Below are 263,089 nucleotides of genomic sequence, written 5' to 3'. Positions count from 1 at the left end.
GGTCTCACTAAGTTGCTGGGGGTCTCACTAAGAAACCCAGGCCAACCTTGAACTTCATATCCTCCCACTTCAGCCTCCTGAGTAGCTGGGATTGCAGGCATGTGCCATTGCACCCAGCCAGACCCCCAACTTTTTTTTTTTTAAAGAGAGAGAGAGAGAGAGAGGGAGAGAGAGAGAATTTTAATATTTATTTTTTAGTTTTCGGCGGACACAACATCTTTGTTTGTATGTGGTGCTGAGGATCGAACCTGGGCCGCATGCATGCCAGGCGAGCGCGCTACCACTTGAGCCACATCCCCAGCCCGACCCCCAACTTTTTAATTCTTTAGCTCCTGGTCCTTCAAAGGCCCTCAAATATACAGCTCAGCCTCTCAACAACCTTTTCCCAATTAGTTAACTCGTCTAGGTCAAAGACAGTCTGTAGGGCTTTCTTTACCCTCTGGGCTCCAAGCCAAGCTTGTTAACCCCTTGGTTTTTCTTGTTTCACTCAGTTTTTTGGATTTCTGGTTAGAGTATCTGTCTGAAGCATCTGGTCTACCATTCTCAAAATTGGGATCTCCCATTCCCTTATCACAGAACTCTAGTGTGTAACTTCTCTACCAAAGATGAAACTTCTGGGTCTGAAGACTTCCTGGAGTTGCATGAGTAGAGGTAGAACCAGGTTTAGTCTCAGAGCTCAAGATTCATAACTACTAAACTTCACTTGCATGAAGATCCAGATACAGGGTTTGTTTCTCTTGCCTGAGCTAAGGGAGGACTGTCCTCCAACAGATCAGGAGGATAGAGGAAGCAGCCCAGCCGTCTGCCCAATGCCTGAGTTTCCTCCCAGAAGGGGCAGATCTCAGATGTCATATGAGCTAGAGATGGGAATGGATGAATGCAGTCTTCCTCATTCTTAAACCTGGTTTTTGATACCTCCATGATCAGTTTAATTTTTTTTTTCTTTTTTGGTATCAGTGATTGAACCCAGGGGCACTCAACCGCTGAGCATATCCCAGCCTTTTTTTATATTTTACTTAGAGACAGGGTCTTGCTGAGCTGCTTAGGGCCTTGCTAAGTTGCTGAGGCTGGCTTTGAACTTTCGTTCCTCCTGCCTCAGTCTCCCGAGCTGCTGGGATTACAGGCATGTGCCACTGCACCCGGCTGATCATTTATTTATTTATTTATTTTGGGGGTACCAGGGATTGAACTCAAGGGCACTCAACCACTAAGCCACATCCCCAGCCCAATTTTGTATTTTATTAGAGACAGGGTCTCACTGAGTTGCTTAATGCCTTGCCATTGCTGAGGCTGGCTTTGAACTCACGATCCTCCCGTCTCAGCCTCTGGAGCTGCTGGGATTACAGGTGTGCGCCACTGGGCCTGGCCAGTTCTCTCTTAACCGTCAATGCTCCTTAACAGCTGTGGTAACTGAACCCAACTTCAAACCCCTCTAGAGTCCACCTTATTCCTGGTAGAACCAGGATGTTGTCTAGCCAGCCTGCAGCAGAAAACACACCAACACACTTTCACAACAAACATCACACCATTTATTTACAAAGGCCAGTGTGGGAGTTGGGGGAGGTAGGGAGGAAAAGGGCAGACATCTTCTCTGGACTGTTTGGGACCCTTTCCCACTTGGAGCAAAATTCTGTTCCTCTTGCCTCCGTGTTCTCCAAGCAGCGGGGCCATACAGCTGAGGGAGGAGGTGGTAAGAGCCTCCTCCATGCTCCAGTACAGCAATGTCCAGTTCCAGATTAAAGGCATCATTGCCACCATCCCCTCTCCCTCCTCAAATAAACTTTCTGGCCTGGAGGGAAAACAGTAAAAAATGGAAAGACCAGGGGATCTGGAGGGAGAAACCCCCTGTGCTAGTCTCCAAAACAGTGGTGGGTGGTAAGGGTACCAGTCACACCCAACAGCTTCACAAGGGTCCCCACACTGCCTTTCCGTGACCCAGCATCCAGAGGCCTAAGCCCTCCTGGGTGTCCCCATTCTGCTCTAAACCAGCCCTCTTACTCGCTTGTCCCTGTGAGAGGCAGCACTAAACTAGAAATCCATAAAGAACCCGACTGGCCCACCTCACATGTGGGCACACATGCACACACACTACCCACTGCTGAACAGACTCCAATCCCCTCCATACCCTTTGAGTGGAACTCACAATTACCGGGGACAGGAGAGACAGGGAGGTCTTGAGTTCATGGGAACGTGTGTGAGACACTGCTTAGCATCGAGCCCCTTTCTTCAGTTCAAATCCCATTAGTCTACCTATTTCTCCTCCGTTGGGCCTGGGCCTGGAGTCTCTTGCCTAAAGAGCTACTAGTACTCCCAGACCCCAGCTGTAGTTCCAATCTGAAGCTTTTTGCTTAGGCTGCCTCCCTGTCCCCTTCCTCTAGGAAATCTCAATGGCTCCTCTGCCGTAACAGTCTTCATCGCTCTGGTCCAGGGCCTGTTAATTTCCATCCAGAGTGCTGTGCCTTGTGTTCCCCTTTGGATGAGAAGTCCCAACAGAGCCCAAGAAAAAGTCCTAGGTGAAGTGCCCAGAGTAGGGTTTGAGGAGAAAAATCACAGCCTGTTTCACCTGCCCCCACCTTCAGAGTGCGGTGCTAGCCCTGGAGGGCCCAGGGAGGGTGGGGAAGAGGACAGTTACCAAAGGTAAGTTAAGAGAAGCCAAAGCCTAGTGGTGTGGATGGAAGACTGTTCCAGTAAACCAGAGAGTTGGGTCCTCCTGCAACTTTGCAGTCCCCACTGAGAAGTCTGAAGATTGCAAAAGGTGGTGTGGGCAAGGAGGTGGGGTCGACCAACAGAACTGTGAAAACTGTTTAAATAGCTCTGCTCAAGGAGGACCAGGAGAGAAGACTCTGTTAGAGACAGCAGTGAGATCAAAATTCTCAGAGCGGTGGCATTGGGCCCATGCCTCTAAGGTCACCCTACTGTTTGGAGAGTCAAAGAAGAAGACAGAGGGATAAGCTGCAGAGGTTAGGGGCTGACAGAGGAACCAAAGGTCGGTACTGGGTCAGGGGAGAGGCAGGAGGCATGGGCCGAAGGATTAGGAGAGCTGGGAGCCCAGGAGTCTCTCGATAGCTGCGTTGATGTCCCCTCCGGTGGCAATCAGGGCCTGCAGATTGGCCTCACGATTGATGAAACCCATGGAGTTGAGCTGCTCCAGTTGTTGCTGAAATCTCACTTCTGGCGTCTGCACCTGGAGGGGACAGGCCTTATGAAGTGGGCACAGAACCCACCCCAGAGGAGTAGCTGAAGCTGAAGGGCTTACAACACCAACAGGTCCCTGACATCCTCAGTCACTGGGGTGGGGAGGAGGGGGCTGCACAGGAAGGCCACGGGGAAGAGCTCCTGAGTCACTGAAGAACTATGATAAAAAGGCAGGGATCTTACTTGAAATCAAGTGCCTGATAGGCCTGGGTCACCTTATATTCCTATTTCCCATAAATACTCTGGAGATATTAACAAGTGCTCCAAAAGCCAAACACTCTGTGGCCAAATAAAAGGCATGCCAAACATGCTCCTTCCTGACGGTCATCACACACACAGCCACATTAAGAGGCTAGAGAAGGGGCTGGGGATGTGGCTCAAGCGGTAGCGCGCTCGCCTGGCATGCGTGCAGCCCGGGTTCGATCCTCAGCACCACATACAAACAAAGATGTTGTGTCTGCCGAAAACTAAAAAATAAATATTAAAATTCTCTCTCTCTCTCTCTCTTTCTTTGGGAAAAAAAAAAAGAGGCCAGAGAAGGGTCCCAGGAAAAAACTGTATGTCTGTATGTATGAAGCTGCAGGAGGGACTGAACACCGGCACCACTGAGCTACATTCCCAGCCCTTTTTAATTTTACACAGGGTCTTGCTGGGTTGCTGACACTGGCCTTGAACTTGTTATACTCTGTCTCAGTCTCCAGAGGGGCTGAGTAGCTTCACACTTTTTTTTTTTTTTTAGTGCCAGGGATTGAATCCAGGAGTGCTCAACCACTCACTGAGGCACATCTCCAGCCCTACCTGTCTGGGTCTCTTTTTATTGTAATACTAAGGATTAAACCCAGGGCCATGCACATGCTAGGCAAGTGCTTTACTATTGAGCTATACCCCCAGCCCTTATTTTTAAATTTTGAAACAGGGTCTTGCTAAGAATGCTAACAGCCCCACTAAGCTGCTGAGGCTAGCCTTGAACTTGCGATCCTTCTGCCTCAGCCTCTGAGGTTGCTGGGATTACACGTGTGCACGACCACCACTGGCTTCACGCACATTTTTGTTGAGCAGCTTTTCCCTGTGGGTCACAGAGGTCAGAGACAATCCAGGGCATCTCTATCTCTTCCCTTACTCCAAGCCCTGGCCTTGACTTTGTGGCCCAGGACTCTGCAATTCTTCCAAAGTCTCGGAGGTAGAAGCTGTTTTAATTACCAAACAAATACCCGAGGGGCTGGGAATGTTGCTCAGTTGTCGAATGTGTGCTTACGCTATGCAAGGCCACGGTTCATCTCTAACCCTCCCCTCCCTAAAAGAGGATGAACAGGGGCTGGGGCTGGGGCTCAGTGGTAGAGCACTTGCCTAGCATGTATGAGGCACTGGGTTCCATCCTCAGCACCACACATAAATAAATAAAGATCCATCAACAACTAATTAAAAAAAAAAAAAAAAAAAGAGGTAGAGTGCTTGCCTCACATGCACAAGGCCCTGGGTTCAATCCCCAGCACCACAAAAAGTAAACAATAAATAAATAAAAGGTATACTTCTGGCTGGGCACAGTGGCATATGCCTGTAATCTCAGCAATTTGGAAGCTGAGGCAAGGGGATTAGCAAGTTCAAGGCCAGCCTGGGAAACTTAGCAAGACCCAGTTTCTTTTTTTCTTCATTTATTTTTGGTTGTCAATGGATCTTTATTTATTTATATGCAGTGCTGAGAATCGAACCCAGTGCTTCACACATGCTAGCCAAGCGCTCTACCAGCTGAGCCACAGCCCCAGTCCCAGCAAGACCCTGTTTCAAAATTAAAAATAAGGGCTGGGCTGTAGCTCAGAGGTAGAACACTTGCCTCTCACGTGTGAGGCACTGGCTTTGATCCTCAGCACCACATAAAAATAAATAAATAAAACAAAGGTATTAGAAATAAATAAATTAATTAAAGGGCTGGGGAAGTAGCTCAATGGTTGAGCACCCCTGGTTCAATTCCCAGTGGTGGGGGTGGAAAACGTAAATTCTGGAACCAGAATGCCTGGGTTTGAATCATGGCTCCCTTACTTACCAGCTATGAAAATGAGGAATCCACTGAACCTCTCTGGGCCTCAGTTTCCCCATTTGTAATACAGAGGTAATACTAACGATAACTTTCTCCTAAGAATAAGGTAATGGGGCTGGGGCTAGGGCCTAGCATGTGTGAGGCACTGGGTTCAATCCTCTGCACCGCATAGAAACAAATGAATAAAATAAAGGTCCATCAATATCTAAAAAAAAAAAAAATAGAATGAGGTAATGAACTCTCATGCAGAGCATCTGGAGCAGTACCGAGCACACCAGGGGACTATCACTATTCAACTCCACCTTACAGCTGTAGGAACTGAACTGAGGGTGCCTGGTGAATGGTAGGCCAGCCAGCTCTGGCCGACTGCAGGGCCGGCCACCCTTGACGCTGCCCGCGGGAAGTGGTGAGCCGGATACCAGCCCTGCTGCCCCTGGTACCTGTGAGTTTCCACTCCCAGCCAAAAGCTGGATCATCTGCTGCACGAGCTGCTGCTGGGCACTGGAAGCCCCGGTGGGAGGAGTCGTGGCTGGCGAAGAGGTGGGGCCCTCGGCCGTAGACCCAGAGCTGCCGCCCGTTGAGGGCGCTGTGGTCCGGGACATCCCAAAAGAGCCAAGGCTGCAGGCAGGAAAGGCCAAGGGTAGGAGCCGGCATTCAAGAGAGTTGGGAATATGAGATCCAGAAGGAAAAACAGCCAGGGGCGATGGGACAGCAGATCCTCGGGGACACAAAGGCTGCCAGAGAGGGCAGAGAGGGGAGGAAGGGGGCACTGGCCCTCACCTGGGTACCAGCCCGGGGGCCTCAGTCTGTAAGGTCTGCAGTCCCTGCTGGATCTGCAGCAAGGCCTGCATGGCCCGGGGGTTGGTGAGGATGGACAGGGACTCCGGATTCTGCATCTGGGAAAGAGACAGGCAGCGGGAGTGGTGGGAAGAGCAGGCAGCCTAAGTCCCGAGCCCAGTTCTGCCCCTCTAGGCCCTGTACTCACCTGCTGCAGGAAGACGGGGAGCTGCAGCCGGAGCTGCTCCTGCAGTTGGGGGTTCCCGGCAAAGAGGGGCACATTCACCATCATCTGCCAAAGTGAAGGTAGAAGAGACAGGCCTGGAACTTCCCACCCGGAGAACTGCCCACAGCCTCAGCCACCCCCACGACCCCCACCACTATAGGAAATCTGGCCAGGGCTCCCAAGGACCTCAGATATCCTAAAGGCCCACGTGGGACAGCAAGGAGATGGAACCATGCTCTGAGAAATGAAGAGTCAGATGTCAGGCTGCTCAGTCTGGTCAGATGGTGGTGACACCAGCTAACACTTGCAAGTACACGGGGCTTACTTTGTGGCACACTATGTTCTAAGCACTTGACATGTGTTAACTTTTCTAATCCTTTAACCTAGTGAGGCAGGAACTAGTCTAATATCATTTTGCAGGTGAGGAAACTGGGAGGTTAAATAACTGTTAACTCACAAAGCTGGGACGTGGCAGAACTTGGGATACAAACTCAAGCAGTCCGGCAGTCCCAGTGTTTTGTTTGATTGTGCAGGGTTTAAACCCAGGGCCTCAACTTCCCAACACGCGCTCTACCACTGAACCACGTCCCCAGCCTCTTATTTTTCATTTTGAGAAAAGGTTTCACCAAGTTGCTGAGGCTACTCTTGAACTTGCTATCCTCCTACTCAGCCTCCTGAGTCCCTAGGATAGCAGGTTTTTGCCACTGTGCCCAGAACAAGTTTTTTTTTTTTTTTTGGGGGGGGTATTTTTACTTGTAGATGGACACAATACCTTTATTTTGTTTATTTATTTTATGTGGTGCTGGGGATCGAACCCAGTGCCTCACGGGTGTGAGGTAAGCGCTCTACCACTGAGCCCCAGCCCCAGCCCCAGCCCCAGAACAGTATTTTTTATTAGAGTTTGCTTTTTTTTTTTTTTTGTACCGTGGATTGAACCCAGGAGCACTTAACCACTGAGCCACATCCTCAGCCCTTTTTATATTTTATTCAGAGACAGGGTCTTGCTGATTGCTTAGGGTCTTACTGAATTGCTTAGAGTCTCACTAAGTTGCTGAGGCTGGCTTTGACCTTCAGATCCTCCTGTCTCAGCCTCCTGAGCTGCTGGGATAGCAAGTGTGCGCCACCACGCCCGGCGAACCAGAGTGTTCGGACCAAAAGAAACTGCTCTCACTCAAGGAGCCCTCCCCAGCAACACTCCCCTGAGCCAGTTTGATACCTGAGCAGCAAAGTCAGGGTTCTGGGCAAGTGTCTGCATCATGCTGCGCATGTAGGGGGCTGAAATCACATTCTGCATCAGCTGGGGGTTCTCAGAGATCTGCTGGAGGAGCGCCTGCATTTCTGGGCTGTTGAACATCCCTAGGACGAGGAAGGTGAAATAAAACAGGAGAGAAGTGGTCCAGATGGGAACCACATGCTTCACTTCAGTCTACCTTACTTAGACACCGAATGGTCATGAAACTCAGAAAGGCAATGCTCAAGGGCACCCAAGTACTGTGGCAAGGCTCCAGGCCTCCGAGCCTGAGGAAAGTCTGTCCTTCTCTGGCCTGGACTTCTCCATCCACTTTTCTAAGAACAAGCCAGCTAGAAACTGGGTCTAATTCATGCCCTTTCTGGACTGTTCCTGCCACAAGCTCAGATAATGTCTGAGTTGGAAAGGATTAAATGTCACCTAGACCAGTGTTTTTCAAACTTGTCTTAGTAGCAGAGACCCTTTCCTCAAGCCAAATCTCACTCAGAAACCACGTATGTCAGCGGTCTGGTTGGAGCTGGGACAGGAGGCCGAGAGCCTCTCCTATTTGGTTCTTCCTCATCCTGGAGATGGGGCTGTAGATGGTCCCAACTCCCCAGAACTCAGGAACACAATTTGAAAACCATGGACCAAATTCCAGTCCTTATTTTATAGATAAGGACACTGAAGCGCATGGAGGGGAAAGGACTTTCCCATTCCAGATATCCCCCAGTGAACAGAGAAATCAGGGCATCCACCAAAGACATCCCCAGGGCCATGTGTACAGTCAGAGTCCAGATAAATGGGGCATTCTGTAGGGTTGCACAGTGCATCACTTGTCCGTCTGTGTAAGGCAGCCCTGCACATCTACCTCCGTCAGTTACACATCTGCCTGTCCCCAAGTCTGCCCTGATTCTCCTCCACCCCTGCCTACCCCACCCCACTCTCGCCTCCCACTCTGGCCCATTTACACCGGATGGTGCCAAAGGTGCTCATGGAGCCTGGGAATCGGGACCTGGTTTATTCACGAGCCATTGTTCAGGTCACTCCCAGGGATATCAGGACATGGCCAAAATCAAACTCTCCCCCTCGGAACAGTGGGGCCACTACTCTAGGCTGCTAAGCCCCCTCAGTAGCCTTAATACAGTCCCACCTATTTTCAATATCCTGGAACAGTGTGAATCCCACTTAGTCCTGGGGGCAGGGGACTGCCCTGGTGACCCCACTAAACTTCCACCCTAGGACATACCTGACCCCAGGCTAGCCGCATTGATCCCAAAAGGGTTCGAGACTGTCGGGTGCACCTGGCTGGTCCCCGATCCTCCGGTGCCCTCCCCACCGGACCCGGGGGCCTGGGAGGCGGGGGGCGAGGGGCTCCAGGGGTTAGGGAGGGGCTCTCGATTCTCAGTCCGCAGAGGTTGGGAGGATGAGCTGTCGGAGTTCCCGGCCAGGGAAGAGAAGGGATTGTTGCCAAACTGGGAGGAGGGAAAGGTTTTGGGTTAAGGACTGAAACAAGTTAGGGACAAGGGCTATGCCCTTTCTCTTCTCTCTCCTAAGAGACTCCCCTCCCCCAGAAAAGGGAGGGAGATCAAGAACTTGGACTCCAGGTCCCAGCTGTTTGCCCAATAGCGGACAGCTCCACCCTTGCCCTGGGGGTGGGAGCTGGCTGATGCTAATGACCACGTAACTGATCCCTTAGATAACTGGGAACTTCCCTCCTCTCCTGGTGGCTCTAAGTTGGTCTCTCTCTCTCTTTTTGTGACCTGAAGCACTTTACACACACCTTTCCCACTGTGTAATAAGATATTTGTTTTCCTGTAGCTTTTAAGGGGCAAAGATTTACCTTTGTAGCTTCAACTCCAATATTACTAGGTGCTCAATAAACTGCTGACTTGATGGGAGCGGCTCTTAGACCTGGCCCTCTCATTCAACCTTGACCTACCCCCAGCTCCCCTTCTCCCAGCCCTCTTAGTCTGATGCTAAATCCCCAGAACCTTCTCCCCAACTCTCCAGGTCCTTAAGAGGCATTCTCTGTCCATTCAGGCCCACCACGGTGGCGCCCTCTAGTGGAGTACACCTCTAGCTGCGCATGCCCTCTTCTAGGTTTTCTCCTTTCCCTCTTCTGTGGAGCCCCAAAACGAACCTCCTACTCTGGGTCTTCAGCCCAACAGGTCTTGATCCCTCTCATGCCTCAGTACCAGGGCCCCCACTGTGTTCCCGAGGGTGGCCCAGGTCTGCACCTCAGGGAACGAGGAGTGCCCTCTCAGCACTCCGGACAGAGGGACAGAGCTCGGGAGTCCAGGGCTGTACTTGCTGCGGGTGTTCCACACCCTACTGCACTGCTTAGCCTTCCTCAGGGTCACAGAGCTCAGCAGTCCCTCTCTGAGCAGCCCAGCCCCTCTCCACCGTGGGGTTTCCTACACAGTCACTTTTCCTGTTATTCTAAGTGGCCACGGGAACACAGATGATCAAGGGCTCCTCTCTGAGCAGTGGTTCCTTGCCTTACCAGATGCCTGTTCAGATAACAGGGCTTGCAGGCCAGGGTTCACATACCATAATTTCAATCTTTGTCCCTGCTTCAGATTTCCTGTTCTGGTAATCCGCCTAGCACCTTACTCTACCTAGTCTCAGCTCTGCTTTGTTCTTCCTGGTATACCCGACAGACTCTCTTCCTAAACAACCCACAGTGCTAGCAGCTGCTATTTATTGAACACCTACTATTTATTCTAATGCTCAAAAGATCCCTCGAATACTCTAGTTCTCAAAGTGTGGTCCTAGAATCCTGCAAGGTTTAAAATGATTTTTATGATTCTAAGATATTAATTTGCCTTTTTCACTCTTATTGTCTCATGAGGATATGGTGTAGTTTTCCAGAGGCTTCATAAGGTGACATTCAGTGGAACAAGTACAGATCTGAGAAGCCAACTGTTTTGTATAGAAAGCCAGGCATTAAAGAGATCTGCAAAAATGTGAAACAAGGCCAACTTTCCTGTAAAGTTTTATTTGCCTTGGAAAACACTTATTTTTCAAAAGAATGTTATTTATTTTAGCCAGGCATGGTAGTGCACACTGAGGCAGGAGGATCACAAGTTGGAGGCCAGCCTCAGCAATTTAGTGAGGCCCTAAGCAACTTAGTGAGATCCTGTCTCAAAATGAAAAATAAAAAAGGGCTGGAGATGTGGCTCAGTGGTTAAGTACCCCTGGGTTCAATCACCAGTACCTAAATAAATAAAATAAAAATAGATTCACAGTTGATCCCTCAAGCAATTTAAAAAATCTGAAAGAGCGATGCCAAGAATAACAAGATGGTCCTGAAGAATATGGTGAGGAATTTCACTCTACCAGATACCAAGGCTGATTAAGACAATTAGGGATGGTTGTAGGGAGAGAGACGGGACAGGGGAGCAGAAGAGCCAGCAAAAGAAAACTCAGCTTGGAGACTTGGTGGAGGGAAGAACTTCAAGAAGGACTCATCTGTTGGGAAAGCAGGGCCGCCCAGGACATGGACCCTTTCCTTTCCACAGGAACAAATCAGGTGGGATCCCGCCCTCACACCAGGGTGTTAGTTAATTGTGAAATTCATCAAGCTGTACACTTGAGGGTATGTCACTCTTCTGTAGTTCTCTTAATCTTCAATAAAACGTTTCAAAAGGAGCAAGTTAGAGTGACAGGAACAGCTGATACCACTTCCACAAGGTTTAGTATGGGAAAGAATACTAGAGATGTTCATGGATATATGCAAAAGTAATAAAGGAATCCAATGATAAACCCTGCCCTCAGGAGAGCAGTTCCTTCTGCTGAGGAGACGAGAGAATCCCAGTGAAGTCTACGACTCCACCTAGAATGACTTATTTGAAAATATTAGATATACCTAGGAAAATAAAAAAGGTACTAACATTAGTGACTGTGGGTGGCAGAGGACCTCTCCCCCCACCTTTTTTTCTGTAGGTGGGTACAAGACCTTTATTTTGTTATTTTTATGTGGTGCTGAGAACCAAACCCAGTGTCTCAGGCATACTAGGCGAGTGCTCACCACTGAGCCCCAACCCCAGCCCAAGAGGATCCCTTTTGTATACCTTTTTTGGCTTGCATGACTTTCCATACTTTTTGAATACTTTTTATTTTGTGTAACTTCTGAATTTTGAAACATACAGATATATAATATGTTTGACATAAAATTAAGTTTTGAGGCTGAGACAGGAGGATGGCAAGTTTGAGGCCAGCCTCAGCAACTTAGCAAGACCTTAAGCAATGTAGTGAGATCCTGTCTCAAAAGAAAAAGGGGGAGGGGGGGCCTGGGATTGCAGCTCAGTGGTAAAGTGCCCCTGTGTTCAATCCCAGGAAAAAAAAAAAAAAGAACCAAGGGGGGGAAAAAAATATATATATATATATATATATATGGCAACCGGCAACCTGGGTACAAGAGAATGCTAAATTTTTATCTATACTTTTTGTATATTTGGAATAAATTCATAAAGCATTTTTAAAAATGCATAATCCCAGGCCATTTTGTAAGAGGTTGATTAATTGCAAATGTTGCTCAGAGCTGGGAAGCAGGAATCTCATTATTAACAAGCTCCCCAGGTGACGCTGATGCAGGTGAGCCATGGACCACACTTGAGACACACTGTACTAGGGCTGACATGACCCCACCCAGGTCTGCCCCACAATTCTGAACCTGAGGCAAGAAGTTTGTCAAAACAATGTCAAGTCCCTCAAACACGCCACCTCACCAAGTTCTCTATGGATCTCTGCTGTGTGCTACCCTCAGTCCACGACAAGCTGGACTCCTGGTTTGCACTGCTGCAGAATGCCTCCTAGCCAAGGCCCACCCCTCAGGGAACTGCAGAAGGATGGAGGGGCAGACAACAGCCCAGCCCTGGCCTCAGCAGGGGGCAGAGAATCCTAAGCCAGACAGACCCTCCCCTAGCCCAGCCCCTGGCCCCACCTGTTCCCGGGCAGCACTGAACATGGGCTCCTGGATGTCGGTGTACATGCGGCGCAGGGCATTGTAACCCCCAGGGATGCTCTCGAGGTTACTCAGGGCCCGGTCCTGGTTCCGCATCATCTCTTGCATCATTGCAGGATTCCGAGCAAGCTCCATTGTCTGGTGAAGGGAGAGAGACGCCATGGGCCCTGGAACCAGGGGAGCACCAAGCTGGGTGCGGTGGCACACACCTGTAACCCCAGCTACTTCATCGCAACTTTGAGGCCAGATTGGGCAACTTAGTGAGATCATGTCTCAAAATTAAAAACCTGGGCACGTAGCTTGGTAGAGCACTCCTGGGTTCAATCCTCACTCACACACACACCCTGAGGAGGGGCTCTGCTTGAGGAATGCATAAGTGCACAGCCCAAAGCTGCAGGAGCAGACCGCCTACCTCTATTGTCATCTGGCCCCAGCCTTGCACCCTGTGGCTTTTTCTAAAGGAGGACAAGGCTCTCAGGTGGGGTGAGACAGCAGTTTCCCTCTCTCAGGTTCGTGGGCTCAAGGAAGGGTATCAGGAAGCAGAAGGAAAGTGAGTAAGAAGGGATATGAGAAAGGAGAGGAGGCAGAGAGAACAGGAACATCTGCTCAACACCTACTGCACACAGGCGCTGGGCTAAGCGGCCCACAATAACCCTGCAGGCTGGGTGTGCCTGCCCCTCACTGGCAGGTGAGGAAACAGGCTGAGAGATGTCATGGTCTCCAGCACCAGGACACACAACCAGTTAGCAGGGGAGGCAGCTGGGGCCAGGTTGGTGTGTCTGGTCAGGATCACACTGTGGCTCCTAGTAAACAACTACAAGTTGGGCAGGGAAGGACTCTGCTGGGACAGTGCTCCACACACCCCTTGACCACCACCCCAGTCTTCGGCCTGAGCCTTAAGCCACACTGAAGATGGGGGCTTTCTGTTCTGGTGCCCATGGCCTGAATCCACACCAGGGGATTTATGACAAGGTGAGCAAGCCACTTCTTATTCCCATCCAACTCAGAACACCTTCCCTCTCCTTGTTCCAACATCTGTTCCACACCTGCCTCTTCTAAGACTGCTTTCCAGACTATACCCCTGCCTTCACAGAACTCCCACTTGTCCCATAGTCCAAATACCCAATCAGTACTTACTGAGTGACCACTACATATAGGCACAGTTTTAGACAAGGAACAACTCTCCTAAAAGAAGCTGTCTTTTGGTGAGTCCTGCACTGGTGTCCACAACTCCGCTGGGAGGACCATCTGCTCTCGTGCCCTGGTGGACTGGACCATGAGATGAAGTCCCCAAACACCAACACTCAAACAGCCCCTGCTGGGCCTCTTCCCCAGGCCTACTCGGCCATAATAATGCTCTCCAACATCCTACTGTCTCTTATTTCCAGGGCTTTGCCTTACTGCCCCTTGACCTTGAGTTTTTTTTTTTTTCTTTCTTCCCCTAGTTTACCCACCTTCTTCCTTTGGGTCTCAGCTTGGTGACACCTCCTCCACCAGGCCTTCTCCAAGCCCCAGGATAGGGTCAGAAGCCCTTTCTTATGCTGTGATTGTCCTTAGGACACTGGTGACTGCACTTAGGACAGCAACGACCACACTGTTCTATAATTGCCCATTCACTTGTCCCCTTCCCTTGGACACCAGGAGTTCCTAGAAAGCTAGGCATGAATCTTTTTATCCCTGTACCTCAAATGTCCAAAACGTGGCTGCTAAGTGAGTGAATGAACAAATGGACGTTGGAGAGGCTGGTGCCAGTGCCTCTCCACCCTCCAGCCTTCTGCCCTACCCACCTGCCGCATGAGCTCGGGGTTGTTGAGCATGTGGCTGATCTCGGGGTTCCGCTCCATCAACTGCTGCATCTGGGGGTTGGCCATGATCATGTGGCGCATCAGGTCAGGGTTAGACATCATGTCCTGGACCAGGGGGTTCTCCATGATCTGCGACAGCATCTCAGGGTTGGACATCAGCTGCCTCTGCATCTGCTGCTGCAGCTCCATGAAGTTGGCAGAGCCCAGGCCCAGGCTGCCCAGGCCCAGGATGCCCCCAAAGCCAGCTGTGAGGAGGGGGCAGGGTCACAGTTTACCCCAGGAGCCCTTCCCCCTCCTAGCACAGCCACGGAATTGGGTCTCCAGGATGGGTGGGTCCGGGGGCTTCTCACATCTCCCTCTTCCAGTGACTTCCACACTCCCTGCCCTGGTCTGCTTTGGGCAGAGAGATGTCAGCCTAGGGAGGGTTGAGAGCACTTCCATCCACCAGCAGGGCACCGCTCAATGAGTAAATTAAGTCCTCCCATCAGCCTACTGTTGGAGCCATCTTTTCCAATCTCCTCACTCAGGGGCCCCCACATCCCCATCTCCATCTCTCCCTTCCCTCCTAGCACTTGAGCTATGTTCCCCTCCTCCAGGAAGCCCTCACAGACTGGCTTCCTCCTCAGCTTGGCTCAAGCACCAGGGTCTGGAACGCTGTGTCCAGGGCTCCCCTTCCCATCCCACTAAGAGCAAGGACCGTGTCTCCCTCCTTGGCTCCCCACACTCCAGCACAACCCAGGATCGTGTTCTCCTCCCCAAGGGCTTACAGAGAATAGATGCAGTAGCACTGGGGGGTCCCTCCCCTGCCCCTGGTGAGGGACCCCCACCACTGCTCCTCCGGCTTCCACTGCCAGCATCCGAAGTGGCACTGCCAGAGGTAGAGGGATGGGCAGGGGTGGCAGGTGAAGCGGGCGTGGTGGAGGGCGCTGAGGCAGGGTCTGGAGTGGAGGGGGACGAAGCAGTGACAGCAGCTGGATCTTGGGCCCTGAGGACAGAGAAGGGAGGCTCCCCGTTGGAGTGGGTACAGAAGAGGGAAGGCAGCACAGTGACGTCTGGATCCGTGTGCCGCACAGCCACTGCAAGCCGAGGCCGCCTCTAAACCACCATCACCCCCACCTCAGACTGGGAGGGGTGCTGGGGCGTCAGTCACCAGGGAGAGGGGGGAGGTCACTAGCATCATGTGTTCAGGGCGTTCTAGGTGCTAAGTCAGGTCCCCTTGCCCAGACCCCCTGCCTGGCCTGGGTCCTCCAGGTACAGTGGAGGAAACGATAGGGAAATAGGGATGGGAGGCCCAGTCCACAGTGAGGTCTGCTCTTCTCCTCAACTTACTTCTGAGGGGTCTTGATCACCAAATGGACAGTGAGCCCATCCTTGATCCCATGCTGGTTCAGTGTGTCCCCATCCTTGAGGATCTTGCCTGCGAAGATCAGGACCAGCTGATCCTGCTGAGCCTTAAACCTCCGGGAGATTTCCTCTTTGAACTGTTATCAAGAGGCAAATATCATTATGGAGGCTGCATGGGCTTCGCCCACCAGAGACTCTGCTTCTACTCTGACTGCTACTCAAGGGAAGTTCTTTCTACAGTCTCAAGCCATCCCTCCAGCTGCAGCTCTTTGAATCAAGGAGATGGATAAGCAAGAGGCACTTTTCTCAATTCCATGCCAGAGTCTCCTACCCTAGAAAGCCCTTGCTGATATCTAAGAACGGAGCTTCAGCCCCTCCATCCAGTTCTCAGTGAGGGTACTGCATGGGCACTCTCCCCATGCCAACTCCTTCCCCAACCTTGGATCTGTCTTGCTTCATCCTTTTCTCCTCTCTTAATTCCCAGCTTTCTCATAACAACTACAACCAAGGGACCCCAGTTATTGGGCACTAACCCTTCACTGGTTAGCTGTCTAATGTATTAGTTATTATCTCCTTTTTAAAAGAAGAGAAAACCAAGGATCAGCGAGGTTAGGTCAACTTGTCCTGGGGAGATGGGAACTCAGGTCTGGACATCAAAGTCCAGGCTTTTGACCAGAAACACCCCCCTCCCCTCAGGGCTGTGTTCAAATTCAGTCTTACAGAGAATACTATTTAAATTATAGTATTTAGTAATTTTATATGGGGGGGGTAGCAGTATGAGTTAAGACTCTCCAAATTCTATCAGCTCCTCCAAAACAAAACAAAACACACATTCTAAGTAAAAACAGTGCACTTGCTGAGCAAAAGCAGCTTCCAGATCCCTCTCTTCCAACCAGATGGCCTATCTTAAGCCCCGCCTAGGTGAAATTCTGGGGCTGCCACAAGCTGGGGAGAGTAAGGTAACAGTCCCTCCTCACTCATTCAAAAAGATTTTATTGAGCACCTACTGCACTCCGAGCATCCCAGAAGGGCCAAGAACCATTAACTGCCTCGACTCAAGAGAGTGCAAGGCTTGGGGCCGCGGGAAAGACCCCCTGCCCTGGCGCTCAGCGGACACTGGGCGCTCCCCGAGGCGCACAGCAGGCGCCCGGCGCTCCGCCGGCCTCCCGCCAGTTTCCTTTGGCTCAGCCCCGGGCCGGGGCCCCACTCTGCCTCGGCGACTCGAACCCCGACCAGAAACGCGGGCGTGCACCCCGCCAGAGCCCAGGCTCTCCGGCCCGGTGCGGGTGACGGTGTCCCCTCCCCGCTCTCCACCACGCCCCCAGCCCTGGCCACCACAAGCCAAACCCGTCCCCCAACACGCGCCACGCTCCCGCGACCTACCCTCGGAGGGCGCCCCCTATCCGCCCCTCGGTCCCGCCGCCCGAGTCCCCGCTGGCCCCGGCCCTGCTGTCGGGGGCAGTCCCGACGCCAGGCCGTCACTCGGGCCCCCCACCCCTGTGGACCCCTCCTCCGAGAGCCCACCCCACTCGGCCGCACTACCTCCTTGACCGAGGCTCGGTCGCAGATCACAATTTCCTCCTTGTCCTTGGGGGTCTTGACGGTGACCCGAATCGGGGGCCTCGTCTCGGCCCCGCTTGGCTCCGCCATGCCGCCGCCGCCGCCGCCACCCGGCCGCCCGCCAGCCCGTCCGGCTCCTCCTCCTCCCCGCCCGCCTCGCCGGCCCGGCTCGGCTCCGGCGCCTCCGACACCCCCTCCTCTCCTCCCCTCCCCTCCCCGAGGCTCCGCCGCCCCCTCCGGACCAGCCGCCGCCACAGCGCCCCGGGCGGACTGGGGGGGCCACTGCAGCGGGTCCGCCCAGGGCCGAGCCCCGGGTCGCGCCGCTGGACCGGGCCGCGCCGCGCTGCGCTGTGGCCCCAGCGGCACTCGGGTTGGCGCACGGCGGACCCTCAGCGGCCGAGGGCCGGGGGCGCGCTCCCGCCCGGAGATCCGGTCGGCCTAGCCCTCCGGAAGAGCGCCGCGGCCCCGGCCGAGGCCGCCCCCGCCTCGGCGGGTAACTCCCGCTCCGGGACAAAGGACTTTCTGTGTCGCCGCCGTGTCTCCGTCCCCAGAGATAACTTGGTCTTTCTCGGGAAGCTCGAGGCTCTCACAGGCCTGGGGCCTCTCCCGACCCGGAGGTTAACTTCCCCCACCGCTGGACGTCCACTTAAGACCTCCCTGGGACGGACACTGCTCCCCGGGGCCTCAGCGGTCTACTGAGCGCGCTTTCGGAGACCGGGATTTTGCCTACGTGGCCTTCCCAAGCCTCCGCGGCCCCGAGATTATAGCGCCGCTCGCCCCTTCTCCCGGAATCGTACACAACGCCACGCTTTGAAAAGTGACCACCGGTGTGCCTAACGAGTGCGAGGTTTTTAAGTGACTATTGGACCGTGCGTTGGCGAGCCGACATGATTTCCTGTCCCCGAAGGGGTTAAAAGTGTCACTGTCCTTTTACTCCCGCTCTTCACCGCCCCCCCCCCCCCGCCACAGCCACGTGGTGTGACTGGAAAGCGAACTACAGTTCCCAGAGTGCCTCGCGAGGCCACAAGGCACTACGATTCCCAGCGTTCCCCGCGCGGGGCGGGGTTCAGTCCGAGGGGCGCTAGGCTGGCGGGGAGACTACAAGTCCCAGGGAGAGGCGGAGCGGGGCCCTAGGTGTACGGGAAGCGGTAGGCAGAGGTTAGCGGCGGGCAGCTTGGGGGTTTGGGTACAGGAGCCCAGGGTTAGGAGCCGCAGGTATGCTGCGTCCCAAGGCTTTGACTCAGGTGCTAAGCCAAGCCAACACTGGAGGCGTCCAGAGCACCCTGTGAGTGCGCTTCGAGGACCCGACGGCGAGTGCTGGAGCGGGGCCGTACGCGGCTGCTGCGGGAGGGTTAGGGAAGGATCTCCACGAAGGGAGGCGGGGACAGAGGCGGACAATCGCTGCGGGAACCAGCATGAGAGCCCCTTTGGGAACGGGTACCTGGAGTGCAGGGCACGGTCCAAGACACACTCGGCCCAGACCCTGACTTCCTAGAAGGGAGGAGGGTTAGGAACCCAGGCGTTTTGCTTCTTCCCCTGAGCTTATCTGTATCCCTCCCCGCCCCTCGCCAGGCTCCTGAATAACGAGGGATCCCTGCTGGCCTACTCGGGCTACGGGGACACGGACGCCCGGGTTACCGCAGCCATCGCGAGTAACATCTGGGCCGCCTACGACCGGAATGGGAACCAGGCATTTAATGAAGACAATCTGAAATTCATCCTCATGGACTGCATGGTATGAAGAGGGGAGTCAGACTTACTCTGTTCCCTAAGGGGATCTCAAGAGGGAGACCTGGATTCCATTCTGGATGGTTGGAAGGGTAGGGAGATCTCCGGAAGATTATTACTAAGATTTGGTCTGCAGCAGCATTTGTAATAGGCAGGACTCTGGGAGTCTAGTGGTGGTAAGGAAGGAGCCCGAGACCTCTGGTCTGTCTTGCGTTCTGGTCCCAGCCAATCACTTGTCAGTTATGGATCCTTGGGTGAATCACTTAACCTCTATGAGCTTCCTTACCTCCTCTGTAAGGACTAAACAGTAATTTCTTATGCCCCTCCCTACTTCCCCAGGTGTTGTGAAAAATCAAATGAAAGAATGGTTAGATTTAAACGGAGTGTGATCCAAGTGTTGTCATCTGCTTCTTCTGACTCACAGAACCACAGCAGAGTCTCTAGACACCTTCAGTTTACAAAGAAAGGAAATGCAGTGCAAAAAGAGGAAATGTGAACTTCTTTGGAACAGGAACTATCTCGTTCATCTCTGAATCTGTTCAGTCATCAGGTTCCTGCAGTGTTCTTAGAACTAGTGAAAAACTAGCAAATGGAACAGGCAAAACCCCAGCCTCATGAAGCTTACAGTCTTATATTTTAAAAATAAGTAAAACACATTAGGCTGGGCACCATGTTGCATGCCTGTAATTCCAGCAACTGAGGAAGCTGAGGCAGAAGGATTGCAAGTTCAAAAGCAGCCTCAGCAACTTAGTAAGGCCTTAAGCAACTTAGCAAGAACCTATTTCAAAATTTAAAAAAAGGGGGGTGGGGACAGGGAGGCTAGGAGAGATGGTTCAGTGGCTAAGCACCTCTGATTTTATTTATATATATATATATATATATATATATATATATATATATATATATATATATAAAATATAGTTAAGGAAAAAAAAAACTAAAATGAGGAAAATGGGGTGAGGGTGGTGTGTATCAGAGGCCTGAATAAGAGACCTGAAAAGATCTGAGATCTGAAGGAAGGTGCTGGGGGAGGGAGGTCAGGGCAGGCTGTTTAGCTATCTGGAGGAAGAACAGCGAGTTTCTATCAGAACAGCAAGTACAAAGACTGGGGCAAAATGATGCCTGGTCAAGGCTCAACAAGGCTGGTATGGCCGGAGTGGCATGAGAACTGGGGAGAGTAGTAGATGGAGCCGGAGAGGCAGGGGTGCAGTGCCTGATTCCCATCAAGGTAATACCTAGGGAAGGTGTGCAGAACCAACCAGAACAGGCCCTAACGGTGAACTCCCCAGGAAGGATCTCTACTCCACTACCTACTGTTCCCCATCCCATGCCCAACCAATGCCATTTTGGTTTAACAAATGACTTCTACTATTGCATAGTGTGGAGTTGGTGCTATTGGCAATGACTTCCAAATATTTTGACTATAACCCCAGCCACAAGTAATGCATTTTAAATCAGAGCTTATCACATATATGCATCCACTAAAAAGAAAGTTTCTTGAAACAGTACTTCCCTTACTACATGAGTTTTTTTTTTTTTTTTTTTTTTTTTCCTTTTCTTTTTTTAGTACCAAGGATTGAACTTAGGGATGCTTAACCACTGAACCACATCCCCAGCCCTTTATATTTTTTTTGTTTTAAGACAAGGTCTCACTGAGTTGCTTAGGGTCTTGCTAAATTGCTGAGGCTGGTCTCAAACTCACCATCCTCCTGCCTCAGCCTCCAGAGCTGAGGGATTGCAGGTCTGCACCACCTTGCCCAGATGCTGATGCTGCTGCTGCTTTTTTTTTTTTTAATGCTGATCAAACCAGCCTGGGTTCTATCCCCATCCCCAGTACAGAAAGAAAACAAGCAGACAGACAAACAATAACATCACCTGTTGGATAATTTGTTACAAGATGTAAAACTCTTTAATCAGCCAGGTGCAGTGGTGCATGCCTGTAATCCCAGGAGCTATAGAGAGTAAGGCAGGAGAATCATAAGTTCAAAGCCAGTCTCAGCAACTTAGTGAGGCCCTAAGCAACTTATTGAGATTGTCTCACAATAAAAAATAAAAAGGGCTGGGGATATGGATCAGTGGTTAAGTGCCCCTGTGTTCAATCTCTGGTACCAAAAAACAAACAAACAAAAACAAAATCCAAAAGACTAATGAAAAAAAAATCTTTAATGTATGTATTAATGCCCCTGCTGACTGGGGATTCAGAAAGAGAAGTCAGGTTTCTGGGAGACTGTTCCCTAGGGTAGATAACCTCACATCCAGGACTATGACCAATGCTTGTCAGTTGAACCTCTTGCTGTGCTAGGGCATGCAGTCTCTAGAGCCCGAGGAACTGTTGGGGAAGGGGGACTCCAAGTGCCAAGCAGAACATCCCATCCCATCATATGATCCCCACAGGAGGGCCGTGTAGCCATCACCCGTGTGGCCAACCTTCTGCTGTGCATGTATGCCAAGGAGACAGTGGGCTTTGGGATGCTGAAGGCCAAGGTATGTATGTGCCCATCTCTTCACCGCTCTGGGCCCGGCCTTTGTGCTCTGTCACCTTGTCTACTCCGATCCACATTCCCTTTCTGGAGTTCTGTCTCCTTAGTCCATGTCTGCTGTGGATGAACTCCCAAGAGCAGGTGGTTGCTCAGTATGTCTTGGGGATCAGACTGGGTTGGGATCCCTCTGGGTGGACTGATGTGTGCTCACCCTCTTGCAGGCTCAGGCCTTGGTGCAGTACCTGGAGGAGCCCCTCACCCAAGTAGCGGCATCATAATGGGCGTTGATGGAGGCTGGGGTCAGAAAAGAGAGATGACCAGTCAGAGGGGCAAGGCCTCCTGGGCAAACCCTCCTGAACTGTGGGGGAAGGGTGGGCTTTTGTATTTTCCAGAATAAATGTTAACTCCTGACTTGTTTCTTGGCTACTTTCTTGGATGGAAGGAATCAAAGACCATAGGAAGGACCAGGGATGGCCTAGAGGATTCCTCATGTTCTACAAGAGTGGATTTCCACCCATCCTTCCTTCACCGTGACATCCCATAACCTGATGGTTCTTGGCTGGTGCAAGCTTCCTTTGCCTATCCAGCAGTGACCTTACCTAACCTCTGCCGCTCAGAGCAGAATCTTACCCACCTGGTTGGCAAAACCTTAGGAGTGAGCTCAGATGAGCAAAGAACTGGTTAGGTTTGGAAAAAGAATACATGGAAGGCCCCGGGAGTTTAGTATCCTTGATTGAGGTTTTGATTGAAAGGGTCCCTCTGACTGCCCAAAAGGGGGGGGCCATTCCTTTCCTCTTCTCCCAGGTGTTCAAAGGCTCACCCAGACCCTTTCCAGGAAAATACACACACACACACACACACACACATACCCATACATATAATTTATGTATATAATTGAGACAGGTTCTCACTAAGTTGCTGAAGCTGGTCTTCAAACTTGCGATTCTCCTATCTCAGCCTCCTAAGTCACTGGAAGTTACTGGTGTGCAACACCATGCCTGGTCCTTCCAGATCTTGAAGCCCTTTGCAGACAAGATGCCTTTGTTGTGAGACCTCGGATCCGACAAGGAGTAGAATCCTAGAAGGCTGCCCAGAGGCTCTGATCTCCAGATCCTGCCTCCGTACTCACCCCGTCTGTTCTTTCTGCCTCACATCTTCCCTCCTCAGTGTCCTTAGAGCAGATCTGTGCTGGTGAGTCCCTTGCCCCAGTGCCCGAGGAAGGGACCAGGCAAGTAGAAAATTCAGAGTCCCAGCTGGGAGCCGTGGTGCACACCTATAATCCCAGCCGCTTGGGAGGCTGAGGCAGGAGGATCGAAAGTTCAAAGGCAACCTTAGCAACTTAGCGAGGCCCTAAACAACTCAGCAAGACCTGTCTCTAAATAAAATATATATTTTTTAAATGGCAGGGGATGTCATTCAGGGGTTAAGTGCCCTGGGTTCTATTCCCAGTACCAAAAAAAATAGAGAGTCCAGCTCCACCCTGGGTGAGAAATACTGCCCATCCCAGGCCCTGGCTGTGAGGGAGGGGCAGAAGTCTCTGGCCAAGATGCAGCTCCCACAGCTGTGCTCTGCACCTGGGTGGCTGGCATTCCACCAGCCCCTGCCCCTTATTGCAACAACCCTTCTCTGGTCCTCCGGCAGACTCCTACCAGGGCCTCTGAAGGAAAAGTAGGCCACCAAGTGGGTTTCTGCTTCCCAAGGAGCTGTCTCTCTCCCACTGATGGCTGCCCCACCTCTCCCCATGGCTGGGGCAGGAGCTAAGCAGCACACACTCAGCTCTCAGCAGCCTCTGTCCAAAGACCCTGTCCCCAGCTTCCCTACTGTTACCCCTTAGAGTTGTCTCTCCCCTTGTGGGAGCCCAGGCTGAGGGCAGACACCCAACCTGTCCAACCTGTCTGACGTCACCCTCTCTCCACCCACCTGGGCCCCAGGTCTCCAGCGCCCGCTCTTCCTGTTCTCAGCTTCCGTCTTCTCGGTTTCCACCCAGCACCCCACCTGCCAGAACCCAGCCTCCCTGGACCTGGCTGGCTTTGAGTCGGTCCTCAGTCCCTTTGGCTGTAGAAACCATCCTGCCCCCAATGAGAAGAGAAGTGGGTCCAGGTCTCTTGAGAGCTGAGCGTTCAGGGCATTGAGCTGACGCACACACTGTGACCTCTGCCACTGAAGACATCTGCACCTTCCATGCGGAGCCGAGATGGGGAATGGGACCGAGGAAGATTATAACTTTGTTTTCAAAGGTAAGTTGGGGTCCTTAGAGAGAGAGAGAGGAAGCTTGAGAAGACCAGGAATGAATGAATAGAGTCAGAGGGGACCCCCTCCTGCTTTATGTCTCTTCCTAGGACTCCCCACGGCTCCTGATTCCCTCTAGCTCAGAAAGGAAGGTGCAGGAAGTGAAGGAGGGTCTGGTGACAGGGAGCGAAGGTTCTGGAGTTGCCAAGTACGCCCCACTGTTGTAAATAACGATGCTCATCATGCCTTTATACTGCCCTCTTGGCCTTGTTCTTAATAGAAGCCCGGATCCCTGGGAATAGTCAGACATCACAGCACAAGAGATGCAGGTCAGACTTCAGAAAGGACTTTCTTTCTGGATAGAGGGAGAAACAAACATTTGACAGGAATAAAATCATTTTTTCTGGGCAGATGTATGGAAAAGGAGAGAAAGAGAAGATCTATCTTTATTGGGCTAGTCTGTAAATATACAGGAAAGACACTGAGGAAGTATAATGAATTTGGAGCTGGGTCTGATAAAATCCAGGGGACTCCTGGCGCTGAGACCTGAGCTACTGTCCCTTGGCAGATTCCTTGGACCTGAATATTAGGCACTGAATTCAACTTGGCTGTCTCTGGAAATACTCACCTATCCTTCCTTCTTTACCTTGGCCCCTGTGTTTGGTCCCACTGTGATTCCCCAAAGCCACCTCCATACCTCCTCGAGGGCAGGGTGGCCTGGTAAAGCTCTGATCCCTTTCTAGCCACCCCACCCCACCTCACCCCATTGCCTTCCCCGGCCTCAGCCCCACCCTTGTTCAGGTTGGGGAACCTGTACTTCTGGCGTCCTTCCCAGGAAGGAGAAACAGAGTAAGGGTTGACAGGAGTCTGGGTGCCCTTACTAGGTACCAGCCACTAATTCATTAATCACCATAACGACCCCCAAAGTTATCCTGCATTCTGAGAGGAAGCACAGCATGAGGTCTCAGTCCTGCCACTTACAGGTTAGTGTAGGAGGGCTCACCAGAAGCTGACTCTAAGGTCTGGGTGCCCTGTGTTGATCAGGGACCGAAAGCAAGAGGGAGGAGACAGGCTGGGGAAGAGGGAGAAGTCAACCACACCAACAACTCCTCAAAGCCTGGGCCAAGGCTGCGGGGCTCTGTGATGACCTCACCTTGCTCAGCCCCCCATCAAGAAGGGACTGTCAAAGAAAGATATGACTTCCCGGGAGGTCGCTGTCCGCATCAGAGTCAGCTTCTGATGAAGCTGGCAGCTGGAGGCTGTCCACTGCCTGCACTCCCTGTGGTGGGGTAGGTGGGGGATGATAATAATGGCACTTACTCAGGGCATTGTTGTCTGAGGATTAAATAAGTTAATATGTGTAAAGCTCTTAGGCTGGTGCCTGACACTTAGTATGCACTCAATAAACGTTAATTACTAGTAACACCTTTTTTGGGGGGAGGGGGGTTCCAGGGATTGAACTCGGGGGCACTCGACCACTGAGCCATATCCCCAGTCCTAATTTTGTATTTATTAGAGTCAGGGTCTTACTGAGTTGCTTAGCACCTCGCTTTTTGCTGAGGCTGGCTTTAATAAACTCGTGATCCTCCTGCCTCAGCCTTCCAAGCTGCTGGGATTACAGGCATGTGCCACCGAGCCCATCTAGTAACTTCATTTTACAGATGAGGAAACTGAGGTTTAGAGACAGAATAAGTAACTTACAAAAGTTCACAAAGATAACAAATCTTACTATGATATATAACTATAATGCACCAATAAAAAATGGAGAAAAAAGTTCACAAAGTCAGTAGAACTCAAACCTAAGTCTGTTTCTGAAACCCTCATCTTGAGCAACTTTAGGGTCTTAGGACAGAGCCTGAAACCCACCCACTGGGAGGGATGAAATTGAGATGAGGTTTCCAGTAGGAAGAGATAGGAACACACACACACACAAACACACACACACGCACACACCCCTCTTATCCACACATACCAAGAAAGAGCTACTGGCTCTTTCTTGCCCTGTACAAATAAGAATTTTTTTTTTTAATGTTGGAAACTGAGGCCCAGAACAGGTGAGCCATTTTTTCAAGTTCACACGCTGCTTGGAGCCTGAGCAGAGACCAGAGTTCAAGATATGTGACTCCCAGTGGTTGGGTACCAGGCTGCCTTTCCAGAACCACCTGATTGGCCTCCTCCAATGCTGGGGGCTCAGGTCAGTGTCATGCAATGTGTGGGCTGTGCTTACATCAGCCCCTCATACCCTGCTGCAGCTCCTGTGCTGCTCATCACCTAAAAGGTCTCTGTGGCCCCTCTAGTGGTCCTTGTCCCTGAAAACCCAAGGCAAAAGCACTGGAAGGTCAGCAACAACCAAACATATCAGTAGTTTTGTACATGGGGGTTTGGTTGTTATTTTGGTACCAGGATTGAACTCAGGGGCACTTAACCACTGAACCACATCCCCAGCCCTTTTTAGAGACAGGGTCTCACTGAGTTGCTAAGGGCCTCACTAAGTTGCCAGCTGAGGCTGGCTTTGAACTTGCAAACCTCCTGAATCTGGGATTACAGCTGTGTGCCACCGCACCTGGCAGTTTTATACATTTGCTATATTCTGGGCAATATCTAATCTGCTTCTTCCAACAGCCCATAAGGTAAATACTATTGCTATTCACCCCCCCCCCCCGCCTTTTTCATATGAAAATAAGGTTCAGAGAGGTTAAATAGCTTCCTGAAGGACACAGAGCTAGTCCAACACCCAGTCCTCATTCTCTTGTGTTTTTTTTTTTTTTTTTTTTTGGCACTGGGGATTGATCTCAGGGACACTTGACCCCTGAGCCACATCCCCAGCTCTATTTTGTATTTTATTTAGAGACAGGATCTCACTGAGTTGCTTAGTGCCTTGCTTTTGCTGAGGCTGGCTTTGAACTTGTGATCCTCCTACCTCAGCCTCCCAAGCTGCTGGGATTACAGGCATGTGTCACTGTGCCTAGATTAGTCCCCTGCTTTTAAGCATACAGTGCAGGATCTCTTTAGGGTCAACTGAATTATTTATTTATTTATTTATTTATTTATTTATGTACTGGGGATTGAACCCAAGAGCACTCTACCACTGAACTGTATCCCCAGCCCTTTTGCTTTTCCCTTTAAGACAGGGTCTTGCTAATTTGCAGCAGCTGGCCTTGGATATGAAATCCTTCTGCCTCAGCCTCCTGAGTCACTGGGATTACAGAGGTGCACCACCCTGACTTCTTATGCACAGTCATGGGCACACATAACTCCCTACCTTACCCTTGCCCACATATATGTCACCTATTAAATTGTCCCCTCACACATACTTCTGTTCATATCTTTGTTGGCTATGCAAATAATCCACACTGATCTCCCTCCCCCACGTGTCTGCTCAGCTAATGCACAGAGACATGCGCAACGTTCTTGTGCTTTCCTGCCAGAGATATGTGCTGCCCCATCCCTGTCCATATTCACCCACCTCAGTAACCTTTTCACATGTCACCCAGAAGAGTCCACAGATTTCACTCCTCCCAGCAACGCAGGCTGACCGTCAGCCAGGGTCAACGAAGCAGGCCTGCAACCCTCGCAGCACCTTTGTTTGTTTTAAACTTCTGACCCCTCTGCCCTCCATGACAGATGCATTATGCGACTTGCTGACCCGAGTCTTTGCCAGGAGAACGGGCTCCCTCCTCAGTTTGGGGAGCTCAGTTCTGCCTTTCTGCTGGACAGACCCTCCCGGCTCAGGTGGGCTCAGGGCCCCTCTGCTGGGTGCTCAGCCCTTATTTCCCCGCTCTTCCAGTGGTACTGATCGGCGAGTCAGGCGTGGGGAAGACCAACCTGCTGTCCCGATTCACGCGCAACGAGTTCAATCACGACAGCCGGACCACCATCGGGGTGGAGTTCTCCACGCGCACGGTCATGTTGGGCACCGCAGCTATCAAGGCTCAGATCTGGGACACAGCTGGCCTGGAGCGATACCGAGCCATCACCTCGGCGTGAGCCCGGGGCCTGGGGGGATGGTGGGTTGCTTGCTGGTGCCCTGGGGGAAGTCAGGGACACCCCTGAGAAGTAGAGGAGCAGGGGGAGGCACAGGAGGCTCGGCAGTGTGCTCCCAGAGGAATCACGGGAGATGGGCAACAGTGTGAGGATCACAAGTTCGAGGCTAGCCTCAGCAATTAAGGGAGACCCTGTTTCCAAATAAAACAGAAAGGGCTGGGGCTGTGGTTTAGTGGTAAAGTGCCCCTGAGTTCAATCCCCTGTACTAAAGGAAAGGGAAAAAAAAGTCCTTGCCACAATTTACTAAGCCTTTGCCATGTGCCCAGGAAAGTTCAAAGAACTTTATTTATACTTGGTATTTTATGTAACCCTTCAAGTACCCCTGAAGAAAGGTGCTATAATTAATCCTGGTTTAAATACAAGCAAGGGGAAATGAAATCAGGGTGGAGCAGGGATGGGGGAGGCTCCGTGGATCAACAGCGCCCCCTGACGTCAGCACTCCATCTGACAATATTCATCTGACCACAAATGCTAAATTGGAGTAATTTATAACATCTCAGAGGACAACGGGAAGTTAGGATTCCTGACACCCATTCAGAGTGTCTTCTAGTCAGTATCAGACCCAAATGTGTAAAAGGTGCTCCATGAGTGTGTGGTGGGGGATAGCAGCTGTTGGGGAGGGTTATGGTCACACTCACACATTCATCACTTTTGGTCACTTGACATCTTGTGAGCTTAGTTGATTAATCAATAAACAGAGAAAAATTATACAAACCGAGGCTGAAGATGGCTATTCCGGCTCCAGTGGGAGGCTGGACACTGGCAGAGATGCCCTGAGTGGCCAGGTCAGGGACCTGTCTTTGAGAAATGGCCATCGGAGAGAAGAGTGCACTGTAGGTTGAGGAGCCCTGTGACAAAGATCTCCGAAGTGGGGCATCCAGGAGGCACACTTGGCCAGAGCCCGGAGGTGCGTTGGTGAAGAGTACTGACTACAATCAGGACAAAGGACCCGAGGAGTAGCGGGCCTTTGAGGGGCCAGTGCGGTTCTGAAGCACAGAGGTGAAGCTCCAGAGCCCGAGACCAGCATCCCTGGAGCACATGGGAGTCTTGGGCTGCTCCCTTGGGGTCTGGATCCCTGAACCCCAGCTTCTGTGTTTCTCAGTATCTGGCACTCTGCTCTCAGGCCTTTTGGCTCCGGAGTCTGTTCTGAGGCTGGGCCCAACACCCCTGTCTGTCCTGTTCCTGTCTGTCCTCCCACTCCCACCCAGGTACTATCGTGGAGCAGTGGGGGCCCTGCTGGTGTTCGACCTGACCAAGCACCAGACCTATGCTGTCGTGGAGCGCTGGCTGAAGGAGCTCTATGACCATGCTGAGGCCACTATTGTTGTCATGCTTGTGGGGAACAAAAGTGACCTCAGCCAGGCCCGGGAAGTGCCCACTGATGAGGCCCGCATGTTCGCTGGTGAGAGCCCACCCCCACCCAGTCTGACTCCTCCAGTTTGCCCACACCCCACCAGCTCCATCTTTTCTAGTCCCCACTCTCACCCCGGGGCCCCCAGTGTGGGTTTCCTCCATCTGGGCCCCTGGTTCTCTATCTTCATCCACTGTTTTTTTTTTTTTTTTGTACAAGGATTGAACCCAGGGTCTTTTAACCACTGAGCCACAGCCCCAGCGCTATTTTGTATTTTATTTAGAGACAGGGTCTCACTGAGTTGCTTAGCACCTTGCTTTTGCTGAGGCTGGCTTTGAACTTGCAATCCTCCTGCCTCAGCCTCCCAACTGCTGGGATTACAGGCCAGCCCAGCGCCATCACGCCCGACTTCCATCTAGTCCTGCTCAGTGTCTCCCAGTACTTCCCTCTGGGACCCTGTGTCTGCCATCATGTCCCTCCACTTGCCCTGAGATGGTCTTCCTCAGCAATCATTCATAGTTGATTTTAGGACAGCCCTTCCCTGCAATGCTCAAAGATGCTGGTGGGCTCCCCTTGGTCATCTCCAGTTGCTCTTTCTCCAGGGCTTTTCTAGGCTTACCAGCAGCACAAAATAGTGCTTCAGGGTCCCCGCCCCCATGGCCCAGCCTCCCATCTCCTCTTGTTGTTACTAGATGTGAGACATGGATGTAAGTTCCTTCATTCTCTCTGATTCAGTTTCCTAACTACCTGTCTCAGCGGTTGTTTGAAGGATTAAAAGAGTTACTATATACCAAGGATTTAGCACATAACACATTAAGTTGTTGTTGCTGCTATTATTGTTATTACGCCTTTGATCCGACAGCTAATCGAGTGTTTCCATTCCTGGCAGAAAACAATGGGCTGCTATTCCTGGAGACCTCAGCCCTGGACTCCACCAATGTCGAACTGGCCTTTGAGACTGTCCTCAAAGGTTAGAGCCTGCCTCCATTTGGCACCCTCCTTCCATCCCTGGGGCTTCAAAGGGCAGTGGTAGAAATGCAGACACTCCGTTAAGCCCACTGTGGGCTCCCCCCCAGAGCTGTACCACCACTGCACAGGCCCCTGGGCCCCTGCCACCCCCAGGGCCTCCCACTCAGCCTGCAGCTGAGGGAAGGAAACATAAAGCCACACTTCCCAGGGGAAAGTGAGTGGTTCCTTTTCCACTCAGGTAAGTAGAAGGGACCTGTGTACCCCAAGTCCACGTCCTTCTGGCAGAACCCCTCGTACTGTATGTGTGGCCAGCCCCTGATTCTCAGAATGGACACGCAGAGTGTGTGCGTGCAGGTGGGTGTATACGTGTGCACCTCCAAACTTTCGGGCCTGATCACTGCCCTCCATCCTCTCAGAGATCTTTGCCAAGGTGTCCAAGCAGAGGCAGAATAGCACCCGGACCAATGCCATCACCCTGGGCAGTGCCCAGGCTGGGCAGGAGCCTGGCCCTGGGCAGAAGAGGGCCTGTTGCATCAGCCTCTGACCTTGGCCATGACCAACCCTGCCCCCCACCCCCATGCTTCCTGAAGCTCCCCACCCCACCCCCATTGCAGGACTCTCTGCCCTTTGGTTCACAGCCCCCCAGAGCCCTGGGGTCTTCATGCCCCTCCATGCGTATCTTTATGAACTATCTACCCCACATAGGCTAGGACCCTCAAATAAATCTGTTTTGTATCAATGCCTGGCCGTCTTGCTGCTTCCTATGGTTCCTCCTCTTGCACTTGTCTGTGCCTCCTACCCAACTTTGGCCCGTCCTCTGAATCCCAGATCCCCTCTCCTCCTCCTCCTTCTCCAGTCTTCCCCACCATCCTGACTGTCCCCCAGGGCCAGCTGCCTCTGGAGTTCTGTGGTCTGGGGACAGTGCCAAGGGAGAGGGAGGTGCCGCCCTTCCCTCTGCCAACCTCCAGGGCAGGTGGGGAGGGAGGACAGCCTGGAGGGGAGGGGTATCTGGAAGGCGAGACAAAGGAAACCATCGGCGGGCACCATCTGGTGCCCAGGGTCCTGGTGCCAAGAACTGAGGTCACGCCAATGCCAGGGGCAAGAGGAGGAGGCTGAGGGAGATACAGGAGAGAAGGGGAGGCAGGGCTGGCCCTGGATGTGTGCTGGGAAAGGGGGTTTTAAGGCTGGGAGGTTGAAGGCTGGAGTCCTCCATCCAGTCTCCTGCCTCTCCCCAGAGGGATGGATTGAATCTAGCAGGGTGAGTAGAGGAGGCTCTGGGTCGCTCAGCCCTCTGCATCTTCTCCATGGAGCCTGGGAGAGGAGTCCAGGCAAGGGCTCTTCCCCTTGCTTCAACTTCCCCAGTTCTGCAGGGCAGGGTAGGAGGTGCGGACACATCTCCAAGGAAAAGAAGGGAGTAAATGTGGAAGGAAGAGACAGGGATTGAGAGCTTTGGAGAACGGAGAGGGCAGCCAATGGCAGGGAACCCTGGAAGCACCACTTCCCACAAGGGGCGTTAGGGGCACCCAGAGCTAAAGCAGAGAGAACCCCCCAGGATCGACATCCCCACCACAGTCCCTGGCTCTCACCCCAGGTCGATGCAGAGTGAAACGCAGAGGAAGACAAAGCTTTAAGTAATAATACTTTTAATAAAATTAAGTTCTTAATAGCACATTTAATACATTAACCCTCCCCCTTCTTGGTTTCTCTGCATTTTGTGCAACATCACTTTGACTTGATTATTCATGGGTCCGTTTTATTTCCCGCTTTTATTTTGCTTTTGAAATTGTTTTTCCTTGGTGGATGTGTCTTCACTAGATGCCTCAAATTAAGTCTGACCACAATCCTACTCTACTTTCTACAGTGGAGAGACCATCCTCTCTGCCCCAGGGCGGTCTCCACCCACCCACCCTACCCCACCCGCACCCTCGAGCGGGGAAGGGGAAGCAGGCCCTCCCCATCCCAGACACTACCATCCCAGACTAGCGAGGGTTCGAGGACAAAAAGAGCAGGGGGGAAATCTGTCCCTAGGTGGGGCAAGAAGAGTAAATTGGGGAGAGGGAGATGTTGGGGGCTGGGGTCAGGGAACGGCATGGCAGAGTCACTGGTATAAAGGAACAGGCACCTCATGCCAAAGGGAGAGCCAAGGGCTTCTCCACCCTCTGGGATAGGAGGAAAGGGCCTGATCGGGTCGACTGCTGGGTTTGGTAGGAGGCAAGTGCTTAAATGTTGATTCCTCACATGCAAAGCTAGCCTCCCAGTTTTCTGTGGGGAAGGCCACGTGCCCCTGTGCCAGGGCACAGTGGATGACCCCTAGGGCTGGAGTAGAGGGGTTAAGAGCTGGGGTCACCCAAAGCCCCTGTGCCCCTACCTGTCTCTGTATTCTTGGGGGGGCTATTCTCCCAGGCCTTGGAGGATAGTCGTCTCCATTCCACCTCACTGGGTAGAAAGTCCTTCTTGAAATCTAGCTTTTATGAGATAACTTGCAAACCTGTAAAGCACCATACAGATTTAAAGGAGAATAATTATTGAGATCACTACTTTCAGAGGTCAAAAGCAACATTAAATGCTGAAAGGGAACGGGATGGGGGACTGATCCCCTCAGGGCTCTTGAAGCCCTGGGATGGTGGAAAGTGTGTTCAACTGACTTGTCTGTGGGATGGTTTACCTGGCTCTTATCTGTAGTAAAGTGAATTGAGGTTATACTTTAGTAAGGACTTCCTCAGGCCTGGGAGAAGCTGACTTGGGAGAGTTGAAGCAAGCAGTCTCCATCCTCCCTGAGAGTCCCCAGAGAGGATGGACCACTTTGCCACAAGGGCTGCCCAACAGAGATGGGAAGGCCCCCAGGTACAGGGTGTGTAGGTCAACGTGCTCAGCCTCCTCTGCTGCCCCCAGCCCAGCCCCCCACCTGGCTGAGGTGGTCAGTGTGCACCCTTTCAAAGACCCTGGGAACGAGCCCCTCATCTATCTGTCCTACAATTAAAAAATCCACGGATTCTCAGAATCAACCCCAGCAGACTGGAAGCTCCCAATCTTAACTAGCAACCTGCTCCAACCCTGATTCCTGAAGATGGGGTGACCAGGGTGGACTCAGCCATTTCCCTCCTCTATTCTTTTTGATACGACTTTTATACATTCTACTGGACCCAGGGGTCCTCGATGCTACTAAACTTTAAACTATCTGAATATCGTCTACTAAGTAACTAGTAATTCTTTCTTTCTTTCTCTAGGATTATATGAAATAAATTTGAATTATTATTATTATTTTGTAGTATTCTTTTCTTTTAAACCCCTCGGTTTCTTTCTTTTTTCTTCTTTCTCTTTTTGGTTAAAAAAAAAAAAAATCTATTTCTCTTAAATCTCACACCTCTCTGAGGGTTCCCGTAGGCCTACTAGGCCTCAGTTCTGGATCTCCCCTCCGCAGTAGCCCCTGGGACAGGGCAGGGGAAGGGGGGGACACCCCAGGATCCTCAGTCCTTAGTCCCACAGCTTCTTCCTTTCTAGTTAATCCCTTTCTTTGTTTGGCTCTGCCGGCTCCCCTGAGGGGGAAGGGGGAGAGGGGAGGGGGAGCCCACCCAGTGAAATCCAATCTACTTGCAGGGCCCCAGAAGGGACCAGGTTCCCCCAGTCCTTCTCTCCACCCTCCATCCCAGGATGCTCCCCCAAGAAAAGCAAATGACATTCCTCCCCAAAAAAAAGTGGGGGAAAAAAGGAACGTAAACCCGAACATATATTAAAAACACTTTTTTTTTTTTAAGATTTAACTCTGAATACAAATGTATTTTTTTCTTCTTCTTCTCTCCCTACATATATTCTAAACCTTCTAAAGTTTTTTTATTTTTTTTTAAGGATCACTTTATCATAAAATAAAATATCCTTTTCATATAATAAATTACCTAATAAAAAGTCTTTTTTTTCATATTAGCCCAGGTTCTTTGCTACATTTATACGGTAATAAACGCCTTTATTAAAATAGAATATTAAATTATAAAGAACTGCTTTTTTTTTTTTTTTTTTTTTGCTATTTTTGTTTCCTCTCCTGTGTTGTCACCCATCTCGCTCCCTCTCCTACTCTCCTACTCTCGCTTTCTCTCCTGTTTTGTTGCTGTGTGTTTTGTTCCTAGGTCTGGCTCACTCAGTAAGGGTGGGATTGGATTGCTGAGCCCCTAGTGTAACAGTCTTTTGCCTTTGTGGGTAAGGAGTGGAGAGGGGGAGGGGGATCCACAGACAGACATCCCTTCTTCCCACCCCCCTCCCGCCCGCCCCTCGGTGACCGAGGGTGCCCATTTGGTTTGGTTTCTATTGTACAGACATCTCAGGATGGCTCACATTGGCGGGAAGGAGGGAAGTTGCCACAGGCCAGTTTTCTGGGCTGTGACCTCCTTCCTCTCCCCTCCCAGGCTGGTGGTTTGGAGGGGAAGGCTGAGGAGAGGTGAATTAATTCACAACAGGAGAAAGGAGAGGAGGGGACTCCCTCTGTGCCTCCGTCCCTGCACCCCTTCTCCATTCTGGAAGAATGGGACTCCTGAGCTTTAAGTGCTCAGAGATCACGCACAACAGTCCCACCCCATTATATACAAGATCTCCTGGGCCCTCTGGGGCTCCCAACCCCATCCTCTCCTGGCCCGGCCAGCGGAACCAGGAGGGTGGGAGGCTGATGGCAGCCCCAAGTGAGCAGTAGGGAGGCAGCAAAGGGGGTGCCAGGACTGTCACAATACATGATTCTCGGAACAGGCCCTGAAGCACCTCCATCCTGCTTTGCCCAGGCCTGACCCCTCTCGTAAGACCTGGCCTCTCTCCTCAACCACAGTGGGTAGGACAGACATTTCATGATTTGCACACTAATAAGGATTCAATAAAGGTTCAGTCAGGTCCAGAGAGGAACCAGGGAAGGGAGCACTGCAGGAGAGGGGGTCACCCCACCACATCTCTCCTACCCCGGCCCTTTCCTGCTTCTGCTCCCCTTGCCCACAGCCAGAAAACCCAGCGTGGGAACTGCTCCCTAAATATAATGCCCATAGGTGAAGAAGGTGGGTATTTGACCCTTTATGTACCCCGGTATTAGTCCCCCTCTCAAAGTGTCACTGAGAACGGGGGATACATTCCATCAAGGGTTGGAGATGTTTCTTTGGAGGAGTGGGGAGAGGGCCTCCCAATGCCTGGAGAGGAACTGAGGGTTCATCAAAAGGTTCTTCCCCCACTTTTCCCCAACAGGCGGTGTCCCCAAAGCTGGGCTGGAAGGAACAGGAGCAAAAGGGGAGAAGGGAGAAGAGAAAGAGAAGGAGCCAGACAAGGCTGGGAGTGACAGCCGCTCAGGGGAAGAAAAAAGAGCTAGAAAAAAGGAAAAAGCAAAGAAGAACCAAAGGAAGGAAGACAGGGAAGAACTGGAGGGGCGGAGAGGGGCGCCGCTCTCCAGACTCCTCTAGCCCAGCCTTGCTAGGACAGATGAATTCTGAGCCCTTTATTGATTGACAGGCTGCTCCCCATCCCACCCGCCCCACAGAAGATCTATGCAGACTTCTGCTGGGCAGCAGTTCCCCTATACTATAGGAAAGTCTGGGAACAAGTTTCCCAAACAGGATATGGGTGGGGGTGGGGGGGTTGCTAAAGGGTCACGTTAGGAGGTCGGAGGTCAGGACCAGAGAGGGCCAAGAACTGCAAAGAGCACCTCTAGATACAGATGGTAATTCTCCCTCTCCCTTTCCCCATCCCCTCCACAGAGGATAGGGCAGTAACACATAGTTGGGGAGGTGGGCAGAGGGGGTCAGGACGCCTTAGCGGCCACCTCTGGCAAAACAAAAGTTTCTCTTAGCTGCTTCCAGATTTAAGGGTGTGTTGAGGTATCAGAGTTGTAACTCTAGTAAAATTTTCGGTCTGGCCCCCCTCCCAATCTTTCCAAGGCAGGGTGACCAGAGGCTCTGAAAGTGGCCCACCCTCCAGCCACCATGGCCTCCCTTCCACCCCCCTCCCCAGCGAGCGAATATCTGTAAGCACCTAGCCCTGCAAAACTCATTGATTTCCAAAAGGCCCTAGTGGAAAAGAAGTCCAGGGACGGCCCCTGGGGAGTGGGCCTAGGACACACGGGGCAGGGGACTTAAGAGAATATTCGGATGGCTTGCGTGGCTGTGATGTGGCAGACGGGACACTCCGGGTCCGTCCTCTCGCAGATGCGTACTGCACACTCCATGCAGAACAGGTTGTGTCCGCAGGGCACGAGGGCGGCAGTCACTTCGCTCTCAAAGCACACCATGCAATCTCGCCCGCCACCGGGGCTCCGCAGGCCGCCTCCCCCGAGTTTAGAGAAGCCCTGGAGCGGTTCTCCTGGCGGGCGCCTGGGGAGTCCAGCCAGCTCGGGTCCTGCAGAGGTGGCAGGAGATCGGTGTGCGCCGGGCGGCCCAGCCCGGGCCTTGGCCGAAGAAGAGGAGGAGGAGGAGGCGGAGGAGAAGAGCACTGAGGTGGGCGTGGCGTTCTCCTGGCCCGCCCACAGCGGGGGGCTAGTCTCGGCCACGCCGTAGTACACGTCCTGCTTGCCCACGCCGTAGCCCGGAAACAGGTATCCGCCGTAGCCAAAGTCCCCGCCTTGCTCTCCCAGGCGCGGGGCCTCAAAGCCAGAGTCCACTCCACACTCGCCAATGCAGCCCAGACTGTTCTGCCTGAAGGTGGAGAGCGGCTTGCAGCCTGGTGGGTGGACCCGCCAGGCGTCCGAGTAGCGGCTGTCGAGCGCGGCGTCGGGGCTCCCGGCCAGGAAGTCGTTCTCATTGTTGTACTCGAGGATCTTGCCCGTGCGCACGGCGATGTGCGTCTCGATCTCTTCGCGCGCACGCTCCACGTTCCCCGGGGCACCAGTGATCTCGAACACCGGATCCCGGTCCCGGCTCGGCGTGATAATGTACGTGTTGGTCTGCTGCTGGATGCGCTTGATGGTTGCCCCCTTGGGGCCCACCACCAGGCCCACTACTCGGTAGGGCACTCGCACACGGATGGTCACCTGGCCCGGCAGTGCAGGGGCCACACCGAAGGCTGCTCCTGACTTGTTGCGGGAGGCGCGGATCATAGAGAAGTGCTCAGCTGCTGAGATGATCTCCCGACGGGCTGTGGCCACGTCCTCTCGCCGCCCTGTCACCATGAACACAGGCTCCTCGCCCCGAACCGGTGTCTTGATGTAGGTGTTGGTCTTGGCCCTCAAAGCCTTAATCTTGCAGCCTGGGATACAGTAGGGAAGGGGAAGAGAAATAAACTTACAGGACAAGGAGGTTCATGCTAGGCCTAGATAGCTCCGGGTTCCTTCCCAGATGCCCAACTTTCCTCAAACCCTTCAGTCCGCCCAGTGAAGACTTCACCACCGCACACACAGCCCACCCAACTTGAACAATCCACTCACGGGATCTCAGATCTACCCAGTGTCTCTGTTAACCACAGACTTCAAAACGCACCAACTTCCACTCAAGTTCCATCCAGGACCTTCCGAATTCACTCACTCCTCCGAACCCCCAAATAATCATCCTCCCAGACAAACTGCTCCCCTATATCCATTCAAAAACTCCTCCCCAAACATTTGCTGTCCTCTCAATTTTTCTGGCTACTGACAAACTTCCAAATCACTTACTACCACCCCCATTTGTCACCAACCCCAATCTTTACACTGAACCCCAATGCATTCAGTAACCTCACAATCTACCCCTCATTTAGCCTCCATTCATCACAAGTGTCCTGCAGCTGACTCAGGAACACTGACCTCCATCTGCTCTGTGACCTCCCCCCATGTCTTCTACCCAGTAGTCTCTCTCTGAGGGTCCCCAAATCATAATGCATTTGCAGCAATTGGTGCAGAGGGGGATGCCGGGGAGGGTCTGAGAATCAGAATTTCAAGGGAGAACGGAGGAGTAGGATGATAAAGAACCCCCCCCTCCCGTGTGGAGGAGCAGCATGCAACCCATGTCACTCCTGTCCCCTTGTCCCTGGGTGGGGGGGAGGAGAGCTGAGATGGCCTAGGGGCTGAGTAGGGTGGTAGAAAAGGGTATTCTGGATCCATACCTCTGCTTTGAAAGAGGAGTGGGTCAAAGCTGGGAGGCTGGAGGGAGAGGCAGGAAGAGAAAAAAGAAATACAAGACAAAGAGACAAAGAGGGAGAAGGGGAGAGAGAAAAGTGAGGGGGGCTGGGGTGCAGCACGGTGGGGAAAGGCTAGAGACCTCCACGGCTGGCTCCACAAGCCCTCTCCTCCTCCTCCACATGCCTTGCGAGCCCCCAGTCTCAGAGGACCACACTCTTCCTCGAAGCACACATGGCACATGCCTGTGAGTTTGCACACATGCACTAAGAGCAGGGGTGCGGAGTGCCTTTATCTCAACAATACCTGTGGGGTGAGCACAAAATACACTTTCATATGCCCCTTTCACTTGCACATGGGGTCCTGGTGTTTCCATTCCCATCCTCCCCAGCCAGCACACAAACTGCACATTCCTGAGCACACAAATAACTTTGGCCCCATTCACACACAGCTGTGCTCACACCCATCTCCACCAACAATTCACTCTCCCCTTTCTCTCTTCCCAACACACCACCTATCCAAATCCAAGTGGTCCACTTTTCTGACTGCCCCAACCCTCCAACCACAAGCCAGAGTGAGCTCTTTCTTTCTTTGTTTCTTTTTTTTAAATCTCTTTCCTCCACTCCAGATGGCTTCTTCCTCAGCCTTTGGCAGTTAAGTCCTACCTGTTGTCAAGCCCACATCTGTGCTGCTTTAATATCAGTAAATGATTGTTCTATTTGTGAGGCTTGGAGGGTTTCGGAGCTTTAAAGTCCCCTCTCCTGCCACTCCTACTAACATGCCATCTGATGGGCACCTGGGTTCAGGCTCTAAGTTTGGGGTCAGTAACTTAAGTGGGAGCTAGGTATATTTCAGAGTTGGGGCTGGAGTGAGGGGAGGCCAGGGTATACGGCTAAGGAGAAAATCTAGAGGCCTGGAGGGACAGAACTGGGGTGGGCCTCATCCTGGGTCCTGCAGTTCTGAACAAGTATCTCTTGAAGGAAAAACCCACTGGGCCCCACCTTCCTAGAGGTCAAATAGAGAGCATTAAATTGCAGCAGGAGGAGGGAGGTCAGACAAGAGGGAGGACTTCCATGTACTTAAGGAATGAGGGGAGGGGGAGGCATATCTTCTCTGAATAGGAGAAATCCCCCTACTTTTATGATGCAGAGGCAGAAGAGTAAAGAATGACTCCATTAAATTCCGGGTCCTCCCAAGACCACCACCCCCACACCCAAGAAAAGATATTAGTGTCCCCACCCAGTTCTAGGATCAGGATCCCCAGTTTCTAAGAAGAGGAAATCCAACTTTCTAAATCAGAAATCTCAGGAGATCAGGAGCCCCAGAGGGGTTCAGGGCCATGCAGGGGAGTGGCATCCTCCCCTCCTCCATTCTGCTCTCTAAATTCCCCAGCCCCCAGACTCCCAGTGGATGAGGTGGGATGTGGAGTAGGGCCCCCCCGGCCTGCTTCCCCTCCTCCGCCGCCAGAAGCCGGCCTCCTCCCTCACTCCCGGCCGGAATGCAGCTCCTCTATTGTTCCCCACTGTGGGACAGCTCCTCCCCCGCTCCTCCCCCACCCCACACCTCCCCAGCCCAGCCCCTTCGCAATTTCCAAATCCCGCCCCCCCTTTGGGAAACCGGGAGAGGGAAGGGTCCCCAAGATCCCGTCTGCTCAATTTGGACCCTTCCCAACACCCCCACCCACCCACCCGCCCAGGGATGCTGGGCTGAGGAGGGTGCGGTATCAGACATTCTACGCTGGATTAATACTACACCCCCTGCCAACACACCCAGACACACACCCCTCGCCAAATTTCCAGGTGAAGCCTTCTCACCCTTACCCCGGCATTTCCCCTCCGGCCCTGTCCCACTTTCTCACTCAGAGACCCCTCTCCAGGCCTCTGGCCCCAGGCCGTGGCCAGCCCAGAACAAAAGCCAGAGAGGAAGCAGCGGTCCACACCAGGACTAGCACTTCCTTGGAGACACCCCTTCCAAAACACCGAGGATCCTCCAACTTTGGTGTGTGGGTAACCACAGGAACCCCTCCTCCCAGAGGCCCCCCATTCCACCTCTCCCCCAGACCCGGACCCTCGGTGAGCCACACCCCCTTCCATTCCTACACTCAGCCCAACAAAGAGACAGATACTCAGGCTGGCTTCCCGGGCCAGGTCTCCCCCAAAGTCCTTAACTCCAGGCAGCTGGGGGTCCCAGGAGTGCCCCCTCCCCAACCTACAAGCAGATACTGAACTAGGGGCTCCTGCGCAACTCTTTGCACATTCCATCAGTTTTTCTAGCTAGGAGCGGACACCCCCTCCGGACAGCCTCCCTGGATTGGGAGGCCGGTCCCCCTCCCCTTTCCCTCTTCCCAGTTCGAGGATATTTCTTTGTCTAAGGGCAGAGCCCTGGGGAAGGAAGGGTCTGGAGAACCGTCCCGACTGAGGGTAGCAGGGAACTTTGTGGCACTTGGAAATCAGGGTAGGGGGCGGGTCCCCCTTTGTGGGGAAGGGACAGGGCAGGGGCGGGCAAGAGAGGAAGAAATGAACTTTCCGCGCGGGGAATGGGGTGCCCCCCACTCCAGCCCACTCCGTGGTCCCGGTGCCCGCTTACCTTGTCTGCCCACGATCTCGGCCACGTGCTCAGAGGTGGGCACGGGTACACACTCCGTGGTGTTGCTACTGCCCTTCAGGCGCAGCTCGGCCTCTTTGTAGAGAGCGCAGAGCTTGGCGTCGCTCGCCCCTTTGGGGGCGGTGGGGGGCTGGGGCGTCTGCGCCGCGGGGGCCGCTGTCGGGGCGGCCGGGGGCGCCGCGGGCGGCGGCGGCGGGGCCGGCTGCGGGGGGGCGGCCGGCTGCGCGGGGGCGCCGCCCCCCCCACCTCCCCCGTCCTCGCCCGCCGTGGGGGCGGGGGGCTCCCCCAAACCCAGGAGGCAGAGTTGATCAAGAGCCAGCTGAAGGGCGCGCTCGTCTTCCAGCAGCCCTCGGTCCTTAGCGCTTCCCCCGAAACATCCTAGTTCTCCAAAGCCCCCATTTCTTTCCATTATTCCAGATACCACTAGACTAGGCATGGCGAAACAAAAGCTGGGGGAGAGAGAGAGAGAGGGAGAGAGAGAGGTGGTGGAAGGGAAAAGAGGAGAGAGGAGGGGAGGGGAGAGGAGAGGAGGGGGTGTGTGGGGAGGGGGGAACAAAGAACTGGGGAGGGGGGAAGAAAGCGAGATAGAAAGATAGCCCCTCCCCCTGAGCCCCCCTCCCCAAACACCCTGTAACCCGACTCCCCTCGCCCCAGCCCCCGGGGTGGGGGTGGGGGTAAAGAGAAGCAAAACCAAGAAAGCCGATCTCCGCTCCTCTCCGGGGGTGACGGGGGGCGGGGGGCTGCGGGATCTCGGCCCCCACCCCTCCCGCCTCGGACCCGGGAGTCTCTAGTCTCCGCCGTCCAGACGCCCCCCTTAGGCTCCCGCACCAAGCCCCAGTCCTGGAGCTGCGCGCCCTGGCCCCCAGTAGAGCCCAGCCCCTTCCAGCGCTCAAACTCTTTTGTTTTAAATGAACTGGATGGAGCAGCATGGAACTGACGGGAGGGGGGCGCGCCGGGGGCGCCCGGGGCATGCCGGGAGTTGTAGTTTCCCGCCCTCGGGGCGCGGGGACGAATTCCTTGACCCGAGGCGGGTAGGGATGTGCCTTTGGCTCTCTACGCACCGCTCCCAGGCACAGCTAGGGGTGGGGTGGAAGTCGAGGTCCCTAATTTTTCCTGGGGGAGGACACAGGGAGAGGGGACAGTGTGCAGAAACAGACGGGTGTGAAAAGGACGATCGCTCCTCGCCCCCTCGCCCCCTCGCGCGCGGCTCCCTCCCGGTCCCGGCCCGTCCGGGCCCTCTTTCTTATGGTAATGAAGGGGCCGGGGCGGGAGCGGTCCCCGCCGGGTCACTGCGGCTCCCGTCTCCCCTCCTCCCCTCCCCGCCCGCTCCCTCGCGCTCCCCTCCCCGCCGCCGGAGTCGAGTTGGCCGGGCCGCGGGGAGAGGTTCGCGGCGCGGCAGACAAAGCCCGCAGCCGCGATGGGGGGAGGACCGGCCTCGGCGCTCCGTGGGCCCGGAGGGGGTGCGGGCTGGGCGTGGGCCCTTGGCAGAGAATGGGGCTCCCCATCCTTAAGCAGCAGACTGTCCCCCTCCCGCCCCCTCGGCCCCCCTGTCCCGGAGATCTCAGAGGCGCCGGCTGGGAGGTGAGTTAGTCCGCGTCCTTCCGAGCCGTGGAATGGGCGGGGAAGCTGGAGTGACGCGGGAGGAAGACGAGGGAGAAGGGGCCGGAGAGCCGCGAGGCGGCCAAAGTCCTGGTGAGGCCTTGAACTTCGGGTGTAGCCAACGGAGGGAGCAAAGACCGGGGGTCTGCCGGGAACCCAGGCTTCCTTCGGGCCTGCGCTGGAAACCCGGTCTGGGGGTGATGTGCTTCTCAACACCAAGCATCAGTCCACCCTGCTTCGCTCGCCTCTGTCCAGCTGAACACCCGTTAGTTTAGCCCCTCTGAAGCTGGGAATTTGGTGAGAGTTGAAAATAAGTTTTGAAAGGCTTGAATCAGACAGTTGGACACCTTCAGGAGGCATTTGGGGGAAGTTGAGGTGCAACGCAATACTGTCTTCTCCCCTTTACCCCATGCCTTCGGCTCTTTTTTTTTTTTTTGTTACCGTTTTTTATCTCTGGGTCTTTCCCAAGAGAATGAATGACACTGCAGTTTGAGGGCTTGAGATTAGACTTTCCAAAAGTTTTATAAGAATGGGTGGGTGACAACAACAAATATATCCACAATACACTGATTTAAAAATAAATAAACAAATAAATTACAGAAAGATCAGTAGAGGGAGAGGAGCAGGAGCAGGGGCAGATAGAAAGGGGAGGGGGTAAAATGCTGCAGACTGAATTAGAGCTAATTATATTCGACGCTTTTGTGATTATGTCAAAATGTATCATAATGTTATATATAACTAAAAAAAGAAAAGAATGAGTGGGTGAGCCACAGTGATAAGGTGTCCTTTTCTAGAGTGCCTTGGGAACTGAAATCTGAACTAGTTTTCTTGGAGGCAGGGAAATGGGTGACATGACCTCATAGACCCGTGCACTTTGAGGCCCTAAAGGCTTAGCAAATTTAAACTCAGTTCCCTCAATTGATTCTTGGAAACACTGACTTTGCACACCAAGGAAAGGGTGGGATCCCTGGAGGTGCTGAGGGGTTGCCACACTGCAGGGCTCTTTCTCCTTTGCTGGGCAGATCCAAGGAAGGAGAAGCCTGGACCCAGAACCCCAGAATTCTCCAGAGTTGGGGCAGGGTGTTCCCTGGATGGAGGGTTTAACAGAAGATAACAAGAAATCTTATTATGGGGTTGGGTGCTATTGCCATCAAGCAGGTGTAGAAGAGGAAGAATGGGAAAGACAGGGCCCTGGAGAGTGGACTGTTTCAGACACTTGTCCCCAGAAACCTGGATTGGAGGATCCTTGGTACTGGAGACTACAGGGCTCTCATCTGGGGAAGTTTATACTGAAGACCAGGTGACCGTTTTTCATATTAATGGAAAGAGCAGATAGTTGCATAGGACTTATTGTGTGTCAGGCATTTTTGTAGGGTTACCAGATGGCTTGAGCTTTCCTGTCCCGGTTGAAATGAGATTCCCCCCAGACACCCACCCTGAATTTGCCCTACCTCTGCTTTCCTCCCCAATAAGCCAATTAAAGCAGGAGGTTAATGACCAAAGAAGCCATGGGGATTTGGCCAGGGTGGAAAAACAAAGGGCAGAAACAAGTGTGTGTGAGTGGGCATGACTACTAAGTGGGGAAGGGACAGGCCGAAGGGTAAGGTGGGCAAGGCGAGTCCCTGCTGGACCCACATCACTGATCCAACAAGCAAAAATCAGCCCTTTGAGTGTGTAAATGTCCACCCTGGGGCTTACACTGTGACTCCAGGCAAATATCCTCCAAGGCAGGAGAGGAGCCTGTATGAACCTGGCACCCGGAGGGCAGGACATGCTCGTGCATGTGCACGCACACTTAGATGTGTGGCATGGTGTATTTGGTGTGTGTAGCATGTGCCTCCAGGTCATGTGGGGGAATGCCTAAGCACAGAGGGACCTGAGGGTGGGCACCTAGAGGAGGCAGGTTTGGGGTGGGTTTTGTTTTATTGCCTTTTTTTTTTTTTTTTGTACCCGGGATTGAACCCAGGGGCACTTAACCACTAAGCCACACCCCCAGTCCCTTTTTTATATTTTCTTTTAGAGACAGGGTCTCACTGAGTTGCTCAGGGCCTCAACAAGTTGCTGAAGCTGCCTTTGAACTTGCAATCCCCCTGCCTCAGTCGCCAGAGCTGCCGAGACTACCAGCAGGGTGGGTTTTTTCCAAGCTTCTCATTTGCTTCCTGAAGCCAATGGGCTCCTTTGTTCAGTTCCCCCTCCATTAACAGTCCTGCCAGCCAGGCTACAGCCAAGCCACCTTGCTATCCAGGGGCTCTTCTCCCCCCACCCCTGCCTGCTCAATCTAAGGTTATGGCAATGAGAGCAGAAGGCCTTACTTTAAAAATCCCCTACTCTTTGCCTTATGACAGAAAGGTGTATAGGTGGCATATCTCTCTCCTTGAGGACCTTGGAGGACCAAATTGTCTCTCCTCTTTTTTTTTTCTTCCCTAGTATTGGGGATGGGATCAGAAGTCTTTAGCATGCTAGATGGGTGCTCTGCCACTAAACTACACCCCTAGCCCTCTCACCTTCACACCCATACACCGTACCGAGGACTGAACTTAGGGGCACTGTACCACTGAGCTACATCCCCAGCCCTTTTTATTTTTTTATTTTGAGACAAGGTCTCACTAAGTTGCTTAGGGACCACTAAGTTGCTGAGGCTGGCCTCAAACTTGCGATCCTCTTGGCTCAGCCTCCCTAGTTGCTGGGATTATAGGCATGTGCCACAGTGCCCAGCTAGCTTTCTCATCTTAACTATTGTATCCCCTACTCTGGATGTCCCAGCACTGAGCACGTACCCTGTCCACAGCAGAGGTTCAGTAAGTGTATGTGAATGTGTGTATGTATTTAAATTATTGTAGCATTTCTTTAAAAAAAAAAAAATATATATATATATATATATATGGATATATATGGATATATATTGTAGATGAACGCTGAGGATCAAACCCAGTACCTCACACATTGGAGGCAAGTGCTTTATCAAGAACTGCAGCCCCAGCCCCCTTTCTTTAATTGGAGACAATGTCTTGCTAAATAGCTTTAGGGCCTCCTGTGTTGCTGGGAGTGCTGGTATGCACCACCACACCTGGCAGTAAGGATGCATTAAGTATAACTGCATTTTTTTAAATTTAGTTTTTAGTTGTAGGTGGACACAATACCTTTATTTTATTTACTTATTTATATGTGGTGCTGAAGATTGAACCCAGGGTCTCATGCATGCTAGGCGAGCGCTCTACCGCTCAGCCCCAGCCCCAGGCCCAGCCCCAAGTATAACTGCATTTTTAAAATTTCAAAGTGTAACAGGAAGGGACAGGGCTCTGGAGCCAAACATGCTGTTTGTTAGTTAGTTCTGCCACCTTGGGGAGTTCTGGACCTCTGAGCCTCAATTTCCTCACCTCTAAGATAAAAATCATATGCCAAGTCCCTAGTCCAATACCTGGCTCCTCTAAGGTGTTCAGTCAGTGTCAGTTTCCTGGCCCTTCTTATTCTGTCCTTGCGGTTGACTTTAGGTAGATTGTGGTCTTCACTAATTAATTTTTATTCATTCATTTAGCCAGACACTTTTTTTTTTTTGTAGTACTAAGGATTGAATGCAGGGGCACTTAACCACCTCACCACATCCCCAGCCCTTTTTATAAATTTTATTAGAAACAGGGTCTCATTGAGTTGCTTGGGTCCTCCCTAAGTTGCTGAGGCTGGCTTGGAACTTTCGATCCTCCTGCCGCAGCCTCCCAAGTCACTGGGATTACAGGCATGCTCCATCTGCCTGACTCAGTCACTTCCTTTTGAGCTCCTATAGGATGTGCTAGGTGCTGGAGAAGAGTCTGACCCATGATGTGTCACTTGAAGTCAGTTCTGGGTCAACTTGCTGAAATAAAATGATCCCAGCCAAACAGCGGATAATTCCAAAAATAATTCCCATTATGCACTGGCATGCAGGCAAACTCTGTCTGTCTGCCTCTCTCTTCTCTCTCTTTTCTTTCTTCTCTCTTTATCTCTTTCTCTCATACACACACACACACACACACACACACACACACAGGCCTGACTGCAGGGCAGGAAAGGTGACGCGGTGAAGAGAGGTTTGTAGGAGGCTAGAGGACAGGAGAGCAGTGGAAACCCAGGCTGTGCTTGTCTGTGGAGTCCTGTCCCCTCTGTCCTCTGAGCACCTGTTATTGCTGTCTACACACTAAGTACCAAGGGCTGGGGACCTACACCTAACACTTGTCCCTCCCTAGTCCTATTCTCAGAACCTTAGGGAGGAAGGGGGACACAGGAGGCTGCTCCCAAGGCTCCCTGCCAAGCAGGCTGGGCACACAAGAGCTCATCTCTCCCCTGTCCTTGCTCCTTACAGGATCCCTTCTCCATCTTTCCTGCTCAGCTGAGCCTCCTCTCCCCTGCTTTGTGGAGTTTCCATTTTCCTTTCTCCCTCCCAAATGAATTTAACTTTTATTTTATTTATTTGTTTGTTTGTTTATTTATTTATTTTTATGTGGTGCTGAGGATCAAACCCAGGGCCTCATCCGTGCTAGGCAAGAGCTTTACCACTGAGCTACAATTCCAGCCCCTTTTCCTTTCATTTTAATGTTTTTTGTTTTGTTTTGTTTTGTGTGTGTGTGTGTGTGTGTGTGTGTGTGTGGTACTGGGGATTGAACTCCAGAGTACTCTACCACTAAGCTATATCCCTAACCTGTTTTTGTTTGTTTGTTTTGAAACAGAGTCTCATTAAGTTGTTGAGGCTGGCCTCAAACTTGTAATCCTCCTGCTTCAGCCTCCCGAGTAGCTAGGATTAGGATGTGTGTCACCATTTTTCTTTTTAATACCCCTTCCTTGTGGGAAGTCCACCTGGCTATCTAATCTCCATCCTTCTTGCCAAATTTTCTCTGTCTTTTTGGAATGCCGTGGACTCATTAATTAATTTCAACTGACAATATATTAGGTAAAATTCTGTAGATCACTCAAAAGAAGTGTTAGACACGAACCCTGCTCTCTGTTTGAGATATAGAAACTAGCCTACATGACCCAGATCACGTGGCCAATGAGGAGAAAATATGAGAGCAAAACAGTCTTTGGACCTGGAAGGCCCCAGAGGTTGGAGGAGAGCGCATCGCAGTGGCTGCTCCTGTTCTGGTGTTCATCTCATCTCCAAGAGCTTTGTAGGCCCAGCCCGCAGTTTAGACCTGGACAGACAAACATGTCTGCTCCTCCTCTGGGACTATCCCAGCATTCCCCCCCAGGTCCCCTGCACTGTCTGATTTCCCCAGGGAGAGTTGCTCCAAGGGGCTGGGGTAGAGCCTGGGCCCCCCAGGACAGCTGGCTGACAGGGTCCCTGTGGGACTCAGGGCTGGACTCAGGCGTCCAGGAGGCAGGTGATACTGGAGCCTGTGACAGTTGGTCCCTAGATTCCTCACCCAGTGGCGCCAGCTCTGGTTTCTGGCTGGGAAGAGGGAGGGGGAGGGACACCTGGAGCCAGACAGGGCTGGGTACTCTCCTGGCTGCTGTGTGCATGTGTGTGTGTGTGTGTGTGTGTGTGTGCGCGCGTGCACATAGGCAGTAAACATGACTTTGGTGGGTTGTGGAGGGCAGTTTTTCCTGCTCTCTCTGTTCCAGGCACTGTGTGCTAGGTATTAGAAGGGGATTCTGAAGGACAAAGCCCAGTCTGAGCCTGGTGTGGTATCGCACACCTATAATCCCAGCAGTTTGAAGGCTGAGACAGGAGGACTGCAATTTCAAAGCTAGCCTTAGCACCATCGAGGCACTAAGCAACTCAGAGAGACCCTGTCTCTAAATAAAATACAAAAAATTAGGGCTGGGGATGTGCCTCAGCGGTCGAGTGCCCCTGAGTTCAACCCCTGGTACCAAAAAAACATACAAACAAATAAAAAAAAAAAAAACAGTCTGGCACAGAGTAATTGATGGATATAATGTATAGAACAGGATGTTCTGCATAGAATGCCCAGCTGGGATAGAAATTGAATGAGTTCTAGGCATGATGGCATACGCCCGTAATCCCAGCAACTCAGGAGGCTGAAGGAGAAGGATTGCAAATTCGAGGCCAGCCTAAGCAATTTAGCAAATCCTGTGTCAAAATTTAAAAAGAAAGAAAAAAGAAAAAATTGGAAGGGCTGAGGATGTAGCTTAGTGGTAGAGCACCCCCTTGGGGTCCATCTCCTGTATGGGTCGGGGGGATAGAAGTTGAGTGAGGAAGTGGGTAAGTGAATAGTTCATTCATTATCTAATGGCCTCATTTTACAGAAGAGATGAAGGCCTAGAGAACTCAGGTCCTGTGACTCCCTTCTGCCTTCTGTTCCATCATACTTCCTTTTCAGGAAAGGGAAGAGGAAGACAGAGGATGGGAAAGGACTTGCTATTTCCTGAATGCCTGTTTGGTGCAGGATCTTTGCTTAGCCTTTTCAGACTTCATAGCTTTAATCTTCATAACTCCTTGAAGCTGGAGTTGCTGTCTCTCTGCTTAACATGAGAGACCTGAGTCTCAGAGAGGTCAAGTGACTTGCCCAGGTCATACAGCCGGTAAGTCGAGACTTCAGTGCTCTAAGCCAGAGCTTTCTGATGTCAGAGCCTGGGACCCCAGAGCCAGTGATACCCAGTGAGTGCTTGGAGGCTGTGAAGGAATCCACTGTGGAGCTGGAGCAGATTGGAGAGGCTTCCTGGATGAAGTATTCGATGTCGCCTCTGAAGGATGGATGAGGTTTATTCTAAGGGAGAGAACTGGAGGGATATCTGGAGCTTGGTGGCAGAGGTGGCCAAGGAGTCTTGCTGGTTAGGTAGGTGGCTAGCTTTTTGTAGACCCTAGAGTGGACAGGTTCAAAAAAACATGTTTTTGAGCCTTAGCCACCAGATGGCACTGCAGGCCAGTTACCAGGAGGGGGCCCCTGGCTGGGTTCTGACCCTAGGGCACAAGTGCTCTTCCCCTGCTGAGCTAGGGCTCCATGCTCTATCCTACACTCCTCAGATATCATCTCAGGCTTCCACTTGGCCCTCTCCGGCTTCTGATGGACATCCAGTATCGATGGGGCAATCAAGCTATCAGTCTATTCCTGATTTAGAATGAACACCCATGTGGTGGGGATCTTGGTAGGTCCGATCAACTCCTTGGGTCATCCTGAGTCCCCTCCAGCTGTTTAGATTGGCTTATTGTCTAGCTCCCTCCTAACCCCCTGGGAGTCACTGTTGAGGGGAAAAATTAAGGAAACAGGCATCCAAGTCCAACCAACTTGGGTCTGAAGGGAAATGATATCTATCTAATGCCCAGCACAGTGGCACACGCCTGTAATCCCAGTGGCTCGGAAGGCTAAGGTAGGAGGATTGCGAGTTCAAAGCCAACCTCAGCAACTTAGCTAGACCTTGCCTCTAGGTAAAAAAAAGACTGGGGATGTGGCTCAGTGGTTAAGTGCCCCTGGGATTAATCCCTGGTATCAAAACAAACAATAACAACAACAAAAAACTACCTAACAAGAATTTAAAGATTTTCACCATTCAGTCAATATATAGTGAGCACCTGCTATGTTGGGCACTGCTTTGGCATCAGAGATATATCAGAGAACAAGACATATAAAATCCCTCCTCTCACGGAGCCCGTATTCTATGGGGGGAGGGGAGGCAAATGGTAAACAAATAGACAATGTCCTTTCTGGCAGTGATAATTGCTACAAGGAAAAATAAAATTGGGCTGGCACCTTAGCTCATGGCAGAGCAGTCACCTAACAAGCAAAGGGCGCTAGATTCAATCCCCAGTATAGCAGTGGTGCACACCTGTCATCCCAGTGATTCTGGAGGCTGAGGCAGGAGGACTGCAAGTTCAAAGCCAACCTGGCAATTTAATGAGACCCTGTCTCAAAATAAAAAGAGCTGGGGTCTAACTCAGTGGTAGAGGCCCCTGGGTTGAATCATTAATACCACTGAATAAGTAAATAATTTTTGTGTGGTGGTGGTGCTTGGGCACGCAAGGCAAGCACTCTACCAACTGAGGTAGATCCCCAGCCCAGTAAATAATTTTTTTTTAAGTAAAAAAAAAAAAAAAAGCAGGATATGAAGGTGGAAGGGTTTGAGGTAGCTAATTTGGGAAAGATGATCTTGTGAGAATTTCACTGAACATATATAAAGCATGTAGCACAATGCCTGACATAGGGTAGTATTGTTACTATTCTTCCCTTTTTCTGCCCTTCTTCTTCCTTGTACTCCCCTTCCTCTGCCCTGAATTGGAGAATTCCAATTCTGCCTCCTGGTTGCTGCCTCCTCCCAGCAACCCCCGCAGGGAAACAGGTGCTGGTTTGGGAACTGCAAGCCCAATTTCTGGCTCTGTTTCCACCAGTCTGAACTAGCTCCTCCCCCAGCTTCTGGTAAATGACATCACCATCCACCTGGTTGCTCAAGCCAGAAATCTGGAGCCTTCTCACTGTTCTCTCTTTCACCTAATTTCCTCCCATCTGGTCTAGCAACAAGTTCTCTCTACTAAACCTCAATAACATTTCCCAAGAACTGGGCCTGGGGGCTGGGGCTATAGTTCAGTGGCAGAGACTTGCCTAGCACATGTGAGGCACTGGGTTCCATCCTCAGCACCACATAAAAATGAATAAATAAAATAAAGGTATATAAAAAAAAAAGAACTGGGGATGTGGCTTAGTAGTAGAGCAATTGTCTAGCATGTGCAAGGCCCTGAGTTCAATCCTGAACAAAAGAAAAAATAAAAATCCCATGTCCATTAACTTCCTGTTACTCTTCTGCTCCTGCTACCCTCCCGATGTGAGCCATCGTCACCATGTCTGAAATTGCCTGTAACTGGTCTCCCTGCCTCTGTCCTTGCCTTGCCCCTTCCTGCTTCAGTCCACCCTCCACACAGCAGTCAGAGAGATCATTTAAAAGAAATCTGTCTGGGTGTGAGGGTGCTGTAATAACTCGGGAGGCTGAGACAGGACGATTGCAAGTTCAAGGCCAACCTCCTCAACCTAGAGAGTCCCACACCAATGTAGCGAGACCTGGTCTCAAAATAAGAAACAACAACAACAACAAAAATAAAATCAAAATGCCTGAGTTCTAAATAAATAAATAATTAAAAACAAAAAGGGCTGAGGATGGGCTGGGGCTGGGGCTGAATGGTAGAGCGCTTGCCTCGCACGCGTGAGGCCCTGGGTTTGATCCTCAGCACCACAAAAAAATTAATTTCTAGTATCCAAGTAAATAAATAAATAAATAAATGGAAGAAATCTAACTGGGTTTGGTGACCTATGTCTGTAATCCCAGTAATTCTAAAGATTGATGCAGGAGGATCCCAAGTTTGAGACTAGCTTGGGCAAGTTAGTTATAACCTATAACCTATCTCAAAATATAAAGGATTGGGAGCCTGGCGTAGTGGTGCACGCCTGTAATCCCAGTGGCTCGGGAGACTGAGACAGGAGGATTGTGAGTTCAAAGCCAGCCTCAGCTATGGTGAGGCACTAAGCAACTCAGAGAGACCCTGTCTCTAAATAAAATACAAAATAGGGCTATAGGGCTGGGGATGTGGCTCAGTGGTCGAGTGACCCTGAGTTCAATTCTCAGTATATTCTAATAAATAAATACAATCATGAAACCCTCCTGCGTGAAACCCTGGATTAGCTTTCCTTTGCCGTTAGATTCAGGTTCCTTCCTGTAGTTATGTTCTTCATGATCTGGCGCTTGTCCTCCTATCCAGCTGACCCTAAACCTCCCTCCCGTTACTCCACCTTTCACCTGGGTAAGATAATGCTTGTTCATCTTCAATTTCAATGGCATTTTTCCCCCAGAAATTTTCCCTGGTTACTTTTGTGTGTCTTTTTTACCATTCCTGAGAACTATATTGTAACTATCTATTTATTTGGTAGCAGGGATTGAATCCAGGGGTGCTTAACCACTGAGCCACATCCTCTGCACCCCCCTTTAATGTATTTAAATTAGAGACAGGGTTTCGCTGAGTGACAGGGCCTCACCAAGTTGCTGAGACTGGCTTTGAACTTGTGATCCTCCTGCCTAAGTCTCCTGAGCTGCAGGGATTACAGGCATGCTACTGCACCCGTCCTGCTTATGTTTATTACTCCAATACATCAGAAGCTCCGTTGAGGACAAGAACTGGATCTAGTCTACTCCTATGTTCCAGCGCCTGGCACACAGTAGGTGCTCAATACATGGTTGCTCTTTGGAAGTTGTGCATGTTCATCTATACTTTCCTCCCCACCACATACGCTGCCCAATATTCAACTTCTCTCTCTGCTTTTTTACCCTATTTCATTCGCACACCCTGCTCCATGTCTTCTTCCCTCCCTTTGTCACCTAACCTCTCACAGCTCCCCCATCTGGCCCCCAGGGGGTGCTGTCTGCAAAAGGCTTGGCCTATACTGTCACTGGATTCCTCAATTTCCACACCTAGACTGGGGCTCAGGAATGCGATCACTGTGCTAACTCACTGATGTAGCTTTTGGCTGGTGGCCCAGCAAGTATCTCTAGACTGTAAACCTCTCCTCCCGGTCACTGCTGGCAAAATGAGACTTGCACAAGGAATGCATGGCTCGCAGGCTCCTGCCAGGCCCTCGGCTCTTAGGCCTTTCACTTGCTTTCCCTCTGTCTTGAATGCATCCTCCAGACCTGTGTCGTGTCATATCCTCTGAGAAGCCTTCCTGGCCAAGCTGATGGATGTGCACCCCTACAAGGCTACAGCACCTGGTATTTGCCCCTTGCTGGTAATTGGCCCTCAGTGTTCAAAGCCAATTTCCATGTTCTGTGTGCTATACCAGACTGAAAGAGCTTCCAGCAGGACAGTGGATGTTTCTTTCCAAAGCCTAACACAGAGGAGACACTCGGCTCGTGATATGATAATAGTAATTATTATTATTAGTGTTTTTTTTCGTTACTGGGAATTGAAGCCAGGGATACTCTAGCACTAAGCTAGATCCTCAGACCCTTTTCTTTTCTTTTTGGTAGTACTGGAACTTGAACCCAGGGTCTCACACATGCTAGGTGTGTGCTCTACCACTGGACTACATCCCCAGTCCTTATTTTCTATTTTGAGACAGGTGTCACTAGGTTTCAGAGGCTGGCCTCAAACTTGAGATCTTCCTGCCTCAACCTCCCAAGTCCTGGGGTTATAAGTGTGCACTACTACTACTGGCTCCAAATTTGTTGAGTCAATGATTGATTGAAAGGATCAAAGGAGGAAAAATTCCATATGTAATTCTGAATAAGTCGTTCCTTATCTTTGGGTTTCAGTTTCCTCTTCTGTGAAGTTGGCACAGGAGAATTGTTATGCTGGTAAATGTTTAATAAAGAGGAGTGGGGAAAGCTGTGATTTGTGGCAAATATGAACCTCTATGGTGAAATTCTCTCACCATGGCTGATTTCAATGTGAACACCGGGCTTTCATTAGCAGGTACAACTGCTTTCAGCTCGCCACTGCAGGTGAAGATGGTCTCCCAGGCACATTTTTTTTTTTTTTAAAGTACTGGGGAGTGAGCCAGGTGCTATGCATGCCTGTAATCCCAGTGGCTCTGGAGGTTGAGGCGGGAGGATTTCGAGTTCACAGCCAGTCTCAGCAACTTAGTGAGGCCCTAAGCAACTCAGTGAGACCCTGTCTCTAAATAAAATACAAAAAGGACTAGGCATGTTGTTCAGTGGTTAAGGACTATTTAAAAAAAAAAAAAAGTACTGGAGATTGAACCCAGGAGTGCTCTGTTCAGGGCTGTAACCTCAGCCCTTTTTAAGTTTTTTTTTAAATTTTGAGACAGTCTCCATAAATTGCTAAGGCTGGCCTTGAACTTGCAATCCTCCTTCACCAGCCTCCCAAGCAGCTGTAATTACAGGTATGCACCACCGCACCAGGCTCTCCCAAGGTACTCTTCTAGCTGCACCTTCTTGCACTAGTCCCTATCCCAGCTCCCTCAGGAGCCTGTGGGGTCAGAGGTCAGGCTGTTTTACACTTTCATTACGTCCCCAGACCTCCAATTATTTCTCGTATCCAGTCCCAAGTGTCCTCGAGGCACTTGCATGCCTTTCCAGATGGTTAACTGCCCTCTCAGGCATTCTTGGTAGACTACTCATGACCTACTGGATGACCTAGTTCTGATGTTCAGACCTTTGCAGAGAGACTACCTATTCTGGCCTCCTTATGTTTCTGTGCCCCAACTTTCCACATTGCCTGGAGCTCTCAGTGAGTAGGAGCTAGTCCAGTCTCAGTTTTTATCTTATTTGACTTCTGACCTCTGACCCTTTGGTGCCTCTGTCCTCTCAGAATTCCTTCTGCTTCTACTGGGGATGTAGCTTAGTGGTGGAGCACTTGCCTAGCATGTGCTAAGGCCCTGGGTTCAATCCCTAGTACTGCAAAAAGAAGAAATATTTAGTCCCTCCCTAGGTTTTCTGCTGCCTGCCTGGGGGTTCCTTTTTGATCTCCTTCACCCATTTCTCCTCCTTTGTCCACACAGCCAACAATTCCAGCCCTGGCTACAACTTTCTTCACCTGACTTTTCAAGCAGGAGCCTGTAGTTGGACAAGGAGCCTGCCTACTACCTGTGACCGCCTGCAGATTCCCTAGCACCTCTGAACCTGTTTCCCTACCTATAAAATGAAGATAATGGTAGCAATTACCTCATGGGATTGTTGTACAATTAGTGGGGAAAAGCATTTAAAGTACTGACATAGCAGCGTCTAGTACACAGAAAGTGCTTAATAAATGTTGGTTGTTATTATTCAGGATTCAGCTTAATCATCCCTTCCATAACAGCAAGCTGGGTCAGGTGCATCCAGTCCCTGACCCTGAGCCTCCCCTTTTGAGAACTTCCACCACTTTAAAACGTTTCTCTGTGTGTGTGTGTGTGTGTGTGTTTTCAGGAATTAGGGATTGAAACTATGTGGCTCTACTGCGAGCTAAACAGCCCCAGCCCTATTTTATTTTTAGTTATTTATTTTTGGTATGGGAATGGAATCCAAGGGATGCTGAGCCACATCTCCAGCCATTTTTCGTTTTTATTTTTTAATGTTTTCTTTTGGGACAGGGTCTCACTAAAACTGCTTAGGGCCTCACTAAATTGCTGAAGCTAGCCTTGAACTCACAATCCTTCTGTCTCAGCCTCCCTAGTTGCTGGGATTGCAGGTGTGTGCATCACACCTGGCAACTTTCATCACTTGTTCCACGAGGATACACAGACGGCCCTGAGTAAATACTTGTGAATGAATGAGTGAGCAAAAGATATGGATTACTTTCTCTCCTGACAGCACACGTGGCCAGGGCCTTCTGCTACTCAGGGCTAGACACGCCCATCGGGAAGAAGGTGGGGCTGTCCCCGGGCCCCCTCCAGCAGGTGGCGCCAGCGCCTGTCGGTCTCTTCCCAGGGCCACCTCCCTTGCCCTGGCTGATCTCATCCACCAACGCTGAGAGGTCTAGCTGATGCTGGACAGATGGGGTCCTGACGCCCGAGCAAGGGTCCAGGCCCCAGGCAGCTGGGGTGACTCTCTCAACCCTCTCGGAGAGATGTTTTCTTTCTGTCTTCTTTTACAGTGCTGGGGACTGCACCCAGGAGTGCGCGACCACTGAGCTACTCCTGCAGCCCGTTTTAATTTTTTTAATTTGAGAAAGGGTCTGGCTGAATTGCAATCCTCCTGTTTAAGAATCCCCAGTCGCTGGGATGACAGGCAGGCACCTCCTCACCCCTCTGGAAAGATGTTTGCCTATGAGTTTCCCAGAGGAACTTGGAAAGAAAGGGAGTGGGGCCACCGTGGAGGAAAGAGGCCCGCCAGAGGGATTGTGAGTGCAGACCATGAGAGTGACGGTGAGACTGGTGTTCTCCTGGGGACCTGAAATGAGAGACAGTTAAGTCAATCGAGAGTCAAAAGCTGAGATCTAGGAACCACAGTGTGGGAGGCCATGCGGTGAAATCAATCAGCCAAAGAGGAAGGGGAGGCCTGGTTTCCATGACAACGGTAGTGTTTGTGGCAAGCTGGGGACTCCTGGGTCCCCAGGGCCCATGAGCAGTGATTCATCACAGGAAAGGGAAGGCTGCAGAGGGACCCTGGTGCTGGGGACCGGATGCCCTGTGGCTCCTGCAATCTCCCAACCCTGGCCCCTGGGCTTCTGCTGTGCCTGGGAGGGGACCTGAAGGATGGAGGAACTGAGCCCCCACGGGGTCCACCCTCTGTTCCATTCACATACGCACGTCTCGTCTCTCTCATTGCTCACAACATGCTTGTGGAAATACTGTCATCCCCCATTTTAAAGAAAAGTGTCATGGTGGGCTGGGGATGTGGCTCAAGCGGTAGCGCGCTCGCCTGGCATGAGTGCAGCCCGGGTTCCATCCTCAGCACCACATACAAAGATGTCGTGTCCGCCGAAAACTAAAAATAAATAAATAAATAAATATTTTTTTTAAAAAAAAGAAAAAGAAAAGTGTCATGGTGACATAGGTAGGTATATGAATGGCAGAACCAGGATTAGCACACAGGGTAGTCTGACTCAGCACTCTTAGGAAGACCCAGAAAGCAGAAAAGGACGAAGAGGAAGGAACATAGGGTATAGCTCAGGCCTCAGAGGACATGGAGAAAGGATCCTTCCATCTCCCCCAGCCTCGCTTGCCTGCCTGTCCTGCGTGAGCCCAACACTGAGAGGGAGGAAGGCTGGCAAACGGCCTTTCTGATGTAGGCTAGAAACTGTATCCAGCCTACTTTCTATTTGCCTTCAAGACCAAGAGAATAGGCCCGAACATCCATCCCTTTTCACTTTCTCTCTGTCCTGGTCCTGAGTATAGGAGTATATGTGAATCTATGTGCGTGTGTGAGTGAGTGATATTCTCGTAATCGTCATATCTGCTTACCCCAAAACTCCAACCCCTAATGGAACCTGGGGGTTCCCAGCCTCTTCTAGTCCCTATCAGAATAATCTCATTCTTGTTCAGCTGTGGGGCCCCCACAATTTCAGTACCAAGGGGGTATCCCCATCACACCCTAGGCCTCCATGACATGCAAGAGGGAAACCCAACCCCTTGTTCTTTCTTCTCCTGTAGCAAAATGGATGGAAGTTGGAAGGGCCTTAGAAATCTAAAGGAATTGGGAATGTGGCTTAGTGACAGAGTGCTTGCCTGGCATGGGCAAGGCCCTGGGTTCAATCCCTAGCACTGGAAGGAAAACAAGAACAAAAAAGAGTAGAGAGATCTTTCATTCTGGTCCTCTTGCTCTGTGGATGTGGAAACTGAGGCCCGAAAAAGGCAGTCATTTTTTTTTTTTTTTTGAAGTCACAGAGCAAGTTGATGGAAGAGTGAACTAGATTCCCTGCCTGCAGATTCCAAGTGCTCCGATCCCAGAAAGAACTTCTTGAATTTGGTGCTGGGTTCTCTGGAACAGAAACAGGCAGGTGAGCACAGAGAGAAAAAGCAGATAAAATGGAACAAGCTGGCACAGTGTAGCATGTGAAAAGAAGGTGCCCAGTTCATGTCCCACCTGTCAACCATGTTCCATCAGGAATCATGGAGGTGAGCCAGGTGCGGTGGCACACGCCTGTAATCCCAGCAACTTGGGAGGCTGAGGCAAATACTTGTGAACTATGGAGTGATATGAATGTTGTCGGTTGTCACGGAAGGCAAGTCGTGTCTAGTGGGACCTGAGAGAGCTGCCATATGGTCTACAGGTGGGGGGTAAACCGAGATGCTCAACCTTTGATCTTTGGGAGAGTCAAAGAAGAGCATGAAGTTTCAACCTGCCCCACACTTTCGTAATCCTCCTTCTTGGGGATGGGGGTGGGGAGGTGGGTAACAGGTTCCTGCAGACCCCAGGGGTGCCCAGAGGCTGTGGGAAGCTGAGCACTAATTAGCTGCTGGCCCCCTAATTGGGCTTAATTGCTTCCAAGTGATCAGCAATTAAGAGGTTGCATCAATTAGCACAGGGAGGGTGACAGCTCAGCTGGGACTGGTCAGGGCTCCCCTTGGGAGGGGGAGGAAGCAGAGGAAGATGGCCTCCTAGCAGGACGGCCCTTCCACCCTGTGATGGGGGAGCATCACAGCCTTCTCTTGCACTGCAGCTTCTCTAACTTCAGTTCACCCCCTTTGACAAGCTCTCTGACTTTTCTGCCCAGATGAGACCTGGGATCTGGGTCTGGCTCCACCACTAGCTTCCTTGTGACTTTGGCTTGGACGGCCATGGGGTCAAGGTGGGGAATGTAGGCTTTGAAGCCAGGTCTCTAGAGTTTGAATCCCAAAGTGTTTTTTTATTGAAAAATTCCCATCTCAGCCCAGAACAATCACTGAATCAAAATATCCAAGACTTTGGTCATTGACAGGTTTTGTGTATGTGAAAGTATGTATGGTGCTGGGGATGGAACCCAGGACCTAGAGCATGTTAAATACACGCTCTAAGTTGGACGCAGTGGCACACACCCATAATCCCAGCAACTCAGGAGGCTGAGGCAAGACAATCTCAACTTTGAGTCCAGCCTGGTCAATTAAGTGAGGCTCTGTCTCAAAATAAAAAAGTAAAATGACTGGAGCTGTGGCTCAGCGGTAAAAGCACCTGTGGATTCAATTCTCAGTACCAATAGACACATGTCCTTGCTCTACCTCTGAGCCACCTCTGCCCTGAAGGCAGCACCTCCTTTGGCAGTTTTTAAAATTTTTCTTTCTGGCTTTGTTTTGTTTGATACTGGAAATTCAATCCAGGGGCACTTTACCTCTGAGCTACATTTCCAGTTTTTTTTTTTTGTTTGTTTGTTTTTGGCGGGGAGGGTGGGTAATAGGGATTGAACTCAGGGGCACTCAACCACTGAGCCACATCCCCAGCCCTATTTTTTTTTTTTTTTTTGTATTTTATTTATAGACAGGGTTTAACTGAGTTGCTTATTGCCTCAGTGTTGCTGAGGCTGGCTTTGAACTCCTGATCCTCCTGCCTCAGCCTCTAGAGCTGCTGAAATTACAGGTGTGCACCACTGCACCTGGCCCCAGTTCTTTATTTTGAGACAGGGTCTCACTAAATTGCTGAGGCTGACCTTGAACTTGTGATCTTTCTGCCTCAGCCTCCCGAGTCTCTGGGATTATGGGCATGTGCCACCTTGCCCAGTTTACATTGGCAGTTTTGAAAGCCCTCTCCCTCAAGAAATTGTGATGCCCAGTGAGGTTTGAAATCACCGAATGGATGGTCTCAAAAGATTCCTCCAGCCTGGCACAGCTCTTCTCTGCCCTGTGCCACATCAGACCCCTCTGCCTATCCTTCAGAGGAGTGGCAGTTTGGACCAGAGGCCATTACCACCTGTGCAGCTGGAAGCAGTTCCTTCTCACTCATTTGGAAACCTCAATAAAATGAAAATAATGACCTTGCCATGCTCACCTCCCAGGGCTTCCTGGAGATTATGTTTTACTAGGTATAGGACCTGCTATAAAGGTAAGCAATTATATTGTTCCTTCCTTTGATAAACATTTATTGAAGGCCTAGCATATACCTATCTCCTTTACCCAGAGTTGACTACAGAATTACCAGCTCCTGGAAAGATCCATCCCAAACCATCAGATAAGTCAAGTTTTGGGGCCAACCTCTTTTTTTCTTTTAGCTCCTGCTTGGAATCAAATGGATGGGAAGAGCCTAGAACAAGCCCTGACACATAGGTAGCTTCATTACTATTGTTATTGTGACTATGCCCCAGGCTGCGAGCCCAGAGAGGCCTAGATGCAGTGCACACATGGAGCTCAAGTGAATGAAGGCAGTGAGGGGAGAAGTAGGTGATGAAGAATGGATTGTGTAGGAGAAGTAGAGGGAGAAATTGCGACCCTTGAAGGGGCCAATTCATGAGGGAGCTACGAGGAAGATATATATTCACAGGGCTAAATGTGTTTTGATAGGGCCAGGTGCGGTGGTGCATGCCTGTAATCCCAGTGGCTTGGGAGGCTGAGAAAGAAGGATCAAGAGTTCAAAGCCAGCCTCAGCAACTTAGCAAGACCGTGTCTCTAAATAAAATATAAAAAGGGCTAGGGATACGGCTCAGTGGTTAAGTGTCCCTGGGTTCAATCACCAGTACCAAAAAAACAAAAACAAATGCGTATGGAGTTCCTAACATGCACCAGGGCCTGTGGTCGGTGCTGGAAATACAGAAGATCACCAGATTCACAAAACATTGACCCTCAAGGAGGTCCCCTCATGGGAGAAGACATATATATACATAGCATCACTACCGTGGGACAAGGGATGTTGGAGGCTCAGTGGGGACACCTGATCCAGGCACTTTTAGATGACCCTGGAGAATCGATAGGAGTTGGCCAAAGGGCAAGGTATATGCTAAGTCCAGGAAGGTTGGCTTAGAAGAAGCAAAAGTCAGAATTACTGGCATTTAGAGAGCAAGGGATGGGGCTGGCACTGCAGGCTTTACAGGCCAGGTCATAGGATTTGGAGTGTATCCCAGATACAACGGAGATCCACTTTGATTTGAAGTCTTGTGGAAACATGACATGGTTTTTCTTTTGGAAAGATCATCTCTGGGGGTGGGGGGGGGTAGGATGAGACCCAGGCAAGGGTGGGGGCCCTTGCCAGGTGGGAGGTGCCTGCAGGCACCCAGGTGAGGCTAGGTGCTCAGAACAGGGAGCTGGAGGCAGAGCTCAGAGGGAGAGAGACTTTGTAGGAAGAGCCACAGAACTTGGGGGGTCCTTGGCTGTGGGAGATGGAGGGGGTAAGTCTGAGGAAGCTAGCTGAATTGGGCCAGGATGGTGTTGGGAAGAATGAAGAATTCCATCTGGGGCTGGGGCTGGGGCTGGGGCTCAGTGGTGGAGCACTTGCCTAGCATGTGCAATCTGAGGCACTCCAAAAAAGGAAAAATATCATCTGGGACATCAAAAAGGGATGGCAAGTGGTAGAGCCTGACATCCACTCGGAATGCCTGAGTCCTCCTTTAAGAATTCTCAAGAGGGCTGGGGCTGTGGCTCAGTGGTAGAGCGCTCTTCTAGCATGTGCAAGGCCCTGGGTTCAATCCTCAGCACCACATAAAAATAAATAAATAAAATATAGGTATTGTGTCCAACTACAACTAAAACATAAAATATTTAAAAAATTAAAAAATTAAAAAAAAAAAAAAAAAGAATTGTCGAGAGTGGAAGGCTGCTCACCCTTAGCCCAGTACCAGGCCCTTCCTCTCCCCAGCCTCTCTGGAACAGACTGAGAATTCCTGGCCCAGAGACACCCTGTTGGGGCAGGCTTTCCTGGATCTTCCCCAGCTCACAGGAAGGCACATACCTGTGTGCCTGCTCCTTGGTGACACATGTTGGGAGGGGCGCTGGAGGTGAGTGAGTTCAGGGGAGTTTCCCACTCCCAACTTCTGAGGTCTCTGGCCTTAGTTGTAACTTGGAACAGGAAGTAACTCCCCCGGCCTGGAGCACACAGGACAGCAGGGTGCCATGGACAAGCTGAAGACAAGGCAAGCAGAGCACCCACCTTTCAGTCCTGATCTTAGCTCCTCTGGATGGGAGACTATGAGCACCACAGGGTTCATCTTGTCTTACTACTACCTTCAAGATGGTTCGGTTTGGATGGTGGTCACATGACTGTCTCATACCTCCACCCTTGAGAGTCAATGTGTTTGAAGGCAGAATTCTCCCCCACCAGTTCTGCAGTGGGAAAGTCATGGCGCCCTTGTCCACCCGCCCCAGCACACATCTCCATTTGCAGCTCCTCCCCAAGTGCCTCAGCCTCCTTCAGCCATTTCCTTGCCCTCCCTCTCTGTGAAAATGTGACTTGAATTAACTCTTGGGAGAAAAATCACAGAAACCAGGAAAGGGGGGCCTTGGGGAGGGGGCAGTGAGTCACGTTTCCATGTGTATTTTTCAAACTTTCCAATGGAAGTTTGGAAAACAACAGTCCTTTGGTTGCCAGCTTGGACCTGCCTCCCCAGCACAGAGTCCTGTGTTCTGTTTCCCCCTCGGCTCGCTTCTCCCTCTGGGCCTGTGCTATTGTAGGGGTACTGGGAGGACCTTCCTGGGGTAGAGCTTCAGTCTCTTCTCTTTTCATCTACCCCTGCTTCTAGGTGGACCCATGGGGACTGCAGCAGGATTGGGGACTTTATCTCTATGGTCATTCTGGCCAAGCCTCCAACACTTGAGAACTTCCATTGGTGCCAGGAAGCCCTGGGCTCTAGGAACCTCTTCTCTGCCCCCACGTCCTTCTTGCCTTTGCATTCCAATTTGCAGAGGGCCCATGGCTGAGGGTGGAACTTGTGGACGCCCAGGGAGAAGCTCTAAGAGGAGAGGCCTCACCCTGAGGAGATGGCAAGGCAGAGAACACATGGAGAGGAAAAAGAGCATGATGGCATGGCCCGTCCCTCTTGTGTTCTGGGCCCTGGGCCACACCCTTAGCACATCTGCTGTCAGGTACAACCTCCTGCAGCCCTGGGAAGAGGCGTCAGGATCCCCATTTTGCATATAGAAACTCAGGATCAGCCAGAGAAATGAGTGGGAACCCTGAGGATGATGAGCAGATAGTGGTCCCCTTGAGAAACGAACAGGAAGGCAGATCATGGCCCTAGCCAGCCCCTCCTTGCAGGCCCTGAGCCCTTGGATTATCCCTTCATCTGCTTCCTTTGGGCGGGGTAAAGGGGTCCTGGGCTAGCTGTCCCTCTATCCTGCTCCCTCTGGGGGGATGCCCCCCCAGTTTCTGACTAATCCTTTCCAGCTGCAGTGGCATATCCTGCCCCTGCTGTGCCCATGCCAGAGACAACCCACATCACATGGGCCACATCTGGCTCCATTTGAGCACACCCCACCCTCCCCTCCTTTGTGCTTCCCCCTCCTCTGCCCAGGGGCCAAAATGGGGAGCGCCTCTCAGGACCCCTCTCTGGCTCCACCAGCCCTGTTCCCCTCCCCTTCCCTTCCTCCTGCTCAGCCTCAATGCCTGGGACATCTTGGCACTGCCCCCTCCCTCATCATATCCTGACTTCTTGGCCCCACCCCTTTCCATCCCCCACTGAACTGTGGATTGGGAAGGTGGCATTTTGCAAGGCCCAAGTCTCTAGAGCTGTCCCAGGGTAGGGGGAAGGCCTGGCAGCACAGGGACTAAATTGCCCCTAGCCCAGCCTTCTGGCCTCTTGCCAGCTTGGGCTTGGGAGGGGAGAAGACCCCGAGATGTGTGTGCATGAACGGGTATGGCTGGGCTAGCAGGGCGGGGTTGCAGGGCCGAGCCAGTGCCAGGGCTCACCCTCTCTAGGTCTTTTGTGAGGGATGGGAGGAGCCTGGAAGGGCCTCCAGCTACCGGCCTTGCTCCTCCTTCCTCCCTGCTTAGCAACCGTTGTCACCGGGTAAATATTTGCCCCATCAGGATCTGGCACTGGAGCACGGACATCAGCCAGGGTAGCTGCCCCTCTCCTCAATTCCTCGACCTCTCTCTGCCCATCTCCCCACTTCAGGGACCCGCAGCCTGGACTCCAGATATGGTTCCAGCCCCTCCCTCACAGAGGCTTCCTCCCCAGCCTCCCCCCTTTCCCCCCTCTCACCTCCCCTTCATTCCCACTCACTGGGTGCTCAACTCACTGTGGACCATCCACCCTCTCTGGACCCATTAGGAACTTGAGCAAGGGCCACCCCTAAGCCAGACAGATCCTCTGCCTCTGCCCCACCACAGCCCTCTGGGAGCCCAGCCTGGCTGTGGCTCCTAGTACACTGTTGGTGCTCACTGAGCACCAGACCTCACCCCTTTCCTTCAACAGGAAATATGCCTCCCACCTCCAAACCTTAGCTTTACTCCATGAAGCCTGGGGGAGGAAGGGAGTAATGTTTTGCTGGAAGCCATTCTCCATCCTCAGGCCAGGAAGTCAGCGCCATTTTTACCTTCTCTCGGGTAGGATTGAGGAGACCAAGGCCAGAGGGAAACAGATACCCCCTTACCCCTTCCTGGGCAGCCTGACAGGACAGGGTTGGAGAGCCTGCCAGCTTCAGCCCTGCATCCTGCCCCTTGTAACCAGGTCCCTGCCACCCCTCTCCTCTTTTAGTGGGTTTCTCATTACCTGTCATTGCGATGCAGAGCCCCTTAGGGGTCAGGGCCAAAGTGAGGTGCACGCTCTGACTGCCCAATGGACAAAAAGGGCTAAGGGGGTGCCCCTTTGGGCGGGCCTGTGGGCTGGCTGAGGAATAGTAGAAGGGGAATCTAGGGAGTTAGACTAATTCTGGTCTAGACCCGAGGGGGTTGGGCTGTGCAATGCTCTGACTCCTCCCAGCTAAAGTTCTGTCTTCAAGGCAGTGACTATTGAAATGCTGGCCCAAACTCAGCAGTCCCTTCCCCATCCCATGGGGGCTCCTGATGGCGGAGAGAACCTGCTCATCCCCTTGCATTTGGCAGCCCCTCCTCCCAGCTGCTCCACAAAGTGCCCCTTGCTCCATCCCATCCCACCCAGCAGGAAACCTCCAATCCCTCCTTGCTGAGACTTTGCACTCCCAGTTGTCCCCTGGCTTGAATGCCAGGGGAGAGGTTTCTCCCCGGACTCAGGAACTTGTGGGCTACTGGAGCTGGAGACAGGGGCAGATTTGCCACTGAGCTAAGGAAGGTGAAGCTTCAGGGCTTCTGAGCCACAAAGACCATATGGCTACTCTCTAGAGCCATATGTCTTTTGAAATCCGCAGAAGATCCTTCCCTGGTTCATGGGGATCGAAGCCAGGTCCTCTTGCAAGTTAGGTGAGCACTCTACCGCTGAGCTACCTGGCCAGTCTTTATTTTGAGACAGAGTCGCTGAGTTGCCTAAGCTGGCCTCAAACTTGAGATCCCCCTGCCTCAGCCTCTCGATTTTCTGGGATTACAGGTGTACACCACCACCACCATGCCCGGTCCCTGGTTGTATTCTTCGAGGGCCTCCCCTCAAAACTTATGTGCTTTAGGTAGGATGAGCAGTTATCCCGATTTTAGCATTAAACGTCCCATGTCCTAGGAAGTCCCTGTCCCGAGCAGACCAAACAACTGTCCATCCTACTTTCATGCCCTCAAAACATCTGGTCCACACCTGGACGGGAAAGAGAGAGAAAAGGATTCCTTTTCTGTCTCCCTTACTGCAAACGTGGGGACGGCGGCGGGGAGGAGGACACTTTTCTCCAACTCCAGTCCTAGAGTTGTGGAGCTTCTGTTTGTTTCCTTGGCAACAGGGAGAGGAAACCCCCATTTAGGAGGCCGGGGAGGCCCCAGCAACCACACACACAGATACACACAGACTCACATGCGGCCGCCCACACGCAGCCGCCTGCGTCAGCAACGGCCTTCAGCGCAGCCTCCGGGGTGTGGAACCCGCGGGAGCCGAGCCAGAGCCCAGCCAGACCGCCAGCTGCAGGGATTGGCCTGAGGACGCCGGCGGCCACATGGCCCCGCCCACGCCGCGGGCGCCCCGCCCATTTCCACCCTGAATCGGGGCAGGTGGTGAGGGGCCAAAGCCGGGATGCGGAAAAAGATGGCACTGCTGGATGGCGGGCAGCCTGCTGTCGGATCTCTGTTTGCTCTAGTCTGATGTGCATTGTGGCAGTTTTGTGTATTGTGAGTGTTGTGCCAGTTTAGGGAGCTGGAGGCGCGCGGGTAGGGTGGCCATCTCCGCCCAGTAGTGTGGGGAAGGTGATTTGGAAGTTGGGAACAGAGTTCCTGGACAGGCCCTGGGACTTACTATTAGACTGGGTTCCTTGCGGTTTAGGCTAGAGAGAGAAACCTGGGGTCTGGGGCCTACTTCTGTCACCTGTCAGGTATGTGGCCTTGAGCAAATCAGTTAATTGTCCAAGGTCTTGGTCTCTTTATCTGTAATATGGGGATAATGGTATTTGCTAGTGCTCCTTAAAGAGATTTGAAAAGGCAAAGGTAGCAATCTTTGTGAAAGAGTTGTCACCTGGGAGACACCTGCGCAGGTGAGAGGTGTGAGGGATTGGTTCTCTGCTCTTCATCCAGCTGGCCCTTCCGGCCTGGCTGGAGCAGTGAGCTCATCAGACGCCTCCCACATCACAGGAATAGCAATGCCCATGCCTTGGGGTGGATTGGCTCCTTAAAATCTGTCCAGCTAACAAGGCCTTAAGCAACTCAGCCAGATCCTGTCTCAAAATAAAAAATAAGGGGCTGGGGTTGTAGCTTAGTGGTTGAGCGCTTGCCTCGCATGCGTAGGGAGGCACTGGGTTCCACCCTCAGCACCACATAAAATAAACAAGTAAAACAAAATATTGTGTCCACCTACTGTTACCCCGTTGTTTACCGGTGATGAGTCCTTGCTTCCCCAATGCTGAAGTATAACACCAGAGAAGCACGCGGAGGTCAGTGTAGAGTGGAAAGTAGAAGCTTTATTAAAGGACAGGAGAAAAGACTTCTCCTAGGAGGAAGAAGGGGACCCAAGAGGTGGAATCCGTGGAAGGGCCATGTCTTCCCCTTTTTTGGCTAAGGTCTTCTTTCAGCTTTCCCGCATTCCTGTCAGCGCTCCGGTCCTTGGTTCTGTCATCTTGCAGTGATAGAATGCAAGTGGGGAGATCCAAAAGGTGAGGGGCAGATGGGCCTGAGGAATAATCTGGGCAGGAAGGGCCTGGGGCGACTTTTGATTAGCCCTCCCTGTTGGCTGGGAGCTGCTCCGTTTATATTTCTTTAGAATGGGCTCTGGGCTTTGGGGACATTAACATTTCAATTTCCCCAAGTGCTGCTCTGCCTTCCCATACTCTATTCTCAACATGGCACGATTTACATAACTACACTAACTACCTATCTTTAAATCTGGCTTCACTACAACGAAAAAGAAATTTAAAAATAAAATATAAAAAAAGGACTGGGAATAGAATGTGGTCCAGTGGTTCAAGCCCCAGTAACCCCCCCCCCAAAAAAAAAATTGTCCACCCTGCTGCCCTGTCCCCTTTAGTAGCGGGGCACCAGGTCAGAGCCCTACTTGGAGGATCTGGCCCTGCCTGGCTGTGTGTGTGACCTTGGACGAATTTCCCTCCTCTGGCCTTAGAAGGATGCTAAAAAGAGAAGGACTAATTCCCTGGGGGCCTCCTGGGAGAGAGAGGCCCTCAACCTTCCAGATAGAAACTCTGCCCCTGTCATTTAGGCTATTGTTTTTGGTTTTGGTGAAATTTCATTTGAATGAGGGGTTCTCTGTCTTTACAAACAGTTTTCAATCACTTTCTCCTTCTAATGGCCTCCAAGAACTCCCAACCCACCAATCAGCAAGAGCCTGTATCTTTCCTCTTTGCTGCGTGTGAGTGGGAAGAAGGCTATATGACTTCAGTCTAATTACTCAGCCTCTCAAAGTTTTGGGTTCCTGGCGTATAAAGAACAGATAATAATACCTACCTATTAGGTGGATGTGAAGATTAAATGGGACCTACCTCCTCACTGCCTAGCACATGGACATTCACTTAAAAGAATGGGTGAGGTCTTCCACTATCAAAGTTATAACTATTACCCGTGCACAAATGACTCAGCACTTCAACATTGTTTAATACCAGACCCTGTGATCAAAAGAGGACTAGGTCAAGCACCACCATCCATCAAGAACTCACTTGTGCCAGGCCTGGTGGCCACACCTGTAACCCCAGTGACTCAGGAGGCTGAAGCAGGAAGATCACAAGTTTGAGGCCCCCCTCAGTGACGTAGTGAGATCATAACTAAGCAACTTAGCGAGACCCTGTCTCAAAAAAAAAAAAAAAAAAAAAAGGGACTGGGGATGTGGGAAGCAGCTCAGTAGTAAAATACCCCTAGATTCAAAGTACATGTATGAAGATGTGATTTAGTGTGAATATACTTTGTATACAACCAGAGATATGAAAAATTTGGGCTCTATATGTATAATATGAATTGTAATGCATTCTGCTGTCATATATAAATTTAAAATTTTTTTAAAAAGAATTCTAAATTTAAAAAATCCCTAGGTTCAATCCTCAGTACCAAAAATAAGTAAAAAGAAAAATAACTTACTTGTCAAGGGATTCCCTAGCCATGACTTTGGATCTCCAAATCACCCCAACCTCCTTAGACCCTCCTGCAAAGAATCACCCCTTCCCACCCCACAGGGAAACAGATCTGCCTCCCCAATGGCTAGGATCCTATGTGATGACTCCTCACTCTGACACCCACCTGTCCAGTATCATAGCCTGATGGTGACCTCTGGGCCCTTGGGGTCAGGCTAACTGTATTGAAATTCTAGTTCTGTTAATAATCGTATGACCTTAGATAAGTGGTTCTCTCAGCTAGGGGTGACTTTGACATTCCCTGGGGACATCTGGCAATATCTGAAGATGTTTTTGATGGTCATAACTGGGGACAGAGGTGCTAATGGCATTTAGAGGGTAGAAGTCAGGAAGGCTACAAAATATCTAGTATTATACACAACCTCTCCCCCAACAAAGAACTGTTGGTCCTGAAATGTCTGTAATGCCAAGGAAACTCAGCCTCACAAGAATAATTTAACATCCCTGGGCTTCAGTTTCTGCATCTGTAAAATAGGGCTAATAATAGTGTCTACCTTGTAGACCTATCTTATGTCTTCAAAGAGATAATACATATGCTTAGTGCCTCATAATAGTACATATCCCATAAATATTTCCTACGTTAATCCTTATTACCGTGCCTCTGGAATACCTCCCTCCTGGTGGCATTCTTCTGCTGAACCCACCTCACCCCAGTTTGGCTTGTCTCTTGACAAGGTCAGTGCCTCTGATTTTTTTTTTTTTTTTCCAGATGACGGTTTTTGTTTCTTGTTTTTGGTATAGAGATTGAACCCAGAGGCACTTTACCACTGAGCTACCTCCCCAGCCCTTTTTATTTTTTGTAATTTGAGACAAGGCCTCAATGAATGGGTCAGGACCAAGCTGCTCAGAGCCAGCTAGGTTGCTGAGGCTGGCCTCGAAATTGTGATCCTCCTCTCTCAGCTTCCTAAATTGCTGGGATTACAGGCACGATCCACAATGCTGGGCTGAGGGTTTGTTTTGTGATACTGAGTGTTGAAGCCAGAGCGATGTACCACTGAGTTACAGCTCCAAACCTTTTTTTATTTGAGAGAGGATCTCACTAAGTTGCCCAGGTGGGCTTCGAACTTGGGATCCTCCTGCCTCAGCCTGGGATAACAGGCTGGATGAGGCCTTGCTGTGTTACCAGGCTGGCCTGGAACTTCCTGACTCTAAAGCAATCCTGCTGATTTAGCCTCCTGAGTAGCTGGGACAGTAGGCAAGTGGCATTCCTGCTGGCGGTGCGTCTCTGTTTCCACTGGTCTTCATGCTTCCCTTTTCTCTGAATCTCAAGCTATCAAGCAGCTAGAATCCTCTGCTCAGACACCATGCCAGCACCAGGTCTCTACCTCTGCCGCCCACTTCTCCCCTCCTATCTCTGCCCACACTTTCCAGCCTCACCTCTGGAGGCTGCCTGCTCTCCTCCAGGTCAGACTGCACTCTTAGCACTTTTCCACTTTGGCACCTCTGCACAGACTTCCTCCCGGCCTCAGGCCATGGCTCACCTCCCACGCGTCCAGCCAAAGTGGCAGTAGATAGTGCAGCACATCCTGGACTTGAACCAGGCTGCCTGGTCCATTCTGAGCTCCACCTGTTACTTACTGTTTGGTTTGGGGAAAGTCAGCCTCGCCTGTAAAGTAGGGAAACAACTGCCAACCCACAAGGTTGTTTTGTGGACCCCAAACTGTAAAGACTAGAAAAGTGTAAATTATCGATAAAGCATTGTCCTGCTTTTTATTTTTATTCTCATAGCACTTATGTCTTTTTTTGTTTTAAGCTTTGGGGATTTTTAAAAATATCTTTATTTATTTATTCTACTTAGTTATACATGACAGCAGAATGCATTTCAATTCATTGTACATAAATAGAGCACAACATTTCAATTCTCTGGTTGTACCTGGTAGAGAGACTCATCATTCATGCAATCATACGTATACCTAGGGTAACAATGTCCATCTCATTCCACCATCTTTCCTATCCCCATAGCCCCTCCCAGCCTCCCCTTTGCCCAGTCCAAAATTCATCCATTTTCCCATGCCCCCCACCATCAGAGATCAGCACCCACTAATCAGAGAAAACATTTGGCCTTTAGTTTTTTTGGGATTGGCTTACTTTGTTTAGCACAATATTCTCCAACTCCATCCAATTACCTGCGAATGCCATAATTTTATTCTCTTTTAGTGCTGAATAATATTCCATTGTGTATATATACCACAGTTTCTTTATCCATTCATCTGTTTATGGGCATCTTGATTGGTTCCACAGTTTAGCTATTGTGAATTCAGCTGCTATAAACATTGTGTCACTATAGTATGCTAATTTTAAGTCCTTTGGATATAGACAGGATAGCTGGGTCAAATGGTGGTTCTATTCCAAGTTTTGTGAAGAATCTCCACACTGCTTTCCAAAGTGATTGCACCAATTTGCAGTCCTACCAGCAATGTATGAGTGTACCTTTTTCTCCACATCCTCTCCAACACCTATTATTGCTTCCATTCTTGACTGGGGTGAGATGAAATTTTAGTGTAGTTTTGATTTGCATTTCTCTAAATACTAAAGATGTTGAACACTTTTTTATACATTTGTTGATCACTTATATATCCTCTTCTGAGAAGTGTCTGTTTAGTTCCTTAGCCCATTTATTGATTGGGTTGTTTGTTTTTTTGGTATTAAGTTTTTTGAGTTCTTTATATATCCTGAGATTAGTGCTCTGATATATGTGTGTATACCTTTATTTCAATTATTTATTTTTATGTGGTGCTGAGGATTGAACCCAGCGCCTCACATATGCTAGGTAAGCACTCTACTGCTGAGCCACAACCCCAGCCCCCCAGCCCTTATACCTTTACCTATAATTTTCTCTCTCTCTCTCTTTGGTATCGTCAGTTGAACATCAAACACAGAACCACATCCCCAGTCCTTTTTCATATTTTATTTGGCAACAGGGTCTCAATGAGCTGCTTAGGACCTACTAAGTTGCTGAGGCTGGCTTTGAATTCACAATCCTCCTGCCTCAGCCTCCTGAGGTGCTGGGAATTACAGGTGTGCCACCATGCATAGCTCACTTTGGTTAGTGACTATCTTTTCTCCCTTGAAATGCCAGCTCCATATGTGTAGAGATGTTTTTTAAGGTTTTTTTTTGTTGTTGTTGTTTTATGGAGCTGGGGATGAAATCCAGGGCTCCGCAAACACTAGGCGGGTATTCTATCACTGGACTATATCTTCAGTCCAACTTTTTTTTTTTTTTTAATGGGATTTTGCTGTGTTGCCCAGGCTGACCTCGAACTCATGATCCCTTTGCCTCAGCCTCCAAAATAGGTGGGATTGCAGATGTGCATCATTGAACCTGGCCTTAGCCCCCTATCTTTTTTTCTCTTTTATTTTCTTTCTTTCTTTCTTTTTTTTTTTCTTTTTGCAGTAGTAGGTATGGAACCCAGGGCCTCTCACATACTAGACAAGAACTCTACCACTGTGCCATGTCCCCAGCCCCTGTATTCTAATTTTACTCATTAAATGCTCCAGCTTCCAGATTTCTGGGATTCATTACCCAGTTTAGAGTTCCATGCTGTCCCCCACCCTCCCCGCCCCCGCCCCACCCCCAGTGTTCGGGTTTGAAACCAAGGCCCTGCTCTGGCTGGGCAAACACTCTACCATTGAGCTACAACCCCAACCCACTGTGCTGCTCTTTAACCACTGTACTTTTTGGCTTTGCTTCTCTCTCTGTCTCCTCTACCAGTGGGAGGCTTCCTTGAGAGCAAAAAGAACATTTTATGCCATGGCATGGTGTGCACCCCCCAGAGCTCAATCTCCATGTGGTTGGTAGCCACTGTGCCCATGTTACAGAGGAGGAAGCTGAGATCCAGAGAATTCAGTTGCAGATCTAGTGTCACACATCAACTGAAAGACAGGATTGGAACCTGGTTACCACCCTGTCACAATCCCCCAACCCCAGCCCAAGGAAGCCCAGATTCTCTAGACCTGGCCTCCCCTACTCTCTCTTGCTTCCTTTGGTAGTAGTGATCCATGCCCTGGCACAGGGAGAATAGACTCGTGGCATTTGGGATCCAGAGTTTGAATAGAATATTCAAGATAAAGAGCCCCCCCTAAAACCTCCAGTCCTGCTCCCCCTTTTGGGCCCCTCTAAAGCTCAGATTTAGGATAGGTGTCACTTTGGTGGTGGTGGTGGCAGTTGAAATCCTTTGGAAAGAGTTCAGAGTGAAATTCAAGGTGAAAATCCTATTCCTTTCTCCTGCACCTTTTCCCCAAAGATGACAAAGTCTAGGATAGGAAGGGTTAAGTGTGGTTTTGCTTCCTCAGCCAGGAGGGGAAGCCAGGCCAGGCGGGGAGGGGAGCTCAGTGCCAGGGTGGGGGCTGAGACAGTGGGAACAGCGCAAACCCCGTCCCTCACGTTTCACTGGTTTGCCCTCAGCCCTCCCACCTCTTCTTCTGGTTGGGGGAAGAGAAAGGGGAGAAACAGAACAAGCCTTTTTGTTTTGCTTGGGAAGCTGAGGGTAGGTGCCACACCCTGGGAGAGAGAGCTCCTGGGAGAGGGAGCCACATCTTGGGTCCCCTCGTTGTGGGCTCTCACCATACTGCCCAGACACCCCCACCTAAGCATCACCTCTCAAGGTCCCCTCCTGAATACTTAAAAGTCCTTGCCTTAATCCCTCAGCAATCCCTGGTCCATTTGGAGGCCTGGTCCAGAACCCAGAACTGAGGACCCGTCCAGCCCTACTTTGCTTGTGTACTGAAAAGCTCTGATACCTTGAGCTGTGGGGGTTAGCAACATAATCTAATCCCCCAGGTTCCTCACCAGAAAACAAGCTGGGTGAGCACTGGGGCAGGACTAGAGATGGATAGGCCCTGGAACCTCAGCGCTATCACCTCTTAGAGAGGATGCCTTGGTTGATGTGGCCAGGGCCAGAATTAGAGGAGGAGAGATCAAAGGGGTCTTTGGTGAGAGCTGAGGATGGAGGCTCCAGAGCCTGGGACAGGGAACCTGGCGGTCTGAGTGGTTCTGGTTTGTGAAAGGGCCTGGCATGACTCTTCTCCAGAGCTGGTTGACCTGGCCAGAGAGGAATGTGGAGATCAGTGTGGTGGTGGCCTTTGTAGCCAACAGGGCCTGTTGGTGTTTGCTGTTCCTGACCCTAACTACTCTTTTTCTAGCTGGAGCTAAGATGGAGACCCAGTATCCACTGTCCAACCTCCAGTCCTGCTCCCCCTTTCGGGCCCCGCTGGGAACCACAAAAATCTGGGACCTGGTGTCCTGGCAACGTGATGAATGCACACACAGCTCTGGTATCTGTTTTAAATTATCCATTAAAATAAGTACAGTCCTGGAAAAAAATAAGTACAGTGCTGGAGTTGGCTGGGTGGGGTCAGCAGCAGAAAGGGCCTGATGGGGGAGGCACCTACTAAGCCTCTTTTTCCAACTGCCTGGGTTCAAAGGAATTGGGCAGGAGGTGGAAGGGGACAGCTCCTGGGTCCTATTATTTAATTAATTTATTTACTTTTGGTACCGAGGGCTCTTAACCACTAAGTCCCACCCCCAGCCCTTCTTATGTTTATTGAGACCTTGTTTCACTAAGCTTCTTAGGGCCCTGCTAAATTGCTGAGGCTGACTTTGAACTCCCAATCCTGCCTCAGCCTCCAGCAGTGAGGCTCTGAGTCGGCTCTGGGTCCTATTCTTGGCTTTCTCTGGGAGCTGGGGACGCTGAGGTTTTTTGCTTGGATCTTAGACCCAGTGTTTAAGGCAGATAAATAGGGGCAGACCATATGAAAAATGGGGGGCCTCAGACCTCTGTCCCAAAACTGAGGGCATAAAGCAACTGAGAGGTTCCAGAACTTCGCTGCACCCCAAGGAACCCAGGCATTTCTTCCCCCCACCAACCCATCTCTGGCATACTGAGATGCATCTTTGAATGGGCAGCCCACATGAGGAGGGGGGGTAGAGGTGACTCACTATTACTACTGGGAGACAAGGGGAGCCAGTGGAGGAAGAGTGAGTGAGTCACTTCGACGGGCACCAGCTTCAGCCCTATCCCCACTTTCTCGCTCCCTCTCCCTGCCTGGCCCCTCCCTTGCTTTGCACCCGCTTCCCCTCCTCGACACCGCTGCCCTTTGCCCACCCACTCTCGTCCCTTGGCTCTGCCCTCTACCCCTGAAGGCCTGAGGCAGTGGGGGGCAAGCTTAGAAGTGAGATCGCTGAGCAGGCAGTAACCAAGACTGCGAGCCCCAGGCAGACCAGGCGCTCTGGAGAGGGTGGAGCCCGACTCTGCCACAGCCCGGCGATTCGTGCCCCTCCTCACCATTCCCGCCCCCGCCTCTGTGGGTAGGTAGATTGCCCTTTAAGAGCGGTAGGCCCGCCCCCTGTGGGGAGGACCTATTAGAGCCCTGGCCCGGGCGCCGGTGACTCAGTGTTCGCGGGAGCGCCGCATCTGCACCAGCCAACCCAGACCCGCAGGTCCGACAGCGCCCGGCCCAGATCTCACGCCTGCCAGGAGCCAGCGGAGAGCCAGCCACCCGGCGCGCTCCGCCCCTGAGCAGTCTCTGTCCTTCGTCCGAACCCCTAGCCCTTCCCGGGACCCCTGCCCTGCGGGCAGCGCTGCCACCCTGCCGGCCATGGAGACCCCGTCCCAGCGGCGCGCCACCCGCAGTGGGGCGCAGGCCGGTTCTACTCCGCTGTCGCCCACTCGTATCACCCGGCTGCAGGAGAAGGAGGACCTGCAGGAGCTCAATGACCGGCTGGCCGTCTACATCGACCGTGTGCGCTCTCTGGAGACGGAGAACGCGGGGCTGCGCCTTCGCATCACCGAGTCTGAAGAGGTGGTCAGCCGCGAGGTGTCCGGCATCAAAGCCGCCTATGAGGCCGAGCTGGGGGATGCCCGCAAGACCCTCGACTCGGTGGCCAAGGAGCGCGCCCGCCTACAGCTGGAGCTGAGCAAAGTGCGCGAGGAGTTTAAGGAGCTCAAAGCGCGGTGAGTGAGGCCAGGTGGCGGCGTGCCGGGCGCAGAGTGCAGAGGGCGGACGGACCGGCACCCTTGGCCGAGTCCAGGAAGGGAGCCGGAGGGCGCTGGGCAGCTGACAACTTTGCTATATAGTCTCCTCCCTCCCCGGAACTGCCCAGCGGGCGACTGGCAGTGCCAAGAGGAATTGTCAGACCCGGACAGAAAGGAAAGGGGTCTCTGGGAGAGGGTAGGAATGTAAGGAATAATGGGGGCACTGGGGTTAAGCAGGGGCCCGCGACAGGGCCGCATTCTGTTAGGGTAGGATTTGACATCCATTTGGAGCCTGAGGGAGGGGCTTAACCAGCACAGAACTGGCCTTGCCAGGTATCGGAACTCTGGGCACTTAGACCAGGTTGGAATAGGTAGGTCCTGTTAGAAGTTTCTTGGTAGTCCTGGCACTGTGCCAGTTTCGCCCAGGCTTACTCTGAACACATGATTTCCACTGAGAAAGGTCCCAAGCCGGCATCTGTCCAGTGATACTGGACCCCTTCCCCAAGCAGCACAGTGGAGGCCATTTGGCATGACCTTTTCCTGGGTTCTTTTTAGCATTGGGAAGCTCTCCTCCACTCCTAGCATGTCTGGGACCTTTCTTGGACTCTGAGGCCTACCAGAACAGCTCCAGGAGATCAGCTCCCCCGCAGCTCCCACAGCCTTTGGCCTGTCTGGCCCAGGAATGCAAAGGAGGGAGGGAGGCCAAGGGCAGAGGCTCCTGGCACAGGAAGTTGTATTATGCCCAGGTCTGGGATAACCCTCCTCTTGGCCCTGTGCCTGGCTTCTCCAAGGGTTAGGGGCTCTGTCTTTCCCTCCCTCTTCAGGGTGAACCACTTTTATTTCCCAGTCAAGTCAGAACAGTCTGCTCTGGCCCATCCTATCAGCTGCTGACGTTTTGATCTTTGCTTTATTAAACGGCTGGAATACAGTGACACTTTTGAAATCCAGCCGTTGGGATCTTCAGGCCACTCCCACTTCACCCATCCCAGCCCCACCCTACCACACCCTACTTGACTCCACCTTCTTTTCTAAAAGGGCCTTGGGGGAGCCTGGATGCTTAGGCCCTCTTCTTCCAGCCCCCAATAATTTGGGTCTCCTGGGTCCTATATGAAGATCCAGACCAAAGAGCATTGAAGGTGCTTGGACATCCCTGGGGGGCTGATTGATGGCTTTGACTTCCACTCCTTCTCTCCATTTGCATGGTCTTCTCCAAACTCATGCCCTTCCCAGAACCCCTCTAGGTGGTGCCATGCAGATCCATCAGTCTCCTGAGGGATGGATCAAAATTGCCTGGAAAGATGGGTTCAACCTTTATTTCTGTCCAAGCGGATAACCTGTCTTTTCCATTAGTAACATGAACAACAGATAAGGAACCCCACTGAGTTAGTGTTCTACTCTAGTCCACTCAACTACCAACCCCTGCCTCCTGCTTTCAGATTCCTACGAAGGACATTCTTAGCAGATCTGGGGAAAACACTGATTGGGGAACAGGACCATTGGAGTCTACAGCCTCTTGTGCTCAGATAGCCACGACAGTCTGACTCCAGTCTCATGGTGCAGCTGTCCAGGCCTGGGACACCAGGCGGGTGTGTGCCCACGTGGGGTGGGGTGGGGGTGGTGTGTGTACTTGTTATATTTAGCCACCTGACTCTTTTCTCCCCCACTGATCCTAACTAGGGAGGTTGGGCTTCCGGAAATGGGAGGTGGGTTTGCACACCTGGATCTCTGGGGTGTGGGAGGTGGGGTAGAGGAAAAAGGGGACTCAGACTGGGGGTGTCTATCCACTTATATATCTTTAATAGGAAGAGCCAGGATTCCTATTCTTCTTTTTTTTTTTTTAATCTTCTGTGCTCAGGTTGATGTGGAGAAATGGCCAGAATGAAGAGTTGAGGGCAGGGGTTGTCCCAACTCCTCCCACCAAAGCCTAGAAAGAAGATGTTGTCTGGTTTAATATTTAATTAGAGCTTAGAGGTCAGGGCCAGATTTGGAATTGGGATGCTGAGCAGTCTGTGGTGATCCTTGGCCCAGCCTCAGCACCTCACCCTCAGCACCTCAAGTACCCCCACAAGTTTGGAACCCATTCTTGCTGTGCTGGGTTATAGGTACCAAGAAAAAATATTTTCCCAAACACACACACACACACACACACACACACACTCACTCACTTTCTATTCTGGAACCCATGGTATTTGGACGCCTCAGTTTGCAGAGAATGGAAAGACTGAAAGCCCCAGCAAAAGCCCACCTGGGGTCCAGGCTCAGAACTGGGCCCCACCCCAGGCCAGACAGCTGGGTGGATGACTCAGATGCTATCCCCCTCTCCCCCTCCCTCCCACCCTGGTGACTTTACAGGAGACAGGGTGGAGACAGCAGATGTCTTAAAGGGGAGGGATGGGGGCCTAAATGTCTGCATCTGTACCCCTCTGCATCCTGGTGTCCCTTTCCTGCCTCTTTCCTTAGACTCTGGTGGTGTCTGGGTCCAGAACTCTGGACAGTCACTATGGACAAGCAGTTAGCATGCAGAGCTGATTCTGGAGTTGTTGCCTTGGGCTGCCGACAGTGCAGGGTCTTTGACTTCTCATGAGGAACTGTTGGAGGAAGACTGAGTCAGAAATGGGGAGATCCCAGGCCCACAAAGCAGAAGCACCTCTTCCCCTCCTGAGGCCCTCGTGCTCTACAATTTCCTGGATTGCCTGCCTCTTGTGGCCCCAATGCGGACGGGCAGGGAGAAGGAGGTTGAGGTACTTACGGGTTCTGATCAAGATAAGCACAGCAAAGGCCATAGAGGTGCCCATATTCCCAGGGATGATAGGTCAGGGCTTAACTCAGGCTCTCTGACTTCTAGTTGAATACTCTTCCCATTAAACCTCGCTTCTCTAACTTGGGGGACAGGTTGGAGATCTGGGGGATAAGGTAAGGAATGGTGATTGAGACTCCTGCAGCATGGAGAGTCTGCCCTGAGGCCAGTGATCCCTTAATGTCCTTCAGTCCTGTCAGGGCATGTGAACACTTTGTCAATAGCCTTTGTCTCAGACTGTACCTGGAAGGACCCAGGATCCTGCCAGGCCATAGATCATGAGACAGTCAGAGCTCTAGGAGCCTGATGATTTCTGTTTTGAGCCTGTCTAAGGACTTGTCATGGGAATTGTCTACCTGGATGGGAAGGGCACAGCCATTAGGTTAATGGGGATGGGGGTCTTTGAGCATGCATTGCCCTTACCCTTATGTAATTGTGCCTCCTGATGTTACCTCTCCCAGCTACCCTCAGCCTTGCCCACATTCTGATTGAAAGGGCAAGAAGGTACAGTTCAAGGGCTAAAAAGTACTTAAAGAGCCCAAGGGAAACAGGAAAATCTTTTTTCTTTTGTATGGGGAATTGAACTCAGGGGCATTTAACCACTGAGCCACATCCCCAGCCCTTTATTGAATTTTATTTAGAGACAGGCTCTCACTGAGTTGCTTAGAGCCTCAATAAGTTGCTGAGGCTGGCTTTGAACTCTCAATCCTCCTGCCTCAGCCTCCTGAGCCACTGGGATTACAGGTGTGTGCCACTGCACCTGGCTGAGAATCATTGCTTTTTTTTTTTTTTTTTTTTGGTACTGGGGATTGAACTCACTCAACCACTGAGCCACATCCTCAGCCCTATTTTGTATTTTATTTAGAGACAGGGTCTCACTGAGTTGCTTAGCACCTCACTTTTGCTGAGGGTGGCTATGAACCTGCAAGCCTTAGCCTCCTAAATCACTGGGGTTACAGGCGTGCGTTACCACGCCCGCCAGCTGAGAATCATTTCTTAATAGGGCCTCCTAACGCCTGCCTCTCTGGGAGTTTGAGACTACATGGGATGTGCCCATTGCCCCCACTCATAATCCCTCCAGTGATTCAGAGCTCAGGATCAGGGACAGCTGGGGTGACAACTGGTAGGAGATGTCTTCACCTACCAACTGTGCTCTCTGCTCTTTTCCCCCTTGCCTCCTTCCTCCCCAGCCCCTCACCAATTCTAGCAGCTGTGGCAGACAAAACCAAGTCTAGGGACAGTTCCTCCTATCATCTCCTTGGCCTCCAGTAGAGGGGTGACACAAGCCAAGCTGTAATATCTTAGAGACCTCAGGATCTCCTATCCCTTAGTAAGAAGCTAGGTGGTCCACCAACAAAACGGCATGTAATATAAAGCTGCAGAAACAGCCCTGGACCTCAGTGTCCCTAGTTCTAGGATTGGCCCTACGTATAAATTGGCATGTGACCTTGAACTAATCTCTTTTCTCTGGATTTCCCTAGCTATAAAAGAGGGGATTATAGCAAAAGGTCTCCAGAGATCCCTTAGGTCCCTAAGTAGTACAGTGACCCACAAAGTGAGAAAATAGTCCTCTAAAATACCAAGCTTTTCAGCTGGGCACAGAGGGTCATTTCTGTAATCCCAGAGGCTCGGGAGGTTGAGGCAGGAGGATTGCAAGTTCAAAACCAGCCTCAGTAATGGTGAGGTGCTAAGCAACTCAGCAAGACCCTGGCTCTAAATAAAATACAAAAAAGGCCTGAGGATGTGGCTCAGGGGTCAAGTGCTCCTGAATTCAATCCCCAGTACCAAAAAAAAAAAAAAAAAAAAAAAAAACAACAAGTTATTCATAGAAAGATCAAATATAATCAATGTGAATATAATTAATAGTCAGTGCTATTCTCAGTAGAAATTTTCCCATAAGCAGTGGAATTAAAAAGACTAGTATTCTTCTCTATGTCCCAAAGAGAGTGTGTTAGAAATGGTTAACTATTGTGACATTACCCTCTTGGCGTGTTCTTTGTTTTCATTACTAGTAGGAAAGTACAATTCGTTTTCAGTGCCTCTCCTTCATGACAGTGGAAAGGGCTGTATCATGTAGCAAGACAGGGACAGTCGGCACTGGAATGACTCCCTTTGACTGACTTGTGTAGAGGCTAGAAAAGAGGTCCTAGGAAGGCAGGACTGCTACCCAGAGCTGGCCAGGATTACACAGCACAGGCCTGGAGCCCAGGGAGGTGCATGGTGACCTTGACCTGCCTACCTTCCTCCCTTCTTTCACCCAACTGGCTCCCCCATCCTGAGGCTGGGCTGTGAGGAGGTTTTGGCCCTTCCTAATGCCTTTAGAAAAGGGACAGAGTTTGGAAAGGGGGCTCTTCCCACCCTGCTGTCTAGTTGTGGGAGAGGAAGCCGGAATCCCGCCTGCCAGGAATAATTCTGGCTGTGATCCCAGGCCCAGCAGGGGAGCTGAGTCACTGTAGAGGGCAGAGTGTAGAGAGGACAGGAGACCCAAGGCTTATCCAGTCAGGCAAGAAAAGTCTGAGAGGTGGCCTGTCCTTGAGAACTAAGTTCAAATTTCAGCAAGAAGGACAATTGTACCTGGGTGTGGTGGCGCATACCTGTAATCCCAGCAGCTCAGGAGGCTGAGGCAGGAGGATCATGAGTTCAAAGCCAGTCTCAGAAACTTAGTGAGGACTTAAGCAACTTAATGAGAGGAGCCTGTCTCCAAATAAAATATAAAAAGGAGGTGCTGGGGTTTTTGCTCAGTGGTAGAGCGCTCACCTAGCACATGCGAGGCCCTGGGTTTGATCCTCACCACCACATAAAAATAAATGAAATAAAAGTATCATGTCCAACTACAACTAAAAAATAATTTTAAAAAATTTTATGTAAAGAGCTGGGGATGTGGTTCAGTGGTTAAGCGCCCCTGGGTTCAATCTCTGGTACCCCCAAAAAAGACAATGGTAGGTACGTTTTGTGGGGACAAGTGGAGGGGAATGGGATACATGAGACCCTTCAGGGTTGGTCAGGGTTTTGAGATTCTTCCCTCAGGGGGTCTGGCCTCTGGGCAGTGGAGAGAAGGCTCTCTGGGGATGGGAAAGCTCGCCCTTCTTCCCTTCTTCCCTGGTGCTGCCGCCCCCTGCTGGCTGGGAGAGAGCACTGCATCGTCCCAGGCTTAGTAGGAATGTGGCGGGACCAGACCATCTAGGTCCTCCCAGACTTCCTCTCCTGACGTTGGGGTGGGGCTCCTACACCCAGCCAGGGCTTTCAGGGTTAATAACCAAGCACCACCAGACAGAGGGGCTAATAAGTCCCAAGAAGGAACTGCTGAGTTGATTTTTTGTGCGGATCCCCTAAGTGCCCCACCCTGGGACCAGTAGCTTCCCTTCTTCCCCACAGGGGAAAGGGAGACACAACAGGGACATTCTGACTTTCTTAGGCCATCTTTCCCCTCTTCCCTGCGTCTGTTTCTTTTGGTCTATCCCCAGGCCCCACCCTTGCATTTTTATGACAACATAGGAATGGCTTTTGGAGCGTTGGTCCAGGAAGATGGAAAGTGGAGTTTGACACAGAACTTTGCAGTGTTGGTTTCTGAGGAAGCCAGCCCTGCCTGTTACCCAGGACCCCAGAGCTCTGGCCTCTGGCCCCAGGCTTCTCCCCCTCTGTACAATGCCACGTTGATACACCCAGCAGCTGTGACTCAGGTCTGGCCCCCTGCCAGGCCCAGCGCCTCTGCTGGAGTTGTGTCTGAACATGTCAACAGGCCTCCTATCCCTGCTCTTAGCACTAGCGCCCCCCAGACCAGCTCCTCCCTCTGCCTGGAATTAAGACCGACTTTGTCTTGGGAGAGGACAACTGGGAGCCTGGCTGCTCAGGAAGGGGATCTGAGCATATTTGGCTGGTGTCACACCCAAAAGAGGCATGTGGAAACTGAGCCTTACCAGCTGTGGCTCACACGTGCCGTGTGGGGAGATCAGAGGTGGTCCATGCACGGGCCCTGCCATGCATGTGTTTTCCAGGTTTAAGACATCCAGAGCTTAGAAAGAAAAGAAAAGGAACACATCCAGGGCTGGGGTTGTAGCTCAGTGGTAGAGCACTTACCTAACATGTGTGAGGCACTGGTTCGATCCTCAGCACCACATAATTAAATAAAGTAAAGGTGTTGTGTCCATCTACCATTGAGAATGAATGAAAAGAAAGACATCCAGAATTTCACAGGTAAAGTCCGGGAGAGGCTCAAGAAGCCTCTAAGTCCCTGGAACACCTGCCCCCTCTCAGTTCCTCTTTTTAAGATCTCCTTTCCAGAGAGGACTGGCATCTCTGATGCCAAGGTGGGGAAGCTGGCTGCCCACATTCTGCCCTTACTTGAGAGTGGTCACTGACCCACAGACCAGCCAAGAAAACAGCAGCGGTTCCCTTGGTTACCTCTGGTGGCTGCACATGGCTGAGGGTTTGGGTAATGTTTGAGGGTGGTTGGGAGTGACAGATTCACTAGGCCTCTGTCACCCTGACTGGGGTGTCTCCCAGCAATGGAGTCAAAGGTTGACATGCCTCCCAGGCTATGTTCCTGTCGGCACAGCCTGCTCTTTTCTTTCTTTTTCTTTTTTGGTGTTAGGGATGGAGCCCAGGGCCTTGGGCACGTTAAGCAGGTACTCTACCGCTGAGCTACACCCCCAGCCCCAACATGCCATTTTCTGTGCTCTGTCCCTGTCTGCTGTGAGTCTCCTCAGGTGACTCAGTGGACAGATTATTAGTATCTGACCCTACCCTCTCCAGGCCTTAGTTTCCTTAACTGTAAAAGTACAGGAATTGTTCCAGAGGGTCCCTCTAAAAGCCCTGAGCACATGAAACATTTAGTCTCAGGGCATTCAGGGGAGGTCAGAAAAATCCCCAGACCCCATAGGTAAAACAGCATGTGAAATCAGCAGGGCTGGGCTCTGCTAGGTGGAGCTCCACTGAGGTGTGTGTGGGGGGGAATGGGTGTGGAAGAGGGGGCTGGGAGAGAGGGCAAACTACACTGAGAAGAGTTCCTGGAGCAAACTCCAATTTGGGTGGGTCAAACATATAAACTTTTCTATATTGAATATACATTATAATATGTCTATGTAAAAAATTTTAAAAATAAAAAAGGAATTGCCAGGCGCTGCACGGCCCAGGCCTGGGATCCCAGTTACTTGGGAGGGTGAAGCAGGAAGATTGCAAGTTCGAGGTCAGCCTCAGCAACTTAGGGAAACCCTGTTTCAAAAAATAAAAAGGAAGAAAAAAGAAAAGCAAAAGGGCTGAGGATGTAGCTCAGTAGTAGAGCACACCCCCCCCAAAAAAAAAAAAAAAAAAGAATTTACTGTTTTGTTAATGAGAAGGGCAAACGAGAGGGGTGACAGAGACAGGCATGCAGGCTGGGCGAGGGCAACACTTAGGGAGACCTGGCGCCCAGGGCCCTCACGGCCTGCCCAGCCGCAGGGGTCGCCCTGGCCCGGGAGGCAGGAAATGCCCTTGCTCTCGCCCCCCCGCCCCTGCCTCCCCCCCAGACAGAAGCCGCGCAGCCCGGCCATGGGGAACTCGGAGGGCAGGTGAGGCCCCAGCGGTGGGCCCAGGAGCCGCCGGGCCTGACCCCGCCGCCTCCCTCCGGGCCTTCCCGCCCACTAACTATTTTTAGCCCCCGTGAGGGCGGCCCCCGTCTGGCCGGGAGGAAGCTGGCCTCTCTCTCCGCCCAGCGCGTCGCCCCCAGCAACCGGGCCCAACAGGCCGCTGCCGGCCGCCTGCCATATCTGGCCGCGCTGGGCCGAGGAGAGCGGCTCCGGCTCCGTGGGCGGCTCCGCGCCTGGCCGGGTGCCGCAGCGTCTCTCTCCGCTCAGCGACTGAGAGCCCGGCCTGCAGCCGCCCGCAGCCTGGGCCTAGCGGACCGCCCGGCCTCAGCCCCGGCCTGCTGTCCCCTCCCCGCCGCCCGCCCTCGCGGCCCTGCCCTGTCTCTGCCAACCGTGGGATGAGTTAAACAGGATGCCCAGCCCGCCTTGCCCCCAGAGGCTGCTGGAAGGCGGCGTGAGAGCGAAGAGCTGGCCCTCCGTGCCTGCTACCTGGCCTGCGACCAGGCCCCCTGTGAGCACTAGAGGATTTCCCGACCCCAGCCCTGGTATTGTCTGCCTGGGCATGAGTCACCTGAGGAGCCCAGGCTCCCACCCACTCCCAGCTGCCCTGACCTGCTCCACCCTTTCCTCCCTGCCTGTCCAGCACAGGGAAGATGGCACTCAGCATGCACCCAGCTTGCTTTCTGCCACCCCCAATGGACGGGGGCCTGGCAGCACCACCACCCGGGGACTGAATATGTGCCTTTTCCCCGCTAGATCCAAAGCCCTTTCCTAGGAAGAAAATGGTGTTTGGTGGTGGACAGGCAGGCCTAGGGAGGAGGGAGGGGAGGCTGGGTTGGGTCCTACCCCCAGCCAGCTCTCGGGTGTGTGCATGTGGCTCTCTGGCTGCAGAGCTCCTGAGGTCTGAGTCATGAGCTCATGGGCGATAGTGGCTTCTTCCCCACAGATGGGATCTCCCCAAGCCTGACTAAGAAACCACAGAGGCCCTTTCTTGCTTCCCTCTCTTTGCTCGTGGTTTCCCCCCATCTGCAGGGCGTGTCTTAGTTCTAATCGCCTCTCTTTCTGGTGCTAGTCAGAACCTCCAGGAGAGAAAGGGAAATGGCTCCCTTAATTTAGTTGGAAACCAATATATTAGAGCACTTGCGGAATCAGCACAGCAGCCATTTGGCAATTGCTGTGTACAGGCTGCAGGACCCTGGACCCATCTCTCTGCCTCAGTTTCTGTAACTGCATAGCTAGAATGTCTATCTCACAGGGAGCTGTGAAGATTAAATGAGGTGATACTGTAATATTTAGAGAAGTGCTTAGTACATAATAAGCTCTACATAAGTGTTTGCTATTACAATAATGCAACACATAATAATGTGTTTATCAAAGACTGGCCACATACGTGAACAAGGGTGGTTCTACCACTGTCCTATAAGATTATATTGATAATCTAGTGACATTGTAGCTTAGTTTGCGTAAGTAAATTCTATGATGTTCACACAATGACAAAATTGCCTAATGATACATCTTTCAGAACATAACCCCATCATTAAGTGATGTGTGACATGACTCTATATTATTATTTTTGCTGTACTAGGATTGCTCTACCACTGAGCTACATCCAAAGCTGTTTTTATTCAATATTTTTGAGACAAAGTCTCACTAAGTTGCCCAGGCTGGCCTCAAAGTTGCAATCCTCCTGCCTCAGCCTCTCAAGTAGCTGGAATTATAGGCATGTGCCAACCACACCTGACTGACTGTACATTATTACCACCACCGCCACCTTTGGGAACAACAGAAGGAAGTAAAAAGGTTAGACTTAAAACACAGAAAAGGAAAAAGAGGGCTGGGATTGTAGCTCAGTAGTAGAGCACTTGCCTAGCAAGTGTGAGGTACTAGGTTCCATCCTTAGCACCACTTAAAAATAAATAAAGGTATTGTGTCCATCTACAACCCCCCCCCAAAAAAAAAAAAAAATATATATATATATATGAAAGGAAAAAGAACAAAGCAACCGTGTGCCTGTTCGATTATAAGACCAGAGGGCAGGAACCAGGAACCATGCATCTCCATTTTCCTCAGCCAGTGTTTGCCAGGTACTTCCAAGGAAAGGGTATTTCCAAGGTGAACCTCAGGAGCTCCCCCTCTGCCATCTGAGGAGGTCTTGGAGCCAGGACTAGGAGGAGATGACTTTGAGATACCGTGTGAAAGTGTCTTTCCTGCCTTCTTGCCTCTCCCTGTTCAGGTTGGCCCTGTCCGAGGGGCATTTTGTGGTGGGGAGGGCTGTCTTCTCCATTCTCTCTAGCCTTGTGACTTGGGAAAGCAGTGAGATGGAGGAGGAGGAGTCCCAAACCAGTGGCCAGGATAGACTGGAACAGTATCCCTGAAGTGCTTGCAGTGTTTGACACTGGGTCATCTACCTTCTTCTTCTGTCCCTTATCTGTACAAGCAGGATGCTGAGTTGAGCCGAGACTAAGCTGGTTCTCTAATTTTTTTTTGTACTGGGGATTGAACCCAGGGGCCCTCTAGCACTGAGCTGCATCCCCAGCCCTTTTATTTTCTGAGACACAGTCTTGCTAAGTTGCCTTGAACTTGCAGTCCACCTGCCTCAGCCTCCCGAGTCACTGCTATTACAGGAGTGTACTGTCCACCAGCTGGTTCTCTAAATTCTGGGAGTCTCTCCATAGAGCCAGCTGCAGCCCTGGCCTTCGGGGTAGAAAGGTCTCTTCTGGGAGGCCCCTGCCAGCCTGGGAGCAGCCCCAGGAGCTCTGAGTCTAGGTCTGCTGTGTTGCTTCATTTACCAGGAGTTTTTCTTCATCCTCCCTCCTCCCCCTGCAGCTGCCTCAGCTTCGGAAAAGTTCTGAAGTCATGGAAAGTTGGGGCTGTGCTCCCAGCCAGGGGCTGGGCCGGATGGCAGCCAAAACCTGAGCTGGGTTTTGACTTTATTTTTAGCTTTTCAGGCTGAGAGGGAGGAGAGGAGACATCCTCTGGTCTAGAGGGCCTCTTTTTGCAGGAGACAGACACTGTTGCCTTGAACAGTCTGTTCTGAGGGGTGGATGGAGCAAGCGCACGGGCAACTCCCCTGCCCCTCTGGGTGTCCCTCTATCTCCATCCCACCCAGTGGAGCCCAGTTAGAGGGGAGCGACTCCTTATTTGGAATCTCCCAAGTGTCTTCTCCCTTCACAGCTTCTGCAAGTCCCCTCTCTCCTGCTTCAGAGTGAATTTGCTGGGTTGTGTGGAGCTTAGGGCTTTCGTGGCAGGAAAAAGTTTGTTAGCAGGGCTGTTCTCCTTGCTGGGTAGGTTTTTCCTGACTGCCTATGTCTCTTTTTCCTTTCTCCTGTCTGCCCTGGTGGGCCTGTGCTTGAGGGAAAAATAAAAAATAAAGAAATTTAGAAATGAAAGCAGATGCATTACATATGGCAGCTGACCAGGCTCTTGGATCGGCACGTCTGGAAAGTTCTTGGGTTCCCCAGAGCCTCCAAAGAACCTAGGACCTCTGTACTTCTACAGTTCTTTGGCAGAAGTAATGAGGGGCCCAGGAGGTGCAGGAGCAGGGTTATTGGTTCTACCCAGAGCTTTGCCCCATTTGAGGAGCAGGATGCTCAAGGCTGGAGGGCAGATGGAACTGAAGGCTTGGGAGCCGCATCTGGGGCCAGATGCCGAGGCTTGTGGGTAGATGAGTAGGGTTCAGCCTTCTCTCAGGGCTCCAGTGGAGGCTGGGACCTCCCCTATTCTGCCCAGATCAGTCTTGAGAGAGGAAAGGCCCAAATTTCCCCTCAAGGTCCTCGTCCCAGGTCTCCTGAGCTCTAACTGGACTTTCCTTTCCCATAGTCCCATGTGTATAAAAGGGTTAGGAGAAGGGACTGACAAGGTTGGGGCTCAAACTGAGGATTAGGTACACAAGGCCCAGGGCCAGGAGCCTAGTTGTCGGGTTCTTCCGAGGGAGGGAAGCTCAGGCAGAATGGAGAGTGGGTGTTATTCAGGGAGGGGAAAGTTAAGGCCCTGTGTGGGAAGGAGCAGGAGACAAAGATGCCCTGTCTCTTTTGGAAGGAATGGGAGGAGAGGGAAAAGCATTCATATCATGGGATCTAGCTTTGCCCTTAGCCCCAGGCACGTTCCTGAGCCCTGAGTCATGGGAAGGGTGGAGAGGAAGGAAAGGGGTTTTGGGGAACCTTGTGGGAGGTGGAAGCCCAGCCCCAGAGTCTGGCAATGTAAACAAACCTAAAGTAAGGACGCCCTCTCCTGGCAGTTAGGAGGACTGCAGAGCCAGCCCCATGGGCTGACCTCTTGGGAACCCGGCCCTCACCATGGACCTGGATTCCTCTGAAACCCACTCTTCCCTCTTTTCTTTAGCAATACCAAGAAAGAGGGTGACTTGATGGCCGCCCAGGCCCGGCTCAAGGACCTGGAAGCTCTGCTGAACTCCAAGGAGGCTGCGCTGAGCACTGCTCTCAGTGAGAAACGCACGTTAGAGGGCGAGCTGCACGACCTTCGCGGGCAGGTGGCCAAGGTAGGACACGCTCCAGGGACCTCCTTTGACCCCCATCTGACACATGCACACTCATTCTTCCACCCTGGTCCCAGAGCTGTTCACTTGTACTAGTGTCACTTTGTCTGGCCAGACCATATTTGATCCTTCTTTGGCTGCTCCTGGGGTCAGTGAATTGAAAGTAATCCTCAATCCAATTGCAGTGGAGCTCATCTGAAATCCCAGCAGCTCGGGAGGCTGAGGCAGGAGGATCACAAGTTCAAAACCAGCCTCAGCAATTTAGTGAGGCCCTAAGCAACTTACTTAGCAAGGCCTTATTTCAAAATAAAAAATAAAAAGGGCTGGGGATGTGGCTCAGTGGTCCTGGGTTCCATCCCTGGTGCAAAAAAAAAAAAAAAAAAAAAGTAATCCACAAAACATTTCCATGTAACTTCGAACTTCGCAATGAACTGGCCCCGGATCCCCCCCCCCCCCAGTCTGGCCTTTCTGTGGCCAGCTCTTGACCTCTCTGGAGGAAAGGAGAAATGGAATAGACATCCACTATGGGACATGTTTAAAATGCTCTTCATATGTATGGTGGCCTTCACTTTCAAAACACTGCCATCCAACCTCTTCTCCAATTTTTCATGTTACAAACTAGGGACGGAATCGAAGAAGTGGCTTATTCCTAGTTCAGAGTCTCATCTGCTCAGAGCAGGGCCATCTGGACACTCTCCCTCCCAGGTCCCTCCACAGTACGCCACAAGAGACTATAGAGACTGCGAGAAGCCAGCAGGTCAACTCAAATCCAGGGCTAGACCCTCTTCTCCATGGGATCCTCCTCCAGTCCCAGCCTCCCTCAGTCTTCCCCTGCCATGCCAGCCTGAGCTTTCCAAAACGAATGTCCAGCCAGGTGGTCACCTGCTCTGACCTCTTCAGAGGCTCTTTTTATGGCAAATGAGAGCCACTCCTTTTTTTTCCCTTTCCACTCTAGGACCCAGGTATGCTTACCCACTGAGCCACATTCCCAGCCCTTTTAATTAATTAATTTATTTAAAAATATTTTTTAGTTGTAGATGGACACATGCCTTATTTATTTTTATGTGGTGCTGAGGATTGAACCCAGTGCCTCACACTTACAAGGCAAACGCTCCACCACTGAGCTACAGCCCCAGCCCCTATTTTTTTATTTTTATGTGGTGCTGAGGATCGAACGCAATTCCTCACACATGTGAGGCAAGCACTCTACCACCGAGCTACAACTCCAGCCTCTTTATTTTTTTATCTTGAGACAGGGGTCTTACTAAGTTTCTGAGGGCCTCGCTAAGTTGATGAGGTTGACTTCGAACTTGTGACCCTCCTGCCTCAGCCTCCCAAATCGCTGGTATCACAGGTGTGCACCACCACACCTTGTCGATCTTAGCATGACACCTCCAGGGGCATCCAAGGCCCTCACTTTCCCCAGGCCCTTCCTCATGTATAAAGGATGCCTGTGAAGAGCCACTGTTCAGCTTCTTTCCAGTTCTTGTGCTCTGAGACCCGTCTCTCTGAACTCTCCCCACTTCCTCTTAGCTTGAGGCAGCTCTTGGTGAGGCCAAAAAGCAACTTCAGGATGAGATGCTGCGGCGGGTGGATGCTGAGAACAGGCTGCAGACCCTCAAGGAGGAACTGGACTTCCAGAAGAACATCTACAGTGAGGTGGGACTGTGCTTCGTAGGCCAGGGGGCTGGGCTGGGGGGTGGCAGACACCGTCCTGGGGCTAGAGGGTAAGCTGTATGCAGAGCTCAGCTGGCTGAGTCCCCTGTATAGTGGACAGGGGTCAGGGATGGCCAGCACCAGCTCCCGAGTTAAAGTGGATCTGGCAGTGGCCTGTGGGTTAGGGCTGGTTGCAGAGCTCGGGCTTCTGGGTCTAAACTTCTAAGGGACCAGTTCTGATTTCAGTCTGTGTGTCCTTGATCCAACCTTTCTAGGAACTTCGTGAGACCAAGCGCCGCCATGAGACCCGGTTGGTGGAGATTGATAATGGGAAACAGCGTGAATTTGAGAGCCGGCTGGCAGATGCTCTGCAGGAGCTGCGCGCCCAGCATGAGGACCAGGTGGAACAGTACAAGAAGGAGCTGGAGAAGACCTATTCTGCCAAGGTGCCTGTCTCCCTGGTGCCCTCACTGCTCTGCCCCCACAGCCCACCCCTGCCTGCCCTGGGAGATGCCTCGGAGGACAGGCAGATGGTGGCAGGGAGCTCAGGGTGGCCCAGGACCTGGGGCTTCAGCAGTGATGCTGTCCTCAGGCCCCTCCTTCCGTCCTTCCCATCCCTGCAATCCTGACTCCGTGTGCTCCCTGCAGCTGGACAACGCCAGGCAGTCTGCTGAGAGGAACAGCAACCTGGTGGGGGCCGCCCACGAGGAGCTGCAGCAGTCGCGCATCCGCATCGACAGCCTCTCAGCCCAGCTCAGCCAGCTGCAGAAGCAGGTGATGCCCCGCTCACTCCTTCTGCCAGGGACCACTGGGCTGCGCAGATGTAGGGAGAAGCCCTGAAGAACATCACTTTCCTCATCTGTGAAATCGGGGTGAAGCTGGGTATGGTGACAGAACAGGCCCCCAGGACCACAGACTGGGAGGCAGGGTCTGGGATTTGGAGTCCCACGGCCTGTCCGCTGTTCTGGTTCTTTCTCTTCCCTTGCCTCCACTTCTTAGAAAATTCGTTTTGCCATTTGAAAATGGAGCCCATTCTTGTCCTCCCTGACTCACAGATCAGCCATAATACTCTGCAGCGTGAGGCATGAAAATCATCTGTATTATTTGGTAGAATAACAATGGCTGTGCCATGTGTGACGGGAGGAAATGGGCTCTGGCCTCAGAGCAAGAGATCGTAGTTAGATATTGGGAAGGACTTCCTGGTCACCACATTAGAACCTGCAATGAGTTCTGAACAGGGTCCTTGGTACCTCATGTCCCTCCCTCTCCATCCTTGAAGCCCTTGGAGGGTCACCAGACCCCTGCTTCCTCCACCCCAGCTGGCAGCCAAGGAGGCGAAGCTTCGGGACCTGGAGGACTCGCTGGCCCGGGAGCGGGACACGAGCCGGCGGCTGCTGGCAGAGAAGGAACGGGAGATGGCTGAAATGCGGGCGAGGATGCAGCAGCAGCTGGACGAATACCAGGAGCTGCTGGACATCAAGCTGGCCCTGGACATGGAGATCCACGCCTACCGCAAGCTCCTGGAGGGCGAGGAGGAGAGGTGGGTTGGGTCAAGTCAGGCGGTGCCAGCAAGTAGCTTCCGGCAGGCTTCCGCTCGCCCTGACCGCTAGTCCTCTTCGTTGTCTCCTTTCCCTAGGCTACGCCTGTCCCCCAGCCCCACCTCGCAGCGCACCCGTGGCCGTGCCTCCTCTCACTCATCCCAGACGCAGGGTGCGGGGAGCGTCACCAAAAAGCGCAAGCTGGAGTCCACTGCTGAGAGCCGCAGCAGCTTCTCCCAGCACGCTCGCACCAGCGGACGGGTGGCTGTGGAGGAGGTGGACGAGGAGGGCAAGTTTGTGCGGCTGCGCAACAAATCCAATGAGGTAGGCTCCCTGGATTGGGTCTAAGGTAACAGCTGGGTCCCACTCCTGGCTCCTGGACTTGATGGCTCTGAGACCTTGGGAACTTTATTTAACCGTGAAGAGAATCAGTCTCCTTATCAGTGAAATTGGGATGAAGCTGGTTATGGTGGTGCACACCTGTAATCCCAGAGACTCAGGAGGCTGAGACAGGAGGATCACAAGTTTGAGGCCAGTCTCAGCAATTTAGCAAGACCCAATCTAAAAAAAATAAAAAGGGCCAGGTGCAGTGGTGCCCCTCTGTAATCCTAGTTCCTCTGGAGGCTGAGGCAGGAGAATCACAAGTTCAAGCCAGTCTCAGCAACTTAGCAAGGCCCTAAGCAACTTAGTGAGTCCCTGTCTCAAAATAAAATATAAAAAGGGCCAGGGATATGGCTCAGCGACTAAGTTCAATTCCTGGTACCAAAAACCCACCAGCCAAACAAACAGAAAAGGGTTGGGGATGTTAGAGCACCCCTGGGCTCAATTCTCTAGTACCATTAAAAAAATAAAATAGGGGAAATAGTTACCCCTAAGTCTTTGAGCTGTTGGGAAGATGAAAGAAGAAGTATCAGTGTGCCTGGTACAGCTCAAGTTTCCACAGGGCACAGCTGTTATCCTTGGGGAGAAGGGCAGTGACTGGCCAGGGCAGAGGATGGAGGGACGGCCTGTGAATGTGGGTGGTAGCCGTTCTGCCTGGACTCTTTTTGTTTTATTTCGTCTTATTTTCGAGATGGGGGACTCACTATGTTGCCTGGGCTGGTTTTGAAGTCCTGGGCTCTAGCCATCCTCCTGCCTCAGCCTCCCGTAGCAGGATTTCAGGCACCACCACCACGACTCACCTGCTTGGGCCCTTGAACACGATAAACTCAAGAGCCCAGCTGAGCCTCTCCTTCCTTCCTTTCTCTCTCCTCTCCTCCCCTCCTGGCAGGACCAGTCCATGGGCAACTGGCAGATCAAGCGCCAGAATGGAGACGATCCCTTGCTGACTTACCGCTTCCCACCAAAGTTCACCCTGAAGGCTGGGCAGGTGGTGACGGTGAGTAGTAGGGAACTTGGGGCTCTGGTGTGGCCTTAGGTGGGGACGGGTTGGCCTGAGGACAGGAGTGCTAGAGTGAATTCTCTTTCCTCAGATCTGGGCTTCAGGAGCGGGAGCCACCCATAGCCCCCCTACCGACCTGGTGTGGAAAGCGCAGAACACCTGGGGCTGTGGGAACAGCCTGCGCACGGCTCTCATCAACTCCACTGGGGAAGTGAGTAGCTGGGGCTGGCCCCTTGCTGGAGGCGGCTTCCCTGGATAGGCCCCTAGGCGGCCCCCCAGGTGCTCAGAATGGGAGCCAGCTGTTCCCAACCCAAGGGGACCTATTCCGGCCACATCCCAGAGCTCTCTCTGGTGATAACCCAGTAGGCAAATAGATGAGGACACTGAGGCTCATCTGTGATTCGAGAGACAAAAGAGCCCGAGGAGAGGGAGCTGCCTTCCTGGGCTCTTGAGCTGCCAGGGAGTCCAAGTCATCTAGCCTCTCCTAGGTCTCCGTTGCCCAAGTCCTGGAGCCAGGCTGGAACTCGCCTGTGTTCACTGAGACCTGCCCTGGGCCTACCTCACTGGGCATGCCCAGCACGTTGGGTAGAAGTTACCAGCAAGTGTTGTTAAGGGCAGAGCCACATCCCTCCCCAGAGGGCTCAGCAGTGTCCACCTGGGACAGAAGCTGGTTCCTTAGCTCCCAACATCACAGAGGACAGAGTGAGCAGCGGAATGGATGAAGTCCAGGCCACAGGAAGGTTCCCCAAGGTCATTGTGGGTTGATATGCTCCCTCCCTGGCCCTCACCCCTGATGCTTGGGCCTGGTCCTGTGTCCCTGTAGGAGGTGGCTATGCGCAAGCTGGTGCGCTCAGTGACCGTGGTTGAGGACGATGAGGATGAGGATGGAGATGACCTGCTCCATCACCACCACGTGAGTGGCAGCCGCCGCTGAGGCCCCACCCACACTGGGCCACCCAGCCAGGCCTGGGGCAGCCTCTCCCTGCCTCCCTTGCCAAAGTCTTTTCATTAAAGAATGTTTTTGGAACTTCACTTGCTGCCCTGGCTTTTCTTCTCTCTCCTCCCTCTACTTGAACAGGGAGCCCAGGTGTCTGGGCGCCCTACTCTGGTAAGGAAGGGAGCGGGAACTTTCTGATGCCATGGAGTCTTCCCACGGGAGCAGTGGACAGGGGTCTGGATGTGTCTGCTGGGAAGGGGACAGGAGGACAGCGGTGGGGCACCCAGCCCCGCCTCTCTCCCCCACTCCTGCTGCATGCCTCTCCTCTCCTCCCTTCCCAGCCCTGCTGCATGCGTGTCCTCTCATTCCCCTCCATTCTCTGCAGAAATGTTTCCTCCTATTCTTGTCCCTCCCGTATTAGATTTTTTGCATGTCTGCCGCCCTCCAAGCTTGCTTTCCCCTCGCCCTTTTCCTTTTGATTTTAGGAGATTTAGAGGAGTCCAAACCATCTCTCTCTGTCCCCAGGTCTTTCTGACCCTCCTGCCCTTTCACATCCCTCTTCCCAGTCCCTGACCTCCCAAGTCCCTGTGGCCTTCGGCTCCCTGGGCACAGAACCCACCTTCCTGCCTGGTGACTGGGACCTTGTAGGAGCCCGGAGCCTGGGTGCTGGGCCCGAGCAGCCAGTCCCAGACTCGCCGTCCCGCCTGAGCCTTGTCTCCCTCCTCAGGGCTCCCACTGCAGCAGCTCGGGGGACCCCGCCGAGTACAACCTGCGCTCCCGTACTGTGCTGTGCGGGACGTGCGGGCAGCCGGCCGACAAGGCATCTGCCAGCGGCTCGGGAGCCCAGGTGGGCGGATCCATCTCCTCTGGCTCTTCCTCCTCCAGTGTCACAGTCACTCGCAGCTACCGCAGTGTGGGGGGCAGTGGGGGTGGCAGCTTCGGGGACAGCCTGGTCACCCGCTCCTACCTCCTGGGCAACTCCAGTCCCCGGACCCAGGTGAGTCATCCCTTTGCCTCCAGTTCCCCATAGGCATCCCTTCTTTCAACCTGGCCACTGAGGGTTAGGACAAGCGGAATCTCTGGGGGGGTGGACAGCCTTCTCTCCCGCAGCCCGGGGGAGCGGGAGCCTCCGCCCTGCAGCCCAAGTCCTAGACGCCCCATTCCTGCATCCTGCCCCTCCTGTCTGAGCCCCAGACGCGAGGGCAGGGGCAGGGCTAGAGTGTGAGGTTTGGGGGAGGCCACACCTGGGAAGGGCGTGTCCAGCAGCCGCGCTCACACCTGTCCACTCTCTTTCCTCTTAGAACGCCCAGAACTGCAGCATCATGTAATCTGGGACCCACCAGGCAGGGGTGGGGGCCGAGGCCACCTGCTTCCTCCTCACCTTATCCCCACCCCCTGCCCTGCACCTCATGGGAGCAGGCTTGAAGCCAAAGAAAAATACCCCCCTTGGTATTTTTTCTTCTGTATTTTGTTGTTTTGTTTTTCTAAGAGAAGTTATTTTCTACAGTGGTTTTATACTGAAGGAAAAACAAGCAAAAAAAAAAATGCCTCTATCTCAATCCTAATTTCTCCTCCATCCTTTCCCTGCTTCCAGGAAACTCTGTATCTGCCTTAAAACCAAAGAGGGCTTCCTCTAGGAGCCAAGGGAAAGGGGTGCTTTCACAGAACCTAGTTTCTGCTTTGCTGCCCTGGCTGCTGCCCCCACCCCGGGGATCCTATGACATGGTGCCTGAGAGGCAGGCTGGGAGTCTTCTCCACCAGTCAGCCTCCTCTGGACAGCTGTCCCACTGCCAGGCCAGCCTCAGAGAGAGAGAGAGAGAGAGAGAGAGAGAGAGAGAGAGAGAGGACAGCTGAGCCCGGCCTCCCCTGGTTCCACTACACTTGGCTGAGGCTCCTTCGCCTGCCCCATCCCCCAGTCCCTACCCCTGTCCCCAACCCCGGGGTGAACTGATTCTCCCAGGTACCAGCTGTGCTTGCTTTTTCTGTATTTTATTTAGACAAGAGATGGGAATGAGGTGGAAGGTAGAAGAAGAGGGAAGGAAGGTTAGTTTGAGACTAACTTCTCCCAGCTTAAGAGCCTTGGGTAGGCTCTGTCCAGTCACTGGAGGTCAAGGTCAAGTGGGGTGCAGGGAGGAGACAGAGGGAGCCTACTGGAAAGGGTGAGAGCCTGCTAGGGCCCACCACAGAGGAGGACGGTGAGGGGTAGAGGGTGGTTGGCAAACACTAAGAGCCTCTTGCCTCCCCATTGCCCATCTGCATCCCTTCTCTCCTCCCCAAATCAATACACTATTTGTTTCTATCCCTGACTCTCGTGTGGTCTTTGTTGGTGGGCGTCATCGTGTACACAAAGGGCTGCGTGGTGGCTGTGTCCTCATGTTCACTGCTGCCCAGCCTCACCCCTGCTCTGGGGGACAAGGAAGAGATAAAGTCCACAGAGCACCTGAGGGTCACACTCGGCACTCAGTGATGGCTGAGGGAAGCGGCTTTGACATAAGCGTCACCCATCCACAGGTGGCTCTCCCTCTGTGGATATCCCTCAGAGGGGCAGAGTCCAAAGGAGGGCATTTCGTTGCTTACTTCTTTCTTTCAACCAGCCAAGCACTGATCAAGCACCTTTGCCCTGAGCTGAGCATGAATGCAAAGACTTATGCCCACCTGGTCTGAGGGTGGCGTTATCTCGGGGCCAAAGGGCAAGGACAAGTGGGGAGGGAGAGAAGCTGGGTAAAAGGGCAATAGGGAGAAAGTAGGGCTGAGCTTGCAAACAAACAGTTAATGTCTCTTTCTAATTTCCAAAGCATTTCTGCAGGATCTCATTTGACCTCTATATTGTCCTGAGAGGTCGTTATTTTCCCCTTTGAAATGAAGACTCAGCAAACATACCTGAGGCCACACAGCTAGCAGGTGGCAGAGATCCCAAGGGTCTGACTGCAGACCTCTGCTCTTGTGACATCATGCTCCCCTTTGAACAAAGATATATGGATGATAAACTATAAGTTTCTGTTCCCTGGGCAGAGGAGTTGAGGGTTCAAAACTCGTGAGATCATACATGACACGTGCACCTGTAATCCCAGCCACTCGGGAGGCTGAGGCAGGAGAATTGAAAATTTAAGGCCAGTCTCACCAACTCAATGAGATCCATCTCAAAAAGAAAAGAAAAAGGCAGGAGCATATCTTGGATTGTGGAAAACAGATGGGAAAAGCAAATTTAATAAAAGGGCCTGGAAACCCCTAATGTCCTCTAGGCTGAGACCCCACGGAGCCTCTGGGGAAGGAATACCCTAGAGGAAACGGGTAGCGGGGCTCGAGGCTGTCTGGGATGGGCAGGTTCAGAGAAGGAAACCCTTTCTCTCCAGTACCTCTGCCAAGGCACCCAGCACCCAGTGGAGCATCACATCTGGAGGAGTCGCGTCAAGATAGGTGCACATCCCCAGTCGGCCACCTGGGGGCGCCAGAGCCCCACCGCGGCCGGCCAGCGTCCGCGCCCCAGGGGCTGGGGTCTTCCCCGGTGTCAGCGCCGAGCCTGGGGCGGATCGCGCGGGCTCCGGGCCGAGGAGGTGCGCTGGTGCTGCGGGCAGGGGAAGCCCTGGGCCGCAGGCGAGGGCCTCCGCTCTTTAGCAGGAGCGCTGAGGGTGGCGCGGCAAGTGCGCAGACCCTGCTGCAAACCCGCAAAGCGGTAGAACCTGCAGGTCGTGCGTGGGCGCAGGTGGCCGACCACGTGACGCTCCCGCGCCTCGGCTCCGCCGGCCGCCGGTGGTAACTTCAAAGTTGTGTTGTTTGGTTTGGTTTGTGCTAGGGGTTGAACCCAGGGCGCTTTCGGACTGAGCCACATCCTCAGCCCTTTTTGTTTTTTATTTTGAGACGGGGTCGCGGTTGCTGAAGACCTCGCTGCGTGGCCAGGCTCAGCCACCGCCCGGCTGCGGTGACAGGCGCCGCCCCGCCCAGCCCTAAGGATTGTTCGTGGTTAAAATGTAACGCGGGGCGCAGGGGAGAGTGGGAGGTCACTGGACCCAACCAGGGGAGGAAGGGAAGGGAGCGGGAGGGGAATGGGTTCCCATGTGACCACACGACCGTGCCACTCCAACCACGCAAGCCACAAGAGTGGGGAGCTCTACGCCATGTATGTGTGCTATGTCAAAGTACGTTCTACTGCCATGTATAACCATAAGGAACAAATAAAAAATAAAACAAATGTAAAACATTTTTAAAAATATTTTTTAGATGTTGATGAACCTTTATTTTATTCATTTACTTATATGTGGTGCTGAGAATCGAACCCAGTGCCTCACACATGCGAGGCAAGCGCTCTGCCACTGAGCCCCAGCCCCTGTAATACATTCTTTAAAGTAAACCTGAAAACTCAGGTAAGTGGGGTGGCGGGGGAAGAGCATTCCTTTTCAATCATCCACATCACTAATGATTTCTTTCCAGACTTTTTGCCTGAGTATGCTTTACTTAGTTAAAATCTTACCACGGTTTAAATTTTTATTCTGCTTTTCTCAATTGAACCCAAGGGCAGTCTATTACTGAGTTACATCCCAGCCCGTTTTATTTTATTTTAGTTTTTGGTACCAGGGATTGAACTCAAAGGCACTCCACCACTGAGCGACATCCCCAGCCCTATTCTGTATTTTATTAGGGACAGGGTCTCACTGAGTTGCTTAGCACCTCACTGTTGCAGAGGCTGGCTTTGAACTGTCCTCCTGCCTCAGCCTCCCGAACCCACAGGGATTACAGGCCTGCATGCCACCGCACCTGGCCCTTTTTATTTTTTGAGACAGGGTATCATTGTGCCTCAGCCTCCTGAGTCACTGGGATTACAGGAGTGTACCACCAGTTTTAATCTTTGCCACTTTGATTGGAAACCAGTCATGGTTTATTAACGTTTCAAATCGCAATCTGGGTGTGGTGGGCACACCTGTAATACCAGGGAGTTGGGAGGCTGAGACAGGAGGATTCCAAAGTTCAAGGCCAGCCTGATAGTCTGACACTGCCCACAAAAGATAAAATAAAAACCTCTAGGGATGTGGTTCTGTGATAACAGTGAAGTTCAATCCCAATACTGATTTTTTTTTTTTTAATCACATTTCTTTGAAGAGAAAATTGAAAAGTCCTTTATTTCCCTTTCATGTATGTTAGTTATTTGCATTTCAACTAATATGAATAACATTTTTATCCCTTTTGCTCAGGTTTTTTGTGGGGTGGAGATTACCCTTTTCATATTTGTTATTAAGAGCTGGTGCCTTGGCACACTCCTGTAATCCCAGCAGTTTGGGAGGCTGAGACAGGAGGATCACAAGTTCAAAGCCAGCCTCAGCAATGGCAAAGGGCTAACCAACTCAGTGAGACCCTGTCTCTAAATAAAATACAAAATAGAGCTGGGTTATGGCTCAGTGGCCAAGTGCCCCTGAATTCAATCTCCTGCACCTCCCCCGCCCCAAGGGGAAAAAAAAAAAAAAAGATTAAGAGAGCCAGGGTGGTGGCACACAGCTATAATCCCAGCAGCTCTGAGGGCTGAGACAGGAGGATCATCAAAAGTTCAAAGCTAGCCTCAGCAACTTAGGGAGGCCCTAAGTGTAGTAAAAAATAAAACATAAAAAAGGCTGGGGATGTGGCTCAGTGGTTTAGTACCCCTGGGTTCAATCCCTGGTATATCCCAAAAAAAATTTAAGCAAGTTTTCCCTCAGTATTTTATGTCTATAGCTATTAAACCACATGTTTTGCAAATATTTTTAAAAGGATCTTTATCATATAAATATACTATTCCCCCAGCTATTTATTTATTTATTTAGGTGGTGCTGGGGATGGAATCCAGCGCCTCTCAAATGCTAGGCAAGTGCTGTACCACTAAATTACACCCCCAGTCCTGCCCCCAGCTTTATTTTTTTTTTTTTTTAACATTTATTTCTTTTAGTTATTGGCGGACACAACATCTTTGTATGTGGTGCTGAGGATCGAACCTGGGCCGCACGCATGCCAGGCGAGCGCGCTACCGCTTGAGCCACATCCCCAGCCCTGCCCCCAGCTTTATAAAGGTATAATTGACAAATAAAAATTGTATATATGGGGCTAGAGTTGCAGCTCAGTGGTAGAGCGCTTGCCTGGCATGCATGAGGCCCTGGATTCCATCCTCAGCACCACATATAAGTAAATAAATAAAATAAAAAGACCCATTGGCAACTAAAAAATATTTTTTTAATTGTATATATGCATTGTATACAGTGTTTTTATATATATGAATGTATGTGTATGTGTATATATATTAAAATCGAATGTATCAAACTAATTAATATACCCATATCGTTACATTATTTTTCTTTTAATTTTTAGTTGTAGATGGACACAATACCTTTATTTAACTTATTTATTTGTATGTGATGCTGAGGATCGAAAGGCAAGCACTCCACCACTGATGAACAACCCCAGCCCTTTACATTATTTTTTTGTGTGTGGAAGGAACATTAAAGATCTACTCTCAGCTGGGTTCAGTAGCTCAGGAGGCTGAGCCAGGAGGATCAAGAGTTCAAAACCAGCCTCAGCAACTCAGTAAGGCCCTAAGCAACTTAGCAAGACTCTGTCTCCAAATCTCCAAATAAAATGTATTTTAAGAAAGGGGAGGTGGCTTAGTGATTGAGAGCCCCTGGGTTCAATCCCCATTAGCAAAAAAAAAAAAAAAAAAGCCAGCCTCAGCAATTTAGAGAAGCCCTAAGCAACTTAGCAAGATCCTTTCTCAAAATTTAAAGGGATCTGGGGATTTGGCTTAGTGGTCAAGTGCTCCAGGTTCAAAACCAGTACCTATGGGGGGAAAAAATCCACTCTTCCAGCAGTTTTCCAGTATACAACATATTATTATTATTATAGTCACTGTACTACAATAGACCTCCAGAGCTTTTTCTTTTTCTTTTTTTTTTTTCAGTTTTAATTTTTTTAAATATTTATTTATGCATTAAAATTCTTAATACACCATTATATCATAATTTATCATATCTCTGATTATATATAAGGTATGTTGACACCAAATTCACATCTTCATACATGTATTTTGTATAGTGATGAGGGCCTCCAGAACTTTTTCATCCTGACTGAAATTGTGCGCACTTTGGCCAACATCTCCCAGTGCCTGCTCCCCAACACACTTTTTAAAATTTATTTATTTTGGAAGTGGGTTCTTGCTACATCGCCTAAGCTGACCTCAAACTCCTGGGCTCATGCAGTCCTTCTGCCTCAGCCTCCTAAGTAGTTGGCACAACAGGCTCACACCATAGTGCCCAACAAACTTTTTTTTTTTTTTTTGAGGTACTAGGGATTGCACCCAGGACACTCTACCACTGAACCACATCCCCAGACCTCTCTCTCTGTCTCTCTCTTTTTTTTTTTTTTTAATATTTTTTTAGTTGTCGATGGACCTTTATTTTGTTTACTTGTGTGCAATGCTGAGAATTGAACCCAGTGCCTCACCCATGTTAGGCAAGCACACTACCACTGAGCCGCAACCCAGCCCTCTATTTTTTATTTTAAGACAGAATCTTACTAAATACTGAGGCTGGCCTCGAACTTTCAATCCTCCTGCCTAAGCCTCTTGAGTAGCTGGAATTATAGGCACAACCATGACCAGCTAACAGACTTTTTTTTTTTCCCTTCTTTTTTGTGGTGCTGAAGATTGAACCCAGGGCCAGGGTATCACATATGTTAGGTAACAACTATCATAGAGCTACATTCCCAACCCTTTAACCCTTTTTACTAATTTTGAGACAGGGTCTTGTAAAGTTGCCCAGGCTGGCCTTGAACTTGTTATCCTAATCCTTGGCCTCCCGAGTCGCTGGACCACAGGACTGTACTCATTCCCAACTCCCAACATACTTTTCAGTGGCTGATCCCCTCTGGGCATTCAGATTAATTCTCAGGCTTTGTTGCTATAAATTATGCTATAATAATGCTTTCCCCCTTCCTTCCTTCTTTCTCTTTTTTTAATATATATATTTTTTAGTTGTTGATGGATCTTTATTTTATTTATTTATATGCAGCACTGAGGATCCAGCCCAGTGCCTCACACCTGCTAGGCCGGTGCTCCACCACCGAGCCACCACCCCAGCCCTCTTCTTTCTTTTTGCAGCACTGGAGATTGAACCAAGGCTTCTTGTATGGCAAGCAAACATGTGCCATTGTGCCACATCCCAGCCTAACTAGGGGATGCCTTTAAAAAATATATATAGCAGGTAATGTCTTAGGATGGAATCCTGACGATTTCCTTGCTGACTGGTCTTTCAGTTCATGATCACATACCCTTGGAACCCCTGTTCCTGGTCTAGTGTCCCCGTGCCCCAGAGGACTATTCCATGTCTCCCCCATCCCCTGCACTCTCAGGTGCTGGCCTGCTTCCTGCTTGACACCACAGCCTGCTCTTGCTAAGCTCCCAGTGCCCGGCACATTGCTAACCCAGCAGTGACCACTTCTCAGTCCTCAACTTACTTGACCTTTTTTGTCACAGGTGACTCATGCTCATCAGCGGACATTGCTGATTCTTCCTCTTCTCCTTGGGCTCTACAAGATATACATACTTGAGCCCAAAGATGCTTCCTTTAGGCTCACAGTGGGTTTTTAATTTTTTTTATTATTATTTGTTTGTTGTTTTTGTGTTGTTTTGTTTGGGTGGTGGGATTGGATACAGGGTTGCTCTACCACTGAGTCACACCCCCCTCTTTTATTATTTATTTATTTACTTATTATTAATATAATTAATATAGTTTTTTTTTTTAGTTGCAGGTGGATACAATGCCTTTATTTTATTTCATTTTATTTTTTAATTTTTTTTGGTACCAGGGACTGAACTCAGGGGTACTCAACCACTGAGCCACATCCCCAGCCCTATTTTGTGTTTTATTGAGAGACAGGGTCTCACAGAGTTGCTTAGCACCTCGCTTTTGCTGAGGCTGGCTTTGAACTTGCGATCCTCCTGTCTCAGCCTCCAGAATAGCTGGGATTACAGGCGTGCGCCCCACCATGCCTGGCTCCAAGGATTTATCTAAATCTCTAGAATATGTGTGGAATCCAGTCCATTCTTGTCATTGTCCCCTCCCCCTGCCCTCTAGCCTGGGTGGTGGCCTTAATCTCCAGGCTGTTCACCTGCCCTTGCTCTGTACATTTCATTCTCCACACAGCAGCTCAGGGACCCTTTAACTGCTTGGTTACTCCTCTGCTCAACATCCTCAGAGTCTCCCCAAAGCACTCAACGTGAACAAAGCCAGAGTTCTCACAATGGCACGGAAACCTGGCATGAAAGCCCTCCCACCTTCGCCACCTCATCTTCCTTCTCCGCCCACTCAAGCCACAGGGACTGCTTAGGTGCGTCTAGAGTGTATCCTGCTCATGTCTGCCTCAGTGCGTTTACATCAAAGATTCTCTCTGCCTGAGTGGGATGGGAAAGTCTGCATGCCTGGTCCCCTTGATTTCTGCAAGTCTCTTTGCCACCCGGTAAAGCCTCCCCTAATTAAATTTTATAAAATAACAACATGCTCCACACTGGCACATCAGAACTACTTTGATTTATTTTCCTCTAGGTTATTTAATACCATCGGACACATTCTACTTGTATATTTTTTCATTTTCTGTTTCCCATCCAAAATACACATGCCTGAGGACAGGGACTTTTTTTTATTCATGCTGAATCCCCAGTATCTAGTCCAGTGCCTAACTACATAGTAGGGTCTTTATAAGTATTTAAAGGAAATGCACAGAACCAGGTGCCTGTAACCCCAGTGACCCAGTAGGCTGAGGCAGGAGGATTGCAAGTTCAAGGCCAACTTCAGCAACTTAGCGAGGCCCTAAGCAACTTAGGGAGACCCTTTCTCAAAATTTTAAAAAATTAAAAAGGGCTGGAGATGTGGCTAAGTGATTAAGCAATCCTGGGTTTAATCCCTGGTTCCAAAAAATAAAGAAGAAAGAAAGAAAATGCATAGTCAAGCCTAGTGGCTCATGACTATAATTCCAGCAATTTAGGAGGCTGAGGCAGGAGGATCCCAAGTTGGAGGACAAACTGAACAACTGAAAATTAAAAAAAAAAAATTTTTTTGAAGGCCTGAGGATGTATGTAGTTCAGGGATAGAGCCCTAACCTCTGGATTTGGTATCCAGAACTGTGCCCATACACAACACACACAGTTGGAGAGGGTGAGACAAACTAGGATCCTTCATCTTTCAGTCTCTGCAGAACCTCAGAGTCCCTGATCCTGTCCCCAGAGGGAAGTTGGGAAGGCCACTGCAAGGGGAAGATGCTTCCTCTTCCTGCCCCTCCAGGTTGGCTCTGAGGGGCTGGCCTCCCCTTTTCCCTCGGCCCTTCCTCTACTTGGGCTGATTCTCCGTGCCTAGTACCAGTCAGTGCCAGTTGGCAGCTCTTACCGGAGACTGAGGTGGCACGAATATGGGAGAGGGGGAGAGAGTGGGCAGGGGCCCAAGGGGAACAGAGACCCAGAAGTAAGAGGTTGTCATTGGAACTGGGTGGCCGGCTGAGGGTTTCCTGGGACGAGGGACAGCGTAGGCGGGGGGTCCTCGGGGTTTCCGGGGGAAGCGGGTAGGTGCCAGGCCCCCCCCCTCTGGACCCTGGAAAATCCTGTCCTCTTCCCCACCACCTACTTTCCTCTCCAGTCACCCCTTAAGCCGCCCCTGGCTAATTCTTCTTGGTCTCTTTAAGAGCTGCCTGGGAACTGGGACACCAGAGGGGGCTGGCAGGCATCCCCCTCCCCTCCCCTGCCTGTCCTGGCTCCGCCCCCTGCCCCCGAAGAGATTCGCTGGAAGACTTGGACGCCTGGGTTAGGGTCTGCACTCCTGGGCTGGGGGTAAGGCTGGAAAGTGGCGGGGGAGGGGAGCGGGTTCTCTGGGGTGGGCTGCAGGGATGGGACCAGATTCCTGGGCGATGGACCTGGTGTATCTAGGTGCCAACTTCAGTGGGTAACGTAGGGGGTGGCCCCCTGGTCTCTGCTGGGGGGAAGGGCAGTTGCAGAGAACTTGAGGGGCAAATCCTAAAGGGCAGGAGCCCGGGCCTAGTCAGCCTCACTCTCCTGTTTCATTATCCCCACGACCATCATTTGCTCCACTGCACCAGCCATTTCCTGCCCCCTCCCACAGTCAGACACAGCGGAACACCTGGTCTTCCCAAAGGTGGGGAAACCGAGGCTAGGAAACCAGAGGAAATCAGCTGTGTCCAGAAAGCTCACTCCACCCCAGGATCGGGGAACAGCAGACCTGGCATCCAGGGCACCCGGCGGGTTCCCCAAGGCAGCCACCAGCGGGGACCAAATCCCTGCTCTCTCAGCAGGGTCATCGAGTTCTTTTCTGGAAGTTTGGACTTCCATAGGTCAAGGCCAGGAGAGACCCCCCGAAGTCCAGCTGGGTAACCCAGAGAGAAGCGGAGCCAGGAGAAACCGGGAGACTCCCCTGGGACATTTCAGAAAGGTAGCCCCTTCCAATTCTGCCTCAGAGGCTGGACCCCCATTTCCCCGAAAGAGAAGACAATGGAGACAGGGACCCAAGGACTTCCGATGAGGGTGTGGCGCGTTCTGCCTTTCCCCCTTCCTCTTTCTGTTACAGTTTTCTTGAATTCCTTCCATCTTGATCCCAATGATTTTCCCCCTGTTACCGCGTGTCCCTGTCCCGGGATGAGGATTCTGAAGAAGTTGGCACTTTCTGAGGCCCCCAGGCCTGGGTGCTGAATGGCAGAGAGGATGGAGTGCCCGGAAGGAAGCGTGGGCGGCTGTGATAGTGACTCTGCTCAGAGGTCACTTCCACTTTCAGCACATGCCATATCCTCCTTGCCCCACCCCAGGAGGAAAGCTCACCCACCACGCAACCTAGACCTAAGAGGGAACCAGAGCTGGTCTGTGAAGTCTCCCACCCAGGGCAGCTGCAACATGCTCACTTCCTATTTCCTAAAAATACTATTAAGTCTGGAGAGAGCCAGGCTGGTCCCAGGTGGCAGGAAAGCCATCAGCCACCTTTTGCTTACATGAGTCAGAGAGGGCAGGTGCCCTGCCTGGGTTCACACAGCAAGTTAGAGGCAACCAGGTCCAGGATCCAGGGCAGAGGTGCCTTTTTCTCAGTCCTCCTGCATGCCGAGAGAGACCAGTCTAAAAGGGACTTTTTTTCTCAACTCCTCACTTACCAGGGAAGAAGTTGAGGCCCTGTAGGGACAGATGGGGACTCTGGTAATAGGGTTGCTTAGGACCAGCACTGAGAGGGAACACAAAGACCCACCTAACCCTCTACCTACTGCTTAGATAAGAAGGGATTCCCAGGGAGCAGAAGCCCAGGGAAACTGGCCATCAAGGGGAATGGACTCCAGCTGATGCCCGGAACCCAGCTGGGGAACATCTGCATAGTGGTGCCTGCCTGAAGGTGGGCAAGGGGCTGAGCAGGATGGGGGGCTGAGGACCCGTCTCCTTGCCTCGCCCCCACATGGAGCCCCTCCTCCTCCACACATGTGGATCCAGGAACCACAGAAGGTGGGGCACAGTGGGATCAGGAGGAGGAGGAAGAATATGGGGAGATTCTAGTCCCTCCCACTTAGAGATGCGGTCGCCATGGTGACTAAGGACCAGTGAGGCGGGATGGGGTTGGGGATGGGGGTGGGGGTGTGGCAGGGACCAGGCGCCAGGAGTCGGAACACCAGGCATTCCAGGGGGAGGGAAGCGGCATTCCCCAGCTCCAGGTAAGGGAGCCAGAGAGCTGAGCGACAGTCCTCAGGAGGAGGCGGGCCATTGTCTGGGGCTGGCGCTGCCCCGAGGAGGGGGCAGACGAGGGGTCTGGCCATTGTGTGTGATGCCGTGCGCAGTCTTCCAGCACTAGTCAGGCTGAGCAAGGGACCCAGGAGGCTCTGGGTAAGGGGTTAGGAGGCACTGGCTGTGTGGGCGGCAGGAGGCTGGGGTGGGAAGAGGCGGGGGCATGCCGGGGGAACCCCCTGGTGCCCACATACAGTAGGCACTCAACGCACATAAGTTGATTTGACTGGCTGGTGATCATAAAAAGAAGGCAGGCCAGGGGAAGTGCTGTGGGTCTGAGGAAGGGGAGCCAGGAAGCAGATGTTCCCCAAGTCTGCGCTCTGTTGAGGGCTGCCCCTGAGGCTGTGGGGGAGGACCAGGGGGATCTAAACCTTCCTGGTCATCGGTGAGACCTGGAGTGGCTTTGGTCCTGACTCCAGGAGCCCTCCCCTCAGTGAGGCGCCCCTGCTCTGCAGGGAGACCTCGGGGTTGGTTGAAGTTCCCAGGTAGCTGGGGTAGGGTGAGAAGCAATCCCTCCATCTCCCCTCCCGCCTCCGCCTGCACATCTGGGTCTCTACTCTGGGCAATGAAGCCTGGCAGGAAAGGGCTATTGTCGCCTGTGGTCTAAGGCTGTGGAGGAGGAGTCTGGGGGGGAGCTGGACCCTGGCAGGGGTGTGGGGGAGGTGAGCTCAGCATTGTCATGCTGGGGGTCCCCAGGTGGGGCTCTAGGCCTTGTGAAGCAATAAGGGGGGAAGCCCTAGATTGGGGCTATGGATATGGTATAGCTCCTACAGCCTGTCCCCTGAACACCTAACCCACTGCCACCCCACCTGACCTGCTGCCCCAGAGTGCTTCCCCTCTCCGGCCTCAGTTTCCTCATTTGTGCAGGGAGGGTGGAGGTGGGGACCTGCTGGCTCTGAGCTTCCTGTGGGCAGGACCTGCTGCATGATTTGTGCAGCCAAATGTGTGCGAAATGAAAATGTGGGTCCCCTGTTCAAAAATTACTAAGACTTTCAAAACAGCATTGGGCCAGGCGTGGGCCCTTCTGAGCACAGGGACGGTATGACTGTACTGGTCATGCATCCTTGATGCTGGCCTTGGCCGTGGGCTCTGCCAGCTGCAACCTGTGAGACTTTGAATCTGACTTAGAGGCTCCGGTGGGAGGGGTGCGCTGCTGGGGCAGAGTGCCCCTCCTTCCCATTGGGCTCTCTGCCAGAAGTAGACCTGAAGGCCCTTGTGGAGGTAGGGGGTGATGGTGGGAGGCAAGGAGGTGTGATGGCCTCTCTTTAGGTAGGTTTCTGTTCTCTCTGAATCAGGAATCACCCCGGAAATACTGTTTTTTAGCTGAGATAGAGCTTGCTATCTCCCACCCCCCACACTTACCTTCTCCTTCCAAGTGGCTCTGAACTGAGTTTCCTTGGGGTGGGGGGATGAGGGGGGAGGGGGTGGACTGAGGGAGCAGGGCTCCAGGGAGACTGTAAAGCTAAGGAATTAGCTTCTGAATGAAGTAGAGCTGAATTTAACTTGGCTTCTAGTTATGTCACCTCCTTGATCCTCACTTTTCTTCTCTCTAAAATGGGATTGTGTTAGATTATTGGTAATGTTTGCCTAGCATGCACGAGCCATGGGTTTGATCTCCAGAACTGCAAAATAAATAAATAAAACAAATTTTAAAAAAAATGGAATTGTGACCAGGCATGGGGGTGCTCATCTATAACTAGCAACTCTGGAAGCCGAGGCAGGAAGATTGCAAGTTCAAGGCCAGCCTGGGCAACTTAGTGAGACCCTGCCTCAAAAAAAAAAAAAAAAAAAAAAAAAAGCTCAGTAGTAAAGCACCCCTGAATTCAGTCCCCAGTACTGCAAGAATAAATAAGTAAAATAAAATGGGATTGTGGTGGCAGTGACCTGCTGAAATTGCTGGCAGGACCCAGAAGTCAACAGTACCACTCTCCAAGTGGGATGGAGGGGCTGGGGAGAGGAGGTCTGGTTTGAAGGGGAATCCTGGGTCTTGCAAGGAGGAAGTAGTACAGGGTATTGAGTCTTCCACTGCCAGAGAGGCGGGAATAGAGCACCAGACGGGGAGGAGTGTGGCGGGGAGGAGTGTGGCACTGGAACTCCCCGCCTCTGGTTCCCCATCAGATCTCCTCCCGGTGACCCAGATAAGCTAATCTGCTCAAATGGAGAAGGCCTTGGGGCAGGTTGGCTTCCCAAATCTGAGCTGGGGGGGGGGGTCAAGGAGCCTTTGCAAATGGGGTCAGGAGAATGGAAGTTTCCTTTGATTTTGAGAGCCTGGCAGAGATCTGGCAATCAGCCTCCAAGAGACTTCGCAGGAGTCTTATGCAAGTCTGACAGAAAGGATGGTCAGGAGGGGTCTGTGTGAAACCAAGCCCTGGGGAACTGAGAGATGATGGGAGCAGGAAGAGAAGAAAGATGGCCAAGTGGGGTCTGACAGGGAATTTTAAGAAGTAGTGGGCTGTATCCCCAGTCGACTGGTGCTGTGGCAAGAGGGATGGGAGTTAAACTACAGGAAGGACTTCCTGGTAGTGAGGAATGTGCACTTAAGATGGAGGTGGATTATTTATTGGAGTTGGACTGGCCTTGGGACATCTGTGCTCTTTAACCTGTAGTCAGCTGACCTGGCTGAGTGGGCGGGAGCCTCCTCACTTTATAGGCCACAGTGCCTCATTAACCCTGCATTATGAGGTCCCCCTGGAGTCTGTACAGAGGAATGAACAGCCACCATTAGGGGCTGGGTGCCTCAGAAGCGTATTCCATTAAACATGAGCTCAGACGGGAAATTTCCTGGGCTTCCCACTGGCCCAGTGCTTCCCGAGAATGATGGCGATTACATTACAGGAGGGACTTCCTCAGCAAAGTCGTGAGTAAGAGCCTAATACAATTGTTTTCATCTTTTAAAGGTTGTGGGCTTGCTGGGCATTGGTGGTACACACCTGTAATCCCAGCAACTCGGGAGGCTGAGGCAGGAGGATCTCAATTGCTAGGCAATTCTGGACAACTTAGCAAGACCCTATCTCAAAATAAAAAAGGGACTGGGGAGCCCGGCATGGTGGCGCACGCCTGTAATCCCAGCAGCTCAGGAAACTGAGGCAGGAGGATCATGAGTTCAAAGCCAGGCTCAGCAATTTAGTGAGGCCTAAGCAACTCAGCGAGACCCTGTCTCTAAAGAAAATATTTTAAAAGGAATGGGGATATGGCTTAGTTAGTGGTTAAGCATCCCTGGGTTCAATACCGGTACCCCCCCCCAAAAAAAAAAATGGACTGGGGATGTAGCTCAGTGGAAGAGTGCTCCTGTGTTCAATCAGGAATAAATAAATAAATAGAATAAAAAATAGTGGCTCAACCAAAAGTGGGAGTTTGAAGGTCAGACTGCTATAGGGACTTCCCAGTGTGTAGGTGTGGTAAGGCCCCCACCGTATGGGTAAGTGAAAAGAGGAATATGAAAGACCATGATACCAAGTCTCCTATCTGGGAAATCTTGGGCAGGAGAAACCACAGCTGGGCTGGTTAGACTGGCTGGATAGAGAGGCAGGAGAATCACTGAAGTGACCCAGAAGGGCCTTTTCAACTTTCTGGATAGATTGAGGCAAGAGGCGGGCGGGCGGGAGGGAGGGAGGGAGGGAGAGAGGTGTGTCTCCTGGGAGGCCGAGAGGTTTTCTTTTTCCCCTCCCAACCCACTGACTTCCGCCCAAGCCAGGATCTGTCACAACTCGAGGTGGAAATTCTGGTTTCCCTGGCCAGGACTCCTGCGCTGGCTTTGGGACGATGGGTGCCTGGAGGACCGTGCTCCCATTCCAGCCGGGCTGAGCCTTCTCTCCCCTGCCTCCGGGGCCTGGGAACCTCCTCCTTCTTTCTCTGGGGTGGCATCCCCACCCCGAGTCTGCCACTGGGGGTTCCCGCTGTGGCTGGTCCCAGGGGATGTGAGGTGAGAGGGGCGACTGGGATTGGTGATCTCGGGGGAGTGTGCAGCAGAGCCCCAGGGAGGCCCCAGCAGGAGCAGAGATAAGACAGAAAGGGGACAGCTGCAGAGGCTGGGACACTGCCACCCAGGCCTCCCCTCAGGAAATACTGGTAGCCAAGCTGGCTGATGGACTGGCATCACCTCCCCGGAAGATGAGGGCCAGGTGGGCTCCGAGTCAGAGACCCTGAGCCCCCTGGGGCTGGGGGAGCGGTGAGAGCAGGCTGACTCAGACCGGGTGCCTGCCTGGGAACGGGGTGAGTACGGGGCACAGAGTGTCAACAGATCTAGAGGTGATGGGAGAATCAAGTCCAAAGAATCTATATTTTGAGTATAGGAACTTGCTCCCCAGAAAGTCCCCTGCCTAGGGCAAGCAATGATTTGGAGAGGGGAAGACTAGGTAGAAAAGACACAAAGACTTCCCCGAGAATAAGGCAAGAATCGTTGAAGCAGCCAGGCGCGGTGGCCCACGCCTGTAATCCCAGCAGCTCGGGAGGCTGAGGCAGGAGGATCGAGAGTTCAAAGCCAGTAGGGAGCAATTTAGTGAGGCCCTAAGCAACTCAGTGAGACCCTTTCTCTAGATTATATATATGTGTGTGTGTGTGTGTGTAATATATAATTATTTTTTTAAGGGCTGAGGATGTGGCTCGGTGGTTAAGCACCCCTGGGTTCAATGCCTGGTGCCAAAAAAAAAAAAAAAAATTAGAGCAGGGCTACAGATGGGAAGGAACAGGGTGGAGAGTGCCAGGACCCCTACCTTGGGGGCAAGTTAAGCCGCACTAAGCCGCAAGCTGAGTGCGATGGAAGCGAGAGGAGACTGAGGCCATTTCAGATGGGGAACTGTGCCCTCCCATGTACCCTCCCCGCCCCCCCCCCCCCCCCACTACACACACTTCTGCTGCCTGGGGCCCTGCGATTGGTCCTCAGTGAGGATGTGGTAAGAACTGGTCATCCAGAAAGTGCCCTGGTGCCTGTTTCTTCAGAGCCATCTGGTGATAGCTTCTGGCTGAGCATGGCCCTCCCAGCCCTGGGCCTGGACCCCTGGAGCCTCCTGGGTCTCTTCTTCTTTCAACTGCTGTTGCTGCTGCTGTCGCCGCTGACTGCAGAGAGTGGCGGGCAGGGACCTATGCCCAGGGTCAAATATTATGCAGGTAAGTGTCAGATGGGGAACGTGAACTGGGGGGAGAGGAGGAAGGAGAGGGGAAAATAGATATGAAGAAACAGGGTGCCAGGCAAGTGTTAGGCAACCACCGTGTTTGTGTGTGTGTTTGTGTGTGTGTGTGTGTGTGTGTGTGTTGAACCTGAGCCTTGTGCATGTTAGAAGAGCACTCTGGCACTGAGCTACATGCCCAGCCCAAGAAACAGAGAGGCGGAGGACCTGGGTGAAAGAGAGACAGTCAGAAATAGAAATTAAAACCGAGAAGCCACCTACCTGAGCTACAGATTCAGGGAACGGGCGAGAGGGGTCCCAGGTTCTCCAGGGCACCGCCTCTTTCATTTCTGCAAAGTTGGTGATTTCTTTTTTCCTTCCTTAAATGTCACCTTAAATCTGGGGCACCTTAAATCCCTAACTGCTTTCACACCCCCAAGTGCCCCAAAGTCAAGGCCCATGCTAGAGGATCATCTGCAGATCTGGTGACCCAGGGCATACCAGGCACAGGTAACCGGTGGAGATCATGCTGGACCATTCCCTGTCCATAGACACCAGGAGTATGAGCACTGCGATGGCCCGAGTAGGAAGTGGGCCCTGGACCCCTGCAGGCACAGTTCGGCTGGTTTTCTACTGAGGTCGTGGAGATGCTGGTTCTTTTATCTCTAGGGAGAGGGTTCAGGGAAAGACATGGCCCCTGTAGGAATCCTAGGGGCAGGTCTCCCGGGCACAGCTGTGACTTTCACATCTTTCTGGGGCAACCTGGTAAAGGAAATGTAGTTGCCTGTTTTTGTTGTTGATTTGGCCCTGGGACTTGAACCCAGGGGTGTTTTACCACAAAGTCAGATCCCAACCCTTTTTTAATTTTTTATTTTGAGGCAGGGTCTCGCTAAGCTGCTTAGGTCTTGCTCAGTTGCTGAGGCTGGCTTTGAACTTGCCATCCTCCTGCCTCCGCCTCCTGAGTCTCTGGGATCACAGGCGTGTGCCACTGTGCCTGACTTTAGTGCCACCAATGGAGAGGCCTCCTCTGGGTAGCCCTTCTCTCACGGAGCTCAGCCTCAGAGCGGGTTGGGGAGTAGAATGAGCAGACACTCGTGATGATCAGTTTGGTAACTGAGGGGTGTGCACAGTTCTCGGGGAGGCCTGGTCTCCCTGAGGCCAGCTCTTCTAGCACCTTCCCTACTTTCTTCTTCAACTTCCCTTAGTTGTCAGATACCCTGAGCCTGCAAAGGTAACAGGAGCCAGGCAGCCCTCTCGTGCTAAGATGTGTGGTGAGAGAGGAATCGAAGAGGTCCTTTCCCCCTCGCTGATGGGCTCATGGGACACACACACACACCACCACCACCACCACCACCACCACCATTACCACCACCACCACGCTATACTGGGGAAATGTACAGGACCTAAATGAGCCTCCCACAAACGGAAGCCTAGATGACATTCAGGGGTGGCCACCTAGACCTCAGAAAGGGAGAAAACATGTCTCCTCTCTGTACAATTTCTAGTGGTGGAAATTTCCTGTCATAGAGGAGGAGAAGGAGGTAGGTTAGTGGTAGAGGTGTCAAGGGGGACTCTTCCCCCCTCCCCCGACACTGTCCTGTCTGTCCCTCCCTTTCCTGTTTGTGGCTGGAAACACCTTTCTACCTGTCCCTTGGACTTCTGAGCCCCTCCCAGTGGGGATCAAGGTGCCCTTCCCACTGCAGCCCCGCAGTCCTGAAAGAGCAACCCCTGTGCTTCTCTTCATTTCCTTTCTGTCCGCCTGGGGTGCTGGCCACACTCCCCCAGTCCCAGGCTGTCATTACCCTGTCCCTGGCAGCTTCTCTCTGCTGTGGACTCATCATGCAAAGCTCCCGTGACTGCCAGCAGGGTGGGGAGCAGGGGCTGCAGGTGGAGAGGACTGGGTTCAGCTCCCAAGGTCCCTCTCCCAGGCCTTCTGCTGCTCTTGCCAACCTTGACCTTGTCCTGCCTTTGTCTTGGGAATCAGGTCCTGCCCATCAATTTCTGCTCACTGTCTCCTTCTCACCAACAGGGGATGGACGCCGGGCACTGAGCGTCTTCCACAAGAAGGGCCTCCAGGACTTTGACACTCTGCTCCTGAGTGGTGATGAGAACACTCTCTATGTGGGAGCTCGAGAGGCCATTCTGGCCTTGAATATAGAGGATCCAGGAGTTCCAAAGCAGAGGAACATGGTGAGGATGTTGGGGGTGCCTTGGGAGGGTGCCGGCAGCTGCCCCGCACTGGGGCTGCCCGCGGATGAATAACACCCCAATGGCCATTACATTGGTTGAATAATACCAACTGTTAAAATGGCTGGTCTGGAAATCATTGACATAGAAGATAAACATTGACTCAAATCATATCAATAATTTGATATCCACCCACGGAAGCTTCAGGGAGGGAGAGAGGAACAGGAAGGAAGGAAGAGAGGGTGTTAGCAATCACTGGTCAATTCCATGGTGTAGTCCGCGTGTGGCCTGTCGTCCACTTGCATCTATGTGGTGCTGGCAAAAACCGCCGGTTTTCTGGGGTGTGTCCCAGGAACTGATGTTTTAACAATGGCCCTGGGAAATGTGTGACATGACCACTGTTGCCGTATATATATGATGCTTTGCACTGGGTGTTTATGTAGACTACCTGGGGTGTCCATCCGCAGCCTGTGACCGTGACCAAGATCACTTAGTAAGTGCTAGAGCCTCCATGGGAACTCAGGTTTGTCTGATTTCTTAGGCAATGTCCTGCCACGGACCTGGGTCCTGGCGAATATTAGTATCAACAGGTTAATAGCCCTGATCACAAATAGATGTTGTTACTGTCCATTAGCATGTGATCAACCACCATGCCTACTGGCAATCTCATGCCAGATCTGAGAAGGGGATGGCAGGGCACAGAAGAGCTAAAGACCCCATTTCCCTTGGTCTCCCCTTCCCAACTCTCTATTTCAGATACCTTGGCCAGCCAGCGACAAAAAAAAGAGTGAATGTGCCTTTAAGAAGAGTAATGAGGTAAGTGGAGGTGGGGACATGGTGGCTCTGGGTAGAGAACCCCCGGTATCCCTAAGGCCATCATGGGATGACCTTAGATGGAAGTGAGCCTCTGGGGGTCCAGGAGTTTGGGGAAAGGGTCTGGAGGTCTGATTCTCTGTCTCCCCCAGACGCAGTGTTTCAACTTCATTCGTGTCCTGGTCTCTTTCAACACCACGCACCTCTACGCCTGTGGCACCTTTGCCTTCAGCCCAGCTTGCACCTTCATTGTGAGTCAGCTGACACCCAGCGCACAGGCCCCTGAACGTCACTTCTTACACCTACCCCAGCCTGTCCTCTGTAGCTCTGGAAAACTCTGGTCCCTTAGGACCCTCATGGGCTTCCTGGCCCCAGACAAATTCCCCTGTCGGTCCCTCTCCCTTCCTCCTCCTGCCCCTCATTTCCCAGATGTGAGACCCTGGCATTCTGGGCCCCCAGCCTCTCTCCCCCTCTAGGGACTCCAAGATTCCAACCTGTTACCCATCTCAGACAAGGTCATGGAAGGGAAAGGCCAAAGCCCCTTTGACCCTGCTCACAAGAACACAGCTGTCTTGGTGGGTGAGTGTCAGGCCTCCTGGTCCATCCCAACATCTGCCTTTTCTAGTCACTGTAAAATATGGAATATGACAGAGAGATGATCCAGGAGCCTCAGAACCTAAGATTTAGAGGAGAATCAGGCGTCTCGACCACCAACTCCTACTGGAACTGCCATAAGGAGATGGAGGGAGACAGGGAGATGTGGAGAGAAAAGAAGTGAGACACCTGGGAAGGGTGTCAGGCAGAGAACTGGGGTTCAGTCACTGTTCAACAAATGTGTACGTGTGCAGACATCTCCTCTGGTGGGCCAGACATGGGGCTGGGTATTAAAGTGGTTATAAAGAAGAAATCATGGCCCGATGCCTTCCCAGACACAAACCATTACAGTCTTCCCACTCTGACTTCCTGGAGGAGGTGGCCTTTGACTTCTGAGCAGGACTTGAAAGATATCAGGTAGAGGGACACAGAAGGTGTTCCAGGAAGAGAAAGGGAGGACCCAAGGTGTGCAAGCAGAAAATGCAGTCACCCTCTGAGATCAGTGAATGCAAGTGGTTCAGCTGGTATGTGAGGGAGTAAGCAGAGAAAGGCTGGAAGGGTGCCCAAACACAAAAGGTGACTCTGGTTATTTCCTGTGGAAAGACACGCCTAAAAAACGTGTCTGGTGCGTGCGTGCTGGGTGTGGGTGTGTGTTAGCTGGGTTTTGGGGGCTCTGCAAGAAGATATAGGAAGAATAAAGGGGCCAAGCTGGCCCTAGTCATAGGCAGGGCAGGGTGCCCTCCTTCTGCTAAGTTCTCCTCTCCTCCCCATCCTCCGGCCCTAGATGGGATGCTCTATTCTGGCACCATGAACAACTTCCTGGGCAGTGAGCCCATCCTGATGCGCACGCTGGGCTCGCAGCCTGTCCTCAAGACTGACACCTTCCTCCGCTGGCTGCACCGTAAGGATCTGACTTCCAGCCAGCATGGGTCTGGCCCCTTTCCGAGTCTGGGAGACCATAGAGTAGGTGCATTACTCTTAGGCACGGGGCGGGGGGGGGGCGGGTTCGCAGGGAAGAAGACAAACCTCCAGTTCTCAGGAGGTTTTCATCTTATGTAAATAAATTAAACAGGCAGCGCACGCGCGCACACACACCATCCCAAGCTGTGGGGATCTGAGGCAGCCGGTTTCATGGACCCCAGAATCAACCCAAGGGCTTTCACCAAGGGAGAACCCCGGCCATCAAGGTGCTCAACCCCTAATCCCATTTTGCTCCCCCCCACCCCCCCGCAGCGGACGCCTCCTTCGTGGCAGCCATCCCTTCGACTGAGGTCGTCTACTTCTTCTTTGAGGAGACAGCCAGCGAGTTCGAATTCTTTGAGAAGCTCCACACCTCCCGGGTGGCTAGAGTCTGCAAGGTCTGCTGCCTGGGCGGGAGGCGGGTCTGTCCGCGGGGGAGCCAATGGGGAGGTAGCAGAGGCGGGGCGGAATTCCGGATGCCCAATGGGAGGGCGGGTGGGCGGGGCCGAGGCGCCCCTTGACGGCTTGCGCTCCCGCAGAATGACGTGGGCGGTGAAAAGCTGCTGCAGAAGAAATGGACCACTTTCCTGAAGGCCCAGCTGCTCTGCACCCAACCCGGGCAGCTGCCCTTCAACGTCATCCGCCACGCAGTTCTACTGCCCGCCGATTCTCCCTCGGTTCCCCACATCTACGCGGTCTTCACCTCCCAGTGGTGAGCCGGAGGGCGGGAACACCTGGGCTAGAAGAACATCTGTGGCCGTGGCTCCCTGGCTCTCGGAAAGGAGACAGGAACCGATGTGCGAAGCACTTTGCATAGAAAGGCATTTGGTTGTCATGGCCTCCCAGGAATTTCACTCATGTCCTTCACATAGATGGGAAAAGTAAAGCTCAGAGAGGCTCCGACTAGTTCATATTCTAACTGGCTCTGAAATGATGGGGAAACGTTTACAAAAAAACATGTTAAAATCAATAAAATAGACAAGAAAATGGGAAGAAGTGGGAGAATACAAGACGCTAATAAAAATTTAGGCTGGGCGCAGTGGCGCCTGTCTTTGATCCCAGCGGCTCCGGAGGCCGAGACAGGAGAATCTCCAGTTCAAGGTCAGCCTCAGTAGTGGTGAGGAGCTAAGGAACTCAGTGAGACCCTGTCTCTAAAGAAAATACAAAAAGGGCTGGGGATGTGGCTCAGTGGTCCAGTGCCCCTGAGTTCAATCCCAGGTACTCCCCCGCCCCCAAATGCATATGGATTAAATAAATTGTTAAATACATTAAAGTAAAATGATTTAAATAAATAAATAAATAAAAACAGAAAGAGAAAGGAAAAAGAAAAAAAGAAGAAGAAGCTGTAGCAGCTAGAGTTAAGGCCAGTACATTACAAATACTTTCCATAAGACATTGTATAGTCCCTAGCTGTCAATCACGAATTTATCTCTGAGATTCCTAATGGCCAGGGCAAAGAGAGAAACACCATCAGTATTATTAGAGAAAAATAAAGTCTTTGCTTAGAGGCTGAGAACTGTTAACTGATTTTTCCAAAGTCTCTCAGCCAGGTCAGACCCCACAGTGTTTAGTGGGGGTCAGAAAACCACACTACGGACAGTGTGTTAAATACCAGAGTTATCTGTGTAAACAGGGTCTGGTATCCATGAGATCTAAGCTAAGGACTTGGTGTGTACGATGGTCAGGTTAAGAGAGAAAGAGAGAGCTGGGTGTGGTGGCAGATGCCTGTAATCCCAGTGACTCGGGATGCTAAGGCAGGAGGACTGCAAGTTTTTGAGGCCAGCCTCAGCAATTAAAGTTGCCCTAAGCAACTAGCAAGACCCTGTCTCAAAATTAAAAAAATTAAAAACAAAAAAGAGGGCTGGGAATGTGACTCTGAGGTAAAGTAGATTAAATCCTCAGTATAGAGAGAGAAAGAGAGAGAGAAAAATCTTCTGTCTCCATAGACCACAACTGAAGGGATAAAATTACTCAAAATACTCTGATAGTCAGGCTGTAGTAGATTCTCCGAGAACCAAGAATCCCAGGGACCCAAAGAAGAGAGCTTCATGTGGAGCCCTGATTTTCCCAAGGTCTGGAGCTGCTTGTTCTGCCTTTCCTATGGGGGTACCAGCCTAGCAAGATAGGCAGGAGCCACCCCAGGGACTGTGCCCCAATTAATTCTAATTAAGCATAATCACATTTCAGATTCTGAGATGGGCCTAGAGCCAGGCTGTGGGCTAGACTCAGGGAACTCCATGGGGCTCTCCCAACCCTTATCTCCATTGCAAGGGGAAGAAGAGGCAGTTGGAGGTTTGCCCAGTGCTTCACGCTCATGCCACCCTCTCCCTGAGGGTGGGCCAGGGCTGGAGGGGTTGCTGATTTGTACAGCAGAGAAAACCACAGATAGTATCTAACCTCTCTGGCTGTCTTCAGGCAGGTCGGCGGGACCAGGAGTTCAGCAGTGTGTGCCTTCTCTCTCGTGGATATTGAGAACGTCTTTAAGGGGAAGTACAAGGAGTTAAACAAAGAAACTTCACGCTGGACTACTTATAGTGACAGTGAGATCACCCCCCGCCCAGGCAGCGTGAGTATAATTCTACCCCGAGCAAAGCCCCTACTAAGAGGCATGGATATAATGTGTGTGCAGAAGCAACTGTCCTACCGTGGGAAGTGCCCAGTAACTTAGTTACCTACCAGTCCTGTCTGGAGCTGGGTCGGTTTCTTACAAATGCTGACGCTGGCCCATTTATATTCTACCTAGCCCAGCTGCCCACACCCCACAGGTGTCCGATGCCATCCTACATCCAGCACAGTTGCTAGGCACCTCCTCTCCAAGACTAAATGCACACCAAATATCTGGATATTAAGGCATATATATGGGCTGTGTATCAGACTGGCTTGGGCATCTTCACCTGCATTTCTTATGTGATTTTCTTTAAAATCAGAGTTATATATAACTAATTTAAAAAGTCAAAACGATCTACAGAATTGTATCCAAAAAACAGCCCTATCTGGGCATGATTGGCACATGCCTATAATCCTAGCTGCTGGGGAGGCTGATACAGGAGGATCGCAAGTTGGAGGCCAGCCTGGCTAATTTTGTGAGACCTGGGAAACTTACTACATGGCTCAACTGTGAGAAATAGCATGCATAATATAATATTAGTCTACCAGACACAGTGGTGCATGCCTGTATTCCCAGCAGCTCAGGAGGCTGAGGCAGGAGGATCTTGAGTTCAAAGCCAGCCTCAGCAACATAGCAAGGCCCTAAGCAACTTAGCAAGTCCCTATCTCTAAAAAGTGCTGGGGATATGACTTAGTGGTTAAGCGCTCCTGGGTTAAATCCCTAGAGTGTGCACACACACAATATATATAACATATAAAATAATATATATAACATAAAATGTTATTCTGCGTTTTTGCATAAATTTTGATTCTCCTGAGGTTAGTAATTCTCTTTTTTAAATTAAATTATTTATTTATTCTAATTTGTTATATATGACGGCAGAATGCAATTCAATCTATTATTACACATATGGAGTACAATTTTTCAAGTTTCTGGTTGTACATAAAGTAGTTTTACACCATTTATGTCTTCTTACATGTACTTAGGGTAATGATGAACATCTCATTCCACTGTCTTTCCTATCCCCATGCTCCCTCTCTTCCCCTCCCTCCCCTCTGCCCTATCAAAAGTTCCTCCATTCCTCCCATGCTCCCCGCAACCCCATTATGAATCATTATCCTCATATTAAAGAAAACATTCAGCCTTTGGTTTTTTGGGATTGGCTTACTTCACTTAGCATAATATTCTCCAAATCCATCCATTTACCTGCAAATGCCATTATTTTGTTCTCTTTTAATGCTGAGTAATATTCCATTGTGTATATATACCACAGTTTCCCTATCCACTCATCTACTGAAGGGTATGCAAATTGGGGCAGCCAATCTGGAAAGCACTATGGAGGTTCCTTGGAAAACTGGGAATGGAACCACCATTTGACCTAGCTACCCCACTCCTCAGTTTATACCCAAAGGACTTAAAAACAGCACAGTACAGGGACACAGCCACATCAATGTTCATAGCAGCACAATTCACAACAGCTAAACTGTGGAGTAATTATCTTTTTTTTTTTTTCCTGCTTGCTTTGTTTTCTAAGTTCTTATCTCTCCTTCAACCTCAGACTCCTTCTGAATTATCTGAATATCTCTGAAGACAGACCTGTTAGCTGTTTAGCAGTTTCATGTTCCTGGAGAGCTTCACATCTACCCCTGTCTAGACAGATGGCCCCTTGCATTAGCTGCAATCCTGGAGTCCCCCTTTGTCATCATCCTGGGGATTCCCTGGCCATCTTCCTGACACATACTGTGATTGTGGTTTTTGCATTCCGTGGCTTCCTCTTTTTTTCCTTTCTTTCTTTTTTTTTTTTTTTTTTGTACCAGAGATTGAACAACCAGGGCCACTTTACCACTGAGCCACATTCCCAGTCTATTTATTTATTTATTTATTTATAATTTTAAGACAGGCTCTCACTCAGTTGTTGAGGGTCTCTCTCAATTGCTGAAACTGGTCTTGCACTTGCAATCTGCCTGCCATGGCCTCCCCAGTTGTTGGGATTATGGGCATGTACCACCACATCCCCCTAAATTAAATGTTGTTAAAGAGGAGGCCCTAGGTTTAATCTCTGACACTGAAAAAAAATATTCTATTGAACTATTTCTCCTCCTTCCTTCCTGTCGTCTTTCTTTCTTTCTTTTTTTTTTTTTTTTTTTTAGATGGGGTTTGTTCTGATGCTCAGAGGCTGGCCTCAGACTTCTAGACTCCAATGATTCTCCAGCCTCAGCCTCCCAGTGGCTAGGACTACAGGTGCACACCACCACACACCCACAGTGTAGATATGGATATTTCCTTTCCATTTTCTCTTGAATTTATTTGTTTGTCTTAGAGTTTTCTACAGTCTGGATCTTGATTGCATCTGGTGTCATTTAAGTATTTCTTGTAAATTGTTCAGTGGTTGAATCTAGAGATTTAATCAGATTCAGGTTTGATTAAAAATCATAACCATAGCTATTTTATTTTTTATGCTTTTTTTTTTTTTTTTTGTGTGTGTGTGTGTGTGTGTGTTCCTGGGGTTTGAACCCAGGGCCTTTACATGCAAGGCAAGCACTGTACCAACTGACCTATATCCCCAGCTTTGATTTTTGTGGGCAAGATTGCTACATTGTGGTTGTTTTCACTTCCTTCTGGCTACATGCAAAGTCTAGCTGCCCAGTGAAGTAAAGATTCCTCTTTTGCAGAATTCTATTCTTGTCTTCTGAATGTTCTTTTCTAAACTTTTTGCATTTTTTAAAAAATATTTTTGAGTTGTCAATGGACCTTTATTTTATTTATTTTTAATGTGGTGCTAAAAGAATCAAACCCAGTGCCTCACACATGCTAGGCAAGCACTCTGCCACTGAGCCACAGCCCCAGCCCTTCTAAATATTCTATCTCTTCTCACTTAGGATAGTAATGATAGTTTTCTGTGATATTTTCTTCTCCCTGAATCATTTCTGTTTCCTCTTAGGTATTTCTTTGTTCTTTCCCCCACCCCTTTGTTTGGTTTCTTTCTTTCATGTTTGTAGCTTTACTCAGAAGTCTGGTCGTCCTTGCGATCTACTCTGCATATGTGTTTTGGTACTGGGGGGTTGAAACGGAGGCACTTTGCCACTGAGTCACATCCCCGGTTCTTTTTATTTTTTAAAATATTTTTATATTTTATATTTTATTTTGAGATTGCTGAGGCTGGCCTTAAACTTGTCATCCTCCTGCTTTGGCCTCCCTAATTGCTGGTATTACAGGAGTATACCACCATGCCTGGCTGTTCTGTCTGCTTCTTAAACTGACTTTCAAATAATCTTCTTTATTTATTCTCCCTTTAACTTCACTTCCAGAGGTAGCTTGGTCCATAATTCACACACTTTAGGAATTCTATCTTTTAAATCAGATGGTTTAGGGGGTCCCCCTAGGGGTACCTGAAGAAGGTTCTTCTCTCCCGTAAGTTGTAAATCGTTTGTTCATTTGCTTAACAGTGTCTAAAATGTGAATGCTGTTTGCTTTCATTCCTGTTCTCCACACCACTCTGCTCTAGGTTTATGACTTTAAAAAGAAATCCCTCCAGGTACAGTAGCACATGCCTGTAATCCCAGAGGCTGGGGAGGCTGAGGCAGGAGGATTGTGAGTTCCAGACCAGCCTTGGCAATTTAGTGAGGCCCTAAGCAACTAAGAGAGACCCTGTCTCTAAATAAAATATTAAAAAGGGCTAGAGATGTGGCTCAGTGGTTAAGCATCCCTGAGTTCCATCCCTGGTACAAAAACCAAACAAACAAATAAACAAAAAAGAAATCCCTTTGGGCTGGGTGTGGTGGTGCATACCTGTAATTCCAGCAATTTGAGAGGCAGAGGCAGGAGGATTGCAAGTTTGAGGCCAGCCTTGGCAATTTAGCAAGATCTTGTCTCAAAATAAAAAGGGCTACAGTGCCCCTGGATTCAATCCCCAATTCTGGAAAAAAAAAAAAAATCCCTTTGGGAGGAGGTGAAAGTAGGCGTATGTGTTCTAACTGGCATCAAAATGGGATGTAGATGCTATTACCTCACTTTACAGATGAGGAAGTTGAAGTTCAGAGAGGTGAAATAACTCACCTAAGTCTACAGTGGTAGGTGACAGAGTTTGGGCTGTCATCGAGAGATGCTCTTGGTTGTGGAAAACAAGGATCCTGACTGATGATCAGGATAAAGGTGTCCCAGAGTCCTAGCATGCCTGTGTTGGCAGGGCCTTTAGAGAACAGCTGGTCCTACCCCCTCATTTATGGGTGAGAAAAAGGAGGCTCAGATGGAGAAGGGACTCTCCCAGAGTCATGCATCAAGTTCATGCAAAACTGTGATGAGAAACACTGCGTGCCACACCACCCCTTCCTGTGATGTCCCCCATGCAGTCACCGACTCAGCAAACAGTTCCTGAGCACCCTCATGCCAGGTCCTGTGCTGTACCCGGGGCTAGAGACATGTGCAAAACATGGTCATTGCCTGCATGAAGCCTCTCCTGCTTCCTGCTGACTTCCAGGTATCTCTGATGCAGGTACGAGGAGGACAGCAGTAACAGCGAACCTTTCCTATGTAGTGGGCATTGAACCCAAAGGGGCTTAATCACTGAGCCACATCCCCAGCCCTTTTAATTTATTTTATTTTTGGCAGGGTACTGGGGATTGAACTCAGGGGCACTCAACCACTGAGCCACATCCCCAGCCCTATTTTGTATTTTATTTAGAGACAGGGTCTCACTGAGTTGCTTAGTGCCTTGCTTTTTGCTGAGGCTGGCTTTGAACTCGCGATCTTCCTGTCTCAGCCTCCCGAGTTGCTGGGATTACAGGTGTTTGCACCACTGCCCCTGGCAGCCCTTTTTATTTTTATTTTTTATTGTTTTGGTACTGGGAATTGAGCTTATGGCCACTTAACCACTGAGCCACATCCCCAGCCCTTTTTATTCTTTATTTTGAGACAGGGTCTCGCTAAGTTGCTTAGGGCCTTGCTAAATTATGGAGGCTGGCCTCGAATTTGCGATCCTCCTGCCTCGGTTTGCTGAGTTGCTGGGATTACAGGCATGTGCTACTGCGGCTGACAGCAGTTAACCTTTCTTGAGGACTTACCGCATGCCAAGCACTGTTTTGATTATTTATATTAGTGCATTTTATCTTCATGGGGGGCCTGTGAGGTGGGTATTGGCGACATGCCCAGTTCATCATTGAGGAACCTCAGGCATGCTGAGGCCGGGACTCAAAGCCAGGCAGCTCCAGAATCTGAGCTTTATCCACCCTCCTAAGATAAGAGAAGGCAAGGGGAGGAGGGAGGGGAGAGAAGGGGCAATGGATGGGCTGAAGAGATGGGCCAGCCAACCTGATCTGCCTCCTTCCTCCATCAGTGCTCCGTGGGTCCCTCCTCTGATAAAGTCTTGACCTTCATGAAGGACCATTTCCTGATGGATAAGCAGGTAGTGGGCACGCCCCTGCTGGTGAAGTCTGGCGTGGAGTACACACAGCTCGCGGTGGAGACAGCCCCGGGCCTTGATGGGCATGATCATCTGGTCTTGTACCTGGGCACCTGTGAGTAAGGGGCTCGGGGCACTTCCTAGAGCAGGGGCGAAGGAGGGAGGACCTTTCAGTCCAGTCACTTACTCATGGTTTTACAGATGTTTAGTGCGCCTGGCACTCTGCTGGTCTCCAGTACTCTGTTCTGGAAATCCAGTAGAGAACAAGGCAATCCAGTCCCTACTCTTTCTGTGCTTTTGGTTTTCGAGGGGACACAGGGAGGTCTTTGATGGGGCTAGCGAGAGCTGCTTGTCTTGTGGGTAAAGCCGAGTTAGAGGGTGAAGAGTGAGTGTGTAGAGGAGAATCGGAAACAGTGTATAGAGATCACTCCTTTTTTCTTTTCTTTCTTTTTTCTTTTTCTTTTTTTTAGTGCTGGGGACTGAACTCAGGGTCTTGTGCGTGCTAGGTAAGCACTCAACCACTGAGCTACACACCATCCCTGAAAGAGCCCTGAGATCACTAGTTCAGCTGGGAAAGTAGCTCAGTGGTGGAGTGTTTGTGTAGCATGCGTGAGCCTCTGGGTTGGATCCCCAGCACCACCTGTTGTCAGGCTTCTTTTTTCTTATAGATGGGAAAGATGAAAAGAATCGAAGAGGGGCTGGAGCTCAGGGGTAGAGCGCTTGCCTAGCATGTGTGAGGCTTTGGGTTTGATTCTCAGCACTGCAAATAAATAAATAAGATAAAGGGAAAAATATAAAGAATCAAGGAGACCGGGTGATGGTAAAAAGATAGTAAAAGATGGTAAAAAGGCAGGCGCTGGGCATGGTGCCACACGCCTGTAATCCCAATGGTTTGGTGGGAGCTGAGGCAGGAGGATTACAAGTTCCAGGCCAGCCTGGGCAACTTAATGAAATCCTGTCTCAAAATAAAAATAAAAAAGGGCTGAGGATATAGCTCAGTTGGTAGAGTGCTTGCTTTGCATGCACAAGGCCCTGGGTTCAATCCCCAGCAGAACACACATAAAACAATAATAATAAAATAAAATAAAAGGGCTGAGATATAGCTCAGTGATAGAGCACTCCGGGTTCATTCCCCAGTATCACAAAACAAAACAAAACATCAGACACAAATCTGTGTCCTGACAGAATAGGCAAAGATAGACAATAAGCATCCTGAGTAAGTAAATTACATAATATCATAGTATGTTAGTTATGACATTAGAAAATCCAGTAGAGCGTTGTAAGGAGGAATCAGGAATACCAGTAGAGGTTGCAATTAAAAAAAGATATTTTAGGCTCCTCCCCGTAGTGTGCCCGGCTCTCTTACAGTTGCTGTGGAGGATTATGTTGTTAAGGGACATTCTGCTCACCGGTATTCCAAGCTTTGAAAAAACTACACTATGCAAAGAACTTGTATCAAGATCAGGACTGAGGGCTGGGGATATAGCCCAGTTGGTAGAGTACTTGCCTTGCACAGACAAGGCCCTGGGTTCAATCCCCAGCACCACACACACACACACACACACACACACACACACACACAAAGATCAGGACTGAAATACATGAAATCAATGTGGGTGATTTGGCTCAAGACGTTTGATCACCGGATATCATGGAGTCTGGCAAGATGGCTTCTCCCATGAACATTACAGAAAGACACACAGATGATGGCACAAATCGTGAAGGATATGGGATTGCAGAATTTGAGCCAAGAGTTATAAATCAGATGTTGGGATTTGCCTTCTAATATGTGGCCCCAATTCTAGATGATGCTAAAATTTATCCCAGCCATGCTAAGAAGCTACTGTGGATGCAGATGGTGAGTGATTGGCAATCTGGCGTGGAGCTGACCAGTCTTCACCTTTCTTCCCCCAGAAAATTTTTTTTTATTAGATATTGCAAGGCAAAGAAATCAAATTCCTTTGCCATTGATCAGGCCATATTCAGATCCTAGATTGCCTCCTGATGGATATTGCTTAACAGCTACAAAGTATAGGCTCAAGTTTTTACAAAAAAAAAAAGCATGTGCTTCTGTGGGGAGAATAACAGTTCCGTGGTTAAGTGTTGGTTCAGTTACTAGCAGACCAAGGACTCCCACACTGGGCACACCAACCCTACAAACCATGTTGTCCCATGTCTGTTTCAGCTAAGTAGGGACTCCAACGTCTCCATCAGGGCACAGGTTTACCAACAGAAGCCTCAATTCCTGCAGCATCAGCAGTTCAGAATGTTGTGATTAATGATGGAATCATTGTTAATTGGATAAAAAAATTCCTTTTTTAAAAATTTTGTTAGCTGTTGACGGACCTTTATTTTATTGACTTATTTTTATGTGGTGCTGAGAATTGAATCCAGTGCCTCCGGCTTGTTAGGCAAGCGCTCTACCACTGAGCCACAGCCCAGCCCCCAAAACATTCTTTTTTTTTTAAAGAGAGAGAGAGACAGAATTTTTTATATTTATTTTCGGCGGACACAACATCTTTGTTTGTATGTGGTGCTGAGGATGGAACCCAGGCCGCACGCATGCCAGGCGAGCACGCTACCGCTTTGAGCCACATCCGCAGCCCCAAAACATTCTTATTATCACTAATATGGTATCATCACAAAATACTGCCAATGAATCATCAAATGCATCAAAAAGAAAACGAGAAGATGACGATAATGATGATGATGATGATGACCACTATGACGACGACAACCACTATGATAATTTGTAATCTGGCTTTGATGCATGTAATACTTTTTTTTTGGGGGGGTGGATACCAGGGATTGAACTCAGGGGCACTCGACCACTGAGCCACATCCCCAGTCCCGTTTTGCATTTTATTTAAAGACAGGGTCTCGATGAGTTGCTTAGCACCTCGCTGTGGCTGAGGCTGGCTTTGAACTTGCCATCCTCCTGCCTCAGTCTCCCGAGCCCCTGGGATTACAGGTGTGCACTCCCTCACCTGGCCTGCATACTTGGTCTTAAACCCATTGTACTGAAATTAAAGAAGCACAATGGAAGTTTTCAAGTTGTATTTTGGAAAACTTAAGTAGTATTTGATGATTAAATAGTAGTTACTGTTCTTATCAATTGAAATTCTGGATTTTCTTTAATAGGACCTGTAATGGTTTTCATCAGCCTTTATATTTAAAAAATAAAGTTGTTCATTGATTTGTTTAAAAAGACATTTTATTATATTTTATAATATATATTAATTATATATGTATATATAAAATATATGATATATATTTTAATATATGTATGTGTGTGTATTTACACACACACACACACACACATATACCTATGTATATTAGAGACAGGTCTCTACGTTTCCTGATTAGGTTGCAGGTTTTTATGTGTTGCTTTTTTTTTGTACTGGGAGTTGAACTCAGAGTTTCCCGCTTGCCAGGCAAGTAGGTTGCAATTTTGTTTTTTTAATATTTATTTTTTAGGGGCTGGGGATGTGGCTCAAGCGGTGGCGTGCTCGCCTGGCATGCGTGCGGCCCGGGTTCGATCCTCAGCACCACATACAAACAAAGATGTTGTGTCCGCCAAAAACTGAAAAATAAATATTAAAAAATTCTCTCTCTCTCTAAAAAAAAAGAGAGAGAGAGAGAGCGCCTACATTAAAAAAAAATATTTATTTTTTAGTTGGACACATATCTTTATTTACTTATTTTTATGTGGTGCTAAGGATGGAACCCAGGGCCTCGCACTTGCTAGGCGAGCGCTCCACCGCTGAGCCACAACCCCAGCCCGTGGTTGTAGTTTTTTAAAAGGTGGTCAGGGCCTCACCAAGGCACCTGAGTAGAGACATTTGATGCATGTGATGGAGGCCAGTGATGCGATTTTCAACAGGGGCAGTCAGCTGCCCACTGCCCATGTCTTTGGAGAAAGAGGGACCTGGGTTTTCTCCAGCAATGGAGTTTTCAGGCAGTTGCAAAGGAAAGGGAGCAGCCCAAGGACTCTAAGTCATTTACAAGAGCCCTCCACCTGTGGGCATGGAGGACAGTGAGTGGCCTGGCTGATCCACCCAGTGCACCCTGCACTTCAGGAGTGTTTGGCAGCTGGGGAGGCCACCCAAGGCTGAGAGGGCTCCAAGAGCCAGGGGAGAAGCTTCCAGCTCTGTTTATCCACAGCCACAGGGTCTCTGCACAAGGCTGTGGTGAGTGGGGATGGTGATGCCTATCTGGTTGAGGAAATCCAGCTGTTCCCTGACCCCGAACCTGTTCGTAACCTGCAGCTGGCCCCCACCCAGGTGAGAAGGGACCTGATCCTCAAATGGCCACCTAGTAGGGCTGGCCTTGGGGGCTGGGTCGGGCTGGCCCCTGGGCCTGGGTTGTCTTGACCCTCTTCATCTCTATTCCAGGGCGCACTTTTTGCGGGCTCCTCGGGAGGTGTCTGGAGGGTGCCCCGAGCCAACTGCAGTGTCTACGAGAGCTGTGTGGACTGTGTTCTTGCCCGAGACCCCCACTGTGCCTGGGACCCTGAGTCTCAAATCTGCCGCCTTCTTTCTGCCCCCAACCTGTGAGTGCCAGTCCTGGAAGGTGGCTAAGACGGGCCCCTGAGACCTTCGGACCCGGCTTCTGCTTTGCTCTGCCCTCTCCTGGGGCCACTGACACATCACTCCAGAGGCCAGGGACCCTCTGTGTGGGTTCCTAGGACAGCGTGTGGCCAGGGGTTCTGAAGCTCTCTAGCTATCCCAGCTTCTGCATCCTCCCCTCCTTTCCTCCTAGTCTCCCTGACCCCCCTTCTGCCACCCTACACTTCCCTCCCTTCCTTTTCTTGTTCCTTAATTTTTTGGGGGGAATGGGGGGGGGCTCTGGGTTTTAAATTCAGCGGCACTTTACCACTGACCTACATTCCCAGTCCCTCCCCTTTTTTGGTACTGGGGATTGAACCCAGGGCTGCTTAATCATTGAGTGACATCCCCAACCCTTTTAATTTTTCTATTTTGAGAAGGTCTCACTCAGTTGGTTATGACCTTACTGAGTTCCTGAGGTTGGCCTCAAACTTGTGATCCTCCCACCTCAGCCTCCTGAATGGCTGGGATTGCAGGTGTGCACCACACGCCTGGCTTTCTGTTCCCATGTTTGTCTGTCTCGACGGATGACTTTTGTGTGCTTTGCCCCTTCAGGAATTCCTGGAAGCAGGACATGGAGCGTGGAAACCCAGGGTGGGCGTGTGCCAGTGGCCCCATGGGCAGGAGTCACCGGCCTCAGAGCCGTCCGCAAATCAGTGAGTGTGGGACCAGGGAGGCTGAAAGGCTCTGGAGGCCTTCTGAGTGGGGTGGGCCTTTCTGCTCCACGCCTGACTTGAGACCTGAGCTTCAGGGCTGGGACCCATCTGGGTCCTGGCTGGAGGAGGAACAGCGGGAATTCTGAGCTGGAGACAGCTGGGATTCGGGTTGGGTTGGAAGTCAGTTTTGGTGTCAGAGTTGTGGTTCCAGGGACTGGAAGTTAGTGTGGGGTCCAGGCTGGAGACAGACCGGGGTGACACCGAGCTGGGAGCTGATATAGAAGCTGGCAATGAGGTGGGGTCTTGGTGGAGGTTAAGGACTCTCCCGTCCTCCTGCTTCCTTAACAGCTGTGGCTTTCCTTGTCTTCCAGTTAAAGAGGTCCTGGCCGTCCCCAACTCCATCCTGGAGCTCCCCTGCCCCCACCTGTCAGCACTGGCCTCCTACCACTGGAGTCACAGCCTGGCGGCCATCCCAGAAGCCTCTTCTGCCGTCTATAACGGCTCCCTCTTGCTGTTGCCCCGGGATGGAGTCGGGGGCCTCTACCAGTGCGTGGCCACCGAGAACGGCTTCTCGTACCCCGTGGTCTCCTACTGGGTGGACAGCGAGGAGCAGGCCCTGGCCCTGGATCCTGAACTGGCGGGCATCCCCCGGGAGCGCGTGGAGGTCCCCCTGACCAGGGTCGGTGGTGGGGCTGCCGTGGCTGTCCAGCGCTCCTACTGGCCCCACTTCCTCGTTGTCACCGTCCTGCTCGCCCTAGTGCTCTCGGGCGCCCTCATAGTCCTCCTCGCCTCCCCCCTGGGGGCACTCCGGGCTCGGGGCAAGGTCCAGGGCTGTGGGAGCCCGCCCCCTGGGGAGAAGGCCCCCCTGAGCAGGGAGCAGTGTCTCCAGCCCCGCAAGGACTGCAGGACCTCCGTCAGTGACACGGACGCTGACAGCCGTCTGGGCACGGAGGTGGCTTAAACTCTGGGCTCGGGCAAGAGCCCTTGCTGAGCAGAGCTGGCTCCTGGCCGTGCTGCAGGGCAGCCCTGACTGGGGGAGTAGCACAAGTGACTGTCCTCCTTCCATGACCGGAGCTTGTCCTGCCTTGCTGAGCCGCCAACGGCACCCAGCGGAGCCCCGCGCAGCAGCCTGCGGGCCTCCCTACAGGACTCCCTTCCACCAAGCACAGAGGCTCTGTCGGGGGAGGCTGCCCCGGGCCTGCACCACAACAGGGGGACCTGGAGAGGACCCTGCAGTTCTGGCCACTCCAGGGACCCTCCAGAAACTTACTGAGATATGGAAACCCCGACTGCTCCAGGACCCCGTATTGACCAACGGACACCCCAATGACTGTGACTGGACCTGGTCCTGGAAACTCCACCTTGAATGCAGCTGCCACCTCGGACACCAGCCTCCCTCCTCCCAGGGGTCTCCAGGATTCTGCAGGGAGCTGCCACTCCTGCTCCCCTTACCAACCACACACCACTGACTCTAGGAACTAGTCTTTCCTAAAGTCTGACCATCTTCCCTCTTGCTTCCATTTGGGCAGATTGTATTCTTTCTGCCCGACTAGAAGGGCAGGGGTAATCTGAGCCTTGTTCACTTCTTTACCCTTGCTGACCCCTTGTCCTCTGTCCTCTCCCCTTCCCTGTGTTTTGAGATTCTGAACAATGCTTGTCACAGACAGATTATTTTTTATTAAAAAGACAAAGCTTGTGACTGGTACTGTTTTCGGGGGAGCAGGGTGTTCCCAGAGGACAGCCAGGATAATGCAGCAGCGAGAGGCCTGAGAACACAGGGCGGACCCACCACTGGGTTTGTGGGTTGAATGCCCGAGGACCTCTGCTGCCTGCCAGAGCCCTCTCCTGCACACTGGGGTTGCTGGGGAGCACCCTGAACCTTTTCTGCAGCACTCACCGGCCTCAGCTTGTGCCTGCTAGACAGGTGACACCTCGTCATTACTGTCACTACCGACTCCCTTGCAGGGCGCCCACAGTCGCCGTCCCCAGCTCTCCCACACTTCTCGTGACTCCAGCTCAGCCCCCTGAGCAGCAGTTGGCTTCAAGTCTTGGTAGACGAATTTATAGAAAGACGATGCAGCCACCCCCTCCTGGCCATGTCCCTCTCAATATCTGACAAACAAGGCTCTGTCCACACCCCCACACCACCTTCCCCCTCTCCCTCCCGCCAAGGAGGTACAAGTCCTTCCTCCCACCAAGAGCACTCTCTGTCGCGGCTAGGAGTTTGTCCTGTAAATCACTGACCTGGACCACCATGCCCACACCACTTGACCCACTCCCTCTGTGTTTTTTTGATGCAGGAGATTGAACCCAGGGACATTTTACCACTGAGCCACATCCCCAGCCTTTTTATTTTTTATTTTGAGGCAAGGTCTCCCTAGGTTCTCCAGGCTGTCCTTGAACCTTCCATCCTCCTGCCTCAGCCTCGGGAGTTGTTGGGATGGCAGGCGTGGGCTGCTCTGCCTGGCTCCGCTTGGTTTCCTTCTGTCTTCAGGTAGGACAATAACCCTCCCCAGAACTCCACCCATTCCGTCCACCCCCTCTCCCTCTCTCTGTCAACACCAGCAGACATCTGCTATGGTCCCCTCCACCGACTCTGTCGCCCTCCTTCTTTAATCCTCTGTGATTTGGTTTATTTTCCCCCTCCTCCCACCTCAAATGACTTTCCCTAGAGTACCTATAAGCCTTTAACTGAGGAATTCAACCTTGACCTTTGAGCCGCTGGGATTACAGGCCTGAGCCCCCACCCCTGGCTGGACCACACACTTTGGTCACTCTCGTCTACTAAAGGGTTTTATCTATCTGTTTGTTTACTTATTTGTTGGTATGTATTTATCTTGCAGTACTGGGAACTGAACCCAGTGGTGATTTACCACTGAGACACATCTCCATCCTTTTGTTTTTTGAGATAGGGTCTTGCTAAGTTGCTTAAGGCTTCATGAAGTTGCTGAGACTGGCCTCAAATTTGCATTCCTCCTGCCTCAGCCTCCCCAGCCACTGGCATTATAGGCATACTCCACCATGCCCTTAGCCGCTTTTTAAGTGTACAGTTCAGTAGCATCAACTACAGTCACATTCTTGAGAACAGGTGTCTAGACTTTTTGCATCTCGCAAAACACAAACTCTGGGCCCTGGTAACTACCTTTTGACTTTTCGTTTTCATGAATTTAGCTACTCTAGGTTACTCTCATAGTGAAATTACAGAGTATCTGTCCTTTTATGATGGGCTTATTTCATTTAAATAATGTCCTCCAAGTTCATTCTTTTGTAGGGTGTGGCATAATTTCTTTTTTTGTGTGCCGGAGGTGGTATTGTTGGGGGGATTGACCCAGGGGCACTGAACCACTGAGCCATATCCCCAGACCATCTTTAAAGAATTTTTTTTAGTTGTAGATACACACAATACCTTTATTTTATTTGTTTTTATTTTTATGTGGTGCCAGGAATCTAACCCAGTGCCTTGTGCATGCTAGGCAAGTGTTCTACCACTGAGCAACAACCCCGGCCCCTCCCCAGCCCTTTTTAATATTTTATTTAGAGACAGGATCTTGCTGAGTTACTAAGGATTGCTAATATGCTGATCCTCCTGCCTCAGCCTCCTGAGTTGCTGGGATTACTGGCGTGCACCACCACACCCCTCAGGATTTCCTTTTTTAAGGTTGAATAATACTCCATTGCGTATACATGCCATCTCTTCTTATACATCCCTCCATTGATTGGTATTTGGGTTGCTTCCACCTTTGGTTATTGTCAGTGATGCTGCAGTGAACATGGGAGTGCAGATCTCTCTTTCAGATCCTATCTACTGTGACTTTTTATTGGAGCTATTTGGCTTCTCTAGTTATTTCTTTTTTCTTGCTGTTTCCTTTTCTTCCTCTCATTTTCCATCCCCCCAGTATGCTTCCACCCCGATGCTCAGTCTTTGCCATTCCTGGCTTCCTGTCTTGCCACTCCCCTGATGACCTCTAGACCAAGGGCTGTGGGGAAGCCTGGGACAGTGGAGAGGACCCTGGACTAGGATTAGGCTCCTGGAACTTTCATGTGCTCTTAATAGATTTAGGCGGCTCTTCCCATCTGTACCTCAATTTCTCCACCTACTGGATGAAAGGAATAGGCAGAAAAATCTTCCCACTTGAAAGCAGCTATACACTGCCAGCTACACAGCTCCAGAGTTGAGCTTTCTCCTGTCCTGTGCTCTGGCCAGTACAAGGACAATCCTGATGGACATATTTATTCAAGTGACCCTGAGGCTCCTTGAACCATTCCTTGTGATGGTTAAGGTGTCAGCTTGAATGTATTAAGGAATACTTCGAAGCAAGCATTACTTCTGGGTCCCGTGTCCCACCTACTTGGGAGGCTGAGGCAGGAGATTGCAAGTTTGAGGCCAGCCTCAGCAATTTAGCAAGATCCTGTCTCAAAAAATAAAAAGGACCAGGGATGTGGCTTGGTGGTTAAGCGTCTCTGGGTTCAATCCCATGTTAACAGAAATAAACCAGGCACTGAAAAGCAATTACCATATGATCTCATGTGAATATAAAAAAGTTGATCTCATGGAAGTTGAGAATACAGCTGGGAATGGTGGTGCAAACTGTAATCCCGGTAACTTGGAAGGCTGAGGCAGGAGAATCCCAAGTTCAAGGTCAGACTCTGCAATGCTGCAGTCTGGCTAGGCACAAAATAACCGAGCCGCCACAAAGCCTTGTAGGTTCAAACAGCAACTCTTTATTCCCAAACTCTCACCGGCACTCTACACACACTTCCCGGGAACACACTCCCTCCACCGGGCTCCACACGCCAATTCTCCCCCAATCCCGCCAGAACTCAAAGGGAACTCCAAAGTAGCAGGCGCCTGAGGCAGCAGGATCCGCCCTAATCCCGCAGCCTCCCTATTCCCCCCCCAGGATCCGCCCTAATCCCGGGACCGCCCTAATCCCGAGCAGGGTCACCTTTCAACCATTACCTCTAGCAAAATGCCAGGCATCATTCCGACTAAACTGTGGCTCTCAACACTGCAACTTAGTGAGAGCCTGTTTCAAAATAAAAAAAATACATAGGGCTGGGGATGTAGCTCAGAGGCCTTGGTTTTTTTTTTTTAAAGAGAGAGTGGAGAGAGAGAGAGAGAGAATTTTTTTTTTTTAATATTTATTTTTCAGTTTTCGGCGGACACAACATCTTTGTTTGTATGTGGTGCTGAGGATCGAACCCGGGCCGCACGCATGCCAGGCGAGCGCGCTACCGCTTGAGCCACATCCTCAGCCCCGAGGCCTTGGTTTTAATTCCCAGTACTGGGGGGAAAAAAAAAGTTTAGAATGGTGGTTGCCAGAATTGAGGGAAGGGAGAGATGAGGGAAAAGTTGATGGGTACTAAGTTGCAGATGGATAGGAGTAAAAATTTGGTATGAACAGTAAAGTGACTATAGGTGACAATATGTACTCTATACAAAAAAAAAAAAAAACAACAAAAAACTAGAAAGATTCTGAATGTTTTCATCATCAAGAAATGATACGTGTTTTAGAAAATAGGTTTAACCTGATTTAAATATTACATGGGTGTGGTGGTGCATGACTGTAATCCCAGTGATTTAGGAGGCTGAGGCAGGAGGATCACAAATTCAAAGCCAGCCTTAGCGATTTTAGCAAGGCACTAAGCAACTTAATGAGACTCTCTCAAAATAAAAAATTTAAAGGGATGGGGATGAAGCTCAATGGTATGGTAGAGTAACCCTGAGTTCAATCCCCAGTACAAAAACAAAACCGCCCCACAACATTACACAATGTATACATGTATAAAAACATCACATGGCACCCAATCAATGTATTCAATTTTTATATATCAGTAAAATTGGGGAAAAACTGAAGTGTAGAATTAAAAAAAAAAAAAAAATCGACCCGTAGGCACAACCAGTTTCAGAGCTGGATGAGACCCTTAATGTTATTTTCTCCACCTCCAAGATGTCCTTCATTCCTGCAATTTTTTTAGTTCCTAAACCTCAAAATTAGTTATCTAACCTCAGTCCTTCCTGCCGCACTTTGACCTCTACTGTTTGGGCTCTATAAAAAAAATGAGAAAAGCTACACAAAAATTAAAGATTACATTTTTTTCCCCTTGCATTGCTGGGGATCTCACTCTAAAGATCAGATTTGAACATAAAGATTCCAACGGATCCTAAAGCACGCGGTGACCCACTTACAACTGGATCTTCAAGAAAGGATCAGGGACTCATCTGCGAATTAGAAACAGCCCTAGCAGAGCACGCATGCGCTTTAGACCTGGGGGCGCCGCGAAGGCAGAGGGGGCGTGGCTACCGCCCTAAGGCAAGATGGCCGTCTGGACCGCCCATCCTCGCTCCTGGGGGAGGCTCAAAGGCTCAGAACGCCATTGGTGCAGTTACCGGGGGGCGTGAATGACAGCGTCCCAGTTTCCGGTTCCGGCAGTACCGGGATCCTAGTCGAGATGGAGGAAGATGCGACCAGAGGCTGGCAGCCGCTGGGAACGGAGGGTCAAGCGGGGCCTGCGGCCTAGAGGTCCGGGGTTGGAGTTCGCCTCAGACGCGGTGGAGCCGCCGGGGTCTGAGAAGGTAAGAAACCGTGGGAGTAGCGGTGCCTGAGGGCTGAGGTCTCTAAGGACCCGGACCTGCCGGGGGGCAGTGGATGTCAGCGATGCTCGGCTGCCAGGCTCTAGAGCTCGCCCTGCAGTTTGGGGAACGAAGGGCAAGTCCGGCGAGGCATCCCTTCCTGGCTGAGGAGTATGAGATTCACGGACAGCAAAAGAAGCGTTGTGAGGAGCAGGTCCTAGGACCCAGAGGTGACTGTGCTGGGGACCGGGACCAAATCTGCATAAAGAGGGGTGCCATGTGGAGTGTGTGGAGAGGACTGTCATGTGGCCTCTATGAGAGGGATCACGTGGGTACTTATGGAAGACCAAGGAGGGCTGCCATGTCAGAGGAAGCAGATTACCTTGAAGGAGGGATCGGGGCATCGCCTGGGAAATGTATGTTCAGTAGGACAGGTGAGCAAATGTAGTCACGTTTCATGGCAGACAGCTCCGGGATGCAGAGATCTGATGCAGATGCTGTAGGAAGGACGGAAGGAATAGAGGATGCTTGTCTCCACTCTTGTTTACATCTGAGAAGTGGGAACCCATGAGTGTCTTGTCAGTAGTTGTATAAGGTGATTTGATTGGTGTTTGACTGGAAAGTCTGGAATGGACCAAATGATCCATTGTGTCCAGTTCCAGTGACAAGTTAGGATGGAGTCAGAGGGCTTTGGGATCATAATGTCATAATGATCCAGGATTCCTAGATAGGTGTTGTAATTCTTATATTGACAGTCCCTAATATTTAAAGCAATGCTTCCCAAACTTTGACGTGCATCTAGTGATCTTTTAAAAGTTGTTAGCTCTTATTCAGCAGATCTAGGGTACAGCCTGAAATTCTGTTTTTCTTTTTCTTCGTTGTACTGGGACTTGAACGCAGGGGCACTGTGCCACTGAACTATATCCCCAGCCCTTTTTATTTTGAAATAGGGTCTTGCCAAATTGCCAGGCTGTCCTCAAACTTGTGATCCTCCTGCCTCAGCCTCCTGAGTAGCTGGGATTACATATGTGCACCACCTCACTCAGCTTTGAAATTCTGTATTTCTTTGTGTGTTCATGTGTGTGAGAGTGTCCTACTGGGGGGTTTAACCCAGAGGCACTTTACCACTGAGCTACATCCCTAGATTGTTTGTTTATTTATTTTTTGTACTGGGGATTGAACCCAGGGGCACTCTACCACTAAGCTACTTTCCCACCTATTTTTTATTTTGAGACAGGATCTTGATAAGTTGCTTAGGGCCTTGCTAAATTGCTGAGGCTGGCCTTGAACTTGTGATTCTCCTGTCTCAGCCTCTTAAATTGCTGGGATTACAAGTGTGCACCACTACACCTGGTTGAGACAGGATCTTGATAAGTTGCTAAGTTGCTGAGGCTGGCCTTGAACTTGTGATCCTCCTATCAGCTTCTTAAATTGCTGGGATTACAAGTGTGCACTACTACACCTGGCTCTATTGTCTTTCTTTTTTTTTTTTTCCTGGTCATTGAACCCAGGTACCAAGCACTGAGCCACATCCCTAGGCTTTTTTTAATATATTATTTAGAGACAGGTTTTTCTTTTTTTTTTGTAATATTTATTTTGTTTTAGTTGTAGTTGGACACCATACTTTATTTTTATGTGGTGCTAAGGATTGAACTCAGCGCCTTAGAGACAGGTTCTTGATAAGTTGTTTAGGGCCTTGCTAAGTTGCTGAGGCTGGCTTTGAACTTGTGATACTCCTGCCTCAGCCTCCCGAGCTGATGGGATTATACAGGTGTGTGGCCCAGATTCTACATTTCTAATCAGTGCCCAGATGATGCTTGTGATGCCAGTTAGTGGACCAGTCTGAGTGGCAAGAGCATCCCTATGCAGTAGAGCTTTCTGCGATAACAGAAATGCTTTGCTGTTAACAAAATGCTTTCACAATTTTTAGCTCCTATGGAGTTGCACCACAATCCTTGTATAGCTGCTGCAGCTTTGATTAGCCCCATTTCACAGGCGAAGAAGCTGAATTCCAGTGAAGTGACTTGGTTCCAGTTTTACACCAGTAAATAATGGGGGACTCAAATATGGATCTACTGATGACTAGTGTTCTTTCCATTGTATATCCTTGCCTTCTAGAAAATACTGTCTTCTCCTGAGCCAGAGTTTTATCTTAGAACTTAGTGAATAGGCTTGCATGATTTGTGTTTGTATGTGTGTGTTCAAGGAGAATACAAGTGAAGCAGAGGTACACACCTGGGCCAGTTTCTCCCTTCCCACTGGTAGAATCAGTAGTGGGAGCTCCACCTCTATTTCATTTGATCACTTAAGGACACAGTGTTCACTAATCCTGGGTCATCTGTTGGGTCCTCACAAGAAGCATGCAAGCCTGAGCAGGTTTTTTGTTTGTTTGTTTGTTTGCTTTTATGGTGCTGAGAATTGAACCCAGGTCTTGTGTATATTAGGCAAGAACTCAACCACTGAGCTACATCCCCAGCCCAAACCTGAGCAGTTTTAAAAGTGGGAGAAAATCTGGAATTGGAGCCAGACACACAAATAAGGGTCTGAGAAAGAACCATAAAGAAGTTGAGCTGACTCACTTGGGTGAAGGGAATACTGAAGGAAGTTTGCATAAACGTATCTGCAAAGAGGATTTTCCAGAGGGTAAAACAAGAGGAGCTGGTTTTGATATTTCAGCAGGAAACTTGAAGGTTATATAACAACAGGTTGAGATCTCACCATTTAGGAGTAACCTCCTTTTGAAAAGGCAGAGGGGGTGGGTACAGTGCCCTCACCCTTCTGAAGTGGCTCCTTGTTTTTTTTTTTGTACCAGGGATTGAACCCAGGGATGCTCAACACTGAACCACATCCCTAGCCCCTTTTCATTTTTCATTTTGAGACAGGGTTTTGCTAATTTGCTTAGGGCCTTGCTAAATTGCTAAGACTGACTTTGAACTTGTGATCCTCCTGCCTCAGTGTCTGAAGTTGAAGTCGCTGGGATTACAGATGTGCAACATGGCATCTGGCAGTGGCTCATCCTTTGAGGTCCAACCCTTAATGGCTTCTCCTGTTACTATGACAACAGTAGGCCTTACCTTCTTCAGAGAATCCCAGTTTCCTTCTAGGAGTTTAAAATAGACTGGGCAGGGGAGAGATGGAGGCAAGGCAAGAAATGGTACATTGTATCCTGTTGTGGAATTTCTTTTCTTTTTTGGTACCAGGCATTGAACCCAGGGCACTTAAGCACTGAGCCACACCCCCAGCCCCTTTTTATTTTTCATTTTGAGACTGAGTCTTGCTAGGCTGTCTGCTAGGTTGCTGACAGCCTCCCTAAGTTGCTGAGGCTGGCTTTGAACTGTGATCCTCCTGCCTCAGCTTCCTGAGCTGTTGGCATTACAGGTGTGTGGCACCGTGCTCAACCTGTCATAGAATTTCTTATCAGGAGATGCTGGTACTTGGTGATTCAGCTTGACAGGTTGAAGAGGCACTCAGGAAACCAGGTCCTGGAACAGAATCTCATGGCCGGCTGTGCCCTTCTGCCCTGCACAGCACTCAGTTTGCACGTGCCTGCAGGAGGCTGTCTTGCCTGAGTCCTACTGTGTTTGTCCTGTGCTGAAACATGCCTGCTCAGTCATTCCAGGAGCAGAGCAGCCTTGGCTTTCTCTGAAACAAAGTGAGAGAAGTTCCTGGGCATCTGCATGGCCTGGGGCTTATGCTTAACCCTCCAGTGACCTGCAGTCATGAGGGCATTAACTTCACCTCCCCGTGGTGGGAATGACTTTCTTGACACTGAACAGAAGGATTTGTGTTGGAATCGTCAACTCCCATGGGGTAGAAGGCATGGTGGAGTAAAGAAATCTTGGCTTGTATGCTCCCTTCACCACTGGCCAGCTGCATGACCTTGGGCCTGTTATACTTCACTTGTCCAGCCCTCTATGTCCTCACTTGTCATAAATGTTTAACTGTACGCAGGTTAAGTTGTAAGGGCTGCATGAGGTGGTGATAGTCAGTAAATCCTAGCCTTTGCCTGTGTGTCTTTACCTCTCAGTGGTGAGGGAAGCATGACCTTGGGTCCCCAGATGACAAATACTGTGGGCAGGACAGACAGTGACCACCTTCTCTTGGAGGGTTCAAAGAAGATTGCACCACTGGACTTGGTGGGTATCTCAGGCTGAGCCTGGGGAGGAGGGCCATCTTGGCCCCTAGCAGTGGCACATCAGTGTTCTGAGGGTCCTCCTGCCTGTAGAACCCCACCTCTGCCTCATTTCTCATGGCCTAGATTTCCCACTGTGGACAGCCCCTTTGACGGGTCTTCTGTCTCCAAGCCATGCTGTTTTCTTTGCACTGTGTGCATGTATTCCTTCATATTATATATTTATTTATTTATTAGTTGTAGTTGGACACAACACCTTTATTTTTATGTGGTGCTGAGAATTGAACTCAGGGCCCCGCATGTGCTAGGCGAGCCGCAACCTCAGCTCTACTGCTGAGCCCCAGCCCCAGCCCCTGTATTCCTTCTTTATTCAAGCTGCTTTGTCTTCCAGGAAGCCTGTCTTGTTCCACGCACCTCACCCATGCCGCACCTCACCCATGCCTCGGCTCTCAGCTACTCAGATTGCGCTGTGGGTAACCCATACTCTATAAAGTGGTAACAGTGCAGCTCAGGGATTCCTGAAAAGCCAACCTCCCCCACCCCTGGACTTCCAGAGACTCCAAGAGCAATTCCCATGGAACAAAAGCTACCTAAGCCTGAGTTGGGACTTCTGTTAGGGAAGGTGATTGAGGATGGACTCTGGTTAGACACCTAGCATGAGGCTTGCCACCAGAATTGTTTGTGTAGAACATTTCAAATCCTCTAGAGTTGTCCCCACGAGGTGGCCATCTCCTTACCCATCTCTTGTCTCAAAAGCCAGGGGAGCCCCTGGCTTCTCACTTCCTGGAACTTTTAACTTCCCACTTTCCCTGCCTGGGTGAAAATTTCCAGTATCCTATATAACCAGTGGGCTACACTAGAGCATATGACATTTCCACTAAGTATATGATGTCCTCTGGTTTCACATTTCCTAAATTTGAAGCTCCTGATTTTAGACAGTTATTATATTAGTAAGTTTACTGCTTTGTTCGAAAGTCTAAGCAATGAATAAACTTAACATATGGGTCACATGTACAATCATTTGCCCCAGTCTCTTTCTCTTTGTGTCTTATATCCATTCCCTAGAGGGATGCGGTGTCTCCTTGAACAGACTGAATTTCTTGGCGGCAGAGTCTGTGTATCTGTCATTTCTCCCTTCATTCTCTAGGGCTGCGGTTGTGCTCTGTATGCTTAGGTTGAAAGCACAGGGTCAGACATGTCCTCCAATTTGTAGCGCTAGGCTTCTAGGTGGTTCTTTTCCCTTTCTGGAGTGCTATCTAATAACCAAAGAGGACTCTGACCTTTGGCCTGTCCCTGGGTCTCTAATTCTTTTCCCTGGAGGGTGATGGGGGTGCCTGTGGTGTAAAAGCCCGACTTGGGCTCTTCCCTTCACTTTCTTCTAATACAGATTGGAAAAGGGGGGCTCAGAGAGGCCAGCATGGGAAACCATGAACAAAATCAGATCTGTCAGGGAGCAGGGAGGCATGTGAAAAATGGAGGAACTTTGGGCAAAGGGGAAGGAGGGCAGGAAGGATGCATGGGGGTAAGAAAGACGGTGGAATGAGATGGACATCATTACCCTAGGTACATGTATGACTGCTCATATGGTGTGATGCTGTATTGTGTACAACCAAAGACATGTAAAGTTGTGCTGCAGTTGTATACAATGAATGAAAATGCATTCTGCTGTCATATATACCTAATTAAAATAAATAAATTAATTAAAAGAAATCAGACTTGTCAGCTGGTAAATGGTGGCAAGAGGCACCTTGCTGAGGATGTACGGCCAACATGGTGCCTTCTCAGTGAGCCCAGGGGCACAATAAATGGAGCACTTGTGGCTGAGGGTGTGGCTCAGAGGTAGAGCGCTCGCCTAGCTTGCGTGAGGTACGGTTCGATCCTCAGCACCACATAAAAATAAAATAAAGATGTTGTGTCCACCTATAACTAAAAAATAAATATTTTTAAATGGAGCAGTCCCTTCCAGCCTTCATGAAACTCCTAAATGTCACTTAATGACATCCCATTAGCCAACTTCAAAAGGCCCTGCAACCTTCCAGGTGGTTCCTTTGACCACAGCATTCTGAACTCTGCCTGGCTGGGCCAGACAAGGAGAGTGGTCCCTGCCTCGGGCTGTGTCACGGTGGCCCAGGCAGAGAAAGTGCAGGATGGACAGTCCCAGATGCTAGGGTCGGGGACTGAGCTAAGAGTGGAGTCAGGAGGGTCACGATGGCGAGGGATGATTTCTGTATGGGGACCAGAATTGTGAAGGACGGTCAAGATGCTGATTTCTGAAGGCCGGTGATGGGCAGAGCCAAGCGGGGTGAAGTCTAAGCTTTGGGGAGGTGGGTGTCCCAGGAGAGGAGAAGGGGAATTTAGAAACTAGCCCAGAGGGGAAAGCACAAAGTTCTGACCTCCTTCCTCATGTCGCTCCACCCTGTCCAAATCCCAGGTCTCCAGGCACAATGGAGGACAAACGAAACATCCAGATCATTGAGTGGGAACATCTGGACAAGAAGAAGTTCTACGTGTTTGGTGTGGCAATGACCATGATGATCCGGGTCAGCGTCTACCCATTTACCCTCATCCGCACCCGCCTGCAGGTTCAGAAGGGCAAGAGCCTCTACCATGGGACCTTTGATGCCTTCATTAAGATCCTGCGAGCAGATGGTGTGTCTGGCCTCTACCGGGGGTTCCTGGTCAACACCTTTACCCTCATCTCTGGCCAGTGCTATGTCACCACTTATGAGCTCACCCGGAAATTTGTAGCTGACTACAGCCAGAGCAACACAGTGAAATCATTAGTGGCTGGTGGCTCGGCCTCCCTTGTGGCCCAGAGCATCACAGTGCCCATTGACGTGGTCTCCCAGCACCTGATGATGCAGCGCAAGGGGGAGAAAATGGGCCGCTTCCAGGTGCGTGGGAACCCAGAGGGACACGGGATAATTGCCTTTGGCCAAACGAAAGACATCATCAGGCAGATCCTGCGAGCTGATGGGCTTCGAGGTTTCTACCGAGGCTACGTGGCTTCACTGCTTACCTATATCCCAAACAGTGCTGTCTGGTGGCCCTTTTATCACTTCTATGCAGGTAAGCAGGGGCCAGGAAAATGGGGGATGGGGGCTACTGATAGGGTGAGGTACTGCTGCTCTGTGCAGGTTGCAGTGGAGATGAGAGTTAATGGGGGAATGGGCCATTCATCCAACAACTGTTTGAATCCAAGAGGATTCAAAGATGAGTGAGACATGGTTCTACCTTCAAAGAGCTTGTGAATGTAATGAGGGGGTCAGAGAAGTAAAGTAGGTGAGTATAGAACAGTTCATAGTGCGTGCTCTGGGTGTGCTGGGATCACCTTGTGTTAGCAGAGTATTGCCAGAGAATTGGAAGGTGGTGGGGTTCAAAAGCTGTTGGATGTTTGGGATTTGAAGATAGTAGTGAGCTTTTTTATTTTTTGGGTGTACTGGTGAGATTGAATCAAGGGGTACTTAACTACTGAGCTACATTCCCAGCCCTTTTTTTAAAAAAAAATTATTTATTTTGAGACAGGGTCTTGTTAAGTTGCTGAGGCTGGTCTCAAACTTGGAATCCTCCTGCCTCAGCCTCCTGAGCTGCTGGGATTACTGGTGTGCACCACTGCACCTAGCAATAGTGAGCTTTTGAGTTGGATGTTTTCCTTCAACATTATTAAACAAAGTGTGATTGAACTTTGAACGTTTCCATTCCTACAATGTGTCTTTGTTAATAAGATATTTTACTCTTTAAATATTTTCCAGAATCTGAATTACTTAGGGCTTCAGTAGACATTTTGCTTTCTGAAAGGTCAGAGCACATTGCCGAGTGCAGGACCTGAGTGTGCCTGCTTCCCCAGCCGTGGGTCACTACCACATTCTGGTCAGGGCATCTGTCCTCACAAGCTTCCTGATGGCTGCTGCTGGTTTCTTGCCTTTCGCACTGGGCATTCCGTCCTGTCCCAAAGGGTACTTTCTTTTTTTTTTTTTTGTTTTCTTAAAGGTGGGCACCTCCAACAACCAAGTCCCACCTCCCAGGGAGAAGGCTCTTTTTTTTTTTTTTAAGAGAGTGAGAGTGTGAGAGAGAGAGAGAGAATTTTTTAATATTTATTTTAGTTTTCGGCGGACACAACATCTTTGTTTGTATGTGGTGCTGAGGATCGAACCCGGGCCGCACGCCTGCCAGGCGAGCGCGCTACTGCTTGAGCCACATCCCCAGCCCCCAAAGAGTACTTTCTAATGACTTCCTGTCCTGTAATCATTTCATCCTATGGCCCTGTACTTTTCTGGTGATTCTTTTATTTTCCTGATTATACCTTCTTTTTATTGCTAACTCTCTTTCTTCTTCTGTTTCATCTGGACTCTTTGGTAAAATTCAGATTCTTAGACTCTATCCCTGACCTTTTGGAAATGAATTTTGAAAATCTCTAAAAAAAAAAAAATTTTTTTTTTTTTTTGTACCAGGGATTGAACGCACAGGCACTTAACCACTGAGCCACCTCCCTAACCCTGTTTTTTATTTTGAGACAGAGTCCTTTAAGTTGCTTAGGGCCTCACTATATTGCTGAGGCTGGCTTTGAACTTGCCATCCTCCTGCCTCAGCCTCCCAAGCTGCTGGGATTACAAGTGTGTACCACCATGCCTGGCAAAATTTATTTTTTGTATTTTGTGTTATTGGAGGTTGAACCTAGGATTCTATATTCCCAGCCCTTCATATTTTTTATTTGGGGACAGGGTCTTGCTAAGTTGCCCAGGCTGGCCTTGAACTTGAGATCCTCCTGCTTCAACCTGCTGAGTCTCTGACATTACAAGTGTGTGCCACCATGGAAGATCCTGGCAATCTTTTTTTTGTCTGTGTGGGCAGATACCAGGGATTGAACTCAGGGGCACTTGACCACTGAGCCACATCCCCAGCCCTATTTTTTGTTTGTATTTTATTTAGAGACAGGGTCTCACTGAGTTGCTTAGCACCTCACTTCTGCTGAGGCTGGCTTTGAACTCCTGATCGTCCTGCCTCAGCCTTCCAAGCTGCTGGGATTGTAGGCGCATGCCACTGCACTCTGCCAGATTCTGGCAATCTTAATATTAAAAAAGTTTCCCAGGGCCTGGGAAGAGCACTTGTCTCGCACATGTGAGGTCCTGGGTTCGATCCTCAGCACCATGTAAAAATAAATAAAATAAAGGTATTGTGTCTAACTACCACTTAAAAAAAAAAAGAAAAGAAAAGCTTCCCAGGCTTGGTGCAGTAGTGCATACCTATAATCCCAGCAACTCAGAAGGCTGAGGCAGGAGGAGCACAAGTTTCAGGCGCCTCAGCCACTTAACAAGACTCTATCTCAAAATAACAAAAGAGCTGGGGTACAGCTGAGTGGAAGAGCACTTGCTTAGCATGTGTGAGGTCTTGAGTTTGATCACTACAAAACAGGAAGGAAAGAAGGGAGAGAGGGAGTGAGGGAGGAAGGGAAAAGAGTCCCAGGAAGTGTGAACATTTGTTTGGCTTTCTGTCCTCATTTGGTTTTATTTACAATTAGAGGTGCATTTCCCCAATATGTCTAGTATCTTTCGTTCCCAGATTAACCTTTTCCAAAGTCTGGTCAGACATTCTGACTCTTGGACCTCTTGACATGAAGGCATCTACTGACATTTGAAATTTTTTTCATGTAAGTATGCTGGCTTTCCCTTCTGACTGACTTCATCTGTCAGAGGCCTTGTTTTTCTCCACATCTTTTAGGCTGACTCCTTGGGAATTGTGCTTGACCACTCCCTCCTTCTTGTCTCATATTTAGTCCTGGTGATTCGAGAAAGTCTCTCCCCATTTTCTCTCTATTCCTGCTGAAATTGCTTGAATCTTTCTTAAGGTAGTATACATTTGTGTTGATTTTATTGTTTGCCTTATCTTTTCTGCTATGTGGAAATGTTCTTGGAAGGGGAAGAAAATAACACTGGCTGAATGCCCCGTGTGCGAGCTCTGTGTGGGGTGACCTTGCATCTTCATCATTATTTCCTTCTCGCAAGAGTCTTATGATGGAGGCATCTTCCCTGCTGCCCCAGTCTAGGCTGGCTTCCTTTTTGGATGTTCATATGAAGCCACATTTCTTTCAGATCACTCAGCTGAGTCTGTAATGATACATTCATTCATGTGATTATTAAGTTAATGTCTCTTTCCCCGTTGGAACTGCAGTGTGTTAGAACAGGGGCCATCTCTGTTTTTGTTCACTATCCTACCTTCCAACACTGGCTTGGTGGCTGAGTGTTCAATAAATATCTGTTGAGTGAGATTGGTTCTTGTCATTTCCTTTTGCTTCAAGTGTCGAGGCTGCCTTGTGGGCATTTAGAATAAAATCCAGTTTTCTTCTCATGGGCTCTACAGCGCGGCACCCTGTGGCCTCTGCTTCTCTGCTTCTCCACTCTGCTCCAGCCTCACTGATGTTCCTGAATTTCCTGGTTCACATGAAGCTCTGTCCTGCTTCAGGGCCTTTGCAGATGATGTTCTCTCCGCCTAGGAAGCTCTTTCCTCTGGTGTGTGGCTGGCTCCTTCTCACGTTTCAGGCCCACCTTTGCAAAGACTTCTCTAGCCACTCTATTGGAAAGAAGGCTGTTTATGTTTTCTGTTTTGGCACCTTGTTTCCTTCTTAGCACTTGTCATGATTTGCAATTATTTTACCCTAAACTTTAGCTCTTGATTGGAATATAATTTCCATGAAGGTATTTCCCTGTTTCTCTGTTTTATGTCTACTGCTTATCACGGTGTCTTTGACCTGGGTTTATCTTCTTTTTTTGTGTGTCATTGACCTGGGTTAATCTTCTTTTTTTTGTGTGTGTGTGCGTGAGGTACTAGGGATTGAACCCAGGGGTGTTTAACCACTGAGCCATATCCCCAGCCCATTTTAATTTTTAAACTTTGAAAAAAAGGGTCTCTCTAAGTTACTCAGGGCCTCCCTAAATTGCTGAGGCTGGTTTTGAATTTACCATCCTCCTGTCTCAGCCTCCTGAGCCATTGGGATTACAGGTGTGTGCCATTACACCAGCGAATCCCCATCCCCCCTTTTTTTATTGATACAATTCTTGTTAAATTGCTTAGGGGTCACTTAATTATTGAGGCTGACCTTGAACTTAGGATCCTCCTGCCTTAGCCTACCACCAAATCACTGGTATTACAGTTTTGTGCCACCATGGCCGGATGGGATTATCTTCTGCCTTGTAAATAATAGGTGTTCAACAAACATTTATTGAATGAATAATGCATGAATGAATGATACTACTACTAATTATTATTGTTTTGCTTTTGTGGTGCTGGGGCCTCTTGGATGCTAGGTGAGCACTCCACCAACTGAGCTATATCCTCAGCCTTTGAATGAATAATGGAGAGGAGGGAAAGACAGGAACTCTTTCCCTCCACCCCTTTGCCTTTGTTTTATTCATCCCCTCCCTATCCCCAGGAAAGTGGCATGCTATGTAGGTATAGTCAGAATTGGAATCTGGATCCCAATGCTACATTTTGTGATTGCAAAATGCTTTCTTTGCAGGAGAAACAGGGCACCCAGTAAGGCACAACTGCCAATTCACTGTTTGTGTTTTTGTTGTTTTCCCCACTGTTTCTGTTTGCACGCCAACTCTGGGGAAGAAAGTGATTAGAAACTGGGGAAGAGGTGATTCTGGTAGGGCTGAAGGAGCTCTGCCATGCCAGCTGGGACTTGGAAGCCCTCACTTCTGCCCTGCCAACCCCCTCCTCCCTACTTCTCCTCCTCCTGTCTTTAGTTGCTTGGTTACAAACTACCAAAACTAGGAGCATGAGAAAAAAATTCTTAGCAGTATGGTGACTGACCATAGAAGAGAAAATTGAGAGGGAATCAAAGTTCTTGCAATGGCTTCAGGCTCTAAATGGCTTACCTCTTGGGTCTCATTACTTTCTTTCTCTCATTCTGCTCCAGGCTACTGAATTCACTGCCCCTTGAACAATTCAGGTGTGCTCTTGAGGTGAAGAGACTTTGCATGGGATATTATCTTGAGCCTGGAGAGCTCTTTCCACAGATCCATGTGGCTTGTACCCTCTTTTTCATCTTTCTGCTCATCTTCACTTCTTGGAAAGGACTTCTATGACTACTTGTTAAAAATGGACACTTCTTCACCCTCACCCTTGGCCTTCCCATCTCCCTTTCCTGCTTTATTTTCATCTACAGTACATACCTTCTGACATGACTGAGTTTTGCTTTTTATTTTTATTTTTATTTTTTTTAATTTTGTGCCTCCAATTTTTTATTTTATTTTAATTTTTTTGAGAGAGAATTTTTTTAATATTTTATTTTTTGGCGGACACAACATCTTTGTATGTGGTGCTGAGGATCGAACCCTGGCCGCACACATGCCAGGAGAGCACGCTACCGCTTGAGCCACATCCCCAGCCCACTTTTTATTTGTTTATTGTCTGTCTTCCCCCACTAGAATGTGAATTTCTTAAGGGCAGGAAATTGTGGCTCTTTTATTCACTGTTAAGTTCTGAAGAACCAGGATGATAAGCTCATGGTAATCACTCAATAAATCTTTGTTGAATAAATTAATGAACTCCTTTTCACATCCAGAAAAGTTAAAGCAGAAAAGTTCAATCACAGTGGACTTTCCAGTGGTATTGGCAATGAATGAATCCAGGTACTATTTCGTCATTGACATTTAGAAAAATTAATTTTCCTTTCTCTCTGTTTTTGTGATATTGGGAATTGCTCCCAGAGGTACTTTACCACTGAGCTACATTCACAGTCATTTTTAAAATTTAAAATTTTGAGATAGGGTCTTGCTAAGTTGCTCAGAGTTGCTGACATTGACCTCAAACTTGTGATCCTCCTGCCTCAGCTTCCCAATGCATTTTTCTTCTTGAAATAGGCTGGTGAAAAGTTCTCACTGTGGGATAAGAATTTCTATTTTAAATTTTTTATACCAATATTTATTTATACCTTTATTTAATTTATTTTTATGTGGTGCTAAGGATCAAACCCAGTGCCTCACACTTGTTGGGCAAGCACTCAACCACTGAGCTACAACCCCAGTCCTAAAATTACTTGTTTTTATTTATAAAAACATTCATATAGTGGCTGGGGATGTAGCTCAGTGGCAGAGCACTTACCTAGCATGTATGAGACCTTGAGTTAAATCCCCAGTACTGCCCTCCCCCCCCCCCCCCCAAAAAAAAAATCACACTGGCCAAAATTCAAAAGATGGGTAAAGGAATACAGTATGCAATGAAAAGACTCTTTACACACTGGAGTCATCCAGTTCCCTTTCATAGAGACAATCAGTGTCACAGTTTATCCTACCAAAATTATTTAATGCATATGTAAGCAAATATGTAGCATCTGCTTGTCTAGCCTATGACTTGGGAGGAACAGAGCAAGAACACAGTTTTTATATCAGGAAGAATATTCTGTCCATCAGATGAAAGGAGTCATCTATAAAGAGGTTTTGATATTCTCTTTTCCAGGGGAGTCTTATCCTATTTAAATGGGTGATATCACCAAGATGACTCTAGAAGGGGCCTGAGATGTATAATGTGATTTTTTTTTCTTGTTATTGAATATTGCCATCTATCCCAGCTGGCGACTTAATGCTGGTTCACAAAATCTGACTATTCCAATAACTTAAAAAACGGCGAAGAAAGCACGCAAACACACAGAAGTACCTTTTCAATAGTCCAGGGACAGCTCTGAGACCTTAGGGGTCTGTGAAAAGAGAAAGAGCCACTGGAATTCTTTATTCTTATATATGGGACACACAAGGGGAGGGTCCATGGAACATTCTATCCCCAAAAGGGCAATGGGGTAGGATTACATAGGAATAGGTAGTGTAACTCAACCCCCTGCAGAGACGCTTACTCCTGGAGCCACGCCTTGTTATCCGAGTTGGGGTAATGCCCAAGTTACTGCCACCTGGCACTACCGTGCCAGACTGAATGCAATAATTGTTCAGAACCCATGCATTAGGACTTAAGGCATCTGCATCCAGGCAGCTCCTGACAATTGGATGAAGGCATAAACAGGGAAGAGAAAAGATGGGAATCGTAGGTCTCAGGTGGCAAAGGATGGAGGGCTTGTCATGGTTGCGAAAGTGAGTAAAAGCAAGCAGAAACGGTGAGGGCAGTTTGGTGGTACCTCATGTCTCAGGCATTGTCTTTCCCTGGATTTCAGAGCAGCTCTCGCACCTGTGTCCTAAGGAGTGCCCTCACATTGTCTTTCAAGCCATCTCGGGGCCCCTGGCTGCAGCCACTGCCTCTATCCTCACCAATCCCATGGATGTCATCCGAACTCGTGTGCAGGTAATACTGGACTCCTCCCCAACCCTCCTCCCAGAGAAGCCATGAGAAACACAATCTTCAGGCCCTCCAGCATTCCCTTGACCTCTATGTGACATGGTCTTTTGGTCTAGTCAGTCTGTTCCTGGTCATCCAAGTCCCTTCCTTGTGCTTCTCATCTGCAGAAACAAACCAGTGAGCACTTGGAAGTACCTAGATTGTTTTTCTTACCCTGTCTCCTACGTTGTGTGACTCTACCTGGTTTCTTCTAGCTATTAGCATACCTATAAGTCATTCTATCTTCACCTTGCAGTTGTGATTATTAGAAGTATTGATTTCAACCCTGGGCACAGTGGTACATTACCCGTAATCTAGCAACTCGTGAGGCTGAGGCAATAGGATCTCAAGTTCAAAGCCTGTCTCAGCAACTTAGTGAGGCCCTAAGCAACTCAGTGAGACCCTGTCTCTAAATAAAATATAAGAAGGGCTGGGGATGTGGCTCAGTGGTTAAGCGCCTCTAGATTTGGCCCCTGGTACACACACACACACACACATACACAAAAAAAAAAAGGTATTGATTTCAGTTAGTTTCGTAAGTCTGTCTGATTTTTTTCCACTAGGCTATGGGTTCTCAACAGAGAGTGAGAGTGACTGTTATTTTTTTTGGTACTGGGGATTGAACTCAAGGGCACTCGACAATTGAGCCATATTCCCAGCCCTAATTTGTATTTTATTTAGAGACAGGATCTCTTTAAGTTGTTAGCACCTCACTTTTGCTGAGGCTGGCTTTGAATTGCGATCCTTCTGCCTCAGCCTCCTGTCACCACACCTGGCTATTTTTTATTTTTGTGACAGGGTCTCGCTAAGTTGCTGAGTCTGGCTTTGAATTTGTGATCCTCCTGCCTCAGCCTCTCAAGTTGCTAGGATTATAGATGTGTGTCACCATGCTGGGGGAGAGTGATTTCACAGATTGTTTTGTTTCAACTGAGTAAAAATGCTGACAAAGCCCTTACAGTCTGTCTTCAGTCAGCTCAAAGACTCTTTCCTTCACCTAGAAATAGAGTCTGAATGATGGTGTATAATATTGCAAAGGGTAGATTTTACTCTAGTTTTAGGTGGAAAGAAGGGAGATTTGTTTTTCTTTCCCCCCCACTTTAAGTATTGGAGAATTGAACCCAGGGCCCTGGTCATGCTAGACAAGTACTCTACCACTGAGCTGTGTATCCAGCTCTTTTCTTCACCTGTTTAGTTGTCTAAGCTGGCCTCAAACTTATAATCCTCCTGCCTCAGACTCCCTAATAGCTGAGATTATAGGTTTGCACCAACATGCTGGCTGCAAAGGAGATTTTGTCTGATTTTTGGGAAAGATAGAGAATCAAGAAAGATGAACAAGAGATGGGATCATTGGGTTATGGTGAGGAGAAAAGGGAAGGAAAAGAACATTAACAGGTTGGGGAGCCATATGTGGTGGCCTGTGTCTGTAGTCCCAGCTGTTCAGGAGACTGACGTAGAGGATCATGAGTCCAGAAGTTCAAGACCAATCTATGCAACATGGTAGAACCCCCTCTCAAAAAACCAAACCAAACCAAACAAAAAATAAAGCAACAACATCAAAAAAGTATTTTGGAGATAAAGTCAGTTTCTCTGCTATCAGAATGTCTAGAAGGAGACAGGTAGCAAATACAGGTATTTTTTCTCCCTAGAAAAGAATGTCTCCTGCTGCATTTGAAAATGAATACACCGGCATCTGATTGGCTAGTCCCCATTCTCTCCTGAGCCTGTCCTGAGTGTTCTAGGAGATCCAAGGGAAAGGACAGGTCTCTACTCTGAGGAGCTCCCAGAGGCGTAGCTAGAAAAGCCCCTGGCATGGCTGTGGAGAACTGGAAGGTTGGGGAGCAGAGGTGGTCAGAGGAGGTGGTACTAGTGAAGAAGAAGGGCCTGTGGAGGAGGTGCTGATGGAGGCAGGGGCACTGGGGAGGGCTGGGATCAGCTTGTGTAGGTCATGCTGTAGGGAGGGGGACAAGGAATGTGTCTGTTCAGCCGAGGAGCTGAGTGGTCAGTCTCTAAAGGGTGTGGTTTAGGAGTGGGGGAAGAGTGGGACCACTGAGAAAGAAGAGATTAATGCCCTGGCCAAGCTTCCAGTGCGACAGGGAAGACAGGCCATGGTGTGTGTGAGCGATGACAAGGATGGAGGGGAGGGTTCTCGCCCTGGGCTTCAGACAGATTGAGATGACTAGAGTCACACTCCCAGACTGGCAGAACTGCAGAGGACCTTGGAGGGGATTTAATCCAGCATCCTCAAGACCAGAGAGAAGAACCTGGCCAAGACTTACAGCTAGGTGGCTTAGCTAGCGATGTGAAGAGTTAACATGACTGAACATTGACTCTCTGCCAGGTTCTGTTCTCAGCATTTACAAATATTAGTTTCTTTTTGTTCAGAACAACCTCATGGCATAAAAACTATTATCACTGTTTTATATTTGAGGAAACTGAAATGTAAAGAGTTAAATTGCCCAGGGATATGCTGTTAATAAGCTGGGGATCAGACTTCGAACCCAGGCAGTCTGGCACCAGGGCGCATACAAAGTCCCTGTGCTTTCTGGTTCTCAGAAGCAGAATCCAGCCCTTCTGCCTCCCAAGTAGTTCTCCCCACATGAGCCTGAGGCAGAGGGAGACTGTGCAGAGGGCACTGACTGCAGACTGTGATCCCCAACTGTGTTGACTTCCAGGTTGAAGGCAAGAGCTCCATCATCCTGACCTTCAGACAGCTGATGGCAGAAGAGGGACCTTGGGGCCTCATGAAGGGCCTCTCGGCCAGAATCATCTCAGCTACTCCTTCCACCATCGTCATTGTGGTGGGCTATGAGAGCCTCAAGAAACTCAGCCTGCGACCGGAGCTGGTGGACTCAAGACACTGGTAGCCAGTGGTGGGCAGAGAAGCTGGCTGTTTCCCACTACTATGGGCTGGGGGCAGAGCAGGGAAGATAGTGTCCTCTCTAATGCCCCCACTACATACCCAGCCCTGTCCTGGGCCAGGTGGCCTGTCTGGGAAAGGGACAGAGACTTTGGACTGCTCTTGCTGAAGAGGTTCCATGCCTGGCTTCCCTGCCCCAACTATTTTTAATTCTCCTACTGAACTGGGCTCCCTTCCTCAGCTCCTGGCCTGGAGACCCACCTCGCCTGACCTGCTAGCCCCCTCAGGCTTCCCTTTGCATCTTCCCTGAGGTCCTGAGAAGATCTGTGCATAGAGCTTATTGACTACCACTGATTTCTCCTCTTGGGCTTTCAGCCAGACTCTAAGCAGTTGCCCCCCACTCTTACCACGTCACCTCTGAGGCTAGCTCATTTTTAATTTGGGTCTGAGCTGCCCACCAGACTACTCTGCATTTCTTACACTTTGGGGTAAGTTGCCAGGCACTTTTGCACAGTCAGAGCAGCAAAATCCCTGTCTCTACAGAGCACTCGTCTTTTCTTTGGAGGAGTTACTGAGATGGGAGAAAAGCTGATACTTTATTTTATGTGTATATTTTTAAACGTCTGTGAACCAGGCTCTTGTCGTAGTCCTGCTAAAGCACCAGTCCTGCTGTCAGAGCCTACCCCTGCCTTAGACAGGTGGGAAAATGTCACGTAGCCTTTTCCTCAATCCCAGTCCTATCCCTTCACTGTCCCTTCAACCCCAGCAGCCCCTGTACAATATGAGCTGTTGCCTTCCCCTGGCCCAGATGACGACAGTGGGGTGGGGGGCACAGTTCTAAATAGGTTGGGCTGAATCAGGTACACTGGGCTTGGAGCACCACCTTGAAAAGTCAGGTTGACAGAGTAGTTGGTTTGGAAAGAAACAGGAGGGTATGTGTTCCCCATCAGGCCAGCTGAGCCCAGCCTAGGAGAGAACAGTGGAGGTTCTCAACCCCATTGAGAGGCAGCCATGAGGTACACATAAACCCCAGTCACTCATACTCACGGCAACAGTGTTGTCTCACAGTGGAAATCTGAGATGTGGAATGTTTTTTTTCCCCTTCTCTCTGGGTGTAAAGAGTCATCCCAGTCATGGTACCCTGTGCTTGAAGAGAATAAAGAGCAGTTTAGGAAGTCACCTAATACCAGGATCACTGCATTTACCAGCCTGATACTGCCAAGATTATCTGTTGAAGCTCCACTCAGAAGCTAGGAGACCCACTCCTGCTCCCCTGCCTCATTCTTCCCCACCCCACCTCCTCCACCAAGCCTGGGTTGGGTGGAGAGGTGCAGCGAATGGAAGGAGAAGGAGGCAGTCAACCCTGCCTTCCCACTTAAGACATTTGGTCTGAATGATCCTTTAAACCTATTTAATGGTCCCACCTGCTGGGGAAGGCCCCGGTGCCATTGAAAGGTGCTAGCTACCTGAAGCCTTGATATTTCCCACTTTCTTACACCCTGGCCATACCAGACTCTGAAAACCATATTTCACTACCTTCACCGCCAACCATGTTCCATCTTGTCTCTAGTTAAGGATTTTCCCCTTTTCATTTTATTTATTTAAAAAAAAAAATTTTTTTTTTTTTTTGGTCCCTACCTTCACTTTGTCTTCCAGTTTCTTTTCACAAATAGTCATCCTAAAGGTTGGGCCCACAGGTCATTCCGAATCTTCCTGCTCATCACTCACCCTGAGAACCACCCACACAGGGAAGCAAGGGCCCTCCTCTCTTTTTTAAGTTTTTTCCCAGTGAGCGCTGGAGGATGGTGTTCTCAGTGCCACCCTTCTCCCTCAGAACCGGTCTTCCGACCTTCCCCACTGTGCTGACGTGGGTCCTCTCCTGCCTCAGGTGTGACTCCCTCCCCGCTCCTCTCCTGTAGGGTACTCAGTCTTCCACCTGTCCCCCGCCCCACACACAGTTTTCAAGGGTGTTGTGGAGAATTAATGGGACCCTGGCCCCTACTTTCCCTTAATAGTTTAGGAGCTGGGATTGGGTTTAGGACAGTTTTTGCTGGGGATGAGACCGTGGACTTCCATTTTCCTACGACTTGGAGACCAAAGCAGCCGGCAATTTGGTGTATTGATTAGCAACCAAACTAGAAGAAACTCCTAGAGAATGGGCAAGACCGGAATCTGACTGCAGGAGCACTGAGAGGGAAATGAAAACACGTGAACGTCTGACCCAATGAACTCTTGTGAATATCAGCAGGGAATATTCACTTTTGCACTGTACGATGTCTTTGAAGTGTAATTAAAAGTTTTTACGAGCCCCTAAGCTTTGACTTGTGCGTGTTTTCCCCTGCGCACCGCGTCCCTCTTGGCTTTCCCCCGCCCTCTGACTTCGTAGGTGCTCCGCCCCCGTGCGGCTCGGTGACAGACGTTCTGCCGGGCCCAATCGGAGGCGTCCCGTGCGGAAGCACCCAATCGGGGGCCCAGGTGGGTGGGGCGGCGGGACCAGTTCGCTTTGGCGGTTCGACTTCAACATGGCGGAAGCCGGTAGCGCCCATCTGGCTGCGGATGAGGAAAAAAGGTCTGAGGGGTCGTCTTCCGAGTCCGTATCACCCGGCACTACCATTTCGCGGGTGAAGCTCCTTGACACCACGGTGGACACTTTTCTCCAGAAGCTGGTCACCGCCGGGAGGTAAGGTGGAGCAGCAGTTCCGAGCTTGGTCCTCGCCTGAGTGCAATTCCCGCCGTTTCGGGCGGGCGGAGGGTGGGCGGCGCGGGCTCCCGGGCGGGGCGAGGCGGCCGCGCTGGTGCTGCCCCGTCCGCTCCCGAGCCGGGAGGAGTCGGGTGACGTTTACCACCCGAGGTGACCTGCCGTGGGCTGCACAAGCAGCCGCTCCTTCCGCCGGAGAGCCCGGTTTGTCCACAAGCGGCTCAAAGGAAGATGGCCTTTGCCGCTAGATGGGGTTCGAGCCCCGGCCCCAGCTGAGCCGGGCTCAGCGGCCCACTGCCCCCTGGTTCCTCAGCGATCGGCGACCGCGCTGCCTCGGACTGAGCGCCCCGGACGGCGCCGGCCGCGGAGGAATCACCGGATAGAGGACCCGACGTGCCGCGCAACCGAACCGCGTCCGCCTGGGCCTCGGCCTCGTGTGGACAGTACTGGACGCTTTAAAGGGAGGCTGTGCCCTGACGCCCCGCCCCTGCACTGCGGCGCCGAGCCGGTTCCCAGCTTCCCGGAGCAGGGCCTGGCCTCGTCCCCTCCGTCCGGCTCTGGCCGCACCAGCCCTGTTCACGGGCCTCACGTTTTGGGCCTGGGCTTGGTGGCCTGTACTTGTCCCGGCTACTCAGGAGGCCCACACAGGAGGCTCACGGGGCCCCAGGAGTTCAGCCCCGCCCTGGGCAGCAGTGAGACCCCAAGCCCATCTCCAGGACAGATGGTCTCCCTCCTCCGCTGTTCAGGACTCACTGCTCCTGGGTGGCTCTGCGGGTGTCCCCGCTCAACCCAGCGTCCGGAAGCGCCTCCTCTGTGGGTACCAGGTACACGGTAGAGCAGTCACGACCTCCGCCTGGGTTTACATGCAACAAGTAGAAACATAAAACTAGATGGCCAAAAGCTTGGTAAGATCCCGAACAGGGATAGAGTGAGGGGAGCCTGCTCTGGGGACATCGGACAGTGCAGAAGTGCATAGTCCCTGCTAGTATTCACAAGAGTTCATTGGATCTTTTCATTTCCCTCTCAGTGCTCCTGCAGTCCGGTTCCTGTCTTGCCCATTCTCCCAGAAGTTTCTTCTGGTTTTTTTGTGCTAATCAGTACATCAAGTAGAAACGTGAATGTCCAGATGAAGCTAGCTTTTTGAAAAACCAGAAAAAGCAATAAAGGCAAAGGGGTAGCTTCTGCAAAGAGCAGGAGGTGATAGGTAATTTAGGAACTGGCGGGGTATTCCTGGCTGCAGCAAGGAAAAGTAAAGTAGGGAGGCTGGCCAGGCAGGTGGAAACCTTACCAGTCCGGGCATAATTTGCCATAATAATGAATTTGATGAAATAATTTGTAATTATTTTTATGGACCGATAATGGCATACCATCATTTTATGTCCTTTATTTATTTTCCCCTTCTCATTCTTGCCCTCTTCTTTCCTCAAAGGCTCACTTTTGTTGGCTATGTGTTCTTCATTTACTCATGATACGAATATTTATTGACTATCAGCAGCATCTCAGGCTCTGTTCTAGTTGCTGGATATATAGCAGTAATAGAGATGAACAGGGTCCCCACCCTCCTGGAATGGACATTCCTCCTGGAATGTATATATCAGGGAAAAGGGATACAGAGCAATGAGGAAAGGGGTCAGGGTAAAACTATGGTGGGTTTTTGTTTTGTTTTTGGTGCTGGGATCAAATCCAGGTCCTCACATATGCACAGCACCCTCTCTACCATTTTAAGCTACATTCCTGGCCCGGTATGTTGTCCTTTTTGTCTGTGTATGTTTTAAATTTATATGAATGATATTGTGGGTTTTTTTCCCCACACATATTATTTTAAAGTCCCAACCATGTCTGTAAATACCTAGGGTTTGTAGCTTCCCAGTGCTAGTTGTCCTCCCATGGTGTACACCTCCCACTTACCTATTCCTTATTATAGGCACCTGGTTGTCTGTAAATCCCTCCTCCACAAATGATGGCAAATCACCTTGTCTATCCCTCTTGGACTAGTGCTAGGATTTCTCTGAGATATATAAATACCTGTGTTTTGTCTGACTGCTTTCCAGAAAAGATGTTCCTGTCCTCCACATCCTTACCATCACTGGGCATCCACCATTTTCATATTTATCATTCTGACAGGTGTAAAACCAGGGTATCTCTTTTTTTTTTTTTTTTTTTTTTGTGGTGCTGGGGATTGAACCCAGGGTCTTACATGCTAGGCAAGCACTCTACCAACTGAGCTATATCCCCAGCCCCAGGGTATCTCATTGTTATATTTTGCATAACTCTGACAGGGTCTTGCTAAGTTGCTTAGGGCCTAAATTGCTGAGGCTGTCCTTGAACTTGTGATCCTCTGCCTTAGTCTCCTGAGTCTCTAGGATCACAGGCATATGCCACCTTGCTCAGCTCCAGTGTTTTTTTTTTTTTTTTTTTAAATCAACCCAAATAACCCAAATGACAAACAGAGGAGGATTACATAGACTTTTTTTTTTTTTTTTACCAGGGATGGAACCCGGGGTGCTTAACCACTGAGCCAAAATCCCCAGCCCTTATTATTTTTTGTTTAGAGACAGGGTCTTGCTAAGTTACTTAGAGCCTTGCTAGTTGCTGAGGCTGGCTTTAAACTTGGAATCCTCCTACCTCAGCCCCCCTAACCTCTGGGATTATAAATGTTCACCACTGTGCTGGGCACATAAATTTGATATATATATTTTTTTTTGACAAGATCTGGTTTGCTTTAGTATATTGAACATCTTTCTAAAATAAACTATGAGAAAGCCATTCTAATTCAATGGAAGAGATGCTGAAGGATTCAAGATTAACATCCATTATGAGCAATGTGAAACGGAGGGAAAGATCCATGAATTGTGCTCGTAGAATTCTGCCCCCATGGGAGACGGAAGGGTCAAGCGGAAAGCCATCAGTGGGAAAGATAAAGAAAGATGGGCTCTCAGAGCAGGGGTTTCTGTCTAGAAGCTGTTCTTTGCTCACTGTGTTAATTTTTTCTCCCAGCCTCCTCAGGCTGATAAAGATGGGGTAGATGGTGTTTGCTGTAGTAGAGAAAGAAAGTGGCGGGCTGAACCCAGGGGTAGTGCTGAAAAGCTTCCAGCGTCACACTTGGCTCAGGCTTCTCCAGGGAAGATGGACAGAGGGAAAGGAGGTGCTGGCACCAAGCGAGGGTTCGGTGCAGGGCTCTGGAAAGTTCAGAGGAGCTGGAGACCCAGGTAGCAGGACACGCCTGGATAGCAAAGAGAGAGTCTGCAATGCTCATACAAGGGACAGCAGTCCAAACCCTGTCATGCATAAGCAGATGGAGTCTGACAAAGACTTGCCTTAACCTGTCTCCCATGTGAGACTGACCTAGCCCTATTAAGCCCTTGGTGGGCAGCCTGGGAGAGCAGGGGTCAGGGTAGCCCCATGTTGGACAAGACACTATGGGAGCAGACCCCATGTGGTTTCTGGCTCATCTCCATCTCTCAAAGCTTTTGGACATGCACACAGTTGGAGGGGGTCTCACGGGCAGAGAACTTTGGAAAGCTCCCTCTAGTGAGACTGGGCAGGGGTGGCAGGGTGGGGATAGGGACTGCCTTGAGAAAGCAGCTGAGGAATGGAGGGATGGGATTTTCCAGAGACTTCAGAGATGATGCCTGATCTGATAGGAACCATGATTCAATGCTCTGACTTGGGGCTAATTTGCTGAATGAGGTAGTTCCATCCTGACCTCTCTGGGCAGGGTTGGTCAGGGAAGACAGAAAACAGGCCTTCCCAAGACCCATGGGAATGAAAAGTGGCCAAGAAAAGCCAGATTTGGGCTCCCAGAATGCAATGAGAAAAATAAAGGGCCATAAAGGATTCTAGGTGCAGGCTGAGCTGACGGCGCCTTCTATCCATGATTCTGTTCTTAACATTGGCTTAGAGGCAGAGACAGCCCTTCCCTGATCTTCCAAAGCCCCGGAGATAAAGGAACCAGCTGGAGGATGGGCTTTGGGGCATCCAAGGGCACAAGTATGTGACAGCCACCCCTGTGGAACTCAGCAGGGACCACAAAGTTCCAGCCTCAGTTTGTTCTCAGAGCAACAAGCACATCACGGGGTTTGGAGGGGCTTCAGTCTTGGAGACAAGGGCGGGGTTGCAGGTCTGTCTTCTTGGCCTGGGAATATTTGGGATTCCCCAGCTGAGCCATCCAGATCACCCTTCTGGAATTGCCAGCTCTCTCCTCTCTCCTCAGTGGACAGGAGAGTGGGTGGGAGGGCAGCTTCACCCAACGGGAGCCACCATCCTCTCTCCATGGGACCCCCAACCCCTCTCCTGGGCAGGACCCCCGGGGCCGCACAGGCGTGTCTAGATCTTCATCTCCACAGGGCGAATGTTGCCAATTTTGTGCTCTCTGACCCACAGCTCTCTGTCTTTGGCCGGGTCCACTTTTCAAAGCAGTTGGTCCACAGGCTCGACTGTGCTTTGGTTGAACATGTCTGTCTCCTGCCGCAGCTGTGTGTGCTGACACAGATGTTGCCAGATCATCTCCAGCTGCTCCAGCTCCAAAGTGGTGGTCACCATCTCTTCAAACCACTTGGACTGGGCCTGGTAGTAGAGGTCCACACAGCGCATGAGGTCATCGCCAGCCTGTGTGGACTTTCTCCGGGCCTTCTTGATGTCCTCCTCTGTCTTGTTGCTCAGCTTGATCTCCAGTTGCTGGGTCTTCATCTCCAGGTCTCTCTGCCGCTCTGTGAGGGCTTTCCGGGCCTTCTCCACCGATGTGTGGCGGCTGGCGAGCTGCTTGCGAAGGTCAGCGATATGGTGGACACACTTTTTCATGTCTTTCTTGAAGTTCTCACGAAAGTTCATTAGGGGCTTCTCTACCTCGATCTGAGGCTTGGCGGAGAACTTGAGATGAACTTCTGCTTCATCTGCCAGACTCTTCTTCACCTGGGCCCAGGCTTCTCCCAAGGAGCCTTCCTCCTGTGCAGCCAAGGAGTTCTGAGAGAGCTTAGCCAAGTTCTTTGCATATTCTTCTTCAATCTTTATCCTCTCTCGGACGAATTTAGACATTTCTTTCTGCGTTTGTTTGCCTTTCAGTTGCTTTTGGAGCAGTAGTTCGAACCCAGCCACTGTGCCATTGCCTTGGGGGTCCTTCTTATCAGCCCAAAAGTAGTCACAGTAGCTCCACTCGGTTGGCTTTAGCAGTTGCTGTTCAGGCATGGTGTCTGGGTGAGGGAATGTCACGCAATTTATCATCTTTGTGGGGTCAACTTTATTTTCAAGATTATATATTTTGTCTTCATTGCCTGAGGTTCTATCTTCCAAATGGTCTTGTCTGTGGGTGATACTTTCCATTGAACTTTTAAGTTGGTTTAGTGATTCCTTCACTTCAAGGATTTCTTCTTTATTTCTTTTCAGGACCTCTAATATATCTTTTTTTTTTTTTTTTAAGAATTTTTTTTTAATATTTATTTTTTAGTTATCGGCGGATACAACATCTTTGTTTTGTATGTGGTGCTGAGGATCGAACCCGGGCCGCACACATGCCAGGCAAGCACGCTACCGCTTGAGCCACATCCCCAGCCCCCTCTAATATATCTTTACAGAAGTGATCTTTCATCTCCTGAAGCGAATCTGTTATTTTACTGCTTAACTCCTGTGCCTGCTCTCTTATATAATTCTTTAAGTCGTAGAACAGTTTTACTAATACATCCTCAACTCCTTCTCTGACATTTCTTCGATGGATTCTCTTATGGGAGCAGCTTGGTTTGTTTGGAGCACTTTATTCCCTTGTTTTTTCATTTTGTTTGTGTGTCTTCCCATCTAGCCGTGTGGATCTGAGGCAGGATAGTTTCTACTCTGTAGATTTGAAGTGTCCCTGAAGGTTTCCAGAAACTCACAGATCCAGGCTCCGGTTTCTGTAGGCTCTGCCACACTGCAGGACCCAGAAGGCTCACTGACCAAGGATGATGGATGGACTCCTGGAGAGAGTGAAGGGAGTGAACTTCCGTTCCAGTTTACCCGCCCTCCTGCCCAGCCCTAAATATAAATTTGATACAGTAATTTTGATAGAGTAACTCTCAGCCATAAGGATTAATAATAAGATTGCTAACCAAGCCTGGTGGCATATACCTGTTATCCTACTTATTTGTGGGGCTGAGACATGAGGATTATAGGTTCAAGGCCAACCTGGTTAACTTAGTGAGACCCTGTCTCAAAATAAAATAAGCAGTTCATTAGTAGATAGTACTTTCCTAGCATGTGCAGAGGCCCTAGGTTCAACCTTCAGTTAAAAAAAAAAAATCGGTAACAAAGATAATGCAGTCCAAATCTGAAAACAGTTGCTAGTCAGATGTCCTTTTAGAAGTTTTTCTGTGCAAGGTAGCAGGAGCCTTTGTGCCATCTGTGGTTCTGCCAGTCTTTTGTGATAGTTTTGTTATCAGACATAACTAGAAGATTCCTTCTTTAACCTTTAATTTTTATGTATTGTTATTGTTAGGGCCTTATAAAAATAATTCCATTTTTATTCTAACAGTGTTCAAATCTTCTATTATCTATTTTATTATTTTATTCTTTTCTTTAAATCATTGTCTGGATTAAGGTATAAGATGGTAGTCTCAAGCCAGTCTACTTTTTCTAGTTTCCCCCCAAATGATCAACTAAAGAGTTCATTCCATTGCTTGATGTTAGATGTTTGCCTCCCAATCTACTGTGTCCTGGGTCTCTTTTTCACCCCACTGATCCATTTGCTTGTGTCTTGCCACTGCATATAGTTCCCCACTCCTCCTGGTACTAGGGGTTGAACCCAGCAGTGCTCTATCTCTGAGTTAGGTCTGCAGCACTTTTTAAATTTTATTTTGAGATAGGATCTCACTAAGTTGCCCTTGAACTTGGGATCCTTCTTCCTCCTCCTCCTAAGTAATGGGAATTATAGGTATGTAGCACAGTATGGCTTCTTAAAACCAGGCCCTTGCAGGAAACCTTATGTCTAATACAGCAAGTCCCCTCTGTTCTCTTTAACATTGGGCCTTCTAGTTAAGAATCTTGGTTGATTGATTGATTGATTGATTGATTTTTGCCTAAACTTTAGAATGAGGGCTGGGGTTGTGGCTCAGTGGTAGAGCGCTTGCCTAGCAAGTGTGAGACACTGGGTTCATTTCTGAGCACTGCATATAAATAAATAAATAAATAAATAAAAATAAAGGTCCTTAACACTCACTCATTTTTTTTTTACTTAAAAATGAATTTTTTGTTTTCTCAAAACATTCAGCTGGTTGAGCACAGTGGCACACACCTATGATCCTAGTTACTCAGGAAGCTGAAGCAGGGGGAGTGCAAGTTTGAGGCCTACCTGGGGTCTCAAAATAAAAAATAATTTAAAAAAAAAAAAAAAAAAGCATGGAGTAAGGGAATATAGGTTGGCCAGGGTGTGTGAGGCCATGGGTTAAATCCCAGCACTGCAAAATAAATAAATTAATTAAATAAAAATAAAACATGAAAAAAGGGACTAAGGGTGTTGCTCTCTGGTAGAGCACCCTGGGTCCAATCCCTAGTATTGGGGGAAAAAATTTCAGCTGTAAATTTGGTTGGGATTATACTGAGTCATAGATCAATTTTGGCAGGACTGGTATCTCTACAATGGCATCATTCAACCACAAACATGATATAATATATCTGTTATGGTTTGAATGTGAGGTGTCCACCAAATGCAAGAGGCTTCAGAGAGGAAATGATTGGGTTGTGAGAGCCTTAACCCAATCAGTGAATTAATCCCCTGATGGGGTTAACTAGTGGTGACTGGAGGCAGGTAAGGTGTGGCTGGAGGAGGTGAGTCATTGGAGGCGTGGCTTTGGGCTATGTGTTTGTATTTGGCAAGTGGAGATCTCTCTGTGCTTTCTGATCATCATGTAGCTGCTTCCCTCCCCCATACTCTTCCACCACGATGTTAGCCTCACCTCTAGCCCCTAGGAGTGGGGCCTCCTGTATGTATTGAATCTTCTGAAACTGTGAGCCCCCAAGTAAATGTTTTCTCCTCTACAATTTTGCTTGTCAGGTTTTTAGTCACAGTGACAAAAAAAGCTGACTAAAACTATCCATTTAGTCAGATTGTCTTTCAGCAGAGTTTTCAAGTTTTTTGTCAAGGACTTCTGCTTTCTGTCACTGTAATAAATATCTGAGATAAATCATCTTCATAAGAGGAAAGGTTTATTTTGTTTATTTAAAAATTTTTTTTTTTAGATGTTGATGGACCTTTATTTTATTCATTTATTTATACACGATGCTGAGAATCAAACCTCACCTCACATCTGCTAGGTGAGCGCTCTACTACCTAGCCACCACCCCAGCCTGGAAAGGTTTATTTTGGCTCATAATTTAGGAATTTCAGTTCATGATGGATTGGCTGCATTGCTTTGGGCTTGTAGGGAGGTGACACACACCATAGCAAGAGCCTGTGTTGGAGGAAGCTGCTCATCTATTGCATTCTGGAAGAAAAGGAAGAGGAAGGGACAGGGTCCCAATATCCCCTTCAAGGTCATGCCTCCAGTGACCTAACTTACTTCCACTAGGCCCCACCTTCTTCTAAGAATTCCAGGCTTCAACACATGGGTCTTTGGGAGACATTCAAGCCCAAATTATAGCTGTGGTCCATCTTGCCTGCATAAAATGTAAGATTCTTGAGGGCAGGATCTTTTCAGTCATGTTTATCATCCTGTATTCATTACTTTTTTTCATGGTGCTAGCACATAGGAGACACTGAACAAATAGTTTTGAAATAAATGAGGGTTCCCAAGCCATATCTCTACTCAGTTTTAGACATCTATCTATTTACTATTGGAAATCTCCACTTAGTATCCCACAGAATCATCAAGCTCAGCATGATTTCTCCTCCCTCTCTTCTCTTCTTGTGATCCCTTACATGGTTGTAGGAAGTACTGTCCACCCATTCTCCAGTCAGAGATTTGGTAGTCCTCATTGACCCCTCCTGCTCCTTTCCAGTCAGCCTCCTAGCCCTGCTAGTCCCAGCCTCTCTTCAGGCTCCTCCTTTCCAGCTCCCACCATCACTGCTTGAATTCTCTCACTAGATCATTGCATCAGCCCCCAAACCAGCCTTCCACCCTTAGTCTTGCCCCGTCTCTCCAGTCTGCAGCTCAGATTTGAGCATGCCCTTCTGCATAACATGTCTAACTGGTTCAGGACTGCTTTCACAATCAGATGCAGGCTCCTTAGCCCAGCATACAAGGCCATTCACTCCTTGGCCCTTTCCTGTCTCTCCAGCCACACGCCAAGGCCATGGGAATACAGAGGATGAACACATGCCATTGTGGACATATGCCTGCAGAAAGGTTCTTCTTCATTTAGTGCTGCTACTCTGCCCCTGTCCCTGCCACCTTTTTCTTTCTACTTGCTGCTCAATAAAACATCCTTGCCTTCATTTGGCTAAATAGGAACTTATGCCTGATTTCCACATAGACAATGCTCAGTAAATGTCATAGTGAGTATGATTTTTTTTTTTTTTTTTTTGGTACCAGGGATTGAACCCATAAGGTCTTTACCATTGAGACACATATCCAGCCCTTTTTATTTTGAGGCACTAAGTTGCTTAGGGCCTTGCTAAGTTGCTGAGGCTGGCCTCGAATTTGCAATCCTCCTGCTTCAGCCTCCAGAGCCTCTTTGATTACAGGTGTGTGCCCTCATGACAGGCTTGAATACAAACTTTTAAGATGTATACAAATACTTGACCTCAGTCCCCCACCCCAAGTCATTAAGTTAAAGAATTTAAAGTCCTTAATCTTGCTGCCTGTGGTGGTGCATGCCTACAATCATAGCTGCTTGGGAGGCTGAGGAGGAAGATCACAAGTTCTAGGCCAGCCTGAACAATTTAGTGAGATCCTGTCTCAAAAAAAATAATAAAAAGGGCTGGGGATGTAATTCAGCAATACAATGCCTAGTACCATAAGTAAGTAGATAGATGGATTGGTATATACATACACATATACATAGTTAAGTAAATTAATAATCATTCTTCAGTCTCAAGGACAAAGTCCTTATACCTGGGACAGGAATCTACACATAGTAAATTCTGGTTTAGTTACATGTCAGGTATCCAAAGGGCTATTTTAAAACCCACATTGATTTCCCCCACAACTCAGCATATTTTAAATGTAAATATTAGCTTCAATAGGAAGGCAAATCCTATGATGTACTCCAGAGTGCCTGGAAGATTATCAGCCATACTGGGCTGTTAGATCCTGGGAACCCATGCTCCAGTGTTCTGTTGAGGCATCTTCTGAGGCAGAGGCTGCCAAATCTGTTCTCAGGCTTTAGAATGTAGAAATGGGGCCTGGTTGGAGTCTACCACTTACAACCTCTGCCTGTTATTTGAAGATAAAGTCTTTTCTGTCCTTACAGTCTCCTGGGCCTTCTGAAAATAGCCATTCACCTCTTTAGCCTCAGCAAGAAGGTGAGGGTGCTCCTTTTCTGTGTGGTGTTACAAATTGGGACCTGCCTAGAGGGGCAGTTGGTTAGAGGTGTTGTAAGTGGGACTCAGGATGAAGATTAGTTAGAGAAAACTTCAGAGAAAAGCTGGGTCGCCATAGGTACCTAGGGTGTGCCCCAGGAATGTTGGTCCCGTGAGGGCTGAGGGAGCAAGAGATGATTGACAGTTCTTAAGTTCTTAGATGCCATCCTGGTCCAGCCCATATCCTTCTTGCTCAGCCTTCTGACCAGAGATGTGCTGTGCAGGGTATGATTTGTGTAAAGTGACTTAACGCATTCATCTGACAGTGACCAAGGAAAGAGCCAATTGAGTTTGTCCAAGAACTGGTTGAGTTTTAACATGGTGGCAAAGGGGCTGGGTGTCGCTGAGTGGCAGAGCTTTTGTCTAGTATGAGGCCTTGGGTTTAATCATGAGCACTGCAAAAAAACGAAGAAAAAGAAAAAAAGGTGTAAAGCTAGTGACGAAGATTGTTGGTGTTCATAGGAAACAGTTCTTCCATGGAAAAAGAGTGATTTTAATACATAAACTCTCTCAGTGCCACGGAAATACCTTGCCCTCTTTGTGCAGATGCTGCAGGCTGGTGGTAGGGCTTGGTTCCTGACGTCGGGGTGTGACTCACCAGTGTGGTATGTGCTTCCTGCCTGTCACGCTAATTCTCTTCTATGTACATCTCCAGACCACCCAGCTTTATCTCTGCTGTCTCTGCCTTCTCAAGGCTACTGACATTTCAGCTCAAAATGCCTCTGAAACCACCCTCACATAGTGACCCAAGTCATCCCTGCTTCAAACCCTTTTCCAGCTCTTCCATCATGATTCAGTTAGACTCTTGTGTAGGGTCCCTCCGGGCCCTGCAGCGTGCAGGCTGTGTCTGTTCCTACTGGCTTCTTCATATTCCAGCTGTGTGACCTTGGGCAGTCTCCTCTCCACCATAGCTTACTCACCTGAGCAATGAGGATGATGATAATAGAACCCACCTCACAGTGTTCTTGTGAGGATTCAGTGAGTTACTCCATGGAGAGTGCTTAGGCCAGGGCCTGGAACCAGTCAGTTCTCAGTAAACATTTCTAAGATTACTGCTATACTCTCTGTGAGGGCAGGGATCACACTTTCTCATCTTTGTATTTGCACCACCATGCTTGGCCTGCTATGTGCTTGGTAAGTATTTATCAAATGAATATAATTTTCTTGATGGTACTTTTTGTCTTCATGTTAATATTGATCAAATCAGAAGGTTTTTTCCTTTGGGAAAGTATCCCAATTTCAGATTCTTGATTTATATTTTCCAGCAGTTTCCAATGGCAGCATATAAACAATAAAAGTTAAATAAACTTAAGAGACCAAATAACCTAAAGACATAGTTAAGATTAATTTTTTGGGCTTGGGATGTAGCTAAGTGATAAATGGCTTGCCTGGCATGAGCAAGGTCCTTGGTTCCATCCCCAGCACTACAAACACACAAATAAAGATCAGTTTTCATTTTATTTTATTTTCCATGGTGCCTGGGATCAAACTGAGGGCCTTACACATGGTAGGCAAGTACTCTATCACTGAAAAGATTGTTGTTGTGGTGATTGAACCTGGGGTACTTTATCACTGAACTACATCCCCAGCCCTTTTTATTTTGAGACAGGGTCTCACTAAGTTGTTGAGGCTGACCTTGAATTTGTGATCCTTCTGCCTCACCCTACCACCTCAGCCTCCTGAGTCACTGGAGTTACAGGTATGTGCCACCACAGTAGTGCTTTCCTTTAATCCCAGCAATTTGGGAGGCTGAGGCAGAAGGATCACAAGTTTGAAGGCAGCCTCAGAAACTTAATGAGGCCCTAAGCTACTTAGTGAAACCCTACCTCAAAATAAAAAATAAAAAGGGCTGGAGATGTGGCTCAATGGTTAAGTACTAAAAAACAAATAAATAAAAATAAAAGATAATTTTGGGTGTGTGTTAGTTTGTTAGTTACTGGGGATAGAACCCAGGGCCTCATGCATGCTAGGCAAGAACTGCAACACTGAGCTACATCTCCATGTAGATATTTTTAGACAATATCTTGCTGAGTTCCCCAGACTAACCTGGAAATTGCTATCCTCTTAACTCAGCCTCCTGACTTGCTGGGATTATAGATATGTGCCACTGCACCCAGCGAAAGATAACTTTTTTGTTTGTTTGTTCTGGGGGAGGTTGTGGTACCGGGGATTGAACCCAGGGATGCTTAACCACTGAGCCACATCCCAGCCCCCCCCATTTTTTTAATATTTATTTTTTAGTTGTAGTTGGACACACTTTATTTCACTTATTTATTTTTATGTGGTTCTGAGGATCGGGCGAGCGAGGTGAGTGCTCTACTGCTGAGCCACAACCCCAGCCCCCCCCCAGCCCTTTTTAAAATTTTATTTTGAAACAGGGTCTCACTAAGTTGCTTAGGTCCTCGCTAAGCTGCTGAGGTTGGCTTTGAACTCGTGATCCTCCTGCCTCAGTCTCCTGAGCTGCTGGGATTACAGGCATGCACCACAGCACATGGCAAGAGATAACTTTTTAATATTTATTCATCTTGAATCCCTGATCTGGAGATTCTTTTTTTTTTTTTTTTAGAGGGCAGGGGAGAGAGAATTTTAATGTTTATTTTTTAGTTTTCGGCGGACACAACATCTTTGTTTGTATGTGGTGTTGAGGATCAAACCCAGGCCACATGCACGCTAGGCGAGCGCGCTACCTCTTGAGCCACATCCCCAGCCCCTGGAGATTCTCTTTTTATTTTCACGTTTCTCTGGTCTTTTCTCCCTTTTTCGGTCCTGGGGCTGCCCAGTATACACAGAACTGAGAAAGGGGAGAGAAAAAGCCCAAGCAGAAACGTTTATTTAATGGAACAGGACAACTGCAGTTAGCAGGAGTGTCTGTCAGGTCGCTTGTATGCCACACAGCTGGGATCTGTCTTGACAGATGACTCAGTGGCCTCTCTCCCTAGTCTTTTGGTGGTGGGGAACAGGGAGTGCCAGTCACTGCTGCCCTCTTGTGGGCAACCTGTGAAACAGATATTCAGTTGGGCACCAGGGACAAAGGCAAGCCTTGGAAGCTCCCTTGGTGCTGTGTGCACTGTGATCCTGCCCAACATGTGTTCACTTGTCTGCGCCCAGTCCGTCTTTCCATAGTGTCCTTTACAGTTCATCTGCATATGTAAGCCAGCAGACTATGAACCACCAGGACTTGTCTACACCTATATTTCAAATTTTAATTTTATAAAAGTCAAACTTCTGTGATAATTTACAGTGAGTTGTTTTTGTTTTTGTTTTATGGTTCTGGAGATTGAACCCAGGGCCTCATTCATGCTGAGCATGTGCTATACCACTGGGCTGTATCCAGACCCCCTATAGTGAGTTCTTAGTTCTTTTTAGTGCAGTGGTTGAAATGTTTTCTTATTGAGTTCAAAAACAATGAAGTTTTCTGACATTGTGTAATGTTTATGAGAAAATAATAATTTAAAATCAGTTTAGTATGGTCATGTCAATTTTGAAACTCATAATGTGACACTGGGCATAGTGGCATGTGCCTGTAGTCCCAGCTGCTTGGGAGACTGAGGCAGAAGGATCATTTGACTAGCCTGGGCAAAACAATAAGAATCTCTCTCTCAAAAAACAAAACAAAACTCAGTAATTTGGGGTGTTTATTTATTTATATCTTATATCATTTTTTAATTTATTGTGGTACTAGGAATTGAACCCAGGGAAGCTCTACCACTGAGCTACATCCCCAGCCCCTTTTATTTTTTCTTTTGAGAAGGGTCTTGCAAAGTTTCCCAGGCTGTCAATGTTTTTAGCAGCTCAATTACAATAGCTAAACTGTGATAACAATCTAGATGCCCTTCAGTAAATGAGTGGATAAAGAAACTGTGATAGGGGCTGGGGATGTGGCTCAAGCGGTAGCACGCTGGCCTCGCCTGGCATGCGTGCGGCCCGGGTTCAATCCTCAGCACCACATACAAACAAAGATGTTGTCCGCCGAAAACTAAAAAAAAAAAAAAAAAATTAAAATTCTCGGGCTGGGGCTGTAGCTCAGTGGTACAGCACTTGCCTAGCATGTTCGAGGCACTGGGTTTGATTCTCAGCACCATGTATAAATAAATGAACAAAATAAAGGCCCATCAACAACTTAAAAACATTAAAAAAAAAAAAAGAAACTGTGGTATATATACACAATGGAATATTACTCAGCCTTAAAGAATGAAATTATGGCATTTACAGGTAAATAGACGGAGTTGGAGAATATAATGCGAAGCAAAGTCAGTCAGTCCCCCCAAAACAAGGGCCAAATGTTTTCTCTGATAAGTGGATGCTGATCAATAATGGGGGGTGGCAAGGGAAGAATGGAGGAACTTTGGATTGAACAGAGGAGGGGGGGATGGTGGAATGAGACAGACATTATTACCCTATGTAAGGGTACGATTGCACAAATGGTGTGATTCTTTCTATGTCATGTACAACCAGAGAAATGAAAAGTTGTGCTCTATTTGAGTAAAAAATAAAATAAAATTAATTAAAAAAATTTTTTAAAAGTTTCCCAGGCTAGCCTCAGACTTACGATCCTCCCACCTCAGCCTCCAGAGTTGCTGGGATTATAGATTGTACCACTGCACCCAGCTAATAGCATGGTTTTTAAAAGTTACTTTCAGACCTAGGGTTATAGCTCAGTGGTGGAGCACTTGCTTAGTACATGTGAGACACTGAATTCCATCCTCAGCACCACATAAAATAAATAAACAAAGGTATTGTGTCCATCTACAACTAAAAATATTTTTAAAAATAATAAAAGTTCCGGGGCTGGGGATGTGGCTCACGTGGTAGTGTGCTCACTTAGCATGCGTGCGACACTGGGTTTGATTCTCAGCACCACATAAAAACAAAATAAAGATATTGTGCCCACCTAAAACTAAAAAATAAATATTTAAAATAATAATAATAAATTCCTTTTATTGATCTTTTTGGACTCAGTGGTGGAGCACTTGTCTGGCTGGTATGCATGAGGCCCTGGATTTAACCCCTAAAATCCTGCAAAAAAAGAAAAAGAAAAGCCTTTTGTGTGTGTTGGGGGGGGCGGGCACAATTTAACCTCTGCTCTTTAGTGGTGACAGATCCAGTCTGTCTACCTAAGCTGAGTAGAGATGTACCCTGCTTGGACCCTGGTTTCTACTGCTTGGGTGGTTTCTTCATTTGCAATTGCAACCAGGACACATTTACTCATCACCTGCCTTCCAGAGGAAGAAGACTTCTCAGCTTTGAGCAGTCAAATTACTGACATATACCTCTGAGGGGTGGTGTGAACTGTTCTGTAGACTAGTACTGGCAACTATAGCTAACGAGGAACACTCAGTGTGCTAGGCACTACACTAAGTACTTTATATAGCTGGGCATGGTGGCACACACCTATAATCTCAGCAGCTCGGGAGGTTGAGACAGGAGGATCCTGAGTTCAAAGCCAGCCTCAGCAACAGCAAGGCACTAAGCACTCAGTGATGCTCTGTTTCTACATAAAATACAAAATAGGGCTGAGAATGTGGCTCAGTTGTCAAGTACCTTTGAGTTCAATCCTTGGTACCTCCCCCGCAAAATAATTAAAAAATAAAAAATATTAAAAAGGGCTGGGGACATGGCTCCATGGTTAAGCACCTCTTTTTTCAATCCCTGGTACAAAAAAAAAAAAAAAAGAAGGACTTTATATATGTAACCTCATTAACCTGATTTAATTCTTAGAGTAATTTTGTGAAATATAGATGCAGTTATTATCCCAATTTGACTGAGGAGGAAACTGAGGCTTATGGAGGTAAATAAGTTGTCCAAGGTCACTCAGCTGATGAGTGACAGAGGTAGAATTTGAACCCAGGCAAAAGAACAGGCAGTCTGTCCTCAGAGCCAGCACACTTTCCAGGGCACAGCTTGGTAGCCTCTGTGTAAGCTCAGAAAGCTAAGGCCAGGAGCCTGTCTGTCACAAGGTTAAGGGGAGCATTGACAGACTGGGAAGGACTCGTCTGTCCAAGCAGTCCAGTCCCTGGACTTGGGGCCCAGGGTGGGAGAGGTGGCTGGATTGGGCAGGCCGAGGGCCAGACAGCTGAGGCCTTTCCTCAGTCTCAGTCACCCATTCTGAGAAGGAGTGTGTTACGTGCTGCTGTGAATCTAACACCGCTCTGGACACCTTGGAGATCCCAGCGACGTTGCAGAGGACATCCTAGCCACAGGGGTGTTATCACTTGTATGAAAAGAGAAAATTTTACAATTGGGGAACAAATGGTCATGAATGTTTTCTAAAACATATCACTTTTTGCTTCTCCCTGAGTATTTTTTAGTAAATCCTCAGGGCATTCAAACCGCTTCCAAATCTGCATTGGCATTCAAAGAAGGAAACAGCTTCCTCTTGTACTCATGGACATTGGTGTCCAGTCTGGCTTTCCTCTTTGGTTAAGCCACATGGTCCTATTTAACATAAATTCCCATCTTGTGTATCTGAAGAATGTGCGTGGTTCTGGGGTCCTCCACTTTCATTAATTTTTGTGGTGCAGGGACTGAGCCCAGGCCTCCATACTAGAGAGCACTCTACCACGGGGCAGCCCCAGGACCACTTTCACTAATTCTTAAACCATAAGGAGGCTGCAGGAGAGTTCATAAACAGCAGTGGTCACCCTTGCCCGGGCTCTGTCTACCTAAGCTGAGTAGAGATGTGCCCTGCTTGGACCCTCTGCCTCCAGAGTGGGCTGGGAGAAGGAAGAGGATTTCTGGTGTTCAAGCCACAATTACCCAGTTTCATTTCCAGCCCAGCTTGGTCAAGGATCATGTGTCCCTTCATATTCCTCCCTTTAACCACAGACTCTGTGGCTGGTGTGGCCAGCAACAAAACAAGGTCTCTGGGATTCTACTGAGGGTTGAAAGGATGCCCAGCATCTTTTGTTTTTGTTTTTTTTTTTAGTTATCAATGGACTTTTGTTTTATTTATTTAAATGCAGTGCTGAGAATTGAACCCAGGGCCTCATGCATGCTAGGAAAGTGCTCTATCACTGAGCCCAGCATCTACCCTTTGAATTGTCCTTTTCACTCAATCTTAGCCTCCAAGGTGTACTAATATGAAATGTTTACCATTGAAAAGGTAGGAGGCTATCCCTGTGACCCAAAAGTGTGCTGGTAGGTGTTTAAAGCCAACTCTCTAAAAGTAAGCCCTGATTTGCCAATTTCAAAGTGTACATTTTCCTAAGCTACCGATTTGGCATTACCAAATACAGAGTTGGGAAGAAATGGACAGTACATCTTTGTACAGCATTTCTGTTACACAGAGACAACATATAAATAACCTCAGGAGCAAATAAAGTGCAGTAGAATGATTAGAAGGTAGTATTTAGGGGGTGGTGAGTTTCCTTGTTTTTGTTTTGTTTGGTACTGGGAATTGAACCCAGGGTTGCTTAACCATTGAGGCACATCCCTGGCTCTTTTTTTTTTTAAAGTATATTTTAGTTGTGATGCACACAATACTTTTATTTATTTTATGTGGTGCTGAGGATCAAACCAGTGCCTCGCACCTGCTGGGCAAGCTTTACCACTGAGCCCCAGCTCTTTTTGTATTTTATTTAGAGACAGGGTCTTGCTGAGTTGCTTAGGGCCTCAGTAAGTTGCTGAGGCATGAGTCCTCTTGTAAGCTACTCTGAGCTGGCTTTAGCATGACACTGCTCTTTCTCACTACCTATTTCCAAAACTGTGGGACTTGGGTGGGGAGGCCCAGCGAGCTGTGAGAGAGGTAGAACCAGCAGTGATTCCCTAAATGGGGATGGGACCCTGTATCTGGCTGCAGGTGCCTGTGCCATGTTTATCCAGTGGTCCACCAGACTGATCCACATGATTGAGGAGCATCCTGACCCCCAGTAGAGTCTAAGTGCAAGCTGTTGTGTGCTTGAGTGCTCTTGGTTGGCTTAGACACATTCTGAAGTTCACTTAAACGTTGCTTCACAAGAAACCAACACCTCCTCCTCACCTTAAAGAATGAAGCACCATAACTCTGGCCCATAAACCACTCTCCGCAGTGGTTAAGTGCCACAGTCATATGAGCCTCTGTTTGCTGATATCTCTCCATTTTGCCCTTTCAACTGGCAGCTACAGAAGGGCAATTCCCAGTACCTAGTGGGCAATCAGTATATAGCAGGTACTCCATGATTTAAAAAAAAGTTTTCCTTCCCCGCCCCCCCCCCCAGTACTGGGGCTTAAACCCAGGGGTGCTTTACAATTTAGCTACATCCCCAGCCCTTTTTATTTTGAGACAGGGTCTCACTAAGTTGCTAAGGCTGGTGTTCAGGGGGACTGGAATGACCAGAGATTCTCAGAGTATCATCCCTAGACCAGCAGCATCAGCCTCACCTGGGAGGTTGCTAACTGACCGAGGGCAGTGATCTATTATTATAACAGATCACTTTCTTGCTAATTTTATGCACAGTAAGGGTAAATAACCATAGCTAGATGAATCATGGCTCACTTTTTTTTCTTTTTAAGACGAACTCACTATATACTTCAGATCTAATTTTTTTTTTTTTTTTGAACTGGTGACTTAACCCAGGGGCACTTCACCACTGAGCTGTATCCACAGCCCTTTCTAATTGTTTTCTTAAATTTGAGACAGGGTCTCATTAAGTTGCTTAGGGCCTCTCTATGTTGCTGAGGCTGGCCTTGAACTTGTATCCTCCTGTCTCAGTCTCCTGAGCTGCTAAGATTACAGGTGTGTACCACTGTGCCCAGTATCCAGATGAGTCTTGAACTCCTGGGCTTAAGTGATCCTCCCCCCTCAGCCTCCCAAGTACAAGTACATGCCACCGATCCTGGCTTATGATGACCCTCTTTTTTCCCCCCAGTCCTGGGGATTGAAACTAGGGATGTACTACCACTGAGCTATTGCCGTAACCCCTGTTTTTGGACAGGATCTTGATAACTTTCCCAGACTGACCTCAAACTTGTAATCCTCCTGCCTCAGCCTTCTGAGTTGCTGGGACAGTAAGTATGTGCCTTTGAGCCTGGCTCATCGTAAGTCTCTTTAAGAAGTAACTCCCTGAACTCAGTGAGGGCTCTGCTGAGAAAAAATGGGGAAGCCAAGTGGGGCACTGGTGGTGGGATTGAAGCATCCTATGATGTGAGCTGCTGATGAGAGATTTGCATTTATTGTCATTAGCAAGAGGGCCATGAAGCAGATAAAGCTTGAGTCCTATGATGAGAATCAGAGGTGCCCGGGCAGCTTGATGACTGGCTGTGCACTTGACCCTCCCTACCTTTGACTTCTCTTCTTCCTGCCAGCTACCAGAGATTCACGGACTGTTATAAGTGCTTCTACCAGTTGCAGCCTGAGATGACACAGCGAATCTATGACAGATTTATAACTCACCTGGAGGCATCTATCCGGGTGAGTGACAAGAGGCCCAGAAGATACCATTAGCTTAGTTTTTTTTTTTTTTTTTTTAAAGGGGGGGGGAGAGAGAATGAGAATTTTAATATTTATTTTTTAGTATTTGGCGGACACAACATCTTTGTTTGTATGTGGTGCTGAGGATCGAACCCGGGCCACACGCATGCCAGGCGAGCGCGCTACCGCTTGAGCCACATCCCAAGCCCTAGCTTAGGTTTTTATCTCTAGATTGTTGGTCCTCTGGGGGCAGTGACCCTACTCTTTGCCCCTCTGTCTTCTCAGCCCCTTCAGCCACCCTCTGTGCACAGCAGGCTACAGTGCCAGTCACCCGCCTCCTCCAAAGAATGTGGGTATCTTAAATGCCCCTTTCTCTTATTGTGCTGTATTGTAATTATGTGTTTATATGTCGTCTGCCTTACTGGGCCGTGTGTGCTCTGCAAGGGCAGGACAGAGTCAAGTTCATCTTTGTATCTTCAGTTTTTGGGCCAAGGCCTTGCCCAGAAGAAGCCACCTAATAAACAATCCAAAAAAGGCTACGATTCCATTCATGTCTTTAAGTAACTGCAGTGTCTCTAGAGAGGCAAGGACGGCCCTGTTAGCACCACAGTGTGAGGAAATCTGGACAGGTGCTGAGAGTGGACACAGGCAGTGTCCAGCCCCCAGAAATGAAGGCAGGGAGAAAGGCTTGCTGCACGTTCTTTCTAAATGTTTGCCATATTATATTTTATTTCCTTTTTTAAATGTATATATATTAATATGTTTTTATATATATATATAAAGTTGTAATCAGACACAAAACCTTTATTTATTTTTTATGTGGTGCTGAGCATCGAACCCAGTGCCTCACATGTGCTAGGTGAGCACTGTGCTGAGCCACCACCCCAGCCCCTATATTTTATTTTCGTAAGTATAAATGTCACATGTTAGCCAGGCATGATGGTGCGCTTCGGTAATCCCGGTAACTGGGGAGGATAAGGCAGGATGATCACAAGTTCGAGGCCAGCCTCAGCAACTTAGAAAGACACTGTCTCAAAAAGACTGGGGACGTGGCTTGGTGGTATAGCACCCCTGGGTTCAATCCCCAGTACCACGGGGGTTGGGGGGGGCAGAAATGAGCCAGAATTTAGTGTATTTCTACTCTGGGCTTGTCTAGTATCATTACAGTTTTTTCCTCCTTTCTCTTCAGGAGGAAATTTCAGAAATTAAAAAAGAAGGGAACCTAGAAGCTGTCTTGAATTCCTTGGATAAAATTGTGGAAGAAGGCAAAGACTGCACGGAGCCAGCCTGGTGAGAAAGGAGCGGGAAGGGACCGCACTTCAGCCTCTGGTAGGAGACTCTGAGGCTGACCCCATATCTGAGACACTGGGCTCTATATAGCCCTGAGAGAGGACCCTTTGACAGGGACAACACCAAACAATAACCAAAAACAGTTGAAATGCAGAGTTCCCTCCTGGGAGGAGAGCCCCAGGGCAAGTGCATGTTATTATCCAGGGGTTCGGGAGGGAAGTGGTTTGGAGGTCCGACTGAAGAGGCCTTTGAGAGGTCATTTCAGGGCCTGTTGGGCCTGTAGGAGGAAGGAGGGGAGGGACAGAGGACACCGAGCAGTGAAATTGGGAATCCTATGTAGGTTAGGCTGGCCAGGCACTGGCTTTGAGTCATTGGTTTATTCAACACACATTTAGGGTGCACCTACTACACGCTAAATACTGTTTTAGAAGCCAGTGATGTGGCAGTGAACAAGTGACACTCTGCAAGTGACAGTTCAGTGGGCAGCTTGGTAGCCTGGAATACCATGAACCGGAGGAAGAAGTAAGGCCTTGAGCGCAGAGTGGAGAGAGAGGCCATCAAGACCACCGCAGCCTTCCACTACCTCTGCCCTCACAGGACCTCAGGCCAGAGGGGAGAGATGCCATTCTTGCGCTTTGTGACCTTACTTCTTCTTTTTTTTTTTTTTAATATTTTTTTAGTTGTAGACGGACACAACACTTTTATTTTTTTTACTTATTTATTTTTGTGGTGCTGAGGATTGAACCCAGAGCCTCACACATGCCAGGCAAGCACTCTACCTCTGAGCTACAACCCCAGCCCGTGACCTTAATTCTTAAAAGAATGAAATTTTACAACTAAAAAAGAATTTTTAAGCCATGTGGTGGCACATGCCTAGAATTTCAGTGGCTCCACAAGTTCAAGGCCAGCTTCAGCAACAAAGCAAGACCCTATCTCAAAATAAAAAGGGCTGGGGGGTTATGTGGCTCAGTGGTTAAGCACCCGTGGGTTCAATCTCAAGTAGCAAAACAAAAAAAAGAATTTTTAGAAGAACCTACAGTGGCGCCTGTTCCCTGTGTGACCTTGCCTCCTTAGACCCTCTCTCCTTATCTTCTCACGTCATCCAGCCTCAAGGTCTGGGTCCTCTCTCCAGAGGCTCCCCACTGGGAAGTCTCATCCTGTCACAACCCCATCTCTCCAGCTCCCAGCCTGATAGGGTGATACACAAGCAGGGCACATGTTCACAAGGACAGCGGCAGAGGCTGGGAAGTCACCTCTAGACCTGGCGTCTTGAAGATGGGGGAGTGTGTGTGGGAGAGAGGAGAATGTGGAGTGTGGGGTGGAAGGCTGGTGGCAGCGGGCCTGGGGCAGGCGGTGTTCCCATCAGGAGCAGGGCTTGGGAGGTAAGAGGAGCCAGCCCAACTTGGGACTGGGGTGGGAACATCAGTGACTTGGTTTGTAAGTAGAACCCTCCCACACATTGTCCCTCCCTCTCTGTCCCCCATGTGGCCCTTCAGGCGCCCCAGTGGGATCCCAGAGAAAGACCTGTGCAGCACCATGGCACCCTACTTCCTGCAGCAACGGGACACCTTGCGGTGCCATGTGCAGAAACAGGAGGCCAAGAACAGAGAGCTGGCCAATGCCATCCTGGCTGGGCGCAGGCAGTTGGAGGAGATGCAGCTGCAGGTCCAGGCCCGGCAGCAGGCCTGGCAGGCAAGTGTCCAGCCCTGCCTGCTTTCCCCTTCATTCCTGATAGGCCCTCAGAGATCCCCTCCCAACATAAGGGACCCCAGAGGCAGGAGGGGCCTCCTGTGGTGGTAGAGTCACATATCACTTCTGCTTGGATGTGTGCAGCAGGCTTCTCCCACCATAGCAGATGGGCTGCTGCCCGCCCTGCCCCTGCTAACCTCTAACTGCAGCATGGATTCCCTGCTGCCACGGCTGAGGCCCAGAGAGGGCAGAGGTGTGTCCCAGGAAATGGTCATTGTACTTCTCCCTGGGAACATAGACAGTATCTTCAAAATATGCACACTGGAATGACTTCTAGAGCCCTAGTACATCTGGAACTCATTCTCCAGCAACAGTGTATGTCCTTTGAAGATGAACTTAATTTTTGAAAATGGCCCAAGTGACTGAGGATAGAAAGGGTAGAGTGATCAAGCTGGCTGATACAGCTGGCAGGCGATGAAATGGGGTTTTCAGTGATGAAAAGGGGTTTCTTATTGGCTCAAAAAAGTTAAAGAAATTATAAAAAATAAAAACAAAAAGTACTGGGGATGTGGCCCAGTGACAAATTGCCTCTGGGTTAAATTTCCAGGAAAAAGAAAAAGAAAATGAACTCTGCCCAGGGGAGGCCTAGCCTTGGTACCCAGCCCTCTATCAGTACCCATTGAGTGGTAGACTTCCTGCCTATCTTTGTCCTAATGCGCCTTCCTGGGCCAGTGATGAGTCACATGGCCCTGGGGGAAACCCACGCCCCAGTTCAGCTCAGAAGAGAAAGGGTTTGGTTTCCTCATAGCCTGTGTAGCTATTCTCTCCTGCTGATTTCAGGCTCTGTATGGAGAACAACGGGAACTGCTGGCCGTTCTGAGGGAGCCAGAGTGAGGCGGAGCCTGTGGCTGAGAGCAGAGGGCAGTCAAGGTCGAGGGCTGTGGTCGGCATGCTGGGCCTGGGCGGGCTGCCTTTGAGGACAGCTGAAATGGTGCCAATCTCCAGGCAGTGATGGAGGATCAGGCCCGAGCAAGCCCCACTGCTGCAGTGCTGTGAGGCTCCCCCGGGGTCACACATACTACCTTCAGACTCCTCCCTTCTGCCCAGAGATGGTGGCCCAACGTGGAGTCTGGGCCCGACTCTTTCTCCTTCAGGTGCAGGCCAGCACCACCCCCAGCGCTCTCCTGCAGGCTGCTCGGCACCCTACCACCCCCTCCCTTAGGGAATGTGTTTTCAATTTCACTGATTGTCCCCTTGCTGGCCAGCCCAAGGTCGCTCGCCATGTTCTCCCCACATCCGTAAATAAACATCCTCCACTGCACTGTAATCTGTGAGGATGCTTCCTTGCCCGGCGTCTGTTGGGCCAAGACCACTTCTGGGTCCCCAAGCTCCAGCTTCAGGCAAGGGCTTGGTCAGTCCAGGCTGGATAGGGCAGTTGTATGTGACCATCATGTGCCAAGGGCAGCAGAGCCCCGTTTTCACAGAAAGTGGGATACCTGGGTCCCCCAAAGTCAGGATGAGCTGTCAAGGGTATGTCACTCTTCGTCCCACCCTACCTTCTCTTTGACATTTGGATTAAGTGTCCATGGTGGAGGCCTCCAGGATAGTTGGGCCTCAGGACAATGTGACTCATGACTGCTTCTCCACTGTGCTCTTCTCCAGCCAGGGCCACCAGGACCGGAGAGGAAGGGGGACGGTTTTGGGTGGAGGGCAAAGCTTTTTGCCCTGGTATGGGCCACACCCTAGCCCCTTGGACAGAAGCACTGGGGACAGACTGGAAGACATCAGAGTGGCTCCTGCTTTTACCTCTTTCCCCACCAACAGCCCAAGCTTCATCTTTCCCTCTGCCCTCCTCTGCCCTGTGGAGCTGCGGCATTAATAATCCAGACGCCTCCGTCCTGCGCGGCCACCTCACCGAGTGCTGTGTGTATTTGTCAGAGTGGGCAGGCGGCCTCCAGCCCCGAGGGGTGTGAGTGAGGACACTGGCCAGCCGGGGGAAGGAGCCGGGCCACCCTTCCTTGCTAGGCCGGCTGGAGGCAGTGGCAGCTCTCAGGTGTGGGCTGGGGTTTTCAGGCTGGGACCTGCGGGCCTTCCTGGAGGACTGGGGGAGGCAGGTCCCTCCCTGAGGCTGTTAACCTTGGGGAGGCTGCAGGGGTAGGAGAATCGGAGGGTCAGCAGCCCAGAGATGCATTCTGTCTTACACTCCTCCAGGTCCTCCCTGCTGGGTCCCCCACCACAGTGCCCTTTCATACCTGGAACTTAGCCACCTGGCCTGCCCAGAAATGGAGAGGCTGTCCTCATACACCCAGCCCTACTGTATCTGTTGGCTTTGACTCTTGGACCTGTGCTGCCCTGACCCCTTCTGTTCCTGAAGCAGTTGAGTGGCCCACACCACGCCGGCCTTTGATGTCTGCTGGGTGGATGAGGCCATTGCTGGCACTCCCTCCCTAGGTTTGGCTCTTGCCCCGCAGGCAGACAGTGCAAATCATAGGCCTTAAGAGAGCTGGAGCTCTGGAGCCTATTTTAGACCTGAGCACCCCCTTCCTCTCTCGTTCCACTTAGATCCCAGCCAGGACTTGGGCGGAGGCTGCGGTCTCAACAGAATGGAGAAGGGTATAGGGATCTGGACAGCCCCCTAGGGCAGGGGCCAGGGGTGATGTCAAGAGCCTGGCAGCCTCTGATTGTGGCTGTCCTCCTTCATCACTCCCAACCACAGTATCCTTTGGGGTTTGGCCTACAGAGCCAGGGCAGATGACCCCCAATTAGCCCTGGCTGCTTCCCCATGCCCTGCTTGACCATGTGGGCGTAGCCCCCTCATCTCTGGGGTGGTATAAAGAGTGCTGGAGTCAGGAAGAGGCAGACCAGTTCCAGCAGCAGTCCTGACAGTGCCAACGGACACCATGAGGACCCTCACACTGCTTGCCCTGCTGGCCCTGGCTGCACTCTGCCTCGCTGGTCGGGCAGGTGAGTACCCCCATTTCTCCCCTTTTCTTCCAGTCTGGACACCCTTCTGCAGGCCCACACTGTCCTTGTGGAGGGAGAAGCGGGAAGAACAAGCTACCAGAGAAGTAGGGGAAGGAGGATGAGGGCCCTTGGAGTGAGCCAGGGGTGAGCTGGGCACCTTTTCTTTGCAGATGCGAAGCCCAGTGGTGCAGAGTCTGGCAAAGATACAGGTATGGGCCTGGTAGGGGCTCCTGGCACCCCCTCTGCCCTACGCCCTTCAGTCCCATTCCCTGTCGCCCGCTGACTCCTGCCTGTCAGGAAGGCCTGCCTGCTCCCCTACTTATTGTCCCAAGCCTGGAACCACCTGACCCCTACCCTCTTCTCCACGTTCCACAGCCTTCATGTCTAAGCAGGAGGGCAACAAGGTGGTGAAAAGACCCAGGCGCTTCGTGGACAATGGGCTGGGGTAAGTAGGAGATGCTGAGCAGGGCCCTGCACCTGCGGATGTGCTGGGAGGAGCCATGATAGGGAGTGGCTTTTAATAGGGACAGGCAGGGGGTCCCTCCTGGTAAGCACTCTGGAGTCCGTATGCAGTTGGAATAGAGGGTGAGCATATTGCATGAGGAGTGATGCCACTGTGTGGGACTTCTCAGAGCCCCAGCTCCCTACCCGGATCCCCTGGAGCCCAAGAGGGAGGTGTGTGAGCTCAACCCGAACTGTGACGAGCTGGCTGATCACATCGGCTTCCAGGACGCCTACCAGCGCTTCTACGGGACCCCAGCCTAGGTGTCTGTGCTGGCCGTGGCAGCCCTGCTCTGGCTCTGCGCCAGGACTCCTCCCTCGCCTCCCCCTCGGTCCCTCTGCCCTGCCAGTGTGGGCATCCCAGCTGGTCCAAAATAAAGTCCAGAGGAGGAATTGATGGGCTGTGAGTCTGTCCATTCTGTGGGGGAGGGGCTTGGCGGATGGAGTGGAGAGAAAGTGTCGCCTTCTTCAGTCCCAGAAAGTGCATCCCGAAGTCCTGTTTGTTTATTTATCGAAGCTGCTTTGTTCCAGAAAGCATGGAAGGTGGTTTCCTAAGGCTAACTAGGCTTCCCAGCTCTGGCCCAGCACCCCTCCCACACCAGTCCACTGAATCAGCCATGACACAGCAAACACACCAGCCCCTGAAGGCCTGGACATCTTGAGTATTCAGCTGTGACCAGGACAGATTCATCACTAGGCAAAAAGCTGCTGGCAAAGAAGGTGCTACCTTGTTTTGGGGGGTGGGGAGCCAATGTGTGGCCCTTGGCTGGTTAATAAGCATTCAGGAGAGGCCTAGGTTAGTCAAGTCAGTTCTTCTGGGCTGAGCGGAGACTTCGGGGAGCACCAGAGATGGGCCCGGTGAAAGGGCCCGACACTCCCTGCTTCAGCCCCCAATAGCGCCCGGGGGCAGCTCCAACCTGGACACACGCATCTCCTCCCATCTCCCCTCACAGACCCTCGGCACTTACCCCACTGCCTCCAAGAGCCCCTCACGGCCCTCGCACTCTGCCAGTTCCCTCCGTCTGTCCCTCCTCTCTTCTGCCCTCCCTCTCTCCTCAGCTACTCTTGGCTCCAGGCTCAGATGTGTCCCCACCTTATCAGGCCTGGTCTGGGCTCCACAGCAGCACTGGGTCCTGGTCTCTGCCTCCCTCCAGGCCAAGGTCAGGGATGAGTCTCACTGTTGCTTGGCCTGAGCTCCCCCCTCTGGCGGGCCACCTTGCAGCAGGGGGCAGGTCCCAGGGGCTCGAAGCAGGGAGGCTGTGAAGGCAGCAATGATGACCAGGTTCCCAGCCACTGCCAGGCCCAGGGTGGCCACTGTGCCCTGCAGGCCCAGGGGGGGTTCCTGGGTGGCCAGCCAGGTTCTGCGTGATCCCATATCAGCTAGTACCGCCTCCAGCTGGAAGTGGGTGCCCAGCACTGCACAGATGTGGAATAGCTGATGGCTGTGGCCTGGAGGGAGGGTGGGCAGGTCAGGCACACACCCATTCCCAAGGCTCACTGACCCACTCTGTAACCCAGGGCAAGTCACCTGTCCTCCTACTCCCCTGTAAGAAACCCTGACTCCCAGAATTGTTAGAAGGGGGACTGAGCTGATTTGCATAAAGCCCCTGCATAGTGTATTAGTTTCGCTGTTTCTGAGGAAGGGCCCACCCTTGGGCTGTGAAATCTCTCTACCTAGCTCACTCCTGCCCTGGGAAATTGTCTCCCTGGCCCCGTCCAGGGCCGGACGCGCATATCCTCACCGATATAGTCAAAGCGCCCAGGCGCCAGCCGCTCTGGCAGGTGGGAGGCAAAGAGGAAGCCAGTGAGCAAGGCACAGAGGAGATGGTAGCCGTGGCTGGTGCTCAGCGCCTCCTGTCCGCAGCTATGACCCCGGCCCCAGCACAGCCCCAGCTGGCGGAGGAAAAGCATGGCTGGTGGAGAGGGCCTCTGAGCCGAGTCGGAGATGGGTCTGGGACCTGGCCAGGGTGCTGAGCCTGGAGAGCAGGGAGAGGGCTGGGGGAGACGGGTCAGGAGGAAGCCGGGCGGGCCCGGCAGCCTTACCCTGTAGAAGAGTGGAAGGTTGTCGAACAGGAAGGGATAGGCGAAGGCCGCCGTGCGGAGGACCTTGCTGAACCCAGGACTTTCTAGTTCTGGGAACCTGGGAGACACGGACAGGCTGGTCGCCATTCCTGGCTCAGGCAGGGATCAAGAAGGGCAAGGGGAGCTTGAGCCAAATGGGTGTCAATGAAGCTTACTGGCTAGGAAAGCCCTTAGGTCGCACGCCTCCCTATATAAATGGCCACGTCTGTAATATGGGGCTAAGGACAGGCTGTGGAATGAACAGACAGTTGGGCATGTGTAGGCGCGCAAGAGCTGGCCTGTGGCCTCCCAGCTCTCCTCTCCTGTCCCTCGGCCTGGCTTCGCCCTCGCTTCCCCGGGGGCGGCGCCGGAGCACCCACCGGGAGTAGCAGGAGAGGCCGGTGCACAGGAGGGAGTTGAAGGCGGCGGCGGGCACAAAGAGCTGGTGCAGGCGGCCGTGCAGCCAGGAGGCCGGCATGGAGTAGGCGGCGTAGGGGAAGGCGCAGCCTGCGGGGAGCGGCGCGGCAGGAGCTGAGGCCCGCGCGCCCGGGCCTCCCGAGGTCCCCCGCCCGGCCCCGCCTCCCGCCTCCCGCCTCCCGCCTCCCGCCGCGACCCGCCGCCGGCTCACCCAGGCTGTAGAGGCTGAGCGCGCCGTAGTCCAGGAAGTAGCAGATGTGACGCGCGCGGGGCGACATGGAGCTGAAGGTGTGCGCGCAGCACGACGCGAAGGGGTAGAGGCAGGCGGGCAGCAGGAAGATGAGCAAGGGCCAGTCGTAGGGCTCGGCGCGGAAGCCCGGGCCCTCGAGCAGCGCCAGGAGGCGCCACAGGAAGTACCTGCGGCGGGAGGGCTGGGCTCAGGCCGCCACCCTGCGCCGCGCTCCCGGCCCAGGCTGCGCCCTGGAGCAGAGCGCCCCTCACCAGGTGGGCAGGAAATGGGTCCAGATGTTGACCGTCTCGTTGGTCATCTGGAAGGAGCTGAGGACACAGTCCAAGGCGGAGCTGGTGGGGCGCCGGTAGCCCGACATGATGCCGTCTTCCCAGAACACCTGGGGTCGTGGTGGAGGGAGAGAGGGGCAGTCACTGTGCCCTGCCCGCTCCGTCCGCCAAAGACCTCTGGAAGCCGGTGAAGAGGATGCGCGCGACGTCACGGGTCCCCAAAGACGAACTAAATCTGACCCCCATCTTACATGGCCCCAGTACCCACAGAACAGATGAGAAACAGAAGAGCCAGGACGGGGGACAAGATGGGCGTGGAGAGGCCACAGGGCAGACTGGAGGGGGCGCTGTGGGCTCTAGGGAGGGGCACACGCTCTCCGAGCCGGGCAAGCCGCCTAGGAGGGGACAGGAGGACAGGAAACTGCTGCAGGGGGTTCTCCTCAAGAGCCAAAGAAAAACGTCGCCCACAGTCCTCTGGGGAGAGAGGGTTGGTGGGCGAGGCCCTCACCCTGGGAACCTGGTGGACTCGAAGGAGCTGGGGCAGCTTGAGGCTGAGCATGGTGGCCCGGCAGCTCCACGTGGACCTGGAGATAGAGTGGGGGAGCGTCAGGGACCAGCCCATCCACAGGCCGCTTTCCCCGGGGCTCAGGCTAGACCTGGTTACTCAGCCCAGGACTGGGCGCCTGCGTGGTGGCTGGTGGCCACGGGCTGCTTCCTCCCGGCCAGGGTAGGCTGGCCCGGCTCCCTCAGGGAGCCCCACAGAGCCCTGCCTTTCTCACTCCCCACTGGAGAGGCTGTCAGCCTCAGCCTGGAGCAGAGGGCCCTGCGTCAACCCATCCCCTGGAGTCGGCCCCCTAGTGCTCTCTTGGCCTCAGGAAGGACCCTGACACCTGGAGGCCAGCGGAGGCTTGAGCGCCCCCTCCAGCAGAGAGCCCTGGTGCCTGGTAGAGCACTGAAACCTGCCCTGGGGGAACTCCCTGGAAGAAGGATGCCATCCAGTGGGCAAGGAATTGGGTCCTGGTCTTCTCTGAGGACTACACTTGTGCCCAGGGGATACTCGGGTCCCTGCCCCTCCTGAGCCCCAGGCCCCTCATCCCAGACCTGTGCAGTGCCTCCCGGTGGCTGCGGCTCTGCTGCCCCGCCCGCCTCTCAGGCTGCTTGTCCCCTGCATTCCTTGGCACCAGCCGAGGGGATGGGCTTGGAGGTGGGCGGGCACCCAAGAGGGAGAAAAGGACACTCCCCATGTCCCCAGGCCAAAACTTTCCAGCAACTCCGCGGCCAGCCCCACCCCTCTTCCTGCCAAGTCTGAGCTGCGCGGGTCTGGGCCTCACCCAGGCCTCTACTTGTGTCATTCGAGAGTTTGGGTCCTCAGGGAACTGGGTGCTGAAGGCTGGGAACAAGGGTGCCTGGTCCCTGCACCTCATGAACAGAAAGGGCTCCCCCAGGGTGTCGCTTGCCACCACCTTTCATGGAGAAGGTGAGATGATACAGGGTCTGTCTCCCCTCAGGATCCCTGTCCTCAGAAATAGGGTTTGGAGCTCTCGGCCACGGAAATGAAGGGTCAGACACTAACCAGGACACCACCTGGAACCCAGAAGAGGAAGGGCCAGGGCCCAGGTCTTGAGCTTCCTTACCCAGAGCTGCAGGGCTGCTCCTCAGCTGGTGGCTCCGCCACCCAGGGCTCCTCAGGCGGAGTCCCAGGCTCCTTCAGCCAGGCTGACAGGGAGAAGAGTGCCGGGGAGGCGGGCCAGGCCTGGGCGAAGAGTGGGGAGACAAGGGGGAGCCGGGGAACAATCCCAGCCTTGTCCAGCCTCCAGGGAGCAGCACGAGGCGGCCCAACCCCATTAGCAGGCAGCTCACTCGGCCTCCTGCAAACAGTGGCCCCTCCAGCAGGACCCGCCTTGCTGTGCAGACTGGCTGGGGCAGGCCCTGGTGGTGTGGACTCCAGTCCCCTCTCACCAGCACACCCCGGTTCCAAGTTGTTCAAGGAACGTGGACGGTTTAGTCTCAGGCCCCAAAAGGGGATCCAAATCCCTAGAGGGTTTTTTTGTTCTTTTTTTTTTTTTTTGGTAGCAGGGTTGAACCCAGGGTGCTAACAACTGACCCAGCCTTTTATTTTTTTGAGACAGGGTTTTACTAAACTGCTGAGGCTGGTCTTGAATTTGAGGTCCTACCTCAGCCTCTGGAGGGTGCTGGGATGACAGGCGTGTGCCACAGTGCCTGCTCCAAACCCCTACGATTTTGACTGCATTTCAGAAACGCCAACCCCTCTCCAGCCTCTCAGCACCTGGGGTCTGGGAGGTGCTCAGAGCAGACTGACTGTGGAGGGGCCACCTCCCCACAGGGACGGATGTGCCAAGCTTGTTTACCCCCAAACACAAGGGTCATGTGGGTGCTGACCCTCGGGACAGGCACTGAGGCTGGTTTCAGGGCTCCCCCCGCCCCCCCCCCAACCCAGGAAGCACTGCGGAGGCAAAATTATTGTTTGGGCCTGTCCTTGTGAGAAAACCATGGGGCCATGAGGTCAAAGAGCGACAATCACAGAGCCATCTCCAGGGACTTCGTTCCTGAGGTGCACTCGAGAAGCATCCCCAATACCCCAGCTCCCCAGTGAGACTCTGGCAGACAGGCTCAGGCTCGGGGGTCTTTATTAAGTGATGCTTTAGTCTCAGTCTCTGCCAGCAACTGGGGTGGGGATGACTGTTCCCCCAGGTTCCCAGACACACACTCAGAGGTGGCCGCCAGAAGCCAGCTCTCCTCTCAGCAGTCCAGGAAGCTAGGCCAGCGCTGGCTGGGCTGAGGGCAGAACTGAGACCCTCCTCCCCAGCCCCCAGCCCTGCTCTACTGCAGCCTGGGGGGAGGGCCGAGGCGTCCTGGCCAGCGCCCCCCACTCCTAGGTGCGACATTCACTGCCCTGAGCTATTCATGATCTCTGCTCCCACATGGTCACCTGGACACTCCAAAAGCCGGCTCATGCTCAGCCCACCAGACCTTTAATCCTGGGGGAGGGAAGCCCATCAGGACGGTGATCCTGGCTGGCGGCTTCCGCAGGCCTCCCCTTTCTACGGCCCACTGAATGCTGGCCGCTCGTCTTTGGCCTCCCTGGGACAGTAGGGGTGGCCTCAGCCTGCACTCCACCCTGCCCCAGCGCAACAGCCAAGGGCACAGGGCACAGCAGTGGGCTGGTGGCACAGAACCACCGCTGGTACAGGCCAGCCTGCCTGAGCCCCACGTAGGGCTGCCCCTGCCCTGGAGGCCAGACAGGCAGACGGGGAGCAGAAGAGGGGCAACTGGGAGTGTGGCTCCCGCAGCAGGGGGGACACAGACCCCACCCCTGCCACACAGCGCGGGCTGCTCCAGGCCCTGCTTTCACAGAGCCCCACAGCTGGCTCCAGAGCAGTCCTGCCCCCCAAGGGAGATGAAAGGAAGATGGGGTGGTCCCTGAGGAGGGAAAGGGTCTGCAAAGAGCCACCGACGCCTGTAGTACTCAACTCTCCCCGGGGCCCAGAGGGTCCACCGCCTGGCCCCTTCCACCTGCACCTCGGGTAGAACGAAGGGCCCCTTCTGCTGTCCCTTCCCCTCAAGAGGTCCAGGAACAACTCCAATGAAACGCAGACACCTATGCCTGCCGCCTGTCACCCGCCCAGGGGACAGCAGGAGGGTCAAGATAGGAAGGCTGGCGGGGAGCCCAGCCCAGGCCTCTCCTGCTCCAAGAACTTTCCTCACTTTCCCGACATCATCTTGGCAACAAGGGACCCCCCCTCCCAGCTGGCTCCTGGGCCCTCCCTCAGCTCCGCACAGCTGGGCTTCCTTCCTGTGTTTGGTGGGGTGGCTGCAGGTGGTGGTCCCAGCTGCCGGGGAGAGCAGGAGCGATCTGGTGTCAGCCCCTCTGCAGGGCCTCAGGTCAGCCTCAACCAATCTCCTTCCACTGCTTGTAGAAGTCCAGAACATTCTTGATGTCCACGCTGGCATGGACAGCGGCCTGCAGGGCTGCCTGCAGAATGAGGGAAGAAAAGGTGGAAGAGGCCTGGCCTCCTGAACTGCGGGACAGCTGCTGAGATCTGGGGAAGGGGTGTGGCAGGGGAAGGGACATCTGCCTGGGAGATTGAGGACAGATGCCATTCAGGTCTGCTTCCCCACAGTCCACCCTGTCCCCACCTCACTGGTGACCCACCTGCATGGGCCCTGAGAGCGCGCTGGGGTTATCCAGGGGAAGGCCTGTGACAATGGTCACCATGCCACTTGGGTCCTCTTCCCCTGTCCCCTGGGCTAGAGTCAGTTGTTTGCAGCTGTCCAGGATCTTATAGAGAGTCCTAGTGGGAAGAGCAAAAGACGGGCTGAGACCCAGCAGAGCCTAAACACGAGGGTCCCCAGGGGCCAGGGGAAGCTAAGAATGGGAGGACACCAGGAAATGGCAAGAGAAGCCAGGCAGCCAGGGGCAGGGGCCCTGAACCTGGCTCTGGGGGATGTGCTAGAAGACAGCAGAGATGTGCCCGAGCACAGCACCAGGCCCAAGCTTCTCGGGCTTGAGGCTGAGCCCATCCAGAGGGAGGAGGGCCCCGGGGCTGGGCAAGTCCAGAGCTGCAGGAGGCCCCCTGGCAGTGGGGTGTGGAGCCCAGGACTTCCCACGGAGGAGCGAGGCTGGTTCCTGGAGGAGGCTCTAGCAGTAAGGGCTAAAATTTTACCAGGCATCTGCATCCTGCCTCTTCAACTTATGCCGCTCGAAGCTCTTCCCCACCTCCTTCTGGCAGCGAATGTACCTGCAAGAGATGGAGCGAGACAGGGTCAGGGGACAGGAAGGGCACTTTATACAAAGAAAACCATTGTAACCCCAGGGTCGTGATTTTGCCAGAGGGGGAGGGCTGGGCTGGCTGGTGGCACTGCTCCCATCAGGATCTTTTAGACTTGTTTCAAAGTGGCTTCCTGGTCGCCAGGCCCGGCTGCTTTCCTCTGATAACATCATTCTCTGGTTCCTCCCGGGAAGGAGCCAGGAGCAGCAGATGCTTTCAAGTCAGGGCTTCTGGAGACGAGGTCCACACAACTAGGCACCATGCAGCTCCTGGCCAAGGGAAGCAGATGCAGGGGAGGGCGGCACCCCCCTCCTAGTTCTCCAGCCCCAAAGGCCAGAGGGCAGCTGGACTGGATGGGGAACCTGCATGTGCTGCCATGCTCCTCGCTGACTGGTGGTCTCCAGCCTCGGCTCAGTGGGGAGCTGGGAGGCCCCGGGTGGTCCCTGGTTCCCAGCAGGAGAGTTCCACACGAAGGAGCCCACAGCCTGGAGCTGGGGTGGTGACGGCTCCCTTCTCCCCTGTGCTGTTGACCACAGACTTGCCCAGAGGTGAAAGGACAGCAGCTCAGTGCTCCCCCTGGGCCTCTTGACCCGAGTCATCCTCTGTTTCAGCAGCTGTGACCTGGACTTCCAAGGATCTCTTCCTGGACTCTCTAGGCAGCATGCAGACCATGACGCCAGCCGCTTGTAAGCACGTGCTGTCCCCACCGTGGGCCAGGGCCCACCCCACTCTTGCCAAGATGTTCTCACCTGTTTCCTTTTTTAAATTCTGCCTCCAGGTACCGGATCCCATCTCGGGCTCCGGGGTGTTCCTTCTTCAGCAAGTCCAGGCCATCGATCACTGGGGCACAGGGTCGGGGTAGGCAGAGACAAACAGAGGAGCTCAAACTGCTGACCTGGGCTCTGTGGGAAGCATCTGCACCACATACACTGGCACAGACTGCAGGGGACAAGGGCCCGTGGTGCTCCACGAGGCTCCTAAAGTTCTTTGAAAACATGACCTTCTGCCAGCAATTTACCAAGAGCTTGCACTTAGATTTTTCTCAGTGGATATTCCAGCATCTTGTGAGATAGCATTTAATGGAGAGTATTAAGGCCATCTCGCAGATGAAGTGACTGGGTTCAGAGCTGTGGCGCCACTCGACCAAGGGCACTGTATAAACTGCAGGTTCTCCTCCAGCCCCCGAGGCCAGTCACCCCAAACCAGGCATCCTCAGTCTGTCTTAGGCACACATGTATCTTTCCTCCTACCTCCCAAAATGCTTACCTGTCCTTGGGATGATGACGATGAAGCGGCCACTGGTGGCCAGCTGGCGGATGATAGGGAGATGGTGGCAGAGGGCTTGGGTGTCGGGGACGAGGTAGGGAGACATGGCCGACTGGGCCTTGGGCTGCTGCAGGCTGCCCTCCAGCTGAGAGACCTCGAGCTAGTTAGAGGAGACAGAGTGAGAAGAGCTGCCAGGCCCCGCAGCCTGGGCTGAGTAGCAGCAAGAGAACCCAGGCAGCAGCAATAAGTGGCTCCTTCTCTTGCTAAAAGGGACAGCAAAGTCTATACCAGTGACCTCAGTGGAAAGTGGACAGGAAGAAAGGGTAAGTTAACACCAAGGGCAGTGATGTGCACCCAGGGCCTATAATCCCAGGGCTTTGGAGGCTCAGGCAGAAGGATCACCAAGTTCAAAGCCAGCCTCAACAACTTAGCGAGGCCCTGAGCAACGAGGAGACCCATCTGGAAGGCAAGAAAGGTGATCCAGGTGAAGCTGAGGGACACAGTGGCACAGAGCAGGGGTCTGCAACTAGAGTGAGATCCACCAATGAGGTTCAAGCAAAAGCCGGGCCAAGAGCAGGAGGAGCACCTGGCCCCACTTCCTACCTGAAGCCGGAGCTGAGCCATGTCTCTCATTAACCTGTTCCGCCGAGCCTCCTCCTGCGCCTACAGAAGACAGAAGCTGTGAGGTCAGAGGAGGGCACTGCCCTCCAGAGACCATGACCACCAGCAAGCTCCCCTGGGGCCTGAGACAAGCTCATGCATGCTGCAGTAGGGGAGGGAGGAATGGAAGAGGAAACCCTCTTCTGCGCACCCAGCAACTCCCATGACCAGGCCACACTGGACCGCCCGCAGGGGCTGTCGTGACGCAGGACGCCACCTGGCTGTGCCTCGGGGCCTGGCTGATATCTGCTCTTCTTGCTCTCCTCAGCTGGGTACCCCCTAGAGGACCCGGACCTACATCCTTGGCCTCCTCCCACTAGCTGCTCGACAGTGCCCTCCAAATCCACAGACTCCGCTGGGACCTGACCAGCCTGTCCCTTGTTTCTGAGGGAACCCTCCATCTGCCTCAGTCAAAAAGCCTGCAGCTGGCTTTGACTCTTCCTCCTCTCAGCCCAGAAGTTACCAGCTTTCCAGACCTGCCGACTGCACCCCCTGACCAGCACAGGGACTCTCCACCTGCATGGGCCACCCCAGTCCCAGCCAGCATCTCTGGGTCAGTGTCGTCAGCTCGAGGTCTTCCCTGGTCGAACCCCGCCCGTCTCTCTACCTGCAACCACAGCGATCGCTTAAACCATCTGATGCCTGTTTGGCCCTGTCTAAAAGTTCTTTGATGTTTTCTTTGGCTTTTTGGATAAAGTCCAAATACTGCAATATGGTCTAAAAGCAGGGGACAAGGACGGGGCCTCTGTCCTGTGCAATACGGAGAGCCGCTGGAGACTCCTGGAGGAGCCAAGCAGTCAAGGTGAGACCTCACCAGACCAGCCGCACTGAAGGGAACTGAAACAACCAGCTGCAAGTCTTCAAAAGATCAAGGTTGGGGAAACTGAGGCGCTGTATCATACTGGAGGAGACTAAAGAGACAACAACCAAATATGTGGGACCCTGCATTGGGCTAGGAGGAGAGAGACATCAGTGGGAACCGGTGGACTATGACACGCCTGCAGCTAGCAGCACCGTCCCGACCCAAATCCCTGCTTTTCTAACTGTATCGTGGCCAGTACAGAACTGTGCAGAGTCCCGCACAATAAGAACTGTCCCAGCTGTGTGTGGTGGTGCACCCCTGTGACCTCAGCTCTGGAGGTTGAGGCAGAGGGTTCAAAAATTTAAGGCCAGCTTAAGCAACTTAGAGAGCCTGTCTCAAAAAAAAAAAAAAAAAAAAAAGTGATAAGGGCAGGTGACAGCGCAGGGGTGGCGCACCTGCACTACCCCCGTGAGGCACCATATGAAAAAGCCCTGCCCAAGCGCCAGTAGTGATCGCCGGGAAGCACCTACACAGGAAGCGCGGTGAGGCGGAAGGCCAGAGCCTGGGGAGGCACTTCCCCACAGGCCTGACGGCAGACTAAACCCAAAAGCACTTCCCTCCAGAAATGGGGCCCATGAGTCTCACTTTTATGCTAAAACTCTCTTTGTGGAACCCCACGTTCAAAAGAGGGAGCGGGGGTACTTGTATGATTCCTGCCCCAGAGAATCGGTGCAGGCCAGGAACCCACGGGCCCGGGGTGAGGAGGGCTGCACTGAGCTAAGGGCCCTGAAGTCACCCAACAGCGCGGACAAACCTGGTGCTCTTCAGAAAGCCCATCAGAAGAGGGGACCCCACCCCAGGCGCACACTGCCGCGGCCCTGTGGAGTAAGTGCCCACTCGACCTACACAGAAGTCCAGTCCCTAGAGTGGCACAGAAGAGCCAGGAGAAGAACTCAGGTTTGGGGTTCGGGGTCACTCACTGCACAGCACTTGCCCAGCATGCCAGAGGCCCTGGGTTCAGGCTCCAGCCACATACACAAACTGCAACAAGAACTCGGGTCTGTCCAACTCCAGAGCCCTGGCTCCACTCTGATGACACCTGCTGACCTTGGGAAGGCTCCCTTGGGTTCTTTTTCATATATGAAACAAGTTCTCACTTCCCAGGGCTGCTTCAAGGTTAAATGAATGTCACATATGAACCAGTCTTTGCACCCAGAAAGGTTTTAACGAATGACAGGAGATTGGCAATGTGACCTTCATAACCCTCCTGCTCCTGGGGGCTGGGCCCCGTGGTGGGGAAGCCTGTGACCTGGGCAGAGCAGAGGCAGTGTGGCCTCTGATGTCCAGTTCCACATGAGGTGGCCTTGCAAGTGCTGCCCGCGCCCACTGCCTACCCTCGGAGCCTTCAGAAACTTTTGGCTGAAGGAAACGCCAACGTGTTTTGAAGCTGTGTAACTTCCCCACAGTTATTTTTGTAACTCCATCTTTTCCTATGGAACTGCAATAAACCCTGAATACAAAAGGTTTGTTTTTAACAAAATATGCTTGTTTATAAGACGGCAAGGAAGGGAGTTTCTGGGGAGCAGGGTCCCTTCAGCTCAGCAGAACGTCCGCAGGAAAGGGGCTCAGAGCTAGGAGGGAAGTGCTGGCCTGGGGCTGGGGCTGGGGGAGGAAGCTGGCTGGGGCGGAGACTGGCTTGGGATGAAGAAGCAAACCAGAGGCTGCTGAGACACCGGCCTGTACTTCCCGTGCCAGACACCAATACCCCAAATGCACCAGAGAGGACAACATGCCCAGGGCCCATGGAAAGAAACAGACTGTTGCTCAGAAAGTATCAGCCCCACAAAAGAAAGGACTGCCCTGTTGGTGGCAGTAACCCCAGCGTCTCGGGCACCCACACGCCTAGCACCGAGCAGACTCTCAATGGGTATCTGCAGAATGAAGCACTAAATGGAAGAGGGTAACGGAGGCCACTGCTGACTCTTTGGGGCCCCCGTGGAGGGGAGCTTGAGCAGAAGAGGTCCCTGCATGGTGCCGGGTCCCAAGGGTCTCCACCCCTTCCTTTCCTGTCTTCTGTTGTCATTGTTTTGCCAAGGACTGAACCCAGGGGTGCTTTACCACTGAGCACATCCTCAGCTCTTTTTATTTTTTTGTTTTGAGAGAGGATCTCACTAAGTTGCTTAGGGCCTTGCTCAGTTGCTGAGGTTGGCCTTAAACTTGCCATCCTCCTGCCTCAGCCCCAAGTAGCTGGGATTACAGGTGTGCGCCACACGCCAGCTCTCTACTCCTCCGTCTTGATGCCTCTTTCAGGGACAGGAATGCTGCTGAGCACCACCTGCCCCACAAGACAATGGACAGGGCACACTCTGCGCACCCTTCTCCCCTCTTCCCGAAACCCCCAAAGTCGATTCCATTTATTCCCACATAAAAGATGAGGAAACTGGCTTTGCAAGGTTCAGGGACTTTCTTAATTCAAAGCAGGAGGGAACAGAGATGGCCACGTCAGTCCAGGGACAGTCCTAGGCCATGCTGCCTCTGCTCAAGGCCCCTCTCACTCTGTGTCCAGGCCCCATCCCTTAGTCCCTCCCAGTCCCCCTTCAGGAAGGCCAGCTGGCCTTCCCACTCACCAGGTTCTTCAGGAAGACCGGCAGTGTGGCCAAGCCCCCGCCCGGCCCCTCAGGGAGGCCCGACTCACCATGCGGAACTGGGCCTGGGCCTGCTGCAGCAGGCTCTCCTGTTCAGACTGGGCCGTGCTGACAAAGATGCCGACCTCGGGGTTGAACTGCAGGATGCTGCCTTGCAGGCGGGCGACAAAGTGACCGAAACTGCGGATGCAGCAGATGCGCACCACCGACTGCAGGGAAGCACAGGAGCAGGGCCTCTGGCCAGCCTGCCACCAGGAGGCTCCCGTCCCTCCAGCCCCCCACCTTGGCCCTGGGGGTCTACAGTGGGAGGGAGGAGCAGTGAGGCCCAAGGCCTCTACCTGCCAGAAAAGCAGGAAGCAAGCAGGGCAAGGAGAGCCTAAAAGATGGGAGAACCAGGTCTTGGTCTGGAAGAGCAAAGGGCACGGAGGGGACCCCAGGAGAGCTGTGTTTAGGGTCACCCGCCTCCACAGGTCTCAGCTTCTTGATGTAAATGAGGATTGAAACAGATGGGTATTTCCCCACTTTCTTTCGTCAGTAAAATCTTCTTCCCCCTCCAATGCAAACCCTCTCTGGAGCCCTCAAATACAAAGCCCAGCACAGCCAAGCGGCTCCAGTGAGAGGCAGGCAGCCAGGGGAGGGCCGGGGCACTGGGAGGCGCCCCGACAGCCCAGGAGGTGACGCAGACTCAAGGCTGAAGGCAGCGGGACAGTGGGCAGCACAGCCTCCCAGCGCAGAAGCCGGGCTCTAGCTGAAGAGGAGGCTCCAGCTCCCGGGAGGAGGCGTCTGGCGGCCCCACCCCAGTCCCTACCCCAGCACTGCGGCCCTGCATGACGGGCACACAGCACCCTCTGGCAGGAGAAGGAAATGCTCACCTCCTCCAAGGCGCTGAGTAGGGGCCGGTCCGTGTCAAAGTTAAAGCGGCGGTGAGCAGCCCGGAGGGGAGGCAGGTTGCGGAGCGCCATGTCCTCCGGGAGCAGGGGACTTGAGGGGAGGTCAGGCAATTCACAACTTTCCAGAAGATCCTGCACCTCAGGACATAAGGCCAGGCCTGGGCAGAAGGAGGCCACATCAGACCATCTGCCTTGGAACTCCCGGTCAGGGGGACAAGCCCTCACCCGTGGGAATTACGGGGCTGGCAAGGCAGGACACACCACAAGGACAGAGGGGAGGAAAAAGAGCCACAGGAGGACACCCCGGCAGGACACAAGAGCTTAAAGAGTCAGAGGAGCAAAGCTGGGCGCAGGAGAAGGAGGACGCTCAGTCCATAAAGGCTCCCCGACGGAAGGCACACACTGGGGTGCAGCTGGGAGAGGGGCTCTGGAGCCAGGAGCGGCTGCAGGGGGAGAGCAGGCGACTGTTCTAGCGGCAGGAGGGAGGCCTGTCAACTCCCAATGCCACAGGCATCCGAGCAACAGCAGCCACAGCGCCTGGCTCCTCCCTGGGTGCCTTCCCCAGGGAACACGGCCCTCCACGCCCAGGCTACCTGCCCAGTGAGTGGTGCTGGGCTGGACACCCAAGAGGCCGGACCAGACAATGACTGCTGTGTGCTAGGGAGGCCCTGTGGTGAGTCCCACTGACCTCCTTACCCCAGGGGCTGGGCTACAGCAGCGGGAGGGGCTCAGTGGGGTCTGGAGGGAAAGGGATGAAGGACAGTGTCGGCGACTCGCTCACCGGACTCCTGGAGCTCGCCAGCAGCTGGCAGCAGGTTCAGCAACACAGACAGGCGGTTCCACAGACTCTGGGAGCTCTGGGGAGGGAGAGGAGGGCTTGAGCCAGGGACTTCGGTGCTGGAGGACAGCAGCCGGCCAGGGCGCCACGCCGTGGGGATTGGGCTCATGTTGGGGCCTGGTGGGATCTGACAGGAAAATTAACCACAGAGGCCAGGGGGCCAGCAGAGGACCTAGAAAACGGAGGGGGTGGCGGGGGCAACCCAACTATTCCCACGGGACATGGGGCGGGTTCAACTTCTTCACCAGCAAACTTCATGAAGAGAGGGCAGTGAGGGGACAAGAAGGACTTCCTGGATCTAGACAGTGGGAGAAGTTCAATGTGGAAGAGGTGACTTCTCCACAGCCAGCAGAAGCTTTTCTTTCGGCCCTCTCTTCATGTGCCCATTCTGGGACACCTCTCCAGGGATCTGACCTAGTTTGTCCACCGTGACTACCCTACACCTCCTTGACGACCAACGACTGGGCACCTGTCCTCACACGTGGGCACACACCCCAGGGTGTGCCTGGACCTGGCTTAAAGCTCTCGTCTAGGGAAGGGGGAGAGCCACTGGGAAGAATCTTTCACAGCAGGGCAGGTGGACTCCTGGGGAAAATAAAACTCTGATACAGGCTGGGTGCCGTGGCCCACGCCTGTAATCCCAGCGGCTCGGGAGGCTGAGGCAAGAGGATCGCGAGTTCAACACCAGCCTCGGCAATTCAGCGAGGCACTAAGCAACTCAGCGAGACCCTGTCTCTAATAAAATACAAAACAGGGCTGGGGACGTGGCTCAGTGGTCAAGTGCCTGAGTTCAACCCCTGGTACCCCCCAGCCCCCACACAAAAAAAACTCTGATACAAATGAGAGGAGGAGAAACAGCCATGACCCACCCAGGCCCATGGTACAAAGTGACACACCCGGAGCCAGTGCACCTTCCTTGGACACCCGCTCAACCCTGTCCCAAGTTCCTGCCTCCTGTCGCCATCCTGCACTCCACCTCTCCCTTCTCTGGTCTATGCGTGCTGAGTCTGGCCTCACACACACACACTCATCAGGCCACTCATGGCAGGCATTACGCTCAGCACAGGGCACAGAGAGCAAAGCAGGCAGCCTTCTTGCTGTTCCCTGACCATGGGCTCTTTGAGGCAGACATCAGGCCTGCTCCTTCCCTGGAGCCCAGACAACAGGTCCCTCTGCCACCATCCTGGGACCTGACACCAGGGGACAAGGAGCACCTGAGCACACACGATGATGAGGTCGGGGTTGGTCCGCAGCCAGTCCAGGAAGACCTTCACAGCAGGAAGCAGGCCCTCAGCCGTCAGCACCTGCAGCTTCTCCTGCAGGCTACGCTCGTTGCGACAGGAGCGCCCACTGGACTCGCTCCCTTCCGACTCAGAGCCCTCCTCAGACGCTGGGGTTGGAGGAAACAGAACTGGGATCAACAGCGAATGGCACTTTGCAACAGGCTTCAGTTCTGTTGGGGGACAGGCCACCTAGATTCTTTTTTTTTTTTTTAATTTTAATATTTATTTATATTTTTTAGTTCTTGGCGGACACAACATCTTTGTTTGCATGTGGTGCTGAGGATCGAACCCGGGCCGCACGCATGCCAGGCGAGTGCGCTACCGTTTGAGCCACATCCCCAGCCCTTCTAAGGAATTTTGACATGAAAGAAGTGGGAAGTTGGGCACAGGGATGCACACCTGTAATCCCAGCGCATGGGAGGCTGAGGTAAAGGACTGCAAGTTCAAGACCAGTTTCAGCAAGTAAGTGAGGCCATAGCTACTTAGGGAGACCCTATCTCAGAAAAATTATAAAAGTGATGGGTATGCAGCACAGTTGTAAGACTGCCCTGGGTTCAATCTCTAGTACAAAAACAAAAATAAACAAAAAAGGGAGAAAGAGGTGGCAAATTCACGGTCAGACCTCTGTCCAATTCTTTTTTTTTAAAGATAGATAGATAGATAGATAGAGAGAGAGAGAGAGAATTTTAATATTTATTTTAGTTTTCGGCGGACACAACATCTTTGTTTGTATGTGGTGCTGAGGATCGAACCCAGGCCGCATGCATGCCAGGCAAGCGCTCTACCGCTTAAGCCACATCCCCAGCCCTCTGCCCAATTCTTTAAGGCCCCTAACTGGAGCTTCTAAACCAAGGGCTTGCTGCCTTCCAGTACGATTCTTTCAGACTCAAGCTAATTTGTAACACTGGTCTAGAGCTATTTGCTCAACCAATGTTTATGAAGTGCTTACTCTGCCCTGGAAGACAGGGCAGACAGTCAGAAGGGAGCTCTCAAGGAGGGAGAAAAACAGGGGGCACAGGCACAGGTGCCAAACAATTACCCTCAACTCTCAACCCTCTACTTTGTAGAATAGAATACGGAACAGGGCATTTCACCTCTCTGAACAACAGCCTCTGCATTTCTTTCATTCACTCAAAATGAATGGGGATGTCGCTCAGTGGTAGAGCACCCCTGGGTTCAAACCTCAACATAGCACCAAGAAAAAAAAAGGTTGGGGGTAAAAGGCAGCCCTGGAGACAGAGCTCAGTGTACAGCGCTGAGTGGCAAAGCCTTGGCTTCGATCCTCAGCACGAAAACAGAAAAGACGACAGCACTCAGGGTAGGGATGAGAACTTTCACGACTGCTCCAAAAATTCAAAGTCAAACAACACCCTGGAACCATCTAGCCTAATGCCTCACGCAGAGCAGGTCAACAAACGCTTGTGCTGCTGAAGGGCACTCTCTCTGCAGGCAAGATCCTCAGAGAAGTCCCTCCACCCCACCTACCCTGATGGGGACAGGTTTCCTAGCTTCCAGAGGCCCAGAGGGACCTTGGTGGCACCTGGGGAGAAAGCTGCAGTTGCACCTGTGTGAGAAGAGAGCCCAAAAACTTCCGGGCAGTGTCGAGTGGGAGGGAATGGGACACGAATGAGACCAGGAAATGGGTAAGGAAGTGAGCAAGAGGAAAAGTCCTCAGGAAGACCCTCCTGGGCTGCCCTGTTGGAAGAGTCAAAGGTAAGGCAACGAGGGTAGGAAGAAGTGGTTCACAGAGGGGAAGAATGGCTTCCCTCAAGTGGCTTCCCAGGGCACAGAGGTGTGGGCCATGGCAGGATGGTGAGGGTGACCCCATACCTGGCTCTGAGGGCCTGTCCACATCCCCATTGACACAGGGCTGGCGGCTGGTCACGGCATGAGGGTCCGCGGTGGGCTGGAGGAGCAGGTTGCTGAAGGTGGGGGCCAGTCGGAAGCAGCGCTTGGTCTGGAACATCTGAGTTGACATAGCTTGGAGGTTGCTGGCAATGCTAGCCTCACTGGGGCCCAGAGGGCCATTGAGGGAATCAGGGGCCTCGGATCTGGCCTGAAGGGGCTCCAGTGCTGGGGATCGTGTCCCCTCCTCATCCTCCATATCTTCCAGGTCTGACCGGGACTCCTGGCTGTTCATCTCCGAGTCTGTCTCGGCATCAAAAGCTGTGCCCCCACCTTCCAGACTCTTGTCTGAGCCACTGTCAGAGCCCTCGCTGGCCCGGGCTGAGTCATGGCTTGAGTCAGACTCAAATCCTTCACTCAGATCGCTGTCATCACCAGCTTTGGGCGGATGCCGGCGGCGGCGGAGGCAGGAGAGGCGGGAGAACTTTCGGCTCTTTCTACCCTCGCCAGCTTGGGGTGCTGTGGGGGGAGGAGGCTCAGGATCTGGCTCTTCTTTCTCCAGTGGCTCCTTGGACTCGGGTTCATCTGTGGGAAAAGGAAGGTCAAATAGAGCCTAGGGAAAAATTACAGCCTGAGACCTGGAACATTCTATCCACACCTCCACTCCCGGCTGAGTATCCCCCACCCGCCCCCGCTTTTACGCCACGGAACCCAGGGCCTCGCGAGTGCTAGGAAGGGCTCCACCACTAAACTACATCCCAGCCATTTTTATTTTTAGCAAGGGTCCTACTAAGCTGCTCAGGCTGGCCTCAAACTCCAATCCTCTTGCCTCAGCTCCTGAGGAGCTGGGGTTCCAAGTCCGCTCTGCTGCACTCCAACCTGTTCCCTTTCACATCCCCGTCCCCACACCAGTCTCTCCACAGTCACCACCTCCCCCATTCTCCCACCTGTGCCATCACTCTGGAAGGCCGGGACAGGGTTTTCGCCCTCCTCGAGCTCAGCCTGCAGCCGTATGTTGACATGGTTGACGAGGTGGGAGAAGAGGGCCAAGGTGAAGGCAATGGCTGCACTGTACTGCTTGGATCCTGAAGCCAGGGAAGCCAGGCGTGAGGACCCAGGCCTGATGAGGAACAGGCACCTCCAGCTCCAGCCCCATCTTACCTGTTCTCAACTCATCCAAGGATCTGACTACACTTCAAAGCTTCTGCTAAGGTAAAAAAAGATTTCCCAAGTCTCTGGACCATCGTCCTTCTGACAGTCTAGAACGCACCAGCTCACCCTGTGCCCCCTCATGGAAGCACACCTTTTGTCCTAGCTCAGGCTTCAAGATTCTTCCCAATTACCCAAGAACTTTGCGTCCGGCCCTGCACCTCCCCTCCTCCCTTCAAATCTTGCTCTACAAACACCTCTGCCAGAAAGGCTTCCCCAGGTGCCTGGGTCGGAACTGTGTTGGTGTCATCAGCTACATATTTGGCCCTTCTTCTGACCAAGTGTGTACATATCTGTGTGTGTGTGGGGGGGTATGGGGGACACACTGTTGCCTTTGCTCATTCACAGGAGGCCACATAGGTGAGGTTCTTTGGCCCCCATTTCTCCCACATCCAAGCAGTGAAACAGTGAAGGGGCTGTTTGTGGAAGGAAGTTTACGTGTAACGAGCTGCAAAACAGGGCGTGAGGTCCGGTCAGAGGGGAAAGCGGGTCACGAGGAAGGTTACCTGCTCTCTTCAAGCTGTGCACACCCATAAGGCAGATGATGACCATCTGAAAGAGGAGCAGATCTGGGAGAAACGCATATCCACTCTCATACTCCTCCTCCTCCTCACTGGCCAGGCTGAGGTTGGGCGAGGAGGGCAGGTAGAAGAGACAGAGGTTGAAGTCCTCCAGGACCGACTGGCAAAGGGAGGTCAGCTCGGAGTCCACAGAACTGTGGAAGGGCAGGAGTAACAAGGCAGGTCAGTGTTGGGCCCAAGGGAATTGGCAATGAAGACTCAGAAAGACTATGGGGTCTTACAGGTGAGACCAGGGGAGGAGACAGTGCCGGGCTGTCTCCAAAGCAGACAAAATGGGCGTGGCTCTGTGGAAAAGCACTTGCCCCCCACAAAAGGCCCTGGGCTTCATCCCAGCACCACAAACAAACAAAAAACACAGAGCAGACTAAACAAAATGAGATGGGGTGTGGGTGCCAGTTCTGTCTTCCACACTTAGGACCTACTTTGTCACAGAGGGTGAGCTGCTAGGAGAATGGACAAAGAGCAAGGGGTGCCAAGGATGGACTGAGTGGCTAGAGAATTTCCAGTGGAGGCAAACTCCAACAGGCAGAGCCCTCCTCGGCCTCCTGTGCAAAGCAGCAGTCCTCTCTGGGGCTCGCACAATGTGACTTTTGCTTCTGTTTTTCTCCACTCACCTGCTTTTGGGCTGCAGGAGGCTTTGCAGGTACATAAAGTTCACCAACAGTCTCTTAATATCCTTACATCTGAAACAAGAGGACCCCAGGTAAATGTTAAGTGGCCCCAAAGTCCCTGCTGCACTGACAGGAAGGTCCTGTCTTACTCAGACCCCACGCACCTCTTTTTGCTGGGAGAAAGCTTCCGCGCCTCACACTTCTTCAGCTGCTGGTACATTCTGGCTGCCTTGTCATATAGCCGCTTGAGGTTCCCATAGGCCCCCTCAAAGGACACTTCTGACTGGATGCTGAAGGAGATACGAGGGGTAACTATTGAGTCTTGGCAGGGGAGAGGTGGAGAAGGGCATGTCACTCTACCGGGGCTTTAGGGAACAATGTCACTAGTATATATAGGCTGTCCCCCACCTCACCTTATATATATATATATTCAGGGTAAAAGACTCCTAAGCTACCTAATAAAGTACACCCACACAACTTCCGAATTTGTTGCTGATGTTTTAAATATGTTTTTTAGTTGTAGATGGATACAATGCCTTTATTTTTACTTATTTTGATGCAGTGCTGGAGATTGAACCCAGTGCCTCACGCGTGCTAGGCAGGCGCTCTCCCACAGAGCCCCAGCCCCGGCACTTGCTGTTGCTTTTGATGTACTGGAACCTAGTGCGCCACCAATGAGCTACACCCCCAGCACTTTTTATTTTGTATTTTGCAACAGGATCTCACTACGTTGCTCAGGCTAAGCTTGAACTTTCAATTCTCCTGCCTCAGCTCCCCAAGTTGCTCCCAAGAGCCACTGTGCCCAGCTCAACTTCTTCCAGATGAATCTGAGTAACTGATATCTTACTCTCCTCAATATCCGGAAAATAGACAATAATCCTATTCTACATTATGACCTTAACTTAGTTTAATCACTGAAATACATTATCCTAACTACAACAGGCAGCATTTAACGAGCATTTACTATGAGCAAATGTATCTACCCACATTGTTGCAGTTAATCCTTCCAACACTCTTTCAAACACAAACACTACTAAGCATCCCTTGTGTCAGGTACATAGAGTACCCTAGCACTGTCCACTGTTAAAAGAGAGGAAAGGGGGCTGGAGTTGTGGCTCAGTGGTAGAGTGCTTGCCTGGCATGTGTTAGACCCTGGCTTCGATCCTCAGCACCCCAGATAAATAAATAAAAGATCCATTGACAACTAAAAAAAAAATTTTTAAAAAAAGAGAGAGAGAAAAGGGAGCCTGTGAGAACAAGGACATTGCCCAAGGTCACACAGCTGACTCATGGCAGAGCTGAGGCTCCGAGCCCATCTCACTACAAAACCAATAACCTTGGCACTACTTCACAAGCTTTGTTTTTTTGTCTTATTTTAAAAAAACAACTTTTAGGGGCTGGGGCTGTAGCTCAGTGGCAGAGCACTTGCCTAGTATGTAACAGGTACTGGGTTCAATCTTTAGCACTATATACAAATAAAATAAAGGCATTCTGTCCATCTAAAACTATAAAAAATTAAAAACAACTTTTAGGATTGGAAGTATAGATCTGTGGTAGAGCACATGCCAAGTACGCACAGTCTAATCAAAAAGCCAGATCACTTTCAGGAGAGTCTATGCCTAGCATGCAGGAGGCCCTGGGTTCTAACCCCAGCACTGCAAAAAAAAAAAAAAAATTATATTGTATTTTAAAACTTAAGATAAAACAACTTTTTAGTTATAAAAAGCAAGGTGTAAAAAGAATATACATTGGTGGTAAATTAAAGACAGTCATAAATTCTTTGATACTCCTCCTGCTGAGAAATACGGTTCCTCTCTTCCCCTTCAGTTTTACAGCAGGAAGGGCTCTGCAAAAGCTCTGACCAGCAGAAAAGGGCAGAAATGGCTAGAGGTCTCTGAAGTCAAGCATTAAGAAACTAGCACAGCCAGCTGCTCTGGCCCACACCTGTAATCCCAGCGGCTCAGAAGGCAGAGGCAGAAGGATCAAAACCAGCCTCAGCAAAAAGCAAGACACTAAGCAACTCAGTGAGACCATGTCTCTAAATAAAATACAAAATAGGCTGGGGATGTGGCTCAGTGGCCGGGTGCCCCTAAGATTAATATCCTTGGTACAAAAAAAAAAAAAACTACTTAGCAAAGAATCTTGAATCTCCACTATGTAGCATCCACATTCAGCTGAAATAGCACCCAAAATAGAAGAAATGATAAATTCTTTTAAAAAAAAAGAAAAGAAAGAAAAAGGAGAAGAAAAGAAATTGGCAGATACTGTAGGTATTGTGACACATGACTGTAATTCCAGCAACTTGGGAGGCTGAGGCAGGAGGATCTGAAGTTGAAGGCCAACATGGGCAATTTAGCAAGACCCTGTCTCAATAAAAAAAACAAAAAAAGAGCTGGGGGGCTAGGGTTGTGGCTCAGAGGTGGGGCGCTTGCCTGGCATATGTAAGGCACTGGGCTTGAGTCTCAGAACTGCATATAAAGAAGTGAACAAAACAAAGGTTCATCAACATTTAAAAATTAAAAAAAAAAGAAAAAGTTTATATATATATATATATATATATATATATATATATAAATAAATAAAAGAGCTGGGGTGGAGACATAGCTCAGTGGTAAAGTGCCCCTGGGTTCAATCCCCAGTACCAAAAAATTATTATTATTAATAATAATAATAGGGCTGGGGTTGTAACTCAGTGGTAGAGCACATGCCTCGCACGCATGAGGCACTGGGTTAGATCCTTGGCACCCCATAAAAATAAATAAAGATATTGTGTCCATCTACATTAAAAAAAAAAAGAAAGAAAGAAAAGAAATAGAATCAGAATAAAAGAAAAACTGACAGACCCTACTTCTAAGTCTCTCAGGGCATACATGGTTCACTATTGGAACGTAAGGCATTATGTAAGACGTCTATCTACCTTGAGGAGACCACATGGAGAGCCCCTGAGACTAAATGGAGAATGGGGTCCAGATGAGCCAATCTTCCAGACTTCTCAGACCTCTAGATCAGGTGAATTTCAAAGAATTCAAGGGTTGCCCACTAAGCCCTGCCCAAATGCCTTAACTCATAAAGCATGAAATACAATTGTTTTAGCCCAGGAGAGTAGGCTCTCAGTGGGACCTCCCAGACGTGCTTGGCTCTATTTTGAAGTGACTTACCCTAAAGCAAACTTATGAGTGTGATGGGGGCCAAAAACGAGTAAGGGAGGCATTCTCTGAAAACACTCAAGAAACAGGAAAGACACATGGAACGTCATAAACCAGGTAATCACACTGAGGAAGGAACGGCTGCAATAGCACAGTGGGGGTGCCAGGCTGCCCTGAGCTGGAGAGGCACACCCCAGAGCTAACCCGTGGCTGATACAGGCAACGGATTTCCTTGACCTTGTGAACCAATGATTTCAGCACATGGAATCAGAAGGCAGAATTAGGTCATTTATTGTATTACACTTGAATGTTTGATCATTTAAGCTAAGAAAACCATGCTATCCCCTTTGTTTAAAGCCCAACTCACTTTATAACCTCTCCTAAGAACCATTTGGCTTTAGACCTGATTAAGTGACAACAGGGAGTTTTCCAGGCAATTTATTCCATACTGTAACAACCAATTTAACCAACAGCATTCGGGGCTACCTATCAGCCTCAGGGCACTCAGTTATGAGGACTCAGTACCTCAAGACTAAACAATTTTGGGTGCCCTGAAACTTTTTTTCTTAATTTTAAAAGCTGAGGCTCAGACCCAAGGAAGCACTGACCCATCCTGCTGCTAAGCTGGTCCTTCCATGTTACAGCATTGCATTAAGATACCGAAGACCAAGAATCCTGAGGTTCTTGTCAGAGGCCACTTGGGTAACATTTTATCAACTCTAGCAAGTTTACTTCCTTCTTCAGGAAGACAGCAACCCTGTACTCTGCATAAGATATCGTGTAGTTATTTCAGCTGTCCTAGTGTCTACTAGGTCTACTAGGCCTGCCCTTAATCTATCATCCCCCCATCCCTCTGAGCCAGGAGCTGCAGAAAGAAGGAAAGAAGACAAAGCAGGGGGATGCAGACAGGAAAGCAAAGCGGGCAAATACTCACCAGCGCAAGTAGCAATACATAGCTTCCACATTATAGTACTTGCTGCCTGCAAGGGTGCCCAGCTGGTTGAAGGGCATTCCTGGAAAGAAAGAGAATTCATGCAGTTGAAGGCCACAGTATTCAGCCAACGCTGCCAGGCCCAACCAATGCTGGGCTTATGGGGAAAACAGGTGGGTCTGCAACAACTCTGGTGTCTCAGTTGATTGGCAACTTAACTTTGTTCCTCCGGACGACTACTGGTCTCTTCTCACTTCCTAGCAACCTGCTTCCCCTGGCTGGCCAGGGGTCACCTGCACTACCGAGGCGTACTTCTTCACCAGCCACTTGCGGCTCTTCTGGGGCTGATGGAACTCCATGGAGCCCCGTTCTCTCCCCTAGCTCAGTGTCTTAGCTCTGAGCTCCTTCCTATGTCCCACATGCAAATCCCCATCTCTACCTACAACGGAATCCTACCCTTTCTCCCACTGCATCTCCTGTGGGGACAGTGGAAGTATGATTTCCTCTTTCTACAGAGACCTCATAAATAGGGAAGTCATTGTCCCCTTCTTCTTTCCTGCCTCCCTCCTTAGCTAACATTTCCATTTCTCCTCTCTCTCTACCACCTTCTGAGCGTGTATTATAAGGTGAAGAATACACATCCAAGGTGAAGTATGAGAGAGCTGAGGGTGGCGAAAACCTGGAAGAAATGAGTATGCCCACTATCTCAATGGTACTGTCTTCCTTTTGAAAAATGATAGTGGTTTGGAGGCCCAACTTACCAATCTGGGGAGCTACTGACAGGGCTTGGTAGTAAAATCTCTCAGCTAGCAGCTCAGTGTCTACACCTGCTAGTTCATTCTGATAGCGTGCTGTAGGAAAGAGAGAAAGAAGGGGAAAGAGATGATTCAGAAAAAACTCTCCCCCCCCCCCATCAAAGGCCCATTCTGAAAAGCCATAACGAGAACCTGGTACAGAGGGACCGAAGCTGTTTAACAGGTTGTGGGTCTCGGACACAATCCTGACCTGCATGACCATGGGCAAGGGGCTCAATTCTGTCTTCCTTCAACCCTATCCTTCTTATTTTTATTTATTTATTTTGGTACCGGGGATTAAGCTCAGGGGCACTCAACCATTAAGCCACATCCCCAGCACTATTTTGTATTTTATTTAGAGACAGGGTCTCACTGAGCTGCTTAGCGCCTTGCCATTGCTGAAGCTGGCTTTGAACTCGCAATCCTCCTGTCTCAGCCTCCAGAGCTGCTGGGATTCAGGTATGCACCACCACGCCCAGCCAACCCTTTTTATTTTAAGACAGGGTCTTGCTAAGGCCCATACTGGCCTTGAACTTGAGATCCTCCTGCCTCAGCCTCTGAGTTGCTGAATTACAGGCATACACCACTGCACCCAGCTAAACAGGATCTTCTTGATTTTCTCTTCCCAATGAAAGGGAGCCGCTGCATTTGTTTGCAAAGACCTCTCATATTTGGTCCTAGAATGCAACTGCCAGATTCTACAGGTAAGACATTGCTAATGACACACTGGTCTGCCTAATAAGAAAGAGTTGACTCTCTGCACACAATGCCCATGACCTCAGGAGTGGGTTGCAGGAAGGGACAGAAGGAACCTTCATCAATAAAAGATACTGTGCTCAACAGCTACACACCAGCAGCCTAATGAGGCATACCTGTCTATGAAGTCTAGAGACCCACAGCCCTTAAAACAAGAGAGCGCTTTTCCATTCTCAGAAATATGTGTCAGGCAGAGAATGCTCCCTGAGGTCCTGCTTAATTAAATTCCTACTAGTCTAGAAGCCAACGAAGATGAACAAGAGCATCAAGGGAGAAAGATAACAAGTTAAAAATCTTCTTAACCCACTACTGAGCACCTTGACATTCTCAGAGCTCAAAGGCCCTTCCTTGTGTCCCATATTCATTGGTCCTCTCTGACTCCCAGGAGGGATCACTATCAACAGACTGGAGGGGAGAAGTTATCAGAGGCCAAACCATTTCTTCTGCTCTTTACTCATGTAAAAGGTGGTACGAAAACTGAAGCAGCCTGGGCCTTTCCCATGGCCCCAAAGAGAGGAAATAAATAAAAGGTTCTTACACAAGTCTCCCAGGTATACCAGACATCGGTGGCATGCCATCTGTGCCCAATCCATCTCCTTCACTGAGGCTGACACTGGCTTCTTGCATCCTGAAAGACAGAAAGGTTGATTTCTGAGTCCATACCTCTGTCCCCACTTAAGCAGAAACATTCTTCTAAAGTGGATAAAGGAGGAAACTCGAGGACCGGCCTTGGAACCATGTCTTCTGGGCAGAGAAGACATTCATCTAAGATGCAGATAGATACAGAGGTTCACAGGCAGGATTCACCCACAGGACAGGAAGGAACTGAAAGAGGAAGACTAGGTCCTGAACTCAGGACAGTACCCTGGGGATGCCCCTTCCAGAAAGGAGGAAGAGATGAGGCTCAAGAATCAGGAAGGGTGCCTTTTATGGAGCTATCTACATTAAGATAAAAGGCTGGGTGGAGATGGGAAACTTGCCCAGAAGAATGGCATGTGAGTGAGGCCCAAGCAAATGCTCCTTTCTGCCTGATGATAGCCCAGAGAGGAAAGGCAGCACGGAGTGTCTTCCCAGAGAGTAGACAAGTGCGCTTGCCCTGCCTGAGGACTAGCGATGGTCACGGCGAAAAGTGCCTGGCTGTCCCCTCTCGCTTTAGCTAAGCAGCCTTGTGATTTTGGTTCAGAGAGCTTGGGCTCTTTGGGTGGCAATTTCCCTACATGCCAGGTACAGGTTTAAGTGTCTACAGCATTAACTTAATCCCCATGCGACTCCATGAAGCAGTTAATACTCCTGTTTCACAGTGGAGGAAATCAGTCACACAGCTGGGGAGTGACACAGCCAGGACTCAAAACACAGTCTGGCTTCAGAGACCATCCTCTCTGAAGCCATCCCAACTGACAGCCGCTCTAAGGGCTTTGGAGCTCCTATTCTGAAAAGCCCTTCCAAATGTTTTCTGTAGAAATCTCTTAGTTGGCTGAATGAAGAAAACATCAATGAAGAAGAAAACTAAAATGGTTTGGGGAAACTAACTCTTTGAAAAAATTTTTGAAGATATGAACCCAAAAGTCCATGCGGCTATCTGGTAAAACCTATGGACTTCATCTTGGAATAACTTTGTTATTTTACAGCCCTGAGAACAGAACCCAGGGCTCGGGCAGCTACACAGCACTGCAGCACTGAGCTATACCCCCACTGTCCAAAAATGTTTTTAAATGCACAAAACACAGATGCTCTACTTCTGACCAGAGAATGCTATTATGTGGTGGCAAGGTGGGGTGGGGACGTGGTTCAGGGGAGGAAAGGGGACACAATAAGGACAATCAAAGGAAGGAGCTCTACAGGGTAGCTGAACTGAAAAGAAAACTGCCAACTAGAAAAGGTAAAGCAACTGCAGCTGCCAGCACCTCAACTGCAGAAAAGGGATCTGCACTGTCCTGAAAGACGGCCCACAATCTGCCCAACATTTCTAAAGACTTCACTGCTTTCCCCAAGCTTTGGGAAACAATCTCTAAAGTCAAAGAAACAGTGCTGGCAAGATTTACCTGGGAGAAGAAAAGAAATATTATTACTATCCTCTTCCAGACCCATTCTAAATGTTTCTGGTTCCTCCTCATACTGGCCCACAATTCCAAGCTCTCCCCTTCCTTAACATCTTTACCCTACCTCGTAAGACTGGTTAAACCCAGGCTTCATGAAGCCTGGCTGGGTCACAAGCTATACAAACTCCGAGGGACAAGGCGGCAAAAAGTGAGGCCCAGGAACCTTCCCCTCAAGTCCACCTTTCCGGCTGCACTGACCTATAAGAGGGTCGGTGACGTGGGTCCAGTCAATGCAGCACTGTAGTTCAAGCTGGTAGTGGGACTGGATATAGAGAAGGAGATGCTGGTAGAAGCCAATACCAGCCACCAGGTGTGTCCTGTAGGCACATTCCAAGGTGCTCCGGCTGTGGATGTGCTAGAGATTGGGAAAGGGAAGGGGCTGGCTAAACAATAAGCTCAGAGTACCATTCCTCCACTCCCCCATTCCTCCACTCCCCCAACCTGCTTATCCCACTGAGGAAATCAATTTTTCTTTTTAATTGAACCCAGGGGCGCTCTTATCACTGAGCTACATCCCAGCCCCTTTTTTTATTTTTTTAAATTTTTTAGTTGTAGACAGACACAATACCTTATTTTTATGTGGTGCCGAGCATCGAACCCAGTGCCTCACACATGCTAGGCAAGCGCTCTGCCACTGAGCCATAACCTCAGCCCCCCTTTTAAATTTTTTTTATTTTTATGTTTATTTATTTACTAATTTATTTATTTTTTAATAACTATTTTATTTTTCTTTATGTGGTACTGAGGATCAAACCCAAGGCCTCACACATGCTAGGTAAGTGCTCTACCACTGAGCTACAACCCCAGCCCCGATTTATTTAAAAAAAATTTTTTTGTTTTTGTAGTTGGACACGATAAATACCTTTATTTATTTATTTTTATTTTTTGAGATCGGTTCTTCTTACAGTACTGAAGTTACTCTCCAACTTGCCATCCTCCTACCTCAGTCTTCTGAGTTGTTAGGAGGTTATAGGCATGTACCACTGCACCAGCCACAAACTTATCTCCTTGACTCTGGAACCTCATCCACCCCACTCTCTTCTCACTCATGAGTAGCCCCTATGTCTTCAGATCTACTTCTCTGGTCACCCCATCTGGGACAGGCTCCCTTCCTTCTTGAACTTCAGTTATGTCTCGACTCCCTCCCTCCTTTCTGCCATCTTCCCCGTGGCTTCCCTGCCTCCAACCATGCTCTGGGCCCAGGTTCCCAGGTGTTTCTTCCTTAGCTCCCCTCCTCTGTTGAGTTTCTTCCCAAGTTCTAGGGCCCCCCCTTACCTTTTTGTTAGTCTTGATAAGCTGGATAACTTCATAGTACACCTTTCTCCACAGCAGCTCCTCAGCCTTCCTTCCATAGTCCACTGGATGCAGGAACATAAGCTTGACGCAAAGCTCACGCAGCCTGGGAGTGGTAAGGGTACATGAAGGAGATGGCCCATCCCTTGGTGAGGGACACAGAACTGAGGGCAGGGAGCCATGTGCCATATACCCTCACCGACAAATCTACATGCTTGACAAGAGACAATCAGAGTCAATGTGATCCAGAACAGCAGCTGTCAAGAAAGTAGTGCAGGAGCCCCGAAAAACAGACACAGGAAGCAACAAGGATTTCAACAGTCTTCATTTCCCCCCTGCACCTCTTACCTCTTTCTGGGCCTTCTTTTTTTTTGGGGGGGGAGAGAAGAGGAGGTTATCAGGGACTGAACTTGGGGCACTTGACCACTGAGCCACATCCCCAGTCCTATTTTGTATTTTATTTAGAGACAGGGTCTCATTAAGATGTTTAGGCCCTCACTAAGTTGCTGAGGCTGGCTTTGAACTTGTGATCCTCCTGTCCCAGCCTCCTGAGCCACTGGGATTACAGGCAAGTGCCTCCACACCCAGCTTTTCTCTGCCTTCTTGCCCCTCTTTCTCTCTTTGCCTCCATGGCCAACTCCTTCAAATGCTTTTTTTTTTTTCTTTTGTGGGGCAGGAGTTAATTTGGAATTTAACTCAGAGGTAGGCACCCTACCATCAAACTACATCTCATCCCTTCTTCGTTTTTGAGACAGGGTCTCACTAAACTGGTCAGGCTGGTCTGGAACATGCAATCCTCCTGGCTCAGCCTCCCAAGTCACTGGGATTACAGACATGCACCACCACTCCTAGCTCAACTGCCATTCCAGTGGAGACAGGGAAGCGTTCGGGATTGGTGGTCTCCAACTTACTTGTTCCTCAGGCTAATGTTCTCTGGTTTGAACACTTCTTGATAAGCAGTTTTGTTGCAAAGGATGAGGTCAAGTCGATGCACAGCCTCCACCACAGCCCTGTAGGGAAATGGAGGCAAAGAGCCCAAGTCACATGCATGCATGGTTCCCCTCAGATGCTGACTCTAGAGGGGAGGGAAAACTAACATGACTGCAGCTAAGGTCCACACAAAACAAGATGAACACTTCCTCCATCTGATACAGCAGCGCCCCCAACCAAGGGGCATCTGGAAACCGTCCATGATGAAGGCATTCTAAGTTGTCACAAGGGGTGCGGGGATGTGTGTGCTACTAGCATTTAGTGGGTGCTGACAGGATAGCCCGCCACAATAGAGAATTTTCCTGTCCAAAATGTCAACAGTGTCAAGGTACAGAAACTGTGACGTGGGAAGATCGACTCTCTGGATGGAAAGAACGCAGGCTGTGATGCCAGGCAGAAAAGCTTGCCGAGTTTGAACCCTGGCCATGTCTTTGGGCAAAGTATCTAAACGTTTAAAGGTTACAATATCAAAATAGACATAATGATAGCAGCTACTCGGAGGACTGTTGTAAGGATTAAATGGCAATAATTTATCTGTAGTTTTGTTACATGGTAAGCACTCAATAAAGAATAGTAGGATGAATGGATCTTTATTATTATTCAAGGGTTTATTATCCCTGACATAAAACCTCTGATGTAAAAGTCTGCTTTGGAATTGCAGGGTATGGGAAGGTAAAGGGGACTCCTGAGCTGCTTAATCATAAGGTTTCCTGGATTCTACTGAAAGACTATTTTGCATAGTGGTTGAGTGTAAGCTTGAAAACCAGACGGCCTGGGTTCAAATCCTGACTCCATTTCTTACAAGTTTTCTGGGCCTGAGCAAAATATCCAAATTCCTTATGTCTCAGTTCACCCCACTATAAAATGAGAATATGATCACTGACCTTATAAGGATTAAATTAGCTAACATACAAAACACTTATGACAGTGCCCGGTACATAGCAAACATAGAGTTAGCTTCTAATCTTCTTGTTGTATAAGGATGAGGGGAAGAGTCAAGACACTAACTCTGTCATTACAGAAAAGAAAGCCACAGAAACTACAATGAATGGCCAAGAAGTCCCAGAGGTAGGTGTCAACTCTGGAAGGGTAAAACCCAGAGGACAGCAGATAGCAGCTGTGAGAACAGGTGAATCAGACACAGCTGTGGACCAGAAAAACAGAGCAACCAAAAAACAAAGGGTGATGATTCCCAGAACAAACTGAAATGTGTTCCCAGCTCAGGGCAAGCAGGTGGCTTAGGTGGTACACCAACCAATAAAAGCTGCTCTGTACAGGGCCAAGTGACTGCCAGCACCCAGCTGAGTGGGTGGGACAGCAATGAGACCTTCTTATAGGCAATCTTGAGAGCTCAGCATTTCTCCAAACACCTTCTGGGCTATCAAGAGATGAGAGTCAGGCCCTTCTAGCCAGCCTGGCCCTCAATGCCAGGGACAGCAGCAGTGATTTACTGACACCAGCTTAGTCCCCAGGGCAGGGATTTTTTTTTTTTTTTTTAAGAGGTAGTGCTCACTATATTGCCCAGGGTAGCCTTGAATGCCTCAGCTCAAAAGACCCTCCTGCCCCAGTCTCCTGAGTAACTAGGCAACAGGTGCAGGCCACTATACCCAGCAACGCAGGGTTTTTAACATTAGTGCCACAGACAGATCTAACAGGAGTGCATGCATTTTTCTTTTTGGTGCTGATGACTGAACCCGGGGCTTGTAGCTAGACAGCTACAAATCTAGCCCAAGTGCATTTTTATAGATAGCCTCCAGAACTCTCCTTACATCCTAATCTAAAAAAGGTTAATAATCACTACTCTGGGGCCTGGGGTTGTGGCTCGGTGGTACAGCACTTGCCTTGCACACATAAGGCACCAGGTTCGATCCTCAGCACCACATAAAGTAAATAAATTAGTAAAACAAAGATGATGTGTTCCTGTTCAATTAAAAAAATTTAGAAAAAATAATCACTACTCTGGAAAATTCTTATCACAAATGTATAAATTTAAGAGGACTCAGCACTTTTTCCCCATTCCCCATCAGATCATAAGGTCTTTTACTAAACTATAATCTTGGTTTTTTTTGGGGGGGAGGGTTACTGGAGATTGAACCCAGGGCACTTTACCACTAAACTACATCCCCAATCCTTTTTTATTTTGAGACAGGATCTCTCTAAGTTGCTGAGGTTAGTCTTGAACTTAGAATCCTCCTGCGTCTATTTCCAGAGTCACAGGGATTACAGGTATGCACCACACGCCCAGCTACTGTTGTCTCCTTCACTATTATAATCCCAAGCCTTGCATGGTGTTAAAAAGAAAATATGTTTTTAAAATAAATAACTCATTAACTAGCCTAATAAATTAATTGGTGCTTATGTCCCTTCCAGCAACACTTCTGCTTCTTTTTCTTCTGTCACTCATAATAAAATACTTCAGAATTTCCTATCTGTAAACAGCTAGGTGTGGGAGTTTCCCAAATTTACTGAAACCCAGTGATAGGTCCATAGTTTAACCACACAAATAATTTAGGAAGAGAAATTGGACCTCCCTCCCAGTTCCTTCCACCAATCACCACTGTTATAACAAATAAATATAAAAACAGAGACTGGCTTCCTGAAATGTTTACCCTACTCAAAGCCAACAGTGCACAATTAGAGGCACAGATACCCATGTGCACACATGTAAGCCACACAAGCAAATACACTAGTTTAAGTCAGTGCTGCGAAGGTCAGGGTTTGAGAAAGAACTAGATGGGAGAAAAATTAGAATGGCTGGAGCCATCCCGCAAAGCTGGAGAGAAGTAAGGAATTTGCAGACACTGCCTACGCTCTGTCTGACAGGCAGCAGTGACACTCAGCAGCATGATGAGGCCCACGTGCCACCCCTAGCCAACTCCTCACCAGCTTGGGGACTGCTTGGGACAGCCCACAGTGGGTGCCCAGGGGCTGCTGGATTGGATCACTCTTCTATTTTTGGAATGGCCTATACTCCCCTCTGCTTTCTGGCTTACAAGGACAGAGCAGACCAGGATGCCTACTCAGGGAGGAAAAGACAACACATCCTCTTGACTCTTTCACTGCCAAGATGGGACCCAGGGCTCTGAGGGTAGTCTTTTCAGGCAAACATTTCTGTTCAACAGAGACGGGGCCAAATGAAAATCCCAAACCCTACTTCCTACTACAAAGCAAAAAAACCCAGTTTGGTTTCTATGCTTCTTCCTATTATGATCCAATTCCAGGGCCCATGTTCCAGTTGACCTAAACAAAATTCTTCCAGCCAAATTGGGAAGACCTCATACTGCCCGGTTCCCAGCAGAGGCCTGAAGGGCTGAATGTGTGAGTTGAGGAGTAGTAGGGAAGGCACTGTGGAAATCAGAAACCAGGAAGGGAAGTTGCCTAGTAAAGGACTGTACTCATGAGTCCTTAAATGGGCTTCCATGTCCTACGAACAAGCTGCACCCAAAGTCCTTCATGACCCTTCCAAACCAACACAGCTATTCTTTCAGTCTTTCTTCTCATTCAGACTCCCCCAAATTAGAGATTTATGGGACTTCAGAGTGCATCCAATCCAAATCTCTCCTTTTAAGGAAGAGGAAACTGAGGCTCAAGGTCATGTAGCAAAAGCAAAGCCAGGACCTGAACCTGGTTCTGCGGATTTCTGCCTAGGTCTCTGACCTGTAAATCCTACAGGGCTCTAAGCACCGTTCCCCTTCCGGGTTTTTCTCCATCTGTGACCCCCACCCTCACCCAGCCAACCCCTCCTGTCCCCCATTCCCACCTTATTGCCATCCCAACTCTGCAGAGCTCCTTGCCCACCCCAAGCTCACTGCGGAAAGGCTTACTCCACGTGCTTTCCTCCAAGACTCCCACCCACCCAATTCCTCCACCGCCTTCATCCCAGGGTTAGGAGACCCCGCCCCCGACTCCGTCCAAAATTGCACTCTCCTCCCCCGCCCGCGTCGGAGCCCGCACCGGGCCCCGCCTGCGCGGGAGGCCCCGCCCCTCGTCGTCCCCCACTTCCCCCGGCAGCTGCACTCACGCCCCGGCCCCTCTCACCGGTAAAGCCGCTTAGTGTGGAGGACCTTTGCTTCGGGCTCGCTGCTTTCCCCTGTAGGGGGGCCTTGGCTCATGGTGCCCGGGTCCGGGGGCGGCTCCCGGTCACAGGCCCCCGCCACCCACCAGTGCCTCCACCACTGCCGTCTCCGGCCTTAGCCGCAGCCGCCACCGCCGCCGGCCCTGCTCGGCCGCCATCGCTGTGAGGCGGCTGCCCGGGACAGCTCCTCCTCCGCCCGCCAAATCTCGCGATAGCAGCTCTATTGCTGCGGGCCAGTGGCCTGCTGCTCCCAAATCTCGCGGAAATCGTTTTCCCTCCCGGGAAGTTACCAGAACTCACTCTGGGCAGCATGGCCTCTTTCCGGCTTCTCCCAGCCCTTGAGAAAAACTTTATTGGCAAAGCTGCCGGAGAAGAGACAACGAAGCCAGTGAGGCGGCTGAAGCTGAGCTGGATCTGGGGAGGTGGACTCCCAGCTGGGAGAGTGACTCTGCTGTGTCCAGCAGGGGTCATTAATCCATCCTTGTGCCTCTTAACCCCTCCCCATTTGAACCGAGCCTCCTTCATATTACTGATTACAATGATTCCAACCCCCTTCCCCCAGTGACATGGACAAAATTAGGTGTTTGTGAAAGTTTCCTTGGAGAGGTCGAGCATCATGTAGAGCTAAGGCTTTGGAAGATATGGCTATTGTAGAAGCGCCTCGACCTTTCATTGTCCCCTGCCAAAGATTCCCAGCTTGCAAATCCTCTCACCAACCCAGCAAACATTCATTGAACACCTGCTGTCTTCCAACAGCATGCTGGGTTCTGGGCACTCAGATGAGCTAGCTAGACCCTGTCCCTGCCCTCACAAAGCTCCAATGACCTCAGGGATAAGATGACATAGACATGAGAAGTCAGCCCGGCCAGGTGGTGCACACCTGTAATCCCAGCGATTCAGGAAGGTGAAGCAGGAGTACAGCAAATTCGAGGCCAGCCTCAGCAATTAAGGCCCTGAGCAATTTAGAAGACCCTGTCTCAAGTGACCCACGCCTGTAATCCCAACGGTTTGGGATTATGAGGCAGAAGTTCAAAGCCAGCCTCAACAACTTAGCAAGACAAGACCCTGTCTGTAAATAAAATACAAAAAAAAAAAAAAAAAAAAAAAAAGGCTAGGGATGTAACTCAGTGATTAAGTACCCCTGGGTTCAATACCTGATACCCCCCCCCAAAAAAAAAAGAGAGAGAGAAAGAATTAGAAGCCATTTCCTTATATTTCTGCCCCTACTCCCTCTCATTAGAAAGATCAACTCTCAGCTCCATATGTACCTCAGTAGAAAAGCATTTGCCTAACATGAGAGGCCCTGAGTTCACACACACAAAAAAAGAAAGATCAGCTCCTATCTAACTTGAATGGCTAGTGCTTTCTAACCCTTAAGCCTAAGCCAAGAAGCAAGGTGTTTGGGGGCCTATGTACACATTATAATGGGAATATAAATCCCTGTTCTACCCTTATACCCCTGGCTGCAGGCACTAATGCTTTCCATTCCTGAAACAGCCTTAAGTCTCTCCCACCTACTGGCCTTTCACTTGTGCTTCTTCTGCCTGGAACAATTGTATACTCTGATTTCTCACTGGGTTTAGCTCAAGTGTTACTTTATCAAAGACGTTTTCCCCATAGACATAGTCTTACTGATTTGGTTGTGAGGCTGGCCTCAAACTTGCGTTCCTTCTGCCTCGCCTCCGGGATCACTTGGGATTACACACATGCACTACAATGCCTGGCTGGGCCTTCTTTATTATCTGTTACCCCAATAGAAGATAAGCTCAAGGGCAGAGACTTTGACTGTCATCTTCTTCTCCTCTGTAGAATAGTACATAGCTAATAATAGTTGCTTAATAAACATCTGTTGAATGAATAAATGTGCAGATTGTTTTCTAGATATCCTACACCAAGCATGCTTTGGTTCATGAATTCATTCTCCCACACACACATACACCTCCTGCTTTCCTGAGCTGGGAGCTCTTACACCTCTGCCCCAGGTGTTTAGAACACACACTTACTTCTATGCCCAGCTGTACCCCCATTTTCAGAAAGGATGACGTCTTCCGCTAATGCCTTTTCTGTCGGCAGATTTAGCTGGGCGTGTCCTGCCCCTTTAATCTGGGCCCCACCTGCTCTGGTCAGACAGGTTTGGAGACACAGGTAAAGGGAGGAGAGACAGAAATACTTGCAGAGCCAGCAGAGAGCTGGGCAGCTCTTTCCCGGATGCTGGGGACCCTCCGTCTCTCCCAGATGAAAAGTAAGAGGGTGTTATGGATCCAATGGGCAAGGGCAAGAGGGTTCCTGAGGAGGTGAGGGAGGGGATTTAGCCTTATCCAGAAACAGTGAGATGGTGGGCGGTAGGGAAAGGAGAAAGACAGGAAAGCAACATGGGACACAGCCATGTTCAGACCTAAACATTAGAATGGATAAACCCAGGCCACGTGGATCAGCGAGGGGGGCTAGCAAGGAGTTTGGAAATTGACCAACACCTAGGTTGGAGATGAAAGGACTCAGTGCCCTGCTACTGCCACTTCTCAGGCCAGATTTGTCAGCAAGTCACTGGTATCAGGTATCAGGAGGGTTCCGGGCAGGGATCTGCAGGGAGAAGGGGAGGTGGGATGGTGGAGGGGCAGCCTCTCCGTTTGGGGGAAGATCCTTGGTGGGAAAGAAACTCTTGCAAAGTTCGCAACTCCGCCTCTTCCTGGTGTTCCTGCACTAGGGTGGCCATGACTCCAGGGATTGTGGTGGAGGGGGTAGAAGGCGTGGGTGGAGCTAAGGTCACAGCTGCCAGGGCCTGTGCCCCCTGACTCACCCAGTCCTGCTGGATGACATTTGATGTTGAAAGGGTGTCTCCATTTCAGCTGCTCACTACCCTTCCACCTCCCTCTTGTTTCAACACCTTCCTCCGCACTGAGTTTTCCCTAAGTCCCAGAAGGGGCCAGAGTCCGAGAGGCCAGCTGCCCGGGAAAGCTCCAGATCTGACACTGTCTAGAGGACAGGGCCTTCTGACAGAGCTTTCCTCTGCTCCCTCCAGGATGATCTTGTGGTAGACCCCAGAACTGAGGCCCCAGGATGGCAGAACCTGAGACCCTGTCCCTGCTGGAATTGAAGGGGCCTGAGACGCCCAAGAGCCCACCTCAGGCTTTGGTCCCCAATGGCCGGCAGCCAGAAGGGGAATGTGGAACAGAGTCCCCTGGAGCTGAGTCCCTCAGAGCCGAGTCTGCAGTTGGCTCTCCCATGGCCAGAGATGGAACTGAAGATGGTCTAGACAGTACAGTAAGTGAGGCTGCCACCTTGCCCTGGGGGACTGAACCCCAGCCCAGTGCCCCGTTCCCGGATCCCCCTGGCTGGAAGGTCATCGAACCAGAGCCTCTGGAGTCAGAGCCACTTACCAAGCCAGAGGAGCCACCTGACGATGACGCCAACCTGCTCCCTGAAAAGGCGGCCCGGGCCTTTGTGCCCATCGACTTACAGTGCATTGAGAAGCGGCCCCAGGAGGACCTCATTGTGCACTGTGAGGCGAGCGAGGGCAAGCGCCAGGCCTTCCTGCCCACCCGGGCCACCCATCCAGAGCCCCTTGAGCGAAAGTGGGCTGAGGCCATTGTGAGGCCGCCTGGCCGATCCTGTGGGGGCTGCGGGAGCTGTGGAGGCCGCGAGGGGATAAGGGCGGTGGCCTCCGTGGGAGCGGCCCTCATCCTCTTCCCCTGCCTTCTGTATGGGGCCTATGCCTTCCTGCCCTTTGATGCCCCACGGCTGCCCACCCTGAGTTCCCGCCTGGTCTACACACTGCGCTGCGGGGTCTTTGCCACCTTCCCCATTGTGCTGGGTGAGTCGGGGCCCTGGGACAAGGGACATCCAGGAAGTGGACTTGAGGGGGAAGAGCCTGCCTGGCTTGGGAGGAGGGTTTCCCTTCATTCAGCCTGAAATCACGATCCTCCTGGCTCAGCCTCCTGAGTAGTGGGGACCATAGGTGGGCTCCACCCTCAGCCTTCCATACCTGCTGTTCTGTACGTCCTCCTCCTTTCACCTCTCCCACTGTGCAGAGCCCAGGCCCCTGAGCCCTCTCCTATGAGCCTTCCCGCCTTTAGCTCCTTCCTCCTGCCCACTCTGCCCCGTGTGCTTCCCCACCCACCCAGGGCTCCTGGTGTACGGGCTGAGCCTGTTGTGCTTTTCCGCCCTCCGGCCCTTTGGAGAGCCCAGGCGAGAGGTGGAGATCCACCGGCGGTACGTGGCCCAGTCCGTCCAGCTCTTCATCCTGTACTTCTTCAACCTGGCCGTGCTGTCCACCTACCTGCCCCAGGACACCCTCAAGCTGCTCCCTCTGCTCACTGGTCTCTTTGCCATCTCCCGGTGAGTAGGGGTGAGCTTGCGGGGGGGAGGGTGCTACAAGAGCCAGGCACCGAATGTCTGTCTGGAAAGCTAGGGTCACGGGCTTCCTGGATTCTATAGCAGCCCAGATGTACACCCTGGAGAGATGAATCACTTTTTCTCTCTTTTTAAGTGGACTTAAACACATTAAATTAAATTATTTAATTAATTTATTATTTATTGGTACTGGGGATTGAACCCAGGGGTGCTTAACCATTGAGCCACATCTCCTGTCCTTTTTATATTTTGTGAGATGGGGTCTCCCTAAGTTGCTTAGGGCCTCGATAAATTGCTGGAGCTGGCTTTGAACTTGCGATCCTCCTGCCTTAGCCTCCCACTGGAAGATCCTCTGGGAGTAGAGGCGTATGCCACCATGCTCTGCCTAATTTTCTTTATTTGTGGTAGTACGGATTGAACCCAGGGCATCCCACATGCTAAGCAAGTGCTTTACCATTGAGCTCTACCCCCAGCCCTTTTTATTTTTTATTTTTTTATTTTGAGACAAGGTCTTACTAAATTGCCCAGGCTGGCCTTGAAATCATGATCCTCCTGGTTCAGCCTCCTGAGCAGTGGGCGCTCACCACCATGCCCAGCCTCGGGTGTTGGTTAGACCAGTGCAGCCACTCCAGGACTCTGCTGTGGCACTCCAGTCAGGCAGCTTAAATCTTTAGCCTCGAGTGGAACACCAAATGCTCAATTCTTTTTAAAGCAATCTGTTTCCATTTTTAAAGGTCCTAATTGTTAGAAAGTTCTTTATACAGTGCTGTGCCAAAAACTTCTGCCCTGAGTGTGACCTCCAAAATTGTCCAGGACAAATTCCAATATTTAACAATAGCTCTCAATTCCTCCCACTGTCTCCGAATGACCCTGTTCCCTTCACTGACCTGGATCCTTCTCTCTGGGCAGGAAATTCTCCTGCTTATCAATGAGGAGGGACCTTGGTCAAAGGTACAATTTGTCCTTTTCATAAAAAGTGAGGCCACGCGAACTTTCACGCAGCCTCGTTACCCTGAATTTCATTCAGAGTTGCAGTCACTTGAAATCCTTAAGGGTGTTTTTGTTGTTATTGTCCTAGCGATTAAACACTCTACTACTGAGCTACTCCCCCAGTCCTGAGGATGTTTCCACGTGAACTCCTGTTAACCCAGAAGGCACCTTTGAATTTCTGAACCCAAATGAAAGTCATGACATCCTCTCCTGATACATCTCTTCTGCTGCTTTCAAGACAGGATGCCCGGTAGCTGAAACTGCTAAAATAGTCTTCCTGTTGAGCTAAAATTAGTCTTCTCACCACTTCTTCTTCTTTTCAGTTGTAGATGGACACAGTACCTTTATTTTATTTATTTTTTGTGTGTGGTGGTGAGGATTGAACCCAGTGCTTCACGTGTGCGAGGCAAGCGCCCCGCCACTGAGCCCCAGCCCCAGCCCCAGTCTTCTCGCCACTTCTGATTGTCGGCTGGCGTTCAGCTGTCCCACCAGCCTCCTGACCCTCATGCAGCCTTGCATTTTCTCCCAGTAGATTTCCCTAAGATAAATATATTCCCTCTCATGTAACTCAACTTCCCATCTCTGACCCTTGGGAATACTGGTCTCAGAAACTGGTTTAGGCTGGGCACGGTGGTGCACACCTGTTATCCCAGCAGCTCAGGAGGCTGAGGAGGAGGATTACAAGTTCAAAGCCAGCCTCAGCAATTTAGCAAGGCCCTGTCTCAAAATAATAATAATAATAATAATAATAATAATAATAATAATAATAATAAATAAAAATAAGAAGGGCCTGTAATCCCAGCAGCTCAGGAGGCTGAGGCAGAAGGACTGCAAGTTCAAAGCCAGTCCCAGCAAAAGCCAGGTGCTAAGCACTCAGTGAGACCCTGTCTCTAAATAAAATTCAAAATAGGGCTGGGGATGTGGCTCAGGGGCTAAGCCCTGCTGGGTTCAATCACTGGTACCAAAGGGGAAAAAAAAAGGAAGTTGGCTTAAGCAGTAAGAATCATCAGGAAACTAAATGAAAAGTAAGTCATTGTGTGGTCCAGGCTTCCCATTCTACAGAGAGGAAATCACAAACAGATCGCAGGAAAAGAGTTGCTCAAGTTGGTTAGAACAGCGCAGGACTAGGATCCTGGCCCTTTTCCTCTTCCATCCAGAGTGCATCCTTTTCTATTATGAGAAAGTTCTTTAAGCATCTTGTATCTCAGTTTCATCATCTAGAAAATGGGATTGTGAGGATTAAATGAATTCATGTAGAGAGCTTGAAACAATCTGGAGCTTGGTTCGGACTCGCTAAATGTGAAGTCTAATGCCAGCTGCCTCCTAGTGTAGTAGATGGGAATCATCTTCTTTCCTTTTTACTTAAAAGGAACAAGAACGTGTAAATTTTGAAATACATCATTCTTCACACATTAAGAGGAAGTTGTTCTTTCCTACCCAATTGAGGAAGTGCTTTTTTCACTTGTTTGTTTGTTCTTTGTTTTGTTTTTTGTACTGGGGATCAAATCCAGAGGTGCTTAACCACTGAGCCACATTCCCCGCAATTTTCTTTTTTAATATTTTATTTTGAGACAGGGTCTCACTAAGTTGCTCAGAGTCTGGCTAAGTTGCTGAGGCTGGCTTTGAACTCCCAATCCTCCTAGCCTCAGCCTCCCAAGCCACTGGGATTACAGGCATGTACCACCATGCCCAGCTGAGAAAGTGTGTATTTTGAGTGGATATTCCAAGAGGGCAAATTTTGTTGTGAATGATCTATCCCTCTTGACTTCAAGCCCTTCCTTATTGTCCTCTTTTGCTTCTCTAACACATTGGACGAGGAAGTAATAAACAGCCTTAGGTTCAGATCATAGCTTTGCTATTTCCCAGCTGTTAACTTGGAGCCCTGGGGAATCTTAGTTGCTTCATCTGCAAAAGGATAAATACAATCAAACACACTGCAGCTGTAAAAGAATGAGGAAACTGTTTATATACTGATATAAAATGATCCCCAAGATATATAAAAGGAGAAAAATCAACATACTAGCAATCTTACAGGTGGGCGCACACCTGTAATTCCAGAGGCTCAGGAGGCTGAGGTCAGAAGATCACAAGCTCAAGACCAGCCTCAGCAATTTAGTGAGGGCCTAAGCAACTAAGACCCAATCTCAAAATGAAAACAAAACAGTGCTAGGGATGTAGCTCAGTGGTAAAGCACCCCTGGGTTCAATTCCTATTACAAAAAAAAAAAAAAAAGGAAAAAGAGAACTTTTTGTTCAGACTTGGGCTGTAAAGTGCTTGTGTAGTACACACAGGGTTCTGAGTTTGAATCCCAGCACTACATACAAACTTTCTGTTGTATGTGTATAAAAATCACTCAGTGCACAAGAAGCCATAATTAATTGGATACTTAGGGTGGGAGTCAGGGAGGAAAATAGGATGGGAACCATTGAATTTTTTTTTTTTTTTTTTGGTACTGGGGATTGAACCCACAGGCACTCAACCAGGGAGCCACATCCTCAGCCCTTTTTTGTGTTTTAGTTAAAGACAGGGTCTCACGGAGTTGCTTGGTGCCTCCCTAAGTGACTCATTGAATCTTGAACCATGTGAATGTATATTGCCCACTCAAAAATTTTTATTGAAATTTGGAAAGTAACTGAAAGCAACTCAGAGGGATGCAGGAAATCAAAATTAAATAGTGCACTTGAATTAGCCCTGTTCCTGGCAGAAAACCCCCACCTGCCTTCTCCCTCTAGTCTTCCGATGTCAGCTATTGCCACCTGGCTGACATGCCAGACCCTTGCCATCCCCCTGCAGGCTGATATACTGGCTGACCTTCGCCGTGGGCCGCTCCTTCCGAGGCTTCGGCTACGGCCTGACGTTCCTGCCGCTGCTGGCCATGCTGGTGTGGAACCTCTACTACATGTTCGTGGTGGAGCCAGAGCGCATGCTCACTGCCTCCGAGAGCCGCCTGGACTACCCCGACCACGCCCGCTCCGTCTCCGACTACAGGCCACGGCCCTGGGGCTGAGCGAGCAGGCCTCGCCGTGGGCTCGCATGCTTTTCTGAACCGAGCTACGGGCCTGGGCTTTGTCCCCAGCCCTGGGACCTGCTGCCCCGTAGGGATATCATTCCATCACGGCCTGGATTGACCCTTGCTCCCTCTTAGCTGCTGTTGTCCTTCACCTCTGAGGCTTGGCACCACCATAAAGGAGGGACTTTTCTTTCAGGGAAAGAGGTGGACAGCCTTGTCCCTTGAGGATGCTGAGGACACATGGTCCAGAGGCATGGTTCCTTCCTGAACAATCTCCTACTGCCATTAGGGCTCCCTAAGGCTGGACTCTGTCCCGCTCCCCAGCTCTGTGAGGCAGGAGGCAGAGCCAGAGCCAAACCCGGACTCTTTCTGTGCCAGCTGGACCATCAGAGGAACTTAAGGAGAATGGAGAAACTGCTGTGCCCAAGGAAGAGGCTGCATCAGATCAAATGAGGACTTTCACATTTGGTGAAATTCTTGGGGTCCTGGGTTTGGGACTGGTCTTAAAGGCTTGTTAGTCTCAAGACTATTCTAGCCGCCCCCATGCAGAGCTACTGCCTCCTCCCTTACAACCTATGTACACCTCCAAACATTCCAGATGTCACACTTCCCATGGGAAGAGGGGTCAGGGAAATCTGGCTCCCAAGAGGGGTGTGTGTACCCACATGTGTGGTGGCCGGGGAGTGGTTGGAAGGCACAATGGTTAATGTTAACCCAGTGCAAGTGTTTGTTTATGTGTGTGTGAGAGACAGAGAGAGAGAGAGAGAGAGAATAAATTACCACCCCTGCATTGGCTCTTTCTTCCTGTTTGTCCCTCCCCTGCCCAATCCCAGGTATCCCTTCCTTATTTGATTCAGACAGCACCAGAAACCTTCTGGGTCCACCTGGTACGCAGCTGGCAGAAGCTGTGGTTCCACATGGAGGGAGAGAACCAGGTCTGGTGGAAATGGGGTCTCAAATAAAGTTATCTTCCAAACCCATCTCTTAGCCCTCCCACTCCCTGAAACCAGCCCCAAGTGAACCCCACAATATCAACATGCTGAGAGACTGGAACCTTGTAGAAAAAGATAAGTCTTATTTCGTACCCTCCAGGGTCACTCTTAGTTTAACAAAACTTTGAGTGTCAACCAAGAAGTAGGAATGACACAAGTAAACACCACCAAGGGGACCTTTTAGAAATAACACTGACTCCAATCCCAGGAAGTGGAGGTTCGTTTCTGAAGTTCTGCAGAAAAGTGCCATGGGAGGGGACGGGCCAGCTGGAACATTGGCCCTCCAACCGCCAGCAGTCTGAGGAGGCACAGCAAGGCAGGTCCAGGAGGGTCCTTCCCTCCAGACAGTGAGTCTCAATTTATGGACTGGTACTCTGAGTGCTGTTTGTGGCGCAGCAGCAGGATGAGACCTCCCCCCAGCAACAAGAGCCCTGGAGCACCCAGGGCCACTGCCACGATTCCTAGGATTAGCGGGGACAGGGCATCCACAGGAGGGGAGCCCATACCCAGAAGCATTGACCTAGAGCAAGAGAGTGAGAGAGAAGTTCGTGGGTGAGGAGGCCAGGCTGGGAGGCAGCCCTCCTCCACTTCAACACCCCCGCCCCCGCAGTCCCAGTTCGCGCTCTCACCAGCTCAGGTAGTGTTGGTCCCAGTAGCCAGGGCCCGTGGGAGCCCCAAATGTCAGGTTGAAGGAACAGAAGTTGCTCTGCGACCCGAAGAAGGCTTGGACAATGGGTGACTGGGGAAGGGAGTACACCAAGCTGGGGCGAAGAGGAGAAGCCTGGCAGGGCAGGGCTGACTCTCGGCTCCTCTGCTTCTGGGAGAAAGCCACTGGTCGCCACTGCATGAAGCCAGACGGGAGGGAGCCCCACAGCAGCTGGTCCACCTGAGGAGAAGGGCAAGCAAGGCAGGGTGAAGAGGAGGCCTGTGCCAGACGGACCCTTGTCCTCCCTGCCTCTCTCAGTCTCCATCTGTCACTAGCAAAGAGCGTGCTAAGAGCAGCAGAATCCCGAGTCCTGGGCTCGGTTCTAGAACTGACAGGCTGTCTGCACCAGAGCCCTGGTCTCTCTTCTGAAGGGGACTTGGCTGGATGAGCACCGGGTCCTGTTCCGGCCCTGCAGATCGGCACCAAGCTCCCTCCCCTGCAACCCCAGGCCGTCTGGAGAGCTTGAGTCACACTGCACTACCTTTTGGCTGTCCCCCTTGAGGGTAGAGACTGAGGAGGATTCAAAGTGCCCAGTACTTAAAGCCTCCAGAGAAAGTTGCCAACTGATAAATAGTTGAACAACTCTGAGGTCCTCACAGGGTCCTGCCTACGTTCCCACCCAACTGCCTCTTCCTTGGAAGTCTGACCTGGAAGACAGCAGGTGCGTATTCATCGTCGATGGAGTGCTGCTCCCGCATTGAGGGACACTCGGGCCTCTGCCCCACAGTGACTACTTCCAGCCCAAACAGGGAGTGGTTTCCTCGGGGAGAAGCCCCAACCAGGGCTACTTCTAGCTGGCAGGTGTCTGCAGTGTGCAGGAGGCGAGGGGGTTGGGCAGGTCGTCCAGAGCTGGAAAAGGCCTGGACCTAGGAAAGGGGAGGGATAGAGGGGTGGGACGATGGCCCCATACTTGTGCTTAAGGGTTTCCCCATCACGAACTCTCACCTCATAAACCAGTCCTCCGAGTTCCTTCTCTTTCCTCACACCCTTACCTTGAAGGCCAGACTGCCATTGGCAAAAGCCCCGGTAGGGTCGTTCACAGGGTGGCCTTGGAATGTGGCACTCAGGCTGGCAGGATCCAGTGAGTCAGTGATGTTGTTCCAGGAGAACTCGGCCAAGGAGTACGGAGGATACGGTTTTCCCAGGGGCTCTGCCGCCACATCCAACGTGTTGGTGCCGTCGAACTCGAGCAGCTGGGGGTGGGTGGTGGAGCTGGGTTCGCCACAGTCTAGCTTTCTCCTAAGTCACCTGTCCCGATCCATACCCACCCCCAAGCTCCCATGGCAGAGCCTGTCCCCAGTCCTCAATCCCTTCCTCTAGTTGGGAGGAGCCCCCTCCTCTGTGCCCTTCACCTCGGTCTCCCCCACCTCCTCACCCTGGTGAAGATAAGGGCAGAAGAAAACTGGACGCTGTCCTCCGGGAGAACCCTCAGGCCCCCATCAGGCTCAGGGGACAGCAGGCGACTCCAGCTGACGTTAAGGACACTGTGGGGGGTGTTGGTGGCCACCAGCACCACTGCTGGAGGCCCGAGGCTGCTCCACACATAGTGCAGGGTGGAGTTGGCGCCCACTGCCCGGATGTGAAGCAGGCTCTGGGGGAGGCCTGGCCAGCAGGGGATGACCTCCAGAGACACCTGGAAATTGGAGGAGGGGAGGGTGGAGGGGACAGACCAGGGAGAGACTCAGGCAAAGACAAACTTGAGGGAGGGGAGAGGGGCTTGGAGGACAATTCTGGGGAAATCACGGGCAGTGAGAGCCTAGGAGAGGAATGGACGTGAGCCCAGGGAACCGTGGAGAGAGGGCAGAGCAGGCTGAGCAAGACCCGACGGGAGGAGGGCAGGGCCCAGCCGAGGAATACAGAAATCCCACACTTCCTGGACCTGGGCTACCCCTCCACCCACTCCACAGTCCTTTCCCATGAGCCAGGGATGCCCCCACCTCCTCCAGGCTCAAGAACACTTCTCTCTGCAGTCACTCTCCACCCCTTGGGTGCCCCACACTCCAGCCACCCTGGAAAGGCAGCATTTCCTGACACCTCCATTGCTCTAGTCCCCAAGTCCTCACCTGGCGGGTCTCCCCTCCCAGAAGGCCAAGCGGAGCTGTGCACAGGAGACTCAAGAGAAGCAGGGAGCTGGGGGCATGGGGACCCCAACCCCAGTGGGGCTCCCCACAGCCGCACATGCAGGTGGCAGCAAATTCAGTTGGTGGAAGACACTGGAAAGTCATGTGACTCGGATTCAGCTGATCCCTTTAGAGGGTGGGGCCGGCTGCTGCACCAGTTCTTAAAGGGACCGCCTCCCTTAACCCAGATTCCAGATGCATTGGAACAGGATCAGAGAAAACATCATCCCCAAATGGAGTCGGCAAGCACAACATTCCAGCTCTTGTGTGCAGACGCACTCCTAGCCTCTCCTACCCGGTCAGTCCCACTCAACAGTTATTTGTAATGAGCGTGATGTCTGGATTCAAGATACAAAAGGGATCTGAATAATGACTGTGGTAGAAAGGTCCAGAGAAGAACGCGAAGAATTTCTGTGAGATGGAGTACCCCAGAGGGCTTTTTTCAACCTAATATTTATTGAACACTGAGGTATGCATCCTGGAAGAATTCACAATTGTATTGAGAAGATACCTGAAGAAAGAAGATAGGAAAGCAATACATTTATTGGTCAAGAGGGAAATCACACCTGGCCAAATGCATGCTTTTCGATGTTTTTGCTTAATTTTAAATCATTATTTATTTATTCATTTATGGGTATGGGTGCACTTGACCACTGAGCCACATCCCAAGCCCTTTTTATATTTTATTTTGAGACATGATCCTGCTAAATTCCTTAGGGCCTCACTAAGTTGCTGAGGCTGGCTTTAAACTTGCCATCCTCCTGCCTCAGCCTCCCCAGCTGCTGGATTATGGGTGTGCGCCACCATGCCCAGCAACCTTGAGTTATTTTGATTAATAAATGCACATAGTACAAAATTTGAAAGGTACAGTAAACTGGAGCCTACTGAGACAATCACCACTCACCATTCCCAGTTTGTCTTTCCCTCCCACCATCCCCCCCTTCCCTTCCTATCTTATTCTTCCTCTCTCTCTCCTTGTTTCTGTGTTTCTGGAGATTTCTTTCTGTGCTTCGGGAGATGGATCTCAAGGGCTTGTACATGCTAGATACCTGCTTTACCACTAAAGTACATACCCAGTGCCCCCCCTACTTTTTGGGGTGTACTGGGAATTGAACTCAGGAGCACTCAACCACTGAGCCACATCCTCAGCCCAATTTTGTTTCCTTTTTTTTTTTTTTTGCGGGGGTGGGGGGCTGGGGATGAACTCAGGGGCTCTCAACCACTGAGCCACATCCCCAGCCCTATTTTATATTTTACTTAGAGACAGGGTCTCACTGAGTTGCTTAGCACCTCGCCATTGCTGAGGCTGGCTGTGAACTCGAGATATTCCTCTCTCAGCCTTCTGAACTGCTGGAATTACAGGCGTGTGCCACTGCATCTGGCCTATACCCATCCCTCTTAATATTCTATTTTGACCTGGGCACAGTGGAACACTTCTGTAATCTAGAAATGTGGGAGACTAAGGTGGGAGAACCACAAGTTTGAGATCAGATTGGATAATTCAACAAGACCTTGTCTCAAAATAAAAAGTGCTGGGAATGTAGCTCAGTGGTAGAATGCCCATGGCCTTAATCCCTGGTACCACTAAACATAAATATCTTTTTTTGTATGTGTGGTATTGGGGATTGAACTCGGGGGCTCAGCCACTGAACCACATCCCCAGCCTTATTTTGTGTTTTATTTAGAGACACGATCTCACTGAGCTGCTTAGCAGCACACCATTCCTGAGGCTGGCTTTGAACTTGCAGTCCTTCTGTCTCAGCCTCCCTAGTGAGTTGCAATGAATTACAGGCATGAGCCACGGTGCCCGCCCAAAAATCTTATTTTGATATAGGGGCATCTTGCTGAACTGCACAGGCTGACATTGAATTTGTGACCCCCCCATCTCAGAGATTGCAGGAGATGTCACTCCACCTGGTGCCAGTATTTCCCCCTAACCCCTGCAGTATTTGGAATTGAATCCAGAACTGTGCACATCCTAGGCAAATGATCTACCACCGAGCTACACCCTCAGCTCTTTTACATTTTGAGACGGAATCTCCCTAAGTTTCCCGGGCTGGCCTTGAATTTGCAATCCTCCTGTCTTTGCCTCTCAGATAGTTGAGGTTGCAGGCATCTATCACATCCAGTCATTACCAGTTTCTTATGCATTATTCTATGTATACTAAAGAATATGTGTTGAGCATGCTGGGTTCGGTGGTGCATGCCTGTAATCCCAGCAACTAGGGAGGCTGAGGCAGGAGGATCATAAGTTCAAGGTCAGTCTCAGCAATTTAGGGAGGCCCTAAGCAATTTAGCAAGACTCTATCTCAAAATAAAATATAAAAAATGACTGGGGAGGGGCTGGGATGTGGCTCAAGCGGTAGCGCGCTCGCCTGGCATGCGTGCGGCCCGGGTTCGATCCTCAGCACCACATACAAACAAAGATGTTGTGTCCGCCAAATACTAAAAAATAAATATTAAAAAATTCTCTCTCTCTCTACCTCTATCTCTCTCACTCTCTCTTTAAAAAAAAAAAAAAAAAAAGGACTGGGGATATGCTCAGTGGTTAAACACCTCTGGGTTTAATCCCTAGTATTGTAAAATAATAATAATAATAATACCATCATACAATGACATCCAAACACTTTAATTTTCCACTTGAGAACTAGTCATATCAATGATTTGGAATTGTCTCATTTTCTTTGGCGATTACACACATGCACAACTTTTAATTTTTAAAAAGTTTTGGCAGTACTGGGGGAATTAAACCCAGGGGTATTTTACCACTAAGTTACAGCCTCAACCCTATTCTTTTTTTTTTTTGAAAGACAGGGCCTAAGTTGCTGAGACTGGTTTCAAGCTTGTGATTCTCCGCCTGAATCTCCCGAGTTCCTGGGATTAGACATGCACCACCATGCCTGGCATATTCCCTGTATATATTTAATCAGAACCTTGTTGAGGTAATATTTGCTCTAGCAAACAATGCTGGAAGAGATATTCCCATACATACATTTCATACATTCATAACCAGTGGCACAGGTAAGTACCTAGGCTAAGTCAAATTGCCTTGTAAGTAGTTTATTCACATTCACACCATGTGCTTGAGGGTCCATTTCCACATGTGTTCACCAAATCAGGTTTTTATTACCATTACAGATCTCCTCATGTTTTAGTCATTATTTCTCACCCCACCCTCCAGCTATTTATACCCTTTGCCCATTTTTTTTTTTTTTTTGTACCAGGGATTGAACCCAGGGGTGCTTAACCACTGAGCCACATCCCCAGCCCTTTTTAATATTTTATTTAGAGACAGGATCTCACTGAGTTGCTTAGGGCCTCACCAAGTTGCTGAGGCTGGCTTTGAACTTGCAATCCTCCTGCCTCAGCCTCCCTAGCCTTTGGGATTACAGGTATGTGCCACTACGCCACCACACCTGCTCCCTTTGCCTATTTTGCTGTGGTGCAGAGCCTACTGCATGCTTAAATAAGAAAGCACTCTCTTCTGAGGTACAACCCCAGCCTGATTTATTTATTGGTACTGAAGATTTAACCCCAGGGGTGATTTACCACTGAGTTACATCCCCAATGCCCCCTTTTCCCCATTTAAATTTTTTTTAAAAAAATTTAGTTGTAGATGGACACAATGCCTTTATTTTATTAATTTTTATGTGGTGCTGTTATTTTATTAATTTTTATGTGGTGCTGAGGTCCTCAGCACCACATAAAAATTAATAAAACAAAATAAAGTGCCTCCCCGCGTGATAGGCAAGCACTCTACCACGGAGCCACAAATCCAGCCCTCCACATTTTCTATGGGTGAAGTGATGGGATTTGTTACATAGTCATAGATGCAGTCAACACAATCTAATTTGGCCGGTGTAACTCCCCGGCACTCCTCTCCCTCCCTGCCTCCCAACCTTGGTTCCTCTCCTGATTTCACTTTGATTTTCATGGGCTCCCACCCCCCCACCTTTCTTTTCCTTTTTTCTCTTTCTAGCTTCCACATAGATGAAAACAAAAGACCCTTGACCTTCTAAGTTTGAGTTATTTCACTTAATGTGTCTAGTTCTACCCAATTTTCCTGAAAATGACATAATTTTATTTCTCTTAAGTAAAAAAAAAAAAAATCCATTGTGTATATATACTCTCCATCGTGTCTAGACACCTTATCCATTCATCTACTGATGGGACACTTAGGCTGGCCCCAGTTTGGCTATTGTGAACTGTTACTACAGACACGGGTATGCATGTGACACTGTAGTACGAAGATTTTAATTATTTAGGTAAATACTGAGGAGTGTTACAGCTGGGTCATGTGGTGTTTCCATGCCTAGTCTTTTGAGGAGTCTCCTTACTGATTTCCATAGTGGTTGTACTAATTTACAATCACACTAACAATGTAAGACTGTTCCTTTTTCTCCACATCCTCTCCAATATTTATTTTTTTGTACCAGGGATTGAACCCAGCGGTGTTTACCCACTGAGCTACATCAGCCCCCCTTTTTAAAAATTCTTATTTTTGGTACTGGGGATCAAACCCAGGGGCACTCAACCACTGAGCTGCATCCCCATCCCCTCCCCCCACTTTTTTTTTCCATTTTTAGTGAGGGTTTTGCCAAATTGCTGAGGCTGACTTTGAACTTGCAATCCTGCCTCAGTTTCCCAAGCTGCTGGAATTATACAGGTGTGTTACCATGCCTGGTCTATTATTTGTAATTTTTTCAAATATTTATTTTTTAGTTGTGCACAATACCTTTATTTTGTTAATTTATTTTTATGTGGTGCTGAGGATCGAACCCAGGGCCTCGCACGTGCTAGACGAGCACTCTACCGCTGAGCCACAACCCCAGCCCATGTTATTTGTATTTTTGATGACTGCCATTCTGTTTGGTGTGAGATGAAATCCGTGTAGTTTTGATTTGCATTTCCCTAATTGTTAATGATGTTGAACACTTCTTCACTTATATATTTCTTCTTTTCAGAAGTGTCTGTTTAAATCATTTGCCCATTTATTAACTAGGTTGATTTTTTTTGGTGTGGTTTTTTTGCATTCTTTATATATTCTAGGTATTAATCCTATTATCAGAAGGGGAGCTAGCAAAGATTTTTCTCCCATTCTGTAGGTTCTCTCTTCATATTCTTATTGTTTCTTTTGCTGTGCAGAAGATTTTTAATTTAATGCTATTCCATTTAATTCTTGGCATTATTTCCTGAGCTTTAGCCACCACCACCTGCCCCCCCCCCCCCCTTATTTTTTTGAGACAAGGTGTAAGTTGCTTGGGCCTAAATTGCTGAGGCTGGCTTTGAACCTGTGATCCTCCTGCCTGTCTCCAGAGTTGCTGGGATTATAGGTTTGTGCCACTGTACCTGGCCCCAGGTATTTAAATTTCATCTTTTCGTTTGCTTTTACAGGATCAAACCCAGGGCTTTACACTAACAAGGCAAATGCTCTACCACTGAGCCTCATCCTCAGGCCTTTTTGAGACTCGGTCTGCTATTGCCCAAGCTGGCCTTGAACTCTCAATCCTGCCTAATTGTCCTGAGTAGTGGAGATCACAGGTGCACACCCCTGCACTGTTTTGCTTCTGCAGGGCTGGGGATAAAAGCCAGGGCCTCGCACATGCTAGGTAGGCATTCTACCATCAAACTACACCCTCATCTTAGCTTTCTTTCTTAAGTGCCAAGTTCTAAAAATTCTTGAAGGAAATTAACTCATGTTGTTACAAACATCCTCCCACCCTGTGTTTTTACTGTCGTTTTCCTCCCACTGTGTATTTTAAACTCTACATCTTCTTACGGTTTTCTCTTATGGCTTCATTCTCTTCAATTTAAATCTTCCAGGAACCCAGAATTAATTTTTCTATAATAAAGTAAGGAAACAATTCCATCTTTTTCTTCCAAGTAGCTACTCTAGGAAGAACTATCAAATTTTCCTCAAAAACTCACTTTTCTTGCGGAAAAAAGGCACTCAGAACCTCTAAGCTATCTACTCTGGAATACAAGTGAATCTTGGCTGAGTACAGGGGGTTTCAGTAGGAGTCAGGAAATCAAGGCTCCCCACTATCCAAAAAGAGTACTGTCACCAGGAGGTGCTGGCCTGTGACTGCAGTGACTCAGTAGACTGAGACAGGAGGATCCCAAGTTGGAGTCAGCCTTAGCAACTAGGCAAGGACTTAAGCAACTTAGTGAGACCCTGTCTCAAAATAAAAAATCGATGGGGATGTAGCTCAGTGGTAAGGTGGACCTCGGTTCAGTCCTCAGTACCAAAAACCAACCAACCAACCAAATCTGCATGAGGGCTGGGAAGGAATAGGACTTGACTGAATCTAGGAATTGGAAGGATCATGAATAGTCAAGAAGGTGATGAAATTGTATTCATGATATTACTAAGTTTAGTGAATAAGGTTCATGAGGCCTTAATTATCATATTAAATATAAACCCTGGAGAGCAGAGAGGGACTCTGAAAACTGGACCAGAATCTGATTGATTTAACATTGTAGGTGAAGGAAAAAAAAAAAAGGTGCTTGCTAATGATATCAAGAAAATTAGGCTGGGGTTGAGGCTCAGCAGTAGAGCACTTGCCTAGCACGGGCAAGGCCCTGGGTTCTATCTTCAGCACCACATAAAAAATAAATATATAAAATGAAGGTATTGTATCCAACTACAACTGAAAAATACTTAAAAAAAAAAAAAAAAAGAAAATTACATTATCCACTATCCATGGATGACTATTAGAGCTGAAACCAGAATGCACCTAAGCCAATCAGGGATAAACAGAAAGAAAAAATCCATAGGGAATATATAGCTTCCTCAGGACCCCTGTAGTTCCTCAGTATGAGCAATACTTTTTGTTTGTTTTTCCTGTGTGGAGGTACTGGGGATTGGACCCAAGCTTTTATGCATGATAGGCGAGCATTCCACCAGTGAGCCATATCCTCAGTCTCTTATGAGCAGTATTTAAGAAGTGACCTGCCAACTTATTGGAGAATTTATCCCACATCCCTGTAAGAACTTAGGCTCTGAGTGAATGAACACTGCAAGCAGATAGGGATTTCAGGAAAAGGCAGGTAGGTTTACTTCAGACCCATTTAAAATCACAGAGTTTTAGAGAGACAAAGCTAGGCAGAAAGCTCAAGGATGGGATAGGGTACAAAGGGTGTTCAGGGGTACTTTTTTTTTGTTATAGATGGACACAGTATCATTATTTTATTTTTATGTGGTGCTGAGGATTGCACCCAGTGCCTGGTATGTGCGAGGCAAGTGCTGTCACTGAGCCCCAGCCCCCGCCCCCAGAGGTACTCTTCACAGCCCTTCTGACCCCACACTTCAGTCCAGTCAGGACAGCAAGCACGGCTTCTAGAGTTAACACAGACTACACCCGAATTCCAGTTCTGCCACTCAATAGTTCTGGACTCTCGGACAAATCACTTTATATTTTAGATCCCTCTCACAAAATGGAGGCTATTACCTATCTTACAGGGCCTTTGTGAGGATTAGTTAAACACACACAGTGTCTAAAACCTATCAAACAGTATGTACTACTGTCCCACCAAGTATTCAGCTTAATATGACTCAGTACATGGGCAGGGAGGAGAACCACAAGGCTGAATGTATGAATCATAAGGACAAAGGGGAAGGCTGAAGCCCTATTGCTTAGAGGAAGGACAAAGAAAAAAAAAAAATCAAAGGGTGACACCACTCAGATTCCCCCCTTGATAAAGGAGATGTTAGATGTCCTTCAGGACAAAGGCCTAAGCCCTAGCACCTATTGGGTGTGGCTCTACTTGTAACCACAGATGGGGAACACCCTGGTTTAGGCAGGTTCCTCTGGTTCTTTGGGTAGTGATTACACAGGGATACCTTTTTCTTAAAAAAAAAAAAAAAAAAAAATTTTTTTTTTTTCCCCAGTGAGGCTGAGGACAAAGACCAGGGCCTTGGTGCAGGCTAGGCAAGTCCCTAAGTCCCTACCACTGGGCTACAGCTACGCCCCCAGTCTTGAAGTGGTACTACTTAAACTTTACAGTAGCATCCTTTGAATTCCAAATTTTCCCAACCAAGACTGAAGAATACCCTTTAAGAAGGTGCATAAAGAGACTTAATGACCTTATTCCATTTCCCTTCCTCTCCAAAAAGGTTTTCTGTCTACCTCCCACTTTGCCAGGAGGTAGATATGACCCAAGGTTGAAAAACACAACAACTATCTCAAATGACTTAGATTTAATCATCGGAAGCAAACTAAATGGAAAGCTTACAATAGAGAAGAATTACATGTCAGTGCCTTCTGCAAACTGAGCCGGGACAGAAAGGGACTAGAGGCTGCCCCTCAATTTGATCCCTTCCAAACAAAGATGTCCACAGTGTTCCTGGCACTCTGGCTCAGGAAAGGGGGAGACCGCTGGTTCTGTGCACTGAAGTTGCCTTGCACACCGCTCACTCCTGGCCAGCATCAGGAGCCCCTCCTTGCCGGCTCTGGTCATCACCCTTCTTTTTGTGGCCTGAGACGATGTCATCGATCCTCAGTAGCAGAACTGCCGTCTAAGAGAAAAACCACAGTTCCAAAGAGGTCAGCAGAGAAAGAAAGGACAGTCTTCTTTTAGACAGTATCTCCTAGCTCCTCCCACACAATTACCATTTTATCTGAAATCTACCTTGCATTTAGATTCCTAAATGCAAAATGTAGAAATGCAGTTCTCCCTAAGCAAGAGATACTGCTGTGCTGTTACTTTTTCCTTGCTTTTGCATAAGCTAAAGATTTAAGTGAGGGTAATGGAATTCCTTGAGAGAGCTTTAGGGAATACGCTGCCTTCTACAGGCTGTCCCTTTAAGACTGGACCAAATACATTGTTTTTGGTTATTTGGAAACAAATAACGTGCACAAATCTTAGGATGCCTCACCTCCACCGCTGTCTTGTATGTTTGTAGTTTCACAGTCAATGGCTCCCATATGCCTAGTTCTTTCATGTCCACCAAAGTTCCCGTCTCACCATTTACACCCCAGGTCTCACAGTTCTCCTGGGTATGCTTGGCCTGAGGTTGGAGCAGACATAAGTTAAAGGAGAAACTACTGGAAAAACTTTAGGTAAGGGCTGGGGATGTGGCTCAAGCGGTAGCGCGCTCGCCTGGCATGCGTGCGGCCCGGGTTTGATCCTCAGCACCACGTACAAACAAAGATGTTGTGTCCGCCAAGAACTAAAAAATAAATATTAAAAATTCTCTCTCTCTCAAAAAAAAATTAACTTTAGGTAACACACTAAACAAAAATACTGAATGGATGGGGCTGGGGTTTTGGCTCAGAGAGCAGTAGAGCACTTGCCTAGCATGTGCAAGGCCCTGGGTTTGATCCTCAGCACCACATAAAAATAAATAAAATAAAAGCATTGTATCCAACTACACCTAAAAAATAAATATAAAAAAAATTACAGAATTGGTATAGAATGGATATGGGAAAATGGTAATGCCAGCAAACAAGTCAAAGATTAAGATTGTATTTAAGTAACAAACTATAAGGAGAACTTAGACATATGTAAACCATCCCCCTAGGCCAAAACCAGCTTTCTTACCCCACCAAGGTAACAGCACAGAAAAGAACTCACCCGAAGGGAAGTAAGTAGACGGATCATGCTGGCCCCACAGTTCTGGATCAAGGTACGAGGGATGACTTCTAAAGCCTGGGCCACAGCCCTGTATGGCCACTGCTCCACACCAGTCATGGCCTTGGATTTTTCCGTCAAGGCGTGGGCCACAGCCATCTCAGAGGCCCCACCCCCAGGCACCAGCTGAGGGTCCAGGAGAACATTGCGGCACACCTGCATGGCATCCTGGAGGTTGCGCTCTACTTCCTTGGGGAAGCAAACAGACAGTATGAAGCCAGCCTGATGACTTCCTTCTAGTTGTGCCCTTCAGAAAACCAAGGGAGGAGTATAAACTATTTACTAGTTATGCGCCTCTGGAAAAGTTAGTTAAGTCTCACTAAGGAAAAAAAATACTATTTACAATTTCAACTTAAAAAATAAAGAGGGCTGGGATGCAGCTCAGCGGTAGAGAGCTTGCCTAGCATATGCAAAGCCCTAGATTCCAGATTTGATCCCCAGCACCACAAAAAAAGAAGGGGGAAAAAAAAGTGATGTTGGGGGAAACCGTGGTTGCCAAGGAAGAGGAACTGAGGAGTCCTATTCAACAAATATAGTCTGAGTTGTGTAGGATTAAAAATTTCTGGGCTGGGGCTATAGCTCAGTGGTAAAGCACTTGCCTCACATGGGTGAGGCACTGGGTTCGATCCTCAGCACCACATAAAAATAAAGAAAGATACCGTACGCTCATTTACAACTAAAACAATTAAAAAAAATTTTGTGCAAAAATGTGAACGTCCTTTTTTTGGTACTGGGAACTGAACTCGGGGGGAATTTTACCACTAAGTTACACCCTCAGTTCTTTTTAAATAAATAAACAAATAAATATTTTGGTACTGGGGATTGAACTCAGGGGCACTCAACCATTAATCCACATCCTCAGCCCTATTTTGTATTTTATTTAGAGACAGGGTCTCACTGAGTTGCTTAGTGTCTCGCCATTGCTGAGGCTGGCTTTGAACACACGATCCTCCTGTCTTGGCCTCCTTCCTGAGGTGCTGCGAATTACAAGTGTGCACCACCATGCCTGGCTTAATTTTTAATTTTTGAGAAATTCTCACTAAGTTGCTAAGGGTAGCCTTGAACTTGTGATCCTTCAATTTTAGCTCCCGAGTCACTGGGATTGCACGTGTGTGCCATCATACCTAGCACTTGTATGTACTTTTAACACCACCAAACTGCACTTAAACAGTTAACATGGGCCCAGGGTTGCCTGTAATCCTAGCAACTCAGGAGACTGAGAAAGGATTGCTCAAGGAGTCTTGGGCAAATTAGTGAGACCATGTCTCAAAATTTAAAAAAAAGCTGGAAGGGGCTGGGGTTGTGGCTCAGCAGTAGACTGCTTGCCTCGCAAGTATGAGGCATAGGGTTTAATCCTTAGCACCACATAAAAATAAACAAACAAAATAAAGGTATTTGATAAAGGTATTTGTCCATCTACAACTTAGGGGAAAAAAAGAAAAGAAAAAAAAAAAAAGCTAGGGATGTAGCTTGGTTGATAGAGGACCCCAGGGCTCAAGTACAGGAAAAAAAAGAAAAAGTTAAGATGGTAGATAAATTTCAGATTATATTCTTTGTCATAGCCAGAAAAATTTTACTTATTTATTTTAAAGGAAGCAGGAAAGATATCTGTGGCTACAAATCCAAATTAAATAGTTATATGATGTGCAGACACAGGTCCAAAGTAATGAGGTCAATCAATAATGGACTGAAAACTCTAAAACTATGAGATAAAATAAACCTTTTTCTTTTTTGAAACTTGATTGCCTCAGATATTTCTTATAGTAATGGAAAGCTAACTGATACAAAAATGATTTTAGACTCTCTGGGAGCTCAAGAAGTGGAACGATCTCCTCCATCCAATTACATTTCTAAGGCTGACTCACCGAGAGAATTTCTTTGCTGGCCCCCCTGAGGAGAATGGTACAGGCCTTCGGGTCTTTGCATTCAGTGATGAACGTAAAGTACTCATCTCCAATTTTCTTGATTTCCAACAGGCCCGCACCTGTTCCAACATCATCTTCTCTCAGTTCTTCTGGTCGGCTGACTATCCGGGCCCCGCAGGCTCTGTTGCGTAAAGAGATGGGGAGAAACAGATGATTTCAGAAACTTTACCTGTAATCTCCCTAGTCTAGGGCCTGTGGCTGAGGATTAGGGCTAGTAGATTGCTAGAAATGTTACCCAGGAGGTCTTGGCTGCCTGATAAAAAAAACAAATACTACCTAATGGTCATTTCTAGTTATAATCCATGTTGTACTATCTGGTTAGATCTCCAGGCCATTAATAGGACTATACCAAAGAAGATGTTGGGCTGGGATTGTAGCTCAGCTGGTAGAGTGTTTGCCTAGCATGTGTGAGGCACTGGGTTTGATCCTCAGCACCACATAAAAGTAAATAAACCAAATAAACGTGTTGTGTCCATCTACAACTAAAAAGATGTCAAAGGCAAGCAAGGAGGAAGGTGAATTAAGTGCACCAATGTGTGACCCAATTTTAATTAATGAACGACTAACTTCTTACTTGTCACTCTTTCCCCTTGACGCATGAACAGGCATAACAACCAAGCATATACATGTATGCTGAGAGCCATTTAGGAGAAAATGTAAGTATGAAATTCAACCTGGATCTGTAATATACTGAAGGATGGTAGGTGCCATAGTGTGTATCTTAAGTGTCCCCCAAGCATCCATGTGGTAAAGACTTGTTCACTGCTAATAGGAGGTATTGGAGCCTAAGATGAAAGCAGGACTCCAATCCCTTCCTCTTTCTCTTTTTGTTTCCTGGCTATGAAGTGAGTGTATCTGCTTTACCCTGCATTGCCATCATGTGCTGCCTCAACACAGGACCAAAATCAATAGGGCCAACCAATCACGGACTAGAACCTCCAAATCTGAGTCAAAATAAACCTTTTCTCTTCATACATTCATCTCAGGTATTTGTTATAGTGACCAAAAACCTAACTATTGCAGTGGGGTAGATTCACTAGCTTTTAAAAATATATTAGTATTCTCTGGGTGCAATGGCACACATCTGTAGTCCCAGTGCCTTGAGAGGCTAAGATAGGAGGATCGGGAGTTCAAAGCCAGCTTCAGCAATGGTGAGGTACTAAGCAACTCGGTGAGACCCTGTCTCTAAATAAAACACAAAACAGGGCTGGGGATGTCGCCCAGGGGCCAATTGCCCCTGCATTCAATCCCTGGTATTCCCCCCACCCAATTAATATTCAAAATGGATGGTATGAGTACAAGTATCAGTGCAGAAACAGTGAATGCAATCTATGAATGCATTAGCAGCAGGTAAGGATCCAATCAAGGAAACAGATGGCTCTGTTATATTCTATATTCAGACTACTCTGGAAACGCTTATTTAGAATCGTCACGATGACAATAAAGACCTTGACAAGTAGTTATTTCAAAATGTAATGGACATCCATCAAGGTAGCAATTACAGATGTCTACACACAAGCTGCTCACTGATGTTTAAGGGCGGTAAGAAGATTCATGCATAATTGTTGTACTATAAGACTTCTGAAGAGCGCAGACAGCTACACCCAGGTTATTTCTGTTACTGTATCCTGTATTATATCTTTTCAGATAATTATGCAGCTACAAAAAAGGAAACCCATGGGAAGGAAGAATATTATCTTCACCTGGCCACTCACCTAGCAATGCGATTATTATCTGTCTTCCGGACTCTGCGGATGGCTGTAATATTGGCCCGCATGAGGTAGTGCTGAGCTAAATCTGCAAATTCAAGAGTAGAGGTGTCAAGCTAGATGCCATGACTCCAGGATTCTCAACTGATTTTATCCTAAAAATACTCCAACCATCACATTTACAATGACTACACCAACATGGTGCAGGAGGTGGGCAGGGAATCGCCTAACCTCTTCAACCTTTAAGGTGGGCTGGAAAAATTAATAAAGCATTACCTGAGATGCCTTTTTCTGTGATAACCACATCAGGCTTCACTTGGATAATGTCCTCACAGAGCTGCTGGATATACTCTTCTTCCATTTGAAGGATTCGGGTGAAGTCTTCCTCTCGGGTAATCTCAATGTCAGTCTGTGTGGTGGAAAAAAGCCATACCTCACACCTTTCTGTGTAAGCCAGTTCAGTTCTAGTTACTACCACTTAGTTTTAACCCTTTAACTTTGGTCTTTCCAAGCTCTCTGACCACCCAACTCAATGTTATCTGCCCTCCAAGTATGCATGGGAATTCCAGGTCTTTTTTGGTACCAGAAATTGAACCCAGGGGCACTTAACAACTGAGCCACTTCCCTAACCCTTTTTATTTTTTGATATAGGATCTTGCTAAGTTGCTGAGGCTGGCCTCAAACTTATGATCCTCCTGCCTCAGTCTCCTGAATTGCTGGATCACTGGCATGTGCCATAGTACCCGGCTATTCCAAGTCTTAATTCTTCCCATCTAGTAGGTTGATTCTTTTTTTTTTTTAAAAAAAAGACGAGGATCTTTTTTTTTTCCCAAAGAAAGAGTGAGATAGAGCGATAGAGAGAGAATTTTTAATATTTATTTATTTTTTTTAGTTTTCGGCGGACACAACATCTTTATTTGTATGTGGTGCTGAGGATCGAACCCGGGCCACACGCATGCCAGGTGAGCGCGCTACCACTTGAGCCACATCCCCAGCCCAAGTAAGTTGATTCTTACTCTCAATCTTTGTTTAATAAGATTCAAACACTTTTAGAACCCTGCAAGCCTTTTCTGCCCTCTGAAAAATTCTCCTTCAGCACTTCAAAGCCAAATTAACTCCTATTCCATATCCTTCTAATGTATTACCGAAGGTGGCATGGTTATATAAAACTGAAGCCAAGTGGCACATGCCTGTAATCCCAATGGCTCAGGAGGCTGAGGCAGGAGAATCGTGAGTTCAAAGCCGGCCTTAGCAACAGCGAGGCCCTAAGCAATTCAGTGAGACCCTGTCTCTAAATAAAATACAAAATAGGGCCGGGGATGTGGCTCAGCAGTCAAGTGCCCCTGAGTTCAATCCCCAGTACCAAAAAACAAAACAACAAGCAACAACAAAAAAAACTGAAGCTAAGTAGAACTGGGATCAAATCTTGATTTGGCCAATACTAGTCTTCCCCAGGCAACTAACCTAACTAGTCAATTGGGTTTCAAAGGCCAAATAATAGGACTGTACCAAAAAAGATGCTAGGGTCAAGCAAGGATGAAGGCAAATTACTTAAGCGTAAGTGTGATCCAAATATATATATATATCACCAAGGAACCATTAGTGCTTAACCACTGAGCCATATCCCCAGCCATTTCTACATTTTATTTAGAATAAAGTCTCACTAAATTGCTGAGACTGGCTTTCAACCTGGGATCCTTCTGCCCCAACCTCCTGAGCCACTGGGATTACAGGCATGTGCCACCACGCCTAGCTCTGTTTTGACCCTATTTTAATATATGTAGGAGGGTCAGTATCCCCACTAAACCTCAGGTATCTCATCTATAAAATGGCGTTATTAACACCAACGATATTTAAGGACTGCTTACAGTGACAATGACATACATACAAAGGAAAGTAATTGGCAGAGTAGTCATGTAAAAAACACTCTTTTTATTTCCCTTATCCATATTAGCAGATTCCACTTTAAGGAATAGGGCCAAAACCCACCTGACTTTCTCCTTTCTTGTATTCCAGAGAAGAATCCAGCAGCACGATACGAGGGTTCTTGATATAACGCCGCATTCGTGGATGGGTCACATCTTTGTTAATCATAACTCCACGTAATACACATGAGTCTTCAATGATGCCCCCAGGTATCTAAGCAAAAAGACGACCCACTTTAATCTACAACCCAAAGGGGACAATTTCTCAGCTTCATTCCCAGATATTCCTCTTTCCTAAATGGCTCCTACTTCAAATTCCTAACATAACTTTCTTCCATGATGCTTAGAAACAAAATATGGCAGCAAACATATTTTTTCCTCTCTAGGAAGCATACCAATTTTGAACCATGATACTCAAATCTGAAGGTTGGCTGAGATTCACAGAATGTCAGTGACTTGACAGATTTAAAGACTCAGGTCTCTTCTACTTCTTTAAAGATATTCCCACATAATTCTAGGCTTGAGCTCCATCTACTGGCCATGATATTATTTTTAAAATCTTAAATTTAATAGAAATGGTAGAAAGCTTTCTAAGGCTTCTTAACATTATACTATAGAGACCTTGTAAAGTTTATATTCTGGCCAAGTGACTGATACATATCCAAATGCAGAAACATGGAGATTCCAATAAGTCCTTCCGTATCCTTATAAACTTTGCTCTTTGCTATTCTTATAAACCTTGTGAAAGAATAGCAGTGAAGGTAACAAAATTATTTCAGGAATTAGGTTTTTGTTTTCCAGGCTTCAAGTTCTTCCTAGTACTAACTAAAGATATCTTGCTTTAATTTAACTATTTCCTTTAGAAGTGGGATTATTCATGCTAGAAAATAATTATTCTCAAAGCACACACTAAAAGAGTTCACCTTTTCCACTCTTGCATATTTCTTGATGTCAATCTCCTTCCGACCATTTTCCTCAAACTGTACAGTCTTGACAGCATCCAGGGCAATGTTGCAAGCCAAAGAGGACCACCGACTAATTGCTTTGGTGGTAATGGAACTGTTGATGATGTTCAGCATCATGTCACGGTTATTGATGTCAACGGGAATACTGGAGAAAAGAAAGCCAGGCAACTTAGACATTTAAAGTAGTTCTTCATGTACTTCAGAGACTAAAAAAGAGGGCCAAAAGGCAGGATAAGGGGCTCTCAGTTTTACAACTTTGAATGCTGAATTATATTCTATCTATGACCTTAATTCATGCTATGCCACATTGTATTTACCATTTTTAGGTATTAGTCTGGTTTCCTTTGACAGGATTATACATTTGTACATGGCCAGACTACTCAGAACAATAAAATAAAGCTCTAAGAGCTCCTGGATAACAAACTTGTCCAAATTTTCACATGATGCTAAAATTCCCGTCATGCTAGTATAAGGTGTACAATATGCAATTATCAAATAGTTATTAATTATGCTACATGCTCAGCCCTTTTTATTTATTTTTCAGGATAAGAGTTTTGCTAAGTTGCTGAAGCTAGCCTTGAACCTGGCAATCCTTCTGGTTCAGCATCCAGAGTTGTCAGGATTATAGTCATGTGCCACCATGTCTGGCTAATAGTAAGGTATTCTAGATGGGCAGATGTTGCTTATTAAAAAAAGTTTCTGCAGCTCTGAGTACAGCTCAGTGTTAAAGAATATTTGCTCAGCAGCATGTGAACAGCTTTGAGTTTGATCTCTACCACCCAAAACCACAACATCATCAAAAACTAAACAAAAAAACAACACAAAAGCTTCCAAGAATTCAGGCGCCACATACTCAACAAAATATTACAAAGCTCATAAAAATAACTAAAGCATACATCTAATTCTTTGAAAGTATGCTAGACAGATATTAATGCTAACTTTTTGTTTAATAGCAGGGGCGATTTAACACAAAATTCACAAAATTACTACTTAAGCACCTAATGACTCAACCAGATACAGAAGAGTAGAGCACCATTTTATTTTTGTGATTCTCCTATCTCAGCCTCTAGAGTGGCTAGGATTACAGGTGTGCACAATGTGCTTGTCAAACAAAAATCTTTCTATTCTTACCATGCTCTTTGTGACTCCATTGTTGTGCCACAAATTATCTAAAGTTCCCTAGTTAGAAGTAATGCATTTTTATATCCCCTTTATTGCCACATTACCACATTAGCACTAAGCAAATATAAACTAATAGCAAGTTCCCCAATTACTAGATTCAATCAGGATTTTCAGTCTTGGCCCTTTGCATTTTAATGGAAAACTTCTGGCAGCATTCTCAAAGCACTTTCTGGGTACTGAATTAGCTACAATGAGACATGATAGTAGGACATTTTTAACACCAGCCAGGTACCATGGCACATGCCTGTAATCCCAGCGACTTTGGAGGCTGCAACAGGAGGGTGCTGATAGCCTCAGCAACTCAGTGAGGCTCTCTCAGTAATTTAGCAAGACCCTGTTTCAAAATAAAACATAAAAAGGGGCTGGAGATTTAGCTCAGTGGTACAACACCCCTGTGTTCAATCCCCAGTACCAAACCAAACAAAACCAAAAAACTTGGAAAGTAAGCCTGTTTTACTCAGAACGTTTTTCGTTTCTCATGGCAGAACTTAACATGAAAACTTGCAGATAATATCTACCCAAAATATATTTTGAAGAACTAATCCTAGTAACTCCTTTTCTATTTGTCTTTTTTTTTTTTGAGAGAGAGAGAGAGAATTTTTAATATTTACTTTTCGGTGGACACACATCTTTGTTGGTATGTGGTGCTGAGGATCGAACCCAGGCCACACGCATGCCAGGTGAGCGCGCTACCACTTGAGCCACTCCCCAGCCCTCTATTTGTCTTTTTGAATTCTTAAACTTTTACTCCCCTTACCCTCTTTTTCTTTTTGCTGCCCTCATTTCTCTTTATTACAAAATAATACCAGGGTACACCCAGCGTGTTTATGTAAGATGGGTTTGGCCTTCTTTTATATCTAAGAATAGATCAGTCTTCTAGGCCTCCCCTACTTCCTAGTACCCATTTCTGGCCCATTCTCCCATACCTGATTTTCTTTAGAGTGCTGATCATATCATCCAGCGCCTTGCGGTAAGCACTGATCACCACTGTTGGGTGCATCTGCTGCTCTAGGAAGTGCTCAGCCACAGACAGCATTTCTCCAGCTGAAAAAAGGACAAAAGCACCACAGTAATGTTTTAGAAAGTACCAGAGGATCAAGACAACTTCATTATGCTTCTAGAAAGGTTTCTTTTTTTTTTTTTTTAATATTTATTTTTTAGGTATAGATGGACACAACACAATGCCTTTATTTTTTTTTTTTATGTGGTGCTGAGGATGGAACCCGGGTCCTGTCCATGCCAGGCAAGCGCTCTACCGCTGAGCCACAAATCCCAGCCCCTAAAAAGGTTTCTTTTTTCCAAAAACAGAGTCTCCCAAAAGAAATGCCATTTGATTGTTAATACTATTTGAAACTTTGCACGTCGTGTAAGCGGGGTGTGGTGGTGCACACCTGTAATCCCAGAAACTCGGGAGGCTGAGGAAGGAGGATCATGAGTTTAAAGCCAGCCTCAGCAACTTCACGAGGCCCTATGCAACTTAGTGAGACCCTGTCTCAAAATAACATAAAAAGGGCTGGGATGTGGTGTCAGCAGTAAAGTGCCCCTGAGTTAAATCCCCAGTAACCCAAAACAAACAAAAGCATCCTGCCAAGTGTAGTGGTGTTTCCCTATAATCCCAGTGGCTCAGGAGGCTGAGGCACAAGGATTGCAAAATAAGGCCAGCCTCAGAAATTTGGCAAGGCCCTAGGCAACTTAGTGAGACACTGTCTCAAAATAAGAAAACTAAACCTTCTAATTAATAAACACACCAAATGATCTACATATAGAAAAAAACAAAACTAGCTTTTAAAAAAGTTTAAATATAGCATGTTAAGTATTTGTATTAAAAAAAAAGCATTTGATAAACGTTGTATAATAGCTGCTGACAATAAATTTAATATATACACAGATATGCTCAAGTTCACATGTATACTCCAAAGAGTATGCATTGCTGGGTGTGATGGAACACCATGCCTATAATCTCAGCAGCTTGGGAGGCTGAGGCTGGAGAATCATGCGTTCAAAGCCACCCTCAGCAACTAGGTGAGAACCTGTCTCAAAATATATTAATAAAAAGGGGTGGGGGGGCTGGGATTGTGGCTCAGCGGTAGAGTGCTTATCTAGCACGGGTGGGACCTGGGTTCGACCCTTAGCACCACATAAAAATAAAAAAGGCATTATATTGTGTCCATGTATACCTAAAAAATAAGTATTAAAAAAAAAAAAGGGGGTGGGGTGGGGTGGGGATGTGGCTCAATGGTTAAACACCCCTGGGTTCAATCTCCAGTACCAAAAAAAAAAAAAAAAAGAGTATGTACATACTCAAATGTTTGAATGCTTTATTCTAATTCCTAGCTATCCAGCATACATTTTTTATTTATTTTTTTGGTGCTAGGGATTGAACCCAGGGCCTTGTGCATGAGAGGCGAGTACTCTACCAACTGAGCTATATCCCCAGCCTCCCATCATATATTTTTTTCTCTCTCTTTTTAAAAAATATTTATTTTTTAGTTGTAGTTGGACAGAATACTCCTATTTTATTTATTTATTTATTTATATGTGGTGCTGAGGATTGAACCCAGGGCCTTGCCCATGCTAGGCGAGAGCTCTACCACTAAGCCACAACACCAGGCCCCCATCATAAACTTTTCTAAAAAAAATAATAAATACTTCATAAGATGCCAGAGTAAAGAGAACTTAGAAAATATCCTGTTAAATGAAGAAGAGTTGGGATAAGGGTTCAGTGGTAGTGTGTGCACTTTCCATGTGCAAGGCCCTGGGTTTGATCCCCAGCACTGCAAAAACAAACAAGAAGCCCCAGCCTGAACAACATAATAAAAACAAACAACAAAATAGTCTTCTTCACTTCTAAAATCATTACTGAAATATTTTAAAAAATGAATGTTTCTATTTTAGAAATCCCACCATCAATTTGAAATTTATACAATAAAAGCAATAGGTAGTTTCTGGAAATTATCCTAACAAGTGGAAAGATTAAGCTAGATGTGATGTCACAGGCTTGTAATCCCAATGTCTTGGGAGGCTGAGGCAGGACTGCAAATTTGAGGCGAGCCTCAGAAACTTAAGTGAGAGCTTGTCTCCGCCCTCTGAAAGACTGAGGTTGAAAAAAAAGACCGAGGCTGCAGCTCAATAGTAAAGTGCCCTGGGTTCAATCCCTAATCCAAACAGAACAAAACAAAACCCAGACAAATATAACAATAAAGATAACTTTCAATTTATAAACCAAGGCTCACTATTTTCAAGATTTTCTATCTGTCCTTCACTTTAGACTTCACAGCCTCTAGAATTGAGATAATCGTTTAATCTCTTCCAAAATATTTCTTGTGATTCCATGTTGTACCACTTGCTAAAATTTACTTGAAACTTCAAAATCAATATTCATGCACTTTCATGGTTACTTATTGACATGTTCAAAATGACAAAAAATTTGAGCCACCCAATACCATTCTTGGAAGAGGCTGAACAGTTTTCATACCGTAAACAGTATCCTTTATGTAGTATATTAAAAGCTATGCTTTTTTGGGGGGTGATTTCATGATTCTACCACTGAGCTACACCTCCAACACCAAAATTTTCTTCTTAAAATGAGACACAGACATTTTTTCTAATTTTTCTTTTCCATTTTCTTACCAAGAATAATTACTGATGTGGTTCCATCTCCAACCTCTTCATCCTGGGTCCTGCTAATTTCAATCATGGACTTGGCTGCTGGATGTTGGACTTGAATCTAAAAAATTTAATTAAAAATGTAGATCACTCCTTAACTAACACTATGCTTGGTCCTAAGTTTCTTGCTTCACATATACATTCCCTTTCCCTTTATTGTTTTACCATATCCTGAAGATTAAAATGTCCTCCCAAACCACCTTTCTACATCCTTTGCTTTTGAGGAAAAAAATGCATCATAAGAACTCAACTATTGGGCTGAGGATGTGGCTCAAGTGGTAGTGCGACTGCCTAGCATGCGTGAGGTACTGGGTTGGATTCTCAGTACCACATAAAAATAAAATGGAGTTATTGTATTCACCTAAAACTAAAAAATAAATATTAAAAAAAAGAACTCAATTATTACAGCTTCTTAAGGATAGCATGGTACCATATAGTTACATATTGCAAGTTCTATTGTGTGTGAACTGTGTCCTGCGAATATGACTTGGAAATAAAAGCCTCTGTTTTTATTTTCCCCGTACTGAGGACTGAACCCAGGATTTTGTGATTGCTAGGCAATCACTCTGGCTAGAAAAGACAAAGAATTCTCCCCTAGGCCTTTCAGGAATAAGGCCCTGCTGATACTCTGATTTCAAACTTTTAGCTTCATTTTATTGTTATGTTTTGGTACCAGAGATTGAACCCAGGGGTGCTTAACCACTGAGCCATGTCTCCAGCCCCTCCTCCCCCCGAGTTACACCCCCAGCTCCTGGATTCTTTGTATTTATAAAACTGTGAGGAAGCAAATGAAAAAGAAGAGAAAAAAACACACCTCTCGAAGAATGGCATTGCCATCGTTGGTCATCACGATGCCTCCCATTGGGTCCAAAAGCATCTAAGACAAAAGCGAAGTAAGTGTCCTAAAGAACAGAAAACCTATATACTCTGTAGTTTATGAGTTTCAATAAAAGATAAGATTACCTTCATCATGGACTTGGGTCCCAAACATGTTCGGATGATATCTGCAATAGTCTAATGGAAAGGAAATATAAGACACGTAAGCACAAACCAGAGGACAGTATGAATAAGTTGGAGAACAACCAGGAAAGCCACTGTTTTAAAAATGATACCACTAAAGTAGAATTGACAACTATTTCAGATACTTCACAAGAAAAAAGGAGAAATATGCCTCCCAGAACTTTATTATAGTTTTCCAGCAGTCCAAATCTCAGTATTTCTCTGCATAACAATGGCCTACACACCACCATAAGTCAAATCTCAGGTCACTTCACTATTCCATTCAAAAGCATTATTCAGCCTCTATGGAGGATCTATGATGGGCACTAGGAATACAAAAGAGAATCAATACAGTCCTTCCCTTCAAGTAGCGCAGTCTAGCATGGGAGACAAACACAAGTAGAATGCTATAAAATTTATACAGCATACAATTATGCACAGGTTAATATAAGATTACTAGGCCTTATTATTAGACTTAAATTGTAAGGGAATATATAACTCCTTACTGGTACTACCATAGGGCAATGTCCTGAAAAAAGGGAAGTCAACTTTTTCTCTGCCTAATTGCACATTTTAAAGTCTAGATATAAGAAACCTTATTGCTAAGAAGAAATACAGAAATACTGGAGAGTGGGGGGGGAGATATGCTACCTTAGCAGCATTGATGTTTCCAGATTGAACTTTTCTTCCAGATTCACGCTTTGTATTCTGGCCTAAAATAGATAAAAACAATAGTCAACAGCCTAGGATTGCCCCAACTGTACACAAGCTATTTATTCCCCAATCTTTGGGGGGTGGGGGTGGGGAATTGGTTTTGCAGTATATACACAGATTAAAACTTATCAAATGATATACTTTAAATATGTGTAGATGTCAATTACATTTCAAAAACCTAATAAACACATGTATTTGCAGCTATTTACTTTGTGTGTAGGTCAAGGGGTACTGGAGATTGAACCAAGGGGCAACTCCTCTACCACTGAGCTACATCCCCAACTCTATTTTTCATTCCCAAAATCTTGGACAACACTTTCCCTTTAACCATTCACACATTTACAGTAGGATTCATAATCTGAGATCCATGAATGGGCCTCAGTGAAATAATGAACTCCCCAAGATTATGTGAGAAAATGAAAGATGCCCCACCCCAGACGAAGATCCAAAGCCAATATCACATTCTCAAAGGGTTAGTGATCTTACGAAAATCAGAGCTTTCTGTAAAGAGGGGAAGAATTTAGGGGTTATTTTCCTGCTTGAATAACAGAAGAATACTCTAACAGTCCAAACCTAATTACTGACAGAACCCCACTGCATGCTGTGGAATGAGAATGCACACTCTTCCAAAGTGTCCCAGTTTATAAGATAAATTATACAAAGCCACCCCATACTTGGATGAAATAAGAATACCTCACTAACCCATTTACCCTGGTTCAGATCTGGTTACATAGTTTAATAGGGAATAGAGTCAGGTACAGCCTTTAATGCCAGAGATTAATGCAGATAGGAAAAGAGCTTTACAAATGCACCACTCATCCCAGGGCCCACTCAGTAGAGACAAGCCAGTGACTATAACCACACCAACGTAATGACTTCCCTCCACGCTCCTATTATACGTTCTTCTACAATTCAATTCTGTAAATCTTTCATTCCAGTCCCATCAAACATAAACACCTAGCATAACCCTCAGGGTTTACATTTTCTATCTCAGGTAGAAGTAACCAAAAACTTATATGGATCTACAATCCAGCAGAAGGAAGGGGTTTTTCCCCAGGTACATGTAAAACAAACAAAAACTCTCATCATCATTGGACATACACAGGGGAAATGGCTGGTCGGGCATCCTAGGCACAGAAGCTACACTCAGAAGGGAAACATACTGAGGGAAGACAATGTAGACAATGCTAATTTCTTAGAAAGAAATAAGGGATATTTCCAAAGGGAAAAGAAAAAGTACTGGAGAATTTGGGAAAACTCGATTGCTTAGTGGCAAAGATTACATCTAAGTCCGAGAAGGGAAGCACGGTTCCTCCAGGAATAGGGCTGCTGAACGACTGGTACTCATGATAAGCGCAGAAACCAAGGATGCCACCGCTATGTGCCAGGCTCTCTTTTAAGCAGCTTATCGACTTGACTTGCAACTCTATGAAGAAACACTACCAATCTCAACGCAAATGGAAAAACTTAATTTGCCCGAGGTCACATCGCGACTAAAGCCACGGGCCAAGAACATAGAGCTAGGCCTCATTTGGAAGACCATTATTCATTCAACTCTACACCGGAAGACAAGTTGGTAAGGGCGCAGGGGCGTGGAGGAAGGTGGCGGCTGATACTCGATGAGGGGTCTACAAGGGCTTCCCAAGACAAGCACGTGTAAATACACGGGACTCGGCGAGGGACGAGTCGGTCTGCGTTTGTTAAGGGAGGACGAAGGAATGTGAGTAAAGGAGCTCCCAAAAGGAGACGATGACTGGAAGCCTCTGGTCAGGTCATGGCGGGACGAAGCTGGGGCAACACTAAGAAGCGTGTGGAGAGGCGTACAAAGCGGGGGGGGTCCCTTCCCCATAACTCACTGAGCACGAGCACAGGACGGTGGCCCATCATGGCGGCGCAATGCAGAGCTAGGTACCCAGAGCTGGAAGAACCGGCAGAACCTTCTGGAGAGAGAGAAGCAGCGAGAAGCCCAGAAAATGCTGCCTCTTCGGGGCTGACACCTAAACCCGCTAGCTTCTAAGTCGTTCGCCAATCACCGCAGCCGCCTCATTGACTGGCACGAAAACGGTCCAATCGGCAGATTAACCCCGCCCTACGCAAAAAAAACGGCAGAGCAAGGTAGATAGAGAGAGCGCGATGATGGAAACTGGAGAGCTCCGGCGCTTGCGCAATAGGGTGGCCGCTCCCGGCCGCGTGCGGCGCGGTCTTCAGCTCCAGCGCCAGCGCCGCAGTTCGGGCAGTTGGCCGTACGCTGTTGCGCATGCGTATCAACTACAGGGATGGGTGCTGGGTTTGAGGCTTTCGATTAATACCGCAGGTGAGGTCACGAAACAGTGTGTTGTCCCTCCGCATCTATCGGACTCTGAAGGCCAAGAAATCTGTGATAGTAGTTTTCATTCTTTTGTCCCAGCCTCGGTAACGGGGGAGTAGAGGGCGGGGCTTTGGCGCCTGGTCTGACGAAGGGTGCAGTGGGAGTTGTAGTCCTGTGGGGCAGGGCTGGGAGGCAGCGATCCTCCCCCCCCACCCCACCCCTCCCCGTTTTCCGGGCTCGCTGGGAATCGTGGTGTAGAACTGCTCTTTACCTTCTTAGGCGAATGCTTTCTACCGAGGCTGAGAGCGGTTTCGGAGAGTGACGGCTTCGCTTCCCCCGAGTTGTCCTTTCTAGGTCTCTTCTCCAGTGTTGCCGCCAGTGCTCCGGCGTCTGCTCCCTCCCGTCCGTCCCCGGTCGCTCTCCTCGCCCAGCCCCAAGTCCGTTGGACAGGGTCGGAGCCAGAGTTTTTAAATTGCCACCCTAGATAAGAAAAAGACTCACACTGCAGAAATTGAGCATGTAGAACATGAAGAATAAAACGCCCATTAGAAGAAGGCTCTTAAGGCTTGGAATTGGTCTTGTTTCGTCCAGGAAAAAAAAAAGTGTGTGGGGGGGGAATAACAATAGGAATAACTTTTGCAAACGGATGAAGGGAACGTGAAAAGAATGAGCAGTGGTCACTTACAATTAGCCATGAAGCAGAATACACACAGCTTGAGATCTGCTGGAGAGAACTTATGAAATTGTCATTGATAAAAAATAACATCAAGGGTTGTTTGATCATGTGATGCCATGATTCTTACCCTATTGGTGTTCAGGTGGAGAAGCGCACTGGTTATCCTACTAACGGAAAAGGTGTGTGGGTCGAGGTCCTGCTTCCCTTCCCTTACAAGCCAGACCTCCCTAACTGCTTAGCATTTGGGGAAATGATTCTAGTTGTTGTTGTTGTTTTGTTACTTGGTTAATTGGAAAGTATTTGTGTTTTCTGCATTCCCTACTAAAGGGAACATTTCTGTGCCTGGTGCCTAGAACTAGATCTGTTAGAGTAGCTACTCAGGGCTGGGGGACATAACTCGGTAGAGCGCTTGCCTTGCATGCACAAGACCCTGGGTTCAATCCCCAGCACCACCAAAAAAAAAAAAAAAAGTAGATGCTTAATGATTATTTATTGAATAAATGTATCCTATGTAGCTCCTCTTAAAATTTAGAACAAGACTGTGTACAGGGATCTCAGAAGACTTGATGTTAACTAGAGTGAATGGAAACTCAGTTTGAGTGGGACAGTCCTGCTGGTGGGCAGGAAGGTGGTTAGGGCTGTCTGACTGCAGAGCCTATCCACTTAACTGTAGGTGGAATAGATTATTTTATCTGGGAGATCTATTATGCCATGGCTTGGACATAAATTAACTATCTCTTCACAGAACGTAAAGAGCAGTGGAAAAAAACATGGTTTTGAAGTCTACAAGCTCAGATTTAATTCTAGCATTGGCAAATGCTAATTGTGGAATCCCAAGAAACTTAAATTCAAATAATATGTTGACAATGCTGCGTACTTCAGAGGATCATTGTAAAAACTGTATAAGAGAATGCATTGTATGTAAAGCACCTTTACTATTTTTTTCTCTGATCTACCTCCTTTTGTTGCTTCCCAATCTATTATGTATTCTCTAGTCAGAAATATGGTTCTTAGCCTGGTGTGGTTGTGCGCACCTGTAATCCCAGCTCAGGAGGCTGAGGAGGCTGAGGCAGGAGGATCATGAGTTCAAAGCCAGCCTCAGCAAAAGCAAGGTGCTAAGCAACTTAGTGAGACCCTGACTCTAAATAAATAAAATTCAAAATAGGGCTGGGGATGTGGCTCAGTAGTCTAGTGCCCCTGAGTTCAATCCCTGGCACAAAAAAAAAAAAGAAAAAGAAGAAGAAAAGAAATGTGGTTCTTAGCCAGGTGTGATGATGCCTGCCCAGGAGCTCAGGAAGCTGAGGCAGGAGGATGACGAGTTAAAAACCAGCTTCAGCAACGTAGCTTGCCTGCCATAGCAACTCAGTGAGACCCTGTCTCTAAGTAAAATACAAAAAAAAAAAAAAAAAAAAAAGAAAGAAAAGGCTGTGGATGTGGCTCAGTCGTTAAGTGTCCCTGGGTTCAATCCCAGGTACTCCCCTCTCCCCCAAAAAGAAATGTTTCTTTCAGTATATATTGTGGGTAAAATATATTCTTCAAGCCTTACAGTCCTGTGGGAAACACGTCCCTGTGTGCCCACGAGTGGTTTATATGATTGGGAAGTACATGTGCATGGAAACTAACACATTTTTCAAATGGTGAGAAAAATCTTGAGATCTGAGTTTGAGCGTCTGTCTTTTTACCACTGCATGAGCCATCAAATGACATGACTGGAGCAGGGGGAAGGGAAGATGGAGGACCTGCAGTAAAGCTTAGAAAACCCATTTTTTGGGAAAAAAAAATTTTCCCACACCAAGAATAACTGTAACAGGGAATGTAGCAGATTTCCATTTTCTTAGGGTCAGGTTCAGTGACGGTCTAGACAGAAAGCATCTCAATGTGGCACCCATGTATGAAGACACAGTGAATAAGACTTCTTCCTTCATACAATCTACTTGTCACAGTCTGCCCCCACTGCAAGACTGTCAGCTCCAGGAAAGTAGTGACCACACTGTTCCGTCTACTGTGGGGTCTTTAGGAAGGAGTTGGTTATTTCTTACATGTAGGTGTGAATAAATCAATTTGATTTGGGGGGGGACTGGTTATAGAACCCAGGACCATGAGCATGCTAGGTGAGTGCTCTACCACTGAACAACACCCCAGCCCTTTCCTTTCTTGATGTCAGTTGGTCTTTCTTTGTCTGGTTTGTTTTCTGGTGCTGGGGATCGAACCCAGGGCCTTGGGCATGCAAGGCAAGCACGCTACCAACTGAGCTACATCCCCGCCCCCAATTGGGCTTTCTTGAGGACAGTGATCTGTTGACTCCTCACTGTTCAGGCTCTTCATTCCTTTCTGATCCCAGCTGTTCTGCCTTTCCACTTATTGTCCTCCTGTCTACTTTGCCACCTTCTCTTCATTTTCGACACTCCTGAGGAGCTACTCAAAGGTCCAGTCTTCTCGTCTTGCTTCCTCTCGTTACTGTTGGGCTTGGAGAGCTAGTCTATTTTAGTAGCTCCTTCATCCCCTTCTGTGGCTGGCCTGGCAGTTTGACCCTTCACACAAACTCAGTGCCATTTCTTGCTTTTCTAGGCATTTGTAGAATTCAGTGTATCCCAAATGTGATGGTATTAATAGGATAGAACTCCTACTCAAACTGCTTTGAGTGAAAAAGGTAAGTTCTTGTCTTACACACTTGAGGACACTGGGTAGCTCACAGAACATGAAGGAGAGGTGTAAAACAAGGTGTCAGGACTGGCCCTGGGAATTCCGTGCCCATTGGTGGCTGTCTGTCCATGTGGCTCTGTCCTCTCTTGTCTCTGATCTTGCTCGTATCCACTTCTCATGGTATGCCGGCCAAATTCAGTAGTTTCCATGGGCTGAACTTTATGTCTTCTCAGAATAACAAATCAAAAAAGTTTCTTTGACAAAGAATCCATATGTTGATCTCAGCAAATGACTCTGGCCCAGCCTGCCTCACATGCTTACCATCTTGGATCAATGACGGTTACCAAGGGGAACGGGATACCATGATTGACTGGTATTGGGTCACATGCCATCCTTGATGGGAAAAGGGGGTTGATTGAAGTCTCACCAGCATGGCCTGGAAACTTGGGAAAGCATCATCTCCCAGAGGATGGGCTGCTCAGTAGACAGAAATAACAGACGTCTTTGATAGGGCTCCTCATGTCCTACAAATCTGTTTTTCTTCCTAACTGAACTGTTTTTGCCAAAGATAATTTATTTATCCATTTAAGAATCTTTTCCAGGGCTGGGGTTGTGACTCAGTGGTACAATGCTTGCCTAGCACATGCAAGGTGCTGGGTTCAATACCCAGCACCATGTAAAAATAAATAAAATAAAGGTATTGTGTCCAACTACAACTAAAAAGAAAAGATCTAAAAAATTATAAAAAAAGAATTTTTTTCATGTCCAACTCATTGTGTTTAATATCTACAGATTAATCAAAATATTTTAATCCTGTTTTCTAACCCTAAAAGGCTAAGTGGCTTCCCAGTATACTCAGGAGAAGCCTAAACATCTCAGATTTGCTAATGTGAAGAGGCCTCCGTGGCCCACCCTGTCTTCTCACTCCGGACCCTGGCCGGCCTCCCAGGGCGGCTCACCATTCCAGCCGTATTCTTCCTTGCTTGCTTGTTCACAGTATTCTGTTTTATCACTTGAAATGTCTCTTCTGCTCAGGAAGTTTTCCAGGTTTTCAAGGTCCAGTAAATGACCTTTACCTGCATGGAGCTTTCTTTGATTATTGTACTCATATTAATCTTTTCCCCTTTTTGAAAACACTTGTTTTTACATTTAATCATGTACTTAATATAACAGGTAAAAGGCCTTCTGTTCATCTCAGACTATCAGGCTAATTTTTTTTGTTTTGTTTTTTTTTATACCAGGGATTGAACCCCTGGGTGCTTAACCACTGAACCACACCCCCAGCCCTTTTTGCATTTTATTTAGAAACAGGGTCTCATTGAGTTGCTTAGGCTTCGATAAGTTGCTGAGGCTGGCTTTGAACTCGAGATCCTCTTGTCTCAGCCTCCTGAGCCACTGGGATTACAGGCATGCACCACCACATCCGGCATCAGGCTCATTGTTTATGTTCTCAAGTTATTATATCACTGTTTCACCTGCTTCTGAATTGTCTTCCTGTACTGAGAATAAGCGCCAAAGAAACCATATCTTAATCCTCATGTGCATGCTCTAGCATCTGGTAGGGTGGTAAGCCTGTGATGCCTACCAACAAGAACTTCACACTGTAAGCACATTCGATTTTAGCTTATCCCACCCCTGCTTGGTTTTCCTTGATCCCACTAGGATTTCGTCACTCTCTCTTTTTCTAGCGTGTCAGGTAGTCAGGGCAGGGCCTGGCACCTGCCTTCCAGACAAGGTGCAGGGATTTCATAAAAAGCCCACTCCCTGTTAGAATGAGCTTTGATTTAGTTACCTCTGATTTTGTTCCAGCAAAAGAGGAAGGTAATGCTATGCCTCTTTGTCGAGCAAAACCGTCCCCCAGTTTTATTGATCTTCAAGCAAGTTCCCCACCAGCCACTTTCTTAAACATCCAGACGACAAAGCTGCCCTCAGGTAAGAGCTGGGGGGAGGTTTCCCAGTAGACCCTGCATTGGGGAGGCGGCTGAGCTTCCTTCTGTTGATCTAGTGCCAACTCAGTGTCAAAACAACTGTAGGTTTTTTGTTGTTAATTGTTTTTACTTTCACTGTAACTTATGGATTATTCAGTTAAATTGATCTCATTTTCTCCCCGGTTCTACCAAGTCGTATTGTTGCCTTGCTCAGCACCTTTGCTACACTATAGGCAGGAATGGAATGAAAATCTTACTGCTTGCTATTCTTTTTGATTAAAAGGTGGCCATGGAGAGAAATAATAAATATTATCTCAACCTGTGTTTCATTGAATTTCTGTTATTCATCTTTCCTTGGGAAATCAGTGGACATTTGAAATACCTATTGGGAACCCAGTAGTAGATAGTGATAGCCCCTGTTTTGGGGACCTCTGAGTCTAACAAAGAAGTCAAGAACAATAAACACACAAGCCACAGTAGTACAGTTACTAAGGTTGACTAAGAGCTGCCTGTGTATTTGAAAAATAAATTGATGTACCAAGAGCGGTTGAAGTTAGACAACAGAAAGAGCTTCAGGTCACTACTAATGGCACCATGCCACAAAGGGGAGGCTGAGGTCTCCCTAGCTCATCAAATGTTTGTTGAACAATTCTGCTAGTTGCTAGGGATTCACCAGTGAATGAATCAGACAAAATTGGTTGCCTTCCCAAAGTTTACATTCTAGAAGGGGGACTTAGACAAAAATAAAGAAATAATCACAAAATATGCCACGTGTCCATAAATAATTTGGGAAAAATAAAATAACGGAGAGAGGGATGAGTTCAAGTTATGTTCTATTTTAAGTTAGTTTTAAATTTCAAATTTAATTTGAAAGCAAATTAGAATGTCACCAGGTAAGTCACACTGAGAAGGTGATAGCTGAGCCAAGGGTTGTGCCTGGAAAGATTAGAGAGAGCATCTTGTTGGAGCCATTCCAACCTTAGTACAATTACAAAATCTTCTGGTTTTTCCTTTTATTCTCCTTCCTGGCTCTTCCTTCAGGAGTTCATCACAAGCCCAAAGAATGTCTAGGACTCCTGGAATGTATGTACGCCAACCTCCAACTTCAGACCCAGCTCGCCCAACAACAGATGGCTATTTTGGAAAACTTACAAGCATTGATGTCACAACTGGTTCCTGGGAGAGAAAGCAAGAACTCTTCTCTCTCAGTTTTATCTCGTAATCTGTTGTTAAATCACCTGCCCCAATTCCGTAAATGAATTGTAGAACAAAGTTCTTGTGTATGTTTTTTCCCTCTCTTTCCCAGTAAGCCCCAGGTAGAATCAGCCATGTATGTTCTTCCTTCTCTTCCTCATCCTCCTCTTTTTTTTTTTTAATGCTAGGGATTGAACCTAAGGCCCTTAAGAACACACTGAGCAATACCTCCAACAGCTCCTGGGCATGTATATTTTACATATGGTTAATTTGTTTGCAAATTCGTAATGAGTGTTCATTGAGTAGGTCACTGTACAAGGCCCTTGGGAAGATATGTTACAGAAGAGCCAACTTGGTCAGGGAGGGTTATGGCCTAACAGGGCAGAGAAGACAGTTCACTGCAGAACTGAGTGGTGCTCTGAGTGGGAGGGGGCGGAGGTTAAGAGAGAACATTGGGGGTTTCTAGATACAAATGAACCAGTCTTGAACTCTTCCTGGAGAAAATAACTTTATGATGCTATTTGAAGAGAGGGAGGGATTGGATGGTGTGCAGACAAGTCAGGTCATTTCTTATCGGTTGGGAAACTTGGACAAAGACCTAGAGGCAGGAGAATAACCCCTCAGAAATGAGAAGACTTTCCCCCGATGGGTGAGGGGTGTGAAGTAGAATGCAGAGCAGCGAGGACAGACATGCAGCTTCCTCTGTGGGATTATTCTGACAACTCTTAGAAGCTTGAGAGAACCACTGGCAGCTTTCAGGTAGCACGAGGCTCTCATATTCTAGTAGAAGCACTGGGGCGAAGCATTTTTGGGTGGAGGGAGAAGGGAAATTGAGAGAGATGTATAAAGTAGTAATAGTGATCTAAGGGACACTACCACGGTCTGGATAAAGGGTTTGGAAATGAAGAGGGACAACGGGTAAATCTGAGCTATTTTGCACATTTGACATTAAAACACCAAGAAACAGCATCCTGAAATTTCTCAGCTGGGAAGCCAGGTAGCTTTAATGAGTGTTCTAAATCCTGCCGAAAGTTTTCAGTGTTTCAGAAGAAACAGCTGAGGTTGGCGTGGTCATTCAGTCACATTAGGACACCACCTTCCTTTACAGGGTGATTGATAAGTCACCCTTGAGACTGGGTCCTTTTTCCACAGATTTTCTGTGGAATGCGGAGAACATGAAAGGTTTATTAAGCTTGGATACAAATGGGAAGAAGAAGGGAGAAATTAGTGATTGAGAAGAGGACTTCAAATTGACCTTCAAGTCTGAAGCGTTTTCCAAAGAAACCTCTTTTATTTTTTATTCTATACCATTAAAGAGGGCAGAGTGGGTGGGCATGTAGTTCGGTGGTAGAGTACTTGCCTATCATGCTTAAGATCCTGGGTTCAATCTCTGTACCACCAAAAAAAGAAAAGAAAGAAGAACAAGAATAAGAGTAACAGTGAAACCTAAGGAACTGTCATTTGGCATTAAGGGAGAAATTCTGTTTACTTAGGTTATTATGGGGAAAGGAAAAAAAAAGTAAATAATTTTAGAATGGAAGAGATGCTCCCATAATTGTGGATGAGTATGGATCTAACTCTGGTTGGAAGAGGAAGGGCAAATTATGTGTAAAAGTTTCTTTTAGTCCTACCATCCCATTATTGTCAAGATGCAGTTGCGGGGAGTTACTGAGAATTGAATCAAGGGGTGCCTTACCACGGAGCTACATCCCCAGACTTTTTTTTTTTGAGACAGGGTCTCACTAAGTTGCAGAGGCTGGGCTTGAACTTGCAATCCTCCTGCCTTGGCCTCCTGAGTTACTGAAATTACAGTCATGTCCTGCAAGGCCAAAGATTTAAATAAAATCTTAACTGGGTCCCTTCTTCCCTTGACCAGTGATCTCTCCGTTCAAACTTAAGGTTTTTTTTTTTTTTTTTAAAGAGAAGAACTTTTATTTATTTTAGTTGTAGATGGACACAATACCTTTATTTTATTTTATTTGTTTATTTGGTGCTGAGGATTGAATCCAGTGCCTCACACATGTGAGGCAAGCAAGTGCTCTCCCACTGAGCTACAATCCCAGCCCCCACACTTAAGTTTTAAAAGCCATACTCAATGGAAAGATATTCCATATTCATAGATAGGAAGACTGTAAGTATTGTTAAGATTTTAGTTCTTCCCAACTTGCTCTACAGATGCAATGCAATTCCAATAAAAATCCCAGTGAGTTATATGTGAATATCAACAAATGGATTCTAAAGTTTATATGGAAAGGCAAAGACCCAGAATAGTAATGCCACATTGAGGGAGAAGAACAAAGTCACAGGACTGAAACTGCCCAACTTCCAACCTAGTATAAAATTGTACTACTCAAGATAGGATGGTTTTGGTAAAAGGATAGAGATAGATCAATGAACAGAATAGCCTAGGAAAAGACTCACACAAATACAGCCAATTTTTGACAAAGGAACAAAGGTGATCCAATGGGGAGAGAATAATTTTTTCAACAAATCAGTGTTGGAACAACAGGATATCACATCTAAAAAAATGAATCTAGACATGGACCTTATACCTTGCACAAGAAGTCATACTCCCTGAAAGGGCCTTGAAACAGCGATCAACTTGGCAGCAGCAGATACCCTTAGCACCCAGAATATAGTCTCTAAGTAATATGTTTTGTTGTTGTTAAGAAAGGAAGCTAGGATCCTTAAAGATATGATTGTTTCAGGTTTCAGGTAGGAAAAAGTACAAGATGAGCTCAGAATATCTTATCCTAGTATGTAGCAAGAAGCTGGGGTTGTGGCTGAGTGGGAGAGCGCTCACCTAGCATGCACGAGGCACTGGGTTGGATCCTCAGCACCACATAAATGTAAAATAAGGATATTGTGTCCATCTAAAACTTAAGAATAAATATATTTTTTTAAAAAGTTTGCTA

At 49.6% G+C, this 263,089-nt stretch overlaps 15 protein-coding genes and 2 pseudogenes across 27 annotated transcripts; 10 read left to right on the top strand and 7 right to left on the bottom strand.

The window, feature by feature from the left end:
• Positions 1–1,506: 1,506 nt before the first annotated feature.
• Positions 1,507–17,273, bottom strand: Ubqln4 (ubiquilin 4). Of its 2 annotated transcripts, none has more exons than XM_027920904.2 (11): positions 17,122–17,273; positions 15,565–15,716; positions 15,003–15,220; positions 14,218–14,480; positions 12,410–12,568; positions 8,711–8,936; positions 7,450–7,589; positions 6,216–6,299; positions 6,011–6,126; positions 5,671–5,848; positions 1,507–3,184 (listed from the first exon to the last, which is right to left on the bottom strand). In XM_027920904.2, the coding sequence occupies exons 1-11, from the start codon at positions 17,227–17,229 to the stop codon at positions 3,032–3,034; spliced, it is 1,797 nt and encodes a 598-aa protein (XP_027776705.1). In that variant the 5' UTR covers positions 17,230–17,273; the 3' UTR covers positions 1,507–3,031. The 2 variants fall into 2 exon arrangements, with proteins under 2 accessions (XP_027776705.1, XP_071474442.1); XM_071618341.1 differs by having other exon boundaries at positions 15,063–15,220.
• Positions 17,274–18,216: 943 nt separating this feature from the next.
• Positions 18,217–21,758, top strand: Lamtor2 (late endosomal/lysosomal adaptor, MAPK and MTOR activator 2). Its single transcript, XM_027920820.3, has 4 exons — positions 18,217–18,424; positions 18,712–18,874; positions 21,262–21,351; positions 21,569–21,758. The coding sequence occupies exons 1-4, from the start codon at positions 18,357–18,359 to the stop codon at positions 21,623–21,625; spliced, it is 378 nt and encodes a 125-aa protein (XP_027776621.1). The 5' UTR covers positions 18,217–18,356; the 3' UTR covers positions 21,626–21,758.
• A 101-nt stretch (positions 21,759–21,859) lies between these two features.
• Rab25 (RAB25, member RAS oncogene family) lies at positions 21,860–30,679 on the top strand. 4 transcript variants are annotated; one of them, XM_027920818.2, is made up of 6 exons: positions 21,860–22,538; positions 23,335–23,584; positions 27,364–27,559; positions 28,829–29,022; positions 29,861–29,941; positions 30,357–30,679. In XM_027920818.2, the coding sequence occupies exons 2-6, from the start codon at positions 23,542–23,544 to the stop codon at positions 30,482–30,484; spliced, it is 642 nt and encodes a 213-aa protein (XP_027776619.1). In that variant the 5' UTR covers positions 21,860–22,538; positions 23,335–23,541; the 3' UTR covers positions 30,485–30,679. The 4 variants fall into 4 exon arrangements, with proteins under 4 accessions (XP_027776619.1, XP_027776618.1, XP_071474441.1 ...); XM_027920817.2 differs by having other exon boundaries at positions 23,279–23,584; XM_071618340.1 differs by having other exon boundaries at positions 21,860–23,584.
• Positions 30,680–36,031: 5,352 nt separating this feature from the next.
• Positions 36,032–41,024, bottom strand: Mex3a (mex-3 RNA binding family member A). Its single transcript, XM_027920762.2, has 2 exons — positions 40,571–41,024; positions 36,032–37,140 (listed from the first exon to the last, which is right to left on the bottom strand). Exons 1-2 carry the CDS (start codon positions 41,022–41,024, stop codon positions 36,032–36,034), a joined length of 1,563 nt encoding a protein of 520 aa, XP_027776563.1.
• Positions 41,025–74,472: 33,448 nt separating this feature from the next.
• Positions 74,473–95,744, top strand: Lmna (lamin A/C). Of its 2 annotated transcripts, XM_027920856.2 has the most exons (12): positions 74,473–75,059; positions 87,780–87,936; positions 89,467–89,592; positions 89,865–90,035; positions 90,238–90,363; positions 90,909–91,129; positions 91,226–91,451; positions 92,398–92,505; positions 92,600–92,719; positions 93,332–93,421; positions 94,173–94,442; positions 94,747–95,744. In XM_027920856.2, the coding sequence occupies exons 1-12, from the start codon at positions 74,704–74,706 to the stop codon at positions 94,771–94,773; spliced, it is 1,998 nt and encodes a 665-aa protein (XP_027776657.2). In that variant the 5' UTR covers positions 74,473–74,703; the 3' UTR covers positions 94,774–95,744. The 2 variants fall into 2 exon arrangements, with proteins under 2 accessions (XP_027776657.2, XP_071474451.1); XM_071618350.1 differs by lacking the exons at positions 74,473–75,059; positions 87,780–87,936; positions 89,467–89,592 and having other exon boundaries at positions 89,890–90,035; positions 90,878–91,129.
• A 14,187-nt stretch (positions 95,745–109,931) lies between these two features.
• Positions 109,932–130,838, top strand: Sema4a (semaphorin 4A). 3 transcript variants are annotated; one of them, XM_027920773.2, is made up of 15 exons: positions 109,932–110,133; positions 111,150–111,317; positions 113,346–113,506; positions 114,260–114,319; positions 114,469–114,567; positions 114,793–114,895; positions 115,695–115,811; positions 116,144–116,268; positions 116,410–116,582; positions 118,286–118,436; positions 123,811–123,991; positions 128,041–128,159; positions 128,271–128,428; positions 129,039–129,139; positions 129,511–130,838. In XM_027920773.2, the coding sequence occupies exons 2-15, from the start codon at positions 111,179–111,181 to the stop codon at positions 130,098–130,100; spliced, it is 2,277 nt and encodes a 758-aa protein (XP_027776574.2). In that variant the 5' UTR covers positions 109,932–110,133; positions 111,150–111,178; the 3' UTR covers positions 130,101–130,838. The 3 variants fall into 3 exon arrangements, with proteins under 3 accessions (XP_027776574.2, XP_027776573.2, XP_071474440.1); XM_027920772.2 differs by having other exon boundaries at positions 109,932–110,423; XM_071618339.1 differs by lacking the exons at positions 109,932–110,133; positions 111,150–111,317; positions 113,346–113,506; positions 114,260–114,319 and having other exon boundaries at positions 114,478–114,567; positions 114,776–114,895.
• Positions 124,009–128,034, top strand: LOC114079550 (transcription initiation factor TFIID subunit 9-like; annotated as a pseudogene).
• Positions 130,839–135,557: 4,719 nt separating the features above from the next.
• Positions 135,558–155,339, top strand: Slc25a44 (solute carrier family 25 member 44). Of its 2 annotated transcripts, none has more exons than XM_027920866.3 (4): positions 135,558–135,716; positions 142,277–142,914; positions 150,008–150,135; positions 152,841–155,339. In XM_027920866.3, the coding sequence occupies exons 2-4, from the start codon at positions 142,290–142,292 to the stop codon at positions 153,030–153,032; spliced, it is 945 nt and encodes a 314-aa protein (XP_027776667.1). In that variant the 5' UTR covers positions 135,558–135,716; positions 142,277–142,289; the 3' UTR covers positions 153,033–155,339. The 2 variants fall into 2 exon arrangements, with proteins under 2 accessions (XP_027776667.1, XP_071474438.1); XM_071618337.1 differs by lacking the exon at positions 135,558–135,716 and adding an exon at positions 136,042–136,147.
• A 178-nt stretch (positions 155,340–155,517) lies between these two features.
• Positions 155,518–180,324, top strand: Pmf1 (polyamine modulated factor 1). 2 transcript variants are annotated; one of them, XM_027921038.2, is made up of 6 exons: positions 155,518–155,705; positions 175,489–175,594; positions 176,784–176,884; positions 178,381–178,576; positions 179,414–179,494; positions 180,236–180,324. In XM_027921038.2, exons 1-5 carry the CDS (start codon positions 155,548–155,550, stop codon positions 179,465–179,467), a joined length of 615 nt encoding a protein of 204 aa, XP_027776839.2. In that variant the 5' UTR covers positions 155,518–155,547; the 3' UTR covers positions 179,468–179,494; positions 180,236–180,324. The 2 variants fall into 2 exon arrangements, with proteins under 2 accessions (XP_027776839.2, XP_027776838.2); XM_027921037.2 differs by lacking the exon at positions 180,236–180,324 and having other exon boundaries at positions 179,414–179,900.
• Positions 160,019–160,943, bottom strand: LOC114079684 (growth arrest-specific protein 7 pseudogene; annotated as a pseudogene).
• Positions 180,325–181,450: 1,126 nt separating the features above from the next.
• Bglap (bone gamma-carboxyglutamate protein) lies at positions 181,451–182,435 on the top strand. The gene is made up of 4 exons (XM_027921040.2): positions 181,451–181,537; positions 181,708–181,746; positions 181,913–181,982; positions 182,170–182,435. The coding sequence occupies exons 1-4, from the start codon at positions 181,474–181,476 to the stop codon at positions 182,300–182,302; spliced, it is 306 nt and encodes a 101-aa protein (XP_027776841.1). The 5' UTR covers positions 181,451–181,473; the 3' UTR covers positions 182,303–182,435.
• An 85-nt stretch (positions 182,436–182,520) lies between these two features.
• On the bottom strand, positions 182,521–187,120 carry Paqr6 (progestin and adipoQ receptor family member 6). Of its 3 annotated transcripts, XM_027921036.3 has the most exons (8): positions 186,137–187,118; positions 185,544–185,619; positions 185,018–185,145; positions 184,728–184,933; positions 184,480–184,606; positions 184,082–184,178; positions 183,781–183,931; positions 182,521–183,487 (listed from the first exon to the last, which is right to left on the bottom strand). In XM_027921036.3, the coding sequence occupies exons 1-8, from the start codon at positions 186,457–186,459 to the stop codon at positions 183,213–183,215; spliced, it is 1,383 nt and encodes a 460-aa protein (XP_027776837.2). In that variant the 5' UTR covers positions 186,460–187,118; the 3' UTR covers positions 182,521–183,212. The 3 variants fall into 3 exon arrangements, with proteins under 3 accessions (XP_027776837.2, XP_071474437.1, XP_027776834.2); XM_071618336.1 differs by having other exon boundaries at positions 183,781–184,178; positions 186,137–187,120; XM_027921033.3 differs by having other exon boundaries at positions 183,781–184,178; positions 186,670–187,120.
• Positions 187,121–187,666: 546 nt separating this feature from the next.
• Positions 187,667–216,724, bottom strand: Smg5 (SMG5 nonsense mediated mRNA decay factor). Its single transcript, XM_027920970.2, has 22 exons — positions 216,503–216,724; positions 212,386–212,484; positions 211,457–211,580; positions 210,380–210,536; positions 208,621–208,710; positions 207,294–207,383; positions 206,536–206,614; positions 202,620–202,745; positions 202,459–202,527; positions 201,770–201,978; positions 201,002–201,139; positions 200,040–200,639; positions 198,141–198,316; positions 196,870–196,945; positions 196,071–196,246; positions 195,249–195,407; positions 191,695–191,754; positions 191,092–191,251; positions 190,575–190,665; positions 189,721–189,795; positions 189,210–189,348; positions 187,667–189,029 (listed from the first exon to the last, which is right to left on the bottom strand). Exons 1-22 carry the CDS (start codon positions 216,574–216,576, stop codon positions 188,946–188,948), a joined length of 3,051 nt encoding a protein of 1,016 aa, XP_027776771.2. The 5' UTR covers positions 216,577–216,724; the 3' UTR covers positions 187,667–188,945.
• Positions 216,725–219,596: 2,872 nt separating this feature from the next.
• On the top strand, positions 219,597–224,886 carry Tmem79 (transmembrane protein 79). Its single transcript, XM_027920902.3, has 3 exons — positions 219,597–220,350; positions 220,661–220,874; positions 224,673–224,886. The coding sequence occupies exons 1-3, from the start codon at positions 219,597–219,599 to the stop codon at positions 224,884–224,886; spliced, it is 1,182 nt and encodes a 393-aa protein (XP_027776703.1).
• A 1,056-nt stretch (positions 224,887–225,942) lies between these two features.
• On the bottom strand, positions 225,943–228,822 carry Glmp (glycosylated lysosomal membrane protein). Of its 2 annotated transcripts, XM_027920900.3 has the most exons (6): positions 228,651–228,822; positions 227,963–228,220; positions 227,580–227,780; positions 227,235–227,453; positions 226,511–226,767; positions 226,149–226,401 (listed from the first exon to the last, which is right to left on the bottom strand). In XM_027920900.3, the coding sequence occupies exons 1-6, from the start codon at positions 228,810–228,812 to the stop codon at positions 226,236–226,238; spliced, it is 1,263 nt and encodes a 420-aa protein (XP_027776701.1). In that variant the 5' UTR covers positions 228,813–228,822; the 3' UTR covers positions 226,149–226,235. The 2 variants fall into 2 exon arrangements, with proteins under 2 accessions (XP_027776702.1, XP_027776701.1); XM_027920901.1 differs by lacking the exon at positions 226,511–226,767 and having other exon boundaries at positions 225,943–226,401.
• An 8,070-nt stretch (positions 228,823–236,892) lies between these two features.
• Positions 236,893–253,427, bottom strand: Cct3 (chaperonin containing TCP1 subunit 3). The gene is made up of 14 exons (XM_027920794.3): positions 253,282–253,427; positions 251,363–251,424; positions 250,676–250,726; positions 250,527–250,589; positions 249,677–249,773; positions 246,973–247,090; positions 244,823–245,009; positions 243,964–244,113; positions 242,251–242,383; positions 241,981–242,062; positions 240,206–240,386; positions 238,284–238,529; positions 237,586–237,717; positions 236,893–237,225 (listed from the first exon to the last, which is right to left on the bottom strand). The coding sequence occupies exons 1-14, from the start codon at positions 253,310–253,312 to the stop codon at positions 237,121–237,123; spliced, it is 1,638 nt and encodes a 545-aa protein (XP_027776595.1). The 5' UTR covers positions 253,313–253,427; the 3' UTR covers positions 236,893–237,120.
• A 131-nt stretch (positions 253,428–253,558) lies between these two features.
• On the top strand, positions 253,559–260,239 carry Tsacc (TSSK6 activating cochaperone). The gene is made up of 3 exons (XM_071618656.1): positions 253,559–253,739; positions 258,862–258,984; positions 260,022–260,239. Exons 1-3 carry the CDS (start codon positions 253,559–253,561, stop codon positions 260,237–260,239), a joined length of 522 nt encoding a protein of 173 aa, XP_071474757.1.
• Positions 260,240–263,089: the final 2,850 nt, after the last annotated feature.

The sequence above is a fragment of the Marmota flaviventris genome, chromosome 10 (assembly GCF_047511675.1).
Source record: "Marmota flaviventris isolate mMarFla1 chromosome 10, mMarFla1.hap1, whole genome shotgun sequence".
Lineage (NCBI taxonomy): Eukaryota > Metazoa > Chordata > Mammalia > Rodentia > Sciuridae > Marmota > Marmota flaviventris.
Note: the sequence above shows the minus strand (reverse complement) of the source record. Positions and strands in the feature narration are given on the sequence as shown.

What these genes read in the sequence shown, in the direction of transcription:
- Ubqln4 (XM_027920904.2), bottom strand. Translation starts at nt 17,229, where the DNA reads ATGGCGGAGCCAAGCGGGGCCGAGACGAGGCCCCCGATTCGGGTCACC. An exon ending in ACCCCGAGCTCATGCGGCAG is followed by an intron (nt 12,569 to 14,217) that starts GTGGGTAGGGCA and finishes TCCCTTCACCAG; the next exon opens with ACAATGGAGCTTGCTCGGAA. An exon ending in ACCCTGACTTTGCTGCTCAG is followed by an intron (nt 6,300 to 7,449) that starts GTATCAAACTGG and finishes TCACTTTGGCAG; the next exon opens with ATGATGGTGAATGTGCCCCT.
- Lamtor2 (XM_027920820.3), top strand. Translation starts at nt 18,357, where the DNA reads ATGCTGCGTCCCAAGGCTTTGACTCAGGTGCTAAGCCAAGCCAACACT. An exon ending in GGAGGCGTCCAGAGCACCCT is followed by an intron (nt 18,425 to 18,711) that starts GTGAGTGCGCTT and finishes GCCCCTCGCCAG; the next exon opens with GCTCCTGAATAACGAGGGAT. An exon ending in TTGGGATGCTGAAGGCCAAG is followed by an intron (nt 21,352 to 21,568) that starts GTATGTATGTGC and finishes ACCCTCTTGCAG; the next exon opens with GCTCAGGCCTTGGTGCAGTA.
- Rab25 (XM_027920818.2), top strand. Translation starts at nt 23,542, where the DNA reads ATGGGGAATGGGACCGAGGAAGATTATAACTTTGTTTTCAAAG. An exon ending in TACCGAGCCATCACCTCGGC is followed by an intron (nt 27,560 to 28,828) that starts GTGAGCCCGGGG and finishes ACTCCCACCCAG; the next exon opens with GTACTATCGTGGAGCAGTGG. An exon ending in CTTTGAGACTGTCCTCAAAG is followed by an intron (nt 29,942 to 30,356) that starts GTTAGAGCCTGC and finishes CCATCCTCTCAG; the next exon opens with AGATCTTTGCCAAGGTGTCC.
- Mex3a (XM_027920762.2), bottom strand. Translation starts at nt 41,024, where the DNA reads ATGCCTAGTCTAGTGGTATCTGGAATAATGGAAAGAAATGGGGGCTTT. An exon ending in CGAGATCGTGGGCAGACAAG is followed by an intron (nt 37,141 to 40,570) that starts GTAAGCGGGCAC and finishes ACTGTATCCCAG; the next exon opens with GCTGCAAGATTAAGGCTTTG.
- Lmna (XM_027920856.2), top strand. Translation starts at nt 74,704, where the DNA reads ATGGAGACCCCGTCCCAGCGGCGCGCCACCCGCAGTGGGGCGCAGGCC. An exon ending in TTCGCGGGCAGGTGGCCAAG is followed by an intron (nt 87,937 to 89,466) that starts GTAGGACACGCT and finishes ACTTCCTCTTAG; the next exon opens with CTTGAGGCAGCTCTTGGTGA. An exon ending in AGGCTGGGCAGGTGGTGACG is followed by an intron (nt 92,506 to 92,599) that starts GTGAGTAGTAGG and finishes CTCTTTCCTCAG; the next exon opens with ATCTGGGCTTCAGGAGCGGG.
- Sema4a (XM_027920773.2), top strand. Translation starts at nt 111,179, where the DNA reads ATGGCCCTCCCAGCCCTGGGCCTGGACCCCTGGAGCCTCCTGGGTCTC. An exon ending in TTCCAAAGCAGAGGAACATG is followed by an intron (nt 113,507 to 114,259) that starts GTGAGGATGTTG and finishes TCTCTATTTCAG; the next exon opens with ATACCTTGGCCAGCCAGCGA. An exon ending in CTTCTTTCTGCCCCCAACCT is followed by an intron (nt 128,429 to 129,038) that starts GTGAGTGCCAGT and finishes TTGCCCCTTCAG; the next exon opens with GAATTCCTGGAAGCAGGACA.
- Slc25a44 (XM_027920866.3), top strand. Translation starts at nt 142,290, where the DNA reads ATGGAGGACAAACGAAACATCCAGATCATTGAGTGGGAACATCTGGAC. An exon ending in CTTTTATCACTTCTATGCAG is followed by an intron (nt 142,915 to 150,007) that starts GTAAGCAGGGGC and finishes CCTGGATTTCAG; the next exon opens with AGCAGCTCTCGCACCTGTGT. An exon ending in TCATCCGAACTCGTGTGCAG is followed by an intron (nt 150,136 to 152,840) that starts GTAATACTGGAC and finishes GTTGACTTCCAG; the next exon opens with GTTGAAGGCAAGAGCTCCAT.
- Pmf1 (XM_027921038.2), top strand. Translation starts at nt 155,548, where the DNA reads ATGGCGGAAGCCGGTAGCGCCCATCTGGCTGCGGATGAGGAAAAAAGG. An exon ending in ACCTGGAGGCATCTATCCGG is followed by an intron (nt 175,595 to 176,783) that starts GTGAGTGACAAG and finishes CTTTCTCTTCAG; the next exon opens with GAGGAAATTTCAGAAATTAA. An exon ending in CCCGGCAGCAGGCCTGGCAG is followed by an intron (nt 178,577 to 179,413) that starts GCAAGTGTCCAG and finishes TGCTGATTTCAG; the next exon opens with GCTCTGTATGGAGAACAACG.
- Bglap (XM_027921040.2), top strand. Translation starts at nt 181,474, where the DNA reads ATGAGGACCCTCACACTGCTTGCCCTGCTGGCCCTGGCTGCACTCTGC. An exon ending in CTGCCTCGCTGGTCGGGCAG is followed by an intron (nt 181,538 to 181,707) that starts GTGAGTACCCCC and finishes TTTTCTTTGCAG; the next exon opens with ATGCGAAGCCCAGTGGTGCA. An exon ending in AGAGTCTGGCAAAGATACAG is followed by an intron (nt 181,747 to 181,912) that starts GTATGGGCCTGG and finishes CACGTTCCACAG; the next exon opens with CCTTCATGTCTAAGCAGGAG.
- Paqr6 (XM_071618336.1), bottom strand. Translation starts at nt 186,459, where the DNA reads ATGAGGTGCAGGGACCAGGCACCCTTGTTCCCAGCCTTCAGCACCCAG. An exon ending in ACCCATTTCCTGCCCACCTG is followed by an intron (nt 184,934 to 185,017) that starts GTGAGGGGCGCT and finishes CTCCCGCCGCAG; the next exon opens with GTACTTCCTGTGGCGCCTCC. An exon ending in TGGGCGCTTTGACTATATCG is followed by an intron (nt 183,488 to 183,780) that starts GTGAGGATATGC and finishes CCCTCCCTCCAG; the next exon opens with GCCACAGCCATCAGCTATTC.
- Smg5 (XM_027920970.2), bottom strand. Translation starts at nt 216,576, where the DNA reads ATGAGCCAAGGCCCCCCTACAGGGGAAAGCAGCGAGCCCGAAGCAAAG. An exon ending in GGACAGGCCCTCAGAGCCAG is followed by an intron (nt 198,317 to 200,039) that starts GTATGGGGTCAC and finishes CTCCAACCCCAG; the next exon opens with CGTCTGAGGAGGGCTCTGAG. An exon ending in CGTCATCATCCCAAGGACAG is followed by an intron (nt 190,666 to 191,091) that starts GTAAGCATTTTG and finishes CCTGTGCCCCAG; the next exon opens with TGATCGATGGCCTGGACTTG.
- Tmem79 (XM_027920902.3), top strand. Translation starts at nt 219,597, where the DNA reads ATGGCAGAACCTGAGACCCTGTCCCTGCTGGAATTGAAGGGGCCTGAG. An exon ending in CACCTTCCCCATTGTGCTGG is followed by an intron (nt 220,351 to 220,660) that starts GTGAGTCGGGGC and finishes CCACCCACCCAG; the next exon opens with GGCTCCTGGTGTACGGGCTG. An exon ending in GGTCTCTTTGCCATCTCCCG is followed by an intron (nt 220,875 to 224,672) that starts GTGAGTAGGGGT and finishes ATCCCCCTGCAG; the next exon opens with GCTGATATACTGGCTGACCT.
- Glmp (XM_027920901.1), bottom strand. Translation starts at nt 228,812, where the DNA reads ATGACTTTCCAGTGTCTTCCACCAACTGAATTTGCTGCCACCTGCATG. An exon ending in TGGGAGGGGAGACCCGCCAG is followed by an intron (nt 228,221 to 228,650) that starts GTGAGGACTTGG and finishes TCCAATTTCCAG; the next exon opens with GTGTCTCTGGAGGTCATCCC. An exon ending in CTGCCCTTATCTTCACCAGG is followed by an intron (nt 227,781 to 227,962) that starts GTGAGGAGGTGG and finishes ACCCACCCCCAG; the next exon opens with CTGCTCGAGTTCGACGGCAC.
- Cct3 (XM_027920794.3), bottom strand. Translation starts at nt 253,312, where the DNA reads ATGATGGGCCACCGTCCTGTGCTCGTGCTCA. An exon ending in AGCACTCTAAAGAAAATCAG is followed by an intron (nt 245,010 to 246,972) that starts GTATGGGAGAAT and finishes TCTTTTCTCCAG; the next exon opens with TATTCCCGTTGACATCAATA. An exon ending in GTCTACTTACTTCCCTTCGG is followed by an intron (nt 237,718 to 238,283) that starts GTGAGTTCTTTT and finishes CTCCAACCTCAG; the next exon opens with GCCAAGCATACCCAGGAGAA.
- Tsacc (XM_071618656.1), top strand. Translation starts at nt 253,559, where the DNA reads ATGATGGAAACTGGAGAGCTCCGGCGCTTGCGCAATAGGGTGGCCGCT. An exon ending in GCTTTCGATTAATACCGCAG is followed by an intron (nt 253,740 to 258,861) that starts GTGAGGTCACGA and finishes ATTTTGTTCCAG; the next exon opens with CAAAAGAGGAAGGTAATGCT. An exon ending in GACGACAAAGCTGCCCTCAG is followed by an intron (nt 258,985 to 260,021) that starts GTAAGAGCTGGG and finishes CTCTTCCTTCAG; the next exon opens with GAGTTCATCACAAGCCCAAA.